The sequence below is a fragment of the Nuphar pumila genome, chromosome 12 (assembly GCF_984573655.1).
Source record: "Nuphar pumila chromosome 12, dmNupPumi1.hap1.1, whole genome shotgun sequence".
Taxonomy (NCBI): Eukaryota; Viridiplantae; Streptophyta; class Magnoliopsida; order Nymphaeales; family Nymphaeaceae; genus Nuphar; species Nuphar pumila.
Genome location: NC_143260.1, coordinates 10,975,178 through 11,263,535, shown reverse-complemented (window position 1 = coordinate 11,263,535; position 288,358 = coordinate 10,975,178). Strand labels below are relative to the sequence as shown.

General features: G+C 37.4%; 8 protein-coding genes, 1 long non-coding RNA gene and 2 pseudogenes across 11 annotated transcripts; 5 read left to right on the top strand and 6 right to left on the bottom strand.

The window, feature by feature from the left end:
* The first annotated feature begins 31,483 nt into the window (after window positions 1-31,483).
* Window positions 31,484-32,446, top strand: LOC149819981 (protein IQ-DOMAIN 2-like). The gene is made up of 2 exons (XM_089981712.1): window positions 31,484-31,889; window positions 32,180-32,446. The coding sequence occupies exons 1-2, from the start codon at window positions 31,632-31,634 to the stop codon at window positions 32,444-32,446; spliced, it is 525 nt and encodes a 174-aa protein (XP_089837838.1). The 5' UTR covers window positions 31,484-31,631.
* A 17,483-nt stretch (window positions 32,447-49,929) lies between these two features.
* LOC149819980 (acyl carrier protein 2, mitochondrial-like) lies at window positions 49,930-102,142 on the top strand. The gene is made up of 2 exons (XM_089982971.1): window positions 49,930-50,180; window positions 101,730-102,142. Exons 1-2 carry the CDS (start codon window positions 49,962-49,964, stop codon window positions 101,904-101,906), a joined length of 396 nt encoding a protein of 131 aa, XP_089839097.1. The 5' UTR covers window positions 49,930-49,961; the 3' UTR covers window positions 101,907-102,142.
* A 1,142-nt stretch (window positions 102,143-103,284) lies between these two features.
* On the bottom strand, window positions 103,285-136,503 carry LOC149819979 (DDT domain-containing protein PTM-like). 2 transcript variants are annotated; one of them, XM_089983171.1, is made up of 11 exons: window positions 134,535-136,503; window positions 133,764-134,456; window positions 122,896-124,099; window positions 122,534-122,813; window positions 122,322-122,446; window positions 121,730-122,181; window positions 120,439-120,467; window positions 108,024-108,533; window positions 105,620-106,733; window positions 105,274-105,461; window positions 103,285-103,635 (listed from the first exon to the last, which is right to left on the bottom strand). In XM_089983171.1, the coding sequence occupies exons 1-9, from the start codon at window positions 136,187-136,189 to the stop codon at window positions 106,369-106,371; spliced, it is 5,313 nt and encodes a 1,770-aa protein (XP_089839297.1). In that variant the 5' UTR covers window positions 136,190-136,503; the 3' UTR covers window positions 103,285-103,635; window positions 105,274-105,461; window positions 105,620-106,368. The 2 variants fall into 2 exon arrangements, with proteins under 2 accessions (XP_089839297.1, XP_089839298.1); XM_089983172.1 differs by having other exon boundaries at window positions 105,636-106,733.
* Window positions 136,504-141,935: 5,432 nt separating this feature from the next.
* On the bottom strand, window positions 141,936-157,437 carry LOC149819978 (uncharacterized). The gene is made up of 9 exons (XM_089981711.1): window positions 156,673-157,437; window positions 155,314-155,391; window positions 144,381-144,486; window positions 143,860-143,924; window positions 143,669-143,713; window positions 143,494-143,601; window positions 142,465-142,569; window positions 142,310-142,356; window positions 141,936-142,231 (listed from the first exon to the last, which is right to left on the bottom strand). Exons 1-8 carry the CDS (start codon window positions 157,435-157,437, stop codon window positions 142,333-142,335), a joined length of 1,296 nt encoding a protein of 431 aa, XP_089837837.1. The 3' UTR covers window positions 141,936-142,231; window positions 142,310-142,332.
* A 5,840-nt stretch (window positions 157,438-163,277) lies between these two features.
* LOC149819977 (Gibberellin-regulated family protein) lies at window positions 163,278-164,900 on the bottom strand. The gene is made up of 4 exons (XM_089982018.1): window positions 164,744-164,900; window positions 163,928-163,972; window positions 163,806-163,839; window positions 163,278-163,706 (listed from the first exon to the last, which is right to left on the bottom strand). The coding sequence occupies exons 1-4, from the start codon at window positions 164,804-164,806 to the stop codon at window positions 163,525-163,527; spliced, it is 324 nt and encodes a 107-aa protein (XP_089838144.1). The 5' UTR covers window positions 164,807-164,900; the 3' UTR covers window positions 163,278-163,524.
* Window positions 164,901-166,142: 1,242 nt separating this feature from the next.
* LOC149819976 (pentatricopeptide repeat-containing protein At1g50270-like) lies at window positions 166,143-173,235 on the top strand. Its single transcript, XM_089981710.1, has 3 exons — window positions 166,143-166,343; window positions 172,344-172,619; window positions 172,723-173,235. The coding sequence occupies exons 1-3, from the start codon at window positions 166,143-166,145 to the stop codon at window positions 173,233-173,235; spliced, it is 990 nt and encodes a 329-aa protein (XP_089837836.1).
* A 29-nt stretch (window positions 173,236-173,264) lies between these two features.
* Window positions 173,265-173,996, top strand: LOC149819975 (putative pentatricopeptide repeat-containing protein At3g23330 pseudogene; annotated as a pseudogene).
* Window positions 173,997-175,957: 1,961 nt separating this feature from the next.
* LOC149819974 (nucleotide pyrophosphatase/phosphodiesterase-like) lies at window positions 175,958-193,072 on the bottom strand. The gene is made up of 13 exons (XM_089981709.1): window positions 192,774-193,072; window positions 192,545-192,632; window positions 190,430-190,696; window positions 188,534-188,642; window positions 188,325-188,442; window positions 187,639-187,774; window positions 187,197-187,384; window positions 186,830-187,016; window positions 185,841-185,908; window positions 178,670-178,766; window positions 177,734-177,922; window positions 177,524-177,604; window positions 175,958-176,262 (listed from the first exon to the last, which is right to left on the bottom strand). Exons 1-13 carry the CDS (start codon window positions 193,070-193,072, stop codon window positions 176,206-176,208), a joined length of 1,884 nt encoding a protein of 627 aa, XP_089837835.1. The 3' UTR covers window positions 175,958-176,205.
* Window positions 193,073-213,615: 20,543 nt separating this feature from the next.
* LOC149819973 (scarecrow-like protein 3 pseudogene) lies at window positions 213,616-216,138 on the bottom strand (annotated as a pseudogene). Its single transcript, XR_016426443.1, has 2 exons — window positions 214,097-216,138; window positions 213,616-213,890 (listed from the first exon to the last, which is right to left on the bottom strand). The product of XR_016426443.1 is annotated as a scarecrow-like protein 3 pseudogene (transcript).
* A 36,533-nt stretch (window positions 216,139-252,671) lies between these two features.
* Window positions 252,672-283,667, top strand: LOC149819971 (uncharacterized). The gene is made up of 2 exons (XR_016426487.1): window positions 252,672-252,807; window positions 283,384-283,667. It is a non-coding gene; the product is annotated as an uncharacterized LOC149819971 (long non-coding RNA).
* On the bottom strand, window positions 279,136-283,279 carry LOC149819972 (uncharacterized). Its single transcript, XM_089982656.1, has 2 exons — window positions 279,501-283,279; window positions 279,136-279,414 (listed from the first exon to the last, which is right to left on the bottom strand). Exon 1 carries the CDS (start codon window positions 283,082-283,084, stop codon window positions 279,509-279,511), a length of 3,576 nt encoding a protein of 1,191 aa, XP_089838782.1. The 5' UTR covers window positions 283,085-283,279; the 3' UTR covers window positions 279,136-279,414; window positions 279,501-279,508.
* Window positions 283,668-288,358: the final 4,691 nt, after the last annotated feature.

The following is a 288,358-nucleotide window of genomic DNA, read 5'->3' as shown; positions in this document are numbered from 1 at the left end:
GAGATCGAGAGAAATGGGAAGGTGGAAGTTGTGAAGAGTTGTTAGAGAATTTGAAGTGGGGGTGTTTAAAAGGTGTGGTTTGAGCATAGTGGAAATTAATTACGAACGCCTACAAGCACTTCAAGTAGTTGAATTGAAATCACGTGAGAATCACTCTCCAAGATTTTTGATCAAGAAGCTGACCAGATGATTCCTTTTCCCTCTCAGTTTTTTTGTTTTTCTTGAAAGAATCATTTTTTAAAATGGTGCTCTCTCAACTACCATAAGGTGACGTTTGGTTTGCCCTAACAAAAATTATTAAAAATCAGTATTATATGCACGTTGATTTACATCCATCCATCCCTTCAATCACTGACAGCACATTGGCTAGACACCCCTGCCAACTTCTGAGTACACCAGCTACAACCTTGCTCAAATGGATGCTACCCATGGGTTTAGAACTGGTGATGTCCTGTCAATTGGGTGACATCTACAAGTCACCCCTACCCTTATCAGCTATTCACATCCATTCTTATTTTTAACATGCATGCATATTTCTGTTTTATATCAGAAAATTGTCAATAGATTTTTTTTCATGAGTGACTTTTGAAAACTTAAGTGGCAATATATATAAGAATCTTCCAAGTCCATTGCAAATAACAAAAATCTGAAAATTTAATTATATAACTGCACATAATCATTTTTTATATGTACCTGCACTAGAAATAAATTTGGAACGACATATTACGTATGCATAAAAGTTTCATTCCTAGAATGTAATGAAACCAAACTACATACACTGAACCAAATCTAGAATTTTGCATATATGACTGAATATTATTTTTATTTTTATTTTTTATTTTTACATGGCCCAGCCAACCTTGCTGGGTCTAAGTCCTGCTGAATAGGAACCAATCCAACCAAACCCAATTAGCTGAGACTGAACTATCTCAGTTCAGTCTAGCTAGCCAACTGAGTTGGCTAAAAACTCAAACAGACCATTTTTTTTTAAAGCACCCAGCCCAGCCAACAGTAGGTCAGCTGGGATTTTTTTTTTCAGCACCCAGCTGACGCAGTCGGCTGGGGCTCGACTTCCGCCCAGCCGACTGGGCTTGGCCGTCACCACACAGGCCCAGACCGGCATGTGGGTTCCCTGTCAGGGCTGCCAGTCAGCCTAGCACACAAAAATCAAAAGATTTTTTTTTTTTTTTTGTAAGACACCTGCCCAACCAATAGGCTGGGCCTGGTACAACCTGTCAGCAGCTATCATGTGCTGCTAGACCTGCCCCTTTGCCCAGCCGACTGGCTGGGCTAAGCAGAGGCCGATCTCGCCCAGCCAAGCACAACTTGGGCCTAACTCTTTCAAGATAAATAAGCTGCTCATGGCTCCCCTCGCCAAATATATGAATCGAGCACGAACAAGTTCATGATGAGATGAGCCGAACCGAGCCGAGTCAAGAGCTGTTTGGATCGTTTACCATCCCTACTAGCATCATTAGGGAAAATAAAGAGCCATGAAATATGTGATACGTACAGTTGCATACAATGACATGGATTAGGCCCAACTATTTATACAAAATAATGTAAACTAAGACAAATATTAGGATATTGAGTTGAAATTATTGGATGTTGACAGGTAAAACCTCCTGGAACTGTACACTTAACACATCCCTAGCTCCCCTCTGTTCTCATTGTAGATACGCTTCTTGATCCAATAATTTAATTTTAATTGCCAAACCTAATTTTATATCATAAAATAAGGGTGCCCATGTGCTCGCTTCCTGGTGGGGCTGCAAACGGTTTGGATATAAACAGACACCCAATTCAAATCTAGCACACCATAAATATGGATTCAGATAGGATTCTGATTTGATAAATCAGATTTCTTTAAGAATCGGATCAGTATTTTAGGTCAAATCTAATTTGGTTTCAATTCACAATCCGATATGATTTTTTTCTTTCTTAATATATATATATATATATATATATATAGAGAGAGAGAGAGAGAGAGAGAGAGAGGGGAATGTGTCCCTTAGGCCTCCTTTTTTGTTATGTCTCCTTAAGCTCCTTCAAAAAGTTTTAAGTATTTTTTCTCATATTTAACACCATAGATATGATCTATAGGTTTTGTTTAGTGGGTTTGGATTGCCAAAATCTGACCTGTATAAGGTTTTTCCGGTGATCCAAAATCAATGTTTATGAAGGTACCAGTTTTTTTTTCGGTAAAAAAAAATTAGTTAAAAAAACATGATCCAAGAGTCTATTCCCACTAAATGAAGCATACTAAACACATCTAACGGTTCAGATCTATCATAAAACACTTAAAACCTATGGGGCAGAACCAGAAATGGGGTCTAATATGCCTAATATGTTCGTCTCTCTCTCTCTCTCTCTCTCTCTCTCTCTCTCTCTCTCTCTCTCTCTATATATATATATATATATATATATATATATATATATATATATATATACTTCGAATTTGGATCCTTACAATATGGTCTGAATATAGATTGGGATTTGCTAAATCAGATTTCTTTAAGAATCGAAACAATATTTTAGGTCAGATCTACTTTGATTCAGATCAAAATCTGATCCTATTTCTTTCCTTTTTATTTCATGTAAAAAACTTAGTTTTTATTGCTTTGTACTGGATCTAGTATTAACATATATTTCGGATCCGGATTTAGTATTACACATAAAGAATTAGTTTTTCTCGCTCTCCATGTTTTCTTCTTATTTGATGTAATCATGATAGCTAAGCCACGCTCCCTAACCACGGTCCAATGAGACGTGTGAGATATACAATATAACGTGAAGATCATTATTATTGCACTAACAAGTTAGCATTTTAATTTTTTTTGTTCTATGTCAAACCATTGTCAATGTATTAGCTCTCACCAAAGCTTGTCAACCAGGTGACAACAGTGGGGCTTTAAAAACAAAAAAGGGTAACAGATTCCTTGGAAAGTTGATGGTAATTAATAATAATATTTGATTAATGAAGTACTTCTTGTGGGGATAAGCAAGAAGAGTGGAAACGAGAAGAGAAGGTCCAATCAAAAGTTGGTGGTGGAGTAAAAGTTGGTGCCAACTGAACGGTCCCCTAGATGAATATAAAATAGAAAAAGAAATAAAGAAAATCGAACATCAGATAATGAATAAAAAAATAAGTCACAAGGGTAACTCCCTGTAAGTGGGACAATGATCATATGATATTAAGATAATTTAATTCAGTTGTTTATAAAATTATCGCTATTAAACTTTAAATGACACTTTTGTTTTACCCATAGTTGCATTAGTACTCGATACACACCAATGTGTCACGTATAGGTGTATCAGTACTAGATACTGTCAGATACCGGTATAAATCTCGTTTTGAAAACTATAAACAGAAGTATCAAATGTTTAAGAAACTCGTTCCCATTATTTGAAAAATGTGTACCATCTTACATTTTTCTTTTAAAATTTAGAACCTGAACAAACCACACCGGACCTGGTCACGCTGGCTCAACCTGCCATACCTATGGTCACCCTGCGGTCAGCATCAAACTCCTGAGACTAGGACCCCTACGCAGAGGGTTGACACCCATGAGAATCGAACCTTGACTGCCTGTCTAGCAGCGAAGGCCCCACCCCACTATGCCAATTACCTCCCTTAGGGTTGTACTGTTATATTATAAATGAGTATCAAGCTAATTTCTATCAATATTTTTTTACATATAAACAACAATTTCATTTTGCAAAGTCACTTTTTATTGTGATTTTTAAATATTATAATTTATTGAAATTTTATTATATGGAAATGCTTGATTATATATGTATATTTAACTATTTTAATTTATAAGTATCTTTATGAAAATAAATATTTTGTATCAACTTTTTAAAAACTAGTTTCAATTTTCTTGGAAACTTTATCAACATTCACTACAAGAAAAATGTTAATTAGCGACGGAAATTTGCGACGGATTTTTTCCGTCGCAAATTAGCGACAGATTAGCTAGAGAAAACTTTCTTAATGAATCCGTCGCTAAGTAGCGACGGATTAGCGATGAAAGTTGTTTCATCGCTAATCCGTCGCTAATTAGCGACGAATTAACGACAACAAGTATTTCGTCGCTAATTCTCAATACAAGAAAAACATTTTAGCGAGGGATTTAGCGAGGGAAATTTTCCGTCGCTAATTAGCGACGGATTAGCGAGGGAAAATTTCCGTCGCTAATTTTCGATTTAAACCAAGCGCGAAATTTTCCCTCTCTCCCTGTTTGAAATTTAAATCGACCGCGCTCGATTTAAATCGACCGCGCTCGATTTAAACCGAGCGACGTCGGAGAGCTTATTGGAGAGCATGTACATGAGAGTGGAGGACGGTGACGCCGGAGGACAGTCGGCGATCGCTGGAGGACGTCGGCGCCGGTTGACGGAGGACGACAATGCTGATTCACGGAGGACGGCGACGCCGGAGGACGGTCGGCAATCGTTGGATGATGTCGGCGCCGGTTCACGGAGGACAACAACGTCGATTCACGGAGGACGGTCGGCGATCGCTGGAGGACGTTGGCGCCGGTTCATGGAGGACGATGACGCCGGTCCACAGAGGATGACGGCGACGCCAGTTCACGGAAGATGACGGTGCCAGTTCATGGAGGACGGCGACGCCGGAGAGCACCGGTTCATGGAGGACGGCGACGCCGGTTCGCGATAAGGCAGAGCGATCGTTATGTGCATGCAATGCCTGTCGGGTGCGGTATAAGTCCGGCTTAGTGCTGCCGGAATACCGCCCGACAAGGATCAATTTTTTTTTATTTTTTTTTAAAATTTAGCGACAGATTAGCGACGGATAATGTCCGTCGCTAATCTGTCGCAAATTAGCGACGGAATTAACGACAGATAATTTTTTTCGCTAATTAGCGAGCAAAAAATCGCGATGGCCTCTATCCATCGCTAATCCGTCGCTAAGCCATCGCTAAACAGTTTAGCGACGGCTTAGTGACGGATTAGCGATGGATAGAGGCCGTCGCTAATCCACGGTTTTCTTGTAGTGATTTATTAGAAACTCGTATGGATATTTATAGAAGCCTTATCAATATGCATTTCAAATATATACCTGAAACTTTTTAAGCCCTCAGGTGACCGTACCTATACATGTACCCATTTGTGGCAACTATGTCTAGGGATGGCAGTGGACCCGGGCAGGGCCAGGAGCAGGGGGACAAGGTCTCCACCCTTGCCCCGTCTCAAAATTCTGCCCTCCATCCCTCCAGGGGTTTTGATTTTAACTTTCATCCCCTCCTCCATTCCCATTTCATGTCCTCCATCCCCAGTCCAAACGAGGTGAGGCAGGGTGGAGCCCCATTTTCCCTCGGTCCACTGCCATCTCTAAAGAAAGAGAGGATGGTTAACTAATGGGGATCGAGAATGTGAAGGGGTAGGCAGGGGAAAGCGTAAATTCATCCCCGTCTCCATCGTCGCAAAGGTTTTGATTTTAACCTCCATCTCTGTTTCATGTCTTCCATCCTCGGTCCAAACAAGACCGGCGGGGTGGGCCCGTTTCCCCAAGTATATTGCCATCCCTAACTATGGCTTTACCCATATATTAATAAAAAAATACATCTCATGTTATGCAAATGGCATGGTATTTTCAAGGCTGATAATGATATTTTGAAAATATATCCTATCTTGTTTTACTTTTAACATGATTTAATGCCATAAAATCACTTTCTGCATAGTTTCTTCGTATTATACATATTTTTTTCAGTATTTCTACATTTACTGTATATATATATATATATGCTGATTTTTTTTGAGATTTTTTCAAGAAAAACTTGGATTTTTCAAGAAAAACTTGGATTTTTCAATAAAAATTTGGATTTTTCAAATCTATGAAAATTTCCTCACCGATATTTAGAAAAAGGTTTGTGATATGGTTCTACCTTGTTTGCTTGGGATTAGTGAATAGTTACTTGAGCTTAGTAGCAATACATGACAAGATTGCAACAAAGAACAATTAATTATCAGCATTAAAACTATGCTTGGAAACATAGTAACCACACTCATCCTCGACAACCTTGCTCCTCGAAAACTCGTGATTAATCTGATGAAAAAAATGGCTAGTCAACTTTTCACCAAATCATGATTAATCGGCAAATCACGATAAATCGTGATTAATCGAGTCCATCACTTGTAACTATTTATTATATTTCAACATCTAATTTCATGATGTTTTTAAAAGAAATGTATTTTCATAATTAGCTTTTCATAAACCCTAATTTTGAAAACTTTAATAAAAAAGATATAAATGTAAATAATTTTTAGACATTTATATTAAACACTTAATTCTTAATAAACAATTTATTTAAATATAAATCCTAAAGGAAAAAGAATTAGTAAAGGACATAATTTTTTCATTGAGTTAGCCAGAATAGGTTACCACCTATACAGTGTAGATTGTGTTGGATTCAGTGTGGCCATAGGGTTTCATATATAGAACCTATATCAGATACGAATTCAGGGTCCAGGTATTAGATCCAAAGTATATATTCATATATTATATCCAAACTTAGTCATTGGATCTCACAAGAGAATCCAATGACCCAGAGTAGTAGGCCCTTGAAATGTGAGCTACAAACATAGTGGTGGGCCCATATCTCATTGGATTTCCAACATGTTTGGGACTAAGGGAATAGTTATAACTGGGTAAGGGAACGACTACACTAAGAGAGACTTTAAGAGCCCAGCACCTGTGCACAGTAAGATGGTGAATCCAAGTGTGGATCCCCCATGACGTAGACCACCTTTTCTGATTCCCCAAACTCTATCTTCTTCCCTCTTTTCTCACAATTTTCTCCTCTCTCAATCTGAGTGCACCACCAATCTTTAAATTTCAACATTGGTATCAGAGCTATGGTTTTGGTGTGAGAAAAGACTCATCATCGATAGTCGCCTGAAGATTGGCGTGGACACAACCCTCGTTGGGCTCGACCAGCGGTGCTACCTACCAAAAGAGGCTACAATGCAAAGTAGATCCCTCTGTCAGGCGACTATTAAAGAGAGGCAACCGTAGAGGGTCAACCGTGTTTGACAAGCCTTGCTGCCTAAGTGAGTGGCAGAAGAAAAAAAATCAAAAGAAAAAGGGGTTAAGGAGAACCCCCTTATCGATTCGAGTGGTTATCGCCTGCCTCAGGGGCAGAGAAGACCTACCTTCTTTGTTAGAGTTGTCACTTGTGTCATGTCCATAGAAGACTCCCTGCAGCAACAACAACAACATTGCTAGAGTCAGTTCAAGAGAAGACCCCCTACAATGGCGTCAAGGGAGGCATTGCTGCCAGCTTTGAGTGGTCGCAACCAGACAGTGGTGTCGGAAGAATGGTATCTACCAGAGTAATCCATAAAAGAAAGAAAAGAAAGGTTAGAAAGAGAGTTAAGGATAAATAGGAGGGAGACGAGTGGTGGATGGGATGGAATATGCTGAAAGACTATAAGCATCATCTGCTTGTTTCTCTCTTTAGGAAACTCTTGGTGTGGGCTTTTCACCTCTAACGATCTTGGAGTTCCATACCACAAATCTCAAGTTTTCACAACACGGCAAGGTCAATCTTTTCAAGATCACCTTCCACACACCAATGAACTTCGAACTTTCTTTCACCAAAAATGTTTTCTCTAACCAGCCACCAAACAAACTTTTTTTTTTTGTCAAATGAATAAGTAACTTCCTCCCCCTTGGTCGACCTCTACTCATAAAGGCCTTGGAGCTTGGGAAGAGCCACCATAAAGATGGAATGGCCTTCCCAAGCCATGCACCAAAAAATGATTTTGACTTGAGTTATTTTTGGCCATGGGCATATTAAGAGGTCCAATAGCCATATTGACTTGGAATAGTCAAGGCTGGATTTTGAATGAAGGCCAAGATGGTCCACTCCCAAATGGCGCCAACTAGGGCCCTCTTGAAAATGGATCTTGATCCAGATCCAAAACATGCAGCGAACTCGATCCTGCACAAAAATGCATTAGAAAATACAATTATGAAAAAATAAAAAACTACTAGCGTTCTCCATACACCCTGTAGTGCCACAAAAGAATCCTACAAGGCACCAAAAATTTCCAGATCCGTAGAATTTGGCTCCTAAAAAAAATAAAAATAAAAAAGATTACGTGAAATAAAGACTACCGATAAAATATCCAAGAATACGATTCCATAAAAACTCAATGAAATCCAAACATCTAAAGAAGGAGGCACGGCGAGCATCGGCTAAACTACAGATCCACTAGGACAAGAGATGTCCTGCAAACGTGTGGATCGCCTTGGATAACGATGCCCAGATTGGGTCTGGAGAGTTGGATTAGGATTCAACTCCGCTTCTAAACTCTGAATCTCTGGATGCTCTGCATCATCCCCCCCTCCAGGTTAAAAAGGCTCCATCCTCAAAGTCGACTCCTCTCCCTCAGCATCACCATGGTACCACTCCAAGTGTTTGACGTTGAACACGTTTGAAGTTGTGAATTGAGGCGGCAACTGAACCCTATAAGTATTAGAATTAATGATGTCAGTAACTACACAAGAGCCAATGCGCTTAGGTGCCAACTTACCATGTAATTCAGGAGGTAAACGTTCTTTAGTAAGAGTAACACATACCAGATCTCCAAGTTGAAACAATACCTGTTGATGCTTCTTATCATAGCTTGCTTTATACTTATTGATGTTGTCTTAAAGATTCAGATGTACCTGTTCATGAATATCTTGCAACAAAGAAACACGATCTTGAACAGAATTTAAAACAGGACCAGCAATAGGAATATGAGCTAAGTCAACAGAAGAACAAGGATTAAATCCATACAAAACAGTAAAAGGGCTAAATCCAGTAGAACAATTCACGGATTTATTGAAAGCAAATTCAGCTTGTGCAATTATTTGAAACCATAACATTGGTTTATCATTAATTAAAGCTCGCAACAAGTTTCCTAAAGACTGATTAACAACTTCAGTTTGACCGTCGGTCTGAGGATTATGCACAGTAATAAATTATAGATTGGTTCCTAACTTCTTCCATAATTATCGTAAAAAATGTTCTATAAATTTAACATCTCTAACTGAAGTGATAGTTTTCGGAATGCCATGCAATTTGTAAATTTTCTTGACAAACAAATCAGCAATATGAGATACATCCATGGTTTTTCTACATTGAATAAATCAAGCTATTTTTGTATATCGATCATCGACCACAAAGATAGAATCAAGACCATGAGAGATCTTAGGTAACCCTAAAACAAAATCCGTTGTTATATCTTGCCACGGTTTCTCAGGAATAGGCAAAGGCAAATATAACCTTGCATTTGTGGCATTTCCTTTCGCAATATGACATGTATGATATTTTTTTGCGAATCTATTCACATCCTTTCGCATGTAAGGCCATAAATATGTTGAAGACACCAAATGCATATTCTTATCTCGACCAAAATGTACCTCATTATGTATCTCAGAAATCAAATATTGTTTGAGAGAACAATCGGGGATACAAAGTAAATTGTCTTTAAATAAAAATCCATCAATCAGGGAGAAATTGTCGTGAGGATGACCATTCACTTCATTGATAATTTTCAAGAAATAACTATCTGACTCATATAATGATGTGAATTCCTCAAAACCCCAAATGGATAATTTCATGGTAGACAGAAGAACATTTTTTCTGCTTAAGGCATCTGCAACAACATTATCCTTTCCTGCCTTATGTTTCAAAACGAATGTGAAGTCTTGCAGATATTCTACCCATTTGGCTCTATGGGAATTTAATTTATGTTGAGCCTCGTGGTCAGTATGGAGAATAAATTTTCGATGCACCAAATAATCCCTCCAATGCATTAATGTTCTAACGATAGCATAGAATTCCTTATCGTAGGTGCTATATTTCAGTTTGGCTTCATTCAGCTTCTCACTAAAGTAAGTAACAGGCTTACCTTCTTGACTCATCAGACTACATATACTTACTCCAAATGTGTCACACGACAATTCGAAATCAAGTTTGAAATTGGGTAAGGCTAACATAGACGTCGAACATAGATAAGATTTCAAACGCTCAAATGATTGTTGAGCTTCTAGATTCCATTGAAAGGTCTTTCTTTTGATACAATCAGTCAATGGAGTAGCGATACTGCTAAAATGCAGAATGAATCTCCTATAGAAGGACGCTAACTCGTGGAAACTACGAACGACAGTAATGGAGTTTGGCACAGGCCAATCTCAAATCGAACCGACCTTTGAAGGATCAACAGATATACCCGTCGTCGAGACCACATAACCAAGGAACAAAACTTCAATGGCCCAGAAGACATACTTATCTATAGAAGCATAAAATTGTTCCCTTTTGAGTACATCAAACACTAAACGTAAGTGTTCAATATGCTCAGGCTCGGTTCGACTATATATGAGAATGTCATCAAAATAAATGATCAAAAAATTGTCAATGTAAGGTCATAAAATTTGATTTATGATTCTCATGAAGGTAGATGGAGCATTGGATAGGCCAAATGGCATAACGAGTCATTCATAGAAACCATCACGAGTTTTGAATACAATTTTTCATCCATCGTCAAGCCTAACTCGTATTTGATGATATCAGCTACGTAAATCTAACTTAGAGAATATTTTTGAACCAGTCAGCTGGTCCAAAAAGTCATCCAATCTAGGAATAGGAAATTTATACTTGATGATTATTTTATTGATAGCTTGGCTATCAATGCACATCCGCCATATTTCATTCTTCTTGGGCACAAGAAGGGCAGGAACCACAAATGGATTAAGACTTTTACGAATGTGACCCTTAGTCAATAATTCTTCAACATGTCTACGAAGTTCTTCATACTCTATAGAACTCATGTGATAATACGGGGCATGGGGCAATACCATGCTAGAATGTAAATCGATATGATGTTGGACTTCCTGTAGAGGGGGTAATTCGTTGGGAAAGACTTCACAAAACTCCTCTAATAGGGGTGTGATTCTAGGATCCATGGTGTCAGACTTTGACTCACCACGCGATGAATCAAAATCAACTAAGAATAGAAAATAACACATGTTAGATTGACTTAGAGCCTCTTGGAGCTCATGTCTGGCAATAAAAGCACTTGAAAGCTTAACTTTTGAAGGAGCAGGTCTGGATGAAGTGGGGGGGAAAATTGGGTGGTAGAAAAAGTACGAGATAACGATGCAGATGAAGATGACGAAGACAAAGGTGGTAAATCCTTGAACGGCTTCAAATGAATCTTTCATCCTTCGAATATGAACGAGTATGAGTTAGATCGACCATTATGGATAACAAAACAATAATACTGTCATGGTCTTTCGAGAATGATATGACTCACATCTATGGGGAACACATCACACCAGACTTGATCGAAATAGATGTTTCCAATGGAGAATTTGACCAAATATTGTCAGTCGACACGGACATCAACACTCTTTTGGAGCCAAGACGTCTGATAGGGATGGGGATGAGTCTTACAACTCAAACCTAACTTGGTCATGGCTTCGACCGAAATCACATTCTTACAACAACTGGAGTCTATGATGAATCTGCATACTTTTTCATTGATGGTACAAGCAGACTCAAAGATGTGAGTTCTTAACCATCGATCATTCATTTCTTGTCGCAGGGCTAAACAAATCTGCCTAGTGATGAGTGCTTCGCCTCTATCAGGCAATACCACTTTCTCATCCATAAATTCTTCTTCTGGTTCTTCTTCAAAGAATTCAATCACTGGATCATAAATGGGATCGAACTCGGGATTGAATTAAGCATCCTCTTCCTCATGAGTTCCTTCAACAAATAAGGCTTTGCCATGATATTCAGTGGACTTGTGATCGAGTTTTCCATAAGTATAGCACTTGATGGGGGTACTCAAGCTGGAGGTTCTCGCCTGATTTCCTATTGGACTATTATGTTTTGTAACCCTAGGTGGGTTTGATGCATTAGGGTGACGGTAGGGTGGGATAGCTTTTGCAGTGGGGACCGCTGGGACCCGCGTTGCTGGTCTAGTCACAGGACCAAGCCTAGCTAAGGACTTCCTCTAGGTAGACCTTCTTCATTGGTGTGCCTTTTGATGTGCCTCAGACATAGTCCAGCACTCCACAAAGTTGAGCATATCTTGTAACTTAAAGTTTAGTCCTCCAATATACTTCGATATGAGCTATTTTTCACTTTCACGGATGTCATTCCGTGCAACAAGATCATAAAATTCTTCAATGTATTGGTCCACCGAAAGGGTTCCTTGCTTAAGGCTCTGGTATTTCTGATATAGTTCTCGGTGATAGTTTAATGGCAGAAATTGAGTACAAAGTTTCTGCTCCATGTGCTCCCAATGCTCAATCGGGGCACGACCCTGATGTCTGTGCATTTGCTTGAGCTATCGCCACCAGGCTGCAGCTCGACTCTTTAATTTGAGGGAGATTAATATCATACGTCGATCCTCAGGGACTTCCTTAAATTTGAGGATTTCGCGGACTTCGCTAATCCAATCTAGGAATTCTTTAGGAGTTCCAGTTTCCTTGAATTCTGGGATATCAAAACACAAGCCCGAATCCCAATGGGATCTCCTAGGCTATAGGTTATCTCTTCTCTCTGGACTTCCTCGATGTGACTTAAAGTCTTTCATAATCATATGAATGAGTCTCACGAGTTTCTCGAGAACTGTGTGGACTCCACTCAGTTCGTCAATCATGAACTCTAGCATTCTTGGCCATTTGACGATTTAAATCTTTAACTCAGCAATTAGCCTCGACGAGTTGTCTTTGCAAATCTCGCACCTCATAACAATGATCACGATCATCGTTTTCTCTATTAAAGTTATTTTGACCTCGACCGCCCATTCGACCCGCCATGGTGAATGGTACCTAAAAAAAAAATTGGACTCCCCACAACACCGGGAATCATGTCAGATTAAAAAATCTAGCAACCCTCGCTCTGATACCAAAAATAATATGGAGTCGGTGAACACTCATCCAAGATCCAAATAGATCTTGACACGCACAGAAGCTTTTCACGAAAATGAGACCGAATAGGACACAAAGAAATAGTTTTTTTAAGACTCGTGCACTCTATTTCGATAGAGGTAGTCCAAAAGAAAGTTGTGCGTGACTCACACGCCTTTCCAATGAATCCAAAATCACTGGATTCGAATCAAAGGTGTTTATTCCATGGACTCAGGACTGGGACAGACAAACCAGCCAATGACAGACTTATGGACTCTGCGGATAGTTTGTTCGAAGTGGTTTTTAACCCTTCAGATAGTAGAGTTTACGAAAACCACCAACTGATAAAACGTAGGTTAGATTCAGACCTTTCCAATGAATTAAGCTTTGTATTTTTTTGAGTTTTCTATGAGTCTCTACAAATTTTTGAATTCTGAAAATTGTATGAGATATTATCAAATGAATTAAATTTCTAACTATTCGACAACAGTAAAAAGATTGATATTTTTTAGATGCCTGAATGAGAATTCAGCTCGGACTCTGAACAAGAAAGTATTAGATCTAGGTTTTATCTTTCCACAGAATCAAACAAAATGATTTTTTGTGTAGGAAATCTCAAGATAATTAAAAAATACTGAACACCAGCGTGTGTATTCTGAACCAAACAGGTGACAGTGGATTCCTGTCAGTCTGACACTTTAACAACACTTTTCAATGGTGCATAAGGCTGATTCATGCAATGGCCTCAACTACAAAGTTGTAGATAATCATCTTAGCTTTCTCAGAAGCTAAAGAACGCTGGAAACTGATCAGTATCGAGGCCGATACGATTATTTTTTTAGAGTCATTCTAGACAACTTGGGATTCAGGAATTCGGGTTTTGATAGGAAACCGAGTTACCGAGTTATATAATATCAAAGATATAACTGGATATTTCTTGTGAGCAGTAGAACCAATTTGTAATATGAAAGACTTCTATTCATTCAATCGAAAAACAACTCATGCCCTATTGCAACTTATAAGCAATATTTAATGAGAAACACATAAAAAAATTTGAAAATGAAGGAACAAGTGAACCATCGATTTTATCCAGAATGAAGATGGTAATGGATATCGTTGGGAAAAAACTGACACTAATGGGGATTCACGAATAGCAGCTTCAACAATCACTTTGAGAGCCAGCAACCACAAATCTCAAGTTTTCACAACACGACAAGGTCGACCTTCTCAAGATCACCTTCCACGCACCAATGAACCTCAAACTTTCTTTCACCAAAAATGTTTTCTTTAACCAACCACCAAACAAATTTTTTTTTGTCAAATGAAGAAGCAGCCCCCTCCCCCTTGGTCGACCTCCACTTATAAAGGCCTTGGAGTTTGAAGAAGAGCCACCATAAAGATGGAATGGCCTTCCCAAGCCATGCTCCAAAAAATGATTTTGACTTGGGCTATTTTTGGCCATGGGCATTAAAAGGTCCAACATCCATATTGACTTGGAATAGTCAAGGTTGGATTTTGAATGAAGGCTAAGATGGTCTACTTCCAAATGGTGCCAACTAGGGCCCCCTTGGAAATTAATCTTGTTCCAGATCCAAAACATGCAGCGAACTGGATCCTGCATAAAAATGCATTAGAAAACGCAATTATGAAAAAATAAAAAACTACTCGCGTTCTCCATACACCCTCTAGTGCCACAAAAGAATTCTACAGGACACCAAAACTATCCAGATTCGTAGAATCCGGCTCCTAAAAAAAAAGATTACATGAAATAAAGACTGTCGATAAAATATCCAAGAATATGATTCCATAAAATTGCAATGGAATCCAAACATCTAAAGAAGGAGCACGGTGAGCATCCACTAAACTACAGATCCACTAGGACAAGAGATGTACTGCAAACGCGTGGATCGCCTTGGGTAGCGATGCCCAGATCAGCTCTGGAGAGTTGGATTAGGATCCAACTCCGCTTCTGAACTCTGAATCTCTGGATGCTCTGCATCAAATTGCCTGTAAAACCTCCTCACGAAAGTAGACCAGAGTAAATAGGTGTCCTGCTCTAAGGTGTCTCAGATGGTCCTCCACCAGCGTTCCGCATCGCTGGTCAAATTTGACACTGTTATCCATTCCCTCTAATTCTCTAGACACTGAATGGAATCTAAAGCTTTTTCACTTGCATGAGCCAATTCTCTGTTATGACATCATCAAGAGTGCCATCGAAAAGTAGAGGTTGCATATTCTTAAACCTTTCAGCCTAAGAGGTAATACCAGAAATGATCGTTTGAGGTTGACTTTGTTGAGCTTGACTGGTTTATAAGAGCTCATACAAGATGAGGTTTGTGGTATACTCAGGATGTATCCTTATACTTTCTCTTGTTGAGCTTCATATCGATGATCCTTTGTGGGATCTCCATATTCTTTTTTCCATCACCACGTAGAGCATGCCTCCCAGGAGTATGAAAAGATGAAGGTGTTCTCTGAATTGGTGCACCTTTCGAGGTACAGTATAATGAAGGTGCCCTTTGGGATAGTCCACCAAGGCGCTCTCCATCCCCAATCACTCCATCGAGTTGCCCCATCTCTCGTTTGATGGTTATAATATCCTTAAACAGATAGGACGTTCTCCTACGAGTAGTCATATATGTTACATTGAAATCATCACATAATATGCTTATTATTATTTGAATTAGTTATATTCGCACAAAAAATTATCACATGCAAGAAATTATAATACTCATTTATTCAAAAATATTTTATTTCATTAATCATCTGAGTACACATAAAAAAAAATATTACTAGGCAAGACAGAAAATAAAGTAAAACAAAAGATATATGAACTAAACTAAATAAAGTTAAGCATTCCTAAATGTGATGTCATATCATTCTTCAATGAATCTGAAACTTAGTTCTTTTCCTAAACTCGTCCACGTCTGCTGAAGGTGAGTCATAGGAGGAGCATTTAAGTCATATAGGGGCAAAGCATGGGTATAAGTAGGTGAGACAAGTGTAAGAGTGGGATCTTCATCTTCGCCTCCTTCTCACGAACTTTCCAATGTTGTTCTTTCATGTGCTAATCATGGGTCGCTTCCATTCACTTGTGCAATGTGTTATGCTACCTCTGTTGCCTGAATTGCTGCTCTCCTGGTTTTTTCAGTAAGAAACTCTTCAGTCAGATTCAAAACTCTTCTATTGGTCGTGCTCATGGTCGCCACATAGCTAGTCTGAGACATATGTCATCAACATGCACTAGCCATTCTAGACCCTCCCCAAGATGCATAGTTCATGCTATGGGATGCTCTCCTTGTGATTCCTCTCCAAGCCACCATCCAATTCATTGTCATTCACCCACGCACTGACCGGGCTTTTTGACAGTAGGATTGGTGAGTCTCTTACACGTAGGGTTGTAGCTGCTGCTTGGAAGACTATAATTGTCGCCCTTGAGTAGTATCGGGGCCGTCATGTTGGTACTCATCTATTTTTCTTTATATAATATAAATCTATGGGAGTCGAGGTGTCAACTCTCTCAATATTTGAGCCATGCTCACCATGACTCCAGTAGCTATCATCATTGCAACGATAAACTCCTCTCTATCTATAACCGGTGACTTAAAATGTTCTTGAGTTCTAGGGTCTCTGTGATTATCGTACTCGTTAGTCATTTCTAATCACAAAACAACCTAATCACTAACGTGTTTTTAGCGAACAAAGACTCATGTCATATTCTATGTTATTAAACTTTTTATGAATGATGAACCTTTTTTTTAATCTAGCATACTATTTTATAAGACTCTGATCTGGGACCTCGAGAGCCTAAGTCTAGTTCGTATTACTTCTCAGAGAAAAAACATATAGAATTTACACAGAGAAAACATGGCTATGGGTTTTTTTCAACGATTAGAAAATCTCAAAAAATATAGTTTTCTTTTATTTTTCATATACATGACATTATTTTAGGACGAATGTAGTTCTTGTAACTACAAGATGAAGCAAGGACAGCCATTTTTTATCAAATTAAATTATCTTCAAAAGTGCCCTAAACTTAGGGTGATCTTCAGTTTATTTTTGTAATTGAGATATTTTATTTTTTCATGTTAATTGCTATATTGAGGTTTCGTTTTCTCATATTCTCTTAGCGTGTTAGATATTTTAAATTGTTTTTTATTTTATTGGACCAGTAAAATTTTTAAAAATATAAAAGTTTCTCCATCGTCCATGCGAGTCATCTAAGCTGACTTGCAAAGTCTCGAGTCTGAGCCAAGATGGTTTTTGCTCGAGTTATTTGGGTGGGACCCACTATGATGGGTGCATAATGATGGGCTATTTATCTATAAGTACCATATATAAAAAGGGTCATCAATTTTTAAACATATATAAGATTGGTGTATACTTCTATTGTAGTAGGTTGATGGTTTCACCATCAAATGACACGTGTCATTTGAAAATAAAAATATTAAGAATATATTAAATAATATTACCCCCTTAAAAGAATATTAAAGACAATTGAATTGCCCCTTTTAGAATCGCTGTTGGGCCAGTTCCATCTGAATGAGGCCGATTTTAATTATATATATATATATATATATATTATTAAAATGGGTCTGTGCTAAACACATTTGGTGTGCTTCCCCAGTGCTTTTTATGCAGTTTCTATGTGTTGGGTATGGTTGATTTACTAAGAATCCACACCTGTATCACGTGTTTTCATGGAAAAAATGATGTTTGGAGCCTCAAAAAATTTGGACCGTGATGTTTTGAACTTTATAAAAACACAATCAAATGCTTCAAGAGCTGGTCCCTCTAAAGTCAAGTACATAGATCGCATCAGTTAGAATTTAAAAATAAAATGAAAAAAGTCTGAAAAAACCTTTTAGCACACGTTATATATATATATATATATATATATATATATATATATATATAGAGAGAGAGAGAGAGAGAGAGAGATTTAACAGGTTGGACATGGTCTTTCCAGGATCACATTTAGACGAATAAATTAAGCAGCTCCTCGACTTTAAGGCAAGTTGCGTACCACACAGCACAAATAGTCCACCAAGCTCCCTCGCAGCGCGAAAAAGGAAGGGCAGAAAAGTACCCGCGACACTATGCACCAATTGCGATGTCAGGTTCTGGGTTTACATCTCAAGTTATATGTACACTTAGAATTTATTGAATTACATGTTGAATTTGGATCTACAACAAAACTATCCTACCTTGGTCCAGATATGACCAGGAAGCCAATCCTAGTTTGCTGGACTCACATAGGGATACAGGTCCGGTTATGTTGACAGCCTAACTGATACCAGTCCGTAGCACCATGCAGTTGAATCCGGTGGTCCAGTACTGGCAGCTGCATGTGCACCAATACTTCCATAGTTACAGTACTGAAACTAATTTATTAGCATTGATATAACGGCAATCCTTAAAAACTGGACCTTAGGTTGCAGGCTTTGCATCGGCAGGCAGATTCATCAAATAGATGCATCCCTTTGTTTGATTTTATTTCTTGATTTTTGGCGATAGTTGTGGACCTGTGGTGCATACTGAATTGATGATAAACAAGGTTAGACTCAAAGGATCCAATTAATATATAAGGTTCAGGTTAGATAAATGAAATCTAGGGATTTTTTTTCGATAAGAAGTATGCTGGAAGTTAGGCCTCCTTCCATTGATATAAAGATATATACATCACTTCAACAGATAATGTTGGGACACAAAATATGATCATTGTAAGCTGCAGATTTACATATTGGGATGAGATGCCAAGTGAAAGCAAACTAAGCATTGTAATCAAACAAGAAAAAAAGAAAATCTTGTTTGATGCAGAAGCAAGGGGCAAAGTTAGAAACCGAAGCACCAACTTGAGCATGCTCAAATGATTGGCATGATTTAGCTGTTTTAGATTGTTAAGCAGCAATTCGAGCCATGATTGCTTCACACAGAAACTCAGAAAGAAAATTGCTGCTCTTCCCAACCACAAATAAGTTAAGAAAGAAAAGAAGGTAACCAAGTGTAAGTGATCCACAAAGACAACCGTAGTGCAGTGGCACAACAAATTGTGCTTCATAATCTTTGGATTAGAGGGAACTGGAAAGCAAAGCTAACATGAACATTTATAGTCAGGATCTTCCACAAGAATATCTTATAAATAGTCATCTGTTTCTGCACCAGCTCTCCCAAACACATTTTCTGCATCAGCTGGCAAAATTTGCAGTGTTGTGTTAGTTGAACTCTTGGAGTAAAAGGAGTGCTTTTAGTAAGTTGACATCCTAGAGCTATTGAGCAGAAATCATCACATTGCCACCAAAAATATGGTTCTCCAGAAAACATGTTCACCATCTACGACCTTCAATTTAAGCAATTAACCTTAAACTCAAATTAAGAATTTATGACAGAAATTTAAGGCCCAGCAAAACCATATTGCAACCTTTTTTTTGTCTTTTGAAATAAGAAGGTTGGGGTTACCCCGATTTTATATTAGAGACAAGAAAAGAATATAACCCATGGCCATCAAAGGTGCCTTACACAAAACATCCTCGCAGGCAAAAATATTTGTCAGAGAAAATGTCGGATTTGAAGTTTGATGTCCTTCAACGGCACCCCTCCCGGTTTTACACCACTACTGGTTATTTGAAATCATGCAAACATGGGTACCTTACTAAAGAGACGATAACTGTTGCAGACACTCAACTTCAACAAAATTGGAGTTTGAAACTTTCTTCGTACCCCTAAGTAAAAAAAATTTGTCATTGTCGTAGATAGCAAAGAAGAGAAGATCCCAGCCTCTATAAGAGTACATCGCAAATCTGATCACACGTTTAATGGATAATGGTAGCCAAAGATTGTCAAACCGGTCACTCTATCACAGCAAAATGTTCACCCGATCAACAATTGCAGTTATACTTGGAAGCACACCCTCATGATAAGACGTGTTTCTCAACTTCCAAATGTTCCAGCAAACAATATAAAATTTATTGTCTCAACAAGGTTTAAGCCACAGGCGGGTAGAATCACAACGTCATTCACCATTTAAGTTCTCGAATAAAATCAAAATGTGAAATCCGCTTCTTTGACAAAAAAATCTGCAAACATGTTTTCAAATCAATTGAGCAATAAGGCATAAAAATAACAAATAAGATTGTGATTTCTCATGCTTGAAAGATAGGCATCTGTTTGATGCATATTGCAACCTTTAAAATCAAATTCCAAAAAATATTTTAGGCAATACATAGCAACCTTTATGACTAGACTTGGTCATCACATAAAACATTGTTACATGATAAAATCTCATTATTACATAAAAAATGCATTATGTGGCTGTAAATACTTGGTGACAAAGGCTTTGTAGAGAGATCCCAAATGGGTATTTTATAGCTCATTTTGACTATTGGTGCTAAATACAACAGATTTCGTTGGTGGCTTTTAGCAAGCTGGGACACACAACCACCAAATATGTAAGATGACGTTTTGCTTAGAAACGATAAAATGATGGGACCACCCAAAAAAAAAAAGGTGCATCATGTTCTTGCTTCTTAAAAGTTGTTTATAACATGTTAAGAAAAGCTAATGATAGACTTTAAGAAAGTCAACATGTATCATCTTGAAAGTGTTGTGCTTTCTCAATCATAGTTACCAGAAAACAAAATGAAAACAAGAAGCGAGGCATGAAGAGGATGCAGGGAAGCAACTGTTCAAAAGTAGTGAGAAGCGAGAAGCGGGATACGACTTGAAGTGATTACTCCAGTGCATGAAAAATGAAAAGAGAACACAGAAAGCAATATGAACTCTGGGTGAAAGCGAATAAGAAAAAACATGATCATAAATATAAAATATTATAAAATCAACATGAAGAAGCGAGGCATGAAGCGGATGCAGGGAAGCCATTGGTAAAAAGTAGTATGAAGTGAGAAGCGAGATACGACTATGAAGCTATTACTCCAATGCATGAAAAATGAAAAGAGAACGCAGAAAGCAATATGAATTGTGGATGAAAGCAAATAAGGAAAAACATGAACATAAATATAAAATGATATAAAATCAATATGAAAGCTTGTTATAAAAAAATTTATAATTTTCTAATATGAACAATGTAGGAAGTGATAAGAAGTGAGAGGGAAACGTTAAGGGAACGAAAGGGAATCGTTTTTGGAAATGAAAAGGAAGTGGGTTTCTCAAAGCTTCTCCTCCTTTTTAAAAAAGTGAGGAGTTTTCTGCTTTCTCAACGAACTGCTGATGAAGCAAAGGGAACCCATATAGCAAGAAGCTTATAGACTGAACTAGTAAACATGTAGAAGGCAAGCAAAAAAGATTAAGTTTCATTGTTACATAACTTTTTATCAATTCTCTTATGGTCATTTTCATATTTTACAGAACATATATATATATATATATATATGCACATAGAAAATAAAGAGAGCAGTTTAAATGATGAAGGTTGTCTCTCAACAATAAAAACATTACTACATTGAAACAAACATCTTTCATCCCTTGGTTCCAGCAAGCAGCTGTAAAACGTCCATACAAAATGTCCAACATCCATTCCCAAGTTAGGGTTTCCACGAATTCCTCATTTTTTTCAGTGCAAGCACCATATAATCTTGTTTTTGTTTTCATAACCCAAAATCAATTATGAGCAAACAAAATCAAAGAGAAAAAAAAAAAAAACAAGAAAATTCGAAAGCATGAATTGATTGAGACCTGAAAAATTAGGGGTTTGAGTGTTAGAGAAATTGCATGGTTGTTGTTTGAGGGCTCTCCAGAAAAAAAAAGGAAAATTTGACCACAATATTTAATCAAACCACTACAAAAATCCCAACAAAGACATGGGAGGAACAACTATGGTAGTACAGAATGGGTCAAAAGAGAGAATTACCAACTGTATTGGTCTAAAGACCCTTACGAACCCAGTTCCTAAAGGAGGTGCTTGTCACTAAAGACTTTTTTACTGCAGGGGGTTTGTGTGAATCCAATTATTATAAACTCCCAACTATAAAGTTGGGATTGCACTTCAAGTTTTAGTATGTCCTTCACCCACCCTTTAAAATGTCCAATAAAATCTTCTGATGAACAAAATATCCCCACAAATGTGAGCTATATATGATGATAATAGGGAAGATTTTGTTCCTTCTTTTGTTAGGACCCTAAAAAAACTATAGTTTAGGTGGTTTATACTTCATGTGAAGGATGGGATGTGTTTATCATTGTTTATTTATTCAAAAACAACCTTTCTTTCAAATTGATTTGATGTAAAAATGTGAATATTTTATCATTAAATTTTAGTACAACATCAACCATCGATTGTTTTTACCTTTTTAAATATGCATGTGTAAAAAGACTTTACCAAATGCATGTTCTGAATTGAGTAAATAGTGATAAACACATTTAATGTTCAGATCGAGCATAAAGCACCTAAAATTATGATTTTTTAATAATTCTAATGACGACCGAACGAAAAGGGGCAGGATGATCCCTGCTCTCATATATGATTCGTTTGATAAAAAACATGTTTTAAATTGCATCGTTATGATGTATAAGGATTTTCAAGGGGCAAAAAAATCAACAACTCAAAATGCATCATTACTTAAAAAGTTATGTTCCAAATAGAGTTCTTCACAAATAAACTATGTTTAATGCATTCACAAGGTTAAATTAAGCGAGAAAGATATTATTGACCTTCAAGCATAGCACAGGAGGGTGCGCCAAACTATGGGAAATACCATCCAACCTATATATAGAGAGAGAGACCATAACTTCTTTCTTCAAAACTTTTGGGTTGCATTTATCTAATGGAATGTGTACCTTCTGAGTCTTCCAATGTTTTCTGGGTATAGATTTTAGGAATTGGGTGGAGATTGAGACATATATGTTTTGATCAAAATTATTACCCTTTGTAAGGATTGAGCACACTTTTTAAGTTTGATAAAAAGGTTTTACTAAGCCAGCAAAATGGATAACATTTTCTCCACATCAAATTATTCTTTGAATAATTTGACAACGCCTTGATTGAACAGATGAAAATGTGGGTTACATTTATAGCATGCTCAAAGCTTAGCGATCTGTCACAAGGATATGTCAATGCTAGTTCGACCCAAGTTTGAATATTTTTTAGAAAATAGGTTATGAGTTTAGCAAATCTTTTAGAATTTTATAATCTTTTTTGGAATATCGCAATTTCAAAGGCGATTTTGTTGATGAGTTTCATGGGTGTATTATTTTAGCGCCATGGCATGCAAAAATTAAAAATTTGCACCTATGAGGGGTAAAAGCATGAAAAAATTGAGAACCTGCATAATTATCCATTCGATGGATTTGGTAAATTGTAGAGTATTTTTTGAACACATCATTTTTGTGGTATAGTAGGGTCATTTTTAGTTTACATAATACTCAAAGCTTAGTGATATGGTCTCTATGTCACAAGGATATGTCGATATGAGTTTGTCACAGGTTTGAATATTTTTTAGAAAATAGGACATGAGGACACAATTTTTTAATTTTTTTAAAACATTATAAAGCTATTAATTTTTATATTTTAGTAGTAAAATATGCATTTTCTATTGATATGTGCTATTAATTAAAAGGTATTAAAATATTATTAAAAAATAACAAAATCATGATTGTATGTGTTAGTGTTCATGTCGTGTTCTAGTGTTTCCGCTCATGTCACCAGGGACATTCACCAAAAATGAGGTGCCCCGTGACATAGTTTGAACTACACTGATCTTATCACCATTTTTGAGTTGGCTAGTTGGGGATATCCTCGAAAAAGGTAAGGTGCAATGTGATTGCACACTTTTAGTGTGCCTCTATCTTGATGATAGGACCTGTCACTTGTGGGGTCCAGAAAATGATGGACGACGATCAGGTGCACCAGCATGCTAAAAGTGTGCAATCATGTTGCACCTCATCCTCCTTCAGAGTTCCCTTGGTTAAAGTAATGTCACCCTTCTAACCAGCTACCATGTTAGAGCCATTTTGCTTAATTTAAATTGATTGATTTGACACTGAAGCATGGCAAAGATTGGATGGTTCTAGTCTGTCTCGTGCACCCAACAAAAAGGGACTGTTCAGGCCCAACCTTTTGTTGGAGGTTTAGTTTGTAACTTTTGCCATCTAGCATAGCAAGAATACGAATAGAATGATTAAGTTGGATGGTTATATTGCACTGTTATAATCCAGGGGTCTTGGGTTCGTTGAGGGTTATTCTCCAACTAGACTATAAACCAAAAAAATAAAAATAAAAATAAAAAACAGGCCTAAAAGTTAGGCATGTCACTTGGAATCCAGATCAAGTGAGGGGCATGTCGCTCCAACTTAATGATTCATGATGCACAAAAAAAAAAACGTACTTTTAGCAAAAACAACTTGTTTAACAAAATTATCTACAATTTCTAAAATCTGCCTTACGTCAAAAATCACAACTACTAAATTTTGTTAAGACTTTTTTACCTTTCACATTTGCGAAAACTCATGAAGTTTGTGCGATATATCATCAAGTATCGCAAACTCTTACTTAAAAAGAGGTTTTCACGATTTCTTTGTGAACATCGCGAAGTTCGCATAATCATATTTATGAACATCTTGTTAAACTCAAACCTCAAAACTTTGCAAATATTTGATTAAGTTCGCATTTATAATATAAATTTCACATAAAAAATGCGTGGACCTTCTGTAAAGTTGAACCTCGTGACCTTGTAAATATCTTACTTAATACACATATGTCTCACGAAGTTTGCATAAAAATATATTTGAAGTTAAACTGAACCATAAAAATATATATGAATTTTCTCACATATTTGTGAATTTCCTCTCAAAATATGAAAATATGTGAATGTCCTTCCAAATATATGGTTTTTCTCCCAAAATATGTTAATGTTGTGTTGTATTTTGTGATTTCGCCTTCAAATATGCGTTTTTTGAAGCATCACTAACAGCTTTAACGGTGCTTTTGAAGTGTCGTTAAAGGCCCATTGCGCTTTTGAAGCGATGCTAAAGGCTCATTATGCTTTTAAAGGGGCACAAGAAGGAGGATGTTCTCAAATGTGTGCGGACATTCATATGCGAAGGTCGGGACATTCGCAAATATGAAAACAAGCATGAGGCCATTCATAAATGTGTGAGAGGACATTCGCATATTTGGGAGGAAATTCGCAAATATGAAAAAAAAATCACATATTTAGATATTTGAAAGGAAAGGTTTGCATATGTGAAAAAAAAATCCGCATGTGCAAAGGGTAAAAAGGTTCCTTTACAATTGAAAAGTTGTTGTTTTGGACATTGAGTAGATTTTGAAAATTATAAGGTTTTTCAAAAAACACATCATTTTTGGTGTACAATACAATCATTTTTCAAAAAAAAATATGTTTTGATGACTCTTTGAGAGCCATGTTTAAAACATGTATTAAATCCTTCCACATTTAGTTAGTCATATTCAAAATTACAAGGAACATACAAATAGTTCTTTTTATTCAATATCTATATGAGCGCAATAAGGACCCAAACTAATGTTTTGGTGCATGGACGACATCTGAAGAAAGGATAGAACCCATTTAAGTGGTGAGAATCCCACTTATAGTGGTCTGAAGGTTGTTCATCTTGGAATGACTGGCATCCAGAGCACCAAGGGATGTAAACGGTTTAGATTCAGATCAAATATAGTCAAATACCTCATCCAACTAATCGAATGTTGGTTAAATGAATTCAGATTCAGGTTTGGATTTTGATAGTGAAAAACTCACTACCAAATTCAGATTTTTACATGTAAACAATTTCGGATATCCATCAAATTCAAATATTCATTGGATTCAGTAGCAAAAAAATCAAAACCATATCTGCATCAGATTATAATTAGGTAAGATTTTGATTTACCATATTTGTCTAAATAAAATCAGATTCAGTCGAATGTCAGATAAAATCCAATCCATTGACATCCCTAAGGGCACCCTTAATGGTAGTATTGTTAGCTCGTGACCTGATCCGATCCTGTCTCGGCATGTGTTGCTCAATGTCAACTCTCGTTATGTCAATGAGCCTCAGGGAACCTTTGTCTTCAAATTCAAACTTAACCAAGTCTAGGATCTCACGTGCTTACTAGCAGCTGAAGGATTTGGGTTCATGAACTTTTTTTTTATGAAAGGGTTCATGAACTTGGTATTGTTCTTTACCACATTGAGCTAAGCATCGCATTTGAGTCAATGTTAGCAGTATGAGTGTGTATTGGCCTGAATCGGCCGATACGCATAGTAACAGCAGAAAATCGATAGCATTCATTCATCTAGGTACATAAATTCCTTTTTCAAATGATTTTCTCAAAATTTCTTCAAAAAAAAATATTTTCACAAGATAGCATTCATTCATTCATCTAGGTTATAGTGCATCATAAAAGGATTTCATGGGGCCACACGCCCACTTTTCTAAACAAATTCAGAGATTTTATCTCTAAAGAAATTATTTTTCCTCAAAGTTATCTAAATTTTCTCAAAAATCGATTATCTCAAAACTTCAAGACTTTTTTTCCTCAAAATCAATCTTCAAGGATTTTCTTCTTTTCAAATACCTTCTCTAAGTTCAAAAATCGATTTTTCAAGTTTCAATCCTTCTCAATTTCAAGGGTCAAAATCAGAGAAATCCACTTTCTCTAAGTCTTTTCTCAAAATTGGTTTTCTTCAAAATATCAGGATTTCTCCAAAAATCAATTTCTATTTTTTTTCAGAAATGCTTTCCAAGTGTGATTCACGATTTTCAGAGTGTTCCTTTTTCAAGTGTTTTCCAATCTTAGAAGCAAACATCATATTTTCAAAATCTGCATTTTCTAAAATTCATAGCACATGCCTGATTCTTTATGCATTTAGGAATAAAACCATAATTTAGACAATTGAGCAAAGCAAAGCACATGATTGATCCTTAGTTCAATTACCCCTGGTTATGGTGCCAGGAACGGTTGAACCTCATACCGACAAGCGAGTCTCATTCTTCGGAATTATCCTGCATCTTAAAACAGAGGCGAGTTATTTTCAAAAACTTTTTCAAAGGTCAGTTTGACTTGCAAAAGTAAAATTTTGCAATAATAACAGACACCATTACATACAAATGCCTCTAGATCTTCCATCCACGGGTTGTTTTGATCTACTCTGACATCATGGATAGATTCAGTATGTTATAAATAGTAAAAATTAGCTTTTGGATCATGTTTTTTTATGAAAAAATACAATTTTATGACTTAAGAAAATATCACACGTTATAAGCCATTTTTGAAGCCTTATAAAATCCTGCCTACCAATTCAAGGGCCTATTCTTACTTTTGTTAAACATGTAGATCACATATGTAAGGTTAGTTTCATAAAAACAAAATAAAATAAAATAAAATAAAAAGTATTTGTAGGTAATGGTAGAGATGCACAATGAGCATGTCTAGCTCAGGCTCAATCCATTTAAGCTCGACTCAAACTTGTTCGAAAAAATAAATGATCTGAGCTTGAACAAGGATTCAGGCTTGGGGCTCGGTAAGCTTGAACAGCCAGTCTAGCTTAGATAAGCTCGGCTCACATAGGTATATAAAGAATTTAGACTTTATATATGTATTGTTTTGTTCATAATATGGTAAAAATGAAAGGTCTTACTTTAATGGGTAGGTTGTTGGTCTTTCTGGAAAGTGGTGTGAGTTCAATTCCCATTGTGTTCCTATATTTTAAAAAGGCTTTTAATACAATTTTCAAAAACTTAAAAAAAATTAAATTATTGGTATTCAGCTGAGCCATGTTTGACTATCCCGAGCAAAAGGTGTTCAAGCCTCGAGCTCAAGCTGAGCTTGAAAAGCCAAAATTTCTTCTCGAGAGCTAGCCCAAGCTCGGCTCAAACCCTGCTCCTGTGCATCGCTAGGGGTAATGGCAACATGAACCTTCACGGGCTTCAAAAGGACACCTCAGTTATGATTTTGTGACCTAACCATCCGACTATCTCATTCAACCACACACTAATGGCTTTAATTATGAATAGCAGTGATGCATTAAGTGATTACTGCCTAATTAACTAGCACAAAGGTTCCTGAGGGGCATCATGAAGCTGGAAAGAGAGCACCTTCAGTTTAGCTTTGGCCTAAACTTAAATTATTAAGAAATAATCCCTCCCCCACCACTTTAAAAAGATCCACTCAACTGCCACCACTTTGGGAGGCGACATAAGAAGTCCAACTCTTCTTGCTCATCTATGGCTTTTTTCTATAGAAGAATGATGACAATCATGATGATAGGATGTTTAATCAATATATTATTAATAAGATAATGTAATCCTATCTAAAAAGGTTCCGTTAGGTAGGGCTTGGGTCAGGTTGGGCCCCATGGGTTAGTCCACTTGACCAAGACCAGTTAATATTCATTTTTTGTGATTCTATTGAAACCCCAGTGGCCAGAAGTTGTCATCATTGGGCCCAAACACCAGAACTTGGACTAAGCTGAGATTAATTGTGTGGAGGTACAAAGAGAGAGAGAAAGCAACCAACTGTTTGGAACATAACCCTTTTCTTTCTATCCATATCATACTTGAAATTTAGCCGCGCTGATCTTGAAAATCAGGAGCCATGGTTTCTCATCCTTTTTCATGGGCTATTTTTATGCGGTTGTAATATGATCAAGATTATGTGCTCATCCAAGCTGCATGAACACCACTCTCATGCAGTCAATCCTCAAGAGAGGAAGGTAAGAAAGATTCTAATAATTTCTTTGCACTTGAAGAAAGAATACTTTGGTGACAAGGAGACAGCAATCCAAATGCCCTTTCTCTTGCACTTAAAAAATGAGGGGTACCCTCTACCAAATTCTTGCCCCTATAACACCCTTTACAACTGGACCTCCACTACTTCCATTACAGTGACTAAGTTCCATCTTGGGCCTAGGTCAATTTATACTTATACTCAAAACATTACAATTGGGCTGGGACCATTACATCCAAGGACTCCGCATACTCGTCTAGGCGACTCCATGGGGGCAAGGAGTAAGCTCACCGAGTTTTACGTTGCCAAGACATTGATTTTAAGTACGGCAGGCAGAGTCAGCATGGCTAAAGTCTTTGATCTTGGGGGCGGTTTCTTTGAGTAAACATCAAAGGATGTTTCGAGCTACAAACCCTAGTGTTCATCCCTTGCCACAAACAGGAAACGGTCAATGTAGCACCTCTCAGTCCATAACAGGATGTTCAAACCATAACAATGGTGTCTCCTTGTTAAAAGAAAAAAGGTCTGAGCTAGGACCATTCATGTGGGACTTGGATCCAAGAAGACATTAGATTGACTTGACTAGGTCCATGTGGTTCTCGCAAGTCAACAGTCCTAGTCGTTTCTTGGCCTAGTTGATCAAGCCAACAGGCTTGCACTTAGGACTCGAACCTAACTGGTCCAAAGAATAAGCCGTGGTCTAAGCGTTGCATTCTCTTGCAGCGACCTATTCACGTGCTGTCTTTATTGATGGGAATGGTACGGAGGTATGACTGTTGGACAAGAGAATAAAGTTGGATCAAGTGGATACAAGTCAGTCAATAAAAGCCGAACAGCCACGAAGGGTCCACAGTTTATTTATATATATATATATATATATATATATATATATATATATATATATATATATATATATATATATATATATATATATATATACAGAGAGAGAGAGAGAGAGAGAGGCACAAGGGACAGTTGTATGAAAGAATTTATTCCTGGCCTGTCTAAAACTGAACTGAACTGTTACAAAACTTCTTGCCCAATCAGAATGCAAATCTTGGCCAAAGACTCGAGGACTAAAAAAGAAAAGCCTGCCTATATTTTGGGGACTTTGATTTACCGTTTCTTTTAACTTGGAAGGGCCAAAAAACACCCAGTATTGTGTCAACTTCGCCAGTGAGGAGATGCAACTAGACCACAGATGAAGTTAGGCTGTGTGTTTGCATTTAGCAGTTTGACAGCATTTGCTGCAGGCCTACTGCTCCTTGCTTGTCCCCCCTTCACCTAGGGAAGAACTCAGAGGTCACCTAAGTTGGCACCTATATTTTGGCTGCAAAAGTAGATTGCAAACTTTCCAGATTATAAGGGGGTCATGGGTGGTGTTGTGGGCACTAAAAGCAGTGATTTCTTACAATTCTGCCCGGCCCCACAGGTTCAAGCTAGTCCAGTACTGTCTTACTTTTGGTATGGAATAGAAATTCATGCACATGCCATATGAAAACCACAAGAGGGAGGAAATGGTATTTTACAGGGTAACCTTATTACCTTGGTGAATTTTATCAAAGCAAATGTGATAGTGACTTCTTGATAACCAACAAAATATTGCTCGCAGTGAATGTCATTCCAAATTCTAAAGTGATGTACCTCCCACCATTTCTAATTCTCCCATTTAGCTCGTTCTTTTACCTCTCATAAAGTGATCTCCCTTTGAAAGGATGATATCACTCTGCCTTGAGCTAATGGCTTTTTTTTTGTCAAATTTTTCTTTTAATTTTGCTTTTTCTGATTTAAAGTTTTTCAGAAAGAACAATTTAAGCTATAATACTTGTGCCTTTAGATGGCCACTTAAAAAGGTAGTTGTCGTAGAAAGCAAAAAAGAGAAAAGAGAAAGAGAAAGAGAACCATTAAGACATGGTTTGTTGGTCTTCATGTGGCATTTTCAGAATTGGGGCATGAGTCCCGTTTTTCTTATCAAGCAGAATGGGGTAAGACTTGTTATAGTGGTATATCTTTCAGCCTTTCTTGGTATGTTTTCTAAGTAGCTGGCCGACCACATAATAAGAAATGGAAGATCCAAACTCCAAAGTCATCATGGTGAAATAGGAAAACATTATGTTATATTGCCATTAAACAAGTAGACTCTTTAACAGGTAAACTATTAGTCCATCAATGACATATACGTGATTTGCTACATCCTGGATGTAGCATTTTAGTAGTAAATAATCAAAGGTATGGACACACTTTGTGGCAACTGGCAACCAGAATTTGGCCTACTTGAGGGGTATTTTTGTAACACAGTTGATTGTTATCCACCGTTCCATGCTCAGAAAAAAAAAAGCTTTTCCAGTTTGTGTTCGAGATGCAGAGAGAATCTTGAGTTCAAATTTTCTATTTTTCCTTTTCCTACAGCATTTCTTGTCACCCTACCCACATTGTTGAGGTATGTAAAATGGTGTTTTCTTCTTCTTTCGAAAAAAAAAAAAAGATAAATAAAATGGTGCTTTCTCTTGTTCTCTTTTCTGGCAGTCTCAGATTACCATCTTTTTTTTCGTCACATTTTGTGGATCTTGATGGCCCTCATTTATTTTTGGTCGTCGTTCTCCTTCTTTTGTCTTCTTATTATTGACTGAACCTGGAACTGTGACTGAAATTGGATTTGTTTCTGCATTCTCTTTTTCTTTAGCTTGTGTTTTTTCCTTTTGTTGGTAAGGGTAGAAGTTTCAGATTCACATAAACTGTTGGGAATGATTCATCAATGGGAAGGAAGAATAATTGCTTCAGTTTACTGAAGAGAAAGTTGTTTTGTTCAGGTGCAGAGGTGAAGCCAAAAGATGTAAGATTATTTAGTTTCTTGTTCTCTGTTGTAGATATATCAGACCGCTCTGTTTTCAACTGTTTCATTATCTATGTTTATTTTCTGTGGTTAAGAATTGTGGAAAGGAGAAGGAAAAGAGCGAATGGGATTCTGGGAAGCCAAAATCCAGCTGCCCACCTTCAATGATAGGCTCAAGACTGCAACCTCCTCCAGCCCCACTGCTAAGGAAGACATTGAGTGAAGCAGAAGAAGAACAAAGCAAGCATGCCGTGGCCGTTGCTATAGCAACAGCTGCTGCCGCTGAGGCTGCTGTTGCTGCTGCTCAGGCGGCAGCCCAGGTCGTTCGGTTAACCGGAAGTGCGGGATCTTATCGCCAATTGGAACTCACAAGAAGAGTATCAGCTGCTATCAGAATTCAATCTGCTTTCAGGGGTTACTTGGTGAGTTTTGCATCTCCTTATTTTCTTTCCTTTTCCTTCACTCTGTCTCTGAGGTTAGGACATCCCAGCTTACTAATGTTAAATAGTTTGAAAGTATATGTTATTTGGTTTTAGTGGTGATGTATAGGATTTCCTTCAGATGATGAGTTTAGTGGTGATTCACTTCACAAATTGTCTTAAATGATGAAGACTGTTGGAATGGATGAGTTTTGTAGATCTTCTTTTCCCTACTAAGTTCTGAACCAACATGGTGTCTGCATTCAGCATTTTACTTTTGATTGTGAAATCAGGCAAGAAAGGCATTGCGTGCATTGATGGGATTGGTGAAACTACAAGCTCTTGTTCGTGGGCATATGGTTCGCCGCCAAACAGAAAATGCTCTTAGGAGTATGCAGGCTCTTCAGAGGATCCAATCACAAGCATGCTTCAGGAGAGGAAAAATGACAGAAGAGAACAATATCTGCGAGCAGAAACTCAAGGCACAAAGATACATTGAGGTAATGAGAGAGGTGAAACCTAGGGACAACTATGTGGCTAATCATTTTATTATACAATAAATTTTTTGTGGATATAACCTGTAAAGCCACCATCTTTTGTTTTCTATCAAGATCCATCTTATTGTGTATCCTAGCTATGTGAGGTATGTTTGCAATTTTGTGTTGTATGACTGTGTGTGTTGCCTCTTTGCGCATAAATATGTGCTTTCTTGCAAAGTTGATATTGTTATCTCGGTGCCCTGTCTATATTTTTCCTTTCTTTTTGTTTTTTATAGATCCATTGGCTATAGAAAATGTAATGCCTATAGGGCACAGGTAATAAGCTGTTCTCCACATTTCATATGGATGAAGAATGATAAGATATATGGGACAATTGTTTCTGATTTCATTATCATGAGCCACTTGGAAGGGCATTTTCTTACTCATTAGGCTGAGTGGTCCAAGATGTTGAGAGACTTTTTTGTCATGGGCTGTTGTCCATGGTCATGATTTTCTCTACGATCACTGACCTTGTTGACACTGAAGGGGATTTCAATGTGTGTGTGTGCATCTGTAACGTGCAGTATATATCTGCTCTGCTATGATATTTTTGTCCAAAGGAATCAAGTTATGTTGTTAAATTTCAGATTAGGTAGGCTCAGTCCATGCCTAGTCAGCTGACTTTGTTGGTCAACTAGTCCACAAATTTGGCTTCCTAGTTCACTTGCAAACCTTGGTAGAGGTTTTGACATGTTCATGAGCGATAAACATCTGAGTTTCTAATTTTTAGCCTCCACATATCTATATTTGAAAATCAAACCTTCAGTTTTGAACAATTTTACAAAATTTTGGATATTTAAAGAAAACACAAATTTTTATTAAATTGCTTATTGAGGGCATAAACTGAACTCTTACTTTTTCTAGTGTTCACTGGGTATCATTTGTAGTTGTTATATTGTTGCTTGGTCAGTAATTACAAGTTGTGAATTTGTAAAACCTTGATTGTTTCCATGTTATTAGATATCGTTTTAGGATCTTTAACTTTTCTTTTGTGTTTTTTATGTTGTTATGCATTTGGATGTTACATAATTGTTATTTCTCTGTTCCTTTTCTGTTTTCTTTTTCTTTTTCTTTTCTTTTTTCATAATCAAGCTGGGTTAGGCAGACCACTACCAGTTATAACGGAAGAATTACAATTTATAATTCACTATGGCATGGAAACCACTCCAGTGGTTTATCTTTCCCAAGGCAATCTTTCCCGATTATACCCACATCCACCAGGTTCATCTTTACATAATTACATTCTTTAGGCGTAAATAAACATTTGTGTTTATGTTACTGAGAATTTGACCACCAATGAACACTTGATCAGATGGGTTGGGCCCCTGCCTTCAATGTCTCTGCTGATATACCTAATTGCCTCCTCTTGATGATTCAATGACTACTTATGTTAAAATATGACTATATATATATCAGGGGTATTTTGGTCATTTCTTCTGTTGTAACTAAAAATAAAAAATTCTTATTAAAATTTATTCAATCTAAAGCATGTTTTTAGTAAATGAACAATTGATAAACATATCTACAGGTTTGGATTATGCAAAAAAACTCATGCAAGTATGTTTTTAAAGAGGTTTAGGATGGTCTAGGTGATAAATGATCTGGAAGCTACACATTTCTCTATATATAGGACCACCAGAATATCAGAACTGCAGTGTGAACTAGGCATTTTTTACTTTTATTTTGCAAATACAGCCATGCAGATTGTTCAGCATGGTGAATTTGCTAGGAATCTATTGTCGGATCATGCATTTTTGACAAAACAAAAATACGATTTTTATATGCTTGAATATTTATGAAAATTCTGAGTTGTTGATTTTCAAGACTTAAAAAAGCCCACTCATGCATCATAATCGGATGATTCAAGAGCTGGTTCTTATAAAACCAAACATGTATATCACATCCGTACGGTCAGATTTAAGTGAAAAAAAATCATGAAAATCGTAGTTCACATGGTAGTTCTCATATTCTAGTGACCCGTATATATATATATATATATATATATAGAGAGAGAGAGAGAGAGAGAGATTTCTTGGTAGAAAAAAAGCATTGAATCATTGATTTGACATGCATATAAGTTTTTTAAGATCTTCAAAGATCAATGGCTCACAATGCACCAAATTTTCATGGCTGGAAAAATTCTTTTTTTTTGTCCAGAAAACGTGATCCAAGATTTGATTCCTATCAAACAAACTATGCTGAATAGATCTGTGAGGTCTGATTAAGAAGATGCAGCCTGCTTTCTGCTAAGTGGTTGTAGGTGCACCTAGGACACCCAAATGTCCTATCATCTCTCTCTCTCTGTATATATATATATATAATCTTGTGTACCATTGTTATAGATATTGCTGATATTTTGAAAATATTGCAATAATATATCAGTAAAATCAAAAGTTTATTTAGAAGGTAAAATATTGTGATATTTTCGTAATACCAGAATTATTGAATGTCATATTTGATGCTTAGACTTTGTTGCCCCTTAGTAAAAATTCCTGGGTCTACCACTGATTTTTTAGCCACACTAAATAGTACAAGAGCATATTTGAAAGTTGTACCTTCTCCACCCAACTGTCAATTCAAAACCATGTACATGATCCATCCTCTCTTTTAGCTTTCAAACCTTACCAGTCACTTTTATGGCCCTTATCCATTGGCTTATTTCCAATTCCGTGACCATTTATCTTCTCATTATTTGCAATTTGTTAATTTGACCTGCAAGATTCAGATAATTTTGACCACCATTTAGGTACAAGGGACTAGAAGAAATCCATTACTTCTAATTCCAAGTATAGTCACTTCCACCAATGAAATCTCCCCCATAAGAATTTTCCATGACATTTTATCCAAACTCTATCTAGATACCAATAATAGAGTAACTAGATCAGAGGACTGGGTATGTTTTTTTTTTTTCCTTTTTTGTGGTAATGCCAGCCTTTTTGTCTAGTGAAAAATTGTGGGCAATCTATCAATTTTCTTTCCTTGTCTTACCTATTTTAGTTTATAAACCCAGGAACATCCTTTAGAGATAGGAATGCCAAGTAATTTATTGATTTACTTTGGAAAACCAAGTGTCTTCCTTATATATTTAATCTCAGCATCTTATACTAGTACACTTTTGAACTTGATCATTAATAGATTGAAAGATAAGGGCATGTGAACTATATTCTGTCGCTTATGACTTGGTTCTCAGCCAAAGTTTGAACTTTTATAAAATGGTGATAAATTCTATGTAGTTAGTTTTCATCTTTGCTTACTAGAAATTTCAAGTTCTTTATAGCAAAAGGTATATTGTGTTCAGCAGGATTTCTAGCATGTAGTTCTCTGTTTTTATTATTTCACCTTGTGTGCAGATTGATAGTAGTCAAAAAAGATGGGATGGCAGCCGACTATCAAGGGAACAAACTGAAATCATGTTCTTGAGCAGACAAGAAGCTACTTTTAAACGAGGAAGGGCCAAGGAATGTTATCTGGATCATCGAGTAATATGTGTTCTGAAATTTATCTGATTTCATCATTAGTTCATTTTCTTTTTATACATCTATAAGCTTTACCATCTTCTTCACATATCTAGGATAAAAAGATTGTTCAAAAACCAACAGCTTCAACTTCTGCTGTGAAACAATGTTGTTCAAACACTGAAAATGTTGAATGGAGCTGGATAGAGCGCTGGATGGATGCTCATTCATATCAGAGGGTGTCAAAGAGTTCGTCAGCATCAAGTATTGACCAAAACCTACTTTCTGAGAAGCAGATTGCAGAAACAAAAGCCTGTTTAGATACATTATTTACAGAAAAAATACAAAGCAAACTCAATGTAAGAGAATTGCAGCATAAGAGAAGACTGATGAGATCCCAATCTCCAACCACAAATCCACGAAAATCAACACAGAGAATTATGATCAGAGATGATGAATCATATGCAAGCTCAACAACTTCACTTCCAAGTTATAGGGTTTATACAGAGTCTGCCAAGGCAAAAGCTAGATCAAGTAGCACGCCAAGACAAAGAATGAGTACCTTAAAAGGTGCTTTTGACCATAAGTTGATTAACAAAAACTCTTCTTTTGGTTCTCTTAGAAGTGATGCAAGTAGCACAAAGCTCAAAAAAAACACCGGCTCTCAGCAGAAATCACCAGGTTTGAAGGCTCTACCTGGTCCTGTAAAGTCAGACAGGGCACTCAGTTATATCAAGGATCTTAGCCTAGATTCAGAATGTTCTTTCCTGAATTTGGACCATCAAAGGGTTTTCAGATGATTTGATATGAAAATAAGTATTCACCTCTTCTTGAACGTTGATCTCCAGTTTTTCATGTGGCTCTAACAATCTTGTTAAGAAATTGAAGTGGGAAAAAAAAGTGATGCTTGACAACAAGATGATGTTGATTTCTCAGACAAATTGTACAGTGCTTATTGTTTCTTGTAACTGGTTTTGGAAAATATGGTTTTCCTTTGTTATGTTTGAATAACCCATGTTTTCCTTTGTTATGTTTGAATAACCCATTGGTCTGTTCATCTCATTTACAGGTTTGGCTTGTCTTGTGCAATATCTGCTAGGTTTGTTGGTCTGGAATCCAAGTTGTAGTTTGTTATGCACCACATAACATGTACCTTGCTTTTCTACTGATCAGATTCATCACTTCTAATGCAAATGACTCTCTCTCTCTCTCTCTCTCTCTCTCTCTCTCTCTCTCTCTCTCTCTTTCTTTTCTTTTCTCTTCAAGATTCAGATTTTAAGATGGCAAAATATCAATGATTCACAGCTCATCATACAGATGAAAATGGTTTGGAAGAGTCCCAAATAACACATTGAAATCAACTTTAATACATCAAAATACTAAACATGATCTAATGTAAATCAAGGGTATACCACCATAAGTTATTGTGGTTTAGTACCACAATAGATGTATCTCTCCCGGCGATGATCAATTGATTGAAATAATCTTCTCTAACAGGAGAAATGTTTTCTAAAATACATAGTTATTACGAAAAATGACTATACTGTATGGCAAAAATGATGCATTTCTAAAAGTGCCCCACAATTTATCAAATCTATTGAATGGACAATATTGCAGGTTCTTAATTTTGTCTTGGCGCTTTTACCTCTCGTATGTGTGAATTTTCGAGTTTCGCACGTCATGACGCTAAAATAATACACTCATGGAACTCGTCAACAAAATCACATATGAGGTTGCGATATTTCAAAAAAGATTGCAAAATTTCAAACAATTTGTGAAACTTGTGATGAGCTTCACGTAATAACCCGCGAAAATTATAAAATTTTTGAAGTATGATAATTGAGAAATTATGGATGAGACTCATCCATGAAGTATTGTGAAATTATGAAAAATTGTAAAAGTCAGATATTGTGAAATTTCTTATTCTAATCACACTTGTATTGCGTAATTACTTTTTTTTGCGAATTTTTGTATGAATAGTATAAAAGTCAAGCTAGGTTTCACATAAACTATGTTTTTTGTGGTCTCCAAACAGTGAGAAATTATGGCCATTTTTCTAGGGCCAAGCATCAGCGGCACTTTATCGACAGAAAATCATCGACGATGAGTTCTTTCAGTAAAAGCATCTTATGGCGCGAGTGGCATTGAAAATGAAATTCGCAACCCATTCTCATCATAAAGGATGGAGGATGATGATGATATATCTCCCCATAAACACAGAGTCAACGTATCTTGCAGTCAACATTTGATCACTTGGTATAGGTGGGACATGTAGCATTCTTAAGGTCTCTACTTTAATGAATTGTGAGGACACACATCTTATGGTATGGGTGAGATAGGAAACCAAAAGTCCATAAGTTAAGGTTTGATGCAATGATATATAGGAGAACAACACGGAGTGTGGTGTTTTATCTTCATCAAAGATGCAGTGATATGCAACATTCTTAAGGCTCAAGAGATGAAGGTATATTTCTACATACTCTGTTTTCTTTCTATCAAAGGCGCAGCGAGAAACAATATTCTTGTGAAAGAATGGAATGAATGCAATGTATGAGCGACTTCACTTTATGAAAGAATAGTTTGAATGCAATGTATGAGTGACTTCACTTTGTAAAAGAATAGAATGAATGCAATGTACGAGAATCTTTATTTTGTAAAATAATAGAATGAATGCAATGTATGAGTGATGTCATTTTGTGAATGAATAGTGTTTCGTTTCTCAACCCCTTTTTTGCTTCAGGATGCCCTATTTTTGCAAACCCTAAATTATGGGCCACCTCCAACGATTTTTTCTGTGAATCATGGAGGAGAATAAAAAATTTTACAAGAAAAAGAAATTTTGTAATATAAGACTTTCCCAATTTCCGCACGTACTTTGCAAAATTTCCTTCTGATTTAAAATGAATGAATGAAAAATTTGTATGTACCTTGCGAAATTCCTTTATGATTTAAAAAAATAAATTAAATTCACATATATCTTGCTAAATTCTTTACTGATGTGAAAAATCACTATTTATAAACATATGTTCATTCTCTGTTATATACACATATCAAACAACTTAATTCTTTGTTATATACACAATTCATTCTCATAAACAAATCAATCAATCAATTTTCTTTTATATAAACAATTCATTCTACTCAAAAAACAAGAATCAAACAACTTCATTCTCTATTGTATACATAATTCATTCTCCTCAAAAAACAAGAAACAAACAACTTCAAATTTCATTATCGCAAGTGCAATGGTGGCCTTTATCAGCTTTCATCCAGAATCGCAAGTGCATCTTTCAACTTTCATTGCCACAAGCTCAGCACAATAGTAGCTGACCATTCTGCGTAAATATCATAACGAATACATATTAAAAAAACTAACATGTAATACAACATTAAACTGAATGAGTACTTAAATAAAGAAGCATAATATTGAAAAAACATTATGTAAATTACAAAGAAGCATGTCATATACTACTTTCTAAATCCATCAAATACTCACACATTGCTTTCTAATCGTGTTTTTGCTTGTTATGGCCAAACTCATGACATATATTGTATTTGTATAGCACCACCTCCTTGTGTTCTGTTACTTGTATCTTCAGTTTAGATTACCCTGCTTTTTTAATTGGCACTGGTGGTAAGACATAAATAAGGGTCGGAGGAGCGACATGTGGGATATTATTGGGCATTAGATTAAATGGATAAGTATCATATGTAGCTCGATACAATTCAACTGTATCGAACTTGTCGCAGTAATCATATAAAAGATTGCCCTTATAAAAAATGCATGTGATGGCATGCTCGCAAAAAATCTCGCTAACCTGCCACTCTTCATAAGAACATTTCATACTATCAAGATCAACACTGTAGTCGTGCTTTTGGTCACGAGCTTCATAACGATAGTGGAGATAATATACTACTACCACACATAGCTTTTGTGCTTCTATCTGACGTTCTTTAATCTTTGTAATTACCTCAGGCACCATAATGTCAGTCATTTTCTTCTCATTAATCATTTTCTCATAAAGTTTCATCAACATTAGACGAAGCTTCTCAATAAGTGAGATTAAGGGCTGGTCATGTATGGGAAGAATCTACAAATTAAAGTATTATGTTATATTAAATGTTAAGCACATGTACCTTCTAGCGGAAAAAATGATTGTTAGCCCAATGTATCGATTTTACCTTTTTCGCAACATATTTGTATATTTCTTCACTTTGCTCACGAATTTTTGAAATATAAAAATGATATTGTCGTCATGTAAGTACTTTAGTGGCACACCACCAGTATGCACTAAGTGGTGCACCAAATTTCTTTGAAAAGTTTTCAGTCTGATGCTTCATGCAATATCCATAATGACAGTTATGTCATGTGTAGGGACAACATACAGAAGCCCTTTGTGTCTATCTGAGATAATTGTCGATTGTTGTTTAACCTTGGGCTTATTAATTGTCATAGATATTTATTTGGTTCTTCACATACCCAAAAAACCAATTTTATGATTTTATTGACTTCTTATTCACCACTCCAAATACTATAGGAAACATATCACTGAAAACATCAATCGTGTGGGCAAACAACAAAATACCCATGTATTTTTCTTTTAGGTAGGTATCATCTACCATAAGAAGTGAATGACATCTTTTGACAAACTCATCGATGCATGGCCGGAAAGATAGGAATATGTACTTAAATCTATTATTTATATTGGTCTTAATGAATGCTATTAATCCAAGGTTAGCCGTCATCAAATAATGACAATAAGCGGGAAGCATCCTGAAAGACTCCTCAAATGAGACATATAACATCTACCTAGTCAATTCGCGTCCATGCCATGTTTGTTTGTAAGAAACTTCTACACCTACATCGTGACTGAGGTCGTTCATGATTTCTCTTGGAGTTATCTTCTGGTTATCAAGTAAGCGTCTGTAAATAACATGTGAAATCCACTTTAAAGGCACTTTTTCTGCAATAAGGTTGTCCACTGATCCACCACATGTATGCTTACTTTGATACCTCTTCACTTTAAAGAACATTGCTCCATGCATCTTTGTGCAATGAATCTTCCAAGGGCAATCTACTATAGTTTGTGGGTTTTTTCTCATACATATGGGAGTGACTATGTTACTATAGCTCTTCACACATTTTGTTTTCAAGTTATTCATAACCACATGATCTCTTAAAAACTTGTGACACTGCTCAAAATCAGTAAACCTTTAGCCCCAAGTAATTTTGCGATTGTTTGACTCTATTGATAGCCATTGTAATTGTTCGTATTCGTTAAGTTTTTCACTGCGGAACTCATCATTACAACTTAGAAGCCTATGCACAAATTATTTTCAATTGTTTTTCCTTGAATGATAATTTATTCATTGAGAACCAAGAGTTTGACTTCTCAAATGTTATTAGCGAACCCACTAGTACTTGCTCTAAATCATCACTAATTTGGTTCTCTCCTATCATTTCTAAATTTGACCCAGTCGACATGGTATACTCGGAATCATCGCTATTATCTAATTTTGCATTGTGACGATCATCGCTGCTAGCACAAAATGATTGACCGGTTAAACAAAGCAAATCAAAACTCATCGTATTTATAGCTCTCTTTGCTTCTAAAATACAGCATCCCTGCATTCACAACTTTAAAGATGAAAAAAATAAATAACACCTCCAATTCAAGCATAAATTAGAAAGACCATCAATATTTACTTAGATTTGTCATCTGCATTGGAAGGCTGGGTGTCATATAACATCCTGCGATGAAGATCACCAGCATTGGTTTGTCCAAGTAGTTTCACATTATTTGTAGTGATCCTCTCATCATTAACTATTGGGAACGGTGGGATGTTTGCTAGAGGAGTGAGCTCAATAGCTGGTGGCTGAGATAAATGCACATTATTCATAAGATTTCCATCGTTCTATCCTTATACATCACTTATGACCACGTCTTGTACATCACTTCAGACTGCCACTTGATGTTTAACTATGCATCCTCAAACTTTTTGTTTAACTTCACAAACATTGTCAATTTATATAGCTTTATTAGGAACTAAGTAAATGTTGTTCTTATATAGCATTGATTGTACATCATCGTTGTCCAAGAGATGTATTCATATATCTTCCCCATCTAATTTTGGAGTGCACTTATACTGGAAGACCATTAACTCTTCCATATATGTAATGCCCCATAATTTCTAATTTGAAATAAGTGAAAATTTGCAACCAATTTTTTTTTGAAATACAATCCAACTCAAATAAGAGGATCGATACATAGAGAAAATAGTTTTGGGTTTTTGAATCGAACAACCCTGAGCAAGTTACAGAAATTAGTTAACTCTGAACTGGACAGGGTCCAACTTTGAATTGGACTTGGATCCAGGTCCGCACACTAAAAAATTCTATTAAGAATTCAATACCACAATAATGGAAATAAAATGCAATAACATTCCAACAAAGATTAAAATATATAAAAAATTATTTGACCATGTTCATACATATGAATTACAAAAACATCTCAATCTAATTGACATCCCAAAATCATTGGCAAAAATATAGAACATGGTCTCTGGCCTCGCCACCACATTGCACCATCTTACCGTCATTCATTTGTCACTTGTATTCCCATGAAACAAGGTCAGACTCTTACGAACTGGCAAGTTTATACCAATAACAAGAATATTGCACATGCTAGAACATTCATTATAGTAATGATATCACAGTTCAATAATTTAACATACTATGATATAACTGAAATAATAAGTAAACAAGTATCTCTGCAAAGTAACATGTATCTCAACATTAATGCATATATCAAATATATATCTCAACACTAAAGCATAAGTAACAATTCCTGAGTAATGCATTTCATGTTTCTCTTAATTAACATCCCCGGGTACTCGGGTATAATCATCACATTTGATGAGGTCATGAGGAGTATTTATTATGCTACATGAATTCTTTTTCTCAAAGTGCCTAACAGATTGGATATCCAAAGCGAGTGACCCATGACCAAGAGACTTCCTGCAAAGGCTAGACTTTCAGTAAGGATTGCAATCTAGGACTATCTGCAGTAGGTGTATGTCACCTAGGACACATAAACAACCCTGACCTCCTTAACTTCGAGTGACTGAAGACTAAAGGGATGTCATTGCTCCAATAAACATTCAGTAAGACATGTAGGTAAATCTACATGTACTGATGTCATTTGAGGTTGTACCATCTACCCTCTCTAAGGTAGACCATCAGTGTGAATGAATTACATGATTTTTCCTAATAATTGTGTTTAACAATTCCATGTATCTTGATCTATGAGGTAGACATGGCTCAATAGCCCAAGTACTCACTTAGGGCAATAGCTAACAAAATATGTTATGTACTCAAACCCATTCATGTTGTTCTAGCGCATTTAGCCCATGTAAGCAATTTGTCGATGAAGACGAGTGCAATAAGTCAAGATGTGGATATATGCATGTAGTATGGTATACCATTGCGCACCTCGTGAGTTCTTAACATACCCAAGATCATACACAAGCTATCAAACGAATGACATAACTGATAGGGATAACAGTGTCAAATACAATAATAGAAAAATTCACACAAGTGTGTTCATTGACACTGCAAATGTTCTTTAAACCATATGCTCAATTATAGGCAATCATAGTGCAAGTATAGTTCAAACATACACAAAACCTCATACATATCATGTTTCATATTTAATCTCATTGCTTAATTAATTTGTACATTTAAGTCATACACATTTTATTGTATACTGAGTCATGCATTTAAATCATATATCATTTCATTGCATGAATTTACATCATATTGCATACTTAATCATGCATTTACATCCGGCACCATTTAATTGCATGCATTTTCATTATACTACATACTTAGTTATGCATTTATATCATACATCATTTCATTATATGCATTTACATCTTAATAAAACAGAATGATTATAGTTTTAGAATCATTAATAATTTAATAAAATAGAATAACTATAGCTTTAGAATCATTAATAGTTTATTAAAATATAATGACTATAGTTTCAGAATCATTAAGAGCTTAATAGAAAATAATGATTATAGTTTCAAAATCATTAATAGCTTAATTAAACAGAATGACTATAGTTTCAAAATTATTAACAGTTTAATAAAACATAATGACTATAGTTTTCAAATCATTAACAACTTAATAAAACATAATGACTACAATTTCAAAATCATTAATAGCTTAATAAAACATAATGACTATAGTTTCAGAATCATTATCAGTTTAATGAAACACAATGACTATAATTTCAAAATCATTAACAACTTAATAAAACATAATGAATATAGTTTCAAAATCATTAACAACTTAATAAAACAGAATGATTATAGTTTTAGAATCATTAATCGTTTAATGAAACAAAATGACTATAATTTTAGAATCATTAATAACTTAATAAAATATATTGACTATAGTTTCAAAATCATTAACAACTTAATAAAACATAATGACTATAGTTTCATAATTATTGTCAGCTTAATAAAACAAAATGTCTATAGTTTCAGAATCATTAACAATTTAATAAAACAGAATGACTGTAGTTTTAGAATCAACAACTTAATAAAATATAATAATTATAATTTTAAAATTATTAAAATAAAACAGAGATTAACTATAATATGTCTTTATAATAAAAAATAATTCTAAATCATGCTTAGAAAATAAGAAACCATCGTTAAAATTTTCATCTACATGAATCATAACTAAAAACATGTATTTAAAATGAAGATCAACCAATTAAAATACATTGACATATAAACTAACCATAAAACATGTATTAAAACGAATCTCAACCGCTAAAAATACATCTACATGTAACCAACCATTAGACATGCATTGAAAACAAAACTCAATTGTTAAAAATGCATCTCTATGTAAACCAACTATAAAACATGTATTAAAAATGAAGATCAATTGTTAAAAATGCATCTACATGTAAACTAACCATAAAACATGCATTAAGAATGAACTTCAACCGTTAAAAATGCATCTATATGTAAACTAACTATAGAACATGTATTAAAACGAAGATCAACCACTAAAAATGCATCTACATGTAAACTAACCATGAAACATGCATTGAAAACGAAGATCAACCGTTAAAAATGCATCTATATGTAAACTAACTATAAAATATGTATTAAAACGAAAATCAACCCTTAAAAATGCATCTACATGTAAACTAAATATAAGACATGCATTAAAAACAAAAATTACTCATTAAAAATGCATCTACATGTAAACTAACCATGAAACATGCATTAAAACAATGATCAGCGGTTAAAAATGCATCTACATGTAAACTAACTATGCAATATTCATTAAAAACAAATATCAACCGTTAAAAATGCATCTACATGTAAACTAACCATGAGACATGCATTCAAACAAAGATCAACTATTAAAAATGCATCTGCATGTAAACCAACCATGAAACTTGCATTAAAAATGGAAATCATTCATTAAAAATGCATCTACATGTAAACTAACCATGAGACATGCATTAAAAACGAAGATCATCCATTAAAAATGTCTCTAGTTTACAATAAGACTAATTAAAGCTTTTAGAAATAAGTACATGCTTTTTTTTTGTATATCCATATTCATACCGACATGTGTTACTAAATAAATACATGTATGTATGGTGGATGAAAACAATAGCATCTACAATAAAATGGTTATGGATTTACTTACATTTTTGGAGATCCAACACCACGAAAATAAATGAGAAACCTATTCCTCAAAATCGTCTAGAATGAAGTCCATATAAATACCTCACACTACATATTAAAGGCAAGAGGTAGAGAACCAAACTAAGCTTCAACAAATCTCTGAAATGAAAATTGTTGGAAGGGAGAGAGAGCAAGGGGAGAGAGAAATATATTTTTGAAAATAAGAGGAATTATGACCCCTCTTCACTTTTTTGGCACCCTTATAGAGAGTTAGCCTAAGGTTAGATAGTGATGTGTGGCTAGGATTGAATGAAGGAGATGGAGTGTTGAGATGAGGTCAAACCCTCCTCTTAAAAAATTCCTTTTTCAAGTCAAAAACAAATTTTTTGAATTTCACAAAAATAGTAATTATGCTTTAGGAGTTTGAAAAGGCTTTATCCACTTTCAAATTTGCCTTGGGATCCTTCCTAGGATCACCTTGGAATATGCATGAGAGGAGGATCCTCTCATGCGTTTTCCAAAGAGCCTCCCTTCCCATGTGCACATGGTATAGGAAAGGGCTCCACATGGGAAAGTCAACCCCCTATTTGGATTGGGTTGGGTCCAATCCCAACCCAACTCTAAATCCAAGATCCAAACCCATTTATATTATATTTTACTATTTTATTTCTTTATATATATGTTTACTTTCTAAGTTCTTGGTCATCCTTCCTCATCGGATCTCCAATTGGACCTAGATCTAATTGGGTCCAAATCCAACCCAGGAAGGTTAAAATAATTAATCCATGAATTTTTTTCTGTATATATATTTTTCATTTGGTTATATTGTTTAACTAATTTATCCATCTTAACTAATTTAATTCAACCAAACAAATAATATTTTGATTTATTTGATAAAGAAATTAATTATTCATAATTTACTTGTCAGTTAACCAACAATTGCCAACTGTACTAAACAAGCTAGAGAAATAAAAATAATTTCCTATTCACTCTCAGAGGTAAATCAAACAAAAAATCAAAATTCTCTTATTGACCAAGAAACTTTCATTAAAATTCTTGAAATTTTGTGGGTCTTACAATATATCTAGTTTTATGAGACATTAATGCTACAAATTGCTTATAGTTGTTTTTAGACACCATTATAAATCTCCAAAGGTGTTGCTCAGTACTACAGTAATTTACAAATACCATTTAAGTAGTCATCATAACTGCCTACACCAATCACACAACGAATCACTCAGTTAACAATTCTGAAAACCAACAACCCACAATACCCCCACAACCCATATTCAATGCTAATGCATAGACAACCTCAATCAAATAAAGATAAATATTGATAAAAACACTGAATATTGATAAGCAACAGACAATAATAAGTAACTATATATGAGAAAAAAAAGAAACCACAACCTTAATAGTTAACTCGAGAAGTGGAGGAGAAGGATACCGCAACTTTGCATGAGGTGAAGCGAACAACTTTCATGGAAATCACTAAAAGTGTTGTTGGGGTTCTAGAGAGAGCAGGACGAGGATTGGGGTTATTGCTCTTTTCAAATATAAACAAGAAAAAAAAAACTAAATGCACATTTATATGAGATGAAATTTTGCAAGAAAAAGTAATTGTGCAATACAGGTGAGATTGGAATAAGAAATTTCACAATACCAGACTTTCACAATTTTTTGTAATTTCACAATACTTAATGCGATACTTGTTCGTAATTTTGTAATTATCGAACTTCCACAAATTTTGTGATTTTCACATGTTATTACGCGAAACGCAACATGAGTTTCGCAAATTATTTAAAATTTTGCAATCTTTTTGGAATATCATAACCTCATATAAAGAGGGGAACAAAGATTTGCATATGGTTTTTATTGATTTGGAGAAGGCATACGATAGAGTACCTAAGGATGTTCTCTGGTGGACAATGATGAAGAAAGGTATATCTCTCAAGTACATTAGTATAATTAAAGATATGTACGAAGGAGTAGTAACCAATGTTCGCACTTGTGGAGGGGTGACAAACAATTTTCCTATAACGGTTGGGTTACATCAAGGATCTGCATTAAGCCCTTTCCTTTTTGCTATAGTGATAGATGAACTTACGAGATCAATTCAAAAAAATGCGCCGTGGCGTATGTTATTTGCTAATGATATTGTTTTGATTGATGAGTCTAGAGCTGGGGTTAATGCTAAGTTAGAATTATGGGAACAAACTTTGGAAGCAAGAGGTTTTACGTTGAGTAAGAGTAAGACAAAATATATGGAATGTCGGTTTAGTAAGCAATGAAGTAGTGATGAGAGTGTAGTGAAGCTTGGTGAGCAAGAAATAGTGGTGGATGTCTGTTTCAAATATTTGGGATCTATCATTCAAAAGAATGGAGAAATTGATGGAGATGTAAATCATAGAATTAAGGTGGGGTGGATGAAATGAAAAAGTGCAACTGGAGTGTTGTGCGATCGTAGAATGCCATTGCGGTTGAAGGGGAAGTTTTATAGGACGACAATTAGACCCGCTTTAGTGTATTGTACGGAATGTTGGGCTGCCAAGAGACATCATTTTCAAAAAATGAGTGTAACTGAGATGCGTATGCTTCGATGAATGTGTGGAAAGACACTAAAAGATAAGTTTCGGAACGAGAAAATACGTAAGAAGGTAGGCGTTGCATCCATTGAAAATAAGATGAGTGAGAATCGTTTACGATGGTTTGGGCATATTCGGCGAAGGCCTAATGATGCTCCAGTTAGAAGGATGGAGAAATGGGAAAATATATTAGCTAAAAGAGGTCGGAGTAGGCCTAAGAAGACTTGGATGGAGATGATAAGAAAGAATATGAATGCTTTGAACCTCACCGAGGACATGACATTGGATAGAAATGAGTGGAGGAGAAGGATTCATGTGGAGGACCCAAAATGATTTTCTTTTTGGTTCATATCGCCGACCCCAATTGTTTGGGATGAAGGCGTTGTTGTTGTATAACCTCATATGCATTTTTGTTAATGAGTTCCATGGGTATATTATTTTAGCGTTATAACATGTGAAACTCAAAAGTTTGCACCTGCAAGGGGTAAAAGCACTAAGAAAAAAAATGAGAACTTGTGATGTTCATTTTATAGGACATTTTCAGAAACATGTCATTTTTGCCATACAATACAATCATTTTCTGTAATAACTATTAGGGATATAATTAGGGATGACAGTGGACCGGGGGATAACAGAGCCCTACCCCGTCTCAGCCCGTTTGGACTGAGGATGAAGGATATGAAACATGGATAGAGGCGGGGATAGATGCGGAGATGGACTTACACTTTCCCCCACCCCACCCCATCCCCAATCCTTCTTTAGGGATGGTAGTGGACCAAGGGGAAACGGGGCCCCACCCCGCTTCGCTCCATTTGGACCAAGGATGAAGGCGTGATGAAGGTCAAAATCAAAATCCGTGTGGGGATGGAGGGCAGGATTTTGAGACAGGGCGGAAGTGAAGACCTTGTCCCCCGCCCCCTCCCCGGTCCACTGCCATCCCTATATGTAATGAGCTTTTTTGTTTTTGAAAATATACTAATGCATATTTTTCATATTAATAAAGTGTAAAAGGACATTTTGATTTTCAAAAATCCAAGTGAAAATCTTTTAGTTAATAATTTTAATTTGAAAACTTAATGAGTTGTTTGACTATAATAAGGCCTAGCCTTAACCCAACCAGAAAAATACCCAAAATTCGGCTCCTATCTGAACTTGAGTCTGAGGTCGATAAGTGCTGGTCTGACAGTGTGTAGTGGGTCAGGACTTGGCTCATCCCCTAGAACCCACAAACCATTGTGGCCCCGGCCAGAGCATGTTGAAGGCTGCAAACGGATCATATGCGTTAGGATATCTGATTCGTTTGATATGGATTGTTAAAGTAAAATCTGAATGTGTATTTGGATCGGATTCATATCTGTCCAATTGGATAACTTTCAGATTTGGGTCGGATTTAGATTGTAGTGGATCTGGAGTTGATCCGAATCAAAATCCGATCCAATTGCAACTTTTACATGTAAATAGCTTGTTTTTGTTCCATTTTTTTCTGGATCCAGTATTACCACTTTTTTTTCGAATTCGAATCCAATCTTACCCCCCCTGTTCTGATCCGGATCCGGATTCAGATCTACTGCTTACACTTCGTATTCGGATTCGGATCTGGTAAGATCCGGTCCAAGACCGACCCGTTTGCACCCATAGGCCCTAGTCAAAGGCGCTTCAACTCGGACATTAGCTGATCTTGCTGGATCTGGGTCAAATCCGAACCATTTCCATCTCTAAAGAGGCTCCCTACCCGTTCATTTTCGCTCCTTCACACTTGCAGAGAGAGAGAGAGAGATGGCGGCCTCTTCCGCAAGAAACGCGCTTCTCAAGCACCTCAGGGTGAGAGTGAACACTTTTTCTCCCTCCCCATCTTCTTCTTCTTGTTCGCCTCTGCTGTTGCGGTTGGTGAGGTTCTACTCGGAGGAGGTGAGGGGTTCCTTCCTCGACAAGTCCGAAGTCACGGACCGCATCATCTCCGTCGTCAAGAACTTCCAGAAGGTCGACCCTTCCAAGGTACCAACCGAACACCCAACCCCCTTCCTTAGAATTCACTCTCTTTTCTCTCCTCTTGTTTCAATCGTCAGATGCTATCCTCTCTTCTTCTGTTTCTTTGATTTTTCATAGATATAATCAATTTGGTGCTTTCTGATTTTATGGATTCACCAAGTGGGGAGAATCTGGGAAGTGGTTTGGGGTTTTGTGTTGTGCGTTGGGAGTCTTTATCGTGTTTTTCGTGGTTGCGTTACTGTTTCTTTGATGAATGTGGATGATGTATATTATTGCTTTTAGTTTCTTTAGTTAAGGAGATTAAGGGAGAGTCCTTCGAGCTGGTGATTCTAGGTTTTGTTTGTTATTTGAAGGCGATTTATAGCTGGTGGAATGCGAAGATTTTTTTTTATGCTTACTTTTGGTAAGTGGCATTGAAAGTTCGGACTGTTAGAATAAAAGACCAGGGAACGCCACTTGTCTGTCATTGTCGATTCTAACGATGCTTCGGTGGAGATGCGTTGTCAGCGTTCTCCTCGGCCAATCGATGCCTTCAATGAGCCGTCAGGTCTAGAGGTGATCAGGACCCTTGAACCCCAGAGATTGAGAGAAACCAATATCTCAGTCATAATCATACTTCAGTGGTGATTTATATGGTGAGAGGATTCTGTAGTGGGAGGTTTCCCAGCACGGACAATTATGCAATCTCTTCACATTCTCGTAACTGCTTAGTTGTCAAAGGCGGCGCCTTTGGGAGGTTTCCCAGCATGGACAATTATGCAATCTCTTCACATTCTCATAACTGCTTAGTTGTCAAAGGCGGTGCCTAGGCGCTGCCCCACCTCCTGGGCAACCAGGTCTGGGCTGCCCCCTTTGGCCTTATATTGCCGCTTATGCTGTCATCGCCTAGGCTTTTTTTTTAAAGACATCATTTGTTTTTTTCTTCGAGAAGAAAGAAGAAGAAGAAGAAGAAGAAGAAGAAGAAGAAGAAGAAGAAGAAGAAGAAGAAGGAGAAGGAGAAGGAGAAGGAGAAGGAGAAGGAGAAGGAGAAGAAGAAGGAAGAAGAAGGAAGAAGAAGAAGAAGAAGAAGAAGAAGAAGAAGAAGAAGAAGAAGAAGAAGGAAGAAGAAGGAAGAAGAAGGAAGAAAGAAGAAGAAGAAGAAGGAAGAAAGAAGAAGAAGGAAGAAAGAAGAAGAAAGAAGAAGAAGAAAGAAGAAGAAGGAAGAAAGAAGAAGAAGAAGAAGAAAGAAGAAGAAGGAAGAAAGAAGAAGAAGAAGGAAGAAGAAGAAGGAAGAAGAAGAAGAAGAAGAAGAAGAAGAAGAAGAAGAAGAAGAAGAAGAAGAAGAAGAAGAAGAAGAAGAAGGAGGAGACGTTATTTGTCTATGTCTATTGTTGTTTGTAATTTTTTTGTATACATGATTTTATTTTTTGTGTATTGTTCATTCACATTTTTAGTTGTATGGTTTGTTTATTCAATTGTTAATTTATTTTTAATTTGTTTGATGTTGTATACATGTTTCGTATTATGTTTTTTATATATTTTTTATGTTTTTATTTTTTTTATTTTGGGTACTGCCTAGGCCCCGCCTAGGACTTTTTAGGGGCTCACCACCTAGCGCCTATGACAACTAAGCTGTCCTGTAACCGAAAACTCAAAAAACTAAAAACCTTACGTCTTCCTTTGATGTACCTTTGTCAATACGGGTCACATCAAGTTGGATCCGATCCAAAGTCCATCATTCTCTCACTTGACCTATTGACACAAAAAAACTCATTATTGAGGTTCTTTACTACTATCTTGATTCAAGTTTCATGTGGGGGGCTCACATGTTATATTGAATCACAAGAATGAATCATACGAGTCATGGAAATGAACATCTTTATATGAGATATCATATTTTCATGTACTACAATGTCATTCATTTTAAGTGTTTAGCATGTTAAGAGTACCTTTATGAACAGGTTGGTTTCTGACCCATTCTTTTTTGTCATTTTAATATTGTTATTCTGTTATTCTCTCTTAAAAAATGAGACGCTTTACACAAAATTCAGCAATGCACAAAACATAGAGAATCCGTTTCAGAAATGTGATCACATAAAACTATTACATCAAAAGGAATCAAATAGACCCATCATCATTACTGGAATGAAATGGTGGTCTTTCACAAATGCACGAAGAACTCAAAAAAAGGTGTCTATTGGAGACACTACAAGCATGACCCTTGAAAGGGTATAAATGGAAGAACACTCAAAAAATAATTAATATTTTATTTATACACAAAATGCTTAAGAAGCATTGATTCATAAGAGAGGGGAATCACCCCTATTTATACACATATGAGAAGAGGAGGAGGAGGCGACTCCATAGTGTCGTTGGACTAGGGTCCAACGATTCTATCTAGTCAAGTCTTAACTAAGACTTGACTAGTTTATTCAAACTAATTCTATTTGAACCAGATAATAAAACAGAAAAATAAAGGAAAAAATACAAAAAAAATATATAATATAATAATTATATATATATATATATATATTACATTTTTACATTTTAACACTTCCCCTCAAACTTACTGTACCCCTCAAACTTACGGTACAATGAGCGAAAGTTTGTCTAAGAGAAAGTGAAATCTGGGAGCAGCGAGAGGCTTGGTAAAGAAATTTGCTATTTGATACTCTGATGTAACATATGGTAGATCAATGGTTCCACGTAGATATTCCTTTCTGACGTAATGACAGTCCATTTCAATATGTTTGGTGCGTTTGTGAAATGTTCGGTTGCTTGCAATGTAGATCGCATTCTTGTTGTCACAACACATACGTGAAGCTTGCGTTGCTTCAACTCTCATGTCGGCAAACATACGTCTGAGCTAGATTACTTCTATGGTCATGGTTGCCATAGCTCAATATTCAACTTTTGTGGATGAGAGAGAGAGAGACCTTCTGTTGCTTTTTGCATCTCCACGAGATTAATGATTCACCTAGAAAAACACAAAAGCCAGTAGTTGAGTGTCTATTATTGGGATTGCCTCCCCAATCAACATCAATATATGTAATTAGATCTAGTGAGGAGGTAGAAGACAAGAAAAGTCCTTGTGAAAGAGAGGACTTAATATAACTAACAATACGCAAAACGACTCCCATGTGAACTGTGGTGGGAGCATGTTGGAACTGGTTGGCTGTGTGTACAGCGTGTGCTATGTCTGGTATGGTAATGAAAAGATAGGAAAGTGCTCTGATAAGCTGTCTGTAAGGAGTAGGATCTCTAAGAGGTTCTCCATCATCAATTCTCATCTTAACACTGACAACTTCTGAAGTGTCTACTTTCTTATCATCTGTAATTCCATACTTGGAAACAATATGAAAAGCAAATTTAGATTGAGACATTAAATACCCACGAGGGGAATAATTAACTTTAATTCCTAAAAAATATCTTAATAAACCTAAATCAGTCATTTCAAAATGAGTTTTAAGAAGATTTTTGATGTTTTCAACTCCCTGTTTATCACCTCCGGTGATGATCATGTCCTCCACATAGAGAAGAAGCACTATAATCCCTGCATCAGAACTCTTAATAAACAAATTAGTGTCAGTCAAAGAGGATTGAAAATCAATATTAAGCATAACCTAACTAAACCTGTTATACCAAGCTTTTGGGTCTTGTTTAAGACCATAAAGAGCTTTTTCTAAATGAAGAAGTTTACCCTTGGGAATACTAATACCAGGTGGGGTTTCCATGTACACTCTTCAACCAACTTACCATTCAGAAATGCATTTTTGACATCCATCTGAAATATGGGCTATTTTCTAATGGAAGCCAAGGCAATTAAGGTTCTAACAGTGGTCATACGAGCAATTATATAACATGATTTACAATATGTGAATATTACAAAATGCCACTGATTAATGAAAAGAATATAGCACATGTTGAAAACAATATAAGTGAGCAGTTGAGCAGTTTGGATCCATCAAACGTTTGGATCTGGACCCAAATGTTCCCATACTCGATGCACGATCTCTTATCACCTTCCCTCAAGTTGTACATAGTCCTGGACCATGAACAACTTGCTCTTGAGAAACCAAAACTGATGTTTTGTTAATCCTTTAGTGAGAAGATCTGCAACTTGTTCTTTTGTACAAACATACAATGGTTGGATTTCCTTAGTCTCCACCTTTTGTCTGATAAAATGCTGGTCTATCTCAATATGTTTTGTGCGACTGTGATGTATAGGATTAAAAGCAATGCTAATGGCACTTTGATTATCCACCATTAACACTGAATCTTTGACCTTTTCTCCAAGATCCTCAAGCAGATGTCTAATCCAAGTCACTTCGGCAGTACCAGCTGCCATAGATCGATACTCAGCTTCCGTGCTAGATCGTGCCAAAGCTTTCTGTTTGCGACTACTCCATGACACAAGATTTTTCCCAATGAATATGCAGTAACCAGATGTAGACCTCCTCTCATCAGGGTTTTCCGCCCAATCTGCATCTGTATAAGTAATAAGCTTATGCCATGTCCTACCTCCCTCACTCTTACGATAGACAAGACCATCTCCCACAGTTCCCTTCAGATAACATAATATCCTTTTAACTGCATCCATATGAGTCTTTCTTGGATCATGCATAAACTGAGAGACCTGATTAACAACATAAACAATATCAGGCCTAGTAAACATAAGATACTGTAAAGCCCCAACAATACTTCGGTATCTAGTGGGATCAGTGCATAACTCTCCATCATCTACCCTTAATCGCTGGTTTAAAACACTAGGAGTCCCAACAGGTTTACAATCCGTCATACCTGTTTTATTCAACAAATCAAGAGTGTATTTCTGTTGCAGCAGAATAAGAGAGTCGCTCTGCCTGTCAACCTCTACCCCAAGAAAGTATCGAAGGTCTCCAAGATCCTTCATTTTAAAAATTTTCATTAGAAGAGTCTTCACTTCCTTTATATGTTTCTCTGAACTCCCAGTGATGACAATATCATCAACATATGTGAGCAATAAAGTGATTACGTTTTCACTTTTGAAAATAAAGAGGGAGTAATCTAGGGCACACCTGCTAAATCCACATTCTTGGATTTTGAGAGAAAAACTGTCAAACCACGATCTCGAGGCCTGTTTGAGACCATAGAGAGATTTCCTCAATTTACAAACCCATAGCCGATGATCTCTTTCTGCATATCCACGAGGTTGTTCCATGTATACTTCTTCCTTTAGATCACCATAAAGGAATGCATTTTTAACATCCATTTGACTTAATTTCCACCCATGTTCTACAACCAAAGATATTACTACTCAAATAGTGCCCATTATAACCACTGGACTGAATGTCTCATCGTAGTCCTCACTAAACTGTTGTGTAAATCCTCGGGCCACGAGTCTCGCCTTATAACGCTCAATGCTCCCATTGGGTTTATAGTTTATTTTATAAACCCACTTGGAGCCTACTACATTCTTTCCTTGAGGCCTAGGAACAATTTCCCAAGTTTGACATTCACGCAAGGCATCCATTTCTTTATTCATTGCCTCTATCCATTTTTGGGATTGAGATACTTGCTTAAAGAAAACGAGCTCATCTTGCTTTGCAGCTTGAGTCATGAAAAGTTTAAAATCCAAAGAGAAGTTTTCGTAGCTTACCCATCTATGTATAGGATGTCGTGTCCTCCCAGATCTCCTATTTTGTTGCTGTTCCTGACTCCTATTATTAACACTTTCAGAACTCCTACTCCCTTCGCGCCGAGTGTATACAAATCCTGAAAAACGATGAGGCATCGCGTCATCCTTTCCTTCTGCATTAGATTGCAAATCTTTTATATTATCTGAAGGACATGATAATGAATTGCTGATCTCATTTCCGTGAGTGTTCTCTGCGAATAATTCAACACTCATCCGTGGATCATACACTTCAACTAACTGTGAAGGTTCTACAAACGTACCAAAATTTTTATCATCAAACACAACACTTCTAGAGATTTTGATCCGCCGGGCTGCGGGATCATAACACCTAAACCCCTTATACTCATCTGCATATCCAACAAATTTGCATTGAACAACTTTGTCATGAAATTTATTCCTCAATGAAGCATCAATATGGACATAACATATTACTTCCAAACACCCGTAGTTCACTGTAATCAAGTTGACGCCCAAGCAAAGTGTAATATGGAGATTTGAACTCCAAGAGTGACATGGGTAAACGATTTATTATGTGAACAACTGTATGAAAAGCTTCTCTCCATAATGATATGGGCACATTACTATCATGCATCATGCTCATGACTGTTTCAACAATATGTCGATGTTTACGTTCGACAACTCCATTCTGCTGAGGAGTGTAAGGACAGGAAACTTGTCGAGTTATTTCATTATCTCGTAGGAAAGCCCCCCCCCCACCATCACCATCACATTGGAAGCGCTTAACTTTAGACGAGAATTGTGTTTGAATCATTACATGAAATTCTCGAAATAATTGGAACACTTGTGATTTATGCCTCATGAAGTAAATCTAAGTATATCGAGAGTAGGAATCAATAAACATGACATAATATCGAGAACTAGATAAAGAATCAATGGGAGTTGGTCCCCATACATCAAAACATATAAGCTCAAAAGGTTCAGAAGCCCTTTTATTCAGAACATTGAAAGGAAGTACATGACTTTTGCAAAGTTCACAACTTGGACACTTCTTGACATTCAAATCAGTAGACAAACTGGACATTGGAATAAGACTCTGTGACACAAGCTTTTCAATAAAAACACGACTACAATGACCCAACCGACCATGCCATAAATTTGGCTTATTACATCGAAGAGAATTGTTGACTGAAGACAAGAACTATGAACTGATAACCAAGAAGATGAAGGATGACTTGGCTCCAAGGCTAACTCCAATAAAGACGATGAAGGACTGGCAGGAGGCTCCTTGAAGACATACATGTTTCCTTGTCGCTTTCCCTTAGCGAACGTTCTTTTCGTTTGAAGATCCTTGACATACACAAAGGAGGGAGTGAATTCAACAGAAGAATTTGTATCGTCAACAAGTTTAGAAACTGAAATAATATTCTTTTTAATATTTGGAGCAAGGACAACATTAGACAAAGACAAAGAAGAAGATGACATAGGAATGTGTGCACTACCAATGTGAGTAATGGAGTGAGTTTTTCCATCACCAGTGACTATATTCCCTCTACTGAAATAAGGTGATAGACTAGACATTTTACCTGCATTTCCAGTCACGTGGGTGGCTGCCCCTGAATCAACATACCACTCTCCTTCGTTTTGCTTGATCGTCATGTTTGGCAGTGCAGTCATTAACAACTGTTGTATATTATCTGGTGATGCCCTTTGGCTCTGCCCTATCTGCCTATTCTCTGCTTTGTTTCCTTTATCCTTGTTTTGGGGATTGAACCAATAGTTTGCTTTTATGTGACCCTTCTTGTTGCACTGAAAACAGGTAGGAACTCTCTTCTGACCCCCTGACTGAAACCCTCCTGGAGTACTAGGTGTAGGAAGAATGCCACGACCCTCTTGTCCAAACCGACCACGCCCTCTTCCTCCTTGATATCTTGCATTTCCACGTCCATGTCCAGGTAATGTGTCCATAGCCAACACATTATGTGAATTCCCACCTTGGTCACCACTGCCTGTCAAGTGTTGCTTCATACTCATCTCATGTTGCAATAGCTTGGCTTGTAGCTCTCCAAAAGTGGGCAACACAGGTAAGACCCAAGAGCTGTAGTAAAGGCGTAATACTTTGGTCCAAGTCCACTAAGAGTTTGCTGAACCTTTTCTTTATCTGAAATCACACTTCCAACTATTCCCAACTGATCTGCGATGGTATTAACACGATTGAGATACTCCATAATTAACATCGATTCCTTACTTGGATTCTGAAATTCCTTCTTCAAGTAAAGAACCCGAGCCTCTGATATTTGAGAATATGTCTCTGCAAGCGTTGCCCATAATTGTTCTGCTGTGAGGCCATCTGTGATGGAGATTAACACTTCTTGAGAAAGAGTAGAGGTGATGTAAGCAACCACACATTGATCCCGTTTCATCCATGTAGTATATTCTGGATTACGAATCTGCTTAGAAGAAACTGTCTCTCCTTTCTCATTCTTGATTTCCTGCAAAATAAACTGTGGTGGGGCCGGTGTAGAACCATCTAGATGCCCAAAGAGATCTTGGCTCCTTATGAAAGGAGTGATTTGTCTTTTCCAAGTCAGGTAATTAGAATGGTTAAGTTTTTCAGAAATGAGATGGGGAAGAAAGCTCGAGGACATACCATTTTGAGTAAAAGAGGAATCCATTAAAGATTGAAAGGACAAAAAAATAAATATTCAACCAGCAACACAAACTGAATGAGCTGTTCCAAACAATTTGTAAACCTATGCTCGGGAACTTTTTTTTTTTTACAGTCTCAACAGTAAAATGAACAGATCGTCTGTTCGATGTTCAGACAGGAGGCACTGATTTATGAGCGTTGTAAAATTCAGTTGTAAATAACCGCTCACAATAAACGAAGAACACCAATATACATGATCTTACGTTGCTGGTTGAAAAGGCACAAAAAAATGGTTTTGAGAAAACAGTTAAGAAGACAGAAGACAGTAGAAAAGAAGTTTTGTTGATTCAGGCTGCTAGCAAACAAAATGCAATAGGAATAGAAGGAGATTAAATCAAATCTCCATGGCAGAAATATAAGCAAACCGAAATTTTATAGAATAAAAAGAGAGTATCAGATCAGAGAATAAATAAGATCTCCACAACAAAAAGGAGCTGAATGATTTGATGTCAGGCCCAAAACAGAAACTGACTAGATTTGACGTCAAACAAAGGCAAATCTTAATGACAGCACAGGAATATTAGGTTTTGAGAAAAAAAAATGATTTAAGATAAGAGTAGGAAGAAGCTGAGGTGATTAGAGAAATAAACAATAGGAATAGAAGGAGAATGAAGAGAAAGAAGTACTCACCGTTGGATTGACTGAATCAGATCTCTCTGGGCATACCTTCAGGCAAGACAGCCGAACCTTGCTTTGATACCATGAAAGATTTCCACCGCAGCCCTATTCTGCAGAAAATAAGAGAAGAAGAGAAGAGAAAGACTTGTAGGAAAAAGGGAGGAGGCTGCACACGTTAACCCCTCTCAACCCTAATATGATTACTTATATAACATGATACAATATGTGGATATTACAAAATGCCAGTGATTAATGAAAAGAATATAGCATATGCTGAAAACAATATAAGTGAACAGTTGAGCAGTTTGGTTCCATCAGACGTTTGGATTTGGACCCAAACGTTCCCATACTCGATGCACGACCTCTTATCAGCAACTAGGGCAAAGGTTTCTTCATAATCAATGCCATATTCTTGGGCATAGACTTTGGCCATTAATCGGGATTTATATCTTTCAAGAGTTTCATCACTCTTGGTTTTAACTTTGTATACCTATCGACAACCTATAGGTTTCTTACTTAGAGGAAGATCTTGAATAGTCCAAATAGAAGCCTTTTCAAGTGCATTTAACTCAGTTTTCATGGCTTCTACCCATTCTACACGATTTTTGGCTTGAGAGTATGATGATGGTTTCTCATATGAGTGTATTAATGCAATAGCTGCCCTATATGTTGGTGAAAAGGATTCGTATGACACAGATTTTTCAAGAGGCCTCGAAACTCGAGATGACCTTCTGGTGGATACTTCAGAATATTTTTCTAGTGCACATGGAAGATTTGACTCCCTTCGTCTAGAATATTGTAAACTAACATCCCTACAGACTTGTTCTTCATTATCGTCATTGTGTTCGAGATCAATAGTAGTTTGATGATTGCCAAAGTCATATTCAAGATCACATTCAGTAGGTTTTGCGGTCAAATCTATTAGGAAGGAATATTCAGTGACTTTCTTAGGTTTTTCAAAATAAAAAAAGCTTTCTTTTTCAAGAAAAGATACATTTTTTGATACATATAGTTTTTCATTCTGAAAATCAAAACACATGTAGCCTTTTTTATTATCGGCATATCCTAAAAAGGCACAAGGAATCACACGAGGAGAGAGTTTGTCATTTTTGTTAGTGAAAACAAAGCACTTGCATCCAAACACTCTCAATCTAGAGTAATCTGGAGAAAGATTCACTAGTTTTTCAATTGGAGTTATATTTTTCAAAGAAGAAGATGGCATTCAATTAATAAGATAGGTAGCAGTTAAGACCGCTTCTGCCCAAAATTCCTTTGGAACATGATAAGCTATTAATAAAGTCCTAGTTGTTTCTATGATATGACGATGTTTATGTTCGGCCAGTCTATTTTGTTGCGGTGTGTATGGACAAGACCTTTGATGCATAATGCCATGTAAACTTAGATAGTTTTTTAATTCTTTGGACATAAATTCTCCACTTGAATCTGTGCGAAAAATGGATATATCATTTTGAAATTTGTTTTTAACCCTGTTATGAAATGTTTGAAAGTACGAAAAGACTTTCGATTTATATTTAAGGAAGTAAATCCAAGTATATTTAAAAAAATCATCAACAAAAATGACATAATATGCAAATACACCTTTCAAAATAATTGGTGCAGGACCCTAAACATCCGAATGTACTAATTCAAGTGGTCTGAAAGAAACAAAGGTTCTATCATAAAATGGTAATCTTTTCATTTTACCAAGAATACAATCTTTACAAGTAAAGTTTTCATATTTACAAAATTTTTCAAGATCAGGAAAATGTTGGATTTTGGCCATATAAGGATGACCAAGTCTTTTGTGCCACAAATCCAACTCTATTTTCTAAATATTATAACAGAAAGCATTCTTATGCAATTTCTAAAAATCCATGTAATAGAGTCCTCCTTCTCTATGGTCTTTCTCAATCAGCTTTCCTGACGGGCAATCCTGTACTCAACAACCATGAGATGAAAATGAGACATTACATTCATAATCAATTATTTGAGAACCAGATAAAATATTTAAATTTAGTTTAGAAATATATCTGACTTCTGGAATAAAAAAGTTCTTAGTTTTATGGACCCTTTCAAAATTTCCTATTCCTTCTATTTCAAGGGAGGTTCCATCAACTTTAAAAACTTTTGACACGACTTATTTTTGAAACATTCGGATAAGCTATTGTCATTTGGGGTCAAATGAAAAGAAGCCAAGAGAAGTTACCTGGATCGGAGAAGGATGAAACAATTGCTTCAGATGAGGAGGAAGTTCCTTTGATAAGAGGTTGGAGAATCTCCATTAATTGAGCCATAGAAACTGGTGCATCTTGATCTTAAGGTTCCGATCCAGCAATTGCCGCTCTCTTTTCTCTTAATTTTCTAAGTTTAGGACACTGAGGCCTATAGTGCCCTGGTTCATGACAATGGTGGCAAATGACTTTTCTCTTGTCAAAATCACTATTTTGTCTATTGAAGTGAGGTGGCCTGTAAGAGCGCACATGATTACTCGGTCTAGACACAGCTAGAACGGAATCATCTTCTGGTTTTGGAGTATTCTTTTTAATTCTGCTTTTCTCTATAGTATCAACAATATTGAAAACTTTTTCTCGATGAAGAAGAGCCAATTTAGTCGACTCAAATTTTGGTCTTAAACCGTTTATAAATTGATAAAAATGCTCCATATCAAGTTGTTTTTGACAGAGCTTAATGTCTTCGGGACAATGCCATTTTGGCTCTAAAAGAGCCAATTCTTCCCAAAGTTCAGACAACTCATTATAATATTCTCGAATGGTTTTATCTTTTTGAGTCATTGTCCGAACTTTGTCTTGTAGATTGCACACATGCGCAATGTCTTTAAGGGAATGCATATTTTTAAGGTATTTCCAAGCCTTATCGGCGTGTTCGAACTTAGCAAGACTAGAGCATTTTTTAATGTCTACGCTATTAATTAGCCATGACATAATTTTTGCATGCCCTATTCTCCACTCTTTCCATTTCTTTTCATAAGTGCCTAACGCCTTGCTCTTCTCTTATGTTAGAGGAACCTCTTTATTACCATATTTTTTGGTGGGAGATAGTTTAGGTTCCGAATCAAAACCATCAACTATACCCCATAACCGTTTTCTTCAAATGTGGTGCTTCATAATCGAAACCCACGTTACATAATTAGTATCATTTAGCTTCATGAGTATGATGGTGATCTTATCATTGTCATCCATCTTTTACAAGGGTAAGAAATGAATAGATGGGAGAAGAGAAAGAAAAAAGAGTAAATAAGAGAATAAGAGAGAGGATAAAATACAAATTTTTGTAGCACAAGTCCTTTCTTCAAACGAATCTTCTTGAGCCAAGAACAAGGTAATGAAACACCTTTTGCAAGTGAGGTGCGAAAATCGAGGCGAAAGTTCTTCAAGATCTAAGGTCTTCACGACTCTGATGCCATGTAATGAAATGGTGATCTTCAACAAATGCACGAAGAACCCACAAAAAGGTGTCTATCGGAGACACTACAAACATGACCCTTGAAAGGGTATAAATGAAAGAACACTAAAAAAATAAATAATATTTTATTCATACACAAAATGCTTAAGAAGCATTGATTGATAAGAGAGGGGAATCACCCTTATTTATATTCATACGAGAAGAGGAGGTAGAGACTCTGTTGGACTAGGGCCCAACAACTCTCCATCTAGTCAAGTCTTAACTAAGACTTGACTAGTTTATTCAAACTAGTTCTATTTGAACTAGATAATAAAATAGAAAAATAAAGAAAAAAAATATAAAATATATATAATAATAATATAATATAATATAATATTATTATATATATATATGTATATATATTACATTTTTACATTTTAACAATTACATGTTGGGAATATAATCCCGGTGCTAACCCTTTAGTAAGAGGATCCATGGTCATTTCTTTTGTGCCGATTATATCAATACACACTAAATGATTCTCAGTTCATTCTTTAACAACAAAGTATTTTAATTTCATGTGTCTATACAAAGTGAAGCTCAGACATAACAACTTTATTATCACAAAAGATCTTCAGTGGCCTCTCAATAGAATCCACAATACGAAGACTCGATATGAATTTTTTAATCCATATAGCCAAGTCTCGTATAGAACAATAAATTTCACCTTCATGGCATGAACTGCAGTTGTAGACTGCTTTCCGCTTCTCCATGAGACGACACCACCTGATAAAAGGAAGTATCCCGTATTAAACTTCCTACTGTGGAGACATCCTCCTAAATTCACATCCGAGTATCCTGTAAAGTATCTCCAACAAGATACTAAGATCAAGATCTTAATATTCTTGATAATAATCTCGGCACACATTCACAATAAGAACACTTTAGAACACTTGTGCACAAAGGCACAACTCACAAAATCTTACAAATGCACAACGACATAAAAAATATTTGAATCACTTTATTGAGCACTTGGGCTTTGACTCAAAGGAGCCACATAGGGGGGGATCCCCTATTTATAAGAAAGCAAAGGAGCCACATAGGGGGCTCCCAAGAGAGTCGTTGGGAGCCTCCAACGGTCACATATGTGACCGTTGGAGGCTCCTCAACGACTCTTTGGGGAGCCTCCCTGTGTGGCACAAAAAACAAAAAACAAAAAGTAAAAAGTAAAAAGTAAAAGGAAAAAAATAAAAGAGAAAAAGAAAAGAAAAGAAAGGTTACAAGCATATTCCAAAATGAAATATGCGTAAAACAAGAATTTACAGAAATACCGTTTTCCGGTGGATAAGAAAATATATATTCATATATATATATAGATACATATACATAGTACATATGTATATGTATCTCTCTCTCTCTCTCTATATATATATGAGATTACAAATATCGATACATAATTTAACACCCCCTCAAACTTAGGGCATGATGACCGAGAGTTTGTCAGGGAGAAAGTTGAATCTTGGTGCACATAAGGCTTTGGTGAAAAAATCTGCCAACTGATATTATGAAGTAACATAAGGTAGATCAATGACTCCTTTCAAGTAGGCTTTACGAACATAGTGACAGTCCATTTCAATGTGCTTAGTCCGCTCGTAGAAAGTATGCTTTTTGGCAATGTAAATTGCACTCTTGTTATCACAACATAGCTTAGTAGGCCCCTTAATAGTGATCCCCATGTCTTCAAGCAGCTGGTGAATCCATACAATTTCCATGGTAGTAGTTGCCATGGCACGATATTCAGCTTCAGTCGAAGATAAAAAAACTTTTTGTTGCTTCTTAATCTCCACGAGATCAGAGAATCGGCTATATAACAGGGATTCGGCTAGTAGGGTGCCGCACCCGCGTCGACTCGACGCAGGTGCGGCACCGGGTGCGGTTAACCCGACACTGGGTGCGTTGACTGCACCCAAGGTCATTTCGGTCCATTTTTTTGGATTTTTTTTTTAAATTTTTTTGCCCTATGAAAAGGGAGGGGGTGTTGCGCAGCCGCTGGAGTGTTGGGGTAACTAACCCCCACGACCCCCATCTCCCTTCTGTTTCGCCCCTCTCTTATGCACTCTTCTAAACCTCCCATCCTCTTCCTCTCTCACTCGTTACCTGTCTCTCTCACTCGTTATCTTCCTTCCCCTACTTCTCTCCCTCTCGTTTTCCTTTCTTTCTCGCACCATTTGGTGAAAAGGCACACGGCTCACACGAGCACGATGACGAGGGGACTCCTTTGGATTCACGGTAGCCAAAAGAGGGAATCAGAAAGAAATCGGGAATCCGCGATTCACAGGTAGGGTTTACTACGATTGTTGTGGGTGTATTTTGTTTCAAGTTTGCAATGGGTTGTAACACACCCCAAATATAAAGGATTTTGAAAGAAAAAAAGAGGGGTTTTAATGGCTGTCGAAAACCCCAAATCGGCAGATTTAGGGGTTTCAGTTGCTTTGAACCCAAATCAAAAGAGGAGTTTTAAGGGCTGCCGTAAACCCCAAATCGGCAGATTTGGGGATTTCGGTTGCTATGGACCCAAAAAAAAACTCGAAGATTGAAATCACGGACTGAGTACTAGCAACAAAACGTTTTTTTTCTTGTATGAAATCCATGAATAGCAATCTGCGATTTAGTTATCCTAAATTAAAATTGAAAAAATGTTTGCGATTTGCCTCAACTAATCGGTGTTCTCTTTTGTATCTCAAAGTATAGTTGTGTATGACTGCGGGTTTGCATTTTTATCCATGGTTGAAAATCTGTCTGCGACACCTGCATTACAACAAAGGATATGTTTTATTGGTTGTTCTCACTTGCTTAGTTCTCATCCCATCATAAATGAGTAATGAATGGTGTTGTACATTTGGATGCAAGTAGGAGTTATATTGGCCGAGATCAGTGTTGTGAAAAGCATTGAGGCGTAGCGAGGCACTCCACCAAAATCTGAGGCGAGGCGTAAGCCTCGAGGCCTAAAGCGTAAGCCTCAAATAAAAATTATCAAAAACTATAAAAAATATCTAAAGTTATAAATAAATAAAAAATTCTTTATTGATGAAGCAACAACCAACAAGAAATAATAAATCTCAAATAAATACTAAAAAAATATGAGATTAACATGTAAAAGTAACATTAATGCAACAATCTATGTAAGTATCTAAAAAATAAAACATGGGCATTCATTAAATAAAAATTAACATTAACAACGAAATGCATCCTTAGCATTAACAATACCATGTCATAATTAGAAAATGTAAACATTAGAAACCAAAATTCTCTTCAATTAAAATGATCTCTTGCCGCATTTACAGAAAAAAAAATAGAGCTAAAAAAACATCCATTGAGAACATTGCATTTATGCAGAAATCAATATTAAAATCTGATAAGTGAAAATCAATATTAAAAGTATATCATGTCATTAATATTGTGATCTATGAAGAAAATTCAGGTCATTTGACAACACCTTAGAATGATTTTCATTCAAACAATAAATAACATCCAAACGTGATATCAATGTCCAAACAAATATTCTAAATCTTAAACACCATTTAGATTATACTGTATAAGGAGGAAAGAGGATAAAGACATAGCACAATATAATTTAATTCCACAAGAGAGCATCCAATGAACAGATTTTTGTTTTTTTCAACATGGGAACATCCAATGAAAATAAAATGCTAATACAAATACAGCAAGGGAACAAAAAGTAGAACAATACAACAATTTACTGTTTGCACATGCTAATAAAAACCATTCATTATAAATGAAATGCAAACGACACTCATTTCAACAATATAAAAACAAATCAGGAAACAAAAAAAGAAACCAGCTATGCTGCAAAATCCATCAAATGTTGCAACGAATGGTCTGCAAGAACTCACACATGGGCTGAACCTGCTAAAAGCATCCACGCTCATCTAAAGGAGATGGGACGCTGCACTAGACATGACTGTGATAGCACGCTAACAGCACAACAGTTGCAGAGTTGCTGATTTTCGCAGACACTCGTTGAAAGGGGGGAAGAGCATCGACGATTGAGAGAGAGGGGGGAAAGAGCACACCTGACCTCCGAGAGAGGGAGAGCGAGCCGGCTCAGTGGTGGCGACGTGGGTAGGTGAGGAGAGGGAAGCACGAGCAAGAGAGGAGAGGGAAGCTCGAGCTGGAGATCGAGCAGGCGAAGGAGGAGCGTGAAAATACCTTTTTAAAACTGCGTGAAAACCCCTAATTTCTGGTCAAATGGGGGCTTTGACCCTCATTTGACCAAAAAATTAGAAGCGTATACGCCTTGGCTTGAGGCGCGCCTCGCTCTGAGGCGTGCGCCTCAAGGCGTATGAGGCGCACGCCTTGAGCCTTTTGCGCTTTATATGTGCGCCTCAAGGCAAAAAGCCCCTCGCCTTGAGGCGAGGCGTGCTTTTTTGTGCCTTGAGGCGCGTTTTTAATAACATTGGCCGAGATAGTATGAGATTTTATGCTACCTAAAATGTGATGAACATGAAATGTCGAGGAGTTATATTTTTAAGTATTAAAACATATGTTGTGATTTGCAATATAGATTGTAACTGATCACACCCCTAATTATTAAAAGGGAAATCTATGCGTGTTTATGTATATTCTATAACATAGGGAATTTGTAGGTATTTTTGGCACACGTGGGTCCAGGGGTGTTGCATATTTAATCCCTGTACAACTTATTTTCTTAGATACACTATGGTACTGTACTATGCTTTACTGGATATTGGTTTTTCCAGATGATTATACCGTGATGGTAACATTCACACCAGAAATCGTGAAATATGTTGTTTGTTCATGTACATTTTTTTTATTATAGAAAACTATAGTTCTAATTGAATTTGAACATATTGAGTAGTGGATTATATATATATATATATATATATATATATATATATATATATATATATATATATATATATATATATATTACATTTTTGCCCCTGCCGCACCCCCGCACCCGCACCCGCACCCGCACCCATGTGACATAGAGAATCACCTAAGAACACACAAAAACCAGTGGTGGAGTGACGGTTATTTGGGTCACCTCCCCAATCAGAGTCAGTATAAGCAATTAATTTTAACTCAAAAGAGGATGACAAAAAAACTCCCTTATTTAGAGTACTCTTTAGGTATCTTACGATTCGTAAGACGACACTCATGTGAACCGAAGTTGGTGCATGCTGAATCTGACTTGTCGTATGAATTGCATGTGAGATATCTGATCTGGTAATACTCAGGTACATCAACGATCTTACAAGCTGTCTGTAGGTTGTAGGATCGGAGAGAAGAACACCATCATCAATTTTCATTTTAGCTCCTACTATAGCAGGAGTCTCGTAAACCTTATCATCAGTAATACATGACCTGTCAATAATCTCAGATGCAAGCTTAGTTTGAGACAAAAAATACCCTCTATGAGAGTATGCTACTTCAATAGCCAAAAAATAAGTTAGAAATCCCAAGTCAGACATTTCAAACCTATCATTTAAAATTGATTTTATGCTTTTAACCTATGTCACAGGGATTCGGCTAGCAGGGTGCCGCACCCGCGTCGACGCGACTCGATGCGGGTGCGGTCAACCCGACCCTGGGTGTGTTGACCGCACCCAGGGTCATTTTTGTCCATTTTTTTGGATTTTTTTTTTAATTTTTTTTGCCCTATGAAATGGGCTGCAAAATTTAAAACAATGAATTAGGCTACTCACCTCGGAATGGCATTTGGAATACACCTCGGATCTCTACCAACCAAACAAATCGACACCAGAGCTACAATAAAAAAACCACGAGAGAGAGAGAGTTGGTTACCAGATGGCTGGCAAGGATGACCTTGGCACCACGATCGACGAGGTACTTGATGGTGGGGACGGAGGCCCTGACCCTGGTGTCGTCGGTGATCTTCTGGTTCTCATCGAGGGGGACGTTGAGATCGACTCTCACAAACACCCTCTTCCCCCTCAGCTCCTCCTCCCTCAGATCGCTCACGCTCCTCTTCGCCATCCCTCAGATCGATCGATCGACTCTTCTCTCTCTCTAAAAAGACTAGCTCTCTCTCTCTCTTCCCTTCGCCTTTTAAAGGCACAAGGAGCCAACGAACACCGCCTTCCAGAACCCCTTTCGCCCTCGGGATGTAAACCCCAACAGAAACAGTGGGACACATACCATTGGATTGTAGAAACCGACGGTGACGATGGTCTATGCCCCCGACACTCACCTTGGGACTCAAAAAATGTTGACACCTGTGCTCCCGAAAAGGACACAGTGGACCCCACTTCCTGCATTTCACGTCGTCAAGCTCACGAGTCACGCCCCACTAGCGTTATTCTCGTTTTTGGATGACTCCCCCGAACCCAGCCATGTGGTTCTAACACCTATTATGTGGTGGAGTGTCACCATTTTTTTTTTTGAACTCCATGAGTCTGGATCTGGATTCAGGATATGCTTATCACTTGGATAGATCCAACACTCGCATGGAAATGCTTTTCTACTCTCTCTTCTTGCATTTGAGAGAGCGTGCGTGTGATATGCAAAAGCTTTGATTAAATGATATCTTTATTGAAATATCATATGCAGGAACTTTTAAATGGATGGGGTTACCGGTTCAAGTTTATAGACTATACCATGATATATATATTCATACATATAGACTATACATGATATATATATATATATATATATATATATATATATATATATATATATATATATATATATATATATTTTCTTTTCTACATTTTTGCCCCTGCCGCACCCCCGCACCCGGGTTTTTTGAAAGTGCCGAATCCCCGCACCTGCGCCCGCACCTGCACCCGCACCCGCACCCATGCGACATACCTTTTAACTCCTTTAGAATCGCTTCCGATTATAAGCATGTCATCCACATATAGAAGTAAAATAAAAATCCCTGCATTGGATTCTCTAACAAACAAAGCAGGGATGAAAAACCATTTTCTATCATTACGGAATTAAACCTATCATACCAAGCCTTGGGGCTTGTTTCAGACCATACAGTGCTTTACGAAGGCGAAGCACCTTTCCTATAGTAGACTCCATTCCAAGAGGAGCATCCATATACACTTCTTCATTTAGATTTCCGTTTAGAAATGTATTCTTAACATCCATTTGATAGATGTTCCATTTGTTGATTGAGGCAACGATTATAAGACATCAGACAGTGACCATTCGAGCTACCGGGGCAAGGGTCTCTTCATAATCAATCCCATATTCTTGACTATATCCTTTTGCCACCAAACGGGCTTTGTATCTCTCGAGGGTCCCATCACTCTTAGTCTTAACCTTAAATACCCATCTACACCCTATTGCTTTCTTACCTTTAGGAAGGTCTTGAAATACCCATATCTTGGATCTTCTCAGAGCTTCAAGTTCATTATCCATTGCGGCTATCCATTCAGAACATTTTCGTGCTTCCTCGAAGTTTCTAGGTTCTATGTAAGAATGAATGCCGCTTAAACGGACTCTATGTTTAGGTGAAAAAGACTCATATGAGATGAACCTAGAAGGGGTTTTTCTATGTCTTTCGGTCCTACGAAGGTTTTCCTCACTTTGAGGAGCAGTCCTACTATCATCATATCTTTCAAGGGCACTTCTGAAAGTATTTCTATCTCTATGAGTATAGGTTATGGGATCTCTATGCAGTTTCTCATTAACATGTTGATGAAATGAAGAGGACATAGGACTGGTTTCATTATCACTTGAGTCATTCTGATTTGACTCATCATCACTAGATTCATCACCTTCAGTTAAAAGATCAAATAGAAAAGAATAGTCTACATTCTCGTCATTAGTTTCAAGATTTTCAAAACCACTGAGATTTTCCAAAAAACTTACATTTCTGAAAACATATAGTTTATCATTTTTAATATCATAACACTGAAAACCCTTTTAAGTTTCGGAATAACCAAGAAAGGCATAAGGAATGGCCTTGGGAGAGAGTTTATCATTTTTGTCAGTAAGGACAAAACATTTACATCAAAAAACCCGTAACCTGCTATAATCAGGTTCTTTTTCATACAATCGTTCAAATGGGGAAACCTTGTTCAAATTTTTTGATGGGAGTCTATTTTTGAAATAGACCGATGTAAGGGCTGCCTCAACCCAGAATCTTTTCGGAATATTCTGAGAGATGAGCAAGGTTCTAGTTGTTTCAATGATATGCCTATGTTTTCGTTCAGCCAACCCATTTTATTGTGGGGTTTTTGGACAAGATTTTTTATGAAGAATACCATAACTATCAAGATAACTTTTGAATTCATTTGAAAGATATTCGCCACCGGAGTCTGTTCTAAGAATTTTTAAACTTTCATTGAATTAATTTAAAATCATCATATGAAATGTTTTAAAAATTGAAAAAACTTCATGTTTATGTTTAAGAAAATATATCCAACAAAATCTAGTGAAATCATCCACAAAAATAACATAGTATGAGAAACCTTCTTTAGATATCACAGGAGTCGGACCCCATACATCGGAGTGAACAATTTCAAAAGATTTTGTTGTAAACATGGATCTTTGAGTAAACGGTAGACTTTTCATTTTCCCAAGAATACATTCATTACATACAAAATTCTCATTACAAAGATGCTTAATAAAAGGCAAATAAGAGATTTTAACAACGTTGGGATGCCCCAGTCTCTTATGCCATACATGAATATCTTTGTTTTGAGCAACATTACAAAACTAGTTCTTGGGGATTTGGAGAAAATCAACATAGTAGAGGTCTCTCCTCCTAGAGCCTTTCCCAATCAACTGTATCCAACATTTATTAGAAGAGAATTTTATATCGCAACTATAGTCCGAGAGTTGAGAGACCTGAAAGTAAGTTTAAGTTTAGTTTTGGTATAAGACGAATTTTTGGAATAAAGAAGTCTTGTTTTTCAAAATTGTCCATTCTTTTAATTTCAAGAGGTGTTCCATCCGTCGTTGAGACAAAAGATGAAAGAAAATTTTTAGAAAAATCGAAAAGAGAACAAGCACTTGGAGTCATGTGAAAAGATGCACCGGAATCTAGGAGCCAAGATGTCTTACCGAGAGATGAGGAGGATGACATAGCGGCTTCGGAAATGCCTCCCTTGAGAAGAGGTTGTAGAGCATTCACAATTTGTTGAAGGGAAAGAGACCCATTTGATGAAGATGGTCGTTTCTCTGGTTGGGATGCCATAGCCGCAACAAGGATTTTCTTCCATTTGGGGCAACTGGGTTTGATATGCCCAGGTTCTTTACAAAAATGGCAAGTTAATTTGCTATAGTCTCTTTTGCCATATCGATCATTTCCTCCCTGTCATTGATTTTTGAAATGAGGAGGTTTGTAAGCCTTCATATTGTTCTCGGGTCTTGACACGACATTAACCCCTTCACAATCATCTTGAGAAGAAGATGTAGCAAGGACGCTAGGATTATTCTTACTAATCCCCATACGGGGTCTCCTCACCACTAAGCTTAGTGATTACATCTTCAATAGAGGGAGATGTGAAGGCGGATAGAAGAGGACCGAATTTGTTCAAATTCGGGTCTAAGTCCATTTAGAAAATTAAAGAATCGATCTTCTTCTAGTTGTTTGTGTCTTAACTCAATTGCTTCTCCGCTCCATTTTGGTTCGAGCATAGCAAGCTCATCCTAAATAGATGATAGTTTGGCAAAATATTCTCGAATAGATAAATCGTTATGTTGAAGGGTCAATGCCTTCTTTTGGAGGTAATACTTGTGTGATAAGTCCCTTGAAGTATATATTTTTTCAAAGTACAACCAAGCTTCAGAGGCCTTTTTGAACCTAACGATGTTGACGTTGATCTTGGTTTCTACGGACGAAAAAATCCAAGACAAGATCTTGAAGTTCTTCATCTCCCACTCATCATGCTTTTTTGAATAATCTTTTAGAGTTTTTTTGTCTATCTCCCCCCTCAAGAATCTTAATATCCCATTTTTCAATGATTTTAAGTTTGGGTTCGGGTTCCGGTATTGAACCTTGAACGTACCCCCAAAGGCCCTTTCCTTTGATATGAGCTTTCATATTGTCGGCCCAAACATGATAGTTTGAACCACTAATTTTAAAACCAAGGGAGAAGTGGGAGTCTTTTTCACCCATTAGAGAGGGTAGAAGATAAAAAATAACACGTACCTCAAAAGATTTTCAAGTCTTTCTTGATAAAAGAGGCTTCTAAAATATTGTCCGAAGAAGATGATCCACTTCAAACTCCAATAGCTTGAAGGCACGTTTTTCGAGGCACTTCAAAATGAAGAGATGCATGATTCCTCTTCTTCAACGAGGCTCTGATACCATGTAAAAGTATCTTCAACAAGATACTAAGATCAAGACCTTAATATTCTTGATAATAAACTCGGCACACATGCACAATAAGAACACTTTAGAACACTTGTGCACAAAGGCACAACTCACAAAATCTCACAAATGCACAACGACATAAAAAATATTGGAATCACTTTATTGAGCACTTGGGCTTTGATTCAAAGCCATGAAGAATACAAGAGGGGGAATCCTATATTTATAAGAAAGCAAAGGAGCCACATAGGGGGCTCCCAAGAGAGTCGTTGGGAGCCCCCAACGGTCACATATGTGATCGTTGGAGGCTCCCCAACGACTCTTTGGGGAGCCTCCCTATGTGGCACAAAATACAAAAAAGAAAAAAGAAAAAGGAAAAAGTAAAAGGAAAAAAAATAAAAGCGAAAAAGAAAAGAAAAGAAAGGTTACAAGCATATTCCAAAATGGAATATGCGTAAAACAGGAATTTACAGAAATACTGTTTTTGGGTGGATAAGAAATATATATATATATATACATAGTACATATGCATATGTCTCTCTCTCTCTCTCTATATATATAAATATATATGAGATTACAAATATCGATACATAATTTAACATATCCATCGACTTCTAGGTGGTATACCTTTCTGTAGGGCAACATATAGTCCTTTATTCCTTGCAAATAGTGCATGTCTTTCTTTGCTGCCTTCCAGTGTTCAATGTCTGAATTAGATTGATATCTACCAAGTATCTCAGCAACACTTGAAAATATTTACAGATCTATTATTTATTTTGCATATATATATAATGTTCGCTACCCTCGTGAGTAAGGAAATCCCTAGTGAAAAAATGTAATATTTTTTTTTTGCACATCTAACCCTCTAGAAACTCCGCCTGTGTAGTTATACACTGCCGGTCCCAAGCCCGGATAAAGGAGGAGGGTTGCGGTAGGCCTGTGACAGCCAGCATAAAAACTTTGTCATATCCTATGAAAATGAACCAATATGAGAATTTCGTTGGGGCGTTCCCTACTGAGCGACGCGTTGTACTCTCTAGGCCCGGAGGCAGTGATAAATGTGCAAGGGTTGCTAGGTCGTCGCCCAGAAGCGACGCGTCACACCGGCGCCCGGGTGTGGTGTCAAATAGGCAAGGGTTCCCTCACTTTGTTGGACGGGTGGGGGTAAAGAAGTTAGTCCAAGACCATAAAATTAGGTTAGCCACTTGGAACATAGGGTCTTTAACTAGTAAGTTGGTAGAGTTAGTAGATGTTATGTGTAGGAGAAAGATTGATATTTTATGTCTTCAAGAGACCAAATGGGTAGGTGAGAAAGCTAAAGTGATAGAACCTTGGGGATATAAGATTTGGTATACAGGAATAAATAGGAATAGGAATGGAGTAGGGATTGTTATGAGTCGTCAGTTTATAGATAATGTAGTTGAGGTCCGTAGGAAGGGTGATAGAATTTTACTTATTAAATTAGTATTAGGTACGGATATTATTAATATTATTAGTGTTTATGCACCTCAAGTAGGTTTAGATGATTCCATTAAGCATCAATTTTGGGAAGATTTAGATGGAGTAGTACAAGAGACATCTTATGGAGAAAAACTTTTCATCGGCGGTGACCTTAATGGACATGTAGGCATTAGTAGGGATGGATTTGAGAATATCCATGGAGGCTATGGTATAGGAGAAAGAAATGAAAGTGGAGAAAGGATTTTAGATTTTTGTTTGTCCTATGATATGATCTTAGCAAACACCTTGTTTAGGAAGAGGGAGTCTCACCTAGTAACATTTAAAAGTGGGGTTAATACGAGTCAGATAGATTTTTTCCTACTTAGAAAGAGAGATAGGGGTTGTTGCATCGATTGTAAGGTTATACCAGGAGAAAGTGTAGCTACACAACATAGAGTCTTAATTTTAGATCTTAAAATTAGACAATGCCGCAAAAGGGATAGACATAGGATAGATCCTAGAATTAAGTGGTGGGCACTGAAAGGAGCTAAACAAAGAATGTTTGTAGAGCAGGTAGTTAAGGAAGTTGATTGGTGTCTCGAGGAGGATTCAGAATCAATGTGGAATAAGATAGCGGGTGGTATGAGAAAAGTAGCTAAGGAGGTATTGGGTGAGTCTAAAGGCGGTGCACCACTAGGTAAGGATACATCATGGTGGAATGAGGATGTCAAATTAGCTATTAAGGTTAAAAGAGAGTGTTATAGAAATCTAAGTAAGAGTCGTGATAATGAGAATTTGGAGAAGTATATGATAGCAAAGAAGGAAGCTAAAAAAGTTGTTCGAAACGCGAGGGCTAAGGTATATAAGGAGGTTTATGACAAGTTGGATACCAAAGAAGGCGAGAAGGATATTTATAGGCTTGCAAAGATGAGAGATAGGACTTCGAAGGATTTGGGTATGGTTAGATGTATCAAAGATGAAACGCAAAGGGTTTTAGTCAAAGATGAGGAGATTAAGGAGAGATGGAAAGATTATTTTGATAAGCTATTTAATGATAGTCATGCTCATGATCTTGGAGACTTCTCCATTCCTTTTCATGAGATAAATCGTGACTTCATGCGCAAGATTCAAAAGAAAGAAATTGCAGAGGCTTTGAAGAAAATGAAATCAAGAAGGGCAGTTGGCCCAGATGGTATACCTATCGAGGCTTGGAAATGCTTGGGAGAGAAAGGTTTAGAATGGTTGACAAATCTTTTTAACTTGATTTGGCGAACAAATAAGATGCCTAATGAGTGGAGGAAGAGTACTTTGGTGCCTTTATATAAGAATAAGGGTGATATACAAGATTGCACAAACTATCGTGGTATAAAACTCATGAGTCATACTATGAAACTTTGGGAGAGGGTGATTGAGTCTAGGTTGAGGAAGGTTGTCATGATATCGGAGAATCAATTTGGTTTTATGCCTGGAAGATCAACTATGGAAGCTATACATCTTCTTAGACAACTTATTGAAAGATATAGAGAGAGGAACAAAGATTTGCATATGGTTTTTATTGATTTAGAGAAGGCATACGATAGAGTACCTAGGGACGTTCTCTGGTGGACAATGATGAAGAAAGGTGTTTCTCTCAAGTACATTAGTATAATTAAAGATATGTATGAAGGAGTAGTAACCAATGTCCGCACTTGTGGAGGGGTGTCAACCAATTTTCCGATAACGGTTGGGTTACATCAAGGATCTGCTTTAAGCCCTTTCCTATTTGCGATAGTGATGGATGAGCTTACCAGATCAATTCAAGAAAATGTACCGTGGTGTATGTTGTTTGCTGATGATATTGTTTTGATTGATGAGTCTAGAGCTGGGGTTAATGCTAAGTTAGAATTATGGAGACAGACATTGGAAGCTAGAGGTTTTAAGTTGAGTAAGAGTAAGACTGAATATATGGAATGTCGGTTTAGTAAGCAACGAAGTAGTGATGGGAGTGTAGTGAAGCTTGGTGAGCAAGATATACCGGTGAATGATTATTTCAAATATTTGGGATCCATCATTCAAAAGTATGGAGAAATTGATGGAGATGTAAATCATAGGATAAAGGTTGGGTGGATGAAATGGAAAAGTGCTACTGGAGTGCTGTGCGATCGTAGAATGCCATTGCGGTTGAAGGGAAAGTTTTATAGGACGACTATTAGACCCGCTTTACTATATGGTACGGAATGTTGGGCTGCCAAGAGACATCATATTCAAAAAATGAGTGTAGCTGAGATGCGGATGCTTAGATGGATGTGTGGAAATACAATAAAAGATAAGATTCAGAACGAAGAGATACGTAAGAAGGTAGGTGTTGCACCCATTGAAAATAAGATGCGAGAGAATCGTTTATGGTGGTTTGGACATATTCGGCGAAGGCCTAATGATGCTCCAGTTAGAAGGTTGGAGAAATGGGAAAATATATTAGTTAAAAGAGGTCGGGGTAGGCCTAGGAAGACTTGGATGGAGATGATAGGAAAGGATATGAATGCTTTGAACCTCACCGAGGACATGGCGTTGGATAGAAATGATTGGAGGAAAAGGATTCATGTGGAAGACCCAAAATGAATTTCTTTTTTGGTTCATATCGCTGACCCCAATTGTTTTGGGATGAAGGCGTAGTTGTTGTTGTTGTTGTTGTTGTATCTAACCCTCTAGAAGTGATCTACATGTTAAGTTTAGTAGAAAATGACCTTTGGATCATGTTTTTTAGACTTATATGTCAGATTTTACGAGGGTTGAAAAATCAATGGTCTACAATGTACCAAAATTTCAAACATACAAAAACATTTTTATGTCGAAAAACTATGATCCAAGAGTCAATTCCTACTATTTTGATCATGTTGAACATATCCATGATGTCATATTTGGTCAAAACAACCTCTCCCTATAAGTTCCAACTAGGGGTTCCTTAACCCACGAGGGTAGCAAATGCTATCCCTATATATATATATATATGAGAAGGTCTAGATGGTCTCTCTCTCTCTGACAATGAGTCGACGACCAACCCCACTGGCATTCCTGCCCCACCTAGGGATGCACACGAGCCGGGTTTGAGCCGAGCTTGGGCTGGCTCAGCTAGGCTTGAGATTAAAATCTGGTTGTTCAAGCTCGGTTTGAGCTTGAGCCGAGCTTGATCAACCTTTGCCCGAGATCGGCTCAAGCTGAACACCTTTAATTTAAAAACCTTGTTAAAATTTTTGAAATTTGTGTAAAATATTTCTTTAAAAGAGAGGAAAACAGTGGGATTTAAACTCATGCCACTTCCAAAGATGATCAATGACTTATCCATTGAGGTAAGACCTCTTTTCGTGACCATATTATGGAAAAATACATACATATAAAATCTATATGTTTTTTTATATAATTATGTGAGCCGAGCTTAATCAGGCTTACCGAGCTTATCCAAGTTGGACTGCTTGTTCAAGCTCGGCTAGTTTACGTGTAGCGAGCTTGAACCCTTGTTCAAGCTCAACTCATTTATTTTTTCGAGCGAGTTTGAGCCGAGCTTAAATGGGTTGAGCCCGAGCTAGTTCAGCTCGTTGTGCATCCCTAGCCCCACCCTCTGGGTAGTTGGCCAGCCGACAGATGAGCAAACTATTAGTGATGGCTGTCCTTTGCCCCACTCCTCTGCCCTCCACTTCTTCCCCCATCTCTACACACCCATTCCCTTGCCCCTCCCTCATTTGTGCCCCAACCATGCATCTACCATCGTCCGTCATTTCGTCGGCTGACATTTGACGATGGAAGTCAAGTGAGAGAGGCGGTAGATGGGGAGTGGTGGTAGTGAATCTCTCTCTCTCTCTTTCTTTCTGAGCTACCATGCCCATTGCCGGCAACTACTTGTCGGTGACGGTGGCTGAGGAAAGGGAGTGGACATGGAGGGGGAATGGGGGTGGAGGTGGTGGAAAGGTGGAAGGGGTTGAGGGTAGAGAGAGAGAGAATTTGGGTGGTCCATGCGTTGGTCCTTCCCCCTTCCCTATCTATATATATTGTTAAAATATAGTCATATATAGTTATATATAACTATATTTCTTAAATTTAAATTGTATTGCCCCTTAAGGGTATTTTAGTCATTTCATTTATGTAATAGGGACTGTCCACTAAGGATAACAGTCTTTTTTTTGTATTTATTTTTTCCTTTTTGATTAAGGGCTTTATGGTCTTTTGACCATAGAGTCATTGGGATAGCTCTCAACGGCTATAAATATAGCCGCTGGGCGCTCCCCAAGGCCCATAGAGGTGTATATAGGGAGTCTCCCCCTCTCTTTGTATCATGCTTCTCTTAAGCATTTTATAATCCAATAATATTTATATATTTTACTTTGTGCTTCTCTTTTGGCTCTTTGAAGCCTTGTATGCACTTTGTGCTTGTGTAGTGCCTTAGTGACTTTATATTATCCCTTAGTAGATTTATATTTGTACTTGTGCACATTGTACTTTCACTTTCTGCTTGTTTCATAACATGGTATAAGAGCCGAAGGACCTTGGAACAAGTTGTTCATGGTGATCAAGGATTGTGTGCTCATAAAGATTGTGGTGGATGTGCTTTTGCCGTCTTCTTCTCTCTTTGTCTATTCTTTTCTTTCTTTCTCTTTCTCTCATCTTCAAGTATGGAGCATGATTCTAAGATAGGTCTCTCCTTCAAACTTAATGGTACAAACTACATGATATGGGCCGCTACCATGGAAAGCAACCTCAAGGGAAATAAATTTTGTGGTTACGTGATGGGCACATTTTTCGAGCTGCAACTAAAACTCACCAAGCTTGAAGGAGATCAAGAAAAAACTCTTGAAGGAGATGATTGTGCTAAAGTCATCCATGACTATCAATCCAAAGTAGAAGATTGGGAGAACAACCATATGAAGATTCTTGCATGATTTATGAATAACGCCGATATTAAAATATTTGCCAACATTGCCAAATTTAGAAAGGCAAATGAGGTTTGGTTATTTATGAAAGGCATGTATACTCAAAAGGATCTTCAAAGACAATATTTCTTGCAAGAAAATGTTAGAACCACCAAGCAAGGGGGCATGAGTGTCCGTGATTACTTTAGTGTCTTATCCCTTCTATGGGATGAGTTAGCACTTGAACCCAAATGGGTTGCCACCGAAGATGTGGAACTAGGGCATGATCAAATGAAAAAATAACACTTTTTACAATTTTTATATGGTCTATGCCCCAAATATGAACAAGTTTGGTCCTCCCTTCTTCGTAGATCTTCTCTATTACTTCTAGAGGATACCATTGCCGAAATTTGCCAAGAAGAAACTTGTCTTGGCATGTCAAGAGGAAGAGATGAAGTGTTGGTGGTGTCTAAGCCTAACAACAATGTAAGGATATACAAGCCTCCACACTTCGGGAGATAAAATAATTATGGAAGTGGTAGAAAGATTATTTCACTTTTGTAATGAATGGGTCATATTAAACCGTCTTGTCCAAAGCTTAAGAATAAGGTTGCTTTCATAGGAGAATCCACACCTAAAAAGGAAGATGCAAGAAAAAGTGGAGGAGATCTCAAAGAAACTATTTCTCATCCAACTGAGGTATTTCAACAACTACTCAAATCTTCATCTAATTGGGTGCGGCTATAGCTTCTTCTTCTCCTCTAGGTATGTGCTCTTTGATTATCGATTCAGGAGCCTCCTTTCATATGACTCTACATAAGAATACTCTTTTCTATATATGCACTAACTCAGATCTATCCCATGTTTCCACTACCGATGGGACCTCTTTAAAAATTTAAAATATTGAAACCTTGGACTCTAGAACATCTCAAAAATTTTTTATTCCCAAAATTCGAATTGCAGTTTCCCTAATTTTTTACCATAGATGTATAATCTCTTTCTCATCTAAGGATTGTTCTGTGCAAGATCTTCAGTCCATGTAGCTGATTTGGCAAGGCCATAAAAGATGTGATCTTCATTACATAGATTTTTTGTCTCTTTCTTCCAAGTCATTTTATAATTATGTTGAAGAAAAGGATATAGAAACTTGACATAAAAGACTTGGACATCCAAGTTTTTCAAAGATGTATCTTTTCTCATTTGCAGAAACTTTTTGGAATGAAAAGGATATTATTTGTAAGGATTGTATCCGTGGAAAAATGAAATCTATCCATTTTCTTCATAGAACTTGTATTTCAAAAGGTCTTTTTTGAGTTAATGCACTCGGATGTATGGGAACCTTCTCCGGTCATATCAAAGGGTATTTATTCATATTATGTTGTATTCATTGATGATCTTACTAGATATGCATGGGTCTACTTCCTTAACTTCAAATCAAATATCTTCTCATTTTTTAAAGAATTTCACATGATGATCAAAAATCAATTTCAAAGTGATATTTTCATTCTTAGATCTGATTTAGGTGATGAATATATGTTAAATAAATTTTGAAATTATTTAAAGCAAAATAAAATTTGCCATCAATGGATCTTGTCCTAAAATTCTTCAACAAAATGGATTGGCGGAAAGAAAGCATAGACATATCATGGAAACCGCAAGAACCCTACTCATTTCTAAAGATATTTCAAATTTTTTTGGCTCTAAGTCGTCTTAACTTCATCATATTTAATAAATAGAATACCTTCTTTATCTTTGAAAAATGTTTCCCCATTTGAAAATTTGTTTAAAATGACATCCGATTTCAAACGATTACGGATTTTTGGTTGTAAGTGTTTTGTGCTTTCTCACAAAAATGCTAAACTATCATCAAAGGACATTGAATACATTTTTATAGGGTATGGTGAAAATAAAAAAGGTTATCCATGTTTTGATTCTAACAAACAACAAACTTTATGTTTCTAAGGATGTAACCTTCTTAAAAAATGGAAATGGAAATGGTTTTGATAAAGGCATTAATAAAGAAGAAGTAGACTATGCTTTCTTGTTTGATTTCTTGCTAAGGCAAGAAGTTGATTCTTGTGAATCAAATAGTTGTGAATTGAATCATAATGATAATTTTATTTGTGAGCATTCTTTGGATAATGATGTTATTGAAGAAGATCATGATAGTGGTATTTTGAAATTGTCTTCTAATACTGATAATTTAGTTGAGAACTCTTTTCAAAATATACAAGTCTATAACCAGCGTGAGGGAAGAAGGTTAATATATATATATATATATATATATATATATATATATATATATATATATATATATATATATATATATATATATATATATATATATATAAACCGAAATACCCATCAGGGGTATTTTGGTCTTTTCATTGAATAGGTGTCGGCACATTAGGGGCTGATATTTTTATTTCTTTTGTATTTGTTTTTTGTACTTTTTTACTTTTTGTTTTTTTACTGTATTCATGATAGAGACAACTCCATATGGCTGTTGGAGTTGCCCCAACGGCCATGAGCCCCCTTTGGCCTTCATTGTATTATAAATAGGCCCCTTTGGCGTTGTATATTTTAAACTCTTTTCAAGAGAGTCTTTATGCAATAAAAGTTATTTGACCCTTGTGTGGGTGGTGTGATTATTCAATCAAGTATTCTACTTGATTGAAGTGTGTTCTTGCATGTTTATTGAGTTGAATCAATTTCATTACATGGTATCAAAGCTTTGGTGATCCAAAAGCAATTTTTTAGAGGAAAGATCGTGATAACATCAAGAGGAGGATCGTGAGCTTGGCAAATACAACGAATCGTGGATTGGTGCATCGGGAAGCACGCCATCTCTCAAGCAAGTCTTGTATTACATTCTCTTTCTCTTATTCTCTTTACTCTTTCTACCTCTTCTCTTCACATTGTAAAGAAATAGAGAATGAGAGAGAAGTAATAGTCTCTATTCTTGTATGCCTAAATGATACAAACTATGTGATGTGGGCATCCATAGTAAATCACAAAATATGAGAAAAAAAACTATGGGGTTTGGTGGACGGTACCGAAAAAGAGCCTAAACTCATTCTTACAAAAATTGAGAATGGAAAGGAAGTTGCTCTTCCAGGAGAGGAAATGGGTAAAGCCGTTTTCGATTATGAAAAAAGATGGAAAGAATGGAGGATGTGTTATTCCAAGATAATTGGATGACTCATCAATAGCGTGGACATCCACAAGTGTTCTAGTTTAGCGAAATTTGATTTCGCTAGTTATGCGTGAAAATATCTTAAAGACATGTATAGTCTTAAAGACATTGCACACATATGTAATGCCCAAAACAAGATAAGGACCATGACTCAAGGAGATATGAGCATTAGGGAATACTACAATGCACTTTCTCTTCTTTGGGATGAATTGGCTCTTCTTGAGCCAAAATGACATTGCCCACAAGATGTAGAACTCCGTGAAAACCAAATTAAAACAAAGCATTTTTATCAATTTATTAATGGGCTCAGACCCGAATTTGAAAGAACTAAGTCGACTCTCCTTTATAAAGGAGGTATACCATCCATAGTAGAAACTCTTGAGGAATTGACTATGGAGGAAAATATATTGAAGAAGCCTTCTGCTTCAAAAGATGAAGAATCTGTGCTTGCCATGTCGAATCCCGGTAATCATATTAGAAGCTACAAACTTCCTCATTTTGTAAAAAATGAGAAAGAAAGAAACCCCAACTATGAAAGGAATGAAAAGAGGGGTGATCATAAATACAAAAAAGGTGAAAAAATAATTTGCTATCATTGTTATGAACCGGGACACATCAAGCCTTTTTGTCTCAGAAGAAAGAATGATGATCATAAAGAAGACAAAAGAGTTGCTTTGATTGAAATGGGTGATATAGACGACTCCAAATGCATTGGCTCACTCAACTAATAGAAGCGCTACAACTCATGCTTAAAGCACAAGCTCCTTCTTTTTCGGGAGCGGCGATGCCTGCAAGTGGTGACCATGGTAAGACCTCTTGGATCCTAGACTCCAGTGCTTCTTTTGATATGACTCCAAATGATTCTATATTATCCGAATGTAATTTTAACCTAAATGACTCTTATGTTTCAGCTGCCGATGAAACATCCTTGAAAATCAAAAGTGTTGGGATTTTTCAAAAACCTCCAATTTTTCATATACCAAATATTAGAGTAGTACCAAAATTAAATTTAAATCTTTTATCGGCTTCTCAAATTACGGACCATGGTTGCAAAATACTTTTTTTATCTAATGATTGTCTAAAACTGGATCTCCAGTCCGGGAAGCCGATTGGGCGAGGCCATAGAAGAGGAGATCTCTATGTCATGAACAATCTTGAGTTAGAGTTACCTAAACAACCTTTTTGTAATTTTGTAGAAAAGAAAGCTATAAAAATTTGACACAAAAGACTAGGATATCTTAGCGTGACCAAATTACACTTGTTTCCATTTCTTTCAAATTATAAAGAAAGAGATTTTGTGTGTGAAGATTGTATTCTTAGCAAAATGAAGTCTTTGCCCTTTGGACCAAGACATCTTATAACTAAGAACCCATTTGAGTTAATACATTCGGATGTATGGAGACCGGCTCCAATTGTATCCAAGGGCGGAGTATCTTATTATGTTGTGTTTGTAGATGACTATAGTAAACATTCTTAAATATTTTTTCTAAAACAAAAATCGGAAGTATTTGATTGTTTTAAAAAATTTAATTATTATATCAAGAATCAATTTAAAACTAATATTCAAATCTTTAGAACCGATAACGGAGGAGAATTTGTGTCAAAAGAATTCGAAAATTATCTTGGCCTAAATGGGACTGTTTACCAAAAATCGTGTCTATACACTCCTCAAAAAAATGAACTAGCCGAGAGAAAACATAGACACATCATTGAGACCACTAGAACACTTCTTGTGTCTAGAAATGTTCCAAAAGTTTTTTGGGCCAAAGCTGCCCTTACGACCGTCTATTTGATAAATAGAATGCCTTCAAAAAACATTGAGAATCTCTCTCTTATTGAAAAACTTTTTAAAACATCTCCCGATTATAAAAGGTTAAGGGTCTTTGGATGCAAATGTTTTGTTCTTACTAATAAGAATGATAAACTTTCTCTAAATGTTGGATCGTGTTATTTTGATTTGAAATTATGATTTTTTGAGTTGTGAAATTTTCTTGCAGTGTGGGCTGTTGATTTTTGAAGCCCTTAAAAAACCTGCTTACATGTCACAATCACATGATTCAAAACTCATTTTATGCTAAACAAACATTGTAGACTACATGCATAACGACCAATCTACAAACAAAATCTAAAAAATATGAAAAGAAGGTAATTTATACTAAATAGTTTCGTGCCTTCAATAGCGGCAGATATTAACCCCATATATATATATATATACTGGAAATGTGACAATTAGAATGTGAACCAAGATTTTCATGTGGGTTTTTTGTTTTTTGTTTTCCTTAAATCTGACCATACCGATGTGATCTACATGTTTGGTTTTAAAGGGTCTGGCTCTTGAATCATCCAATTGCAATGCATAAGATTTTTTAAGGCTTGAAAATTGATGGCTAAGGATTTTCATAAATATTCATATTTTTTTGTCAAAAAAGCATGATCCAACAGTCAATTCCTAGCAAATGGACCAAGGTCGGATTTGCAAAGAAAGTATCAGAAATGCCTACTTCAGACTTTAGTCCTGATATTCTAGTGTACCCATACCCTTATCCATGTGATGTGTGTGTGCATGCATGCACATGTATAGAATCATGCAGAATAATAATATTACTCCTGAAAATCCAATATGTATAATATACCTGAAATCTCATGATAAATAACAAGTATTCACTAGTCAACTAGTGATATTGTGATAGCTGGCATGTTAATTATGCATTAGGTAATACGTGCATAATCCAACATTGATCATGATGACAGTGGTGATGCATTGTGGTGATAGATAAGATGAGCATTTGTATAGCAGTGATGGTGATGAAAGGTGATAGGTTATGATATAGCATATTGTTGATTATCCTAACATGCAGTGTGATGAGGATCAGATCATTCTCATGATAATACATGGTAAATGAACATGATCAACTGTAATGAAAAACGCGGAAAAGAAATGTATGTCCTACAATGGACATTCATACATAGAAATCAAAGAACAAGTCCAAAAGAGGACATACACAAAAGCCAATAATGGCTAGAAATCATAAGATTGTATAAAAGCACTAAAGGGCTTGAAGAAGCCACTCATTACAAAGGGGGAGACCCCACTTATTTATAGGCAAGAGAGGAGTGAGAGAGGGTTAGAGAAGGGAGAGAGAGAGGCACCATTGGGAGACCCAACAAGGTGTCGTTGGGCTCCCAACGGTCACAATTGTGACCGTTGGGGGCCCAACGACTCTTTTTTGGGCCCCCCAATGAAGGTGCATTTAATGCACAAAAGGAAAAAAAATAAGAAAAAAGAAAAAAAGGAAAAAGTAAAAAACAGAAAAAGACTATACTGCCCCTATTGGGCGATTTTACAGAAATACCCCTTATCGGGTATGAGTGAATATACTTATATATATATATTTATATATATATATATAAATATATTGATTACATGTATATTTTAACACCCCCCCTCAAGCTTTACGGGGATACAACCGAAAGCTTGTTGAGAAGAAACATGAAACGAGGAGCAGCAAGAGCTTTAGTGAAGAAATCTGCCAACTGGTACTCGGATGTGACGTAGGGCAGTGCTATGGTTCCTTTTAAGTATTCATCTCAAACATAGTGGCAGTCCATCTCTATGTGTTTAGTTCGCTCATGGAAGGTGTGATTGCTTGCAATATAAATGGCGCTTTTGTTATCACAACACATCTTCGAAGGAGTAGAGATGATTACGCCCATATCATTGAGGAGACTTCTAAGCCACACAAGCTCCATGGTTGTAGTGGCCATTGCACGATATTCTGCTTCTGTTGAGGATAATGACACCTTTTGCTGCTTCTTGCATCTTCAAGAGATCATAGAGTCACCTAAGAAAACACAAAAACCTGTAGTTGAGACTCTATCATTGGGGTTTCCTCCCCAATCAGCATCAGTATAAGCAATTAAATCAAGAGATGATGAAGAGGAAAGAAAAACTCCCTTAGTTATGGTGTTTTTAATGTATCTGACTATTCTTAAGATTGCACTCATGTGCACAGTTGTAGGTGCATGTTGAAACTGACTGAGTGAACTGCATGAGCTATGTCTGGCCGAGTGATGGATAAGTATGTCAGAGCCCCAACAAGTTGACGGTAGGGAGTAGGATTCTCGAGAAGTATTCCATCTTCCAACCTTAACTTTGCATTGATGACCTCAGGGGTTTCTGCCTTCTTATCATCAGAAATTCCAGATTTGAAACAAATGTCAGCAGCAAGTTTCATCTGAGAGAGAATATATCCTCGGGGAGAGTAGGCTACTTCAATACCTAAAAAATATCTTAAGAAACCAAGGTCAGACATGTCAAAATTTTCTTTTAAAACTTTCTTAATATCATGGATTCCTTGTTCATCACTTCCAGTGATGATCATATCATCAACATATAGTAGTAAAATAACTACTGAAGACCCTGCACTTTTCACAAACAATGCAGTGTCAGTATAACATGAACGAAAATTCAAACTAGTCATTATACTGCTAAATCTGTCATGCCAAGCCTTTGGGGCTTGCTTTAAACCATAAAGTGCCTTTTTTAGTTTAAGAATTTTGTTTTCACCAATAGATACTCCTGGTGGAGGATCCATATAGACCTCTTCACTTAGTTCACCATTAAGAAATGCGTTCTTAACATCCAATTGATAGATAGGCCATTTTTTAACGGATGCAACCACAATAAGAGTCCTAACACTAGTCATTCTAGCTACGGGAGCGAAGGTTTCTTCATAGTCTATTCCGTACTCTTGAGCATATCCTTTGGCTACCAACCTAGCTTTATAACGTTCTAATGACCCATCACTTTTAGTTTTAATTTTGAAGACCCATCTACATCCAATAGACTTCTTTCTAGTGGGTAATGAAGTTATTTCCCAAGTTTTAGCCTTTTCAAGGGCACTAAGTTCTAGTTTCATGGCTTCAACCCATTGAGGAATGTTTTTGGCTTCATTATAGTGTGATGGTTCATGGTAAGAGTGTAATGCAATTAGGCATGCCCTATATTTAGGTGTTAGGGACTCATAGGAAACAAACCTATTAGGAGGATTGGAGATTCGGCTAGATCTCCTTAAAGAGGTTTCTTCTATGTTGGAACTTTGAGAATATTTTTCCAAAGCGCTTATGAGAGTTTCTTGACCACGCCTAGCATAGGTTTGAATTGACCTATTTTCAAAATCATTACTTCCATTTTCAACATTACTAAGAGGAGTATCCTCTGAATCATTAGGGACATCCTCTACGTGAGGAGTCATATCTTCTTGAGAAAGAAGATCAAATAAGAAAGCATATTCGCTTTCATCAATATCTTTGTTTTTCTCAAAGCCGTTCTCATTTTCTAAAAAGGTAACATCTTTGGATACATATAGTTTGTTACTTTTGGGATCGAAGCACCTAAAACCTTTTTGATTTTCTCTGTATCCTAAGAACACACATTTGATAGCTTTGGGAGATAACTTATCTCTTTTATGTGTAAGGACATAACACTTACACCCGAAAATTCTTAATCTATTAAAATCGGGTGTTCTTTCAAAAAGTTTTTCATATGGAGATATATTTTGTAGAGATGAGGATATCATTCTATTTATCAAATAAGTGGAGGTTAAGGCGGCTTCGGCCCAATAGCTTTTTGGAATTTCTTTGGAAATGAGAAGAGTCCTAGTGGTTTCCAAGATGTGTCTATGCTTTCTCTCGGCTAGACCGTTTTGTTGGGGAGTCCTAGGACATGACCTTTGATGACAAATTCCATTGGTTTCTAAATATTCTTGAAATTCATTTGACAAATATTCTTCACCGGAATCGGATTGAAGAATGGAGATATTAGTTGAAAATTGATTTTTGACAATCATATGGAAGTTTTTAAAGAAATTAAAAACTTCGGATTTTAGATTGAAAAATATATCCACACATATCGAGTGAAATCATCAATGAAAGTAACATAATATGAGTATCCTCCATTTGATATGACCGGAGAAGGACCCCAAACATCCGAATGAACTAATTCAAAGGGTCTTTTGGACACAAATGTTCTCTTTGGAAAGGGGGTGGATTTCATTTTTCCAAAAATACAACTCTTGCAAACAAAATGTTTCTCATTACAAAATTTCTTTCCAAAAGGAAAGGAGTACATTTTTGAGAAGCTTGGATGTCCAAGTCTTTGATGCCAAGTTTCTATATTTTTATCTTGGACATGATTACAAAATGATTTAGTGGAAAGTTTCAAATTGTTCATGTAGTAGAGATCTCCCCTCCTATGGCCTTGCCCAATCCGCTTCCCGTACTGGAGATCCTGTATAGAGCAATCCTTGGTTGAGAAGGAGATTTCACATCCATGATCACATATTTGAGAGACAGATAAAAGATTTAAATTAAGTTGAGGTACTACTCTTACATTTGGCACAAAAAAATCTTTTGAAAAGTCTAAAGTTCCAAAACTTTTAACTTGTAAAGAGGTACCATCGGCGGTGGAAACAAAAGAATTTTTGGAGTTGCTACATACATTGGATAGTCCATTTTCAATAGGGGTCATATGAAAAGATGCTCCAGAATCAAGAATCCAAGAAGGCGTACCTGGAGGAGAAGAAGAGGCAATGGCGGCTCCCGAAGTTGACGGCGATTTGAGTAGAATTTGAAGTGCTTCAGATAGTTGAGCAAGGGAAAAGGACTCTTTCCCTTTCATTGGCTCCTCCTTCTTTTGTGGGATTTCTTCAATAATAGCAACTTTACCTTTTGGAGGTTCATTTATCTTTGGACAATTAGGTCTTATATGACCCGGTTCTTGACAATGATGGCAAATGGCTTTCCTATAATTGCCATTATAGTTATTTTGCCTCCCAAAGTGTGGAGGCTTATATGCTTTCATATGATTGCCGGGTTTAGACACGGCAAGAACTTCATCTCCTCCTTTAATCATGCCAAGACGCGTTTCTTCTTGGCATATTTCGGCAATGACATCTTCCAATGGAAGCGGTTTTGATCTATGAAGAAGGGAGGACTTAACTTGTTCATATTCGGGCCTAAGCCCATGCAAAAATTGGAAAAAGTGTTCTTTCTCCATTTGTTCTCTTCTCATTTCCACATCTTCACTTGATACCCATTTGGGTTCAAGAAGAGATAGCTCATCCCATAAAGGTCCAAGAGTGCTATAGTAATCTCTTACACTCATTTCACCTTGCTTAATGGTACTGATTTTTTCTTGGATAAAAAATTGACGAGCAAGGTCTTTTTTGGTATACATACCTTTCATAAAGAACCATGCTTCATTTGCTAGGCGGAATTTAGCAATGTTGGCGCAAATCTTTAGCTCCACGTTGTTCATGAACCATGCAAGAATTTTTGCATGCTTACTTTCCCAATCTTCTACCTTGGATTGGTGATCTTCAATAGCCTTCATGCGAGCATTTCCTTCTAGAGATTTTTCTTGATCACCATCAATTTTCGTAAGTTGAAGTTGAGGTTCCCTAATGGTGCCCATAACATATCCCCAAAGCTTTTTACCTTTGAGGTTGTTCTCCATGGCGGCGGCCCACATCATGTAGTTAGTACCATTAAGCTTGAAGGAGAGATCAATCTTTTGTTCTCCTTCCATTATATAATCAAGAATGAAGGACAAACAAAGAGAGAGATAAAACTAGGCAACTAGCTATAAGAGCACAACCAAGGCTCTGATACCATGTAATGAAAAACGCGGAAAAGAAATGTATGTCCTACAATGGACATTCATACATAGAAATCAAAGAACAAGTCCAAAAGAGGACATACACAAAAGCCAATAATGGCTAGAAATCATAAGATTGTATAAAAGCACTAAAGGGCTTGAAGAAGCCACTCATTACAAAGGGGGAGACCCCACTTATTTATAGGCAAGAGAGGAGTGAGAGAGGGTTAGAGAAGGGAGAGAGAGAGGCACCATTGGGAGACCCAACAAGGTGTCGTTGGGCCCCCCAATGAAGGTGCATTTAACGCACAAAAGGGAAAAAAAATAAGAAAAAAGAAAAAAAGGAAAAAGAAAAGAAAAAGTAAAAAACAGAAAAAAGACTATACTGCCCCTATTGGGCGATTTTACAGAAATACCCCTTATCGGGTATGAGTGAATATACTTATATATATATATATATAAATATATTGATTACATGTATATTTTAACATCAACTACTGTGGTCCTTGATGTTGGTGATAACCTTGGTCTCTTCAATATGATTATTATACAGCATGTGCATTTATAGTTCAAACAAGTGAAAAACATGAAGATTTTGTTAGTTTATTCTATGCCCTAATTTTCATCAATCAACTTGAATTTAATGTTTTGCACAAAATTCCACATCTTAAGAAAAGCAAGGGTGAGTTGTTAAACTGTTCAATGGAGGGGCCTGATTGGAATTTCAGTTTAAAGAAAGGTATTTGTAAATGAGGTGTTGTCAAGTTTATTAATTCACAGGACTGGAAAAATCTCACTGTTTTATTGTAGCCTGTCACTTGCTGAAACTTTTTGGTTTTGCTCATAAGAGTTCAATGGAGAAATTCTGGTTAAGGTCAAAATACTGTTGCCTTAGTGATATATGTATTTCTATATGCCTATTGTGTCATCATTCTCTTTGACTGCTATGATCTCTGCCCTATGCTTCCAGCACTGGCATCATTTGTTTCCATTGCAAGCCATTTGGTTCTGCTTTGTGTACTGATCGGTGATAAATCTCTTGCTACTGCTGTTTCATGCATTCAAGATAACAGAAACTCCTCATTTTCCCAGTACTTCGATCTATATTTCAATGTTCATTCTTTCAACCTCTCCCGGTTAGGAATACTTTGTTCTATTCTACTGTCTCATCATTCTTCCTGTTTACTTGTAGCATTTGGCATGATACTGTGACCTTTTGTGTCCAAAAAGGCAAAGAATGCTTTGAGATTAGATTTCTTTGACTTCTGTTGTGACCAGTGAGATATTCTAGTGACTGCTTGATGAATAAATTGGATTGGTCCTTTGGGTTATCCAGTTGTTTCAAGGGGGCAATATGTAGTTTGAAGAGTTCAGCTTCTCATTTTCTTAGTTTTACAGTGTTCATGGTAGAGTGTTGAGAATGAGTTGGTGCCATCTCTGTTCATCTGTTGTATCGGCCTTCTGATGAACTCAACCTTATTTTTCATGGTTGTTGTAGTCAATAGCTATCAAGGTTATCGGGTGTCATATCATGTCTCAGACAGATCCAGTTGCTTGGGTGGAGTTGTAAAGTTGCCCGCTGCAATGCTAGTTCAGTCAGGAAACATTGAGGCTACTTTGCAGTAAATTGATTAAACCTTGTCCTGGACATGAATCCAGGAGAGAAGCCTAAAACTTGGGGAATTTTACCTCATTCAAATTTGTGTTCTTTATATACTAAAATGGGTGTGGAGGTTTTAACTTTTCTTAATTTCTTCATAATTAAGGGGGGGGGGGGGGAATGTGTGATTCATTGTTTTGGTCCGCTTCATGGATACTCCAATTTGGCTCCCGGATCATGTCCCTTATGTACTAGTCATGTTGAAAATTTCATCAAAATGGTTGTATCCATGTCACATAGGTTTTGGGATAGGTGATTCTAACATTGCTACGGGTGGGGGTGAAACTATTTTGGTTTAACAAAGTGTGGGTTTTTGTTTTTTTGCTTTAGGCACATCATCTGGGATCACTTACTAGTAATTATCTAATTTATCCAAAAGTCAGGAGTCCAAAATCCAAACTTTCACAACTGAATAGGGTGGAATTTTTGGAGCTAAAGTTTCCAACTTGTTCTACCATAAGCAGTAATTTTTCATTCCAACCTATTGAAATGATAATAAAATCTGTAACCTCAGGACCTATGTCACATGGGTACAGGTGCGAATACCGAGAGTACAACATGGAAATTTCAAAAAATATGGGTATGGGGACACGGCTATATATATAAGTTTGGATTTGGATAGGGTGTGGATTGATATTAAGGTCCATACCAAAGATTTGAAAAAAAAAGTCTTGAATACAAAGGTTCTTATGTTAAATGATTAGGGGGTTGATTTGAAATTTTTGGAATGGGGGAGGAGGGGATGCTTTTTTTTTTTGTTTAAGTGAGCTGGGGGTGGACACATAAGGAGGAGATGACGAAAAGGGGCTTTTGTCCCTCATCAGTCCTCTCTCTCTCTCTCTCTCTCTCTCTCTCGAGAAGGTGATGCGGAGAAGAAGATGAAGAACGGTACTCTCTCTCTCTCCTTATTCTTCCTCTTCGCTTTTCTTCTTCCTTCTCTTCTTTTTCTCCTCTTTCTTCTTTCTCTTCTCTTTCTTCCTCTTCTTCTTCTTCTTCTTCTTCTTCTTCTTCTTCTCTTCCTCCTTTTTCTTCTCCCCTGCACTCTGATTGGAGGAGAGGACGAAAAGAGGCTTTTGTCCCTCATCAGTCCTCTCTCTCTCTCTCTCTCTCTCTCGAAGGTGATGCGGAGAAGAAGATGAAGAACTGTACTCTCTCTCTCTCTCTCCTTATTCTTCCTCTTCGCCTTTCTTCTTCCTTCTCTTTCTTCCTTTTCTCCTCTTTCTTCTTTCTCTTCTTTTTCTTCCTCTTCTTCTCTTCCTCCTTTTTCTTCCTTTTCTTCTCCCCTGCACTTTGATTGACTGTCAAAAAAAAAGTTTGATATTTGTCCTCATTATGAACAATGATCAATCACAATCCCAACTAAAACAACTTAACTAAAAATACCAAATTCATAAATTTAGAGCAAAAAATCAATGACAATATGAGCCTTCTTTAAGTTGATTCCTTGAATAATGTATAGCTTGTTATGAATAAAAAAAATTGTTCTTGTTAAGATCAAGTGTGATGAATTTCTAGAAATCCACCACGAGTTTTCTCTCTGAATGGTGAAAAACCATTTAAGGATTACAAACGAATTTTGGCTTATGATTTAACTGATGAGTAAGTTGGATCCTTGTTCGATGTGAATTCATTCAAGTCCCGGGTGTTTTCCAAAGGAAAATTCAGGAGTAGATGATGTTTCTTGAAGCAATCCACCACTGAGAGGTCAGTCACAGCTTTCAGAGAAAAAAAAACAAAGGACTGTTTCACCTAGAAAAAACCTTCAAACAACTATTGTTCAGGATGTCAGATTCTTTTGTGAACGCTCAGCTGCTGAGATGAGAAGCTAGCTCAAAAGCTTCTTATAGTGGATCTCACATGGCCCCCATAGAAGCCAACGTATTTCCCAAGCCTCCCTTTTGTTACATCATCTAGAATCTCACTCACTTGTGATTTCAATAATTCAACTAATACATTCATCTGGTCCTGGTGGGGAAATGAGTTATCATCTGGATCGTGCATCCTTTTTGTTAAAATGTAGCTCCTAAAATCATTGTAAATATAAATATATATATTTATATACATAGAGATATATTTACATATAATATATTATATGTACATATATCTCTATATATATAAACATATATATTTATATATTTTTACCCTAAAGGGCATTTCTGTCATTTCCTGTTTTGCGCATATTCACTTTTAGAATATGCTGTAATTTTCTTTTTATTTTTTTACTTTTGTAATTTCTTTTTTTTCTTTTTATTTTTTGATTTCTTTTATGTGCATTGGGGGTCCCCCAATAGAGTCGTTGGGGGCCCCCAACGACTCCTTTGGGAGCCCCCCCCTTTGCACCTTCTAACATTTGTATAAATAGGGGTGTTCCCCCCTTGTATTTTCTAAGCTTGAGAGTCTCAAGCACTTGCTTTTATTTATGAAATACATGCATTATTGCATGTTTATTATTTATACGCTTTTTGCGTATTTTGTTCAGTGTTGTGAGAGTGCCTTCGTGCACTTCTTTTATAAAGTATTTGTGCTTGTATGCGTATTGTCTCTTCGTAGACAATTTTACATGGTATCAGAGCTCGGTTGGTGATTGAAGATCGTGGGATCCTCCCTTGTTCGAGTGCCTCGAAAACCGTGCCTTCGGATCTTTAGAGATTGAAGTGGTGGATCTTGCTTCTCCAATATTTTAGAAGGATCTTGTGCAAACGAGAAGTTGAAACATTGTATTGGTACGCCTTTTTTTTCCTTCTCTTTACGCATTAATGGGTGAGAAAGAGTCTCACTTTGCCCTTGGCTTCAAGTTGAATGGGTCCAACTATCATATTTGGGTCGGGAATATGGAGGCCCACATAAAAGGAAAAGGATTGTCGGGTTATGTGCAAGGAACAATTCCGGAACCGGAACCCAAGATAACCATAATGGACGGTGGTGAAATCAAGATTCTTGAGGGAGAGGAAAGGACCAAAGCTCTTGAAGAATACTCCAAGAAGCACGACGAATGGGAAATGAAGAACTTCAAGATTCTTTCTTGGTTCTTCGCATCCGTCGAAACAAAGATTAATGCCAACATTATCAAATTCAAAAAAGCATCGGAAGCTTGGCATTATCTCGAGAAAATGTATACATCAAGAGATCTTTCCCATAAGTATTACCTTCAAAAGAAGGCCCTCTCCCTTACTCAAGGTGAAATGTCTATTAGGGAATATTTTGCCGATCTTTCCTCTATTTGAGATAAGCTTTCTATGCTTGAACCAAAATGGAGTGGAGAGGCAATTGAACTTCGCCACAAGCAACTTGAAGAAGATCGTTTCTTCAACTTTTTGAATGGGTTGAGACCGGAATTTGAGCAAATAAGGTCATCACTCCTCTCATCATTTACTCCTCCCTCTCTTGAAGATGTTCTCACCAAACTAAGTGGTGAAGAGACTCGTATGAGTTTGTGTAAACAAGGATCAAGTGTTCTTATGGTTCCTTGTAATCATGAAGAAAACAATGAAGTCAATGCCGTATCAAGACCCGGAAATAATGTAAAGACCTATCGTCCTCCCCATTTCAAATTCCAAAATCAAGGAGGAGATGGTGGACAAAGAGGAAAGAGGGACTATAGCAAGACTATTTGTCACTTTTGTAAGGAACCGGGGCATATCAAGTCCGTTTGTCCTAAATGGAAGAGGCTTCTCGCTATGGCCACCACGGGTGTTCCACAAAAGGAAGAGGCATCATCAAGTGGGTCACTCATTAAATCAAATAGTGGAAGCCCTTCAACCTCTTCTCAAGGGAGCTACATCCGGTGCCGCCGTGTCTACCTCTTCCATTCCAGGTAAAGTCTCTTGGCTTTTGGACTCAGGTGCATCTTTTCATATGTCCCCAAACATGTTTTCACTTTCCGATTTTTCAAAAAACGTTTCTCCATCCTTTGTTTTCACTGCGGATGGAACCTCTCTTGAAATTAAAGGAATAGGTAATTTTGAAACTCAAGGTTTTTTCATTCCAAAAATTAGATTTATACATAAACTTAATTTAAATCTTCTCTCTGTTTCTCAACTCTCGGACCTTGGATGCGATATTAAATTTTCATGTGACAAATGCTTAATACAGGATCGTCGGTCCGGGAAATTGATTGGGGAAGGCTTTAGAAAAGGAGACTTATACTATATGGAATTTCTTCAAGTTCCAAAATCATTTTGTAATGTTGCCCAGAACAAAGATATAAACATATGGCACAAAAGACTTGGTCATCCTAATGTTACCAAGTTATCTTATTTACATTTTGCAAAAGATCTATGTAAAAGTTCACTTTCTTGTAATGATTGTATTCTCGGAAAAATGCAAAGTTTACCGTTTGAGCAAAGAACTATGTTCTCATCTAAAACCTTCGAAATTGTCCATTCCGATGTTTGGGGACCCGCACTTGTTGTTTCAAAAGGAGGCTTTTCTTACTATGTTATTTTTGTTGATGATTTCTCCAGGTATTCATGGATCTATTTCCTTAAGTACAAACATGAAGTTTTTACATGTTTTAAAACCTTTCACTCAATGATCAAGAATCAATTCAACAGTAATATAAAGATTTTTAGAAGTGATTCTGGAGGAGAATATCTCTCCAACCAATTTAAAACATATCTTGAGGATCACGGTATTATTCACCAAAGGTCTTGTCCTAAAACCCCTCAACAGAATGGGTTGGCCGAAAGAAAACATAGGCACATCATTGAGACCATTAGGACCCTGCTTATTTCTCAAAACATTCCTAAAAATTTTTGGGCTGAAGCAGCTCTCGCTTCTGTTTATCTGATAAATCGCTTACCATCTAGGATATTAGGAAAAATATCCCCTTTTGAGATCTTATATAAGCTTGAACCTGATTATAATATTTTACGTGTTTTTGGGTGTAAATGTTTTATACTTACAGATAAAAATGACAAGCTCTCTCCCAAAGCTATCCCCTGCGCCTTTCTTGGTTATTTCGAAACTCAAAAAGGGTTTCGTTGCTATGATCTTCGAGATGACAAGTTATATGTTTCTAGAAATGTAACGTTTTTAGAAAATGAGAGTGGATTTGAGAAAAATGTTTCTCAACAAGAAAATTTTGATTACTCATTCTTTTTTGATTTATTGGCTAGTAATGATGATATATCTAGTGATGATGATCACGATGAGGAAAATGATGGTGATGTTGAAGAACATAACCTTCTCAACGATCAAGAAAATAGAATTTCAAGTGAACCGATAATCTACTCCCGTAGAAACCAAGACACCTTTAGAAGTGCCATTGACCAATATAGTGAGCTTGCTCCTACTCTCGATCACCGAAGATCTGAGAGGAATAGGAGAGCGCCAACTCATTTTGTCTCTTTTGATTCTTTTTCACCTCGGTATAGGGCTTGTCTTAGTGCCATTCACTCTTATTTTGAGCCAAGAAATTTTGAAGAAGCTAAAAAATGTATAGAATGGCAAGAAGCCATGCAAAAAGAACTTAGCCCTCTAAAAAGGGCTGAAACTTGGGATTTCCAAACTCTACCCATAGGAAAGAAAACTATAGGTTGTCGATGGGTGTTTAAAGTTAAAACTAAGAGCGACGGATCTCTAGAAAGGTATAAAGCTCGCTTAGTTGCTAAAGGGTATGGGCAAGAATATGGAATTGATTATGAAGAAACTTTTGCTCCTGTAGCCCGAATGGTTACAGTTAGATGTCTCATTACTATTGCATCTATTAAAAATTGGAATATTTTTCAAATGGATGTGAAAAATGCTTTTCTAAATGGCGACCTTAACGAAGAGGTGTATATGGAAGCCCCACCTGGCATGAAGATTCCTAAAGATAAAGTACTTCATCTTCGAAAGGCTCTTTATGGTTTGAAGCAGGCCCCCAAAGCCTGGTATGACAGGTTTACCAGTGTAATGCTGGAAAATGGTTTCTCCTGATGTTATACTGATACTGCTCTATTTACTAGAAAATCTAAAGCAGGGATTGTAATATTGTTATTATATGTTGATGACATGTTAATTACAGGTGATGATATTCAAGGAGTCAAGGGTATTAAGTCCGTCTTGACTTCAAAATTTGAGATGTCAGACTTTAGGTTTTCTGACATATTTTCTTGGAATTGAGGTTGCCTATTCGCAACGTGGTTATTTTCTATCTCAGTCTAAACTTGCTTGTGAGATTATTGACAGATCAGGGATTTCTGATGACAAAGTATGTGAAACTCCTGAAGTTGTGGGAGCCAAAATGAAGATTGACGACAGTGTTCCTCTAACTGATCCTACTCCCTACAGACAGTTGGTAGGTTCTTTAATGTATCTTAGCATTATTCGACCCGATTTGTCACATGCTATACACATCGCCAGTCAGTTTCAACATGCTCCTACAACCGTCCATATGGGTGCTGTACTTCGCATCATCAGATACTTGAAGGGAACGGTGAATAAGGGAGTATTCCTATCCTCTTCTTCTGAATTAAAATTGCTTGCTTATACTGACTCAGATTGGGGAGGTGACCCTAGTAACTGTCACTCCACCACTGGTTTTTGTATTTTTTTAGGAGAATCCTTGATCTCGTGGCGATGTAAAAAGCAACAGAAGGTCTCCTTATCATCCACTGAAGCCGAATACAGAGCCATGGCATCTACCACCATGGAAATAGTATGGATTCGACGTCTTTTGGAAGATATGGGAGTAGTTGTCAAAGAACCAACAAAGCTATGCTGTGACAATAAAAGTGTCATCTACATTGCCAAGAACCACACATTTCACGAGCGAACAAAGCATATAGAGATGGATTGTCATTATGTCCGAGAGGAATACTTGAAGAAGGTCATTGATCTGCCATATGTGACATCTGAGTATCAACTTGCCGACTTCTTCACAAAAGTTCTATGTTCGCCCAGATTTCATTTCCTTCTTGACAAACTTGCGGTTATCACACCGTAAGTTTGAGGGGGGGTGTTAAAATGTAGCTCCTAAAATCATTGTAAATATAAATATATATATTTATATACATAGAGATATATTTACATATAATATATTATATGTACATATATCTTTATATATATAAACATATATATTTATATATTTTTACCCGAAAGGGCATTTCTGTCATTTCCTGTTTTGCGCATATTCACTTTTAGAATATGCTGTAATTTTCTTTTTATTTTTTTACTTTTGTAATTTCTTTTTTTTCTTTTTATTTTTTGATTTCTTTTATGTGCATTGGGGGTCCCCCAATAGAGTCGTTGGGGCCCCCCAACGGTCACAAATGTGACCGTTGGGGGCTCCCAACGACTCCTTTGGGAGCCCCCCCTTTACACCTTCTAACATTTGTATAAATAGGGGTGTTCCCCCCTTGTATTTTCTAAGCTTGAGAGTCTCAAGCACTTGCTTTTATTTATGAAATACATGCATTATTGCATGTTTATTATTTATACGCTTTTTGCGTATTTTGTTCAAGTGTTGTGAGAGTGCCTTCGTGCACTTCTTTTATAAAGTATTTGTGCTTGTATGCGTATTGTCTCTTCGTAGACAATTTTACACTTTTCACCTATCACTCCAATTTATGTGTTATAACCCATTTCAGTGAAACCTTCTAGATTTGTTATGACTATTGGACTGCATATTCATTTTTAGGATGGTCCAGGCCTCTCCTTGACAATTCGATATTGGTTCAGTAACTGCTAACCGTTTCAAGGGGGTTTAGTTTGCATTATCTTTATGTTGGTAATAGTTATGAGATTTGTTTTGTATTAGGATAACATTTCTAATTCACTTTCCTTATGTTTAGAGTTTGTGAATTTAAAATTGAGAGAATCTCAGATGCAGAAGAATAGGACTGTGTGTGTGTCTCTTGTGTTCAAGTGCATGTGTCTGCACCTGTAACAGCCCATTTTTTACTTGATGATATTACAATTGCATATTGTACATAAGGTCAAGGCGTGAACCGGCAAAAGGAGGTCAAGGCTCAATGTTGATTTTCTTTGAATTAGTTTTATTTTTTGGATCGGCAGCTCAATCTTGATTTCAACAAAAGAAAAGAAAAAAAAATCGTTGCCTTCAAAGTGCTATTATCCAACTTGTTGCCTCTTCACTCTTCAGTCCTCTGATGTTTATGATTGGATATTCTATGCAGATAGCACATGCTTATCATTAATTTTGATCTGGCAAAAGTTACATAAACTATTGCATATGCAAATTTAGCCCATAACCTAGTACATAATGGTTTCATTTTATCCTGTTTATACAGCTTCATGAGTTGTGCAGAATCTGTCAATAATTATGCAATCATAGGAGTAGATGTTCCCATGTCTCTATCTATTCATTTTATCTTTCTTGTAAAAGACACAAAACTTAGGAAGTGTGATTGGGTTGTTTTGAGTAAAGTAGAAACCTGTTGGATGTCTGAGGCGTAAGTTAAGGTACAAGTGAAAATGTGAAAAAGAAAAAAAAGAATTTTAGCTATAGGCAGATTGAATTTCAACTCCAAATCATGAAATTCGGGCCGTGGAAGTACAATTGGTGTTTTGTTTGGGGGAACATATTCAAATGTCAAGTATCAATAAGGTACAATCAACATTTTGTTATATCCTAGCATGTATAGATTCAACATGGGAATGGTGAATCTAAGTTATAGTTACCAGTCTTGTCAAATACACCAACAGCATCTAGTATTAACTTACAATCTATAACATTCAATTAGAATTTTTGACTTACCATCATACACCATCCAAATTGATTTGCAATGATGGCAAAAGGTGGTCAATATGGCTGCATATAGTATCATTTAAGAGTGAAGTGACAAAAACATGGCATAGTTTGGTTAATTTTCATAGCTGCCCACGATGATCAGAGGTCACAGTCAATGAACATGATAGAAAAGAAATCCAAGTAGATATTGTCTGTCAGTTTAGTGAACTTTGTATGCCATTATAAAGAAAGCTAATGGGAAAACCAAGGACCACGAATATTAGTGAATAAGAGTTTCGACGACTTGCTTTTCTTGCAGTATGTCTCTGCAAGTGCTCAAACCTCAGTTCCTCTTGGAATTGGATTACAATATCCTCCAGAACTTGTGTATTTCTATGGTAACTGAATTCAAGGTTTATTAAGTTCCTCAAAAGACTTCTCCCCCAGTTGCAGGATTGAACTTTCTAGGAAGTTTCCTATGCCCCTCTATGATTTCTTGGCTCTTCTTTGCTGTGTGTGCATGCTTACTCTTTACTTAGCTTTCGATCCATTAAACAGTTTTTGTGTTTTTAATTGCGTCAGGGGCCAGAATCTGTCAATCATTAGAACCCTTGCACGTGGGATATATGTAATTAGTTATAGTTTTATTGCTTAAGTCCATGTTTATAATTTTAGATGCCTCTGAAATTATATATATTTTTTAAAATTTGTTCTATATGCAGTTATCTATGATATTGCTGATGCTTACTATTTAGAAATTTTATATGCAATTTCTGAAATTATATCAATTTTGTCTTTTTTGTATCTTATTATTTTTCATAAGAGAAGTGCCAGCTTTTATGAATGTGGTACACTTTGCTTTGTACTAAGCGAGTGTGAACATTGTAGCTGGCACTTGATATCCCTTATTGACGTTGAACCTGCTTTTGGAGTTGGAGTCCTTACTTTGTAGTTTCCTCAGTGCCTTTCAAAAGAACAAACAACCAGGCACAACAAACAACAACAACTACGCCTTCATCCCAAAACAATTGGGGTCGGCGATAATCATAATTTTTTTTAAGAATAAAAAAGGTACTTGTGTCTGAATTAAGAAATGAAGAAACAATTTAAATTGTGTGCTTGTTTTGCACTCAGTTTTGTGCATCTACTTGTTACATGCCAGGACACTTGGCCATAATTTGTGCATCCGAGGCCTGCTACTGTGAGTATTATGAGCGTTAAACATATCTTAATACCATAGGCATAGATAATAAGAATAACATCGTTAAGAATGATTATTTCTTGCTGTTGTTGATCCAGCTACCTTATGTTTTTTATATCTGCATTTTACAACTTGCAAAAATGATGTATCATGTTCCTGAGCAGGTAACTCCAACATCCCATTTCCAGAATGATCTCGGCCTTGACAGTTTGGATGCAGTTGAAATTGTCATGGCGCTCGAAGAGGAGTTCGGGTTTGAAATTCCAGACAATGAAGCAGACAAGATTGATTCCATCAGTGTTGCTGTTGACTTCATAGCTTCGCACCCACAAGCAAAATGATAATGCCAACTCTACTCTGTTCTTAAATCTCCATACTTCCCTTTCTATTATGAACGGGACAGATGTTTACATCGTCATGCATATTTTGCCAGGGTAGCTCGTAAACAAAGTTCATGCATGTGTGTTTGGTGGAAATAAACGCTCATGAAATTCACTGGTCCTAGAGAGTAACACAAACTTGACCTACATAGTCTCTCTCTCTCAATTTGGCTATAGAAACTCTAATTTACAATGCATAATTGCGTCGCTGCTCCATTCATTTCCATCTGATAGCATTCTGCTACCTGATAACAGGGATTTCATCTGCACATGAATTGGATCTAAACAATGCAGACTTACAAGAGGACTTCGTGCTGCCATCCCAACACCGTACTTGGCGGGAATGGTTTTGGCCTGAGAACAACGCATGAGGAAATGATCATGGGTCACCAACGGGGGCTCCACGTGGTTGGTAGGAGCTATCAGTGCACGTCTCCTTGTGGTGGAACGTTGCAGGTTCAAACCCCAGTGGTATGTTGAATAGTAACTGGTGGGGGTCTGCCTAACCCCAGCTTGCCCTTCAAAAAAAATGATCATGGTCGGATATCATCCTCAAATATCCCGTTTGGTTGTCAAATACACTACTTGGATCCTAGTTTGGAATGAACCGTCTTGCTAGGTAGACGGCCAAATGTGCGATTATATCGACATGGGTGACTTCAATCTGCCACAAGTGAGCCAGTTTAGTGTCAATTCCTAGTGCCTGGATATAACTAGTTCTAACTCAAACTACCCACCAAAACCTCTTACATTTTCCAAACACTGCCATTTGTTGAGTTAGAGACCTCAATAGTAGGGCTGGCAAACAAACTGAACGAACTGAACAAATCATGTTTCAGGCGCAGCTCATTTACCAGTGGACTGAGCTCATGACTTGGCTTGTGCTTGTATTTAGCCGAGCTGGGCTCAAGCTTGTCTAGACCGTGAATGAGATGAGTCAAACAGAACCCATAGGGTCAGATCGAGTAAGCTAGAGTATTTTTTTGTCAGAAAAATACAATCCAGGGGTTGGACTCCAACAAATTCACATCCATAGGGTCTCGCAATTTGATGTATCAACTGGCTTAACTGGCTTACACAAACCAAGCCTGGCAAGCTCAACTGGCTTGAGATAAACGAGCTGCTAGTGAACCGAACATGAACAAGTATGCGATGAGCTGAACCAAGCCGAGTCATGAGCAGTTACGTTTGATTACCAGTACTCAATACATTGATCCTATACCATTAGATGTGTGTGAGAGAGAGAGGTAGGTGTTGAAGACCATCTTTCTAATAATACCGAGAATTTACAATATGAATGAATAGGTGGGGAGATGAATTGTAAATGAATACCCCACATCAATTGGAAGTCGCCTTTGCAGACTTCTTTCATATACTCTAGAATATCAAAAACAGCTTTTGACGTTCTCTATAAAACTACAAGCATGGATGCTCAGCATCAACAAATTGCACAGGCCATCACTCTGTAATCTGGCTGTCACTAGGTTTCTTTCTTCTGGTTACACTGCACAGCTGCATCTGGTTCTTTTTCTGGAAATTAGAGTATCAGAAGCAAGACTCCAGCTAGAGCATTCTTGGAGCTCTCGTGGAGCAAAACACTCCATTACATGGTTCCTGATATTGAATTATAAACATTTGAACCTACCAAAATATGACACTGGGTCCAACATAGAGCATAAAGTTCTTTAATCTGCAATTCCAAATGACAAGGTCATGTCTGAAACAATCAGGATAAAGTCTTAATTCAATTGAAACGAATTTGGACTTCAGTTTGAACTAAATGAAGAAAATGAAATTTGTAACAGTAATTTAAAGCAATCACCGACCATCAAACCAAAAATAAATTAGGTTTGAGATGAGAATTACAAATCTAACTAATGAAAAGTTCTAGCCAAGGAACAGATATCTTCAGCTTAAGCTGAGTCTCAAAAATAACAAGCATGTGTACATGTGTGTGTATTGAAACATTCAACGTCAGATATGCATACGTGCAGAATGGACCCCATATAAGCCAATTAACACAAAATGTGTTGTCCCAGTGTAAGATGTCCAGTAACATTTGCTTGGTCTGTTTGAGTCATCCGTGTGGCTTGTCTGTGTTTATATTGCAGTTTATTTTGAAAATACATCTTACACAGTATAAGCACAGTTTATATGCAATCTATACAAAATTTCTGTCAAAATCAGTATGCGAGCGAAACAGTCTGGAACAAAAACACGTATTTCATGCAAGATAATAGATCACACATTGAACGTGCATTCTGCATGCATGCATACATAAATAGTAGGTTTAAAATGACTGCAACATGCTGACAAGGACATTTACATAGAGGAAATGTGCAAGATGCATGACATGAAAAACATGGATAGCCAATAGACACCCACTTAAAATGATGCATAGTGCATATGCATTTGGCAAAAGATAAGTAAAACAACTGCAGGCAACTCACTCTCAAAAGGATCTATGAGACACTTTTTAATAATTGTCATTGGCTAGAGATGTTACCAAACCTTTTTAAATATAACTTAAAAACCACAATTCTATATAGTATTTCCTACATTGATATTAACTACACTGAAACCACTGTTTATGTTCCTTTTTCCCATTTCTTTAACTCATCTTTCCCTTTGGTCCTCTCCATCACCACAGGATGTGCTTTCTGAAATTTCATGTCCTTTTTCTAGTTGTTTATACATCTAGTTTGGCTGTTATGCAGGTTTTAATACCATTTCCTAATAAGTTCCAAAATACTTGAGCCTTATATACAACATTCATTCAACTCAGGCACAAGGAGAATTTACTTCAATATTTTTTGTATTTGGGTCATCCTTTATTAAGAGTTTCATTTTCTTTTTGCGTAGATGGTCTTAGTTATGGTTAGGAATGATAAAAAAAGTATTAGGCCTGCATGAAAGTAGCGTTATTTTATTATAATTTAAAAAATGAATGTATCCTTCATAATGTTTTGGAATTTTTTTCCAAGAGCTAGGCAACTTTGATGCTCTAATTTACAAATTCTGAACATATGTTTCTATGCATGTGCACAACAGCCAATACATATAAATGACAAATGGAATGTCTAGTTAAATTTGCTCAGACAATGGCAAAAACATAATATAATGAATGGGAGCATAGTTCACAAAAGTAGGAAAAGCAAGTGGCAATACTGCACCCTTGTTCCAGTCTTTCACAAACCCCCATTATGATGTCAAGCATACTCATGTGCAATAACCAATAACCATGATCACAATATGAAGCAACAAACTGCAAGACATTGCAGAAAACACAAAAATTTAGATGCATGATGTGATAGAAATGAACATTTACCAGTGGAGATCAATTTCAACACTTGCTGGACTCCAAGGTGATTAGGGCAGCAGTATGTTTTGCAGCATATCTTCCATGTGTGTCTTCTACAAATCCCAGTGAACTGCATAACATATGATTTTCTCCAAGATATGCAGAATACATAACATATGCTTTACCAAGGATATCCTTTCAGATTCCCAAGTTCACTGTAAGATTAGCCAAATATAAGAATTAACAAGGTAAAACCAAAAAACTGATACTGATGTGCTTTTCTCAAACTTGTCATCAAATTGTCAGCATTTCAAAACACACACACATACACACACACACACACAGAGAGAGAGAGAGAGAGAGAGAGGCATACACAACAAAGTATCAACCTTCTTATCTAATGGTATGAACTTCAATTCAAATGTTCAGCATATCCCACATTGTTTGTGATGTCTTCCAATCAGGAAAATCTTCCGTGTGCATGTTAAAACTCCATCTCCAGATGAGCACCAAATAAGAAGATCATGATTATGAGAATCAAGAACATAATGGCATACTAATCATTGCCAAAACAGGTTTGGGGCTGGAGCAGTTGAGGTGAATACTTAAACCATACAAGCAGCATCCATTACTGTATCATTTCAACTGACAAATAAGCCCAATATTACTTGTGGAAAGAAACAGTGAGCGGACAAGACTACGGAGTAACAATCATGCAGACTGCATAATGGCTCAATTGAGATCAATGGCCTAAATCCTAATCACACTAAATACCAAACAGCACGCCTTAATACCAACAGTTCCACGTGAAGGCCAATGGAAAACGATCAAGAGATATTCTTCATGGCAATGAGAGTTCCCTAAGTACTAACCACTCTACCATGCTACAAACTCTCTTGCTGATTTTAACCGCTTAAAAATCCTAGAAACTTTTTGCATGGCCTTTTAGGAGCTTCTTCTTCCACTAAATGAAAAAGGGCAGCTAGAAAATGCAGAGACTGACCCCCTTATTTTGTACTCACGGCTCTTATGTTGCCAGTGCTACCGGTGAAATCTATTGCAACCTTAAAGCAACACCTGCTGTCAGCAGTTAACAGTGGGCTTCTAAACTGCCTCTTCTTTTCATTCTAATGATGCCATGCTTTCTTCTGCTTGGACACCCACATCAAGACTAAGAGTCTCACAGGGACCTAGATTAGTAACTGGCATTTGCTCACGTGTAATCATCGTGCATAAACCTTGACAATCTTCAGCTGGAAGAAGTCTTGGTTTTTTACAAAAGTCACTCAGCAGCATGTCATCATCAGATAAAATGTCCCTGGTCTTCGATTCTGTGCAGGTGGACTGAAGAGATGCATCTTCTTGTGTTGTCTCCTTGGCGTACGGGCATACAGGACTGTTCCTCTTGCAGCACTTGTAGCACTTGAAACCAAGCAAGTTAATTATATTTTCAGTTGTAACTCCTAAGGCGTCTCCATGAAACCACTCTTTATGCAACATAATGAAAAGCATGTCAGTATAATATACCTAAAGGAAATAGCATTCAAAAAGAAGAAAAGGAAAAAGGAACAGTTACAACCAACAAAATAAACAATCAGCATGCGGATTATTGACTCTTCACAAAACATGCCACATCCCAGAAAAAAATATCCCTATTTAAGATGCAAGATTAAAAATCAAATAGGTCAAAACATAATCAGATCTTGCAAAATCCACAAAAGCCTACACACATGCATCCCAGAAAAAACATATATCCCTATTTAAGATGAAAATTAAAAACCGAAAAGGTCAAAACATAATTAGATCTTGCAAAATCCACAAAAGCCTACACACATAGTAATGATAGGGTGCTCCAGATCCACCTATATCCACAAGGCTATATATTTCATAAATTTGACTTTTTTATCAAACCCTACAGATATGACCAAACATTTTTCAGTAGAAAACAAGTTGGATATATGATTGTAACGAACATCTAGGTTTTCAAGATCTTCGAAGTTCAATGACCCACAATGTACCATTATTACATGACTTCAAAAATCGTATTTTGATGTTCAGACATGATCCAAGGTATGAATCCTATCAAATAAACTATGCCACTCATAGTTTCTGCCAGGTGGGCATAGGCGCTCCTCAAGCACCCCATGATTACATACATATATACATACATACATACATACATACATACATACATACATATAGAGGAACATACTTTCTACAATCATTTCTATGTACAATCTAATTGAAATCTCATGATGAGAGTCATTTTTTACTCAATCTGACATGTTCATCATGGTCGTTTTGTTAGCAAACGACCCTTGGATCATGTTTTTTAGACAAAACAATAGACTTTTATGAACCAAGAAATTTTAAAGCTTTATGGCTGTGAGTATCTGGATCACCCAAAACCCACTAACACATTAGAATCTGGTGATCCGCATGTTGATGCTCACAAAACAGGCCATGTAGATCAGATCTACAAGGTCAGATTTACCAAAAAAGAAATACATAAAAAAGCCTAAGTTGTTTGCACATACAACAACTGTAGCAAATATATTCCCACCATAACATCATTTTCTTTCAAGGAATCCATAAAAAACATTGACTCTGTGCTAAGTGATGATGACCACAAAAAGAGGGTAGTACACACAAAATGAGCACCTTTTCTCATCTATTTAAAAAAACAATATGAACAACACTACACACAAACACATACAAAAAACATGTGTGTGTGTGCATGTGCCACATGCATCTCTCTCTCTCTCTCTCTAGAGTACCTTGGCAAATTTCACAAGAAATGTATACTAGGCGAGAGTCATAGATTTTGTGACAGATGAAGCAAACAGGAGACAGAGAGGCATCGGCTGGAACTTGAGGTAGGAGGGCATTAGTCTCCACAAACTTCTTTACGCGCTCATCATTCAGCTTCTTGGTCCAAAGAAGACCATTCAGCCAGAAAACATAATGCACTTTGGTTCTCCGTGTTCGGTGGATTTTATGAGCATCTGTAGTACCCTTGACATTTACATTTTTGGCCAGATTCTTCTTGGAGCCCTTGGATCCTTCTTTATTAACTTTCTTTTTCTGCCCAAATCTGTGTTTGGCTTTATTAGATGTTCTTGGTGAGCTTCTAAGTTTGGCACTTTCAACATTTTGAGACCTAACTTTCTGTAAGTTGCTCGCTCTAGTTGTCACTCTCCTTTCGGCCTGGCAGCTGTAGCATGTAAATGTGCACTTCTTACTTCTGGAGAATTTAGATATGGAAACATGCCTTCGGTGGAAATAGCCTGAAGAAAAAGTAACAAATGAAATACGTTATCTACACGAATTCAATGGAGATACTCGAATCAACCAACGACAATTTGCAACAGCTAATTGCAATATCATTGCAACACATGATTGTATTGTAGCCATTACTTGAACAGCCAAACTTCATCAAATGATACGAATATAATGTTCGGAAGAAAAAAAACAAAAACTGAAGTAAAAGAGAACATATAACCATAGCGACAAAAACTGGTGACATTTGAAAGTGCCATGAAAAAAACCTGTTCTAAATGGCCAAATTATCAAGTATTTTAAAAATATTGTCAAATTATTGTAAAGAATCAGTTATTGTATTTTCTTATATATATTTTTCTTTTTGTTCTTTTTACATTTTCCCTAATTTTACCTCATTTATTTTTGCATAAAAACAAAAAAAATCAGTTTCTCGTGAGAATTTAACAGCCATTATTTTGCAGTTTTACACTTTTGTCACTATGCATATGACGTCAAATAGGTCCAGATAATTGCAAAAGCAAATAGTCCCTAGAAAATATGCCCGGCTATGCATGTAAATGATCATAACCACCTATGTGTTAGTGCACAATCGCCCCCTCCCCCCCCCCCCCTGACTCCTCTCCTCCTCCTCTTCCAATGGTGACGACGAATGGCCCCCTCCCCAACTCCTCTCCTCCTCCAACGGCGTCGACGAAGGGAGCTTAGGTACGTTTCTCTCTCTCTCTCTATTCCTCCTCTTCTTATTCCTATGCCTTCCCTTCCTCTCTTCTTCTTATTCCTTCTCCTCCTTCTGTCTTTCAACTTTTTCCTTCTCATCCACCTCCTGGCTTTCTTCTTTCTTTTCCCTCCGCCACCTCCTCTCTTTCTTCTTCTTCCTTCTCGTCTTTCCTCCTCCTCTGCCCCTCGTTGGCACAAGGGCTGAACTCAAGCCTCCTGGGTTCGGTTATGCTGAACCCAGGCCTGAGTTCAGCAGAACCGAACCCAAGCTTGGGCTGGGTTCTGAGTTCAGCCAGTTTTTTTTTATAAATTTTATTTTAATACAAAATTTATTTTTTTTTGGTTTTAAGGACGAAAATGGTGGATAAAGAGAGATTTTATTTTATTAATTGTTTGTTTCTTTTATTGGTATAATTTACTTTTTTTTGCTTGACTTGTAGTTGTAGACAAATTAGGTTTAGATGGTCTCAACCTAGATGCTCTCTCTCTCTCTCTCTCTCTCTCTCTCTCTCTCTCTCTCTCTCTCTCTCTCTCCACACACACACATACAATGGCATGCTAAAATATTAAAACAAAAACTAGAATCACGACAAAATTGAAAATAAAAGTTCATTAAGAAATTGGAAAATTGTATCTCTTTATAACAGTTCTGCGTTTAAAATGTCATTGTATCTCTTTATAACAGTTCTGGATTTAAAATGTCTTGATGTTAAAATGTCATAGAGATATGTGAAATTGCAGATCCTCCATAACATGGCTTGCTGTGCAACAAATTTTGTGCCTTTGACTTGCTCATGACACTATATGCCGCTTAGACATGGTCAAAGGTGTCCAAAAAGCATAGTGTGGTTAGCTATTATAAATTTGAAAAAAAAAATATAAATGGATCAACACTTGATAAGACAATCGTTAATGTAACTTGTTATGCCATCCTATCTCCTTGCCATTTTACCTTTGAAAAATGACATAGAAGTCAACTCTAATACATAACCTAGGATCATACTCTTGAGCTCTACACATATTTTAGGAATATATAATGTTCTCATGTCCTAATTTCCATAAAATCCCAGAATCCATGTGTTATCCTTGTATTGTTGTCTATGTCCATGTGACAGGCTCCAATGTTGTAAACGTTTCATAGAGAAAGGGAGGAACAATGAGAAAAAAGCTAGAAGAAATCTAAGAGAGATATAACAATTACAAGCCCCGTTTGATAACTTTGATCACACATGTAAATTAACTGATTGCTTGTAAATACATGACCTGACCAAAAACGTGAAAAAGTACTGGTTCTGACCCACGCTGGCCTGAATCCAGCTAGCTCAGTTATAAGTCTAGATTTACCATACCTGATTAGCTTTTTTTATTTTCCTGATCTATAGCAAGCCTACATCTCAAATTTTTGACTCATCCAGTGTCATATATTATAGGACTTGATTTAGGCTCTGAGCCCAGACATGCAGGAGTTTTGTTTTCTATTTAAGGTTTTCACTGGAACACCATAATGTCACAAGCATTTCAGTCAAACAAATAATGTCATAAGCATAGTTACAGGAAGCACTTAGGTAGAGTGGGAAATCATTCTGAACAGAAATCCTCCGGCTACTGAAATGAGTAGCAAGGAGTTAGAAACCAGAATCCTGCTAGTAGAAATCCCAATTACCCATTTTCATCAATCAAGATGAATCAGATATATACTGCATGTTTAGATGTGCAATAAATATAGGTTAAGAGTGATCAGGCCTGAAGGGAAGGATGAAGGAAGGTGAGTGCTCCAGAGGGTCGGTCAGGGATTCAACTCCTTGCGATCCTGGAGATAATCAGACGGGGAGTGATAGATTGCTGCAACCTTTGGGGTAGATTGTGTTCCTCTAAAGACTATCAATGAGGAGGGAAGGAAATGACTTCTTGTCCCGGCCAATAGACATGGAGAAATGCTCAAACCTTGGGCAAGAACGGTAATGGTGGGTCTCTGAAGAGGAGATAACTAGAGAATGGATTTCCCATTCATTTTCAATAGTTTGTAGAGACTTTGGAATCATATGAAGGAGATAAAGTTTTCAACAGGGAGAAATGGCCTTTTCCTTCATTCATTTTAGTTGTGATGAAGATCTGAATTTTGCGAGAAGTGGAAGAGTGGAAAATAGCAGGGCACACTTTGATCATGAACAAATGGAAACCAGGGAAGACTTGGAAACTTGAGGTGCTGCATTCAATCCAGGTTTGGATTAGACTTCAAGATCTATCCATAGAACTATGGACAGTTGATTTTTTCTTGGGTGTTGCTGAATACCTGGGGGGGAAGTGTCAAGAATGACACTAAAGCATAACCCTTAAAAAGGGTATAACTGGAAACAAAATAAAAATAAAAATGTATTCTTTATTGATATGAAAAACCAATTGCTTAAGAAGCATTGGAGTGAAATACAAGAGGGGCTGCACCCCTTTATATACACAGCTGAAAGAGGACTCAATAGAGCTGTTGGGCACAGTCCAACAGCTCTATTAAGAGCTGTTGGACTGTGTCAGTCCAACAGCTCTATTGCTAGTCAAGTCTGGACAGGACTTGACTAGCAACAGTCATTCTAGTTCAAACTGAACTAGATGACATAAAGACAAAAAATAAAAATAAAGGAAAAAAAATACAGAAAAGAAAGAAATTAAAAATGTATTTATATATATATATATATAATAATATAATATTATTATATATACATATATGTACAGTTTTACATTTTAACACTCCCCCTCAAACTTACGGTACAATGAGCGAAAGTTTGTCTAAGAGAAAGTGAAATCGGGGAGCAGCGAGAGGCTTTGTAAAGAGGTCTGCTAACTGATATTCTGAAGTGACATATGGCAGATCAATTATCCCGTGTAGATATTCCTCTCTGACGTAGTGACAATCCATTTCGATGTGTTTGGTGCGTTCGTGGAATGTTCTGTTACTGGCAACGTAGATCGCACTTTTGTTGTCACAACACATTTGTGAAGCCTTTGTTGCTTCAACTCCCATGTCAGCAAGCAGTCGTCGGAGCCAAACTACTTCCATGGTCGTGGTTTCCATGGCTCTGTATTCAGCTTCGGTGGATGAGAGAGATACCTTCTGCTGCTTTTTACACCTCCACGAGATTAATGATTCCCCTAAAAAGACACAAAAGCCAGTGGTTGAGTGTCTGTTATTGGGATCACCTCCCCAATCAGCATCAGTATATGCAATTAAATCAAGAGAAGAGGAGGAAGATAAGAAAAGTCCTCGTGAAAGAGAGGACTTGATGTATCTGATAATACGCATGACTGCTCCCATATGAACAGAAGTAGGAGCATGTTGAAATTGACTTGCTGTATGAACAACATGTGTTATATCTGGTCTGGTAATGGATAGATAGGAAAGTGCCCCGACAAGCTGTCTGTAAGGAGTAGGGTCTGCAAGAAGTTCTCCATCATCAATCTTCATTTTAACATTAACAACTTCTGGAGTGTCAACTTTCTTATCATCAGTAATACCAGACCTGAAAACAATATCAAAAGCAAATTTAGTCTGAGATAATAAATATCCTCTAGGAGAATAAGAAACTTCAATGCCTAAAAAATATCTCAACAAGCCCAAATCAGTCATTTCAAAATGAGATTTAAGAAGTGTTTTGATTGTTTCAACTCCCTGTTTATCGCTTCCGGTGATGATCATATCATCCACATAGAGAAGAAGCACAATGATCCCTGCATCAGAATTCTTAATAAACAAAGCAGTGTCAGTTAAACAGAATTGAAAACCAATATCAATCATAACACGACTAAACCTATCATACCAAGCTTTTGGTGCTTGTTTAAGTCCATAAAGAGCTTTTTCTAAGCGAAGGACTTTACCCTTAGGAATACTTAGACCAGGAGGGGGTTCCATATATACTTCTTCAACTAGCTTTCCATTTAAAAAAGCATTTTTGACATCCATTTGAAAAATAGACCATTTTTTGATAGAAGCTAAGGCAATTAAGGTTCGGACAGTAGTCATACGAGCCACCAGAGCAAAGGTTTCTTCATAATCAATCCCATATTCTTGGGCATAACCTTTGGCTACTAAACGGGCTTTATATCTTTCAAGAGTACCATCACTCTTGGTTTTAATTTTATAAACCCATCGACATCCTATAGTTTTCTTCCCTGGAGGAAGATCTTGAATATTCCATGTAGAAGCCTTTTCAAGTGCATCTAATTCAGCTTTCATGGCTTCTATCCATTTGATATCATTTTTTGCTTGAAAATATGTGGATGGTTCTTCATATGAGTGAATTAATGCAATAACTGCCCTATATGTGGGTGAGAAAGACTCGTATGATACAAACTTTTCTGGAAGCCTCGAGATTCGGGATGATTGTCTAGTTGGAATGTTAGAATATTTCTCAAGTGCACATGGAGTATTAGACTCTTGTCGCCTGGAATATTGAATACTAGTATCTCTATGAACTTCTTCATTTTCAACATTAAGATCAATAATTCTTTGATCATCATCAAAGTTACAATCAAGGTCATATTCATCAGATGTTGATGTTAGATCTAGCAAAAAGGAGTACTCAGTGACGTCTTTTAATTTTCTAAAATCAAAGAAGCTCTCCTTTTCAAGAAAGGAAACATTTCTAGACACATATAGTTTATTATTTTTGAAGTCAAAAAAACATTTATAACCTTTCTGGTTTTCAGCATATCCTAAAAAGGCACAGGGAATCGCACGAGGGGAAAGTTTATCATTTTTGTCAGTAAATATGAAACATTTGCACCCAAATATTCTTAATCTAGAGTAGTCTGGAGAAATGTTCATTAGTTTTTCAATGGGAGTGATATTTTGTAACGAAGAAGATGGCATCCTATTAATGAGATAGGTGGCAGTTAAGGCAGCTTCTGCCCAAAAGTCTTTAGGGACTTGATTTGCTATTAATAAAGTTCTAGTGGTTTCTATAATATGGCGATGTTTTCGTTCTGCCAGTCCATTTTGTTGAGGTGTATAAGGACAAGATCTTTGATGTGTGATGCCATGCAATTTAAGATAATTTTGAAAATCTGTGGATAAAAACTCTCCCCCTGAATCTGTGCGAAAAATAGTAATATCATTTTGAAATTTGTTTTTAACCATATTATGAAAAGTTTGAAAGTATGAAAATACTTCAGACTTATGTTTGAGAAAGTACATCCACGTATGTCGGGAGAAATCATCGACAAAAATAACATAGTAAACAAATCCTCCTTTAGAAATTACTGGTGCAGGACCTCAAACATCCGAGTGTATTAATTCAAGTGGTCTTGAAGAGAAAAAGGTTCTGTTCTGAAATGGTAATCTTTTCATTTTGCCGAGAATACAATCTTTACAATCAAATGATTCAGAGTTACAAAATTTCCCTAGATTTGGAAAATGTTGGATTTTGGCTATATGTGGGTGACCAAGTCTCTTATGCCACAGTTCCAACTCTATTTTTTGAATATTATAACAAAAAGCTTTCTTCGGCATTTCCAAAAAATCCATGTAATAGAGTCCTCCTTCTCTATGGCCTTCCCCAATCAGCTTGCCTGACTGGCGATCCTGTACCCAACAACCATGAGAAGAAAAAGAAATATTACACCCATAATCAGAAATTTGAGATACAGATAAAAGATTTAAATTTAATTTGGGAACATGTCTAATTTCTGGAATAAAAAAATTTTTTGTTTTATAAATTTTTTCAAAATCTCCTATTCCTTCTATTTCAAGAGAAGTCCCATCAGCAGTAAAGACCTTTGACACACTTGTTTTATTTTTAACACATTTGGATAGACTTTGATTATTTGGGGTCATATGAAAAGATGCACCAGAGTCAAGAAGCCAAGAAATTTTACCTAAATCAGAAAAAGATGAGGCTGCTGCGCCGGTTGAAGCTTCAGATGAGGAAGAGGCACCTTTGATGAGAGGCTGAAGGATCTCCATTAGTTGGGCCAGGGAAACTGGTGCATCCTGATCTTTAGGCTCCGATCCAGCAATTGCAGCTCTTTTTTCTCTCAGCTCCTTAAGTTTGGGACATTGTGGCCTGTAGTGTCCCAGTTCATGACAGTGATGACAAATAACTTTCTTCTTATCATAGTCACCATTTTGTCGGTTAAAGTGAGGAGGCCTATATGATCGAACATGATTCCCTGGTCTAAACACGGCTAAAACGGAATCATCTTCAATTTTTAAAGAACCTTTCCGGAGACGATTTTCTTCCATTGTTAACTCTTCAATAGTTTCAACAATAGAAGGAATTTTTCCCCGGTGAAGTAGGGCCGATTTAGTGGTTTCAAATTCCGACCTTAATCCAGTGATAAACTGGTAAAAATGTTCAACATCGAGTTGTTTCTGACGAAGCTCGATGTCTTCGGCACAATGCCACTTTGGTTCTAAAAGGGAAAGTTCTTCCCAAAGTTCGGACAACCCATTGTAATATTCACGAATAGTTTTGTCTCCTTGTGTCATCATTCGAACTTTTTCTTGGAGGTTGCACACGTGTGCAATATCTTTAAGGGAATACATATTCTTAAGGTATTCCCATGCCTTATCGGCATGATCAAATTTGGCAAGACTTGAGCATTTTTTAATGTCAACGCTATTGATAAGCCATGACATTATCTTCGCATGAGATATTCTCCATTCTTTCCATTTCTTCTCGTATGAGGCAATAGCCGTGATTTTCTCTTCTTCCGATAGAGGGACGTCTTTATCTCCCTCCTTTTTAGTAAGAGATAGCTTAGGTTCCGAATCGGAACCATCCACAATTCCCCATAAGCCTTTTCCCCATATATGGTGCTTCATGATTGAAGCCCATGTTACATAGTTCGTATCGCTTAGTTTCATAGGCATGATGGTGACTTTATCATTGTCATCCATCGATTACAAGGAGAGAAAGAATAGGGATAGAAGAGAAATAAGAAGGAAAATGAGAAAGAAAGAAAGAAAAAAACAATACAACAAGATGTGAAATCTTCTCCAATGAAGTGATAAAACACTTCTCTTCAAGTGGCGAACACTTTTGCAAACGGGCACGGAAACCGAGGCAGCTTTTCCTCAAGATTTAGTACTTCCGCGGCTCTGATACCATGAAATGAAATGGGGATCTTTGAAACACGAGCTTTGATTAACAAGAGCAAGTGTCAAGAATGACACTAAAGCATAACCCTTAAAAAGGGTATAACTGGAAACAAAATAAAAATAAAAATGTATTCTTTATTGATATGAAAAACTAATTGCTTAAGAAGCATTGGAGTGAAATACAAGAGGGGCTGCACCCCTTTATATACACAGCTGAAAGAGGACTCAATAGAGCTGTTGGGCACAGTCCAACAGCTCTATTTAGAGCTGTTGGAATGTGTCAGTCCAACAGCTCTATTAAGAGCTGTTGGACTGTGTCAGTCCAACAACTCTATTGCTAGTCAAGTCTGGACAGGACTTGACTAGCAACAGTCATTCTAGTTCAAACTGAACTAGATGACATAAAGACAAAAAATAAAAATAAAGGAAAAAAAATACAGAAAAGAAAGAAATTAAAAATGTATTTATATATATATATATATAATAATATAATATTATTATATATACATATATGTACAGTTTTACATTTTAACACTATGGACAGTTGATTTTTTCTTGGGTGTTGCTGAATACCTGGGGGGGAAGTTGCTAAATATTGATGCCTTCACCAAGAATGTCCAAAGGGCCTTGTCAGGATATGTATAGAGTTCCCTACGAACTCTGATCCTATTCCGAAGAAGTAGATTGAAATAGAAGGATCTTGACTCTTGAGTGTCTTCACAGAAGATAGAATATGAAAGTTATGTTACTTTCTTCTCTGTTTGTGGATCAATGTACCATCGTAACGGGGTATGTACCAAACGTAATGAGGATCAAAAGCAAAGCAATAAAGATACAAAAGATACTAAGGTGAAGAACAAGAAGATATGGCGGCCTAAAGCTAGTCCTTCAGAAAATATGGCTTCTATCAATTGATTCAGTTCCTTGTCTATGGAGGAGATGGACGTTGAAGCCCATGAGGTCAATGACCAATTAAAAGGAATCAGGAAGGCAGACGCAGAGGTGGACACTTTGAATGAAGATCAGCAAGATAGTGGAGCTAATTTTAACTGTGAAGACCCAAAGGGTGCAAAAGATATTCCTTCAATGGATCTCAATGGAGAAAGCTCACCGAAATGGAAGCAAAAGTCGCCAGAATCTGGCCAGGGCCAAATCCAGTAAGTTGGTTATTTTTTATAGTAAAAAGGTAAATGGAAACTTGCTGCATGATCAGATGGATCTATGGAGGTGGTTAGTAGCATTTCCTTTTCTATTGGAAATTTTGATAATTTAGTTTTGGAAAAGGAAAAAAGATATCCTCCTAAAGCGGTTAAGGTGTTATCTACATCAGACGTTACAAACACTTCTCGCCTCTGATTCCCACATTGCAGTTAGATGAAAAAGTTTATACTCTCCATCAGGGTAACTAAAATATGTTTACCAACCAAATATGTTAACTGGTATGAACCAAGATTTTCATAGGTTTTTTTACTTTTTTTTTCGAAAATTTCACCATACGGATGTGATCTAGACGCTTGGTTTTATAGAAATAGACTCTTGGATCATCCAATTACGATCTATAAGAAGGATCTTTTAAGGGTTGAAAATCAACGGCTTAGAATTTTTATAAATATTCAAGCATAAAAAATCACATTTCTTGATCCGATTACGATGATCCAACAGTCGATTCCTAGCAAATGGACAGTACCGAATACATCTGCAGGATTAGATTTGCAAAAAAACCTATGAAAATCTCGATTCATACCAGCAAACATATTCCAGTTTCCCTTCTCCATCATATACATAAAAAACACAACTCTTCCATGTGTTAACCTGGTAAACTTCTAGAAGAAAGAGGCCCCTAAAGATATGCTTAATAGCATAAAAATAACCATAATTGAGGCCATAATGTTGTCTTAAATGTCTTCATATAAACAGAATTATTTCACAAAAAGGTGAAATAAAAAGTGTTATAATATTTTGATTACCTATATGATTTTGGAAATAATTTCATATGGACTCCTATGCTGAAATTGCACAAAAACTAGAGGTTTTAATAAACAGACCTTGCAAGCAGAACAATGAAGCTGCTACCAAGTTTCCCTAAAAGAAATATCAGAACTACACAATGCCAGAAATAACATCTAAAGGCATTTGTTGAAAAACACAATTATTTAAGTAATTATGAAAATTGGTCAAAAGAGACAAAATCGTGAAAGGACAAGGTGGCCCTAATCTTTTTCACTAAAGAGACTCAACCGAGTACATATCTTGAAATGCTATCGATGAAAGAGAGATGGAGATCTGTGCCCAACTTAAACCTGCTTGCCTAGAAATTAAATTTGTGATGGTGGGAGAAAGATCATCTGTTGCCTCCTCTCCCGTGAACAACATACCCTTCATCAATGCTAGACTACTACTGCCCTAGTAATAACTTCTTAGAAAAGGAATATTTACATTATTTTCCATACTAGAACATCCACCAAGAATCTTTAAGTCAACTGATCTTCATTCAACCCTTTATATCAAAGGAGATCCCATACCATGGTTGCCCAAAAAGGAAGAAGAATTAAAAAGTGATACAGAAATCAAATGCAAGAATGCAGATTTTCCGTAGGCTCATGTGAAGTGGTAAGCAAGAAGTGACCAAGAATCATGTAAAAAGCAACTTCAAAGGTCTTTGTATCGAGAAGGTAAAAAAGGAACCAAAAAAATTTAAAACCTCATCCTATCCTATGTTGATTGTTACAGGCCTTTTAAATGCTCTTAACTAATTAAACTCTTTATCCACAAAGTATACAATACATTTTTCGTATAATACTCATAGAATCTAAAAGATCATTTTCAAATCATAACTATATGATTATTTAAGTTTATTAATTAGGGTAATAGATACAAAGGCAAAAACCTTTACTCACTAATGCCAAATAGCAATAAATAGCAAATAATAAAGTAAAACTTGCTGTAAAATGAATGAATTATGTGTGTATGACTGCAACAGAATACAAATTTTTATAATGAGAACAAGAAAAGCAATACATTTACCTTGACTTATTTGTTGCAACACATCACCTAACATACATTTGAGTTTTATAAATTGAAAACTTTTCTTATTTTAAATAATTATAGAAAATAGATCATCATCTATCCCTCACCCAATAAAATAGGACAATTATGATTCCCTTTTCATAAAAATCATAATTCCTTAATTACTGAAGTGTGTTTCCTTTAATGGAAGTTAAATTCCCATCTTTGTATCCTCGTCCTATGTCCTTCAAAGCATGATTTCTGTCAGATGTGAATCAAGCTTTGCAATTAGTTTCTAGCTAGAAAGTAACTTTCAAAGAAGTGACCTTTCGAGGACATATAGGAGTTTCCAATGCCCAGGTCCCAACCCTTCCCAGTTGATGCCATAACCCATATGCACAGAGCTTCAGGAATAAACAACAACCTTGTTGAAAGCTTGTACACAACCAATAATGAGCGAGTCAACTTTAATAGGGAAAAGTCAAAAACAGTCATTCCCCTCCCGAAGTGATGCATGCTCCGATACATCTAGATAATTCATGGTATACATTTTCATTTCTCTTATATCATAAGATAGAAATATACTAGTTACATACATAGAATACCTATACATGTCGATTTTCTTTTCTTTTGGAATCCTAGATATTTATTAAAAGATTCTCACTTTCGAAAAATATCAACAAATTGAAAGTAGAATATTCAAAAGTTACCAAAAGCAAAAGAAAGTTAAGAAAAGAGCAAAAAACACAGTAAGAATTAATTAAATCCTCACAGGAAAATGATTCATTGACTTAGGTGAGAGTTTAAAAAATAACACCAAATTTCTATGCTACATTTAATCAATCTCACAAACATTCATTAAAAGTGAAACAAAACTTTAGAGAAATAAAAAGAATGAGATCTTCTCTGTTTTATGTGCAAGTACACATTTGTGACGGTTATTGCAGGTCAATTTTTGAGGCACAAGATCAAAGGATATAATTTAAAACCGAAACCGTCTCTTCCTTTTATTTTAAGAAAAATCAAGTTCAATAAGTACTCTGTTATAAAAAAGGCACTGAGAGAGAGAGCATCAATCTGTAACATTAGATACTCACCTTCGCAAAATTGACAGTTCACTGCATGCCTGCAAACAAAAAGGGAACAGGATAAGCATGATACAACCAGATAAGGTACAAGAAATTCAAAAATTTCTGAAAGGTACTAGTCAAATAGAACCTACTAAGATTTGTTTCCATAGAACTGGCAGAAGTGATAGAGTAATTTGGACTGGTAAACAGTGTCATAGGAATATAGGTACGAGAACATGATACAACACAAGCATGGGTAGTACAAGTCGTATAACATGGATACTTCTAATAAAGCGGAAAAGCAAATTATGATCAATACTAGCCATATTGTCACTAAATCTAATAAACCTAGTTAGGTCTAATATAGTTACTAATCCATAGACGGATTTAGTGTTACAGGTATTGCATATGTATACATGACAACAATGAGAAGGATTCTACAGAATCCATCAAGTAAACAGCATAATATCTGATGCAATTCATATCCAACATATGCATTAGAGGAAATTATGAGCATCCGTGAATGTCAATGATAACCTCCACACCAAAATATGGCTTCATAATAGTTTTCCAAAAAGTTCCCTACAGAATCTATCAAGTAAACAACATAATATCTAATGCAATTCAAATCCAACATAGGCATTAGAGGAAATGAGGAGCATCCATGAATGTCGATGATAACCTCCATACCAAAATATGGTTTCATAATAGTTTTCCAAAGTTGCAAGTTCTCTTCCTATAGATGATTAACAAACAAATAATCCCCTTTTCGTTGAGAGTTTTTCCCCAGCAGATTTCCTAGTTATATCTCCAATGATGAATGAATGCATATATTAATGACGAAGTGCTAGTGGTCTGAAGAATTATGCACACATCAGAATGGAAAATATGCTTTGATAGAGATAATTTGGCTATTTAACTAGTAGATACCAGCACATGATAGTTAGTTAATAGTTATTCATTTGTCTGCTTATATCAAAATGAGTGCCATGAGCAACTGTTGTATAAAAATAGCAATCACTCTTTAGCCCAAAAAACCTGGGATCACCCGCTTGACCTAGTACTCAAAATATCAGCTACATGGCTCAATGCTAAGTTGTAATCATAATAGAAACCCTAATCTCTTTGGTGCTATCATAATGCCAGTCTTACCTTTACTGGTTAAGAATATTTACCACCTATGGCATGATATGCCCAAACCTATAGATTTTTTGCTAGATTATCAGCCAAGAATGCGATTTCACATGAAAACAATAAAATAAAAAAGAACAGACTGGGGAATTTTCATGATAAATGATCAAGCAGGACTAAGGTGTACCTGACAACCAACTCTTTGTTACAGTGACCACAAATACACCTTCCACAGCTTTCGTTCTTTGATAGCAGATGTGACAGCCAGTCTCGTCGCGAGGACACCTGCCTTTTCACTATCTCCATACCAATTGGCTCAAAACTCAATTTCTTATGTGTACGAGCTAATCTCTTTTCTTCATACACCCTCAACAAGTTTAAAGGAACAAAGGATTCATTTAACCAATACTTCTCCCGTTCACTAGAGGCTTCCGCCAGCTTTATTCCATTTTTTGTAACAATATCAGGAACAAGTTTTCGTTTTCCAAAATCCAGCAGATATTTCACATTTTCCCCCTCTATGCACTTTCTTCGGATAGTTACTTTCTTCCATGGCCTCAGTCGTTTACCAGATTCATGGGGGAAAGGTTCAGCATTGATAATGTTGCCCCACTTGATATGAGCATCAAGATCCCTGACCTGAAACAGATGCGATGCAGACAGCTTGAGATAAAGATTGAAAAAAAAAAGATGAAAATATATAAACTTTTAAAAGATTTGATGTATGAACTAAATGACAAGCTCCAAACAAAAGGTGCACCTCTTTAAACGATACTCACCTGACGTCCAAGATCAGCTGCAGTAAGTGAAAACTCAACAGAAGCTCTCCAGGAAACATATTGGGGTCTTCTAGCAAAGTCTGAAGCATCAGAATACAAAATCCCAGGTATCTTTTTACATCCAGCTGCAAATTGAACCCATAGCGAATTTAGCAAGTTATTCCTAGGACGAGCTCTAAAGATCAAGAATTAAAGACAACATATAAACTGACCTTGGCGTCCACCCTTTAAAGCCAATGAACGAGGCAACATCTTCCAGTGGAACAGTTGACGCGAAATTGTCCCACCCCTCCACCAATGGACACCAGATCTTATAACTGCAGTATCAACAGCTTCTGGATATAAAGTTTTCTTCCTAGTCCGTTTTCTGCCACCACCACTTACGTCATCTAGCTTAGTTGAAACATAAAAGGCTGATCCCAATGAAGCTGCTGAATCAATATATTTCAGCCAATCCACTATAAGTGCGACACGCCGGATGTTTGACTCTAACTGGTGGCACAAGAAAAAAAATCATCTGACATAATGAGAAAACAAGTACAGTCCCAAAACAAGTACAGTTTTAGCTACTTACAATTAGCAACTGACGTTTTACTGCTGTGATAGTTGATGCCTTAAGAAGACATTTGCGCCAATGTTTCCTGTATTGAGGATTCTGCCAAGGCCCAGACAGGAGACCATTTAGGCGTTCTTCAATAGAAAGAATATAAAGCACAATGGATGTAAGATGACTTTTCCTATTCTTTTTTGATCGAATTCCAACAGTTTTCTTCTCACAGATGGCCTCAACATTCTTATCAGTCATTTTGAACAAACAAACTTTATCACTGGGATTTTTGCAGGTAAAGCACCATCCACAGTTTTCTTGTACTATCCCCACAGCTTTTCTCTCAACACTTGGCCAAGAGAACATCCTGCCGGCACCAGAAAAGATTTTAAGTAATGGCAGCATTATGTCTGAAGAAGTTTTTTTCGTGTCCTCTTGGATCCCATTGGGAAATGCATGACTTACTTCCTCAGCAATTGATGAAGCAACCTGACCTAAACTATAACTGTTGATGTACAAGCTAGGATCTGATTGGCATTTCAAACCCCCATTGTTGCTCACATATGACAATTTATTGCTAGGTGCCGCAGTATTTATTTGTGCCTCAGGAACCGAACCAAGGATAGGATGCTTCACTTGAATATTTTCAATTCCAGAACTAACGGTATCTGCAATATAATGCTCACCTGAACCGTAAAAAGATTTTTTCATCACTGAATCGGCTCTAGTTTCATTCTCAGGAACTTCAACATGCTGGATGGCTTTCTCATAAGTTTGAGAACTAGATACTAATTGCGAAGAACCATCTGAGCTTGCAAATGAGCTTCCTACATCAACATGTTGATTCAAGACTACTGAAGTAGAAGTATTTTCTGATTCTGAACCATCAAAAGTTTGGTGTCCACCGTTATCATGTCTAGAAGATTCTTTTTCATCTTTTCCGACAACAGTAGCATCATCTTTGACCAAATCCTGTACAGAACTTGGTGGAGGCACTGAAAACAGATGAGAAGAATTATTTTGGTTGCTCATATTAATGTCATTGAAGGAGTTGCTTCCCTGAGGAATAGCACCTTTTGCATTTATGGAGTCAACTGGCACTTCCAAGTGCGTTGATATAGCATACACTATATCATCACATACAAAATCAGATGATTTTAGCATTTCAATGACTAACTGAAAGTCATTCTTGCTGTAATAATGGCAACTACCCCCATCATGCAAAGTCAACCTGCAATTTGATCTCAGATAGTATCAATCACATACTGGTAATAACCTGTGTACATTGATAGGAACAATTTATTACTTAACCACTATGCCAAAACATTTGGTTAAAGAACAAGAAAGAAGAAATTCACTAAGAGAATATTCACTGATTCTTTCTCATGTGAGATCATATTCAGGCAAGCTAAACTTTTGTTGACTAGCATCCATATGCAACAACAATTGTGACTATTTCTAATTGAGTTTCAACGAGGTTGCATATTCATGTTTCCAAACCCAATGCATTGAACGGACTTGCATAAGTTATCGCTAATCAATTGGAACTAGGGCACAGAAGAAAGGGAAGGAAATAGTCCCATAGATTTAGATTACTAGTCCTGTCTCACCACCCATCTATCATGATCTATATACATCATAAATTAGCACAAGAAAGTGGTCACAAGCCCTTGTCAATACCAAAAACTTGCTACCAGTCACACAACAGGAAACCAGTTCGCACATGCTCCCCATGATGAAAGTAAGAGCCTGGTGTCCTATGCACATGTTGGTTCTAGCTCACGTATCTTCTCCTCTGAGGAATAGAAGAAACAGTAAATGCTATACTGGAGTCATACAAATCACATACTCATTTTGTCCGCTTTCATGAGCATTATATCTAGCTTGTTTAAGTCCCAACTTCAAACAAGCAGACAACACTCATCCAGCATTTCAAAACCAATTGATTCAATGATTTCTAGCATAATTCATGAAAGTTGCAAACAAACAAAGCGAATGAGCTCCATTTCATTCAAAAAACCAAAAGGAGTTGGGCATTTAACTTATTTTCGATTTCAAGGTTAAACAGGAATTTTTTAGTCTAATGTGAAGGCTGAGGACAAGATGTCGTTCTAAATAGTACACCCATTTATAATAGAGACACAAGTTACACAAGCTACAGAAACAAAGACTTTTGGCTATTACTATATGTGTAAGACTCCAACAGGCTTCTGTTTAATTATATAGTTTACTTTAAAAGAAAAAGTATAATCTCTTCCAAAATGACTTACAATCTCAAAAGTGATCAAAATGCAATTATTCATCCTTATGTAGCCAAAAGCTCTAGGCAGCATCTAGGTGGTGCCTCCAAATAAAAAAGACTCATAAAATTCTATTTAATTTTTTTAATAAATCCAAATTAATTTTATTTTGCAAGTTAAAAAAGTTTATGTCTAGCTTGTTAACTGTCTACAAGGCACTCAGTCACTCACCTAGTGCTTACTTTTTACCTAGGCATTGGGACTGCACCTAGGTTACCCAAGCACAATCTTCACTGCATACAACACTTCATCAATGAAGAGGTCATTTTGAGATGCATATATGATTATATTCTAACAATAGCGAGCTATCATTAAAGACATGATAGGTATAATGATTGACAAAGTACAAAATCTCTTCTATCTCCTTGTTTGAAGCTCTTACTCTAAATACCTCTCGGCTTGCCTAATCAATTGGCATGATCCAAAGTTGGTTACACTTATTACGCCTACATTCTGAAAAAACTTAAACTATTGCATGTATAAGGCTAATATTTTTCAGTATGAATAGGATTTTACACATTGGTATATGATTTCCATAATTCAGTTATGGTGTCTGTTCTTGGAAATCAAATTATGTATCTTCTCAACATAATCTGAATGAGATTGAGAGGTCTCCAACCTATTCTTTTAATCAGCTTTGATTATTTTGAGGTTTTGATTTTAAAAATCCTATGTAGAAGTCGATGCACAGTAAGGCCACCACAAGTAGAAAATCTACATTATTTTATTGCAATATCCATGTAAAGACACCTGAACTTCAAGAGTTGCATTATCTCTTGTATAACTATCCGCACAAATTTTATGTCCACAAGCCATATTCCCACCAACCATATCTTATATACACCACATAGTCATCAACTGTCTGATGTATGGATGTTGCTCAAGTGCTCATATACAGCAGCGCATGGCTCCATTCCACCAGCCACCACCTCTCTTATGCATGTTACACCAGCAACTAAACATCTCTTATGTATGCATCACATATACTGCCACCAATGCACCATGCTACTCAACTAGGTTGGTAATATTTTAATATTGGCAATATCCCTTAAATAGTCAAGAAAAATAAGAAAATTATTTAATGTTATCATATTTTAACAAAAGCTAATGAAAAGGCAACAAAATGAAAAAAGTCATCGGTAATCATTTCTTTTTATGCATTTTATTGTTTATGTACATAACATTTTTTAATTGGATGACTTCTATAACCTTGTATTTTAGATATTAAGAAAATACTAAACTCTAGGTTGGCCTTATTCTTTATATTAATTTTTTTTCCAAAAAGTGTGAGAAGTTAACAAGATCTATATAAGAACCAACTATATACTTAAGATATTTCCAAGACCAGTGCCCATGACCATGCTTTAGATGAATTACTGACAATAGGCATGGCTAGTTTAGGCCATTGAAGTTGGCGTTAATGTTCTCCAGTTGGAGGGTAAACAACAAGGGTCAGTTAACAACTAGTTGCACGATGGTAGATGGTAATCGAGTGCCACCAATAGAGCGTAAACAAAATGACTGTCCACACAGCTCAATTTGATGTGTTACCAGATTGTTTGAGGCTTATCATGCAAGCTTCCGATGCCACTGTCAGGCTAATTGCATTTGACAAGCTGAACTTTATATGCAGGTTACCTGGCTCATACTGACTAATATCACTGATATTCTGAAAATGTCAAGATTACAACATTTTTTTACCATGGCTGAAAAAAAAAAGTGACTATTGTTATATTTTCAAAATATTACCATAACATATATATATATATATATATCATGATATTATCACAACATTTTCAAAAATATTTCTTATTTTATATATTCTAAGCATATATTTTATGATTTTTTTTATATTTTTAAAACTGTTTTAACCATTTCTTTATATTTTTAAGGAAAATACTAGTAGAACCTATTATTTCTTATCTTTTTTATTATTTTCACATTTTATTCAACTTTTCAAGCTCCTGAGAATTTCCCAGTAAAAACCATTTTTTAAAAGAAACTCCCAAGAAAACCTTGTCAAAAAATTGCTAAGAACGATGCTGGTAGCCATACTTCGCCCTGTATAGGCTCATTAAAGCAGATATACCAAATCAGTACACACAATGTCACATAAAATGATATAGAGTAGGTGATTGAGGGACGTAGCTTTCACATGAGGATCAAAGTTTCACCTCATTTATAACAAAGATATATCATTAATATTAAAATTTTAATATTCATTTTATAAAATGAGCCAGTTCTGACTTGGCTCATGCTTGTGGTGAACTATCAAAATCAAGCTTGTGGCAACCTCTGCCCTAGCTGGCTCTGAGCCTAAACATGAATAGCTTCACTTATTTACAAAAGACCTAATTATTGACATTGGCTATAATACCTTGTGGCAGATCTTTATTGTACATGGTTATCTTAGAGTTCCACATAGAGGGACATTTCAGCTTGAACCTGCCCCAACACAGCCCTTGGACGGGCCAGTGTTCAACCAGGCCTGTTGGCCCAACCAATTTATGGGCCGGCTTGAGCCAGCCTGTTATGAGATTTCGATCTCGTATGTGTGGTTCAGCCTGCAAGAGCCTGCACAGGAAAGTAGAGAGAGAGAGAGAGAGAGAGAGATGCAGAATCGGCTGGGGCGGCACACTACGTGCTCGACCTCCAAACCCTAACATTTATAAAATACAAGGAGTATACAACGAGCCTTGTAATATCAGAGATATTACAAGGATGCCATTAATGAAGATGAATTTAGAATGTGTGTTTCATTTAATATGCCATGCGTATGGATCTGGATCCAGATCCATACGCATGATATATTTTAACACCCTCCCTCAAGTTGAATGTGATTTTGAAGCATGTACAACTTGCTCTTCAATAACCAAAATTGACGTCTTGTTAACCCCTTGGTAAACAGGTCTGCCACATGATCTTCTGTTCGAACATGACGTAGTTCTATCTCCTTCATCTCGACTTTCTGCCGTATGAAATGTTGATCAATCTCAATGTGCTTCGTTCTGCTATGCTGGATAGGATTACATGCAATGTTTATTGCGCTTTGATTGTCACATAGAAGAAATGATCGAATAATTGTCTCCCCAAGATCACTCAATAAGTGTCTAATCCATGTGGCTTCTGCCGTGCCTGCAGCCATCGATCTGTATTCAGCCTCTGTACTCGATCGTGCCACTGCCTTTTGTTTTCTGCTGTTCCAGGACACTAAATTGTGTCCAATATATACACAATATCCAGAGACAGATCGTCTCTCATCTGGATCCCCTGCCCAATCTGCGTCTGTATAAGTGATGAGTTTATGTCCTCTATGCAAATTATCGTTCTTGCGATAAACAAGTTTGTCTCCTACAGTTCCTTTTAAATAGCGTAGAATGCGCTTCACAGCTTCCATATGACATTCCGTTGGAGCATGCATAAACTGAGATACCTGATTAACAACATAAACTATATCAGGTCTGGTAAAAGTCAAGTATTGTAACATCCCCACGAGACTTCTATACGTTGTAGGGTTGACACAAAGATGCCCATCTTTATAGCTCAGTCTTTGATGTAATACACTAGGAGTATTGACTGGTTTGCAATTCGTCATCCCGGCTCTTTCCAAAAGGTCAAGAGTGTATTTTTGTTGCATGAGTGTCAATGTGTCTTGTTGTCTGTCAACTTCCACACCAAGAAAGTACCTCAACTCCCCTAAATCTTTCATCTTGAAAGTTTTCATTAAAAACTGCTTCACGCCTTGCACATGATTACCTGAACTCCCAGTGATCACAATGTCATCAACATATATAAGAAGAAGTATAACAATGTCTGCCTTTTGGTAAATAAAGAGTGAGTGATCCAGAAGGCATCTTCTAAAACCATAACTCTGAATTTGCATAGAGAAACTTTCAAACCAGGAACGGGAGGCCTGTTTCAGCCCATACAGAGATTTCCTTAGTTTGCACACCCAGGTAGTAGGATCCTTCTCGGCATAACCAGGAGGTTGCTCCATATACACTTCTTCCTTTAAAATTCCATGTAAAAATGCATTTTTAACATCCATCTGGCTAAGGCTCCAACCTCGATCGACTGCTAGGGATATGATGACACGAATAGTACCCATTTTGACTACCGGACTAAAAGTTTCATCGTAGTCTTCACCATATTGTTGTGTGAATCCTCGAGCAACGAGTCGTGCCTTATATTTGTCAATGCTTCCTTCAGGCTTATACTTTGTTTTATAAACCCATTTTGAGCCAACTACATTCTTTCCTTCTGGTCGAGGGACTATTTCCCAAGTCTGGCATTCATGAAGAGCTTTCATTTCTTCATTCATAGCTTCAGTCCAATGACGGGATTGAAGAGCTTGATTAAAACAAGTGGGTTCATCCTGTTTTGTGAGCTGAGACATAAACAACTAGAAATCAAGGGAGAAGGTCTCATAACTCACCCATCGTTGAATAGGATGCTTAATGCGTGACGGCCTTTGAGCCGGATCATTGGTGATGCTTTCCACATTCCTCGGCTCTGTATTTTTGTCCCGTCTAGTGTATATCTGCCCAGAGAAGCGTTCTACTGGGGGTGGTTCAACCGGAGACTCAACTGAAGATAATTCAACATGCATATGTGAGTCATTCAACTCCCTACTCAAGCCGAAGGAAGGACAATTTGTCTGACATGTTTCTCCTGTATTAGCAAAAAGATCTGCGCTCATCCATGGATCATATACTTCTAATTCTCGAGATGGCAACGTTGCAGAGTCATTGACCTAAAAATTTCGTTCGTCGAAAACAACATTTCTGGAGGTCCTAATACGTTTTGTAGTAAGATCATAGCATCGATAACCTTTGTACACATCTGCATACCCAACAAATCTGCACTTGACAGCCTTGTCCTGAAACTTATTTCGCATAGATGAATCAACATGTACGTAGCATACACAACCAAAAACACGCAACTCATCGTAAGAGGGATGTTGCCCGAATAAAGTATAATAGGGAGATTTTTTATCCAAAAGTGTCATAGGAAGACGATTTATGATATGAACAGATGTGTGAAAAACTTTTGTCCAGAGACTAACGGGCACATTGCTATCATGTAACATGCTCATCGCGCTCTCTACAATATGCCTGTGTTTCATCTCCGCAACCCCATTTTTTTGAGGAGTATGAGGGCAAGAAACCAGTCGACTTATTCCTTTATCCCGAAGAAAGGAAATAAACTCGTTCGATGAATACTCTCCTCCAGCATCACATTGTAAATGCACAATATCACAAGCAAACTTTGTTTTGACCATCGAATGGAATTCCCGAAATATTTGAAAAACTTCATGCTTGTGTTTTAAGAAATATATCCAAGTATAACGGGAATAAGAATCAATAAAGATAACATAGTAACGGTTGTCAGAAAGAGAAGGAATAGGTGCGGGTCCCCAAACATCAAAACAAATAATCTCAAATGGCTTTGAAGCTCTTTTATTTATAATATGAAAAGGGAGAACATGACTTTTGCAGAGTTCGCATGAAGAACATTTATTATTATTATCAAAAAATGAACATAAACTAGACTCTGGAAGGAGACCATCAGATACAAGGTTTTCAACGAAACCCCGACTACAATGTCCCAAACGACTATGCCAAGTATCTGACTTATTACAATGAGATGAATTAAAAACTTCCAATGAAGGGAAAAACAAAGACTCTGAAGGTGAAGACACTGAAGAATGCTTGGACGACTTCAACTGGAGAACTGGGACTGAAGACGAAGACACTGAAGGAATCTCCTTGAAGACGTACATGTTTCTTTGTCGCTCCCCCTTAGCGAACGTCTCATTCGTTTGTAGATCCTTAACATAAACAGAAGAGAGAGTAAATTCGACGGAAGAATTCATATCGGCAACAAGTTTAGCTACAGAAACAATGTTCTTTTTAATATTAGGAGCAAGAAGGACATTGGACAAGTAAAGTGATGACTTTGACATAGGGATATGTGCACTGCCAGTATGACTAATGGAGTGATAAGTTCCATCTCCCGTAACTATACTACCTTTTTCAAAATAAGGCAATAAGTGAGATAACTTACCCGCATTACCCGTAACATGTGTGGCGGCACCTGAATCAACATACCATTCGCCTTGTTCATTTTGCTTGATCGTCATCTGTGACAATGTTGATAACAAAAGTTGTTGCACATCTGTGGATGACCCTTTTGTGTCCACAGTAGTAGCTGATTTATTCTCAATTTTGTTTATTTTTCCTCTATTCTGTAGATTAAACCAACAATCAGCTTTCACATGTCCTCTTTTGTTACATAAGAAACAAGTGGGCACTCTCCTCTGATTCCCTGTATTAAAATCCCCTGAAAGATTAGGTGTAGGCAAGATACCACGTCCTCCCTGCCCAAAACGTCTGCGGCCTCTGCCTCCTTGATGCCCTCCATTCCCTCGTCCAAAACCTACAAAAGTGTCCATGGCCAAAACTGAATGAGGACGAGCTGATTCATTTCCTTCTGCCCTTTGTTTCATAATCATCTCATGCTGGAGAAGTTTCGCTTGAAGGTCGTCAAAAGTGGGGAACTGCGGAAGACATGATAAAGCTGTGGTAAGCATGTCAAAATCAGGACCCAATCAATTGAGAAGTTGTTGAACTTTATCTTTATCTGCAATAACACTTCCAATAACCGCCAATTGATCAATAATACTCTTCAAGCGGCCTATGTATTCCATGACTGTCATGGATCCTTTCTTCAAACTTTGAAATTCATTTTTTAAGTACATAACTCGGGCTTCTGATATCTGAGAATATGTCTGAGACAACTTACTCCACAGATCCGCCGCAGTGCAATCATCTGAAAGAGTAACCAACACTTCTTGAGAGAGTGTTGACGTAATATAAGCAACCAAAGACTGATCCCGCTTCCTCCAAGCTGTATACTCTGGATTCTTAATAGAAATGGTAATTGTGTCACCCTTCTCATCCTTGGTTTCCTGCATGAGAAGACGTGGTGGTATAGGAACTAAACCATCCAGATGTTCATCGAGATCCTGACTACGTATAAAAGGAAGGATTTGTCTCTTCCAAGTCAAAAAATTAGAATGAGTAAGTTTTCCTGTAACGAGCTGACTCAAGAAATTTGCAGAGGGACCAGATGACAATGAGTAATCCATATCAATGGGACAATGAATAAGCAAACAAAACGAATGGAAAGAAACAAACAGGTTTGAGATCACTTAATCAATAAGTAATTTTTCCTTTTTTTTGTAGTTCAGAATCGAGATTGTAAACGGTTACAATCTGCCTGTAGGCGTTGCACAGGGAACACTAAAATAGCAATAAAGAAAAATTTCTGGAATCAAAGAATTTCTGGAATCAAGGAATGAATGAAACCGACAGACGTTAAAAGTTCTGGAAATCAAAGACTGAATAAAAAAAAATTATGGAATCAAAGACGTTAAAGAGTGGAAATCAAAGAGATTGTTATCACGTTAAAGAGTGAAATTTCTGGAAATAGAAAGAATGAGTAGCAGACGAAGGGAAAAAAATGAGTAGCAAACGTTAAAGAGATTGTGATCACGTTAAAATTTCTGGAAATCGAGAACCAGCAGAATAGAAAAAAAATGGTGACTACAACCAAAAAATTGAATCAAACAGGCTACAATCAGTCGTTTATGGCTGCAGTCAAAGAGGAGAATGAAAAGGGGAAAAGGAAAAAGGGAAAAGATTGGGAGAGGAAGACAAGCCAAAACCTCTGATCTCGCTGAACACAATCCTAATAGTATTCCACAACCAGGGAAAGCTCTGATACCATATGAGATTTTGATCTCGTATGTGTGGTTCAGCCTGCAAGAGCCTGCACAGGAAAGTAGAGAGAGAGAGAGAGAGAGAGAGAGAGAGAGAAAGAGAGAGATGCAGAATCGGCTGGGGCGGCACACTACGTGCTCGACCTCCAAACCCTAACATTTATAAAATACAAGGAGTATACAACGAGCCTTGTAATATCAGAGATATTACAAGGATGCCATTAATGAAGATGAATTTAGCATGTGTGTTTCATTTAATATGCCATGCGTATGGATCTGGATCCAGATTCATACGCATGATATATTTTAACACCTGTTACCTACCTTGTAACAAGGATTGGGCGGCCCACAGGCCATGGGCCGCCTGTGGGCCATGGGCACCCCATTTCAGACAAGGCTTAGATGCAGCACAGCCCATCCAATATGGGCCAGGCCAGGCATGCCCCCACAGCCCATCCAATATGGGCCAGGCCAGGCATGCCCCCACCTACACCTAGTTGTACAGACTTTGTTCTCCATAATAATGAACCTTAAGAACTACTATTTGTAATCAGTCTACCAAACAGACAATGCTGAACCATATCTCAAGGGTTAGTCTAACATTTCAGTTACTGTATCTATCCAAACAAGAGAATATACTATGATATGATATTCTTGGCCTGTGTACATGTCTCTGTGTGTGAAATTATAGTACCGATGTACAATAGATAATATTGCAGTAACAAATGCAGACCTGCAACTTTGCTGTAACCAAGAGGCAGCATAAAAAAACACTTCAAACAAAGACTTAAAGTAGGATGAATGACACTTACAACAAGAGGTATCCACATGCAGTAAAATAAGCACGTCCAAGAGGATCAATGCCCAAAAGTTCTCCACCTTGTAGGGGACTAGATGACTTCCACTTCCCATTAGCGTTATCCATTACACATTCTGGACAGTACCAATCACCCTCGGGCAGAAGATCTCTAGAAACCCCCACACACCTCGAATGGTATGCAGCAGGGCACCCATCACAGCAAATCAAGTTTCCATCCATTTTACAAAGACAGCAGTCATCACTATTCCAATCATCACTCTTAATATTTTCAAGAGAAGCTTCAGCGACATCTTGACTTAAAGGAGAACTCTCCATTCCATCCTTCTCCAAGGCCATAACTTGTTTTGCCAAGTCCATGCTTACTTTCCTTTTCTTGAAACTTCGGTTATTTATTGAATTTGTGGAACCAAAAATGTTTGCCACTCTATCAGTTTCTCCATACAACTCAGAGGCCAATGCCCTTCTACCAATTTCAACTCTTATCTCCTCGATCTCCATGAAATCATCACAGAGACATCTGACCACGGCAAGCTTCGCAGCTACTGGCTGTTTGTAGTACTCACCGTTCAAAAGCTTCAATCGAGCAAGTTGCAAGCCAGAACTACTAGCAGACCCAGAAATCAAGAGATATTCTACAAGGTATACCGGCCAGGTAACCAAATCTAGAAATTCCCAATCAAGACTCCTGCCATTAGGAAAGCCAGTATAAGCAAAATGCTACCATAACCTAAAGTAAAAGAGCATGCAATATGAAATAGCGTACCTAACGCAAGCAGATGCCATGTTTGAATCATCACCAGAAAGAGACTTCAAGTGGCGTCTCAGTGCATGTAAGAGAGAAAAATGTATGGAATCTATAAGCGGATTAACAAATATGGATTTTAACGCTGCAATGAAGGCTTCTAAAGTAAAGGGGCTCAGAAATAAGAAGGTACTAAATGATCTTAAACAACTGTAGACAGAGAATATATCAAGGATAGGGAGCTCATCTATGTTCAGGTTCTTTGAAGAAGGTGGCAATGGTAGTGTTGGAGGAATGCAACGCTGATCCTGAGGGGGATCCTTATCGACCCAATTCACATGATCATCATTCGCAACAGCATCTACAGCAATGGCTGCAGACTGTTCTGGAGCACTAGGAACAGCGATTGAGGAGATTAGATTTTCGGCTGCTCTTCTAGCGCTTCTTCTCAAAGTCATAGGTGGCAAAGACGTTTCATTCTCCGACAGCTTTCGCTTTGAAGACCTCCGAGGAGGTGGCGTCTGAAATTGAGCCTCGATGCGATCCACAGACTCGTTCCTTTTTTGTTCTCTCACAATTTCTGCAGCATTGTCCCTCATTTGGGCCTCTTCTAAAGCTCCAAGAGGGCTGGTCTCCAAAGTGCAAACATCATCATTCTGGCAAGCCCGGTGACCATCATTTTCGTTCGGTATTTCTTCCAAAGCCCCAGAGGCAGCAGCTCCGCTCGGTCCCGAGGCAATACCACCATCACTCTTTTGGGTTTCTTCCGAGGCACCAGAAAAAACATTTACCTCCGAAACCTTTAAGCAACCGATTTCGCTCAAAGCCAATGAATCGTCATCTTCTCTTTTTACTTCTCTGCAAACAATCGAACAGCCGTTTTCACTCGAATCCACATTCGGCGAATCCACCGCACCGACTTGCTTTTCTTCAAAACAACCAGGAAGCCTGTTTCGATCAACACGGAATGCGTAACCACCATCGATATCTGGGGTTTCTTCCGATGTCCTAAGAACCCCGTTCTCCTTCAAATCCACGGGGTCTTCGATTTGGTTTTCTTCCAAAACCCTAGAATGACCATTTGGATTCGCATCCGAAGAGAGACTCCCACCTTCCGTCTCAATTTCTCCGCAAACATCAGAAGAAGCAACGACTTCGACTCCGCCCTTTTCCGAAACCCTAGAAGAACAACCATCCTTCGAATCCCCACAGATCCCCTCCCCTCCCCCTAGGGTTTCCCCCAAACCGCCTCCCGCCAGATGGGTACCCCCAAAATCCGCTCCAAAGCCGACCTCCTTTTGCTCCCCCGCCGGTAAACCCCCGGAAGACACCATTTCCGCCATCCCGTTCGCCGGAAAACCGCTTTCCACCACATGGGTACCGGCCGAATCGTCACGAGAGCCGATTTTCTCCATCTCGATCTCCTCGACGGCACCCGAAACGCCGGAACCGGCAGCTCCACCCACTCCCCGACGTCGTTTCTTGGGCCTCCTCTCCGTGGGACGCCCCTCCTCCCGCAGAACCGACGCGATCTCGCTCAGCTCCAGCTCCTCCGAGTCGCCATCCTGGTAGGCGACCCTGAAGAAGCCCGAGGACGAATCATACGACTCGATGACCCCCGAGAACACTCCGAAGCCCCGGAACTTCTTCCTCACGGCCTTGCCCACGAATTCCATGATCGTGCGTCGACCCTCGGGCACCCCCACGGACCACCCACCGCGCCTCCCTTTATAGGCCTCATCTTTGTCACGTCTTTTGGGGTTAATTTGGGGCAGTACCACCCTTTTGTTTTGCTTTTGTTAACTCGAATCAAAATCTCAAAAAACCATACCAGTTGAATAGTTGGTTGATGCCGAGAGAGTGCGTGAAAACTTGGGAATTTTTTTTCTCACCTGCGAATCGATTCATGGCATGTATGTCACCTGCTTAACACCAGCTCTCTTTTAGGCCAATAAAAGACACAGTTTCGTTTGAAGCGCGTCTCTCTCTCTCTCTCTCTCTCTCTCTCTCTCTCAAAAGAAGTTATTTGAAACTGTGTAAGTTATGGCTTAAATATGTCCTGTGAATGGAAAGAGTGTCTGTTGCATGTTACAAGTTTGTATGTGAAACCTTATTTTATATACGAAAATATTAAAATAAGTTTATATACATACATTTTTTTTATCAGAGAAAGCTGGAGTTAGGCAGACCCCTGCCATAACATTTAGGGTTTGAACTTGCAACATCCCAACACAACGTGAAATGCACTAACTGTTCCTGCCAGATAAGTGAAACCCCCGTTGGATTTATATATATATACATGCAAACACATAATATGAAAATTTTCTGGACCTTGCCATGAACGTGTCTCTAACAGTTTTTGGACCTTGCCTATGCAAAACAAAACAATTTTTTGACCTTGTATATGTTCTAAATGTGTGTTCCATGAAAAAGATGAATAAGTGATTACAAACAAAAAAAAAGAGAGAGAGAGAGAGGGGGAGATTCCTTTGGTAGTAAAACAGTATCAAATCTCTTGACATTTGCAACTTCTTGTTGCTCTAGCAATACAAGGGATGAAGGATTTTGGTTAGACAGCACTGCTGAAACATCTTTTCCTCAACCTAAGGGCTAGGAAACAAGCTGAGCTACTTGTGGCTTGGCTCATGTTTGCCTTGTAAAGAGCTCATTCAAACTCGTAAAATAGGCTCATCAAGCTTAACATGAACAGTAGGTACTGGCGCGGCTCGACTTCTATAAGCTTGTTAAGTAGTAAAAAAATGTATTTTAGATATATTTTACATCATATAGTATATCTCAAACATATGATTTAGCTATTTGGTTTGTAAAAAATAGGTTTAGTAGTAAGAATCTTATTACTTGTAGCTCTGAAACAAGGCATTTTTTTTTGTAATCCTATTTTTTCCATCTCTAAAACAATGTATTTTTATGTAAACAAGCCAGCTCAAACTAGGCTCATTTAACTCGGGCTCATTATGAGCTAGAACTCAACTTAGCTCACTACCAAGAATGAGCTAAGCTTGAACACTTCAAGCTCGGCTCATTTAGAAAAAATCTTATTACTTGTAGCTATGAAACAATGCATTTTTTTGTAATCATATTTCTTCCATCTCTAAAACAATGTAATTTTTATGTAAACAAGTCAGCTCAAACTAGGCTCATTTAACTCGGGCTCATTATGAGCTAGAGCTCAACTTAGCTCACTACAAGAATGAGCTAAGCTTGAACAGTTCAAGCTCGGCTCATTTAGAAAAAATCTTATTTCTTGTAGCTATGAAACAATGCATTTTTTTGTAATCATATTTCTTCCATCTCTAAAATAATGTAATTTTTATGTAAACAAGTCAGCTCAAACTAGACTCATTTAACTCGGCCTCATTTTGAGCTAGAACTCAACTTAGCTCACTACAAGAATGAGCTAAGCTTGAACACTTCAAGCTCGGCTCATTTTCCAGCCCTACTTGTCCTAATGAAGGACGAAAGTGTTTTATACATTGAAAGCAACCATATCACTATCATGTTCTTCTAGTGAAAACTCATTTTAACACTTCACATCACCATCACCATCTGTGTTCAAATGAGGCTTGCAACTCATCAACAAAAGCAGGACCATTGATACTATGGGTTTTCAATGAAAATTGGGGGTCATATTGAAAGGCTAAAGTCATGTGTTTTGTTGCAAGAAAGTTTAAGAGCAGAATCTTGGTCATGTCTCTTGTAATGCTCAAATGTATCCTATGTTTTGACTAAAAAAAGAAAAAGAGTAATTACTTGATTGGCACATACTTTCAGCATAATTTTAAAAAGCATCAATGTCTTGAAAATTAGAAAAAATGCACCTAAACTTTTCTATGGTTATAAGCAAAAACCCATGAACAGATTGGCATTACATTTTTAATGAAATTTCAAATATGAACTTAAAAAAATTCTAATCAACTTGTTTTCTCTTCTACTCAAAACTTAAAACTCTTTTTTTCTATAAGTTAAACCAATTTGTCATGGCATAAGGATGGTGGTGAACGAAATACATGGATTCTAAGTATCAATAAAAAATAATTACACTAAAAAAATTGTGAGAAGAACATATAAAACCAATACCCACCTAATTAATAAGTCACGCAAACCCAAGTAGGCATATACCAAGAGTATATTGTAAAGATTAGAGGGTAAAATGGTAATATCTTTACACTAAACAAAGGTAGGTCAATACTGACTACAGTTAATTTGAAAAAAAAAAGATAGTTCTTAATTTACATAAACAAAATATTTTCGTCTTTTTTAAAATTTCCAAACATTAGGTGCAAGATTGAATTATCCAAAAGTTGGGTGCCATTTATATCCAATTTGAAATGTGTTTGGAGGATAAATATTCAATTTCAACCCAAATCTGAATCCCAACTTCATTTGCTATCGATTCAGTTAAATTGAATTTGGTAGTATGCAACTTTATATATATATACACTACCAGATGGTACCCGATTGCTTGGGACCGTCAATTTTCTGTGTTTTTTCAAAATTCTGACTTTACAAATATGTTCAGATTGGTTTACTAGAAATTAACACTTGGATCATTTGATTCCAATGCATGGATACATTTTTATAAGGTTCAAAAATCAATAGTCTACAATTTTAGTAAGTTTTTGAGGCTTCAAATACCATCTTTTCATAAAAAACGCATGACCCAAGTGTCAATTTCTGGTAAATCAATCAGGCTGAACAAATCAAAAGGTCAGAATTTCAAAAAAATACTGAAAAAAATCTTAGTGGGTAGGGTTGGTACCTTTTCTATCTGTTAGGTTTCCATTTCTCTCTTTCTAGGGTAGTGGGAAGCTACCCGACTGCATCTCTACCAGATGGTACCCTATTGCTTGGGACCGTCAATTTTTGGTATTTTTTGAAATTTAGACCCTACAGATGTGTTAAGCATGATTAATTTACTAGAAATTGACACTTGGATCATTTGATTCCGATGCATGGATAGGTTTTATAAAGTTCAAATATCAATGGTCTACAATTTTCATAAAATTTTGAGGGTTCAAATACAGTTTTTTCCATCCAAAATGCATGACCTAAGTCTCAATTTCTAGTAAATCCCATGTCTACTGCTACTCATCTGTCATCTCTATGTTTCCGTTTACTTCTGCCAAATCGCTCATCATACGTTGTCTACATTGCTTTTTATACACTTTCACAAACGCTTTACTTCACTCTTCTTTCTAACACTAGCTTCCCCACTTCCGCCTTTAGTCCCTGCTGTTTATATCCACTTCCTATTCTAGCAACTAGGGCTCATACTATCTCTGATTTCTCTTGTAAGCAGTCAAAAAATGCTGGGGTGACATTATCTAAAAGATAGATAGGCAACAATTATAAAAAACCATCAACCCGTGGTAAAAAAATATAGCTCAAAAAAAGAAAATAAAATAAAATAGAAAAACATACTTCAGCATTCATTTTGGATGTTCCCTGGACATGCAACCAACAGAAATGTGTTACGTAGAAAGTTTTTGATAAAGCCGGCGAAAACTCTCACCACAATGGTTTAAGATTATACTAATGATTGTGGTTAACTTGATAGAAATCATTATGGTGTTAATGGTGGTGAAGATGGTGCTTTTTTTTATATTTACACGGAGAAATCACCCCCGAGATCAGAGACCTAGCCACATTGGCTTTACCTGTTGTACTTATGGTCGCTGTCCTGGCGGCGAAAAGCTCCATAGGCTTTTACCCCCAGGGAGTTGTCACGCTTCAGCTTGCGCAAGGGGTGACACCCATGGGATTTGAACCTAGATCACCTGCCTAGGTGCCTAGGACCCATCCCACTACGCCAAACACCTTTGGGGCGGTGAAGATGGTGCTTGCTTCCCATATTAAAAAAGACGGCAGCAATGGTGACATAGGATGATGAAGTTTTATGAAGATAATGATGGTCTGTTAGAAACTGTGAATGAAAATCTAGAAAGAAGATGGAGGTGGCCATTTTGGTAGGCCATGCACAAGAGGATGCACTCCATAATAGGTGGTAATATGTGGAGGGATTGAAACCATGATGATGACGGTGATGGACAAAAGAAAAAAAATGTTCATCAAATTGTGAAAACATAAAACTTTTATTTTTCATCCAGAATCAGACACCCATTTATCGGTTCATTAACCAAACTTAGTTTTAAGAAATAAAACTTCAAACATTTTTTAAAATGAAGTATGAAAACTAGTGTTTCACTACTGTCACCTAAATGGGGCCTGAGATTATGTGTGTTTTTGTTTCTTTCAGAGTTTGTCCCTCTTATCTGTGCACCTTCTATTTCCCCAACCTCCCCACTCGAATTCCTGAGACCTTGTCCATCTTCTTGTGCATTCTTATTTTGATAGCTCAAAAGAGAGTTATTTTTAACCCCCCCCCCCCCCATTCATAAAGGGTTTGAAAGCTATTGAAGTATTACCTATTGTACATTCAATCTAAAGTTATTCCCATTGTTCTCACTATTTTCAAGGACTTTGCAAGTTGAAATCGTGTGACATGCAGTCTAAGTTTGGCCTAGTGGGATGAGGCCTAGACCGTTTGATAGGCAGTCTAGGTTCAAATCCCATGGACGTCACTCCCCTTGGTGACTGCCTGGAGTTGAGGGGTAAGCCCTCAGAGTTTTATGCTGAGACTGTAAGTACGGCAGGCTGAGCCAGCACAGCTAGGTCTCTGTGCCTGGGGCGTTTTTTTTTTCGAGTAAAAAAAACGGCTGAAAGTGTGTGACATCTTGCAGTGCGTCACTAGCTATTATTTACTTTGAATTTTTAATTATGCCACTTTGATCGATCATACTAAAGGTTACATAGAAAAAGAGAAAAGACGATTCTTTGGAATTTTGGTTCATAAGATTCTCTGTTTGATTGGTCAATCTTGAAGATTTCGAGCTCTTTTCGTTTTTCTTTCATGTAATTACATGGAGAAATCCAGAGTCTGGTGGTAGGTAGATCATAGATCAAACCCCTAGGAAGAGAAACCATCATGGCAAGGAACTCACTCCCAAAGCCTATGCTGGGAATCGGCTTATGCTAGAGGATATGACGCCCTCAGGATTCGAACCTCAACTGCCCGTATGAGGGTCTTGGCCCAAACCAACCCAACCCCCTCCAACAAAGGGTTTGGCAAATTCTGCTGATAAGGAAATGTGGATGGTGATCTAGGGCATGAAATTCAATGGAACCATCAACTCTCAGATCCTCAAATTTCAAAGCTCATACACACCTATTATCTGTCCTTTGTAAACAAATTTCGAACTTCATTTCAAAGCAAACAATCATGTCAGTGGAAATTATACTCAAGCCAGATCCATTTCCAATGAATGAACCATCATTTCTAATTATCATATGATACGGTAGCTATGAAATTAAAAAAAAAGGCTTGCATTACACAAGTAGCTGTAATACCAAAATAACTATTAAAGACTGACAAAAATCTCTGCTCAGATGGCAAAAAATTCTGACTCAGTTAGAATTACATGATTAAAAAGAAAAAAATGAAAAGAAATGGGATTATATAATAAAAAAAAAACATTTTCATTCACTCAACCAGAGCATCAAAAATTGTGTGCTACCAATGGTTGTGAATGTCAGCCTCATTTTGCATGAAGGGAAACCATTCACTGAAGTTTCATTTTATTGTAGTGATCTGCAGCCATTGATAGAGACTGTATTGAAACAGGAAATCCAGGACCCATCTGCATTAGTAAATTTAAACAAAAATCAGAGAAAAAGTAAGAGAAGTAACCTGCATGAGGGTTATAAGGAAACTGTACCGTGCTGCACAAGGTGAACGAGTTCACATATCCAGCATACTTGGACGCTACACAAAGAAGACACATTTTCAGGCATTTAACCAAACCCGGTCTTCATACAATGGCATTAGAAGTTAAAGCACATTTGAGAAGAGCACTACAATAGGCAAACTTACTCTTCTTTGTGTAGCACATTTGAGAAGACCCACTGGTTTTGCAAGCAAAAGGGCATTTACAAAAGCTCCAACATTCTCACAGAGGTATTCATCAGATAAATTTACCTGCAGATGATTAAAACACCCTCATGTGATCAACAAACAAAACCATGCAAACCTTTCCTAAAACAGACACAACAGCATCTTACTCAGATGCCTATGTGCATGCCAAAGAAATGGAGAAAATCTAATAGCTGAAGATAAGAGCAAGCAGGCTTCTTGGCTTTGCCAGAAGTCATGCACACATATAAAGAAGTAAAGAACCGATTGAAGTATTCAAGTGTAAGATTGCATCATTATATGCATCAATAGCATTTGAAGGGCATAGTTGTATCACAGTAAAGAATATGTGATTAAAATGAAAAATATCACAGTTCACCTCCCTTATTAATGATGAAGGTATATGACTTGCCCTAGGCAGGTAAGGTTGTTTTCATTGATATGCATGTGCACAAGAGAGTAAGAGAGAGAGAGAGAGAGATCATTCTTCCTTACTTGCCCTAGGCAGGTAAGGTATAAAACGTTTTCGTAGTCAAAGTTAAGATTACCTTAACAACCCTTTCCTACCTACTCACATAGAGAGACCAACACAGAATATAGTAACAAATATCGCCGAAATTTTGAAATCTTGCGATATTAATGCAAAATATTGCGAGATTAAGGGAATATTTTCACAATAAAGCCGATAATTTGGCGAGATGTTCTCCCTCTTCTTCATACGGGACTAATTATATACCCACCCATACAAGATGCTTTCATTTCCCCTTCTCTTGATGCTATTCCTATGTTTTACATTAAGGGAATATTTTATGACTTATTTTCACAAGTTCTTTCTATTTTATCTTTTGAAAAACAGATTTTTATGAGATTTTCCCTATAAAAACAAAAAATTCAAAATCTCCAAAAAATTCACATCACTGAGAACAAAATTTGTGACTATGATACAGACATGAACATGCAAACAAGTAAATGCGGAAGAGAAACTAATACCCTCCCAAGGCCAGCATGAACGATAGCAGTCTTATCAATTTTAAAATCAATACGACCACGGTTGGCCTCTTGTACAGCAGCAGTGACGTCGTTTGTCAATGATCCTAGCTGCAAAACAAAAAGATTAAATCTTCAACAGGTACATATGTTCATTTGAGAGAGAGAGAGAGCTCACTTTGGGGTTTGGCATCAAACCTCGAGGGCCAAGAATTCTTGCTATCTGATAGGGGAAGAAAATGAAACAAAAAGAGGGTTCAAAACCATCAAGTTGATGCACTTGTTTTTTCCAATTAAGTACAGAAATCTGAAGAAACTAACTTTGATGGCATTTTATCCAATTAATTACAGCATACTGAAGAAGCTGACCTTCCCAAGACGGGGCATGAAACTGGGAACTGCAATGCATTTGTCAAAATTAAGCTGGTCACCTCCTGCATATTTGGATTAAGAAATAGGATTCAGAACACGCTCGAACTTATCCATCAAACTATTAACCAGGAATATTAAATGCCACATCCATATGAATAAATAAATAAATAAATAAATAAATGCATGTTTATCACTGGAAAAATTTAAGCATAAATGAATGGTTTTATAATAATTGTCAGGAGACATTGTAGTTTTGTTTTCTGAAAAATGATTCTCCAGATGGTGAGACTCGCACTTGCAGTGGCCACATATTGGCTTTTGCGACTCTTTTTCAGTGTTACAATGCTAACCAGGCAACCTACAGCAGCTTCCTGAGCATCTATTACTACTCACTCTCTGCCTATAAAATGATGACCGTCTGGTGAGCAGACAGGCCAACAAGAGGGTTCTTCCAAAGATCACTAAATCTGAGATCATTAAAAGATGTATAAAGTCTCTTATGGTAAAATGAAAATTACCAATTTTAATTTCTTCAATCAGTTCATCTCCACCAACTATGTCAGCTCCTGCAGCTCTGGCTTCATCAGCTGCTGCGCCTTCAGCGAAGACTGCAACTCTGACTATCTGCACCAGTCATTGTTGTCATTCTATGAACACGTAGCATATTCTTTTGTTTAAGTCAAATAAGATGATAGAGACCCTAGAGCAGTGTTGTGAGAGGCGTACGCCTCAGTACCTGAAGCGTACGCCTCAGAGGCGAGGCGCACGCTCAAGGTACTGAGGCGTTGCTGTGATGCGCCCCTCATCAACCTCCGACCAGTTGTGACCACCGACCACCGGAGTTGCTGTGCTGCAGCTGCTGCTCAGTCTTCTCCGACCACCGGACGACCGGCATATCCCTCGCTTCCGTACCAGCTGGGCGCGTGGTCTTTCTCTTACTGCCTCCCCTCCCACCGCTTCACTTCCATACCAGTTGTGAAAGGCGTACGCCTCAGAGGCGAAGCGCAGGCTCAACGCCTCGCTTCGCCTCATCGCATTTAACAACCTTGCCCTAGAGAATAGCAAGAGAGAGACACAGCACCATGCCAGTACCATGAGGGAGAGTTATAGCACCACGCAACATCTGTGAAGGACCCACAATCCCACCAGTCACTAACTTGGTATAACAAGGGAAAAATCATTTAAGTGCCAAAGAAAAGAAAAAAGATCCAGGAAAAATATCAAATCAATACCACCACTAACTAACTTGGTATAACATGGAAAAATCATTCAAGTGCCAAAGAAAAGAAAAAAGATCCAGAAAAATATCAAATCATACACTCAGTAATCATTAGAAATCTCCATAATCTACAGTCATAGTTAACCAGAGGTTGACAAATTCCAGCACACACCTTAACCACAGTATTTAGTTACCCCTATCTCTCAGAGCTGTGACTGGTGACCTACAACTTAGCATGCCAAGGTCTCCTATCAAGCATACAGGGTCTCCGACCTGAAACCCGAGATCCTGGTTAGTGTGTCACATATCTCACGTTGCACCAGCTCATGAGATCTTTGAGCAATCCTACTTCCTACATGCATAAGCTGAGCCACATTGTAGAATGAAATAATTGGAGGCAAATGTCACCAAAAGCAATGACAAAAAGGAATATCAAACAAAAAACTTTTTCACTACTATATCCAAAAAAAAAATGTCATTTTTGCACTCCCAAAATATAGCAGCGAGTGTAGCCTACCCCTTGCTCCACTACAAGTGCAGCCTACGGAGCGACCTTCCACGTGTAGTCTTTGCGGAGCAAGTCTGACACTGCTTTTGATGTCTGCTACGACGCCTACCTATGTTTCACCACAACAATGAATATCAAGCAAAAAATAGGAAAGCTCAAAATGACTATAAAACCAATAACTTCTGTTCAAGAATATTTGAGAAGCACCGAACCCTAGGTAGAGAGAGAGAGAGAGACGGCTGTTTAGAAAAAAGAAACTTGTTAACTTATGTTATTAGGGCTAGGCTAAAAAGAATAATTACATCTAAGCCCATTATGAAAACAAATTTTCAAATAACCTCTAATATAAAAAGACTTAAACTTTAAACCACCTATTCTCAACACTCCCCCTCAAGCTGGAGCATAGATATCAATCATGCTCAGCTTGTCACAACATTTTGAGAAATTTGGTCTAGCAAGAGGCTTTGTAAACATATCTGCAACTTGGTCTTCCGACTTTAGATATTTGGTAGTGATATGACCAGCTTGAACCATATCTCTTACATAGTGGCAATCAACCTCAATGTGCTTTGTTCTCTCATGAAAGACAGGATTGTTCGCTATATATGTTGCCGCTTTGTTATCGCACATCATGGTCATGGGAGAGGAAACCTTCACCTGAAGATCATGAAGAACAATACGAACCCACATCAATTCAGCAGCTGTTTGGGCCATATCCCGATATTTTGATTCTGCACTCGACCTGGAAACCACATTTTGTTTCTTACTTCTCCAAAAAATCAAGTTGTCTCCCAAAAACACAGAGAATCCTGTGGTAGATTTTCTATCTACTACAGATCTAGCACAGTCAGCATCAGAATAGGCCACTATCTCCAGAGTTCCACCTTTCCTGAACAATAACCCCTTTCCAGGAGAAGATTTTAGATATCTGAAAATCATTATGGCTGCATTCCAGTGTACCTCAGTTGGTTTGTCCATAAACTGACTAACTTTGCTTACTGTTAAAGCAATATCCGGCCTGGTCACAGTTACATATAATATCTTCCCTACTAGATAGCGATAGCTTTTGCTATCAACTGGTTTTGACCCTTCTTCAAACAACTGAACTTTATGGTCCATGGGAATATTTGCTGGTTTAGCTCCCAACATTCTCGTTTCCTTTAATAAGTCAAGAAGATACTTCCGTTGAGACAAAACCATCCCTTCACGGCTCCTAGCAACTTCTATACCCAGGAAATATCTAAGTGAACCAAGGTCTTTTGTAACAAATTGCTTTTGAAGATGAGCCTTTGTGTTTTCAATATCTTTCACATTGTCTCCTGTAAGGATGATGTCATCCACATATACCACCATAACAACTATGCCTGAGTTAGTTTTCTTGATAAATAGAGTATGATCTGCCGCTGACCTATTAAAGCCAAAGCATGACATCACTTCAAACAACTTTTGAAACCATGCACGAGGACTCTGTTTCAAGCCATAAATCGCCTTTCTCAATCTACACACCTTCTGACACTCTCCCTCAACCTCAAAACCTGGAGGTTGTTGCATGTAAACGGTCTCAGATAGATCCCCATATAGAAATGCATTTTTCACATCTAATTGGCACAAGCTCCAACCATGTTGAACAGCGACTGAGAGAACAAGACGAATGGTACCCATCCGTGCAACAGGAGAAAAGGTTTCAAAGAAGTCAATACCATATGTCTAAGTATACCCTTTCGCTACTAATCTGGCCTTGTACCTTTCAATAGAACCATCAGATTTGTACTTTATTGTATATACCCATTTACATCCAACAATGTCAGCATTTGCTGGGGAATCAACTAGATCCCATGTATGCTGAGATATTAAATCATCCATTTCTTCTTGCATAGCCAGCTTCCAACGATTATCAAGCTCTGCCTGTTGATAGTTCAGAGGAATAGTTTCAGCAGATAAGGCTGAAATAAAAGACTTCATCTGATTTCCAATTCTGGCATAGAAGACAAAATGAGATATGGGATATAAGGTACATTGTCGTGTCCCCTTTCATAGAGCAATAGGCCTGTTATCATCATCATGAATATCACTATTGTCAGTAGAACTTACCTCATAAGAAGAAGAAGATGAAGGCTCTTGCGGAGGTGGAGTTCTACGCACATATACCAATGAAGGATTATTAAATCTGGAAGATGATGAAGTTTGGTTCAGTAATGAGGGCACAGATTCCAAAGGAAAATGAGGTATAGGTAATGGAAAAGACTCAGATGGATCAACCTGCAGCAGGGAACCGGTACTAGAGTAATATGGAGTGGATTCCAAAAAAGATACATCCGCACTGACATACTCTCGGCGAGAAATAGGATCATAACATCGATATCCTTTTGATTTTTGGGATAACCTATAAATATGCATTTTGTAGCTTGAGCAGCTAATTTATCACGGTCAGGGCCAAGTTTGTGTACAAAACAAACACATCCAAATATTTTTGGTGAGAAAGAAAAGAGTGGAGCATTAGGTTTTAGGATATGTAATGGAATTTGATCACCCACAGAAGACGAAGGCATGCGGTTGATCAAATAGCAAGCAGTGGTAATCGCATCACCCCAGTATAACGCAAGAACATTTGATTGAATCATAATGGTCCTGGCAACATCAAGCAGGTGCCGATGTTTTCGCTCAGCCACCCCATTTTGTTGAAATGAATAGGCACAAGAAGTTTGAGGTTGGATGCCATGATCTTGGTAAAATTGTAAGAGACCTTTTGATTTAAACTCGAGAGCATTATCAGTGCGAACAATCTTGACAATAGATTCAAACTGAGTTTTTATTTCAAGAATTAAGGATTTGATAATACTTGGAACTTCAGATCGTTCTTTTATTAAAAACACCCATGACAACTTAGAGAAATCATCAACAATAACAAGATAGTAACGCCACTGAGTCCTAGTAGGAATTTTACTAGGACCCCATACATCTGCATGAAGAAGTTCAAAAACTTTATTACTAGACTGACTCTGACTCGAAGGGAACGAACTTCGATGATGCTTTCCCAACTGACATGCTTCACACTGAAATGATGTGGTGTAAGGAATTTGAGGAAAGACCGAACGAAGCTTTGACAATGAAGGATGACCAAGACGAAGATGCCACTGAACATGACTGAATGAGTGTTCCACTGCAGCATGAACATTACCCATTGGATGATGTAGGTAGTAAACTCCATTTTCTTCATAGCCTCCACCAATCTTCTTCCCCGTCAGCAAATCCTGAAAATGACAACCCATCGGATCAAATATTACTCTACAGTTTTGTTCTCTTATAAGGCAACTAATAGAGAGTAAACTTTGAGGAAAGTTTGGAGCATGAAAAACATTTTGCAACTGTAATGAGGAGGATATAGAAATATTTCCCTGACCAACAACCGGAGAGGAACTCCCATCGGCTAATGAGACTCCTCGATGAGCATTAATATCCTTTATATTTGAAAAAACAAGTGAATTTCCACACAAATGTCTGGATGCATCAGAGTCAATAATCTACTTACTGTCAGTCGGATGAAGATGATTTCCGATTGAATAGGCAACACCAGCTACAGGAGGGGTGGAACTCAAAGGACGAAGAGCTATCAACTCATCATATTCAGCACGACTGAGGGTGATACTACGGTCACTTGCAGAGATATTATCATGTACATTTGTTGCCTCGATAGTAGTAACATTTGCTTTAGCAGCATATGACTTTGATGAAGAAGAGGTTGGCCGACCATGCTTATCCCAACAACGATCTTCTAAATGTCCAAATTTTCCACAGAATGTACATTAAAGCTTTCCTCTGCCTCCCATACCACGTCCACGACCTCGTCCTCTGATATTCTTAATATATCCACGCCCATAACCAGATGAGACAACAAGAGCAGATGATTGAGTCACAGGCTGAGATTGTAGAAGAGAGATCACAAGTCTACTCAGACGATTGTATGCATCAGCAAGAGTAGGAACATTTGATCCAGTCAACATTTGAACTTTTGCAACAGAAAATTCTGAAGAGAGACCTGTAAGAAAGCGAGCAACCATGGCTTGTTCTTGATGATCCTTTTGCTTCGAGCAACAAAGAGGCCTGTGAGCATTAAGTCTTTCAAACGCAACTTTGACAGAGGCATAGTACTGGGCCAAGGTCCGATCTCCTTGCTGCAAATTATATATCTCATGTTTGACTTGCAGGATACGACTCACATTAGTTTCTTGTGAGTATGTATCACAAAGATTGTCCCACATCAGTTTGACTGTATTATAGTAGATCAATCCATCTGCAATATGGGGTTCGACACTATTCATGATCCATGACATAACTATGTCATTATCTTCATCCCAAGTAACATATTTTCCCAATTTTTCAGTGGGTTCGTCTTTCAACAAAATATGTTTTCGACGATGTCCAGATACCGACATCATAAAAGTTCTGGACCACCTGGCATAGTTGGTTTCATTCAACCTTACGGAAGAGCCGTACGAGAAGGGGTTGGCAAAAGCCTTATACTCCCCAATATGTTCCATTTTGGAATCACACTTCGAGGTTTCAACCATACTGAAGATTTTATACTATTTCAGCTGGTTCCAATGTTTTTTTTTCGTTGGTGTAGCTCGATTACAGATTGATCACGCTCCCGAGATCAGTGCTCTGATACCATGTTCAAGAATATTTGAGAAGCACCGAACCCTAGGTAGGGAGAGAGAGAGAGAGAGAGAGAGAGAGAGAGAGAGAGAGAGAGAGACGGTTGTTTAGAAAAAAGAAACTTGTTAACTTATGTTATTAGGGCTTCTCTCTATGTTAAATAGAGAGAGGCTAAAAAGAATAATTACATCTAAGCCCATTATGAAAACAAAATTTCAAATAACCTATAATATAAAAAGACTTAAACTTTAAACCACCTATTCTCAACAACTTCTAAACAAGGAAAAATCCACACACCAACTAGCTACTGTATTAGCACTGATCATCTGGTCCATCACCTGGGACCATAACTTCTGCCTTGCCATTGTCTCGGGACAAAGTAAGCACACTAGAAATTTTAAAGAGGAAGAAATTAGATCAGTAGGTGCACTATACATGGCAGGGAAGAAGCGTTACCTGTTCACCTTTTGTGGGATGTGGCATATTTTAGAAGCTTTTTCAACTGAGCTGGTTGAATTTGAAGGTAGACATGAGACCTGATATGGACATGGTAGCTGCTGTTTGTGATTCATTGCTCAATCGGTCAGATGTTCTTATGTGTGCTTCATATGGATGGATGGATGGATGGATGGATAGGCTCAGGCTTGGTTGGGCCATGTTTGCTTGATCAACAAACCAAACTCAAGCTGAATTGAAGGCTCATTCAGTTAACAAGCCAAGCTTGACCTAGACCTTAGGCTCATTAACAGCTCAATAGACTTGGTTAAAATTTTGTTAAAATATTTAATATAAAAAATATGTGACCTTTATGAAAATTTTAATATAAGGAAACATGTGACAGTATTTGTGCGCATGAGTGCTCAGTTCATATAGCCTCCAGATATAATTATTGGCCAAAAGTTCATCAACTCAACACTGGGTCCTTGGTACGTCTGTGGTTGGTCAAATACCAGACCAGATCCTTGGCCATAAGGATACCTGAACAGTAGAGATTTTGAGGTATATTTGTCATATTCCAACACCAACTGATGTCATGGTCATAGATATGTGAATAATAAATGTCAAGAACCATTAATCAACTTAGAAGTTAGAACTTATTCCTTAGATGGTAAATCAATATGTTCAGCCTGGAAGTAGAATCAAAGAATTCATAACTATAGATGCAAAAGTGGTAGGGAAGTGAGATAGATGGAATAAAAAGACAGTATGGAAAATGAAAATGATTATCAAAGAATATTAAATGAACCAGCAGAACTTCTGAACAAATACAAAAATAGGGTTATGGAAGTGCTATTGGCATTTTAAAAGCACACTTCAGAAGTGTTATATGCATGGCTGTGGCAAATAGAATTGCATTTCCGTAGCATGGGAACTATGCTTTCCATCCTGCTTCCACTCCCCATTGCAGAATTTTTCATAGGAAGCACAGTTTTCAAAGCATTCTCAATTCACTGTCTGCTTTTCACTTCCACATCACATGAACCTCAAAGTTCTTGCTTCCTGCTCATGCTTCCATAATCACCTGATCAGAGCTCTCCTATTGTCAACCTTGAACCAAACTGAGTTGTAAGCCTGGTTAATGCAATAAACTTAGACATCATAATCTCCGAGAACAGTCATTCAGTCTAGCTTATATAATTTCACTGACAATATCGCCCTCCATATAGGATACAAAAAAGAATACCTATATGAAATATAACATTGAAAAGCAGTTGGCATTCTGCATTTTGCTTCCCAGTTCAATAATGATATAACTTCCAAGAGGACATCTCACTTTCTTTCCAGTGTTGGACTAATTAGAACCAAGGACAAGAAAACTCACCATAATTGCAACAAAAACAACTACTATGATGTTGGCACAAACCATAGTGACAAAAGTTTAAAACGGCAATTTATTGGCTGTGAATTTCTCGTGTGATTTTCAACTTTTTTTATTATTTTTCTCGGGGTTTTATCGGCAAAATCTCAGTAAAAAATAGAAAACAAAAATAAATTAAGTATTAAGAATACCATATTTACACAATCAATATTTCATGTGAAAATTTTTTATATCTATTTCCACATAATAAATATATGATCAAACTATAAGGGTGTGGATCGGATATCTGACTCCAACACAAACCTAGTGCATGGGTTAATATGTTATAACACATAAAATCAGATTGGATTAAGATACAATTAGGATATTTTTATATCCAATCTAATTTTTGCAGCTGTTCAGCATTAAACCTAGTGCATGGGTTCTAGGTGGGACCCACAGAGTCAACCAGAGAATTATGGCGAAGCTAAAGGTGGGGACATTTTTCCAAAACATAGTAATGTTAAAAAGGGCAGCCATTCAGTCACTTTTTGAAATTGTAAAAGAAAAACTGGAAACAGTGCATAGTTATAGAAGTGCATGCGCTTAGAGAAGTGTGATGGTTAAAAATGTTTAATGATTTACACAAAAAGTTTCCAGTTTCCCATTACATGTACCCAATATTGACCCGATATCTCATGTCTCATACAAAATTTTGCGATATTATCACATAATAAGTAAAATATGATAATATTGTGATATTTTGTAAAAGACACGAGATTCAGAAGTTTTAAATGACTGGCCATTTTCACACGTTTTTTCAAAACAAAAGGCTGATATTTGTCACACTGGCACAAACTAGAAGTTGGATTTACAAAAGCTGGAGGCTTTAAATCTCAGAAGAACAACAAGAAAGAGATGGAATTCCCTTTCCCTTCCAAGCAAGAAGAATTTCCAATCCAATAGGAAGGTCAACGAATAGATAACAAGGATGATACAATCATACAATAAATGCTATGTGCCAAAATAATTTAATAAACAAAAATGCAAAAGGAAATGTTGCTAAAATGCTAAAACAAATATATAACTCAAATGTAGGTCACTGGGTAGAAGACTGGTGGCTCAGTTTTGGTTGAGGCTTGCAAGCACAATTTCTAATTCCTTTTTTGACACCAATAATTGCATACACATGAACATAAATGAATAAACATGTGTATGTGTATGTGCATGTACAGTGCACATCCTTAAGGGTACCATACCCTCTAACAGCCTTATTGATCTTCAAATGGTTGAATTGGAGATTTTGTGGATCTGGCCACACAAATATGGTGTCCATAGTCTTCACAGCAAAAAACATGCATTAAAAACAGAATATCTTTGATGTGTGTACAAGTTTTTAAAGCAATCTAGAAATCAACAGCTAACAATGCACCAAACTTTGACAACCAAAAAAAAAAAAGGAAAAACTTTTTGCATCAAACAATTAGATAAGAAGCATGCTTACTAAACAAACCGTGGCAAAACATATCTAAGGTCTCATTGACTAATTCATTCTTCTGATATGCCATTGCTAAAAAAAGTAAAAAAATAAAAAGATTTGTCTCTTATATTTTGCCAAAATTTTCCATACTTGTCCAAAGAAAAACTGAATTTTTGGGTCCAATAAATTCCCTTCGTAGAATGTCCCAGCAATGACACTTCTTTCTGTGAACTACATATAAGTGTCATGTTTGGTGCCCAATAGCAAACATATACCCCCTTAATGATCGAACATTAAGTTTTCCTCTCATCCAACTTAAGTACTTGAAGCAAATAAGGAGTTTCTAACTTCCCAAATTTTGCTCTAGAAAACCCCTACAAGGATACTCCTTAAGTTCCCAACAAGGCCAAGTCTGATTGATTCATTCTTCCCTTTACTTCCTCAATTAGTTATTTCATTAGAAAAAATGTGAAATTATTTTACTCTACTTCCCTTTTCAATGATGAATTCCTTAAATGAACACATTAAAACTCTCAAAGGATTAACTCTATTATTTTATTTGATCATCTAGGCCGCTATCGATTTGATCCTCTAGGCCCCTACTTTATCCCAACAAGTATACCATGTTCTTCCTTAAAGCATATGATGGATAGACTCCAATAACCTGGCCATCATATTCATTTTTATTTGCAGATTTTTCTTTATAATTTTCAAACTCTAAAGCAAACATAATAGTTAGCTCCACAAAAGAAAATGAACAATTTTCACAAGGAACAACCAGTGATTCCCTATTATGTTCTTAGGGAATTGACTGTGGATTAATTGCACTTTCATCTAGAGGTATTGAAAACACCCAAATTTCTGTTAATCATAGAATTGTGACGCCCTTTGTAATGGAATGGAAAATCCTACAGACACCATAGTCATCTGAAGCCTTCTTTTTTTTTTTGCCTCGCCTATGAATTCCATTGGGCCGACGAAAGATACAATGGAGAATCTTTGTGGTCTCCCAATATCAACAGGTTGATATTCTCGCTCATATATCTCCCAGAAGAGAAAATGAAATTCAATGCTTCATTTTATTATGATATATATATATATATATATATGTGTGTGTGTGTGTGTGTGTGTGTGTGTGTGTATAATGAATTGCTACTAATGTTTGTATGTACAAACGACTTAGCAAATCCTTTTGTTTTTTTTCGTAAATCCAATTTTGTAGATATGATCTACATGGTCTCTGTTGTGAGGATCGACATTTGGATCACCAGATTCCAACGTGTAACTCGGTGTTTGTGGCGATCCAAAAATTGAAGGCCATCAATGCTCAATATTTTTTGACTCATAAAAACAAGTCCAAATGACTTGCACCATGAGAATCCGACTAGATTTTATATATATATATATATATATATATATATATATATATATATATATATATATATATATATATATGAACACTTCCAAAATCAGAATTTTCAGCCCATAGATTAAAGATTTAAAAAAGGTATATTTTATGTTTATAGTACAAAATAACTGAACTAGATAATAAAAGCATATTCATCAGAAATAAGGTCTGACTTGGCACCAAGCACGTCACATGCACTGCATATTTATTGTTCTGTCAAACTTTTTGGGCCTGCCAGCATGTGGTTTGAATAGCATAAGCATTGCACCATGCTATCTAGACTCTAAAGTTTCCCGACCTTCAGCGTCTTTTATGCCAACATATTTATGCTAAGACTAATATGTTACATAAAAAGCAAGCAGTAGAAAGAACAAAACTAAACCTGGTCACCACGGCGTGGATCAACTCCCAGTAATACATGAGCTTCAACAGTTTCTATGAAGTTCCTTTTAGCATTAGCCTGAACAGCAACTAGAAAACATGCAACCCAATTAGCAACCGACCAAGCATTTTTCATTATGAATAGATCAATAGAAAGAAACAAATAACATATAATTAACACACTAAGATTTAGTTTGGATGTCCAACTTAAAAATCATAGTTTATACCATCATCCTTAGAATTATAAATGTATAATTTATAATTACTGATTTTATGTCATCTGGGAAAGAAAAAACATGGTATAGTAGGAAGCCAAATGTAGGTTAACTTTCAACTTACATCTCCTACATGAAAGTTTTTAAGTTTATGGTTTTTACCCAATTTACTAATTTCAACAATCAAGAGTTTCTCTCCAAAAAAATTATAGGTTTTTATGTTATTTTTCAAATCCACAAAAAAATCAATATTTTTTTGTCGTTTGCCAAATTTACCTGAAAATTGAAATCAAGGCCAAATTAACCTTAAAATCAGAATCACTGGTAGAGGCAATCATGCAAACGCCTAGTATGGTTTGTCGTTTGCCAAACACCTACTTTGTTCTGACTGGCATGAACGGTCATCCCTATTAGGTTGACTAGAAAAGAGGAAGCTTTCAGGTCTCCCAAAAGTTATTCTTTCTTTTTGAAGGACAGAAAATTCATTGCAACCTCCAATAGGATTTCCATACAGCAATCCAAAAATCCTTCAGCATGTTGTCTTAATTCTCTTACATCAGGTAATAGAACTAAGGCAGTCAATAAACAACTCACCATCTTCAATGAATATAGAAGAACCGACCATCTTGAAAGTAGGAACCAGTTAGCATCTAGAGTTAGTTCCAAGGTAGACGCGTTCTAGATCTTGTCTAAACTGCAACGTACTTAATTCCTGGACGGAATCAACTTGCGAGAAATAGCAAGGCGCTTAAATCTTGGACTGGTTCAATTCCTGGAGCCCATGAATGACTAACATAACTCTGTAGAGTTGGACTAGCATATTCTCTTTCTAAGCCTCCTTAAAAAACATGTTTTTTTTGCAGTGTCGAGAAAAAACAGCTTCCAACAGTAATCATATGTATTGAAAGAAAAGAAAAGGAAAAGCTGGTATCACTGTAACCAACAAATAATTCAGCATAAGAAGAAGCAGAAGAAAAAATTGCATAAATCACCCACCCTACTCGTACATTACGCCGCATTGCATCAAAAGCAAATGCATTCACAGACGGATGAAAACGCGAATGGTGAAAAAAGCAAAACCAGGAAACCAATGCTGAGATATTAACTATCACTACGCATCCCATTAGAAGAAACTCAAAACTGACCTTGACTTCACTTATCGCGTCCTGCAAGTCCATCACAACCTTAGGCTTTCTCTTCTCCTGCTTGATCAGGGTCGGAAACGGAAGATTCTCTTCTTCCGCCCTCGCAACCCTCCGAACCTGAACCTGCCTATCGATCTTGCTCCTCTCCTTCTCCAGCTCCGCTCTCCTACCGTCGCGATCCTCTTCGATTTCCTTCTTCTCTTCCACCTCGGTCTCCCCTTTCCCTTCTTCCTTCGGTTCCTCCGCAGAAACCCTATCTTCTGGGAGCGGCGCAACACGGGAGGGATAGGAAACAGCTGTGATAATCGGAGCATCCTTCACGTAGCGAATATCCTCCCGCGTCCACGACCGAGCCTCAGGCTCCAATCGCTCTGTCACCGCCGCCTGTTGCCGGGGGCCAGCGGTTCGCGGCCGCCTCGGAGGCGTCAGTGTCGATGCCGCAGCCTCCTCGGACGGAGAAGCATCCTTGGGCTTGACCGCATAAGAAACCGGCTTGATCGACGAAGAAGCGGCGGAGGCGGAGTTCCGGGAATCCTTCGAGTCTTCCGAGGGGGAATCAGAGAACGAACGCGTGAACCCTAATCCCAACCCATTAGAAATCAACACCACAAACCCTAACTCCGAGACATTGGCAGGAGGGAACTGAGAGAGGGAGGGGGAACCAAAAAGGTATCTGAGAAGAGAAACACGGAAGCAAGCGGCGTTGGAGAAGGGTCGAATCGCACAGCGGCGTCGAAGGAGAAACCCTAACCCTAGCGCTCCCATCGTGACGCAGAGAGGAGAGGAGAAGGGGAGAAGAGAAGAGAACAGCTCTCACACAGAAGAGACGCGGGAGTGACTGGGACGCCAACGGGTCGGTTTTGACTCGGACCCGACCCGTACTATACCCTGAAGGACCAGGGTTTGGTTAAACAAGAAGGTCCGATTCGAATCTGAGTCAGAACCCAAGGATCCGATTAATTTATGGTGTCAGGTATGGTTTGTGAAATTTCATAGCAGACCCGGAACCGACCCAAGTTCTTTGTCTAAGATCCGTAATTTTTCAATGTTAAAATGATAAAAGAATATTATTTTACCCGGTATAGTTCGGGTCTGGTTCATGGAACCCTAATAGGATTCGAGTATGGTTTCTCTTATGGTCAATCAGATTAAACCCGAGTTTTGACCCAATGCCATAATCTCAAGTCAGATGTGGGTTTGGTTCTACCTAGGCCCGAACCAAACCCGACCCATTGACAACCTAAGAGAGGCTGAATGCAAACAGGCCAGCATCCGAGTACATCAAAAATACCAAACTTCTGGTCCAGTAGGACAGAAAGAACCGAACAAAGTGTGTTAAAGCTCAGGATCATTTCTTTTGTTGAGCTGAGCCCGGCTCAAGAAAAGCCTGAGTTCAACTAGCGGATAAAGAGCAAACTCATTTACAAAAAAATATATATATATATATATATTTAGAATTAAAAATAATATAATTAACTTGAAGTCTTCTAACGCATTTACAAAATAAATAATTATTTCAAACTAATAGGATTTGAACTTTAAACCTAGACTTCGTTTGAAAGGAGAGATGGTATTAATGAGGGTTTAATTAATACCACCAACCTCCAAGGTTCTTGGAACCTAGTTTTGGGAGATAACAATGGTAACACCCCCAGATTTTTGGACCCTTTATTATTGTAATTATTTAATAAATAAAACCTTTTCTTACATTTTGATGTAACATTTGGATGATTAATGGGTTCGTTGTGAAATTGAAACTTCGTTCGGTCGAAGTCATGTTTGGATCGGAGCTATTTGGATCCAGCTGTATAGTGGGTATTTTTTAGAATGTTGATGGTTTTTTTTGGCAAAGAACATGCCAATACTTTTGATATAGGCCATGGCCATTTTGGCATGTGGATATGCATAGAATTTGCTAAAAAGGGCTTTGGTTTTGTTGGGAATGACAGTTTGGATATTTTTGGATGTAGCCAAGGGCACTTTGGAAATAAAAAGACATGAAAATAGACTTGGTTGCGAGGGTAATATGATAAAGGGATAATTGACCTTTAAGGGTGCCAAGTGGCCCACCCTCTCTTGTACACTCTCTCCCTCTCTCTCTCTTGTACACTTTTCTCTTCCCTTAACCGCACACCCTCACCTTCCTCACTTCTTCTCTCTCTTGTTTTTGCCACTCTCTATCAGAAGACAATCTTGGGTGGTGTTCGGCCGGTAGAGGAGTTTTTTTTCGGTGTGGTGGGGCGTTGTCCCGTGCATTAGGCATTATTCTGGTAGATTTGAAGTTTGAGATGCATCTTGAGTTGATCATAATTGTGGATTTTCATCGTTTTAGGGTGATTTCGAGGTATGTTCCATCCCTTCGTGAATCACTAGGGAACATGTAATATGTAGACATGTTTTTATGCATGAAATATGTTTGAATCATGTTAGATTTCATAATAACAATATGATTTAGGGAAAATCATGCTTAAAATACATAGATTCTAGATATAGCATGCTTAGGATGTTCTCGTACGTTGAAAAATTGATTTTGGGATTTTTGCATTGTTTTGAATATGATCTGAAGCGTATGAGTTTGTCAACAGTGAGAATGAACTCTGATATGTTTGTTGTTGGATTGAATGTGTTAAAATCATGCTTTATTTCTTTGATTCTAGCATGACTATGAGAAATTTGTGGATTTCCTCATAGTTGAGATTTTACCATGTTAAATTATGTTTAGATGATTTTGATCTTTGAGAATATGGTCTGATTTGGAAGAGATCATGGTTGATTTTTTTTTTGAGTGCTAGCATGTTTGATTTTTCGGTATGTTTGGATTTGATTTTAGATCAGAATAGGATTTGTTCTTGATGAAGATTTCATGCTAGACACTACTTTTGTTCAAAATCTGGATTTTATTAAAATCCCAACATATTTGCATGAGTATTCAGTTTAGAATTTGATTTTCATAAAGATCACTGCATATATGAATGTGTATTTAGTTTAGAACCTGGTTTTATTAAAATCTCTGCATATTTGAATGTGTATTCTGTTTAAAATATGATTTTCATTAAATCCTGCATATATGTATGCGTATTCAGTTTAGAATATGATTTTTATTAAAATCACGGCATATTTAAATGTATATTCATTTTAGAATATGATTTTCATTAAAATCCCAACATAGATAAATGTGTATTCAGTTTAGAATCTGATTTTCATTAAAATCCCAATACATATGAATGTCTATTCAGTTTATAATTTGATTTTTTAAAAACATGGCATATATGAATGTATATTCAGTTAGAATAAATTTTTTATTAAAATCCTTACATATATAAATGTGTATTATGTTTAGAATCTCAATTTCATTAAAATCCCAACATATATGAATGTGTATTTAGTTTAAAATTTGATTTTTATTAAAAAGACAACATATATGAATATATATTAGTTAAAATTTGTTTTTTATTAAAATACCAACATATATGAATGTGTATTCAGTTTAGAATCTGATTTTCATTAAAATCACAACATATATTCATTTAAAATCTGATTTTTATTTAAAATCATAACATAAGTATATATGCTTGAAATTTTTTAACTGATTTCATTTTAGCATAAGTGCTATGATTGAGATGATAATTACTTTAGATATTTTGTATATGTGTTAGACATAGCATGCTTTAATGTCGTCTCTAACATGAAATGATTACGTGCATATTAGATGGCATGTCGATGCATGCCACCTAGGTTTGAATATGTCTGCATGCTTAATTATAAGTAGAGGAGGATGTATATAATTATCTGGTTTGGCTTTTATTTGTGTATGTTCTAGCTTGATATGTAATCTAAAAGACCTAGTGGCAAATGTTTGCTTGAAATTATTTTTGTGGTTGTGAGGGGTTGGCTCTTGCAATGCAGGGGGTCGACACCCTGTGTTTTGGCATTTGGCTGAGGGTCGGCCCTCACTCTTAAGGGGTCAACACCCAGTTTTTTTTTGAGTTTGGAGGTTTTTGTTTGGTTGTGGTAGGTTAACCCTTGCAGTTGGTGAGTGAGTTGACACCTGTTTTGCCAATGCCGACTCCGTGAGGATCGACTCTTGGGCTCAAGAGGGTCGACTTCTAAGTAACCTGCATGCATTTTCTCAATGGTTTTGGTTCATGTAAGGGTTGTTAAGCCTTGGAATTGATGGAACCGACCCAGAAACAATGTGGAGAAGATCAATGGAACCTAATCTTGGTGTAGCTTAGGATTTTAAGCTAAGAGGCATTGATCCGAGATGTGTTGCTTCAAGAGGGAGCCGATTTGTGTAAGAATGCACAGGTTGCACAACTACGGTTTAACATCATCACACAGAGCGATCAACAAATTTTATGGATCACTGAAACTCTAGCTTAGTTACTTGAGAAATATTCATCATAACTGACCTAAGAAGAATGCATTAAAACAGCTGAATTCGCATAGTATGGATTTCCCAGCTTGTTGGAGTGGGTTGATCCGCTTTGATCGAGGAGAAACCTTTCATTCTTTATATAAAAAAGAAGATTAAAATAGGGGGACAAGAGACTACCCACCAAATTTTCATAGAAATCGCTAACATGGACACAAAGGAAAGATGGCATTGCATGTAGTAACAAAAAAACCTTCTAGAAGCAGAGATACATTAGTGAGTATCAAGACTCTGTTTAGGGATGGCAGTAGACCTGAGGGAAACGGGCCCCACCTCGCCTTGCCCTGTTTGGACCAAGATGGAGGACATGAAACAGGGATAGATGTGGGGATGAAGGTTAAAAACAAAACTCATGTGGGGATGGAGGCAGGGATGGACTTACGCTTTCCCCCACCCTACCCTGTCCCCTTCTGATCTCCGCCTTGCCCCTGCCTCGTCCCATCCCCAATCCTTTTTTAGGGATGATAATGGACCGAGGGAAAACGGAGCCCCGCCCTGTGTTGGACGGGCGATGGAGAACATGAAACGAGGATGGAGGTTAAAATCCAAACCTGTGCGGGGATAGAGGTGGAGATGAAAGTTTGGATTTTAAGACGGGGCAGGGGTTGAGACCTTGTCCCCTGCCCCAGTTCGCTGCCATCCCTATCTTCAAGATGGAGGGTGATCAAGTGCGGCAGCACTAAAAGTATGCAATCACATTGCACTTGATCTTTTTTTTTTCCCTTGGCTATAGCCGTTGGGCTTAGACAATCCAAAACTCTGTCCTAATTCAAACAAGAGGAACTATTTCCGCAACATTGAAGAATTACGATTGAATTCATTAAAACAGGGCTTCTAAGAGAAGTTGCAAAAAGACAAAAATTTTAAAAATCAAGTCTGCAATATCATGCTGCCACTTGTCAAAAAAAAGAAAAGAAAAACCAGCTGTCACGTTCATACGTGACATCTACTGGGATTTAATTGTGAAAGCATTTCTACAGCCATGGCATCAGGACGAATCGGTCACTTTCAGCACAATGGACCACCACGTGATCTTGGACATTAGCATTCAAACTGACGGCCCAAATTCACAAGGGGCCCACAAATCACATAGAAATAATGCCACAGATTTTAGATGTACTTGGTTCAAGAGCTCATTCGAGACAAGGGAGATAATGTAATTGAAAAGACTGACTATTCAGAAATCACTATCAAGGACGATCCGAGATCTGATTTGTTAACAGAGACAATAGACCTTTTCGTCCCTCAATCCTGATGTTTGGAGTTCAAGTAGAACTTGGGAGTTCATGAACTTGATCCGTTTTTTTATGGTCTCCATGAACATTCCATCGAGTTCCTTTTTTGCTCTTCTTGGTCACTTTAGAAAGATATTTGGAGTTTATGGCCTTATTAACATTTCCACAAATTTTTTTTTGAAAGGCAAGCTAGGGCTAATTAGACAGACCCCTACCAGTTATACAACTATACCATTGGGTTTTGAACCTGCAACGTCCCAACACAAGGTGGCATGCACTAGCTGCAGAGAAATATAGTTTAGATTTTTAGATGCAATTTTCCTTATTCCTATTTCTTTCAGCTAGAAAACAATGTATATTATCTATAAACAAGCCGACTCAAACATGGCTTGTTTAACTCGGACTGATTGTGAGAACTCAAACTTGGCTTGGCTTACCACAAGAATGACTGGCTTACCACAAGAATGAGAGAAACTTGAACACTTCAAGCTCATCTCATAAAGCTCATTTACCAGCGCCACATTCTGAAGCTTGAAAGGGCAGCGATAGGGTAATTTCTGATCGATGAATGCAAATAAAGGCAGTAGCCCGGTGCTAGCTCCTGTATATTTACAAGTCCAACAAAGGAGAGCATCGAAAGAAAGTCCTGTAAATTCAAATGTGGTAGTAGTACAGTGCAACGGCTTGTTTTTCAGATACAAAGGTAATCTCGGGATGATTTTTCCATCATGGAAACACTTTGGCAACTTTACACATTGTTGTGAGCGCCTGTCAGGGCTTATTTTGTAAATTCAACAGCTAGGCTAAGAAATCATGTTACCTGGTTGTGGAACGGTTGTCAGGGCTTGTTTTGTAAATTCAACAGCAAGGGCCAATGACTCATTTCCCATGTATAACATAATGAGAAAGAAAATAAATGAAAGAGAAGAAACTTGTTTTTCACAGAATCCCATCAATAATTTGCATATCATAGCCATGAGGCACAAATTTCTTCAGCATTCAATGGTGAAGAAAAGAAACATTGCTTTTTAGTACTTCTACTAAAAAAATACAATAGTATGGAGTGAGCCATGAGAGCAATTACTTGCTCATAAAAGCCATTAGTAGGAAGCACAGTGACTATAACCACATTGCATAAAGTGGTACAATACCATATATCATACAAGCATAGAACTAATGTGTTCAAGGGCACTTTGGTCCTCCCCTCTTGGTCTTCCAGTTGGCATAGCAAGGACAGACTTGCTTGTTACCATAAGTACCAGGTGGCACACACAAGCATGTAGCACAACACTTTTCACAAAAGAAGAGGCATGGTTTCTTGTAAGCAGTTTCAGAGCACCTCATATTGCACCTTGGGGTGCATTCTGCAAAATTACCACATGGGGGTCAATTTCTGAGTGAGAGAGAGAGAGAGAGAGAGAGAGAGAGAGAGAGAGAGAGAGAGAGAGAGAGAGAGAGACTACCTTGAGGATGAAGACTGCCTTGTGTGACTCCATACTGCAAGGCAAGACCGCTGTTGTTAGTTATGAACATAGGAGCAATATGATCAAGGTTGAGCTAAAAGAGGTTTTGGGGATAATCTCACCATGCTGGCAAAGTTTGCTTGTGAAAGAGTAGCCTCTGCATCAGCCTGGAACATAACACAATGTTAGCAATGATGATTATGATGCTAATAGTAGCTTGAAATCATTGAAGACATTGCTTTCCTCGATATTGCTTTCTAAGGGAGGGTTCGTTGCACTCCTACCTAAGGGAAGCCACACTTTTCCTTGAAAGGATGCCCAGTCGACAAAGTGCTCTCGTGGAGAGAGGTGTGACCGTGTGAACCCATTTATTACGTGGTCTCCACCACATATTTCTCATGAAAATACTTGTTGTACTCATAAAAAAGAGACCCTCTTTCCTATGAAAGAGGAGCTCTTTCATAGGAATGCCTGGTAGGAGGAGTGCACGTCACCTTCTATTGGGATGTTGCAAGTTCAAATCCCAATGGTATGGTTGTATATCTGGTGGGGGTCTGCATAACCCCTGCTTGCCTATCATTAAAAAAAATGTCCCTTAAGAGTGCACCAATCAAATAGACAACCAAGTTGTGCAAGGTCACTGGAAAATGAACGGCATCAAATGGTATCTTGGACAGATTATAATCTAATGGCCTATCTTGGACCTGTTTACTGCTCTTATGATATACTAGTCTTACTGGATTAGTTTGCATAATGTTTTCTGACCGATTAAAAGGTAGACCATGTATACAAACTATTGGCTATAACAAAATATCTGAAATTTGATGAACTGTACCATATATATATCATCATAATGTTAGGTCATGCTTTAGGCAATTGGAACTACTACAACCAATATATGAATATTAAAAACAATCATAAGCAATCTATTTTCTTACCTTACTTTCCCACAAGAGAAGAAGCAGCACCAAACAAATCAAAGAACCTTGACGCACAGCCATTACAGAAGATTGAAGGACAACTTAAAACAATTTTTTTCTTCTTTTGAAAAATATGATGGTGTGAATGTGGTGAATGCTTGATCAAGGAGAGGCTATTTATAGTGATGAGTGCGCACTTGACTGTCCAAACTGCCCCTTATCCATGCAGGCAGTGGGGTTGGTTAGGGCCATTGATGCAGAGCTACTGTTGGCACTAGCCAAGAAAAGTGGCATTATTAATGTACTGGAGAATGAAAAAATGTAGCATTATCTTCAACCATGTGACAAGTTGGGGGAGGTGGGAGTGGAGCCCATGCATGTGCACCCACATGGAACTAATAAGCAGATTCACTCAATCTCTCTGCCTTTTGCAATCATCATACACTACGAAGCACGTGAAGTAGGGGTGGCAAAACCTGACACGACCCGCCAACCCGCCTAAGAGGCGGGTTCCGGTTGGGCTTAAGCCAACCTGTTTAATAAACGGGTCGACCCGCTTAACCCGTTTATTAAACGGGTCGGGTTCGGGGTATGCCAACCCGCCAACCCGGCTGACCCGTTTAATAAACAGGTTAGGCGGGCAGGTCAACCTGCCAACCCGTCAACCCACCAACCCGCCAACCTGACCCGTGAACCTGAGAGCCCTGTTTACCCGACCCAACCCATTTATTAAATGGGTTGGCGGGTCGTGTCGGGTTACCCGTTTATTAAACGGGCCGGGTTCGGGTTGAGGTATGCTGACCCGCCAACCCTACACGATTGCCACCCCTAACGTGAAGGGACTCACAACCTAGCCACATCACAATGTGCACCGGCTCTTCTATAAAGGAGAAGGGTCCTTACATGCTCGTGCTTGAACCATGATAGTAAACTGCTTGGCTGGTTGCATAGATTAGGTAGGTTGCTTGCTAATCTCTCATGAAGATGATTACAATATTGTATCATTTTTTTCTAAAAGGATTTGATCATTATATGCCACTAAATTCGTAGCACCAATAGATCTACCACCTGCATCATCAACTTTTAATCTTGTTATGATGCAAGGTGACATAACTTTCTAGTCTTTTCACATTTTTTTGACCTCATTGTATATTAAACCCTATATATGTAATCTATATGGTTTGTTTAGTAGAAAATGATTTTTGAATTATGTGATTATAATATGTTAAAAGTTTATTTTATTTTATTTATGATAAAAGAACCCTTACCCCTCCCTGCGAAGCAAAACTCCATATGGAGAACACAACCACACACACTGTACGGAGGGCATGCCTGTACCACCAAAATGCCCTTGAGAAAGCCCAAGAGGTGGTACGGAAATGCCATTAAGGGAGCCCAAAAGGACTCGCCAATCGCCATGGTGGTCCTCCGTACCGCTATAATGTATGGTGGATACTCAATATCACCCAAACCACCCAGCCTTGCGTGCACCTACGGTGATAAAGCAATGGCAGCCCCCCATGTATCATGTGAGATTCGATCTTGGGCTTTCAGCTTGACGCAGGACTCCAGTGACCACATGGGTAACCACCACGGTATCGTTAAAACGGTGTTTCAAGTGCTCCAAAATCAATGGTCCTAAATATACTAACACTTCACAACCCAAATCATCTCATTTTTACATAATTAAAAGTTGATCCAAATTCACCAACAGGCGCTCCGCTTGTGTGCAGGAGCAGTTTGTGCACGCCATCTTGTGTTTGGGAAGTTGCAAGTTCAAAACCCAATGGCACTATGTACAACTGGTGGGGATCTGTCTAACCATAGCTTGCCTATCAAAAAATTGATCCAAATTCCATACTTGGTAAACAAACCATGTTGAACACAATCTAATTTCAATTCATACGGCTTGCACCTATAATTTCCATCTCGGTACGTAGTTCTGCACCTTCATTAGTACCGAATTAATATTTTACCCATTTAGTTGCGGAGTAAGTGCAAATGTATTTATTAACTTGACTGCTTCATCTATCTACCTCCAACGCGAAAAGATCAGGTGCAATATGATTGCACAAATATTTGTGCATTAAGCACCTGATCACCTTCCATCTTAGGGATAGGACCTGTCAAGTGTGGAGCCAAAGACCTGATGGAGGGCGATCTGGTGCTTAATGCACCATTTTTGTGCATTCGTATTGCACCCTATCCGGACTCACCTCCAACTGCCAGTTGGTAGTTACTAGTTAAGGACCATGCACGTGGAACGAACGGTAAGGTAAGGTCTAACTTATTTGGTCCTACTACTTACCTTTGTAGTTGAAACTTTAATCCCTCTCTCTCTCCCATGAGGTAAAAATGTAAGGCCATGAATGGTCGATTCTCCATAAGTACTCCCACGTAAATGTAGGTTGCGACTTACCTTTCGTATTCCTTTTTCGTGTACCAAGAAAAAAGATATAGATTGATAAGCATTTAAGGGTATGAGATGCCCCACAAGTACTGCACCGAAATAGGTTGTGTTTTTCTCTTCTTTAGACAATAAAATGAACCAACATTGAGAGAGAGAGAGAGAGATGTTGTCACTATCCGTATCAGTATCGAACCTGTAACAACGACTCAGGTGAATCGGCCGATTCTCAAGTGAATCATTCTGAATATTTTGTGTCAATCAAAACACGACACATGTCAAAATTATTTTAAAAAATTAATTTTAAGTATGTTTTTATATTTATTAAAAGTAGCTGATTCAGGTTAGTATCGTATCGATTTTCTGCCCGATACAGGCCGATACTGACAACATTGAGAGAGATCGGTCTTGCATGGAGAGAACAAGGGAGCCCACAACATGTGCATTTGTCTTTTGGGGGAGTGCAAGTTTTGCAAAGTCCCAAAAAACACTGCCAGCCTGAAAGATAGGGAAAGGTGGCCACATTTCACACTAATCACTAAAAAGGTTAGCAGCAATGGACAGCTTTATGTAACAAGAAATATTTCATTTTTTTAACACAATAAGTCATTTTTATTAATAATTTAATTTAATTATTTTATTGCTGAGATTTTGCCAAAAAAAAAGCGAGATTTTACGAAATTTTTTCAATTTCTTGCGAGTTTTTGAAAAACAAGAATTTGCCGAAAAAAACTTTTGTCACTATGGTGGAGCCAAGCCAAGCTTGAGCTCATGAAGAGTCTGAGCTGAACGCGCCGAGCACCAGCTAGCTTCTTTAAAGAAAAGTATATTTTTTCAAAGTTGAACATAGTAGAAATTGGGCCCTAATGAACCAAGCTCCAATTGGCTTATTTACAAAACAAATAATTGTTTCAAACTTATAAGCAACAAGAATTGAACTTCATCACAGAAAAAAACAAGACCAATAATAACCACCACTGCAGGGGTTCGACCTGCATGGCCAGTGGGGTGGTTGTGAAGGTGTTGAGATGAAGGTGCCAGATCAAACTCCACTGATGCACGGATGTGTTTGTAGCTTGCGATGGCGAGCCTCGTAAGCCCGGGAGGTCGTGGGCCCCACTCGAGGTTTGCGAAGGGTGGGTCCATTATGTGGCCTGATTCTCGATGAGGGATCCCATGATGTCCTACAGCTTGTAGCATGATTAATTAACAAGTTACAACTGGATATTACGTGCCTTCCAACTCTACCTTCAACCTGCAAGGAACCAAGCAAAGACAGAAAAAAGAGAAGCTTTAGCTGTTATAGACATTGGCATGACAGGTAGGCCCAAGTTGTAGCATGCATAGAACCTCATATAGGTAGTGATGAGGCTCATATCAGCTTTTCAACACAGCAAAAAGGATTTTGTTATCATGGAAACTTGCAAAGGTTAGTACTTGCATTTCCTGGAGACCAGCTGTTTCTACCATTATTGGGCCATGATGAAAATCCAACAATACATGTTCATCCAAATGTATACAGCACAATGGTTCTGACAGTAGATTGAGCAGCAATAGTGAATGACCAAGTTAATTTAGGGATTAGGGCTAATGCCATCAAAATCTAATGGATCCCTTTTCAATTCGATTCCGGGGCCGATCCAAACACCCTGAAGCTGATGATTCAGGCCCAATTCGGCTGAATCGGGCCGAATCTTTCTGAATCAAGTCTGTATCAGCACATGTGCATGCGCGCACACACACATACTCACACACATATATATAGTAATGGGTCCATGCTAAACCACATGTTAAATGGTTTTTTCTGGCTTCTTCTGTGCTTTTTATGCGGTTTGTACCCTATAAATGTGTTGAACATGGTCGATTTACTAAGAATCCACACCTGAATCATGTGTTTTCGATGAAAAAAATGATGTTTGGAGCCTGGAAATTTACAAAGATTTTGGACCGTTGATTTTTTGAACTTTATAAAAACCCACCCATGTATTGGAATCAAAGACTTTAAGAGCTGATCACCATAAAATCAAGTACATAGATCACATCGATACGTTCAGAATTTAAAAATAAAATAAAAAAAAGTTGAAAAACCTATTTAGCAAGCGATTTAGCACCAAATGGGTTTAGCACCGATCCATTACTCTCTCTCTCTCTCTCTCTCTCTCTATATATATATATATATATATATATATTTGAATTTTTTAAAAATTTGTTTTCTGATAGACTGATTGAAACAGATTTGGTTCTGCTCAATTCAGGAGGATTTAGGCCTTTTTTGGGAAAATCAAATTCTATTAAAAAACTGATTCTGATTTAAATTGCTGGATTTGAACACCGGAGCAAGTTTTTCTGGTAATTGAAAAATCAACAGCTATAAATGTATAAAATTTTTTGGCTCAAAAGATGAACTTTTTTATTACAAGAACATGATCCGAAGGTTGATTCCTACTAAATCGAATATGCTAAATACATGTATAATATCAGATTGAGTCAAAACAGCTTTCATCATAAAATCCCAATTGGATTACATATACAAATGATTGTAGCAAATATATATCCATTTTATCCCCTGTTAAATTGCCATTAAATGATAATGAACAAGAACCAAACAAGGTTTAAGCTAGAGAACCAGAGAGTGTGATGTTAAGAGCAATGAATCGTGTTGCGGATGTTCACTGTGCACAACAATGTTAAGTTCAATGCTAAGGCTGGTGTAAAACCCACTTCACCTAGCCATTCCCTTCACTTTTACTCCCCACCATAGCATCTAAAGGTAGCTAGATGCCTGACCATGCATTTTTGTTAAGCAAACCACCTTAGATCTTAGATCTGATAGTGCCAAACTTTGGTAGCAAAAAGCTTATTGTGATAAGGAAAATCACATATTCTAGGGGGGGGGGGGGGGGGGGGCAAATCAAGTGATCTGTCAAATCACTTTAAGACAAGTGATTTGACATCTTCACCGTCCATTGATTCATCTCACAAGGACCTCATGGTCTTTGTGCATATTGTAGACGATGAAGATCCAAAAGTGATTTGGCAGAGATCACTTGACCTGATCTGCTTCTTGTTGGGGTGCTCACATGAAAGGTTTTCAAAGTTGATTAAAGGCATTGCACCGCAACCACACAAACACTTTGGCTTCCACACAAACACTTTGGCCTCTCTCTCTCTCTCTCTCTCTGATAATTTTTATGTTTTGGAAGTTGGGGTGGGAGGGGGCATTAATGGCTGATTATGCAACATTTATTGCTTGGCAAAAGAGGGAACACAACAAAGCAGACATGGTGCATGAGCATGTGCTTTTTTGTACAATCATGTACTGTGAAGATGTTAAAATGACTCACTGTGCAAGTTCATTGGTGTCATTCACTCACCATGTTGTATTTTCCTAATATTGCAAATCTAGTGTTGAAAAGCTGAAGTTGGCCTTTTTGTTTTTCTCAATGAATCATGGGCTTGCCTTGGTCAGGTAGGCCAGCATTTCTAGGGCTGAAATTTTAGAATATACATAACATTCTGATGTTAGCAAGTAGGGCTGTCAATGCGCTGGATTTGCAATGCACTGTGTGGACCCAGGTCCAGGCCCAGCTATAAGGTGAACTATACCAAGTTCATAATATAATATTATGGTACATGAGGGGGGTGTAGACTCTTACTAGGTTCATATATTACTTTTATGGTACACATGGAATGGTACACATGGGAATGAGAAGGTATGTGTACAATCTTTCTATATGAGTGGACCTGCCTGGTGGGCCCAGATTCCGGCCCAACTGTAAACCTTTACTAGGTTCAGGTCCGGATCAAACCTGAGTGGGCTTGCCTTAAACTGGATTTGCCCCCTCCTATGAACCAAACAAGACTATAGGGAAGTATCTGACAGTTTCGTTGATGAGCACCAACAGGACATTTTATCATGTTAGATTATGAACTTAACATCCCAATGGGAAACAGAGTTGGCGTTGTCTCAAGAATCATTAGCCAATAGAGAACCCTCTCTAGACCAAGGCTGAGTATGACTTGACTCGGTCCGGTTCCAGTATGACTTGTTTATTGGGTGTTGGTTTCTTCTTCTAAAGTTTCATTTTTTTTTTAATACCAATGGGGGATCCGCTTGTGTGGCAGGAGGAGTTAGTGCACGTCACCTTGTGTTGGGACGTTGCAAGTTCGAATCCCTTCGGTATAGTTGTATAACTGGTAGGGGTCTGTCTAACCCCAGCTTTCTATGTCTAAAAAAAAAGTTTCATGCTTTTTATACCGTTCATCCCTCTGTCACCTCTATCTTCATACCCCTTGGGATTTCATAGATGCAATTTGTGTTTGTTCAAATCAGTCTCTATAGATGTGATGTACATCATTCATTTAGTAAAGATCAACATTTAAATAGTTGAAATCTGACTTTTGTGCAAGATGTTTTGGCGATTAAAAAATCAATGATTGGCAAAACACACAATTTTGTAATTTAGAAAATCATTTTTTTTGTTCAAAAACTACGATCCAAAGGTCTTTTCTTATTGAATAGACCATGCTGAATCTATCTGTATGGTCAGATTTGATCAAAACAACTTGCATCGTAAGATTTAAAAGGGGTTTGAAGATGGGGGATGTGATAGGATGAGTGGACCCGAACTCGTTTTTACATGTATTAGTTATCTAGTCCAATTTGCACCAGTGATTTGGCATCTAGATCGTCCATGATGGTGATGAAGGGCCACCAACAAAGCCGCCGATGGTGATGTCATGTGCACGGTGGGCCGGGCCCCACAATTTTGCATGTGGACGGTGGCGATGCAATAGCACCCACAAGCAGTGGTATGGCAGATCACCTGATAATAAACTTAGAAAATGAGAATAGGTTCTTCCTATTCCCACTGTGATGCCACCATGCAGAAAGGCAGCTCAGTTTTTACGTCTCCATAACACCACCCATATCACAGAACCAAGGACTTCTACTCTCTGTTCTTTGAAGTCCATGCTTTATACTCCTCTCCTACTAAACCACAAGTACTTCTGAATGATATGAAACATCTAGTAACTACCTTCCACTACAATGTCATCATCAAAAACCATCTTAGAACCAATAGGCCTGACCAAGCTCTGAAATATTACTTTCTTATGAGAAAACATTGCATCTTTCCAGACAATTTCACCATTTCTTCACTGCTGAAGCTCTGCTCTAGCCTGAAATCCCCCATATGCAATTGCAAACAGATCCATGCGTTCGTTATTCGATCTGGGTACCAGCAAGATATCTTTGTCAGCACTGGCCTGGTGGAACTGTATCTTGTCTCTGGAGACTGTGCGGCAGCACGCCAACTGTTTGTAGAAATTGATAAAAGAGATGTTATCTCATGGACTGCCATGATTTCTGGGTCGAACCCGAATCAGCTTGGATTTGAGTCTGTTGAGCTCTTTAGACAGATGTTGGAGGAAGGAGTCAAGCCAAATCAGATAACATTGGCTAGTAGCCTATGGGCATGTGCTCAAGTGATGCAACATAAGCTTGGAAAATCCATTCACGGGTTTTTCATTAGATCCAGTCTCAAGAGACGTTATAATTGAAACTGCTTTCATGGACATGTATGTAAAGTGCAGGAATTTGAACTATGCTCGGCGAGTCTTTGATAAGATGGTTGAAAGGAATATGGTATCATGGAACATTATGATCTCAGCTTATACAACAGATGGACTGCCAGAAACTGCACTTCAAATGTTCAGGCTGATGATCTATGGTAGGACTCAATCACCCAAGTTGGAGATGCTTGCATCTGTTTTGCAGGCATGTGCAGGAGTGGCAGATCTGCAATGCGGTAGAGAAATTCATGGCAGACTCTTCAAATTTGAAAGTGAAGTAGAGATCAAGATGGGAAATGTTCTCATAGACATGTATGTAAAGAGTTGTAAGCTGGACTATGCTGTGTTGGTATTTAGAAGAATGCCTGAAAGAAATGTGATAACATGGACAGCTATGATTATGGGCTATGGGATGCATGGTCTGAGCAAGAAAGCATTAGAAACATTTAATGTGATGTTGGAGTCTGGAATTAGGCCGGATGCTGTCACATTTACGGCAGTTCTATCAACATGTAGCCATGCGGGCTAGTTGAGGAAGGATATAAGCAGTTTCTATCCATGCAGCAGGACTATAACATCACACCAGAAGTGAAACATTTTGCATCCATGGTAGACATTTATGGTCGTCTTCAGGAAGCGTATAATTTTATAAATAATATACCCATAGAACCATCTGAAATAGTATGGACAGCACTTCTTGCTAATTGTAGGAGCCACAAGAGCTTGGAATTAGGCAAATTTGCAACTAAGAAAGCTCTTACTTTCAACCAATATAATGTAGGAACTTACATACTTTTGTCACGGATTTATGCAGATTTGGGTTGTTGGGAAAACGTCTCTAGAGTGAGGTTACTGATGAAGGAGCTGGGGCTAAAAGCGGACACTGCATGCAGTTGGGTGGAAGTACAAAGAAGGGTTTATAAGTTCACAGTCTCTGACAATTCTCAGCCCTTTTCAGATAAGCTTAACAAATTTTTGGACGAATTATTGAAGAAGATGGAGGCAGCTGGTTATGTACAGAATACATCAGGTGTGAGTCATGATGTTGACGGGGAACAAAATACGCGCGCACTATGTGGACATAGTGAGAAATTGGCACTTGCTTTTGCATTGAATGCCTGTGGACATGAGATGCCCCTACGAATCAGCAAGAAGCTCCATGCCTGTGAAGATTGCCATGAGTTTTTCAAGTTTACCTCGCAAATTTTCAAGCAGGAAGTCTTTCTCAAAGATCCAAATCGGTATCACCATTTCACACAGGGATCATGTTCATGTGGTGATTACTGGTGAAGTCTTAAACACCTTGTTTATACTTCCTGTTCTCTCTCCTCAGACTTGTCTGTCTTATGAGCATTCTGATGACTGGATATGGCTACTAATTCCAGACGAGTATAAAAGACCAGCCAGTTTAACACATCTAGAAGGAAAAATTACACTGAAAGATGCATGGAAAATTGGGGGTAACATATATCAGTTGACTAAAGTATATCAGTTGACTGGTAAAAAATTAGGACATCTGAGCGCTAAGAGTGAGACCTTGATGACTCATTAGTTTCATCAGGTAACATATACAACAAATTTTTATACAAAAGATTAATTTGCAATTTTTTTTGCTAGGGTTGCAAATTAATTTTAAGTTATTGAATTGCCTGATATTACTATGGGAAAATTACAAGGCACATCTGGTATGTTGAACACTTTTATGTGAAATTTGTTGAGTGAGCTTAATATTGGTCATCAAGGATAACCAAATCCCACTAATAGGTATGTGCGAATCGCTCCCATTTATGTAACGATCAAATTGTTTCGATTTTTTGGGGATAATACAAAGAAACACATTGGCTGGCTTATGCTTAGTAAAACCATGGCTGCCAGAGATGGGTATGGGTATGAGATACGGGTAAGGGTATACAAGGCCCTCAAAAGTTTCAGGTACGTTTTTATTGAAATGTGTATCTAAAAATTTTGATACGAGTTTCTAATAGACATTGATACAAGATTTTGGTACGTGGTTCTTTTGATGATGGTACGAGTTTCTTGAAATTACATCTCATTCAGTTATGGTCCTTTATTGTGGTCCGTTTGAACCCAATTAAGGCACCTTTATGGGTGGCCTGGGGCTGTGGCCAATATAAACCCCAGCTCTCTCCTCTCCTCCCTCTTCAGCTCTCCTCTCCCATGAGCTCTCTCTCTCTCTCTTCTCTTTCATAGTGCTTTTAAGATCCATTTTTTTTGTTGCAGTTTGGATTATACTTAAGATCTATACCTGATTGCAGTTCGAATTTATGCCTAAGATTCATATCCGGTTGTAGTTTGGATCCATATTTACTTATAGTCTAGATCCATACCCATATTTGAATCTAGGATCCATACCCAATTCGAGTTTGGATCATCCTATCTTAGTCAGGAGGCTGTTCAAGGTGGTTTGTGTCTATGTTATCAGTCTCACCCAGTACAAGGTGTGGACCGATTTTTTGTGAGTAGGCAAAAGCTGAGTTGTATCTTGGGAGCATAGTTGCATAAGTACCCATTGCACCAAAAACTTGATTCTGAGTGAGCAACTATTGCTTGAAAGATAACATGTGTATGCATGTACTTTCGAGTGCACCTGGTTTAAGCTCAGTTGCTTGACCCACTAATTGAAGCATATTTCCCAACATGACAGCCTCAATGAAAGTGAGAGAAATTTGCTATGGTTTCAATGAAAGTAAGCTGGATATACACATATAAGAAATGTGTAAGAGGGGGTTGAGAAGGTCCTATTATCCCATATCTTACCTTGTTTGAGAGAGTCAATTAATATTTACCCCACCGAAGATGAAACCAAGTCTGATACTAGTTTCAGTTGTATAAGAAACTGGTTTCCTATATTCTTAGGGAGAAGTTCATATGCATTTAGAAACGAGCTTCTTAGTGTTTTTTAAACTTGTTTAAATGAAACCAGTTTTTGTACCAGGTATTGGTGTGGCTGAAACATGATACATAGGAAAAAATATGGTTTCTATGCAACTATGCATAAAGCCCTTGAGGTCCGCCTTGCACACAGGAGAGTACACCCAGCTTGGACCTTGCGGCAAGGGACACCACCTGTTGGTTTCAAACTTGTGACATCCCCTCAACTTGGTGACATTCACAAGTCACACCTACTGGGAAACGGAGCCCTTGTGGGCAAATTGGTTCGATTTTGATAATTCCCAATAGTTCTTTCCAACAAGATAGCCAAGTTTGGAGGAATTAATCTGATCCCCACACGTCATTGATCAACTTATTTTACATGAAATATAGATATGTAACATGAATTATAAATGCCATTCCACGAGGGGACTTTTATTTTTCAGTCCTATTAATTATTTTTCATATGTACAAGAATTTTGTAGTTCTATCCTTTCTTTCATTGTGTAGATCAGGGTACTTATGTGATGTCAAAACTTCTTTACAAATCCCAACAAGTACTTCATACGCCCTTCTACTTTCTTATGATATTGAATGATACGCCCTTCTACTTTCTTATGATATTGAAGCTGTCTCTCACGACCCTTGTAGTCGAATTCACAAACTGAAACAAGAAACCAAAAATGAAATGCTTCCACAGTGAATGCAACAAAAGTCATTCTCTAAAATATCAACAATAAAAAAAATAGTGTAGAATGAAACAATTTGTCAAAATATTCACATTAATATTTGTTTTCACGAGGAGAAAAAGGTTATAATGATATTAGTAAGAATTTCTTTAAACAAGAAGGTTCCTAACTAAAGTTCATGTTATCATAGAAGTTCTTTCTTTTTTCTTTTGATGAGCAAGCTGGGTTTAGGCAGATGCAAATCAACAGATCACAAAATATACAAATTTTATCAAAAAACTTACATAAATTTATCCCCAAAAACAAAAGCTATGCAGACTGCAAGCCATTTACATCTCGTGCTCAATAGAGAGGTTTATCTTTCCAAGTATACACATGACTAAGTACAGCCCACTGCACTAGTTGATGAGGTATATTATTATACATCTCTGGCACCCTATTAACGTTAAATCTATTAAGTTGAGAGAAGTCATGTACTAAGAAACATATTTGTGAGGAGTTGAATTCGGGTAAGGATCAGAATCCTGTCCAAAATCATATAACACACTGACTCACAATCTGAATCTGCATCCACAGAAAAATTCAGACACCAGAACAGATATGGGCTCAATGTATATTATGAAGAGATTCACTAGGTCAGTTCAGATCCACTTAGATGCTGTGTGGATCAATCCAACCCATTGATTCCCTTGATAACAAAATGAAATAGAAAAGGGAATTTAATTACTTTCTCAAAAGAAATTCTTAAATTATGTGTGTGTGTGTTATAATCGGCTGCACGGACAATCCCTAACACTTTTTTTTAGTTCTTTTTTTAGTAAATCAAAACGCACAGATGTGATTTGCATGGTCCATTTAGTGGGGTTTGGCTTTTGAATCACCAGATTACAAGGTATGTGCAGGTTTTTCTGGTGATTCAAAATTCGATGGCTGTAATGCACCAAAATTCCATCACTTTAAAATGTATTTGTTGGAAAAAATATGCATGTCTGAAATGCATCTACTGGGTTATATTGACCCAAAACAACTTGCACCTATGAAATCCCAAATCGATTACTATTATAGATAGTCTATATATATAACCACTGTGATTTTCAATTGAAATAGGGAATATATGCGTCTAAACTAACATAGCTGAAATGAGCTATTAATTAAAAATGCATTACGTATTTTGCATGTCCACTGTGAAAAGGGAAGGTTCAAATAGTTACACAGTAGCAAAACATAGACACTAACCTCCACTTTAAGCTGCTCTCTTGTAGCATTGAACCTTGCATATCCAAATTCAGAAATCCTGACCAAACTCCAACTTGAAGGCTATGCCAAAATAAAAAAATAGCGTTAAGGTACACTCCAAATTTTGTGTTTTCTGTGATCAATAGGGAATAGTGATGAGCTTCAACAATTGCAGAAAAAAAAGATAATACAGTAATAACACCAACTTACATTTCTAGAAAATTTATCAAGAGTGAAACCTGCCACCCCTATTATAGCATGAACAGGGGCAGTGTAATTGGACTGATCATATGTGTCAACTCCGTCGCTATCTTTGCTGGGCATGGCTTTGCAAGTGTTCTCGTACAACGCACATGTTCTTTCATAGCTGTGGACATGGCCAAAGAGAACCAGGTTTACCTGTCACAAGAAACCAGTCACTTTTCAGAGAGAGAGAGAGAGAGAGTACAAGGGTTTGTGCCTCTAGCTAGGTGTTCTAACCATCATGCATATTGAGGGCCCAACCAAATGTTGTTGGTTCCTGTAAATTAGATCTTGGACCTAGGTTTGGATGAATCAATATTGGAACCTAGTTTGGACTACTCGTATATGTACCTCTATTTATTAATTTATTACTATTATTTTCTAAATATAACAACGGAAACCATCTGGGTATCAAACTCGTGACATCCTTTAACTTGAATGCATTAAGCCGATCTGCAGTGTTGATCCCTTGTGGATTCACTCATATATGCACTTAGATTCATTTGTTTCTTCAAATGAATAAGACAGTCAATCTTCCAAAGCCATATCTCTTCCAACAAGGAATTGAGATCAGGTGCAATGTGATTGCATACTTGAAGTGTGCTGCTGCCATCATCTGCTGTTGGGCCCACAGTTGACAGGCTGTATCCCAAATATGGGGGGTGATCAAGTGCAGCAGTACACTAAAGTTGTGCAATCACATTGCACCTGACCCTCCCTCTCCCCCAAGTATTGGCTTGGGGTAATTATTGTTTTATTAGATCCATACGGTTCTAAACTATATTATATACTTTTCTGTGATCCTGCGTTTTTTTCCTTTATACTTCTCAATATTTATGCTTTGTTGGTGGATCCAATGCATGGTCTAGTGGTTAGCATGAAGTTGCTATAGCTTTGCATTACCTGGTACTGCATGAGAAGTGGCTCTACGGCTTTAGTAAATCGAGGATCAACACTAGGAATAATACTTCCTGACTCAGAAGAATACATTGGCCTATGCCTGCAATAAACAAATGAACTTAACAATATAAGGCTATACTTCCTGACTCAGAAGAATACATTGGTCTATGCCTGCAATAAACAAATGAACTTAACATTATAAGACTATTCTGACTGAGAACCAATTATTAAAATTATCAAACAAGAAAACATATAGATCCTTTTCCGTGATACCCATGTTGGTGTAAACTGGACCGTGCAAGAGGCACCTACTAGATGCAGTCATAGATCATCGGAACAACACTTCAGTGGATGCGGGTGGTCGGCGTTCACCTCATCTAATTGACACCCTCAATAAGCCCAGGTCAGAATGTCGAGAGGTGAGCATGACCTTTTGAACCAAGAGAGAGAAATCACACATATATGTGACACTCATCACACCATTACGACTCTCCTATTTATAGGGAGATTTGGTGGAAGTCCATAATGGACACTAGTGGAGGTCTCTAATGTACATGAATGAGCAATTATGTGACCTCATAATTGTCTTTAACCTCCCCAAACCCAAAAGGCTCTAGAGAATACCCTACGTCATCTATTGATGGATCCTTGTCAATATGGGTCACCTTTGGTTGGACTCGCTCCATAAGTCCAACATTCTCCCACTTGACCTATTGACACGAAAAAGCATATCTTTGAGGTTCTTTACCATTATCTCGATTTAATTTTCATGTGGGTTCACATGCCATCTTGTATAACAAGAATGAATCATATGAGTCATAAAGATGAACACCTCTATATGAGATGTCATATTTTCATATATTATTCATTTTTAGTATTTAGCATGTTAAGAATACCTTTATTAATAGGTTGGTCTCTAACCCATTCTATTGGCCATTTTTAATATTGTTATTCTATTATTATCTCTTCCAAAATATGAGATATTTTATATAGAATCAATAATGTACAAAAGTATAGAAAATCAATTTAGTTTCATAAATATGATTACATATAACTATAATATATTGTCATACATAAAAAAAAATTAAATAGACCCATCTTCATAACATGTTGAAAATATAATCCCAGTGCTAGCTCTTTAGTAAAAGGATCCACAATCATTTCCTTCATACTGATTTTATCAATATATACTAAATGATTCCCAATCTTTTTTTTAACAAGGTACTTTAACTTCATGTGTCGACATGAGGTGGAGCTCCTGTTGTTATTCGAGAAGAACACAACAACTTCATTATCACACAAGGTCTTCAGTGATCTCTCAATAAAGTCTACAATACAAAGATTCAAAATAAAGCTTTTAATCTTTATGGCCTAAGATAAAATCTCATTTAAATCACTAATTTTTGCCTCAATGGCTTTCAAAAATTTCTTTACTCTTCTGCAGTGAAAGATGACACTTTAAATATTATTAACCACTCACGATTATGAAAGTAACATACAAAGAATATTTGAGCACTCTCACTTCTCATAAACAACCTTCTAAGTGCTCCCACTTCTCATAAACAATCTTCATAACGGTTATTCTATTCTCTGTATGTGTGAAAGATTGCTTTATATGAGATTCATATAAAAAAGTTAAACAAGCTAAACATGAGACCCTTTATTATTTAACTTTTCTAAGGCAAGCATAATAAAGTCATTATCATTCCACTTTGGTGAAAATAATAATACTCTTAGCTGCTTTGCCTCCTCAATTCTCAATGAATTAACTTCAATTGGTGAAACTAGCAGATCATGTAATCAGAAATAATTCGACACTATACCTTTGGATACATTTATGGGCTGATGTACATACCTACTATTACATCCTCTCTGAATTTAGACCACAATGACCAACTTTTGGATATAATCATTATTTTATAAAATCACACACAATCATAATACCGAATATCAATCTCAACACGGTCCAAAGAAACCATCAATCAAAATAACTCAAATCACTTTGGTGATTACAAACGTGAATTGATCAAGATCTATTACCATAAACATATTTGTATTGTAAAGCATGCCCATGTAATCATGATAATGCATGCATATTCATGACAAACTATGTACAATAACATCAAAAATCTAAATTCATGTTAGATTTTATATGTACGAATAAAATTTTGATGAAACACATAACATATGTCATGAATTTAGTCATAATTCACGCTTAAATATAATGAACAACACAAAGCAACATCAAATGCATGCAAAAGTCATGCATATATGATAAAATTACACATAAAAACATGATGAAAATGACAAAGGTATGATGTTACAAGTATCACCTGGGGTCCTAGTGTTGGAACCGATCATAAAATACCCTGAACTGGTCTAAAATAGCCTTGCATCGAACAAGAAAGACCCTAAACCAGTCCTAAAACAATCAAACCTGTGCAAAATATAGACTAAAGCCCATAAACCCCTAAAATCGAACGAGAAAACCCCTGTTCTTTCTCAAATACAAGAAAACAAGGTCTCTTCTTGTAGGAATCAATGAAAAAACTTTCAGAACCGGTAAGAAAAGGCTCTGAACCGGTCTCGAACCAATTCTGCTTTTTAAGAAGGGTAAATAGTGCATATATCCAATTTCGGACCTGATCTGACCCAAAACAACACATGGGTACATGGATCAGACCTCTCAATCTAGACATGGTCTAAAACGAATTCTGAATCAGATCCCAAGATCGAGACCTGGTACAGATCCAAACTCGATCCAAATGGATCTTGTGTTGGATCCTATGATCTAGATATGACCCAGATCCATAACTGAATCCTGAGTTAATTCCCATGATCCAGACCCGGTCCACCTGGTACCAACAAGTTCGGGTCTCAAACTGGGTCGAACTTAGACCCGGTTCATCGAGAACCCCAATGAGTCAGAGTCTCGGACTCGGTTCGATCGGGTTGGACTCAAACTGGTCCATCAAAACTCCCAACAGATCTCGGTCTCAGACCAGGTCAGACTCAGACCTGATCCATCCGGAGCCCCTAACAGGTTTGGGTCACGGATCAGATCCTACTGGGTTAGGACCGGACCTAGTCCATCCGAAACCTCAATGGTTTTGGATCCCAGACCAGGTCTGACATGGTCAGACTCAGACCCGACCCACCTGAAACCCCAACGGGTTCGAGACCTAGTCCACCCAAAGCCCCAACGGGTCCGGTTCTAACTGGGTTAGACATAGACCCGGTCCACCTAGAACCTCCAATGGGTCTGGGATGTAGACTAGGTCTGTTAGGGTCAGACTTAGACCTAGTCCACCCGAAACCCCTAACGGGTTCGGTTCTAGGATGGGGTTGGACTCAAACTGAGTCCACCTGTAACCCCCACAGGTTCGTGTCCTGGATCCGGTTGGTCTAAGACCCGATATACCCAAAACCCTCAACAGGTTCTGGTCTTGAACCGGGTCAGACTCATACCCAATCCACCTGAAACCCCTAATGGATTAGAGTCGCAGATCAGAGCCTACCGGGTTGAGACCAAACCTGGTCCACCCGAAACCCCAACAATTCTGGGTCCCGAACTGGGTCCAATAGGGTTAGACTCGAACTCGATCCACCTGGAACCCCAATAGGTTTGAGTTCTGCACTAGGTCTGACTGAGTTGGACTTAGACCCGGTCCACCAAGAGCCCCAATGGGTCTGAGTCTCAGACTAGGTCTGTCAGGGTCAGACTTAGACTTGGTTCACCCAGAACACCCAACGAGTCTAGGTCTAGGACGGGGTCAGACTCAGACCTGGTCCACCCAAAACACCAAGGGGTCTGGGTCCTAGACTGGGTTGAACATAGACCTGATTCACTCAGAACCCCCAATAGGTCTGGGTCTTGGACCGGGTCCAACTCAAACCCAGTCCACCAGGAACCCCCAACAGGTTCAAGTCTTAGACCGGGTTAGACTCAAACTCGGTCCACCCAAAAATCATGTCGGACTCACGACCTAGTCAACCCAGTACCTTAATGGGTCTGTCGTTGACCGAGTCTGACTTGGTAGGACTCAAACCGATCCACCCGAAACCCCAATGGGTCTGGTTCGCAGACCGCGTCCACCCGAAACCCCAATGGGGTCGAGGTCTCAAATCCGGTTTGACTCAAACTAAACCACCTGAAACCCCAATGGGTCGGGGTCCTGGACCAGGTTTGACGAGGGTAGACTCAAACCAGTTCACGCGAAACCCCAATGAGTTTGGGTCTCAGATCAGGTTCGACCCGATCGAACTTAGACCCAGTCCACTCGGAACCCACTGGTCCACCTAACACCCTAACAGGTCTGGGTTACGGATCGGGTCAGACTCAAACCTTTCAACACAGAACCCCAATGGGTTTAGGTCCTGGATCGGGTCCGAACGGGTCAGACTTAGACCCAGTCCACTCAGAACACCAACGAGTCTGGGTCTCAGATCGGGTCTGACTCAAACTGATCCACCCAGAACCCCAATAAGTCCTGATCTCGGACCAAGTTCGATAGGGTCAGACTTAGACCCAGTCCACCCAGAAACCCAAGGGTTTGGGTCCTGAACCAAGTTCGACTGGGTCAGAATCAAACCAGTCCATCCGAAACCCCAACAGTTCTGCGTCCCAGACAGAGTTTGACTGGGTCAAACATAGACCTGGTCCACCAGGAACCCCAATGGGTTCGGGTCTCGAACCGAGCTCGACTGTGTCACACTTAGACCTGGTAAACCCAAAAACCCATTTACTGGGTCTGAGTTTAGCTTGGGTTACTTCAGGGTGGTCTCAAACCCAGTTCACTCCCAAACCCCGAAATGGGTCCATGTACGATCTGGTTGGGCATGGATCTGATCTACCTGGAACCCCTAATGGGTTTGGATCATGGATCGAGTCTGACCGGGTCAGACACAAACTCAGTCCACTTGGAACCCCAACAGGTTTGGGTTTCGAACGGGGTCCAACTGGGTCAGACTGAGTCTCAGTCCACCGGGAACCCCTAACAGGTCTGGGTCAGACTGAGATCTGATCCATCGGAAGCCCTAATGGGTCAGGGTCTCAAACCAGATCCAACAGTGTCAGACTCAGTCCACCTAGAACCCCCAACAGGTCTGAGTTCGATCATGTCAGACTCAGACTCGATCCACCTAGAACCCTCAATGGGTCCGAGTCTTGGATCGAATCCGACCGGATTAGACTCAGATCCAATGGGTCTGGGTCATGGATTGGGTCCGATTGGGTCAGACTCAATCCGGTCTTCCCAAAACCCAATGGGTCCACATCGCGAACTGGGTCCGTCTCGGTCAGACTTAGACCTAGTCCACCCAGAACCGTAATGGGTCCGGGTCTCTGACTCAAACTGATCCATCCGGAACCCCAACAGGTATGGGTCTTAGACCGAGTCCGACCAGGTCATACTTAGAACCAATTTACTTAAAAACCCAACGGGTCCGGGTCCCAATCCTAGATGGAGTATGATCAGGTCAGACTTAGACCCAGTCTACCTCAAAATCCAATAGGTTTGGGTCCCGAACCAGATTTGACTCAAACCAATCCACCTGGAACCCCAACGGGTCTGGGTCCTATATCGAGTCTGATTGGGTCAAACTTAGACCCATTCCACCTGGAACCCCAATGGGTCCGGGTCTGAGACTGGGTCTGACTTAGACCCGGTCCACCTGAAACCCACAACGGGTCCAGGTTTTGAACCGGGTCAAACATAAACTCGGTTCACTCGGAACCCCCAATGGGTCTGAGTCTTGGACAGGGTCCGACTGGGTTGGGCTCAGACCTGGTTCACTTGGAACCCCAACGGGTCCGGGTCTTAGACCAGGTTGGACATAGACCCGGTCCAATCGGACCCCCTATTGGGTCTAGTAATGCTCTTCCCGAAATACAACCCGTTGGACATCTCAAATGCCGATGAGGTCTAAATGGAAGTTGCTCAGAATTTAATTACGAACTTTCATTTTGCCATTGATGAATTTCATATCAATTAACCAAAAATTGCAAATTAAAGCCTCAGACTATGCTTGGATAGAATTATGCTAGAATTCTATAGAGCCGCCCTAAAACATGTCGAAAACCCTCCACACAACTCCAATGATGCTCAAATTACTCAGACAAGATCCTCACATGTCAATGAACTTAGATCTATTAGCAGATCGTTGATCCTTCACCGAAGATGGCCAAATTTAAGGATGCATAGTAAAGGCCATCTTAGTAGTCATTAGCGGATGACCAATGTCAGCCAACCGAATAGCTGGCTGAAACAACTGTGGTAGGCGGTGGGTCACTTGTCATGGCTTACCCCTTCACCGTCCGACATCCCAAAACCAAATGGGGTCCGACGAGGGAGAACAATGTTGACAAAAATTTTTGGCAAGCGCCTCATGGACTCACACCTTGAAATATGCGTGCAGTGGAAGCGCGATATGAGCCTATAACCCAATGTTAGCGTAAACTGGATCGTTTAAGAACCACTTACCGGATGCATCCATGGATGATCTGAACAACACTTCAGTGGATGGGGGTGGTCGGCGTTCTCCTCAGTCAATCGAAGCCCTTAATGAGCCCAGGCCAGAATGTCGAGAGGTGACAAGACCCTTTGAACCCAAAGAGAGAAATCATACACGTATGTGGCACTCATCACATCACTATAGGTACTCTTCTATTTATAGGAAGATTTGGTGGAGGTCTATAATGAGTTCATAATGGGCACTAGTGGAGGCCCCTAATGGGCATGAATGGACAATTATGAGACCTCGTAACTGTCCTGCAAGCCCCCAAAACCCAAGAGCCAAAGACCTTGCGTCTTCCCTTGATGGATCCGTGTCAATACGGGTCACCTCCGGTTGGACCCGCTCCATAAATCCAATAACCCAATCAACTCAACTCTTTCCCTCCATATATAACTGCAGGATGCATTTGTTAGTGCATGGTTGTCGCCTTATTTGCCTGGGCCAACATGCTATGAACATAATATGTTATTGATATTGTTCACAAGGAATACCACATATTGTTGTTCCTGGATGTAGCCCATCCTTTCATGCATCTAGTGCTAATAAACCCTGTAATACCCATTGTTGGTGTAGCAAGGTACGTTACAATGGAATATTGATTTGGGTTTCATCGACAGTTTTTGTATTGGCCATACTATATATGTTGGAAGTTACCAACCCCATAAATATCAGCCATGGCGTCCTTGTCCGATTCACTGAAGCTAAGTCCTTCTCCATCCATTGATACTGCAAACATAATTCAAAAGCAGTAGAGAGCAAGAAATCAGTTAAAGTCTTCAAGGGGAGTTATATATATATATATATATATATATATATATATATATATATATATATATAGAGAGAGAGAGAGAGAGAGAGAGAGAGAGAGAGAGAGAGAGAGAGAGAGAGAGAGATGGGGGATGGTCCTACCCCTTTTTTCATTAGGTCCGGTTAGGACCCTCTAAAAATCAAATATTCAAGTATTCTTTGCTCAATCTGAACAGTAAGATGTGTTTATAATTGCTTATTTACTAAGAAACGCGTTTTCTTTCAAATTGATTTGATGTAAAAATGTAAATACTTCAAATTGATTTTAGTATAATACCAACCATTGAGTTTTTACCTCTTAAAATATGCAAAAATCTTAATCAAATACATGTTTTCTATTGAGTAAACAATGACTTTTTTTTTGAAGGGACTATTGTGTAAACACTGATAAACACATCTAATGGTTCATATCATGCAAAAAATACTTGAATGAATGATTTTTGGAGGGTCCTAACAGGACCTAAGGAAAAAAGAGGAAGGACCATCCCCCTTCTTTTATATATATATATATATATATATATATATATATATATATATATATATATATATATATATATATATATATATATATATATATATATATATATATAAAGCTAGGCAACCCTGGGGGTTCTTCGTACCTATGGTCATAGGACTCTAATAATTCAGACCATTGACAAAAAATCGCTAGTATATGTTGACAATCAAAACTTAGGTAATTCTTGGTTAATACTGATCGAATCTTGTAATGATTTGGGTGGCCACTTGGTTATATAGGAAATTGATAAGTTGCAAGTGAACCAACGTGGCTCAACTTGTTTTTTTCTTGATGCATTTTACTGACAGACCTTTGCTCATTACCTGCTTACTATCCTGAGTCCAGCTGTGCTCAGTGGATATGATAGTGAAGTGAACCCTAGCTTGCTCAATTGAGTACCATGGTTCATCCTTTTCCGAAGTTGGCATTTGGAAGTAAGTTTCATAAGCAACTCCACACTCTCCTCCTGAGTCAGGAGTTATATACACGGAGCCGGAGTTGATATAGTCCCTACAAACATGTCAAAAACTGTTATATATATACAGGTACGTATATGGGATGTTGCAGGCTTGCTGATAAAACTTAATTAAGAGATTCAGTGAGCCTATTCAGTATGATTTAGGTGCCCCCGGATCGTAAATATAGCAACTTGATTTTGGTTAGCCTTAATTTGCAGACATGAAATTTTACCTTTCATGGTTCCCAATTGCTGTCATGTATGAGACATGAGAAGCCACCGGGGTAATCAAATGCAGGAAATAGTCCCATTCTACTAGGAATCCAGTAGCATAACTGATATCTCCAATGTGAAATATTGAATCTACCCTGCTTGATGCAACTTCATCCGCTATGGCTGCTGTTACAGAAAGAGATCCTGGCTGCCATTGTTGGAAATTTTATTAGAAAATTTCTCTATTATGAAAGAATTTTGACTTTTTTTCATAGATCAAATTGATGGTTTCTACCAATTGGGTGTGGCTATAAAAGATACTGTTTATGGCTAGGGCATGCCACTTCAAGCTTTAGAGAGGAAATATTGGAAATGCAGAAGTTTGATTGGAGAAAAACTAGTAATTTGAGAACAATGTATTACTGTTAATATTATCATTAATTTTATTATTATTTACAACACCTGTATATAGTGTTCAACAGAGAGATCCAGCGGAGCCTTTCCCATATCACCGAATGCGATAAATATAAGATCATCATTGGAACCTCCAGCAGGTGGAGTATGGAACTCTGCCTGTGTGCTCCACCCAGAAGAGTTACTGATATTTCATGTGAGAACAAAATGATCAGTACAACGAACACTTATTGGAACACAAACAAGTTTTCACTTATTGGTGGTATAAAAAAATGAAAAAAAGGAAAATAAATGAAGGATTATCTTTTAATACATAAGCACACCGAATAATGGTAATTTCTGCCTTAAAATGATGGATCATGTCTTCTCAATAATATAGGGGAACATGCAACTTGTGGACTGTAATTGCACTAAAGTATGGTTTTTCTGATATATTCTTTAGATTAGAATCACATGAAGATGGCTATAAGCATATTATATGACTAGGAAAAGTTACCTGATACAAATGGGACAAGTCTCAATGATGACAATGCTAAGAGAGATTAGGAGCAAAAACGAAATATGCTAGCTACCTAATCAAGACAATACTAACAACACCATCATCATCATTATGGCAATAGTGGCAGTAAAAGTGACAAATGACAGCAGTAGCAGTAACACCAACTCATGAAAATAAGAATTTGGTTATTACTATATATGATTTTTGTGTATTTGGAATCAATAGTTCATCTTACCTTCCATATCTATATGAGTAGTTGTGAAAGGGCTCTAAACCTGTCAACACAGCTGAATGAATGTAACCAGGATCATGCCACCCAAAGTCTTTTGCTGGGCTTGGAAGATTGCTAGTACCTTGCAGTCCCAAAATGCAGCTAAAAGTGAGAGAGAGAGAGAGAGAGAGAGAGAGAGAGAGAGAGAGAGAGAGAGAGAGAGAGAGACTCACTGCACATGTCATCTTGTGTGAATGTAGTAACTGTTGATGCTGTCGACATCCCATTGGCATACTCCACTTGCTGAGAATTGTTATCTCCACTTACCCATGTTATCCTCATCTGAAAAATCATATGCAAAAGAAACCTTGCTATAGGACCAAAGTTAAAAGGAAAAAAAAAATTAATGAATAAAGTTAAAATGCATATGAAAATTGGATTCTAACCATGCTTTGAAAAAGATGTTTTTACCGCCATTGTGTTAGCATATAAGAAAGGCAGTTTAGCAAATTCGTTGCGAGCAATTTATGGTTAAACAACTTGAGTTAATCAGATTGAGGTTTCTATATGGGTCCCAAAAAGCAATTATGAAAACCTGGGTCCGTTTTTAGGAATATAAGAGTAAAGTTGGTCTGCAACAAATATTTCAAAAAATGTTACCTGTGGAGTTACAAATGAGCCCACTGTCATATTTTTGAGGAGTTTGGATCTAGATCTTCTTTTGAGGAAACAATTCTTAGCATATGATTCAGCCTAGATCACGGTCAAACCCAACCTGATCTAAGGTGAGTTCAATCCTTCTTTATGTTGGATTGGTTTGGGTCCATTTTTCTTTGGGTGGTACATCTTGGTCGAGATTCACGTAAAGGGGTAGTGCTTCTGCTTGTTTTCTTTACTCTTGGTTTCTGCCCAATACCTTACATGGCCAAGCTAGGCAGAGGTCCATGAGAACCAAGTCCAGGTCTAGCCCAATTGAAACAGGTCCACTGTCCATGTTGGATCAACAGGGTCCATATCCAAACTCATATATGGTGAAGTACATGTAAAGAATTCATTGTTCCCAAGATTTAAAGCTATGTCACACGCCCAAATAGGATCGTGTCATTGATGACACGCTCGGATACATTTTGGCTTGAGACACGTTGATGACATACTACAATTTCCAAAACATGTAGGACGTGTCTCAAACATTGCCGGTGAAAAAGAAACTTTTTTACAAAAAAGGTCCTCCACTTGAGAGAGAGAGAGAGATGATATGTCGAAGATGTGATTTTTTTTTTATTTCTTATATTGTGCCTTGAAAATTACTCATTCATCCAGTTTGAACAAACGTTGTGGCCCTGTATGCCAACGATTAGGGTGAATCGGTTGATACCGATACTCAAGTGAATCGTTTTGAATCGGTAAAAAAAAAACTAAAAAAATATTACTATTAATCATAATGTGACACATGTTAAAGTCATTAAGATAATATTAAAAAATAATTTTAAGTATTCTTTAACATTTATTAAAAAACAGCCTATCCTATCGATTTTTGTTGATACGATACGTATAGACCGATACAAGCCCATACACACCATACTGACATTGGTTTGAACTTTTAATAATGAAGGTCAGTGTGATAGTTTGGCATCATGGGTTAAAGGACAATATTAAATTACGTAATTACATTATGATTTGTGTGAGAAAGTCATCTCAATAAATATTACAGAAATACCCTTTAAGTGAGTGATATAAAATACTTTATATTAATTAATATCAACATGCTTTCATCAGTATTAAATTATTTTTTATAAAAAAAATATAAAACATTTCATATATATACATGTTCCACAATATCTTTTGATTTTTTTTTTGAATTATGTCGCATACATGAGCCACTTAAGCCTACCTGTGTCATTGTAACATAGATTTGAATATATATATATACAAAGAAAGTTAAAAAATATTATCCTTTTACAAATGACGTGGGGGATTCGATGTAGATCATACCTACATCCAAGTGAGAATGTGGACTAATCTTAGCTATTGGTTGGATAGTAATGAATGAATGAATGATCCTATCATATGCCATGCCAGATGATAATATGTTATTGAAGAAAGTAGAGCTGCCAACTGTGAATGTTTACCGATGTGGCGGTGGAATCGACACTTGACAAATGGCCATAAAGTGGCATCAACGGATTGGAGAAGCTCAGAGGATGTGACCTTTTGAGAATGCAGGGTACATCAAACCCACCGGCGAAGAGGACGATTTCTATGTCTGTCCTTATGTTCACCACATGAAACGTTATTGAAGCATTGCATGTCCTCACCAAACACACGCCGCCCACACGCTTTTGACAAACTTGGTTCTTACAGTTCAGAAATGAAGGATCATTGCTCAAACGCTGTGCCTGTACGTAGAGAGATGAAAACCATCGATACAAGAGAAAAGAAGAACACAGACACAAGTACTAGAAATTAATAAATAGATAGCTTGGTGTATTAGGAATGCCACAAGTCATACATAACTTGTCATGATGCTAGTTTGCCTTGATTAAGGCAGTTTTATTGATGCTAAAATAGCACCATAAAGCCGCTAAAAAATGGATTTAATGATATTTTTACTGGCACTAATGCATAGTGCTAGAAAATGCCTGTAAACCATCAATACAAGAGAAAAGAAGAAAACAAATTAACAGAAATACTATAAATTAATAAATAAATAACTTGGTGTACAGGAATACCACAAGTCAATACATAACTTATATACGTGTTCTGCCCGTCTAAAGGGAGCGAAGTAGTAAGAAAAATGCAAGTAGAAAAGAAAAAGTTAATAGCAACTTTTTCAATTATTCCAAACCAGAAAAGTTTTTTGAAAGAAAGGTTTAACTAAAAAGTGTGATTTTTATAAAAAAAAAATTCCTTCACATGAGAGGGTGGAGGATTTTTTTCTATGAAAAATTCTTTTTGATTAAAGGCAACTATTAACCCACAACACATTCCATTGGCTGTCATAAGAAGAGCTTTCACCATCTTCATTTCTGCATCTCCCTCTTTCTCTCACGTTTCTCACATTTTTTATTCTGTTTTTCTCATGCGACACAAATAAGTAAAAAAAAAATATTTAAAAAGATTATCATATCAAAACTTCTCATAGGCAAAATTTTCTTTTCCTTAAGAAAAATTTTCTTGATTCTAAAAGTGTGAGAAAGTTGCACAACAGAATAAACATGACAGAGAGAGAGAGATTCGAGAAGAAAACAAGCACACACAACGACACACGATTTATGTTTCAAAGGCCGACGTCCACAAGTGGCTGAGGAGCAAAAATTTTTTACTATGTAAAAAAAAAACAGAGATTACAAAGGTAGATGGCAGTTTTCTTATTGCAAAAAACCCTAAAGCTGCACAGAATGCCCAAACTTAAAAAAAAAAATACTTTAACAAGAAAACCCTAAAATAGTATTTATAAGACCTTGTTACAAACAAATCGGTTCAGTGGGAGCTTCGCCCCCGCACCCCCACGAAGCCAGTGGTAGGCTATATGGTCCCGAGCCTAATGGCCCGGTCCCTCCTCTTCCACAACAAACTTTTAAAATTTTTGGGGTTGTAACATGAAATTCAAGGCACATCTCAACAAAAAAAGTGTTTTTTTAAAAGGGACAGTACACTTCCTGCCCCGAACACAGAACCACACACCGACAAAGTTCCATCACGTTATGCTCCCTGTGTGCAAAATTAAGGGCATTTTTGGATTTCTAGATAAAGTGTAGGACATTTCGCGAGTAGAGTTCATAACTATACATGTGGCTGAAATAACTTCAAAGGCTTGTTTTCCAAATTCCACCAGGTGTCAAGTGATTATTTTGGGTTTGTTTTTCCAAACACCAACCCATGAAGCATGAAGCGACAACAAGTGCTTAACAATGCATAAATGGATAAAGAATAACATATATAAGAGAAAGTGAATAACATAAAGAAAAGTAAGAGCCCAGCTTGTGATTTTACTCAAATGCATCTTTTAAGCCTTTTGACCTAAAAAAAATGGTTATAACAGACGGAAAGTGCATCTTTACCATCAACAGCAATTTGATTTCATTTTTCAAAAAGCCAAACTTCCTATTAAAAAAACTAACTTCCTATAAAGTTTCAAAAGCATGAAAGAAGCATGCAGTTTCGTGCTTCGGAAGCGAGCTTCCTAAGAAACAGTTTTTACTTTTTAGAAGCTTCAACCAGCTAAGAAATCGACATGTACGTACCTTGACAGGATAATGACAAAGAAGTGGGAGTTGGCTAAGATCTCCTGTTTGCTGGTACATGAAAGCATCGAGTGGACAACCATTAAGACTGTTGGCATCAAGAAAAAAGAATTGAAAAAAAGGTCATAAAATAGAAGAAATAATGAAACGACCAAGGAAGAGGAAAATGTATCAAACCATAAAAACTAGCCGTTGATAAGTATTTAAAAGGTGCAAACGGGTCTCTTACTCTGCATTAGGAGGTGAAACGAGGGCAACCCAGTGAAGTATTGAGGGAATCAGGACTCCACTAACGGTAACGGTTATGTTCTCTTCATCTCTTAGTGGTCCGTTGGTGCTGGTCTGTATGCCAAGGTAAGGGTTAAGATCAGAGCATTGAAGAATTCTCCTGTTTGGAAGCACGAACTTGGAAATGGCTCTGTGCTCATCAATATGGTTTCCCAATGAGTAACAAGAAGATGGTTCTGTCAAAGATAAGATGAAGATGATGATTGTTGTAATGCTGAACAAGTGTTGGAAGAGAACCATGGTTTCTTTTTTCTTTTTTTTTTTGTGGTGTTCTGCAAAGAAGAAGAATAGGAGTATGAAATGTTGTGACTTGGGAGGCTTTATAGGGGGCTTGGTAGAATGGGTCACGCTTTAGATCTGCCTTACTTTTCGTCCACTCATATGCCAGCTAGCGCTTAATTTGTTCGGGCTTTCTGTATTTCCGTAATCATGTTTGCTTTTTGGGTTGATATAAGTAAAGTCTTTTTTGAGATAATTATGTGCAATTTGAACTCTTCTTGTTTTCTGCTTCGTCCAGTGGGCAGGGCCGCAGGACATCAAGGGCAATATTGTTAGATATGCTGCAGGCATGAATTGGTTATTTTTTAATAAATGTAAAAATACCAACAAATAATTTTTTTTTATTATTTTACTATTTTAATAGTTTTAACACGTGTCATGTTATGATTGATACTTAATGATTTTTTTTTATTTTTGGGCCGATGCAGAACGATTCAGCTGAGTATCGGTATCGGCTGATACAGCTGAATTGGTGGCCCAATGATTCAGGGCCGAGATGCCGATATATAGTGACAACATTGGTTTTACCGACCGGAGGCGAGCTAATGTGCGGTTGATGAATGGGGTTGAATCAGCAATGATTTTAATATTTTTAATTTTTTTTTTTAATTTTATGAAAATTTTAAATTAAACAATGACAGGTGACCGATTCGGCTGGGTTCGGTTCGAGTCTGAATCAGTCAATTCTTTGAATTGATTTATGTCAGAAACCAACATCGACAACACTGGTTATTTTTTCAATCCTTGAAATATTTTCCTCTCTTTCTTTCTCTCTCTAGACATAGATACTCTTCAATATCCTACTAGAGAAAAGGCATACGATGGCCAATTTCTTTTTTGCTTCCAGGTCTGTACAAGAAAAGTCTTGGATTGGAGGTGTCCAAGCTTGAGTCAGTAATAAGATAGGCTGCGTCTCTGCTGCAAATTGGCTCGGGATGTGAGAGTTCGTTCCTCCTAAAGTAGGATCACAAAAGATGATGTAAAACTCAGATGAGTATATATGAAACAAATCCATCAATTGCCCCGGCCCGAAAGGAAAATAAATCTTTTTCTAGATGACGATCATAGTGACAAAGCTTGCGAGATTTATGAAAATCTCAGGAAAATATCAGGATAAATTACGTGAAAGTTAAAAATGGTAATTTCTTACGATATTTTCAATTTCTCACAAACTTTCCATCAAAAACATAAATACCACCCTTTAAACGCGATAGTTATGTGTTTTATCAGTTATTTATAATGAAAAAAAGTGGTTTTTTATTTTGAATATTTTTTTTTTATATTTCTTTGTAAAAATACTTTTATATTTTTTATTAGAGAGATTTTGCCAAAAAAATGCAAGTTTTTAAAAAAAAAAGTTGATTTCTCACCAGTTTTGGGCTGATGATAATTTGCCCATTTTAACATTTGAAACTGTGCCCACAGATCCAGGGCCGTGACAAACGTTTAAAAGCGGAAAAATCTCGGAAATAAAAGAATAAATTAAAATTTTAGAAGAAAATATTAATAAAAATTATTTAAAAATAAAAATACACGGTTTTCATGATAAATAGCCATTTAAAACATAAATATTGCATTTAAATAATGGTATTTATAATTTTTCATAAATCTTGCGATATTTTGAAAATCTTGCGAGAAATTACTGCTTTAAACTTTCAGGCAATTTCTCGCTAATGGTATCGTGATATTTGTCACTATGATGAGGATAGACTATTGAATACTGGTAACGTTGAATGGGTCAACGTCGGACGTGCGTCAAATGCATGTTTGATGTCAATTGGACGAATTAGCGGCGGTCGTGTAATGTGATGCACAACTGCCGCTAAAGAAGTTTTCCATGCAAAAATAACGCCCCGATAACAGTCGATGAAATGTTCGTCCACTGTCACGGGTTAGACTTGAATGATATGAAAATCAAGGCAACATGTAGAAAGCTACAAGATGTACGTCACATGTCTGCAATCTATCCTTCTCCTTCAAACAGACAAAGTGGTATACAAATGTGTCACCAATATCGCCCATTTTTTTGAAAAATCTGGAAACTTTATCGTAGATCTTGAGAACTCATATAATCTGGAAAAAATGTAATATTTTTTAAAATCACTTATTTTAGTACATTGTGTTTTTATCACAAGACTAATATACTATCACATTATTAGCATGTTTTTTTTTGTCATCTTCGGTGTTTTCTTGCGTATTTTTAAAATTAAGATGTACTGATATTTTCCTGAATTTTTTTTTTGAAAATTTATTCACAGGTTTTTCCTTTTCTGCACATTCTAGGGGTGATCACCCACAAGACGGACATGAGATATTCAATTGTAAGCCTTACGAGTGATTCTTAAATGTTTTTCAATGATTTTTGGTTTTCATATGAATGAGGAAAATAGCCATGGTGCTTAATGACAATATCGGGAACTTGAGGAAGCTCGCCTCAGCAATATTCAATTGTAAGGAGATAGGGTAAACTTCTATTTAAATATTTGGGTCTCCCTCTTCTTTTGGGGGTCTCTAGGGAATCACATTGGAGTAGAGTGGAAGATCGTATTTGTTAAAAAATTCATTCATGTTCTTCCCGTTTGCTTTCTAAAGTAGAGAGAGTTAACTTTGTTCATTTTAACATCTCTCCTATGATCATATACTTCCTTCAAATTTTCAAGATGCCTAAGAAGGTTGAAACTAGACTCGACTCTTTGTTTCAAACATTTATATGTCATGAGTCGATTGATGGAAAGAAGATGGCGCCCACCAAATGGTTGATTTTATCAAAACCACTACTATAGGGCATTTGGGAATGCATAATTTGGGGAGATTTAATATTTCTGGAAGTTGTATGTAGAAGAGACAACAAGCTTAACCTAGTCTATTTGAAAATGTATGAGTTGGTTGGTTGGCCTTTGAGTTGGTCCAAAAATCACAAATGGAGAAAAAGATGTAAAATTTGGAAGGGGCGGATGGTTGCTTTGGACTACTTCAACATGATGATTCAGATTAAGGTAGGCAATGGTTCTAAAACCTTATTTTGGCATGATGTGTGGTGCGGTGATACCAAGCTTAAAGGAGTCTTTCCCTAGCTTATATGAAGCATCTAGAGCCAAATATGAAAAAGTCTGTGTTTTTTTGTCTAATGAGGTTCGAACATGAGATATTGTGCTTAGAAGGGAACCCTTAGACGTTGTTCTCTATGAATGGAATGCACTCATGGTCTTCTTATCAGAAAGCTCTCTTTAAAGTATGGTTTCCCAATGAGTAACAAGAAGATGGTTTTGTGAAAGAGGAGAAGAAGATGAAGATGATGATTGTTGTAATGCTGAACAAGTGTTGGAAGAGAACCATGGTTTTTTTTTTTTGTGGTGTTCTGCAAAGAAGAATAGGAGTATGAAATGGGTCACGCTTTAGATCTGCCTTACTTTTCGTCCACTCATATGCCAGCTAGCGCTTAATTTGTTCGGGCTTTCTGTATTTCCGTAATCATGTTTGCTTTTTGTGTTGATCGTAAAGTCTTTTTTGAGATAATTATGTTGATCATAGAGAGTCATGTGGTGCAATTTGAACTCTTCTTGTTTTCTGCTTCGTCCAGTGGGCAGGGGAGGACATCAAGGGCAATGTTAGATATGCTGCAGGCATGAATTGGTTATTTTTTAATAAATGTAAAAAAATACCAACAAATATTTTTTTGTATTATTTTAAAATTGTTTTAATAGTTTTAACACGTGTCATGTTATGATTGATACGTAATGATTTTTTATTATTTTTGGGCCGATACAGAACGATTCAGCTGAGTATCGGTATTGGGCTGATACAGCTGAATTGGTGGCCCAATGATTCAGGGCCGAGATGCCGATATATAGTGACAACATTGGTTTTACCGACCGGAGGCCAGCTAATGTGCGGTTGATGAATGGGGTTGAATCAGCAATGATTTTAATATTTTTAAATTTTTTTTTAATTTTATGAAAATATTAAATTAAAAAAGCACAGGTGACAGATTCGGCTGGGTTCGGTTCGAGTCTGAATCAGTCAATTCTTTGAATTGATTTATGTCAGAAACCAACATCGACAACACTGGTTATTTTTTCAATCCTTGAAATATTTTCCTCTCTTTCTTTCTCTCTCTAGACATAGATACTCTTCAATATCCTACTAGAGAAAAGGCATACGATGGCCAATTTCTTTTTTGCTTCCAGGTCTGTACAAGAAAAGTCTTGGATTGGAGGTGTCCAAGCTTGAGTCAGTAATAAGATAGGCTGTGTCTCTGCTGCAAATTGGCTCGGGATGTGAGAGTTCGTTCCTTCTAAAGTAGGATCACAAAAGATGATGTAAAACTCAGATGAGTATGAAACAAATTAATCCATCAATTGCCCCGGCCCAAAAGGAAAAGATTTTTTTTTCTAGATGAGGATCACAGTGACAAATTAGCTTGTGAGATTTATGAAAATCTCAGGATAAATTAAGTGAAAGTTAAAAATGGTAATTTCTTGCGATATTTTCAATTTCTCACAAACTTTCCATCAAAAACATAAATACCACCCCTTAAACGCAATAGTTATATGTTTATCAGTGATTTATCATGAAAAATATGTGGTTTTTATTTTTGAATATTTTTTATTATATTTCTTTGTAAAAATATTTTTATAATTTTTTTTAGAGAGATTTTGCAAAACAAAATGCAAGATTTAAAAAAAAAAACATTGATTTCTCACCAGTTTTTGGCTGCCGATAATTTGCCTTTTTTAGCATTTGTTATTGTGCGCACAGGTCCAGGGCCATGACAAACGTTTAAAAATGGCAAAATCTCGGAAATAAAAAAATAAATTATAAAATTTATAAGAAAATATTAATAAAAATTATTTTAAAATAAAAATACATGGTTTTCAAGATAAATAGCCATTTAAAACATACATATCGCGTTTAAATCATGGTATTTATGTTTTTTCATTAATCTTGCGATATTTTGAAAATCTTGCGAGAAATTACCGTTTTAAACTTTTCGGCAATTTCTCGCGATATTTGTCACTATGATGAGGATAGACTCGGTATGGAAAACCGGTAACGTTGAATGGGTCAACGTCGGACGCATGTCAAATGCATGTTTGATGTCGATTTTGATGAATTGGTAGCGGTCTCAACTGCGGCTAATGTGGTGCACAACTGCCGCTAAAGACGTTTTGCATGCAAAAACAACGCTCCGATAACAGTGGATGAAATGTTCGTCCACTGTCACGGTTTAGACTTGAATGATATGAAAATCAAGGCAACATGTAGAAAGCTACAAGATGTACGTCACACGGTAGCGATCCTTCCTTCTCCTTCAAACAGACAAAGTGGTATATATCCAAATGTGTCACCAATACAGTCAATTTTTTTTTGAAAAATTTGGAAACTTTATCGTGAGATCTTGAGAACGTATATAATCTGGAAAAAATGTAATATTTTTTTAAAATATCACTTATTTTAGTACATTGTGTTTTTATCACAAGACTAACCTTGTTCCCCCTTCAAGCCACTCATAAAACAGTATGTTACAACATTAATATTGTAAAAAAACAAGATGTGACACCTGTTTTGTTTGGTACTCAATAGTAACTGTGAGTCTTACATGAGGTGTAGTTCAAGCATGAGAAATCCAGTTGTTAGTCTATTGTTGGTGTCCATCTTTTTTTATATAGGAAAAAAAGCCCATCAAATAGGATGGATTCTATCGTACATTCAATCCTAGCCATCCAATATAACCATTTAGCTGTGGATTGGATGGCTAGGATTAAATGTATGATGGAACCCATCCTATTTCAAATGGTCGGTTCTTGTTCTGCATTCCTTAGTTGGTCTGAACACTTCATAAAATATTCTTTCTCAAACACTGGATTTGCTTAATTTGGTCGTAACGAGGCTCAACTCGTTTGGTAAGATCAGTTTTACGATGCATGTGTTTTAGCACATGAGACCATCCACTCCATCAAGCTTAAATGTACGAAATCCTTGTCCTCAAAATTAATCGATTCTCTTGATTGAAAGTTCTTGTTGTGTTGTTTGTAATTTTTAGAGTTTGGTTAGAGGTGGAGAAGATGGGTGGAGGGTTTGCTTTTCACAACCTTGATTGCGAGAATGATGAATTTTTTAAATAAAAAAGGGGTGACCTACTTTCTTCTTTTCATTGTGGCTATACAATTAGCTCTCTCGGTGATGTTAGCTAGTGTGAAGGAAGATGGTATTTTCGAAAGCTGCAATGTATCGAAATTGGTTAATTAATATCAACCATCTTCTTTTGCCGATGACCTCTTGATATTTGGAGAGGCTTCAGAGGAAAATATGTGGACCTTATGAGTGATTCTGATCAAATGTTTTTCGATGATTTTGGGTTTTCACATGAATGAGGAAAATAGCCAAATCATGCATGGTGCTTAATGACAATATCGGGAACTTGAGGAAGCTCAAGGCAACAATATTCAATTGTGAAGAGGGTACCCTTCTATTTAAATATTTCGGTCTCCCTTTTCATTGGAGTAGAGTGGAAGATCGTATTTGTTAAAAAATCCATTCATATTCTTCCCCTTTGCTTTCTAAAGCGGAGAGAGTTAACCTTGTTCATTTTAACATCTCTCTTGTGGTCATACACTTCTTTTCAAGATGCCTAAGAAGGTTGAAAATAGACTCAACTCTTTGTTTCAAAAATTTATATGGCATGAGTCAATTGATGAAAAGTAGAAGGTGATCGTCAAATGGTTGATTTTATCAAAACCGCTACATATAGGAGGCTTGGGAATGCATAATTTAGGGAGATTAAATATTGTCTTCTTGTCTAAGTGGCTACGGAGGTTGTGTAGAAGGGGCGACAAGCTTAACCTAGTCTTCTTGGAAAAGTATGAGTTGGTTGATTGGCCTTTGAGTTGGTCCAAAAATCACAAATGGAGAAAAAGATCTAGGATTTGGAAGGGGTGGATGGTTTGTTTTGAACCACTTCAACATGATGATGCAAATTAAGGTGGGCAATGGTTTTAAAACCTTATTTTGGCATGATACCGAGCTTAAGGATTTTTTCCCTATCTCATATGAAGCATCTAGAGATAAATATGAAAAAGTATGTGGTTTTTTTGTCTAATGAGGTTCGAACATGAGATATTGTGATTAGAAGGGAACCATTAGATGTTGTTCTCCGAGAATGGAATGTACTCATGGTCTTCTTATAATAAAGCACTCTTTCACTAGAGGATACAGTGAGTTGGCCTCTCACTAGTGACAACATCTTTAAGATGTCGAGATCCCTTGGCATGTCTGCTCCCACATGGCTTCCAAAAAAGGCCTTATGGGCTTACTGCTTCGTAGATCCTTTTTGGCTTAGACTCTCCTCCATGACATTGTTAATACGAAGATTAGACTCAAAAGTCAGGGTTTTCACCTTGCTAGCCATTGTTTACTGTCATTGTGAAGAATCCACTTCACACGCCTTTTGAAATTGCATTTTCACATGGTCTATCTTGAACCAAGCTTGGATTGACCTCCTTATAGATTGGGATGACATTTTCTTTTTTGAGAGAGGCTTTGATTGCCTCACATTTGTATTCCAAAAGGCTATCGATGAAGGTTTGTGTGACGTGTCTCCATCTTGTTAGCTTGGAGGCTTATTTGGTCGGAAAGAAATCAACACATTTTTCAAGACCACTCTTGCAGTCTTCACTCCATCTTGTGCCAACTTAGATGGAAGGTGAAGGAAAGTGCTACACGTAAATCGCAAAAGCAATCTTTAGACTGGTTGGGTAGGAGCTGGATCATGACTTGAGGCTGCCCACCATTTTTGTTATCAATATGGTTTCATCATGATGTCATTGGGTGTAACACCCCAAATTTTTATCTAAAAAATTATGATTTTTTAAATGGTTTTAGAAATCATAACAGAAATTCAAAACTAGATAAAAGCTTTTGCGTGTTACAAATTCATCATATTATTCATATATAAATTTAAAATTCAACATCCACATTTAATAAAAGTTCATTACGAAATTTTAATAATTAATATCAGAGTCTTATTCCAAGTCAATGAAATAAATGTAAATGTTTACAATCCAAAACATTAGCATGATGAAAAAAGATTTGGTTCGGTTACCGCCACAACCTCCTGCCATCGCATTGATCCTTTATTTGCTACCTGAGTTTTTTTTTAATAATAGAGTCAAACTTAAGTCCTTAGTAGAAAATTATTATTCAACACATGTAAATTAAAACAAGCACGTAAAAGTATATTTCAACACTCACACATGCATATATCAATCAATACTTTAAGATACATATGATGTAATGCTTACACAATTTTTAATCATTCACCTTTGTATATTTTTTTAATAAGTAGTAACATATTCATGAATATTTAAACATACATAAAAAGTTAATAATGCATGTATTTACCATTATAGAATGATCAACCATTTATGCATGAATGACTTTATCATATTTAATTAATTTTTTTTTTAATGATGCATGTCATGTCTAACTAAATGCACAGTCAATTTAGGTTTTAGTTCTTAGCTCTGTGAGTACTAATACAAGCAGTAACTTGGATCTAGGCCATGACATAGACAATATTTTCATACAATTGTAGCTTTGACCTGATTGAACACCATTCACCAATATCGAGTAAGGGATGACTAAAGCAAGAGAAGTTCCCAACACCACCAACCTGATGCATCAGACTTTACTCATGATATTCTATCATCTACACAGCAGTCTACTTTAGAAGGTTTCCCTATCTTCGTGGCTATGGAGGATCAACCTTTCGTACTAAAAAATAATATCCATGAATCTAGAAGTACCGCTTACCCTCTCTTTGTAAGCATCAATATTTAGTGTTATATGTTTAACCATTTTTAATAAATTTGTTCCATGCAATATACAATTCGAATCAAATTAAAAAATTTAGGCCTCTTCAGGGCTCATGGATGCACATGTTTCACATGCTAATCAATAATCATGCATCAATGCACTTATATACAATTACATTCCTTGCTCATTTCGTTCAGTTCGATAGAAAATGACGACAAAAGCCAAATAGTGCATAATCACTTTATTCAATTTGTGCTCCTAATTGAACATCCAATACCTGCATATAAATCATGTTAACAGTACATATGCAATATCTTTAATTTCAAGATCATCACATGTAAACACTTGAAAAGCATCACACACATCGATAACTCGGTTCTTAGCCGATTTGGGATTCGTCAAACCCTTAAACTGTCTGACTGTTACGACTAAAATAGAACTGTATATATTTTTCTTATAGAGTTGAATTTCTGACAGAATGTAAAAAAAATTATTAGATTTTTTATGCCATAAACCGTTCATAAAAAATTCTCAATATGAGGGAAATATGATTGGTTTAGTGTTCGCCTGTACTTTTTTGTTTTGACTATCACTGTTTTGTGCTCACTCCAGGAACAAAGTCTAAAATTTCACAGATTGTGTAAAATTTTGTTAGCTTTCTAATGCAGCAAATCATTTATAAAAACTCCTTCAAACGAGGGGGATACAAATAATTTACTAATCAGGTATTAGGCTAAAAATATGAAATAACGAGAAACATGTATTTGGGTGAGCAAAAATAGGCCACCGAATTGAAATTTTTATAAATTCTCAATAATATCACATCACTTCATATATTATTTTAAAATTCTCAAATCATAACAATACATGTTTTTTATAGACAAATCCCATTTTTATAGTTGTTAAACTGAGAAATCAATTTGTGTTCCTCAAAAAAGTTTTTGGTATTTTTTCTAGATTCATGCATAGATCTATAATTTTTTTCACAACAACATGGCATAATCTCAATTTTTCTACATTGATAGTATACACCATGGATAAGAGAATTAAATCAGACATATTAACCAAATTTTACAAAAAATCAATTACATATCTCCCTATTGCATTTGAAAATTGATTTTGTTTATAAGAAAAACTATCATATACGGTTGACATAAAATCTTAAGTACTTACATAAAAAAAAAATCTCTAGGGACTGAACTGACTCCCATTGGGAATTTGATCAGCCCCCCACTTAACCTTATTTTTGGATTCACTAAGGGTTTTTATTTGAAAACCCTTCGTGCCTCGAATCCAGGCTATTCGGCTATGTTCGATTTGCCCATATTCGGCTACAATACAACAACATATATTTTATTGTGTTAAGACTCGATATAAAAGTCTTTTTTCACACATATATGCATGTGTACACCTATGATTCAAAGTGTATACACACATATGTGTACCAACTCCAACTTAAATTAAAATTCCATAAAATCAATTTTAACTAAATTGATTTTTTAGAGGGTTTTCAATCCAAAAATTGTCTCTACTCTAAATATGATAAATCTGATGCCGAATCCACACATGAGAGGTTCAGTACAGAGTATATCCATTTAAATTCAGAATAAAATTATGCATACGAGTTTCAATCTACATATAGAGAATAAAACCCTTTACTTCTTTTGACACGCTTGGTGAGCACGAACACCAAAAATGTCGATTCTGTAGCATGGTCTACTCCTACCCTTGGAAGTGTAGCTGCCTCTCCTTGCTTAGCCTCGGTTCAATGGAGGTACATACCTCCTTAATTCAAAAAGGGAAAGAGAGAAACAAGAGAAAGAGAGGGAAAAAGAGAAGAAACCTAAAAAGGGAGAGAGAACAATAAGAGAGGGGTGGGAGGCGTGAATAGGGGTTTAATAGATCCTATGGTTCCTCCCATCCCATATTGTAAGCTCCTCCTCCTTTTTGTTTCTTTCCTTATTTTTTTTTTCTTTACCTTATATTTTATTGTTATTGTCTTAGTTCATTATGGCAATAAAAGGATGGCCATGTGATGGTCTTTTGTATATGGATGTTGACTTTTATAACGAAAAGTGTAGTAGTTTATCTTAAAAAAAATCTTTCTAGTGTGAACTCTCCCAAAAACATGAAGGAAGAGGTTTCCAAACTAACACTACTTTGGAAAATCCTAGGCTTGGTTGATTGTTTGTGATTTTTTTTTTGAAATGTCTCATCTTAAGTTCTTATTTAAAATTTAGTAAGTTTTGAAATTTTACTTTTCTTAAATCTTTATAGAGGCTCCAGCCACACCGAGAGAGCCCACCAAGAGAGAGACGTCACTCTTGACTAAAAATTTCCTTAAAAAATGGTGTTAAAAGCCCAAATTTCAACCCCTCATTTTTTCTTTTAAATTATATAGAAAGTTGATTTTTTAATTTACTTGTTTTCTTTATATATATATTTTTTGAAATAAAGTTCCAACCCAAAATAGGAGAGGCCACTAGGGTGGGACGTTCCCTTCTAGTGAGTCTTCTATTACCAAATTTAGGAAAGTTTTCTCTTTACTACATTAGACATTTATTTAAAATTTAGGAATTATTTGGATTAACCTTTTACTTGAATTTAGAGAGATTTGAGATTTTTTTTTAATTTAACTTTAAGGTGCCACATGTATATGTGGGGGACCATAGGGGATGCCCCACCTATGGACTTTTACTTCTTTATACAATTTGTTTACATTAAATTATTTATTTTATAATATTTATTTTATTAATTAACTTTATTTGGTATTTTAGATTTCAAAATTTTTGAAACTATATTTAAATTTTAAATGGAATGACACTACATGTAAACCCAATTATTTTAAATTCATATGAAATTATGTGAAATCCTCATTTGTCATAATTATTTAAATTATTTTATCAGAAATATCATTTTTATTGAAATTAATTTCGAGTGTGATTTTCACTAGGGTCAGCAGAACACTTAGTCATTTTCATTTTTTTAAAATTGGATTTCAAGCTCAAGAAACTAAATTCAAATTTATTGAAATTACATTACATACATATCAAATTATCCTAAATTTGTTTAAAATCATATTCGACTTTATTTTGATAAAATTTATCAAATATGTTATTAAATTCTATTTTTTTCATAAATTTAGTTCTGAATGCGAATTTTACTAAAATCAACTTTCATTTTTCATAGAATATTTCTTATCATTCAACTTAAACAAATTCATATTTTTATATTTTTTCTCATAAATTTTGTATTAATTATTATTTTATTTATTAGAAATATTCTAAAAAATCATGGGTATTACATCGTACTTTAATTTAAATTTCAAGTTCAATTTTGACAATGATTTAAATTATTGTATAATTCAAACTTGAATTGGCAGTCAATTAAATCTTAATTTAGATTTAAATCAAACCCAAATCCATTTATAAATTTCAAGACTTGTTAATTAAATTCGAATTCAAATCCAAGTTCGATCCGAATTCCCAAATTGAAATCTAAATTTGATAAAACTCCAAAATTTGAAATCAAAATTCAATAAGACTTCAAATTCAAATGCATACTCAATTTGAATCCTAACTAATATTGAAATTCAAATTAAATTCATCTTAAATCTAGATTAAATCCAATTCAAAATAAATTCTCAGTTTGAGATTCATTCTAAATCTGATTAAAGCTCGAATTACAATTATATCTCATCTTGAGTTTGAATAATATTTTTACATTTGCCTTTATTTTTCGTAAAATATCAAAAATTCATGGGTTTTATATTGATTGTCATTGAAATTTTGACAAGCACTGCTTATGTGAAAAAAACAAGGATGACATGCATCATATGCCCAAGATGCTATCTTTTTTTATTATGAGGAGCAAACAAGGTGTTGTATGGTCCCTTCTTGCTGCCATCATCTCTCGAATTATCCATGTTAAGTAGCGACCAACATGAAGATTTTCAATGGTTCGCTTTCTTTTTCCACTTATCAACATCATAAAGCTCCTTCCTAAGTCTTTACATGACCAAGACAAATAGATGCCACAACAGGGAGCTTATATTCAACGTAAAGATCAACTTTGTTGCACCTATCAAATGTCATTATTCAATGCAGAACCAGCAGTTATCAAAGTATTATATGTGGTAGTATTATTTGAATAGCAGCGTATTTACAAAGTTCAACCTAGATCTCCTAAAAATATCAATGTTCTATGCCAAAAGTTCCTATTACTCAATAAGCCAACAAAATACCTAAACTTTTTTTTTTATTTTTACTCAGAGAAATCGCCCCAGCCGCAGAAACCTAGCCGCCCTGGCTCATCATCTTTAGACAATGTTATTTGGATTGTTTTAGACTTTCTTATCGGGATTGCTTGGTAGCACAAGCATTGGCTACCACCATCTTATAAACCTTCTATTTTTTCTATTTGATTGGTGAACGCGGTTATTGATGTTGTTGTTGCATCATAGATAGGCTGCTACATGAGGCGTTTGTGGTTCGTGGTTGGTAGGTTGAGAATTTTGTTGGTTGTATCGTTCTGAAAGTGACACAATTGCATTGGCAACCCTAGAGAATCTCGGTCTCCTTATTGAATACTTTGGGTAATATTTTATCTGATTTCTCTACATCAGATGAGATATTCTATTGAAAGTTTAGGTATTTTGTTTTGACGGGCAGTCTATGTTCAAATCCCATGGGCATTACCCCCCTGCGTGCATAAATTATGTCAGTAAAATGGGCTTTACTAGCAAGAAAAATGTGCCAGAAATAACGTCTTTACTGGCACAAAAATTGTGCCAGTAAATGATTTTTCTGACAAAAAATAAAATCTAGGAAAATATCTTTACTGGCACAAAAAATAAAATGCAGAAAAATCTCTTTATTGGCAAAATAAAAATTGCACGTAAGAGATTTTTATTGGCAGTAGTTTAGTGCCAGTAAAGGACGCACTTACTGACGTTGACTCTCAACAGTTTTCCCTTGTCTTTGTAATAGTAGGTTCTCTATTGAAGCTTTAAAAGAAACATTTCACTTATAGAGGAGATTTTAATAATACCATTTAGTTTTGTTGATGTTTTCTCCATATTCTTTCTTTATAAGGTTCTGACTTTAGCACCAACTTTATCCTAGGTTGGATGGGCTTTTTGAATCAAGTCAAAGGCATACTGAGGAGTTCGGTTTCATAGTCATGGATGGTAATTGCACCCTCTTCGGTACATTGAGAAGTGGCACTAGTAAGGTGCTTCACAAATTTGATGCTGTTCTTCCCACAAAGCATGGAAAGGGAGGACAATCGTCATTGTGCGGCGCTCGGCTTCGAACAGAGGCGCGCCACGATTATTTGAAGAAAATTGCAGATCTAGCTAGAGTTGTTTATTGATCAGAAGCAGCAGCAGCCTAACATTTCTGGTCTGATCTTGGCTGGAGTTACTGGTTTTAAGACTAACCTAATCCGTTTTGATATGCTTGATTGTCGCCTCAAATAAAAAATACTGAAGGTGATCGACCTCTCTTGTGAAGCTATCATCAAAGCTCCTTTTTGATGTGCAGCTCATGCAGGAGCAGAGAGTGCTTGCCAGATTCCTTGAAGTGATAAAAGAAGATTCACTGATGTGTGTTAATGGGGTTGATCACACGTTGAGAGCACTGGAAATGAGTGCTGTTGAGACTCTCATCATTTGGGAGCATTTGGACCTCAACCAGTACTTTCTGAAAAACACTCTTGACCGGTGAGATTGTGGTAAAAGATATGACTGAGGAGGAGGAGGAATAGGATTATCACAATTTTGTTGATGAGGCTACATCAGCTCAACTGAAGCTGGTAAGGAAGTTTCCCCTCATGGAATTTCTTGTGTATCGTGCATGTAAGAAGCTTGGTTGCATTGTGATGATTGTGGGCGATGAAACATATGAGTGTAAGGATTTCTGTAGTTGGTTTGGAGGTATAGGTGCTATCCTCAGGTATCAGCTTGATATAGAATGGCATGATGAGCTTGATCATGGTGTGCCTCAGTTGGAGTATCAGCTGATAGTTGCAGTTAATAAAACCTATGTTTGGTTGTGGCCCACCAGCCATTGGTAAGGTGGAATTGGTTACTTGAATTTGCTTGCAGGTTCTAACTACTGTAATGGTTTTTTTTAGTTGAACATTCGATTTATTATTTTGGTATTAATTATACACCATTTTTTCCATGCTGTAATTTGGTTGATATTCTACCACTTATTTTAATGCTTTTTAGATGCATTCATAGCTGAGGTATTCTTTTTTCTTTTTGTATAGGCTTTCTTTTATGCTTTTTTTTGTACATGACAGCAAAAAAAATCTCATAAGAAAATAAAATTTTGCTAATGAGAAGTTTTGATATGATAACTTTTTTAAAATGAAAAATTTTCGCTTGTTTGAGTAGCATGCAAAAAAAGAATAAAATTTGTGGGAAAAATGAAAGAGGGTCTATCGGCCCCTTCTGAAAGAGCGAAACCTGAACACTGTGGTGGGTGAGAGGAAGATGAAGACCAAGGAAGCTTTTCTTGTGCCAACACATGGGATGAGATGTATTGTGGCCTTTTGGATGAATGGTTGCCCTAGTCAAAAAGATTTTTTTATTGAAATAATTTCTCCACCCCTAAGTGGAGGAATTTTTTTATTAAAAAACATGTTTTTTAGAAAAACTTTCCTTTCAAAAATTTTCTCTAGTTTGGAATGGTTGAAAAATTTGTCATTTTTTCTTTCCCACTATCATTTTTCTTATCATTTTCTCGTTTCCAAAAGTGTAGGAAGTCGGATAGAAAACATTTTACATGTAAACATATTCAAATATCCTTCGGGTTTGGTATTAAAATCTGAAACCAAATTCGAATCTTATTATTAATTGGATTTTATTTGGCTTAATTACCTTTGTATGTCTTGAAAGCTTTACCAACAAAGGCTTGCAGGTCTACTTGCTCAGGAGCATAGTGACAAAAGTTAAAAATGACACAATCTCGGGAGTCAAAAACTTGGGAGATTTTGAATTTTTTTATAAATCTGGCATTTTTTTTTTGCAAAATCTTGGCAATATTTTTTTTTAAATATAAAAAATAAGTTTTATAAGAAAATATAAATAAAGCACATTTAAAAATAAAAATCTCACGATATTTGTTACAGAGGTCATGAGTTTAGTTCAACTGGTGGACTTAGAGGAAAGATAATTCCCAAAACGCCCTTATACTTTTCATTAATGTCTAAAATATCCCCCTTTGACCACTGGCAACGGACGATTGGTTGTCTAGCTCATACTATCCGTTGCATCCTTATTCCCACTGGAAAAAATATCATATAACCAAACTGTTGCTTTTGTAAAACAAGCCCGGGAACTCATGAATTGTGGTATGGTGTACCAAATTCTTGTCCCCAATTTCTCTTTCATCTCTCATGTTAATTCCCAAGACACCATTATGCAGATTGCAGCACAACAATGCAGAAATACCTTTTCATTGTGTCATGTGTTGTAGTATCTGCTGTGGATATTCGAATAAACGGAACTTGTTGCTTTTGATTCCATGTAGTGACAAATGACCATGAATGCACCTTAAAATCAAGCCATCATCGTCATGCTGTTATTTCTGCCATAATATTACGGGTAGGGGTGTCAATGGGTCAGGTTTGACCCGGAGACCCAGACCTGATCCGTACCAAACCCTATGGGTCAGGGTTTGGTGATAAATAAGAAGGCCCGATTAGAATAGGGGTTGGACCTGAAGTGTCTGATTAATACATGGAGCCAAGCATGGTTTGTGAAACTTCATACCAGACTCCTGTCCGACCCGCGTTTCAATTAAGATCCATAACTTTACAATGTAAAAATGATAAAAAATATAATTTACCGGATATGGTTCAGGGTTCATGTAATTCTTATAGGATTCGGGTATGGTTTCTTTTATGCTGGGTCCGATTAGACTCAGTTCCAAACCCAGTAGTATCATCTCAAATTAGGTTAAAAATCCTTTTTACTACTTGAACACAAGAGGAGGAAGTTGAATCATATATGACTGTGTGCAAATGGCGGCATGTACTACTGGAGCTTGATTTTTTAATCCTACTCTGAGTCAGCGTATCATTTTTTGAATTTAAAGATCAACAGGTATATTTGAGCATGGGAATCAGACAGTTGCCATGGGCTTGCTCAAACTCAACAGTGAAAAGATCAGGTGCAATATGATTGCACAAATATTTGTGCATTAAGCACCTGATCACCCTCCATCTTGGGAACAGGCCCTGTGAGTTGTAGTTGTGGGGCTCAAGGCCTGATGGAGAGCAATCAGTGCACAAATTTTGTGCCATGTGATTGCACCCAACTCAGCAGCTTGGTAGTGAAATCCTCTTTGTCCTATATTCTATTTAATTATTTAAAATTGCACATGCCAATTCAGTGAATCTGCACAAGACAGTGATAAGATTGATGTCAGTGGTTTGTCGCTTAAGTGTCAGATATGAGGCTCATGCACATTCTGATGCAGAATATTCTTTTTTTTTTCGAGAAATGGGAGCATACTCAGCTTAGTCCTTAAGCTCAAACTTTAGTTAGTGGGTTTTCAAGTCCACTTACTCAAATTTTTATCTTGTTGCATTTCAAATTGTGAGAACATTGTGGGCACTGTCTTGGACTTCAAAGGCATTTTCTCACCAATCTGCAAGGGAGACCTATAACATTTCCTTCGTCATTAACTCACAGAACCTGATGAAAGGTGAGATAAACCAATGTTATATTTCATGGTTTATAGCCTGCTCATTTGGGTCTTATTATAAACAAATGATTCAAGTAAGAACTGTGCAGTGTTGTTGGCAATATGAATTGACTGCATATGGTTGGTTTCCTACTGATTGAAGCACTCATGTGCCCCTGCATACAAATCCAATGGCATATACTTTTGTCAATGGAGTTCCTGGTGGGGGAGCAGTCATGTGCCCAAGCACCTAATGGTACGGGAGGGGGCGTACCACTGATGCATCAACATGAAGTTTTTGACACCTTGGTTTGCACCTGGCAAGTGGGTTTGTATTGATACAAACAAGTTTGAAAAACAATCATTTGATCAGGCAGTACTGTGAAACAAGTTGAGCACAAACTCTCTCACTCATGAGCAAATTGGTTTTGGTTTAGTGAACAAGCCTAGTTGCATCAGTAGATGCTAATTTGCACCAACCAAGAATCATGAAAATGCATGACAATTGAATGTTGCAACCGGGTGACTTTATGCACTTTTTTTTTTTGAAAGGCAAGCTGGGGTTAGGCAGACCGCCACCAGTTATTATTCAATCGTACCACTGGGGTTTTGAACCTGCAACTAGGGGTGGCAATCAGGTCGGGTTGGCGTGTCAGCATACCTCAACCCGAACCCGACCCGTTTATTAAACGGGTCGGCTGTGGCAAACACGAACCCGACCCGTTTAATAAACGGGTAACCCGACACGACCCGCCAACCCATTTAATAAATGGGTTGGGTCGGGTAAACGGGTTTTCAGGTTCGCGGGTTGACGAATCAGGTAGGCAGGTTGGCGGGTCGGGCAGACGGGTTGGCGGGTTGACCCACCGCCTAACCCGTTTATTAAACGGATCAGCCGGGTTGGCGGGTTGGCATAACCCGAACCCGACCTGTTTAATAAACGGGTTACACGGGTCAACCCGTTTATTAAACGGGTTGGCTTAAGCCCAACCCGAACCCGCCTAAGAGGCGGGTTGGCGGGTCGTGTCAGAAATTGCCACCCCTACCTGCAACCGGGTGATTTAATGCCCTTGGTTGCAAGGTTTTGCATATTTGATTAAAATGGAATTCCTTCTGTCAATGCCGACGATTTAGAGCTGTTTTGTGGGTACTGTTGCACGAATGTCCGATGCTGGATACCCCACGAGTAGACTCGCTGAACTAGTTTCACGTAGCATTGTATGCAAACCAGATTGTGAAACTAGATATCTCTATAAATCAGAATTCTAGTTGGACAAGGTGACCCCATATTACTCTGCATAAACCGCCTCATCCCAAGGTCAAATCAGGTGGCAATGCCGAAACACAAATTTTGTGTTTTGAGATCACCCCCTCCATGGCTTTCTTCACCAGCATTCATTGTGTAATGCTGACATTAGCCTTATTGGTGAGCCCCACTGTTTGCACAATGAATGGAGGTAATAAAGGCCAGGCATAGCGGTGATCCCAACATGCAAAAAATGTGTTTTAGCATATCACCTGGTTCGCCTTTAATCTCTCGGTGCAAAAAATTTGTGTTTTTGGCATATCACTAAACACGACCTTGATCCCTCAGTGCGAAGCCTCTTGTTATGTATGAGGTGATTCACCTCACCGAAAGTTTTTGTGCTGTACTTATTAATGAAATGTCTGTGGTTCACTGTTATAACCTCTCTCTCTCTCAAAAAAAAAACGAAAAAAACAAAAACAAAGTTTGCTTTCCATTTTATGGTAGAACAAATCTCCACAACCACTTCCATGAGTGTTTGGTGCTACAAAGGACAGAACATGGTTAACCAAATTCTGCTCAAAAGACGATTTTTTTAAATTAATGTTTGAAAAACAGAAAAAGGAAACAAACTCTTTTTCTTTTTTCAGAATGCAGGCATTAACAAACTCATCACTTAACGAGAAATTTAGAACATGAAAAAAACATCTTAAAAAAGTAGTTTTCAGTACAATTCAAAACATAAAATCCTATATGTCAGTTTCTCGTTTTGTTTTAAAATTTTATTAAAATTAAATTAATTCTTTTTTTTTCTGTCTCTTTCTCCAAGTTTTTTGCTGTTTTTGTTTTTGTTTTTTTATCAATCTTTCTGAATGCAAGCCATTTTCAATCATATATTTATGCTTTCAACAGTTTCTTGCCATTGAAGTGACTTCATCCGGACCTAATGCCAATGAAATCAACTAGAAGTAAAGATATCCACTTGCCACCAACCTACCCACATCTCAAGTAAGAGGGTAGAAATTTATAAGTTGAGTTGACCAGTAGGAGCCACCAACAAATTGCAACCCAAATCAGCAATGGAAATTGAGAAAAAGAAATGCACCCTACACAGGTCGATGAAAGGCACCCTTAAAGCAGTCACCCTTAACCTGACCAAATTTACACAACCGAATAGAAAAAAAGTAGATTCACACATAACTTTTGTAAAGGGTGGTTCAGGTTTGTTATCATCTAACTAAATAAGTTCACAACATACTCTGGATGTTTGTGCAGAAAAACGATGAGTGCTAAGCTTATTAGTCATCGTCACAAGAACATTTTTTAATAGCAAAGCTTAACTTCAACATAGTTATTGAAAGCTTTTAAGAAACTTTTGCAAACTTGCCGCTTGGTTTCGTTTTGGAAAAGTTTAGTACGTGCTTCTCTTATGCTTTTGAAACTTTGTGAGAAACTTACGAGTAAAAAAACTTAAATGTCAAAACCAAATTTTCTTGATATTGTAAATTCACATACTTTTAGTGTGAGTTTCTTTTTAAAATTCTGTTTTCTGTTATAAAACCTACATATATGATGGGCACTTTTAGGTAAAAGAGTTAACAAATAGTTTTTTTCGCTTTTTGAAGGATAGAAGAGCTAACAATTACGTTCAAGTAAAAATACATCTTGCTTTTTATCAAAAAAAAGAAAACAAATTTTATTTACTTTTTATATCATCTTTGCTAGCTTCAATTGTTACTTCTTGCTTTCTCCTGCGACCAACTAGTTGCACTGGTAAGTATGGAAGTTTCTTTTTAAAATTCTGTTTTCTATTATAAAATCCACATATATGATGGGAATTTTTGGTAAAAAAGTTAAAAAACACAAAGTAAAAAAAAATATTTTCTTCTTATATCATCATTCGTAGCTTCAATTGTTGCTTCATGCTTTCTCTTGTGACCAACTAGTTGCTCTTGGTAAATATGGCTTCAAATAGCCAAACGAGGAAGGAAAAGAAAGAATGTTTCAGGTTCAGACTCCAACTCTGCAACATTGTAATCAAAGTAAAAGAAAAAAAAAATTACTGAGAACAGATAGCTTTAAGAAATCCAAAATTGGTATTCATCTACAACAACAAACAACTACATCATAATGATCATCGCCACCATTCTCTTTCTTCCAAAAGAAACAAAAAAAAACACAAAAGAAGAAACATTCATTTACAGATTAAAAGAGGATTGAGAATCTGACCATGAATTGCCATCTGAGATTTGCATCAATCACGCCTTCTGCACCTCCACGCCGAAACAGTATACAAGGCTCGATCCTGCCAACAAATTGTCAGGCACCCACCTTCCTCCTTGATCCTGTACCCTTCACAGGCGCAGCTCTGCAGCAACCTCCTAGCCTGCAACACTCCGTAGTAGCTCAGCCCCACCCTCCCGAACCCAGCGCACTCCAGCCTCGGAACCCACTTCTCGAGCTTCTCGTGCCTCTCCTTCCTCTCCGCGCCCTCACAGGCGATGATGTTCTTGATCTCCTCGCCTAAGAGCTTCTTCTCGATCTTCATCCGGTCGATCGACGCCCGCGGCAGGCTCGAATCCAAGCAATCGAACAGCGATGCGTAGAAATGAAGCGCTTCGAGCAGCCTGTCCATTAGAGTAAGGCCATTGTGGTTCGATTCTTGCTCGGCGACCACCATGATCTTGGGAGACAACCCCCACAGTGACTTGAGAAAGCTCTCCATCTTCGCCGGTGAAGAAGAAGACGGCGACACTGCCAAATCCGGGCCGAATTCCTTTATCTCCGCCGGCGCCCCGTTCATCTGCATCATCTTCTGATAATTCGCCATCTTCGCCCGCCTTAAGCTATCGTCCTCGCAGGCAAGCAGGGTGTGCAATTGGAAAACAGAGCATATCGCCACTGCCTCCCCTGTTTTCACCCTCAAGCAATCGGGATCGAGGCGGTTGAGCTCGGAAACGACCGGATTGAACTGAAATGGCACATCCAATTTCTCTGCTTCCTTTGTTAATTGAATTGCCGTCTGATCGAGCACCTCTTTCTGTTCATGGATGCCTGTGATCCTGAGGTGGGGAGGCCCTTCTGGCCGGGCGCTGAGTGCCTGAAGGAGCGCGATCCACTGCAATGGCTGGGCGCAATGGAGGTCGATGACATGGATCACCTTCTCCCCTTCCATGGCTTCCAGAATCGCCTGGTTCGCAACGACAAAGACGAGCTTGAGGAAGGGGCAGAGGTCGAAGAAGAGGTGCTGGACGAAGATGGCATCCGAAACAGGGGAGAACTTGGTGGAGTTGAGGGCCCGGTAGATGCCCGGCCACGACCGGAGGATGCGGCCGGCGAGGGCCTCGGTGAAGTAGGAGGCCATCCTCTGCATGGGGTCGCCGTTGGGGGAGGCGAGCAGGGAGATCTGCTCCAGGCAGAGGTTGGCGTGGTCGAGATCGCCCGCCGAGACGAAGTTGGCGCAGGAGAGGAGGAGCTTGATGAGGTAGAGTCCGCGCTCCTCCGACTTCAGCTCGCGGAGCCACGCGTAGGGGGGACTCAGGCCGGGGGAGAATAGGGAGAAGAATTGTAGAGGGGAGGAGGGAACGGAGGAGGACCCATCGTCCTGAACCATCCCGGCCATGCAAAGGGAGCGCTTTTCCGTTGTGGGGGATGATGTGCACAAGAGAAAGAGGACTAGCAACAAGAATGAAGAGTTGCAGAAGAAGAAGAAGAAGGAGAGAGAGAGAGAGAGAGAGAGAGAGAGAGAGAGAGAGAGGAACGAACAAACCACACAACTCCCCTCTATCTGGGGTGTTCCTTTTTTTTTGTCTCTTTCTTACTAAAGATTAGGATATCTTGAAGGAGAGATCATGACGGGAGAAACTTCACAGACGTGAGCTAGAGGAAGATTGCTAAGTGAGTTTTACGTAAGTTTGAATATGGATGCGGTTTGAAGGAAAGAATGAGAAGGAACCTTCTTCTTTGTTGCTCCTTTTTTTTTCTGTTTCAGAGGATATTAGTACAGGGGTCTGGACAGGTGGAAATGGGCGTTCACATAAGAAAAATGGCAAAGATCACAAGGTCGGAAAAGGATAGATTTGGTGTTGATGGCAAAGGAGAAATGAGAGGAGCAGAGTCTTCCCTACCCTTCTGAAATCCTGCAGAGTTATTACTAGGGTTTGAAAAAACAATTTCCGAGGAAAGATGCTCGCATTAAAAGGTCGAAAGACTTTGCGAAGTTGGTATCCTTTCTCTTTCTGTTTGGCCAAGTCTGGTAGAAGATACAGCTCTCTCTCTCTCTCTCTAGAACGCACCCCCTATCTTTCTCTCTCTAGAACGCACCCCCTATCTCTGTTACTTTCTATAGATGAGAGAGAGACTTTAATTCCAGGAAGGAATGGGATAGCTTGCTGCTGCTTATACCTTAATATTTTTTATGTTTCTTTAAGAGGGGTCTCAGGTCTGGTTGAAGAATTGAATTGGACCAAGATGGAGGTGGGAAAGTAAATGAGGGACACTAGTGGGGTTCTGTTGCTTGTGCTGCTTTTCTGGACAGAAGGGTAATTTAAGGATCAGCAACGACAAGAGAGAGGGTTTTTGTCCTCATCGATTTGGTGCGGTTTGAGAAGCAGAGGAATATTGAATTTGTGTGAGGGAGTGCCCCCACCTTTGTTTTTGTCTTCACCCAGGACAGAGAGGGAATAAAAGCCGGCCTTTCCTATTCCCCCATCTGCACTCCCTTCCAAACATGCCCTAACAAAACAAAAAACAACACCCTTGTTTTGTTTTCTTTAACAACGCGCATGGGGATTGCAAAGAGTCCTTTTTTAATGCCTCCAAAACACCCCATCTTGTCCTCTTCCCGGCGCTATTCCTAGCATTGACAAAGGGACAAAGGGTTGGGGTTAAAACCCTAGCTTCCAAATCAAGCCCTATCTCCACTAGTCCTCCACCCCGCTTTTTGTTCATAAATACTGATCAATCAAACCTTTATTAGGCCACCACCATTGTCTTCCAATTCCAATTCACCTGTGGGTGAACCTACTTCACCACTCATTGTAATCGCAGTACTGACACACTGCGTGTCTTTTTTATACTAAACAATGCAAAGTGGTGATTCCATGAACCGGCATTATGAACCAGGGGTGAAATATGAAACACTCGTGTTATGATTGTTTATCTTGGAAGCTCATATTCTATATCAAAACAAAGAACACAATAACTTGATAGATAAAGGCCATCAGATCTTTGTGAGATAAGAAGGTCCACACTGTGTAAGCATCATCCACTAAAGATGAATGTATTGGCTGGAATGAGATTGATTTGAGTAGGGGGACCAATGCCTTTCTAGGGAGGCTGTCCATGGGTTTGATTCAGGCCCATGTCCCACAGAATATTTATAAAGTGCCAGGTCCTCTTGTTGGCTTTAATGGTGAGCCAAGACAAGGTAAAGCATATCATCAGACAGGCCTGGCAACACACACAAAAAAAAAACAGCTGTAAAAAACAGGAACAGAAAAATTAAAAAGATGGTGGTTTGTTCATTGTGGTTCATTCCAGTAGGGCTATGATCTAAAACTCTCTTTAAAGCCATAGTTTGTATGGATTGATCATGAAAAAGAAAGCTCATAGTGGCATTTTCTGTGTAAGGCTGATGCATGATGGCATTGGGTGGTTGCCAACTTATATGGGTTTTTGAGAGAACATCCAAAACTTGCATTAAGGGAGTCGTCGGTAGCGTGCGTCACCAATGGAGGCATCGTTTCAAACAGAGCAAGTGGGACTTCAACGAAGTGAAAATGGAATTTAGGGTTGTCTTCATGCTGCATAGCTCATCAAAAGGTGGTTGAAGACTCTAAGGGCTCCTTAGAGAAAACACACAAGCAAACAAACAAAACAGGAAGAAAATGATTTAGGCTATTTTTCTGAGTGCAATTTGCAGGGGTACATAAATGCAGTCTGTACCTTGGCCTCTCCTGCATATTATCTACATAACACTGTTTTATACCCCATAATTTGAGATAAATAGTTGTTGTTGATATAGACATGTCTGGCCTCCATTTTGTTGGGGTTAATTGGAGAAAATAATTTTTGCTGCTGCATATTGTCTAAAAAATACTGTTTTAAACCCATAGTTTGAGATAAATACCTGTTGAAAGAGACATTCTGCACTTCATTTTGTTGGATTAATTGGATAAATATTTTCTCTGACTTGGTAATAACGTATGATTCTGAATGTCTGGATCTTAGTTGCAGTGAGGTAGTTTGCTATCCATGTGCATCTGAGTGTTGGATTCACCCACTTTATTAGAAGCTCAGTAAATATTCTGAGACACTTTTCTTAGGGAAAATATATGGTGGTTCTATACCAAGATTACACTTTTATTTGCATAGATCTAGCCACCAAATGGTAAGTCTAACCATACAGATGTATTTAACATGATTTATTTAGTATATTAGAAGGTTTTATCATGTTTAATACACCATAAGATTTCATTTTCTTTGATGGTGAAACTCAACTACTCACAATTCATAAAAATAAAGGTGGTATAAAAATGATATATATAAAAACATCATATCTGAATACAATTTAACATATGAAAATAATAGGTAGAATATGCTAATCATGATCCAACGGTTAAATTTTGATTTTAGAGCTGAAATCTATGTAAATCAAGTGAGTACCACCATAGGTGGTACATAAGCACCTTTTTCTTATAGCCATTTAGTGGCATTCTCTAGGGTGGTACATAAGCACCCTTTTTCTTATAGCCATTTAGTGGCATACTAATAAGAGAACGAAGAAAAAGAGTTTAACCTAGATGGGATTGTATGGCGAAAATAGAAATAGAAAGCCCGGCCCAATGTATGCTTGGTACTAACCATGATCTCTTTTGTAATAATATTATTGACTAGGAACTGCATTGGGTGCCCTTGCTCATGTGATAGAGGTCATCAAGTTGATGGGACATCATGAGTTTGAATCTCATAAGGAGCGATCTCTTGCCACAACACTACAAGAAAAACTTTAATTAGCGACAAAAATTTGTGATGGATTTTTTTCGTCATAAATTTGCGACGGATTAGCTAGAGAAAACTATTTGTCGCTAACATTCGAATTATTTGCGAAATTAGTGACGAAAAAAATTCTGTTGTGAATTCTTTGTTAATTAGCGACGAATTCGCGATGAAACAATTCTGTCTCAAACTTCGTCGCAACATAGCGACGAATCAGCAGTAGAAAATTTCCATCGCTAATTTTCCCTGTAAAACCCTAATGTGAGCCCCTTTCTTTTCATTTCTGTTTCATTCCTCGCTCGTCGCCCATTGTCCATCGCCTGCCGCCCGTCAACCTCCCCCTTCGACTCAGTCCACCGGCCCTCTCACCTTCGCTCTCTTCTCTTTCGCTCTTGTCATCTTTTGGGCCGGCGAGCCCCGTTCGGCAACCCCCTTCTGACCTCACATTGTCTCCCTCTCTCGACTCCGGTCTCTCTTGTCTGCCGACACCAACGCCGACTCCTTTCAGGTAACGCCCGACTCCCCTCTCTCTTTCCTTTTTCGTCGACCGGTGAGCCCCTTTCTTTTCCTCCGTTTCCTTTTTCACCAAGGAGGGGCCGAGCCTCCTAATTGTCTCTTGATTTTTTTGACAACCTTAGAACACATATATGCATGATTGAATCACTATAATTTTTTTTTGTCAGTCTTAGAACACATCTGAATTCTGTTATTGTCCTTCACTTTATTGCTAGTCTATGTGTCATTCAACCATTTACTTTGATTACATTAGACTAGGTGCATTGCATATAATTTATTTCATTATATTTTGTTTATCAATAATAATATTTCGGTTCTCTTGTAGGATGCTGGAGATGATCAGCGTAGATGAGCTGATGAAGGCATGGATGGAGGGGCAAATCGAGACAATAAACAGGATAATGCCCTGAATCTTGGCGATGATTAGATTGATCTGTTTAATTTGTTTCACGTACTTGTAACTAATTAGAACTTAGCAATGACTGTACTGTAACTTATAACTTGTGTTAAATTTATTTCACCTGCTTTGTATATGTATTTTTTATGTGTACTTTATTTTTTATACACATGTTATATAAATTGTATAACAAGAATTTTTTCTCAATATTCATATTTCAAAAAAAAATATTTAAAAAAAAAAAAATTTATGACAGATATTATCCGTCGCTAATTTAAATCAATCAATGTTTTAATCCATCACTAATCCCTCGCTCAATTGGCGACAAACATTAGTGACAGATACGTATTCGTCGTTAAATTTTAACGGCAAAATATATTCCTTCGCAAAACCAAACCAGTCCTTATTTAGCGATGGATTAGCGAAAGACATTATCCATCGCTAATTAGCGACAGATTGACGACGAATAAATTCTATCATATTTTAGCGACTAGGATTATGCGACGACTGATTTTTGTCGTTAATCTGTCGCTAAACATGTTAGCGACGGATTAACAATGAATTAACGACGGATAACGTCCGTCGCTAATCCATATTTTTCTTGTAGTGCAAGGTCAAAGCTTAGTGTACTCTTCGTGGGCAAGGGGGACCTCAAGGGTTTTACCAACCGAAGATCCGCCAAGATGGAGTTACAAGGGGTTTTTCAATAATCTAGGTATAAAAAGAAAAAAAATTATTGCGTAGTCTTCTTAAATTTGTTTACTTCAGACAAACAAATTCCACCAAGAGAAAAACGATCCAATCAAGTCGATTTCTCAACCATCACCTAGTTTGCTTGCAAGTCAACTATTGATTGCCAATTGGGCAAGTCAACATCGGTGAACAAAATAATAATAATATGGCACAAAACCGGATGAGTGGTAGTTGAGTTTTGGCTTATTTAGTCTATAATGAAAAATAAATTAATTGAAATAATTGAAATTTCTTCTATTGTCATATTCATAACTGTGAACAACAACCCAGTTTTCAGCCTTCCACTTGATAAATTAAAAAAAAAAAGCAATTTTTTTTTTAATTAGACCTCTTGCTTTGATGCTGGCAACTACACAAAATTCAATTGACTAACGACTCTGAGGTCTCCAATTGACTGTTGCATGTCAATTTTCTCAATGGAGGGATGCTTCCAAGTTGGATTAATTCGAGTCAACTGACCTCTTTATTTTATATTTACTAAGAGAAACCACCCACCGCTCAGAGACCTAGCTGTGCTGGCTTTACCTGCCATATTTATAAACCCTGTCCTGTCAGGGTAAAACTCCGTAGACTTACCTTTTGCCCCTAGGGAGTTGTCATGAGATTTGAACCTAGACCACTTGACTAGCGGCCTAGGTCCCATCCCACTAGGCCACTATCATTTTCCCTAATTTAGATGTCAATAATATACCAATTACACAGCGCTACAAATTTTCAGCAGTTAGGTTTGTGCGTACAGAAACGTTTTTTTTTTTTTTTTGAAGAGTCACATAGTCCTAGTGGTCTATATGATTTTTTGGAATCTATTTGTAGTGTTTGTGAACGGTTTTTCCATCATAGTTGCAGGGAGCCACAGGCATGCACTAATTGTTTTTTTTTTTAAGACAAGTTGGGGTTAGGCAGACCCCACCAGTTATTATTCAACGTAACATTGGGGTTTGACGCTATCCCACAAGGAGACGTGCATTGACGGTTCCTACAAAACCACACGGAGCCCCCGGCTGGTCAGGCATGCACTAATGTTGTCATTAGGGGCATCAACAGGTCGGGTTTGGTTCAGACTAGGTGAAATCAGACTCGAATCAGATTTTTGGGTATAGTATCACGTTCGGAATCGGGTCTAATCGAGTCTATTATAAGACAAGCTATACCTTGTGTAACGCTTCAAAAATCTCAAATTTGTAACTTTAAAAAAAAGAATCGAAAGCCTTAAAATCATTCATTTATCAGAGTTTTAAATAGTAATTTAACGAAAAATGGTATTTTTGAAACAACAAGTCAACGGACCTTGAGCATATTACTTGCAAAAACTTTTTTCTTTACGTAACGGATTTGAAACTCCGTACATTCAAAACCAATTATAGATTAAAAAAATACAGTTTTAATAATTTAAAGTTTATACAAAAAAGATTTTTTCAAAAAAATCTTTATGCAAAATATCCTCATGAACGAAATGTCAAGAAAAAAGTTTCATCTTGACACCATCACGTCATCACTTATCGTACCGACTTAATTATCAATTATACTCATAAAATGAGTCAGTTTCGTGAAAAACTGGTAGGTGCACAAGTAAGACAATATATAACCATATTAAGCATATGCATTTCATTAATACGATAAATAATTTTTAACAAGTAATAAGTTAAATTTATCATAGGCAGTTGCTTAATAAGAAGTTAATTAACACATGATAACCGAACTCAGCAAGTAACATGAACAAATGTAGTATATGTATTAAATGCATACATGGTACACAATTCAATAAGTAATACGAATAAATCTAACATATGCATCAAATTCATTGACGATACGCAACTCAACAAGTTAACGTGAACAAATGTGGCATATGTATACATGATGCATAATTCAACAAGTAATATGAACAAATCTAACAAATGCATCAAACTCATTCATGATATGCATCTCAATAAGTTAACGTGAACAAATCGAGATTTGACAAGTAATATGAACTAATCTAGATTCAACAAGTAATGTGAGCATGATAACTTTTGTTTCAATATTAGCTGACATGCAGGTACGTATAAGGCACAAAACATAAAAACAACTGAGACTAATCTGGAGGTTTATTATTTTATGTATTTTTAATACCTCGAGTAGCTAGCTGAGTCAGATCTTAAGGGGACGACCAGTGGCCAAGAGAGAATTCCTCAAAGGCATACGTAGCAAAGGATGCATCCAACCTCTGCAGAAGTCTGTGGGATCTACCACCTAGGATAATTTTTTATAGTTCCATCCCCTAACTCTGATGACTAGGGATGCCGAGCCATTTGCCTGAGGGGTGGTTGTTAACAACTTGTCCATCAGAGTTTTTGTACCATCACATCCTCTCTCTTGATGGAAAACAATGGGTCGAATGGGTGTGACAGGTGTTATTTAACTAAAGACCCATTTTGCATGCTCTGGTCTTTTAACCCACTCGAGCATCTTGCTTATGAAGGTGAATCATCACCATTTATGTGATTTCTATTTCATTATTGTGCCTTTGCACATTGTGAGGTTACCATAAACCTCTTATCTAATCATCGTTGTGCTAACACGTCGTGCCTGTCTAAAAGTCCAACTACGATGAGAGGGGTATTGGTTTCTCAAAAAGAAACCTCAGCTTTAATGTGTTTGTTAAAAGAAATAATGTAATCATTTTATTTGACATGCTCTGGTCCTTTAAACCAACACGAGCATCTTGCTTGTGAAGGCGAAACATTACTATGTAACTGAATTTCACAAAGTGCCATTTGCACGCTTCGAGGTTACATGAACTTCTCATCCAATCATCGCAGTATAAACATGTCATGCGTATCTAAAAGCACGGCTACGATGAGAGAGGTATTGGTTTCTCAGAAAAAACTCAATCTCAATGTTTTCCAAAAGAAACAATGCAACAAATATTTAGTTTGACAAGATCAAGTCTTTTATAACACTTGAACAACATTGTGCAAATTGCACGATACGAGATCACCATGAATCTCTCATCCAATTTATCACAGTATCAACATGTTATGCATGTCTTGAGATATTGTTTACGATACAATTTTTTCAACAAAAACTCTGCCCAAACTCATGCCCATACCCCTAATTGGGGTTATTTGAGTTGTATCAGAATCTCAAACCGCAATTGTAAAACGCAAACCATAAGCATGGAGACCTTGCTTTTGCAAAACTACGTATTTAAAAAAAAAATTGGGTTCTCGCAAAGAATCCTTTTTCTTTAAAACTCTAACGCTCATATGCAAACCTGTGTCTTTTAAAAATGAGCAAGTAAGAAATATATAAGATATGATACATTATTGCATGTCCTACGAGGATGCATTTATGTAAATGCATATATTACAATGTAACCCCAACTCTATTTAGAAAATCTCAACGTCCCGTACCTTTGGCCGGGGATATCCAAGTCATTATCAAATATCAAAACGAATGATCGTACATAACTCTCAGGGTTACGCAGGGTTGAGAGAAAAACTTAGTTGCGAATGTGCAATCACCAAAAGTTTAGTTTTTGCCTTTCGAAGCAACGGATATTTTAAATCTTGCATGAAATCTCCCTTTTTTATAAAGCTAGGCAAGCATGCATAAATCTGCGTCTTTAAGAGAAAGTGTAAGCATGTACACATTTTAGTGCGACGACAAGGTAATTGACATAAAGCGAGACTCGATGTATGAAACCACACAACGAGCTTAAATAAACTGCATAACCAATGCATGATATACAAAACTGCACATCAGTCAAATAAACTGCGTAAACAATAGCCTGTGCACATAATAACATGACGGTAAAGCAAAGACAGAAAGTAGTAAATGCAAAAGCAAAAGCTTGTGCACTAAAGCGTGGCGGCAAAGTAAAGACAATATCAGTAAATGACCAAAGTAGTAAACGACAGAAAGCAAAAGCATGTGCATTATAGCGTGATGGCAAAGTAAAGACAATATAGGAGTAAATGACAAAAGCAATAAACGATAAAAAGCAGAAGCTTGTGCACTATAGTGCGGTGCCCAAGTAAAAGCATAAAGCAGAAAATGACACAAAGGAAAAGGATAAGGATCGTGAAACCATGTCTTTGAGTTAAAAGCATATATATATATATTCTATTTTAGTATTAATTGCTTAATTTAGTTCGTCTATTGTCCTTTTTGCGCAAGTTTCTCCTACCTCAGGGAGTGTCGGGGTTGCGCACGCATCCGAGTGTAAGTGATAAAGTAATCAGACCTCGAGACACGAGCAAGATCCGTTGCGCGAGCTGTAAAAAATATAAAGGTGAGATTTTAACCTGATAAACTCAAATAAAAATAAAGCGTCGACCCGCGTTAGGGGTCAAACCAAAGAATTGAAAGTAGGGGGCAGGGGTGCAACCCTTGCTCGCCGGCTTGACCGAAGTAGGAAAGGGGGTAGGGTGCAACCCCTGCTCTGCCTAACAGAGGGCAAATGGAGGCAGGGTGCAGCTCCTGCCTCGCCTGAAAGAAGGCGAACCCGCTTGATAGAAGGTGAAAGAGAGAAAAAGGTGGTGTGGATTCGACTGTGCCCAGCCCCACCTAACAGAGGAAGAAGGGTGGGGTGGGCTTAGCTGAGCCCGGCCCAAGCCCATAAAAAGGGAGAGATAGGGTGGGTTCGGCTGAGGCTGGCCCCACCTAACAGAGAGAGAGGTGCAGGGAGGGGCACCCCTCCCTGAAAAAGAAACAGGGAGGGGTGTCACCTCTCCTGTTGAAACCAAAAGGCAGGGAGGGGCGATGCCCCTTCCCTGGCAAAATGGAAGAGAGAGCAGGGAGGGGGCGAGGCTCATCCCCTGCGAAAGGAAACAGAGGGGGGGGGGGCTGCTTCCTTCCCTCGACCACAGGGAACTGAGGGGCTGACACCCGCCCTTTCTTGTGAACAAGGGGAAACAGGGAGCGAAGAGGGGGACAACGCCCCTCCCCATTCTTTGAGGGAGGGAGCAAGAGAGCAGGGAGGGGGATGACACCCCTCCCCCGATCAAAGCACAAGGGGAGGGGGTTGTGTCCCCTCCTCGTCCTCTGAGAGAGGAAAATAGGAAGCGGGGAGGGGGACAACACCCCTGCCCGACCTCAAAGAAAGAGGGAGCATAGAGGGGCCGAGCCCCTCCCTGTGAGCCTGACCCAGAGTGAGCGAGGGGGAGGGCAGAGACGCCCTCCCCTCTGCTGCAAACAGAGGGAGAAAGAAACAGAGAAAGAGAGAGGGGGTCGGGGGTACTTGAGGGTCGCCAGGGGGTGTTCTCGGCGTCAGGTGGCCTCCTGTGAGGCGAGAAGTGAAGGGGGAGGCGAAAGGCAAACGAGCGAGCGAGAGAGAAAGAGAGAGTTCGGGGAGAGGGAAGGGAGTTGGGTGTCGGAGGTCACCGAGGGGAGGAGTCGAGGGGCAGTCGGAGAAGGGGTGTCGGCCGGGGTCGGGTGCTTAGCGAGGGGGAAGGACCGACGAGAGATCGTCGGCGATGGTGGTCGCTTTGATGAGTCAAGGTCGAGAGGAGTCGGGGGTCGGGGCTGTCGAGGGGGAGACACAAGGGGGGCGGGGATGCGGTTTTTGTGTAAAGCACGACCCCCCCCCCTTGTGGGGGTGTTAATAAAGGCACCGGGGAGGGGGGAATTAGTGTCAACCCGAGTCTGGATCCAGATCTAATCTGGGTCAGATACATTTTTTTTTGTAAAATCGCGGGTTTTACACCTTGACCTGATAATAACTACATGAAGCAGACCTCGGCCATACCTGGTAAACTAATATTTTTGATCATTTTTACATTGAAAAAATGCGGGTCTTAATCGGAACTCGGGTCGGGTTCGGGTTTGGTACAAAATTTTACAAACTATACCCGGCTCCATGTATTAATCGGACCTTCAGGTCCTAACCCGGGTCTTCATATTTGTCACCATACCCAGACTCTATAGGGTTTGGTCAAGGTCGGGTTCGGGTAAACCCGTCCCATTGTCATATCATCATGTGTTGCAATTGAAAACTACTGGTCCTTCTTCTCTCCAATATCCAACCTAGACTGCGATTCTTCAACAGAAAAAAAAACATGGAGGAAAGTGTGAAACGGTTTGTCAAGCTATTTTACATCTGAGGCTATGTCACACGGGCACGCCATTTTCGTTGTGTCCGCAGGGACATGACCGGACATAATATGATATGTTAACACAGACACTGACATGTACGGATAATATTCAATGATTTTTAAAATTTATTAATAATACTTTAATAAAATATACTTTGAATAATTAAATATCAAAAATAGTTTTTATTAATTAAAAATTTTAAAAAAATTGTGTCTTACTTTTCAAAAAAAAATTGATCTTGCGCATCGCATGCAGGGTTATAGCAGTGTCTTTGTGACATAGATCTGAGGGCACAAAAAATGCAAAAAAAAAAATCATGCTACAATTCATACTAGCCTTCAAATTTTTAGATTGGAAGAAGAAATGGAGTGGCCAAAGTTGCAGAAGAATATCTAATTAGTAGCTGGGCAAATGTAGAAGAAAAGGTCAGCACTTTGCTAGACAATAAACTGGTCGATTCTAAGATATATTTTTTTAAAAAAGTTACATGCATGCATAAACGATATGCCCATATGTATTGGATCAAAAGGGCAGCTCACTTGACAGAAAAGATCCTGTCACAGGAAAAAAATGTTCAAAATCCTGGTCAAGATCAGTAGTCAACAGCGCATAGCACCTTATGGACCATTTCACGATAAATGTGCAATGCAAAAGGTGTTGGACATGTCTAGGTGTAATGCAAAAGATGTTGGACAAGTCTAGGTGTGGTTGAAGGTGGCTCAAATAGTTAGGTTGATTGGGTCTTGGTTTAAAAAGGTTTGTCAAATTTAAAGTTCAAGTGACATGATTTCAATGAGTTTTGTTCTTAAAAGCAACTCTATTATATATAAACCCATGTAAAGTTTCTCTTTTCTTCAACTTAGGACTAAATATTTTGAAAGTAGTGAAAGTTAATTTCGTTAAATGAATTAAGCAATAGGTGGACAAACTTAGTTTCTTGCCATTTATTTTTGAGATATAAACCCAACATCTCGTATCATGTGTCACCAAATCCAATTCGTGTCTTTGATGTATATGATATCTTAGTAGCAACCATGTTGTGAATTGGGTTGCATTTTCCTTTACTTGGATAATCAGGGAAACCCGACTTGCTCACCAAGTTCATTGTCATACAGCCCAGATCTCCCTTGCCCATCAAGAAATACACCCAACTTTGACCTTGTAGCAAAAGATATGCATCCATGGGTTTTGAACTCATGTCACCTCGTCAACTTGGTGACATTCACAAGTCACCCCTACTAGATGCAGAAAGCCCGGGTGGACACATAGGGTTATACATGGCCTACCTAGAGATCAAGTACTCATTACAGGAAAATTCAGTGACACAGCATTTCCGCCACTAAAACCCTTTACTGGGACAATAACACAACAACTATGGGACAATAAAGCTTTTACTCACGCAATTTACATTCGCTAAAAACACTTTCACTGGCGCAACTTTTGCGCTAGTGAAACCATTCACCAACAAACAACTTGCATCGTCAAACGGCTTGAAGCTTCCTATGCCTGCAAGGTTGGCTCAAGCTGCTTTCTTGCCTAGGCAGCAAACCGCTTCTTACTTTGGCAGATTAAACTGATGAGGACCACTGTAAAGAGGGTCGTCTCATAAAAAACAATAAAAAGCCAGAGAACTCGGCCATGAGACAACAAAAGCATGATCTCTGGAAATTTTGAAGAGTAGGAAAGGTTTGATTGTCACTGTTTACTTAATGAGATAATAAATGACATGAAATTAATTAATGTCCTTATGCGTGATTTTTCACGTCAAGAGATTTCGTGTGCATGTTCCAAATGGGTGAAAAGTTAACTGTAATAAATGATAACATGTTAAAAAAAATACATGAATTGTTAGAATTATATAACTCAAAATAAATCATTAATATTCTCTCTCTAAATGAGAGCATGTTTTTTTTTGTGAGAAAAAAAAATTAGAGCATGTTAAAAATACTTGAATGGTAAGAATTAATAAATCGTAAAAAGCAGTAATCAGTAATCTCTCTCTCACTCATGCACAGATCAGAGCAGCAAGAAAAGCTTGATTTGGAGGCATGCTCCTTGGAAACTGGCGAGGTGGTGCAATGTAATTACAAAGCCAGTTACTCTTATCAAAAGATTCAAAACCATGAGAGAGACAAAGCAACCCGTCCTTATTAACATGCCCCTCGATTCCCACCACAACCCAATAAACAAAATGCTTAGTTTCATCTAGAGCCTAACAATGCCACCCATTATTATTGATGTTTTATATGCTTAATTCTCATTGTAAGCAGTGTCATATCCCCAATATCTTCTTACTCTTGCCACCAAACCGAGATTTTGCTGTGCTTTCGTTCTGCACAAAATCCCATGCCTTGGTACTTGTCGACACCTTCTTTTCAAGCAATTAAAACCAAACTAAATTTCAGGAAAACAAACCCCACACCTGCACATATAGACAAAGATGCCATTAAGTTGGTGCATGCTTTTCCTGCAAACGATACCACCGACTCTTTACTAGCTTGACCACAAATTTGTCGTAAAGGCATGTGTGAGTGAAGCTGAGGATGAGAGAGATCCTATAAACAGTGTGTTACAGTGTCTGTTATTTAAGGGGTGAATAAGGTTGCATGGGATTGAAGCCTTAAGTGGGTGATTGGATCCAAGAGAATTTTCACTGGGCCCACTGTTTTCTTGTTTGAGTAAAGTAGGAAAGCAAAATTGTAGAAAGACAAAATTTTCACTTTAAAAAAATATGTTAACACTGCTTTTAAGATCATAAAACAGTGTTACAGTGTCTGTCCTTAAGCAGTGAATAAGGTGACATAGGATTGAAGCCTCAGGGTATGTTTGAATTAGTGTCCCCCGCCTAAAATGGGACGAAATGAACGTGGGGATGGTGATTTCAACAAACATTGGATGCGGTGGACACTTGAAATGGCATCCGCGGCATTCTTAAAAAGGTGTTATTTTTGTAACACCCCTTCCCCCTGTTACAAAAAGAACAGGACGCGGGGAACACATTAGAAAAAAAAAAGTCAGGAGTAGGGGTCCCTCGACTCTCTCTCTCTCTCTCTCTCCTTTGCAGCCAGGGATCACCGGTGTCGGGGTCACTGACGCTGGGGAGGAGGCTGTAGTCGAGGCGACGCGAGGCCGCTAGGGATGAGACCGCCAATGAGGTTCTTCCTTTTCTTTCTTCTTCTTCTTCTTTTATTTCGGTTTGAATCAAATTTCTTTTTTTAGGTTTTCATATGTGAGGGTTTTCTTAGATTAAGGGTTTTTGTTTGATTTTCATAGATTAGGTTTTTGTTTGATTTTATTGATTATGGTTCTTGATTAGGGTTTCTTCTTGATTAGGTTTTTTTTTTCATTGATTAGGGTTTCTTCTTCTCCTTCATTCTTCCCCCATCAAACAACGGACATTTGTCGAACTTAGAACAAAAAGAACAGAACGAACATAACCAATGTTTGTTCATAATTCGTCCAATCTTGGACAAGCCATCAAACAACCCCTTAAAGGGTGATGAGATCCAAGAGCATTTTCACTGGACCCAGTACTGTTTCATTGTTTGGCTAAAGCAAGAAAGCAAATTATAGAAAGACATTTTTCACTTAAAGGTTACACTAGCTTTTTCAAGATGAACCCTCTTTATCACTTTTTAAGATAGTATTTGAATTTTTAAAAATTTTGGGGCTCACTAATCACGTAATACGTGTTTTTTTATACATATTTTTTAAGAATTTTATCCAAATCTATTTACCAGCCAAATTTTATGTATTGAACCCTTATCAAGGACACAGTCTTTTTCCAGTAGCAGTAACCAGAAGCCCACCACAGGCTCAAATTTTATGTATTGAGCCCGCTCACATGGTTGGGTGATGTGTGATTGTCCATGCTATCCCAGACATTTTACCATCAATTCTCCGTGTACTCACCTGCGTAGTAAAGCCAAAGAGAGTATCTTTATAGCATAGTCACAAATCTTGTTACTAGGAATATTTTTGGCAAATAAAAATCTTGCAATCAAATAAAGAATATTTTCTCTAAAAATCTCAAGAAAGTATCGACAAATTTTAATTTAAAGAATATATAAGAAAATATGTAAGATATAAGAAAAACATTAAATAATAATGTGATAAAACCATGATATTTTCAAAATAGTTGATATTTTGAAATAACATGATTTTTAAGGATTATTTTGGTTTTTGTGTGATATGTTTCTTATTGGGCAAGGGGGCTAGTAGCAAGGATTTTGTTGCAGAAAAGCAGGTTGGTCTATAGTGAGTACAAACCCATCAATAGTGGTTTGACACCCTGGTTAATGTCAGTCGAATTTTTTTTGAGCTGGTGCACGCCAGGTGAACCCAACCTGATCCGCCTAACGGTCCTAGAGCACATCACCTTCATGTACGATTGCCGAAACCCCATGTGCAGCTATCTAGACAAATGTTTAGCTTTGCACCACTATATATTGCACAGGGACCTAGCCCGAGTCATGGTTTCACGCACCACTTTGTGCACGATGTTACAATACTCTTAATGAATGTGAAACAATCATCATTTGAGTTTCGAAGAGGGAGTGATATTCACGCCCTTAAAACCAACAACAAAGTCCAATAACAACGTCCTGCCCTCAAGGTAGTGATGTGGCATATTGAAAGTGTCACCAAAAGACCTGCATGTACTTTATAATTGGAGAAAGGTGGTTGTCAACATTCAAACTTGCGATCAGTTGATAGATATTTCTTAGTAAGCAATAATGCCCTTTAAATCATTCACTAATGCCCGTTTGGTATATCCGCGGACAATGATAACTAAAAAGAGGAACATAAAGTTGTATGCATTTAATAAGGCATGCATATGGAAAGGAAAAAGAGAACTTAACGGTAAGATAATAAAAGAATTCATGCATCAAAAAGAAATCATGCATATTTGAATTATTTTCTAAATCATGATATGATGGTGGGTGTATGTTATTTACTTCCTAAAGGCACATGCTGACAGACTTGGTTACTTAGTTCTTACTATATGTTATTGCTTTACTGTTTCTTCCTGCTTAACATATGTAACCTGTCACATGTATGATTACTTAAATGTTGCAAATTGTCATATCTACACTCACTCAAATCATTATATGAAATCTTATCTATGTTCTTTGTCTCACCTTGTTTCTTTAGAAGTAATTGTGCTCAGAATTTCGGTTCTGACACCCTACATTGTTGATTTTTCACAAGAAATGGTGAGCAGAGCGAGTGACTCTTTTTTTTGTTTCAGTTCTTTTTATTTTTTTTCAGTTATTGCTTTATTTTCAGTCGAATAAAATATTGTCTCTGAAATTTAATCTTATTCATAAATAAAGAAATTGTTTTGGTTCTTATGGATGATGGTTGTTAGTTCGTTTGTGGTGTTAGGTTATCCAATTAGAATTGAAACTATGAGGGCCCCAGGTCTCTGAGAGATTTTTCGCACTGTTTTAAAAAAAATCACATTTTCAAAAAGTATGAGTTAAGGCCGTTACAAAAAGAATTAGGCTTCATCAACAATGCAAAACAATATACAATGTTTGTGTCATCACACACACCAACACCAATATCGTTGGTATCGTTGCCATGCTACCACCACACATCACAGGTAGCCTAATCCATACCGTGCCACATTTTGATCTTCACAATATCGAACGATGCACACACACCGCATACTAAACGTGCCCATTGCCTACCTGCACGACTAATTATGCTCATAATGTTGCCTCGCAACAACCACTGCACATGACAACATCCATTTGCATGGAGATTATGTATATACATCGGCGTCAAACACCGGGTGCCATTTTTCAACCGTGCCCAACAGTCCCTACGAGGTCAGCCTATGAGATTAGCCCTCTCGTAAAAAAACAAAAGGGTTGTCAGACCAACAATTGAGCTTTAAAATCATATTGGTGCTTGTATTAAAGGAGGGGTTTTATTGAACTTTACTAATGGGCTTTAGTGTTTTACATTGGTTATATATATATATATATATATATATATATATATATATATATATATATATATATATATATATATATATATATATATATATATGTATATAATTTGGTGTTGTTTATAACTATTACCGTTTATGAACATTGTTAAGATTAGGTTTGACAACATTAAATAGGGCTCTTTAGCTAAAAGTTCTAACAGCCAATGAAAATAAGTTGGTTTGAAAACATTAATAACTAAGTTTGCATAAAATTGTTTCCTGTAAACGTCAAAAGGTCCAAGTGTTTTATATCTTGCTTTTTTGTTGTTATCGACATTAATTTTATCGTTTCCCACTTTTCGCACATGAACCGTTCATTCATGAGATGAACGGCAACTCAAACACTACCATTTTTCCTTGTTTTTTAGCCGTTCATTTTTTGTGGTTTAGATGATGATCATTTACAAGATGAATTTTTTTGTTGGACCCATACGAGAGGCAAACTATCCAATCACGGTGTTTGGGTTACCACGTGGATGAACGGCATCCATGGCAAACATGATCATGTCTCGATAAAATGAACGGAATTCTTGGATCTCTAAGTGTGCGTTTGATTGCACAGATTTCTAAGGAGATCTGTGGACATTCAGATCAAGGCATGGGGCACAAGTCTTGGTCCAATCTCCATCAAAATGGTGGATCTTAGATTCTTCATTTTGGACCAAAACCCCCTAAATCCATGGGCTTAAAGTCCAATGGTGAGGGGTCAGACTGGAGATCCTTTGATCGCATGTCAACCTTAGTGGGCGTTTGTGTCCTGGTAACACTCTCCATGAGACAAAATTGCACGGAGAGTGGGGTTGCAGTGTGGAAAGCAAGTGTTTGTCAGGCACTTTTCTGCGGGAATAGAAATTCACCTGTTTGCATTAGGGGTATCAACCCTTCGGGTTTGCTTCGGACCAGGTGAAACCAGATCTGGCCTCGATTTTCGGCTATGGTATCGGGTCCGGACCTGGGTCTAATCAGACACACCATAAGAGAAACCATACCTGGATTCGATAAGAATTACATGAACCAGACCCAGGCTATACCCGGTAAAATAATAATTTTTTTTTATCATTTTTACATTGAAAATTTGCGGGTCTTAATCGGAACTCGGGTTGGGCTGGGGTTTGGTATAAAATTTCACAAACTATATCCTGCTCTACGTATTAATCGGGTCTTCTTATTTATCACCATACCCGGACCCTATAGGGTTTGGTACGAGTTGGGTCCAAGTAAACCCGACCTGTTGACACCCCTAGTTTGCATGCACCACAAATTCATGATGTGGGTCATACAGGAAAAGTACACTTTACCACGGTAAATGGGCATTTTCCGTGACACACAAACGGGCCCATAGGATGTCTTCAATTGTACAGATCAAAGAAACCTGAAAATATCCAAGTATGATAAAGACCCACCCTTTTGGCATTATAAATTTAGATACGTTATAGTGTTATTCAACTAGGACAATTTTGGCTGAACCTAAACTTGGACCAAATCCAACATGTTCTATGTTTCAACTAATTAGAAATTGCAGAAAAATAGTAGAAAATAAGAGAGTAACTGAAATAACAAGAAATAAATGAAATAAATGAAATTAACATTCTCAATCCAATTCAACTATGATTTGACACTCACCCCTCATCTATAAAATAGATGAGACTTTTAATCATAACTCAATAGAGACCATTAATCTTGATAACCCTTATTAAGATAAGTTTCTCATCATGATAATTAAGTTTTCTAATTTGATATGATCCAACATAGATCTAATATTCAAATATAAGCTAGAAACTCAAAAATAAATTTTCAAAACTGAACCATATCGCGTGACCTTGATCGTGTGCTCCACTCCTCATCATTCTCCATGGGTTAGAGAAGACTTGTTCTTGATATTGGTTAGCTTGCATTTCTTCCAATCACTCTCAACCATTATGACCTGTCAATCCAATGCAATTGTCCATAGGCTGAGTAAACCCGAGGAATGCATGATTCGGTCTATGAAAACTCTGATTGTGAGGAGTATTTGGGTCTTTGTGTTGGATAGGTGAAGAAAATTTGCAAATGGGTGGAACATAGATCAAACAAAAAAAAATCCATCTTAAGATGCATTTGGATCCAAATAGAATAAATCATATCCCAGTTAGCTTTACAACTACAAGGATCCGAATGGATTATGATAAGACCAAGGTCAAATGGATAGGATAAATTTTGCATATAGGTTTGTTCTAAACTTTGCTTAAGAGGGTATTTGGCTTCAAATGGGTTGACTTCAAACGGGTTTGGATCAAACTTTAATCCAAATTAAAGATAATGGGATATAATAAGGGCTTTCTGTAAGGGTTTGGGATAAATGTATTTGGATTGGAAGGATTTAGGGTTTGCCTGGGTTCAAAACTAGGTTAGAGGTGTCAAGCGAAGGCTTTGGGTCAGAGTGTGGCAGTTTTGGACCAAAATCAGAAGTTGGATCCAACCCCATGGTTTTAGAAATTGACAAGATCAATCGGCACAGGAATCGATGGGTTCTTAACCAGAATCGAACCCAGACCCATTGAGACCGGAGTTTGGATCTGTAAGCCAGCCTGAAACCTGGCTTTCGGGATGAACCAATTGAGAGAACTGATTTCCTCCAAAGAAGCAGCAGGTGAGACTCCACCCATGTTTGGAACCCACGGTGGAGTGCCTTTAATTAGATATATATGGTGCCAATATAGATCCCATATCCAAATACAAGCTAGAAAATTGAAAAATGAAATTTCAAAAGTGAACTGGATTGCATCACTTTAATTGTGTGCTCCCCTCCTCCATCTACGGGCGTGAATGGGTCGGGTTTGACCCAGACTCAACCCATACCAAACCCTATAGGGTCAGGGTTTGGTGGTAAATAAGAAGGCCCCATTAGAATCCGGGTGGGAACTGAATGCTCCGATTAATATATGAAGCCGGGTATGGCTTATGAAATTTCATACCAAACCAGAGCCCAGAACGAATTCCAAATAAGATCTGTAATTTTTTATGTAAAATTGATAAAAAAATATTACTATACGTGGTAATCCTTATAAGATTGGGGTATGGTTTTTTTTATGGTGGGTTCGATTAGACTCGGGTCTGGACCTAGTACCATCATATTAAATCAGGTTTGGGACTGGTTTCACCTGAGTCCAAGACAACCCCCTACCTGCATCACCTTTAAACAACTCTATAATTAACTTTAATTCAAATAGTTTCATGTAAGTGTCAACAGGCTTCAGTACTTCATATCTTAATTTTCTGTTATCAACATCTATTTATTGTTGCTAAACCAAAAAGATTACCCACTCTTCACATAAAGTTGATCTTGATCAATGGTGATGTTGGTGGCAATCTCTCAACATGTCAAACGATAAGATTTGGGGTTTGATTTCATGTCACATCTAAATTAAAATATCTTTGCATTATAATCTAGATGATTTGCAATGTATTTCAACTAGGTTGCCCCAAAAGGGGTTTGGTGTAGTGGGATAGGGCCTACACTCTTAGGTATGCGGTCTAGGTTCAAATTGTATGGGTATCGTTGTTCAAACCAAAGAGCCGTGATTCTCCTCGGGCAAGGGATAAGCTCACAGAGTTTTATGCTGCTAGGACTAGATTGCCTCAATGGGGTTTGGTGTAGTGGGATGGGGCCTAGGCATTTAGGTAAGCGGTCTATGTTCAAATTGTATGTGTGTCATTGCTCAAACCCAAGGGCAAGGGGTAAGCCTACAGAGTTTTACGCTGCTAGGACAGTGATCGTAAGTACGGAAGGTAGAGCTAGTACGGCTAGGTCGCTGATCCTAGCGGCAGTTTCAACTTTATATATATATATATATATATATATATATATATATATATATATATATATATATAGCAGAGTTCGGCATACTAAAGTCCCTAATAAATAAATTTCATAAAACTACTCTTTCATTTTTTCAAATGTATTATGATTTGTAATTAATAAAAGGAGCAGATAATTAGGACGCATTTGAATAACAAAGCGTTTTTTGTTTTTGTTTTTGTGTGTGTGCGTGCACACATCACGGCCCAAATCTCAAAGATTTTCACACGAGAAATTAAAAACTTACCAACGCATGAAACAACACAAGTTCATTAAAGAATGGATATAGACTCAACTTCTTTAAATATCCAATTTGAGGATATACTCTCAAAAGAAAATTTCAGATTTGAGGATTGTTTGAGAGCAATGTTTGCCATTGTGAGGTTTTGTGGACGAGTAGGGCACGATACCTGACCCAAACCAAACCATATAGGATCCGGGTATGGTGATAAATAAGAAGACCCGATTATGATCTGGGTCCAAACCCAAAAGTCTGATTAATACATGAACCCAGTTATAGTTTGTGAAATTTTATACCACTCAGGCCCGACCTGAGGTCTGATTAAGACCAACAAATTTTCAATGTAAAAATGATAAAAAATATTGTTTTACCAGTTCTGACTCCCGTCTGGTTCATGTAGTTTTTATCTGGGTATGGTTTCTCTTATGGTGGATCTGATTAGACTCGGGTTCGAACCTGATACCATACCCAAAAATTGGGGCCAGGCTTGGTTTCTGGGTCCAAACCAAACCGGATCAGTTGACACCCCTGCTCACTAGCATAGTTTTTTTTTTTTAACTATTCTTTTGAGAATTGAGAGCATGACTTTTAAAGGGTAATCTAGTAATTTTAATAATTAAAAAATATTTTCAAATGTGAAATGATAATTTGAAAATATGAGTTAGTGTTAACCCAAAGACAAATTAATGACAGTTTAAGATTGTGAGAATTTGATTAACAGTCACAAAACGTTGGTGAAAACTTTTAAACCCTCAAACTTTTGATGTATACATAAATTAGACGAAAAAGTTTGCAGATATATATATATATATATATAATGGGGATTGTGTTCATTTTTTGCAGGGGTGTCAACGGGTTGGGTTTGGTTCAAACCAAGGTAGAACTAGACCTGACATCGATTTTCAGGTATGGTATCGGGTTTGGACCTGAGTCTAATCGAACCCACTACAAGAGCAACCATACCCTGACCCGATAAGAACTACATGAACCAAACCCGGATCATACCCAGTAAAAAAATATTTTTTTTATCATTTTTACATTAAAAATTTGTGGGTGTTAACCGGAACTCAGGTTGGGCCTTGGTCTAGTATAAAATTTTACAAACTATACCCAGGTCTTAATCAGGTCTTCTTATTTATCACCATACCCAGACCCTATAGGGTTTGGTTCAGGTCAGGTCTGGGTAAACCCAACCCATTGACACCCGTACTTAGGGCCCTCCAAAATTTATGTGTTTATCATTTCTTATTTATTAAGAAGTAAGCTTTGTTACAAATGTATTTGATGTAAAAATATGAATAATTTATCATCAAATTTTAGTACAATATCCACCATTGATTTTTGTACATCTATAAAATACACATCTTAGTATAAAAGATGTCTAATCAAAAACATGTTTTCTATTGAATAAACAATGATAAACACCTAAGATCTATCATAAAACACCTAAAACAATGATTTTTGGAGAGTCCTAATGCTAACACAACCTTCATATATATATATATATATATATATATATATATATATATATATATATATATATATATATATATATATATATATATACAGAGAGAGAGAGACCTAACATCGAACACCTTCAATCAGTGTTGGATGCACTTGGGCTAAAGGGATTTGGAGGCGGTCGCTAAGCTGCTAAAGCATCAAAATTGATGACTTTAGTGCATTATCAACGGTGCATGCTTGTTCAATTAATGTCTGACACTTTAACAGTATATATATATATATATATATATATATATATATATATATATATATATATATATATATATATATATATATATATATTCTGACGGCATTGGCTTAGGCCGTGTAAAAACACAAGGAGCTAAGAACACATGATTTGTAGAGTTGGGGGCCAAAGATATAGAGTGGCCTTAGAGATCCATGGATTTGAGATCCGAATCATCGTCAGGAGCACTCCATCCTCACATTGTGTGCCACGTCATAGTGACCCAAGTGAGAAGAATTGTTGCATTGAAAGATCCATAATCCTTCCATCTACATTTAGCATTTCTGCTACCTTGATGTCTTTATGCTCTACACTTTGCTGATTGGTTGGAGAAGTGGGTAACCATGGATCCCATCCAAAACTTAATCTGTTTTACCAACCTCCCATTTGGCTCCCTCAATAATAAGACCAACACCCATCTCTGGGTCCCATGTCCCTCTGTGTTCGCTGACCATAGAGACAGTTTGTGCAAGCATTTGGCCTTCAGCAGTTGACACCAAGGACTGTTTCCCAGATCCTCTCTCTTTCACAGGCTTGCAATGTTAGTATGCTTGTTCACTAGGCAAACATACCGATTAGCTTATATCCTAGACAACAAATAAAAGCATCATCTGCAAAGAGAGAGTGACTCCAATTGAAATAACAAAAGCACCACCTGCCCCCTTGTGTTCTGCTTGGAAGTCTTTTGTTGACCATCACCAACAAGAATAAGAATAGAGAAAGAGGGTCCCTTTGACGGAGTCCCTACGAAATAGGGAATTGTTTTCTTGCTTCACCATTGATGATAATTTCAAATTGTGAGGTCGAATACTATCTTGAATGCTCCTTCCTTTAAGAAAAGCTTGTTGGTTCTTGAACATGATCCTCTGCATTATTTTACTCATTTTACATCATCAGCACCTCTGATGGACCGAAAATGGTGAAGAAATGAAGCCTTCTCTCTTTTGGGAATCAAAGTAACATGTGTGTAGTTCACCCTCTTAAGCATTCTCCTCTTAGTAAAAAAGAAAAAAATTTAAATGCCCTAATAACATTCATACCAGGGTTACTGGAAGTGCCATAGGGCATGGGAAAGTGCACGAAACACGTTTAGGAATAGTAAAATGTGTTGCCTCTGAAACGTGTTGGGAAGCACAAAAAAAAAATTGGAAAGCGCACTTCTTATTTAGGAAAAACTCGCTTCTTCCTCGCTTTTCCTTATTTTTCTATTTTTTTGTGTTTTTATTTTTATTTATTTTATTATTTTTTCCTTTTTTCGCTTCTCCCTCGCTTCCTAAGCTGCTTTCGGTTCGCTTCCAAGATGATTTCTTGTTCGCTTCTAAGACCTTCAACGCTTCCCGCTTCCTAAAATTTTAAAAGTGTCTCACTTTTTGCTTTCACTTCATGAATCGCTTCCCGAGAGCTCGCTTTCTCAACTGGCAACTTTGATCTATACCAACAATCTTCCAAAAATCTTGGTAAAAACTCCTCAAGAATCCATCAGGGCCTAAGGCATTGTCCCTATCCAACTAAAAAAAAACACTCTTTTACTTCTCTGTCAGAAAAGGCTCATTTAGCAACTTGTTATACTCATTACTAACACCCGGTTGGGCTGGATCCCCAAATGGCTGCCTTTCCAATTGTTCCCAAGAAAACAATGCTTTGAAATACTTGATACCTTTTTCACCCCTCATGTTTTGAGTTTGCTTGACTCTCATCTTCTTTAGTAAGATAAGCAAATATGCTATATTAAAACATTGTGATTGGCAAGCGAATTTTTATCCTCCTCCTTTAACCATTTGCATATGGAAATGTGGGGTACTGTTGTAAATTGTCTGGATTTGTAGTTAAGTCTGACCTAACACTAGGGGCGTTTGTTTCATGCCCTTTCCTATGAAAGAGACTCTCTTTCATGGGTCTCTTTCCTACAAAGGGTGAAACAAACATGTCTATAGAAAATATATAACAGGATTCACATAATAAGGGAAAACAAATAACTTTCTTGTCAAAATAGGTTCATAACGCCCCTCCCCATAGGAAAGTATTTTCCCTCCAAAATGACTTTCAAAATAAAGAGTCTTCCCTTGAGTGCAAGTGTAACAAACACCCCCATAGGAAAGAAATCCAGAATCTGTCCAATTATTGGATGTGTGGCATCCCGTCATTGGGCAGAGTACTTTTGCAAGGTATTCGACCGATGACTGGATCTGCTCTCTAACACCAGCTACATATCCTGGAACTTGGCCAAAGTTTTAGGCCAAACTAAAGAATGGGTTGAGTGTAAACCCACTGAGCTTGATATGATACTGATATCACCCATTTGTAAAATTGAAATAATGAAAAGCATTAAGAACCAAAGCCATGTCTCACTATGGGCATAAGGGTGTTGATTAATAAACCCAATTTTAAGCTTAGAGCCAAATCAATCAGTTTTGTTCCAACCCACTCCCATCATTAGTAAGGTTTGACATCATAGTGATCTTCTGTAGATCTCAGAAGGCCAATGCAAGCAATGCCTTTGGCCTTACCCATATCCTGCTAAGGACCGGCCATGCCTATGGTTGTGCTAGGTTTGACTGCACCTGGCTTCTCCAAGAACACCGGGCTGGGCTGGGCTGGGACATCATCCTATTGCAGATTGTGCAAAGTTGCGACTGGCTGACTCTCCCAATTAGGTGACCAGCTGACTGTGCTCTTGAACCATATGAGTAACTGCATCCACTAGATTGAACACATCTAGTGTGGTGGTAGGGATGAGAACGGGGTTTCAGATAAAATATCTATCCAAATCTGAACATGTTTAATTGGATTTGTTAATAAAAGTAAAATTCAATTAACAATCAATCATAGATTTGGTTTTGTAACAACTGTGATTTTTCTGGAATTAATTATATAATAAAATATAGATTTTAATATTTAATGTCAACGTAGAATTTAAATTACATGTTAAATTACCATTTGAGTAGTTTGTTGGTTTCGAAGTTAAAACATACTTGAATTTCACTTAGCATTTAGAGATGATATAGTTATAGGATTTGGGTTTGGATAATGGAGTCAATTATGTTCGTAGGTTTGATCTAGGGTTTCTTAAGTGGGTTTGGATCTTAATTAGATTTGAAATCCAAAAGAAAAATCTACATAAGAAAATAATTTAATGATAATTAAATTTCATGGAATGAAAGTTAGCGCTTAACTACAATCTATAGGATTGTAGGAGTCCAATGGGCCAGACATTTCCCCTATGTGGGCCAGCCTAATGGGTATTCTGCATTGCCTAATATAAATAAAAATATGAATTTTTTAGTAATAAGAAACTTCTCTTAAACACAAGCCAAGAAATTCAAAAGTTTCATATTCCTTTGGCCTAGGGGTCAAACAACCTATAAAATAAGGAGGAGCTCAGGGCCCCCTATTTTGGCACTTTGAGTCTCTCTCTCTCTCTCTCTCTCTCTCTCTCTCTCTCTCTCTCTCTCTCTCTCTCTCTCTCTCTCTCTCCAATTCTCACTTTCTCCCTTATTCTTCTTCTCCTTATTTTTGGTCCAGACCTCTCTTTCTCTTTCTCATAGAAGTGACCTCCATTAAAGTGGAGGCGTAGCTGTGAAGTAAGAGGACCAGTCAAAAAATCCTGCCAGTTTGTGCATCTCAGATTTCATTTTCTTTTTGGCTTCTACGAGATAGGAGTTCTAATATGATACATGTAGACTAGGACCTGCATGCACAAGCATACTTTGAATGTGAACTTATTTTTGGAATGCGTAAATTAATATTAATATAACTGGGACAAATATCAATTCATATTTGACTAGCACTGAAATTGGTTTTGAGAAAAACCTTGATTTCTGAGCGAAAAATATGTTTCTACCATATATGGTTTGGGTAAACCCGATATCAGGCCTAATCTGGTTCAACTACGATACAAACCATAATGTCTCATGTAAATTTAAAATTCTATACAAAAATTAGAAAAAAAAATTGATGTTGGTGTTATCGTTACCGAGCCCGGGTATGTGCATTTTTGAGTGTAATTGTGAAAATGTTTAAGGTTCTTATCCACACATGGATCAAACCTATACTAGGTTAAGAGCAATCAAGATCAATTCCTAAATAGTTTGGGACTAACTGGGTCATTTTAAAAACAAAAAACAAAAAATGGGCGTTATGGGTGTAAATGCATGGGTTCAAGCATGCAATTAATCAGACAACAGAAGCAATCACGTGGACTGATCCCTTCATGGATCAATCATGCTAGGATGACTAAAAGTGGCCTAGGTCAGTCCGGATTGATCTATGTCAAGAAATATATATGTGGTGAAACACCATCAGTTATGAACAAAAAAAAAATCATTTTGTTTGAAAAAAATGTTGAAGGAATCGCTTCAGTCGCGATAACCCCAAATCCATATCCAGAATAGGTGTGTTGTGGACCTACAACAGAGTCCAATTGATCTATCTCAAGATCAAGATAACTCAGCACCAGCCAAGATGATAGGATGATCATAAAAGAATAAGATAATTTTGGAAAGGTTAAAGATAAGAAAGAAAAGAACGTTGGACTCTCATTTGGCAAGCACGATAAAGAAACAAAACCACTTTCTACTTGTAATCCTTTCTACCTAAGATCATGACTTGATCCTTGGAGATCAATAATAAAGATAAATCCTTATTGACTTATAAATAATGATATATTAAGGGAAACTCCCTCTTTGTGTTTTGAGAAGAGAGAAGGAGAACCATGGATTGTAGGCAGCCTACCGAACCATATAAAACTCTGTTTATCGTGTGTGTTTATTATTCACGAGTGTGAGTGTGCATGCAATCATAAGTCTTTTGAGTCAGATCCAACTCTTTTATGGTATCAGAGCTAATGGAGTCATCCACCGTGTCAACTTCTTTGTCTTCATCTGGTTCATTGGTTTCTAACCAGGCAATTCAGTTAAATGCTTTCTTGAGTTTGGTGTCCATCAAATTTGATCAAAACAACTATCTTTTGTAGAAATTTCAAATAAAATATGTAATGTATTCACAAGATCTAATAAAGTATGTGGATGGGACATCGCAGGCCCCGACTCAATTTGTCCAAGAAATCAAATCAACTCAGGTTCACAATTCTGACTATGCAGTGTGGAAGAGGGCAGATAAGCTTGCCCTAAGCTAGATCAAGGCTATAGCATGTGACTCTATACTCTCTCAAATTGTTCATATTCTCTCTGCACGTGAGGCTTGGATTGCCTTAGAATGTGCATATGCTTCACACTCAAGTATGCGTATTTTGCAACTTAAGAGAGACTTGCAAAATATCAAAATGAGTGAAAAACCCATGGTTGATTATTTGAATGAAATTAAATTTCTAGTTGATTTGTTAAGTGTTGATGAAAGAGTGTCCTAGAACGATCTTGTGAACTTCACTCTAAATGGCTTGTCATTTGAATATAAAAGTTTTATGACTAGCATCACAACTATGACACCGCTGTCATATCTATGAAATGTTATTAAATCAAGAAAAGAGACTTCAAATTTTATCTCTTAAGCCTTATGTGAATGATCAAAATTCAAACACAACCTTCTTTATTCAAAGAGAAAGAGGTCGTGGAAACTTTTATTGTGGTTGAGGTCATAGCAGAAATAAAAATTTTGGTCATGAAAATTCTAACTTTTATCAAAATGAAAGTGGGCAGCAAAATAGGTTCCATGGTGGGAATCGTAGCGACACCCAAGTTGTATATCAATTCTGTGAAAGAAAAAATTATACCGCTCGTCAATGCTATGATATACATAATTAAGGCCTTTATGTCTATGACCTTGAATAACACAACGAATTCAAATTGGTACGCTGATAGTGGAGCTTCTCATCACATGTCTGGGACGATGACAATATGACCAATAAGGAACAATATCATGGGACCAAAGGAATAATGGTGGCAAATAAAAATAATGCTCCCATATCCATATTTGGTAATGTTCTTTTACCCTCCAAGAGTAATAGTATTCTTCTTAAAAATATGTTACATGTTCCTAATGTTAAGAAGAATTTGATTTTTGTTTTTAAGTTGACTAAAGATAACAAGTGCTTTTTTGAGTTTCATTCTCATGGTTTCTATGTGAAGGATTGTCAGAAAGGGAGAGTAATCCAAAGCGGTCTGATTAAAGTAGGAATGTACGTATGGCTGACACATGAGGGCATCTTTCGTCAGATAAATGCGACACATACAACATAAAAGATTCATATTTTCTCTAAAATTTGGCATGCTAGACTTGGTCACCTTGGACATAAAACTCTTCCTCTTTTAAAGAAAAATAATTATTTGAGTTTTCTTGATATTCATGATGATGACTGCATGCATGGTTGAAAAATGCACAAAATTCCTTTTGAAAGAGCTAAACATTCCTCTAAGGATCCCTTAGAGATTATTCATGTCGATCTATGGGGACCGATCCCGGTATCTTAAGAGGGATAAAAGTATTATCTTCTAATGGTTGACGAATTTTCAAAGTTCTCATGGATATTTTCTTTGGTTAAGAAATAAGATGTTTTAAAGTGTTTTCAAAATTTTAAAAGCATAGTAGAAAAATAAGTGAAAAAATTCATCAAAGTTTTCATAGCGATGGAGGAGGTGAGTTTGCCAATAAAGGGTTTGATGATTTTTTAAATCATCACAAAATCAAAAGAAGGTTTCATGTCCACACACACCACAACAGAATGGTGTTGTAGAAAAAAGGCATCCATTTCTAAACTGATAGGGGAAGAGTGAACATTTCTTGGTCTTAGAGTCCCATCTTGGGACTGAGTCATTATAGAGTGAGTCCTCATTTGAGTGGGCTGATCATGAAGATTATTTTCATTTTCTTGCTCTTGTAAAATTTCAGAAGAATGACTCACGTTTTCTTAATGTTTCTCATTAATTAGGACTCTTCATTTTGTTTAGTTTCTTCATTATGGATCAGTTCTAAGTATGTCGGTTCAAAAAATGTTAGCTGAATCTCAAGTCTTGAAGGATAAATCATTACAAGACTTGATTTGGCACTCGACTTTTTCTCTTTAATTTTCATTTGAGGATAGTTAAGATCATGACCAGATTTGAGTTTACAATCATCTTTTAACTACTTTGAAACATTCACACTAGTAACTGGGACTTGTGTATTAGCATATAGAAATATAGTTTTATCAAATCTCATATGCCATGAAATAAAAACCTTTTTTGAAATGGGTTTAAAACATAAATATCCTTTATAAGAGGTTCCAACCCCAATAAAATTGCAGGATCTTGACTTAGGTTTCAACTTTGAATCATTATACGGGACCAAATATGGATAACATGTACTTCCAAAAAAAAATTGTGATCATAGGTGGAAGATTTACCAAGCAACAACTCATATGACATTTTTTCTTCGATGTTTGGGTTGGGCAAACAATTAATTAGATGAACAACATATCTAAAAGAGTCTACCTAGAAGTCAAAAGGCCAAGATTTAAGTACCTGAGAGATCAAGGGCATATTAAAGGAATTTGTCCAGCCGAGAGCCCTAGATCCATATCCAAAATAGGCATGTTTTGGACCTGTGACAGAGTCCAATTGATCTATCTCAAGATCAAGATAACTCAACACCGACCAAGAAGATATGATCAATCATAAAGGAAGAAGATAATTTTGGAAAGGTTGAAGACAAAAAAGAAAAGAAGAATGGACTCTCACTTGGCAAGCACGATAAGGAAACAAAACCACCTTATACTTGTAATCCTTTCTACCTAAGATTATGGCTTGATCTTTAGAGATCAATAGACAAAGATAAATCCTTTTTGACTTGTAAATAATGTTATATCAAGGAAAACTCTCTTTTTGCATTTTGAGAAGAGATAAGAAGAACCATGGATGTAGGCTGCCTGCCAAACCACGTAAAACTCTATTTATCATATGTGCTTGTTATTCACAAGTGTGAGTGTGCATGTGATCATGAGTCTTTTGAGTCTGATCCAACTCTTTCATGAACCAATTATCATTGTGCCTATTCTTGCAAGGAGGTGAATTTTTTTAAAAGGAGAATTCACAGCCTCTTGATCATGCATACACTTTACATGTTTATTCATCTTATTCTATGCATGATCCAGCGTGAAATTGCATTAAAAACCCATCTTTATCATTATTTTTGATAAATTGCTTTGAAACCCAATTTTTTTAAAAAATGTATTTTTCGATTCAGACCTGTGTTTTTCGGTATTTTTATTAGATATAATTTTTTTAATTCATAATTTAGTTAGATTAGGACTTACTTTATTACTTTGAATTAGTTTTAGAAAATACCCCTTTGAAAAATACGTTTTTAAGAGGGGACCTGTTTTGAAAATTGAAAAAATATTTTGGATTTCTTTTGAAAACTTTGTTTTTAACCTAATTAGGCTTATAAATAGTAGTTTTGAGGGCTGAAAAAATGTTTTTTCTAGCAACCCTCTTGCCTCCCTTGCTTCCATCTTTCCTTCTCTCTTCTTCTTCTTCATTCTTGGCCGATTTCTTTTCTCCTTCTTCTTCCTCTTCTTATTCTTTATTTCATTGATCATCTAAACCCCGTCTTTATCGGCTTTCCTTACCTTCTTCGTCGGGAATGCATGTATGCAGCTGGGATCAACCACTTTCTCCTCTCAACCATCTCGTCGGAGCGAGCCACACGATTTGCTCTTTTCTCCTTTCCTTATCTCCGTAGCATTGCATGCATATTTAATATTATTTTTTCTTTGCATAATCACTACATATAATATGATCTGATGTTTATTCGTGTTTCGCATAATAGAGTAACATATATTTGTCATAGAAATTGATTCACAGTGTTAGTCGGTTTTGAGTTTTTTTTAGTCATTACGTTAATCAGTCTAGAATCTTCAACTAGGTTAATTTCTTTTAAGTCGTGATATTAGGGAAACAACACGTCTGATGTTATTAGAATGGGGCATCTACTGTTTAGTTGGTTAGTCGTAGGAAGTCGTTTTGTAGCTTAGATTACTTTCATCATTAATTCAGTTCAACGTTTGTTTTAGTCCAGGCGTGATTGACGCTGAACAATAGTTAATTTTTTTGGTATAGTTTACCTAAGCAGTTAACGTGTATTGTTGTGTTTCATGCATAATTTTCATAATATCAAATAGTTAGATTAGAATAATATTGGCTAGTTATGTTAGATTTGATTTCATACATGTTAGCAATTTAATGTTTATTCAATTAGCCAATCTTTTCTTTACATGTTATCTAGTTAGTGTCTTTCAATTAGTTGTTTATTCCCATTAGATATTGATTTAATTAACATATGCATTAGATAGGTTAGTCTATAGTAGTTAATTCAATAGCTGTTTTATTTCATACATTAATTTTTATGTCATTAGTTGTGATCATACCTAGTGTTATTTAGTCAATTAGACGTTGTTGCCAATTTTCTTGGATAGGTTGAATTAACTAATTGTTATTGATTTGTGGATTTGAAGTTGCAGTTGTTAGTTTTAGTGTGTTTTCATTGAGTGCATTAGGTTATAATTGTTGTTTTAGGCGATATAAATAGATAGATCACCCGTAGTTTTTTTTTAGCATTTAGTTCGTATCATAACTCTTGATTAGTTAGTTATTTAGTTATTTTATCGATCCATTGATTAATTTGTCGTAGTTCATTTTAAGATAGATAGTTGATCATAATTTTATTTTTAATAGATTTACATTAGCATAGATTAGCGTCTCATCTAGTTTATGTTTGTCCAATTAGTTTGCACGTCATTAGTTGTGATATTTCCTTTGTTTTTAAATTCATTTAGTTCTTAACTATTTTAGTGTAGTTAGATTTTTTTCTTACACCTGATTCCATAATTTGTTACAAGTGTTAGGTGGTTTTGCTATTTCGTTCTCTAGTGCAATTAGTTAGTCTAGATCTTGTTTTTATTGTTTTAAGCTTAGATTTGCTTTAGTTTGTTTCTTGTCTCTGTTGCATTTGCGTGTTTGATTTTTGCATGGAGTGTTCGAACGTGCGGTAGAGCCCTTTTTGTACCCTCAAAGTACGACCCTCTGAGGTCCCTTCAAGCCCTCAGAAGAGCTCTCGGAGAGCCCTTAAAGAAATAAGAAAACCTAAAAAGACAATCAATCAAGGGACATAAGGGGACAAAAAGACTCAAGTACTGAAGACACTTTTGTTTTTCTTTTTTTTTATAAATTGGGGTTTTATTTATATATTAATCGGGTCTGTAATAAGCCATTTAATTATTTGTTCAAGCCCCCTGAGTAGAGCAACACTCTCTTAGTTATTTTATTTAACTATTTTTTTTATTCTTCAAGGCAACAAAGAGTAGTATAGATTGTGTGTTGAATACAAAATATTTTTCGTTCCCTGAGATCGACCCAGACTCCACCACTTGTGCAAGCCGATTTTTATATTTTTGGTGTCTGGCTTTTACTTGTTTTCATTAAAAATATTGTTTTAAAGGTCATTTTCATAAAACTCACACCACCTCTCCCTAAGTATATGTTCTATTGATATGCTTTTGGTAAAGGCTCCTCTCTTTTGCTCAATTTTTTTCTCGTCTTTGCTAATGAGTTTTTGTTTTTAAATCTTTAGTAAATTGGTTTGTTGAAAGGTATACATATACACAAAATATAATAAAAAATAAAACTTAAAAGAAGAAAATAATATCTATACCACTATACATAATCCCATAGAAACCTAAGAGGTGCATAGTATGAAATTCTACCTATTTCGAATTATTCTTTTCTAACAAAGCTCGTGTGTGCAAATTTCTTTTTCTAAGATTAATTATAAAATTCTTGATAGCATTTTTTATGATTGAAATAAAAAAACTGTAATTGTTCACTGATCGCAGCTTTGCCCACCTTCTTAAATTCAGTATAATAACCCCATGATTAGAAGAAACTTTTGATGGACAAGAATCCTCTTACGGATTGGTGCCGAACCCCTCTTGAATACAGACCAAATTAGTCCTTAAGTGGGATGGGTCTGATCTGTTTCAAGGTACATATAAAAAAATAATATAAAATATATATAGGCGTTAAGAGTTGTGAATACTAAGCCTGATCACGCCATTGTCTGAATTGCTAAACCATCAGCATGAACTAATCCGCTGATGGATGAGTCATCTATAAATGGCTTAAGATAGCTTGAATCAGTTCTTGGACTAGCAGGGACTAACCGGTGATAAAAAAAATGGCTATGCGGAACCATGGGACTGATCCATTTATGGATCAGACCTAAAACAGAATCTGTAATGGGTCAGAACAATCCCCATTGGTTCTGGGTTAGCTCGGTTCCAAAAAAAAAAGAGTAATGTAGGTCACTCGAGTGTGTGTATGTTAGTGTTCACATGAATTAAATTCAATTGGTTTTTGATTTCTGGTTTATGCACAAGACATAAAAAAAACAACATTGCATATGACCGTTTTGAAAAAAAACTAAAATATATATTCTAAGTTAGCATTTAATGGTGATCACTGTGCGGTTTGCAACCAACTACTATTTAGTAAAACGTTTGTAACTTTCTCATTATGAGAAATTTTTATGAATGATTTACAATGTATGAAAGCTGACAAATGCATGCAAATATGAAAGAAATGTTAGCTCATGTCTCATCCTATGTACAACAAGGTGGTTGCTCTAACAACGAGGTGAATATTGTCTAACTGGGTTCCTAACCGAATACGGGCTGGTTAAGTTATGTGAAGTATGGACTTTCAATGTTAATGGAACGATTGCATTGACATGTTAACATGCAATTATACCTTATAATATTGTTAAATGTATGTTCTGAATTTCTATCAAACATGTCATCAGATGAATTATTATTGCATGCCACTAAATGAATACTTTTACTCAATTGCAAGTGCATGTGCATTAAGATGTGTGACATGTAATAATGTATAGAAATATGAGATGAATCATATTAAATGCCTATGAATGAATGTGAATGTGTTACAATTAGCATGCATGGCATGGAAGTGATACTGACATTGAATCATGCATCAAAATGCTCAAAATCAAGGCACAAATCTTTGAAATAGATTCATTATATGTGTGCATGAAAAGCAATATAATTAATATAATTGAAAGAATAACGTCTTGGCATTAATTCTATTGATGCTTATAATGAGAGGGTAAACAGTACTCTAAGCTTTGTAAGACAAAGTTTTAAGTACAAAATGTTATTTCTCTTCAACCATAGAGATTAGAAAAACCTTCACAATAGCCGCACGGTGGCAGGTAAAGAACTCATGAGTGATATATCAGGTTAGAGGTGTTGAAAACTCTCTCTCGACAAGGTCATCCCTCACACAAGACTGGTAAAAGGTTTTCGATCAGAGTTAAGTTACAACTTATTTGAAAATACCCCTCTTAAGCCATGACCCTGATCTAGGTTAAGCCTATGTTAGTACCTATAAGGCTAAGAAGTAAAACAATAAGTTTATGTGCATTAGCTCAGCCATGACATGCATCATTTAAAAAGAAAACTCAAGAAAAAAAGATTAAAGTCACTCATGCATGAAAAAGCTATTGCTTTGCATTGGTAAGTGCATGCATTATCTATCAGATCATGCATAAAGTTAATTAATAATTGTTTATAAAGTTATTTATGTTATAAATTTGAGATCATGCATAAAATTAGCATATGCTTGAATGTATTCATACTGTGCAATTATGATTTAAAGCATGTTCAAATTAATTATTTGTTTGACCAAATGTTTCCAAGTGAATAGAGCATGTCTCATGTAGATTGATTCTAGTTTACCTGTATTGGTTTAGTATCTTCTATTGGGGCTAGATGAGTCTAACCCTAAAATTACATGCAGGTATTGATTGAAGAGGCCTTGCGATGGCGGAATGTTACGATAGGTCGAGAGCCAAACATTTTTCTTTTCTCGAGAATTTTTGGAGTGACATTAAATTTGACTCATGTTATTCTAAATTCATATGAATGAACTAGATTATTTATGTGATTGATAAATTCAATTTAATTCATTGTATAATTTGATGAATATGTAACCTAACAATTTTTTTCAACCGATGTTTTAAAAAAATATTTTCTGCAATGATTTTCAAATTATTTAAAAAAAAATCTCATGATTTTCGAGTTAAAATTTTGGGGCGTTAAAAGTTTAGAGTTCAATTAATATCTTAATACAATTGCTTGTAAAAGACATATCTAGTTAGAACTAAGCTATTTAGTCAGAAGCGTGGCTGGGTCCACTAGGTTCAGCTTGCAGAAGCATGCCCAAAAGACAAAGCTAACACTTGTTCGTGATCTAAAAACATTTTAGAGCGTTGCACCAAATGACCCTCTCTAGAGATAGTGCCTATGAATCAAAGGCCAACTTAGGCTAATAACTTGTGCGCCTTGTCGACAAGGTCTCCGTTCATCTGATAGGGAGGGGTGACTTGTAAATGTCATCAAGTTTACAGGACATCACATGTTCGAAACCCAGGTGTGGCGTTCGACTCTTGCTGCAAGGTTGAAGCTGAGTGTAATAACCAGTGGGCAAGAGGTCTAGGGTTTTACCAATGAAAGGCCAGCCAGTGAGCGGTCGATGATGAGACGGTTTTTCCCTTGGCATTATCCAAAGAAAAGAAGACACATGCCTCCGAGTCATAGACTTGGCCTGCATGGCATGGGGGCCTAATACTTTTGTCAGCTGGGATAGAACATTTCTATATATATTTACTTGCTTAATTGAGCTAATTAACCCTATTAAGCTCGGCTCGTTTGAGATACCAACCTTGAGCCTGGTGCCCATTCTCAGGTCATTAGCATTGTCGGCCGAGCCCAGGCTGGGGTTAAATGGGCCAAGCCAGAGCCATGCCCAGGCTTGCCTGATCCATTGTCCATCCCTAATCAATTGTAGCCTCACACATGTCCACCAAGGGAATGTAAACAGTTTAGATTCGGATTGAATATGGCCAAATGCCATATTCAACTAATCATGTTGGCTAAACAGGTTCAAATTTAGATAGTAAAAAGCTTATACCAGATCCGTTTTTTTACATGTAAATGGATTCGGATATTCGTCAAAATTAGATATTTGTAGTAATTGATAGTAGAAAATTAAAACCATATCCGCATCCCATTATAATCGAAACAGGTTTTGACTTGCCAAATGCAACTAAATATAATCGAATTCGGTCGATAAAGGATAAAATCGGATTCATATATATATATATATATATATATATATATATATATATATAGAGAGAGAGAGAGAGAGAGAGAGAGACAGGGGTTTGTAACTTTGGTTAGGTTTCTGAAAGCAAAAGAATACCTTCTAATTGTTTATTGTTTCATGGAATTAGCAACCAAACCGTTACTTCTCTCTCTCTCTTATCTCTGGTGGTGGCCAGTGTCCACTGAGATGGCAGCAGAAAAAGGTGCATCGTCCTCTTGTTGTTGGCTCCTTGTTTCCTTCCGCTTATTGCTCATTTACTGATGTTTTTTTTTTGTTTGCCATCATCTACTCTTTCATCTCAGTATTAACGAATAGAATATAATAGACCAACATGTGTTCCCTTTGTTTTTAATCTTGTTTGTGCATTGTTTTGAGATTACACATACATGCTTATGTCTGCTTGATAGCTTTGCTTGGGCAATTCCCTGTGTTGTGTATGTTACGGTCGCGTTAGATATGTGGTAGGAGCCAATTGCATGGGGTTAACTTCCCGACACTAATTTCAGTTTATGACAATGATGGCAACGACTATCTTTTTGTGTGCAAATTCAGATTTTGGTAGGTCCAATGATGATGGTATTGATGGGAAATTCACAGCTAGATAGGCAATGTTACAGGAGACAAATCATTTCTATACAGTATCCTTAAAATCTATTACTCTTCGTGTATTGCTTTTGTTATGCCAAATGTTGTTTCTTCTGAACTATATAGCGCAAAATTTGGTAATGGATTTTTCTTTCCATATAACAAGATCCTTAGCTTGGCTGCAGAGATGGGTTGATGGTTGGGAAGGAAGTTCCTGCACAGGAAGTTTTCAATTTTGGTCTCAAGGAATCTGTGGTAGCTAGGTATAATTGGGGAGTGGTTAGAGGCACTGATGGGTAAAAGAGTATATCTTGTTTGTTATTTGTTATTGTTGTCCTCAAGTTCAACTAAGATAGAGGATATTTGTGATGTTAGTTTTGCTAATGTTAGTAGCATAAAATTCACATTATGAACTAAGATTTTGTCAATGGTATTCAGCATTCATGGAACTCAAGGAAGTCTTGCTCATGGACTAAGCTTCGTGATTTTTCAGTTGTGTTTTTTTTTTCTCTTTTGGGGATGATTTGGAAACCATGTAAAGTGCATTGGTTCGCTTTCTAGATGACTTGAGGGTGAAGTTGATTGGGACATTAGATAAAAGAAGTCAGATTCAGAAACTTTATGAAGCTTCATATTCTGTTGCATCAATAAAGAGGCATTGAGATTGTTTCATGGTGATCTAATACATAGAAAATTGCCAGAACGTTGTGCGGATTCTTCAGATAGTTCTCAATAACTAGATGTTGCATGTGAAGCTTCATTCTGTCGGAAGATGTGAAAGTTTTGTAGAGGAGCTCAAGACTGTTCTTTGTGAATCCCCTGCATGTGAAATGACTGCTGTGTTAGAGTCAAACATGTCTAGTCAACATAATCTGTTGGAGAATCACTTTTTTAGAGGAAATTTGGTTTCGCAGGTGGTCTGTGATACATTGACGCTCCTGTCAGCCAGCTTTGTCCATGCCTTTATTAAGTGCTCAATCTTCTTTATAAATGTAGCCTTAGACTTTTCTCCTTTTAATTTAAACATGCTTTCATGGGCAATTTTGCTAATTCATTCTAAATCACAGGTGCACTGTGACTTCATAGACCATGTGTGATGGTTCTATTTGAATCATGAAAGAAAGAATTATAAGATGATCTTTATTGACTTTTAGTCTCGGACATACTCTACTAATTATACACCTCCCTTTGCAATCCAGAGTTCTATCATGCTTTACCTTTTCTCTTTTTTATAGTTCTACATCCAAGATTGCTTTACCATCTCTTCTTACAGTTTTAATTTCAAATGTCTTACTCTCTTGTATGATCATGTATATAGTTGTGTGTACATCCGGTTCTTTTACCCTCAATTTGTCCAACAATCTATACAAATGCCTGACATTGATACCCATATCTGTGTCTGAAGGTGACAGCGGCACCTAAGGGACATGGGGTATGGAAGCCAATCCAAATCTAAATGCACAACCTGTGCACACAAGCGAACTAGGCCAAGGCTAAAAAGACTATGGGCTGAATTTAAGAAACCTATTCAGGCACTCAAACGGTCTGAAATTAATCACCAAACGCATGCAAAGATATTATTAAATTAATCTAAGAAAGCTACAGAAAAATCAGATTCAAATGAAGTACCCAAGTTCCTTGAGGCGTTTCACCGAACACTTTGTGAATGCCTCTAAAACACATAAAAACAACACTTTATCGCAAGAACTTCAACACAAAAATTCGTGAAATAGTTGTGCGTCCTGTCCTAGCAGTTACCTTCTAAGAAACAACACTTAGAATTACGGATTTATGCACATGAACATTTGCAAGCATCAAAACACAACACATAACAATCCCCTTCTCCAAACCTGTCCTAAACAGTTACCTTCTAGGAATTGAAACAGATTCTACTCAAACGAATAATGATCGATTCAGATCGAACTCTCAACGGTAATTCAAATGGGAAAACTCAGATTCATGTTCATTCAAAACCAAACAGTGAATATGATATCAATGGCCCTAAATCGACATTCAAACAGTTAAAAAACGTAAAACAACAAAATGCAAATAATGAAGAAAGGGTTTCTTAGCTCTGGCATTGGTTCAACACTGGCCAAACTCCGTTCTTCAATCATAGCACGCGGAAAGGACCTTCGGAAGGGTCAACTCACCGGCCGTCTTATCGATGGAGGCTCCCACGCGGGGCAGCACCAAGGAGGTGAGTCAATGGGAGTGGGAGGCATCGTCCTCTTCACTCCAACATCTTCTTCTCAAGGAAGCCTCAAATTAGCAAAAACAATAATTCCTTCTCTCATTTCCAGCGTCTTCTTTTAAACAGCAAAGGGGGAAGGAGGAGACAACGACTCTCCCCCTTGGGTTTCTAAACCACCATCCAAAGACCCCCAATGGACGCGTCTTTGGTCCAACGGTTAGAAGGGCCCCAAACGGACCCACAAACAGGCCAAGCTGGATCTGAATCTGCCCGAGGGGTCCAGCTTGGCTGGGGTGCCAAAAATGATGCCCAACTGGATCCAAACCTGCCCAAGGAGATCCAGTTGGTTGATTACCAAAATAAAAAAATAAAAATAAAAATAAAATGAAGAAAAAATACCCACTGCATATACCCGCCAGAAGCCCAAACAAATCCTAACAGGCCTTTGAAGCTATTATCCGAATTCCACGGGTGAATTTCGGATTAACCTAAAATGTAAAATTTTAAACTACAAAAATGATAGAAAATCACAAATATTGTCTGAATATCCAAAAACATATTTCCATACAAAAATGATGACTGACATAATTTAAATAAATTCTAGAAATGTAAAAATAGGATAATTTTGACGTTTTGCTTTACAGGCTTGGTCCAAACTTGGCGTGAGTTGAGTTCAGACCAAGGTTTCCAGACTAGGAAGCGTAAGCGAGAAACAATATGGGAAGCAGAAACGAGAAGCGATGCATTTTAAAATGTACAGGAAGCGGAAAACGATGAATAAAAAAAAGAAATATATGAATTGAATAAGAATCAAAATGAAACACAAAATAAAAGTGACTAATATTAAATTTCATGATTTTTTAGTGTAAGAATTAAATTTTTAACAAAATCTAAATTGATGACTACCAATTTAGAGAAAGCACATGGAAGTGAGTGAGAAGAGTGAGAGAAAACACATAAAAAACATGAAAAGTTGAGTAAAAGAACATATAGGAAGAATAGATGAAGCGTGTGGAAAGCATAGAAGTGTGGGGGAATCGAGGTTCCTATCAAGTTGTAGAAACGAGGAGTATCGTGCTTTCAAAGCGAGTTTTTTGGAAGTGAGCTTCCCACCTATCTAAGAAGTTTTCGGTAACTTTGGTTCGGACAACTAGACTTGAGTTTCCTTCATGTCTTCCTCCAACCCGCCCAAACACGTTTCATCAGTTCTCCCGGTGTCAAAAGGCTTCGTCCTCGGAGCCTACTTTTTGTCAGAATCACCATAATACCTAAAAAAATATTCAACAATAAATATTTTGGATAGAAAATTCAATCTATAAATATTTTTGGCAATTTTGAGGGAAACAATACAACGACTAACTAAATTTTCATACTTATCAGGAGGTACCCTTTCTCTTACCAAAATAAGATCACTAGGGTTAGAGATTACCTTCCGTCACTCTTATCAAAATACATGTGAATTTTTTTGTGTAGGTACGACAAAAAGTACGAAAAATGATATTGGTATGTACGATGGTCCATGCAAAAAAAGAAAGAAAGGCGCGTGCATGATAGAGCATCATCCATTCGGCTCATCCATGATATATGCATGCAAGATGGTTCGGCAAAAAAAAAAGGTTTGCATGACAGAGCATAATTGATCCAGTTCATCTATGATATAGGCATGCATGATGGTCCAACAAAAACAAAAAAAAGGGAATGCATTGACAGCATCATTCACCTCTATATGAATGAGATGGAGAGAGAGTTACCAATAATAATGGAGAGGCATTTATTTCTAGCTTTGAAAATGGCCACCTTTCCTCTAATTAAACACTTGATTTTTGAATAATAATTGAAAGACATGCACTATTTAACTATTCATCATAACCATTGGATCTTAATAGATCTGACATTTGTAACTGGGGAGTAGGAGCTCCGGGAGCACCCTATCATTACTAATATATATATATATATATGTGTGTGTGTGTGTGTGGGTGTGTGTGGGTGGGGGGTGGGGGTGGGGTGGGGGTGTAATGAAGAGGGGCAAAAGCACCAATAGAGCAAAAGCACTCTTTAAGAGTGACCACAATAGTCAAGAACACAAACACTAAAAGTGTACACACAAAACTCACAAAAGTAGAAAATGACTTAAAGTCATAAGTTGAATATTATGGAAGAAAGAAAGAGGAGGGTGAAAAACACCTTACAATACAAGAGGAAAACCTCCTCTATTTATAGAGGAGAGAGTCATAAGGAGGGGACCACAAGGGGCTCCCATGTAGTCGTTGGGAGCCCCAACGGTCATAAATCTGACCGTTGGGGCCCCAACGACTACATGTGTGGGGCCCTTGTGGTCTTACAAAAAGATGAAAATAAAAAGGGAAAAAGAAAAAGGAAGAAAAGAAAAAATATAAAAAGAAAAAAGATTACATGTGGTTTTACCAAAATACCCCTATCGGGTATTTTGAGGAAAGAAAAGGAAAACTGTATATATATACATATATGTATATATATACTTATATATATACATAATTTAACACGCCTCCTCAAACTTTACGGGGAGAAGACCGAAAGTTTGCCAAGAAGAAACATAAATCGTGGAGTTGAGAGCGCTTTGGTGAAGAAGTCGGCCAATTGATATTCTGAAGTGACGTATGATAATGTGATAGTTCCTCTGAGGAATTCATCTCGAACGTAGTGGCAATCCATCTCGATATGCTTGGTCCGTTCGTGAAACGTATGATTGCTTGCAATGTAGATCGCACTTTTGTTATCACAGCAGAGCTTGGTGGGTGAGGAAATGAGGACACCCATGTCACCAAGGAGTCCTCTGAGCCACACGATTTCCATTGTTGTCATTGCTATAGCTCGATATTCAGCTTCAGTGGATGATAGAGAGACCTTTTGTTGCTTCTTACATCTCCACGAGATGTGAGATTCACCTAAAAAAATGCAAAGACCAGTAGTTGAGATACGATCATTGGGATTTCCTCCCCAGTCAGCATCAGTAAAAGCAGTTAATTCAAGAGATGAGGAAGAGGATAAGAAGAGTCTCTTGGAAATTGTATTTTTGATGTATCGCACAATTCTCATTACAGCCGCCATATGAACTGTAGTAGGTGCGTGCTGAAACTGGCTTGCAGCATGAACTGCATGAGCTATGTCTGGACGGGTGATGGATAAGTAAGTGAGAGATCCAATTAATTGACGATAGGGAGTTGGATCTTCAAGAAGAACACCATCCTCAAGTCTCAGTTTTGCATTGATAACTTCGGGAGTCTCAACTTTCTTTTCATCAGATATTCCAGATTTGGTACAAATGTCTGCTGCCAATTTCATCTGAGATAAAATGTATCCTCGCTAAGCTACTTCAATTCCTAAAAAATATCTCAAGAATCCAAGGTCAGACATATCAAAAGTTTCTTTTAACATAGACTTCACATCATTTACCCCCTTTTTGTCATCCCCAGTGATGATCATATCATCAACATATAACAGAAGAATAACGATGAGATTACCTGTTTTCTTAACAAAAAGAGCAGTGTCAGTATAGCAAGAAGTAAATCCTAAATTGATTAATACATTACTAAATTTATCATACCAAGCTTTAGGAGCTTGCTTAAGTCCATATAGGGCATTTTTAATTTCAAAATTTTATCATTTAAATTCATACCCGGAGGTGGTTCCATGTAAACTTCTTCATTCAAATTTTCATTTAAAAAGGCATTTTTGACATCTAATTGAAAAATTGGCCATTTTTTAGCAGAGGCTATTGCAATAAGAGCTCGAACACTAGTCATTCGAGCAACAAGGGAAAATGTTTCATCATAATCTATCCCATACTCTTGGGCATATCCCTTGGCCACTAACCTGGCCTTATATCTTTCTAAAGATCCATCACACTTAGTCTTAACTTTAAAAACCCATCGGCATCCAATGGGTTTCTTGCCATTGTGTGGATCAACAATTTCCCAAGTTTGAGCCCTCTTAAGTGCATTAAGTTCCAGTTCCATTGCTTCATTCCAATGGGCATATTGTCTAGCATCATTATAATGAGTTGGTTCATGAATTGAGTGAAGAGCAAGTAGACATGCCCGAAAATTTGGGGAAAAAGAATCATAAGATCCAAATCTATTTGGTATTTTTGAAATACGATTTGATCTTCTATGAGAGGTTTCTTCAGTTAACTCATTTTGAGAGAATTTTTCAAGGGCACAAGGAGGATTACTTTCATTTCTTCTAGAGTAGACTTGTATTTGCCTTTGCACATTTTCTTGTAAATTTTGATCATCATTTGAAGGTTCAAAAACATCGTCTATGATCGATTCACTAGATTCAATATTATCATTAATGACTCTTTCTTGAGGCAATAAGTCGAATAAAAAGGAATAATCAATATCTTCATTTGGTTTATGCAAAAAAACATTTTCTTCTTCTAAGAATGTAACATCTTTTGAGATATAAAGTTTATTATTTAATATATCAAAGTTGTAGAATGATATAAGATGTTGTACCGAACCCTGGTTAGAGAGAGAGAGAGGAGGAAGGGAGAGAGAGAGAGAGAGAGAGACGACAACACATAAAGAGAAAACTTAATTCACTAAATCGACATTAGGGCTCTCTCTATGTTAAATAGAGAGAGTCCAAATTAATAAATTACATCCAAGTTCAATATTTAATAACTTTTCAAATAACCTCCAAAACTAAGAAGGTTTAACTTTAAACCACCTACTCTCAACACTCCCCCCTCAAGCTGGAGCATAGATATCAATCATGTTCAGCTTGTCACAACATTTTGAGAAATTTGGTCTAGCAAGGGGTTTTGTAAACATATCTGCAACTTGATCTTCTGACTTAAGATATTTGGTATTGATATGTCCAGCTTGGACCATATCTCTTACATAGTGACAATCAACCTCAATGTGCTTTGTTCTCTCATGAAAGACAGAATTGTTTGCTATATATGTTGCAGCCTTGTTATCACACATCATGGTCATAGGAGATGAAACCTTCACCTGAAGATCATGAAGAACAGTACGAACCCACATCATTTCAGCAGTTGTTTGGGCCATAGCCCGATATTCTGATTCTGCACTTGACCTAAAAACCACATTTTGTTTCTTACTTCTCCATGAGATCAAGTTGTCTCCCAAAAACACACAGAATCCTGTGGTAGATTTTCTATCCACTACAGATCCTGCATAGTCAGCATCAGAATAGGCCACTATCTCCAGAGTTCCACCTTTCCTGAACAATAACCCCTTTCCAGGAGAAGATTTTAGATATCTGAGAATCATAATAGCTGCATTCCAGTGTACCTCAGTTGGTTTGTCCATAAACTGGCTAACCTTGCTTACTGCTAAAGCAATATCCGGTCTGGTCACAGTCACATACAATAGCTTCTCTACTAGGGAGCGATAGCTTTTGCTATCAACCATTTTTGACGCTTCTTCAAACAACTGAACTTTATGGTCCATGGGAATATTTGCTGGTTTGGCTCCCAACATTCATGTTTCCTTTAATAAGTCAAGAACATATTTCCGTTGAGACAAAACCATCCCTTCACGGCTCCTGGCAACTTCTATACCCAGAAAATACCTCAGTGAACCAAGGTCTTTTGTAACAAAATGTTTTTGAAGATGAGCCTTTGTGGCTTCAATGGCTTTCACATCATCTCCTGTAAGAATAATGTCATCCACATATACCACCATAACAACTATGCCAAAGCTAGTTTTCTTGATAAATAGTGTATGATCGGCTGCTGACCTATTAAAGCCAAAGCGTGACATCACTTCAAACAACTTTTGAAACCATGCGCGAGGACTCTGTTTCAAACCATAAATCGCCTTTTTCAATCTACACACTTTCTGACACTCCCCCTCAACCTCGAATCCTGGAGGTTGTTGCATGTAAACAGTCTCAGATAGATCCCCATATAGAAACGCATTCTTCACATCTAATTGGTACAAACTCCAACCATGCTGAACAGCTACTGAGAGAACAAGACGAATCGTACCCATCCGTGCAAAAAAGGAAAAAGTTTCAAAGAAATCAATTCCATATGTCTGAGTATACCCTTTTGCTACTAATCTGGCCTTGTACCTTTCAATAGAACCATCAGATTTGTACTTTATTGTATATACCCATTTACATCCAACAATGTCAGCATCTGTTGGGGAATCAACTAGATCCCATGTATGCTGAGATACTAAAGCATCCATTTCTTCTTGCATAGCCAGTTTCCATCGCTTATCAAGTTCTGTCTGCCGATAGTTCAGTGGAATAGTTTCAGCAGATAAGGCTGAAATAAAAGACTTCATTTGATTTCCAATTCTGACATCGGAGACAAAATGAGATATGGGATATAAGGTACATTGTCGTGTGCCCTTTCGTAGAGCAATAGGCCTGTTATCATCATCATGAAGATCACTATTGTCAGTAGAACTTACCTCAGGGGAAGAAGAAGATGAAGGCTCTTGCGGAGATGGAGCTCTACGCACATATACCAATGGAGGATTATGAAATCTGGAAGCGGATGAAGTTTGGTTCGGTAGTGAGGGCACAGACTCCAACGGAAAAGGAGGTATAGGTAATGGAAAAGACTCAGCTGGATCAACCTGCAGTGGAGAACCGGTACTGGAGTAATATGGAGTGGATTCCAAGAAAGATACATCCGCACTGACATACTCTCGGCGAGAAATAGGATCATAACATCGATATCCCTTTTGATTTTTGGGATAACCTATGAATATGCATTTTGTAGCTTGAGCAGCTAATTTATCACGGTCAGGGCCAAGTTTGTGTACAAAACAAACACATCCAAATATTTTGGGTGAAAAAGAAAAGAGTGGGGCATTAGGTTTTAGGATATGAAATGGAATTTGATCGCCCACAGAAGACGAAGGCATGCGGTTGATCAGATAGCAAGCAGTGGTAATCGCATCACCCCAGTATAACGCAGGAACATTGGATTGAATCATAATAGTCCTGGCAACATCAAGCAAGTGCCGATGTTTTCGCTCAGCCACACCATTTTGTTGAGAAGAATAAGCACAGGAAGTTTGGGGTTGGATGCCATTATCTTGGTAAAATTGTAACAGACCTTTTGATTTAAACTCGAGAGCATTATCAGTGCGAACAATCTTGACAATAGATTCAAACTGAGTTTTTATTTCAAGAATTAAGGATTGAATAATACGTGGAACTTCAGATCGTTCCTTTATTAAAAACACCCATGACAACTTAGAAAAATCATCAACAATAACCAAATAGTAACGACACTGAGTCCTAGTAGGAATCTTACTAGGACCCCATACATCTGCATGAAGAAGTTCAAAAACTTTATTACTAGACTGACTCTGACTTGAAGAGAACGAGCTTCGATGATGCTTGCCCAGTTGACAAGCTTCACACTGAAATGATGTGGTGGAAGGAATTTGAGGAAAGACTGAACGAAGCTTTGACAATGAAGGATGGCCCAGACGACGATGCCACTGAACAGGACTGGATGAATGTTCCACGGCAGCATGAACATTACCCATTGGATGATGTAGGTAGTAAATTCCATTTGCTTCATAGCCTCCACCAATCTTCTTCCCCGTCAGCAAATCCTGAAAATGACACCCCATCGGATCAAATATTACTCTACAGTTTTGTTCTTTTATAAGGCAACTAACAGAGAGTAAACTTAGAGGAAAGTTTGGAGCATGAAAAACATTTTGCAACTGTAATGAGGAGGATATAGAAATATTGCCCTGACCAACAACAGGGGAGGAACTCCCATCGGCTAATGAGACTCCTCGATGAGCATTAATATCCTTTAGATCTGAAAAAACAAGAGAATTTCCACACAAATGTCTGGATGCACCGGAGTCAATAATCCACTTACTGTTTGTTGGATGTAGGTGATTTCCTGTTGAATAGGCAACACCAGCTACAGGAGGGATGAAACTCACAGAACGAAGGGCTATCAGCTCATCATATTCAGCACGACTGAGGGTGATACTACTGTCACCAGCAGAGATATTTTCCTGTACCTTTGTTGCCTCAAGAGTAGTAACATTTGCTTTAGGAGCATAAGAATTTGATGATGAAGAGGTTGGCCTGCCATGTTTATCCTAGCACCGATCTTCTAAATGTCCAGATTTTCCACAGAATGTGCATTGAAGCTTTCCTCTGCCTCCTATACCTTGTCCACGACCTCGTCCTCTGATATTCTGAATATTTCCACGCCCATAACCAGAGGAGGCAACTAGAGCAGATGACTGGGTCACAGGCTGTGATTGTGGAAGAGATATCGCAAGTCTACTAAGGCGATTATATGCATCAGCAAGAGTAGGTACATCTGATCCAGTCAACATTTGGACTTTTGCAACAGAAAATTCTGAAGATAAACCTGTAAGAAACCGAGCAACCATAGTCTGTTCTTGATGATCTTTCTGCTTCGAGCAACAAAGAGGCCTGTGAGCATTGAGTCTTTCAAACGCAGCTTTTATTGATGCATAATACTGGGCCAAGGTCTGATCTCCCTGCTGTAAATTATATATCTCTTGTTCGACTTGCAGGATACGACTCACATTGGTCTCTTGTGAATACGTATCTCTAAGATTGTCCCACATCTGCTTGGTTGTATTATAATAAATTAAACCATCTGCAATGTGGGTTTCAACACTATTCATGATCCATGACATAACTATGTCATTATCTTCATCCCAGGTAGCATATTTTCCCAATTTTTCAGTGGGTTCTTCTTCCAGCAAGATATGCTTTCTACGATGTCCAGATACTGACATCATGAACGTTCTGGACCACCTGGCATAGTTAGTTTCATTCAACCTTACAGAAGATCCATACGAAAAGGGATTGGCAAATGCCTTATACTCTCCAACATGTTCCAATTTGGAATCACATTTCAAACTTTCAGCCATACTGAAGATATACTTCTATTTCAGCAAACAAAACTGGAGAGACTTCAACCAATACAGGGGATAGCGTGTGTTACATTCACACGACAACCAGCAATTGTTCACACACACAAAACCACGACAATAAGAATCCACAACCCACAACAAAGTTACTTTCTCAACACAGTTTCCACGACATTAGTGAACAACAGCCCATACACATGAGTAATAGTTCCAAAATATAATTTTTCTTCAGCACATCATGAAGTCACGACCAACACAACTCTGTATATGCATAAATTGAATCATACCAGAGGCTGTTCCCGGACATATATAGCTCGACAGTCATATCTTAATCACCAGCACAGCACAACAAGTGCAATTGCTGTTTCTCACAAATAGCAGGAAGTCACGATAAGAACTAAACAAATATCGACAAGAAGATTGCAGGAAATCACAGCAACAGGAATCACAGCAATAGTAATCACAGCAGGGAATCATGGCAACAGGGAGATCACGACAACAGAAAAAAAAACAGGAAACTAGAGGCACGCATCCTGTTTCTTAGATCTGATGACAGATCTGGGCCATGACCTTGGTCAAATCCCAGATCTGTTATCAGATCTTACACAGAAATCACAAGCAGCTAACCTGAAGAAAAAAATTCTTCGTTGGTGCAGGGAGAAACTCGGCAACAGTTTGATCACGATCGAGTAAGATCCCACGATCGATGCTTTGATACCATGTAGAATGATATAAGATGTTGTACTGAACCCTGGTTAGAGAGAGAGAGAGAGAGAGAGAGAGAGAGAGAGAGAGAGAGAGAGAGAGAACAGCACATAAAGAGAAAACTTAATTCACTAAATCGACATTAGGGCTCTCTCTATGTTAAATAGAGAGAGTCCAAATTAATAAATTACATCCAAGTCCAATATTTAATAACTTTTCAAATAACCTCCAAAACTAAGAAGGTTTAACTTTAAACCACCTACTCTCAACAAAAGCATCGATAACCTTTTTTTTTTTTGCCATATCCTAAGAAAATGCATTCAATAGCCTAGAAGAAAGTTTATCATTTTTGTGAGTTAAAACAAAACATTTACATCCGAAAATTCTTAGTCTTTTATAATCGGGAGACATATTGTAAAGTTTCTCAAATGGAGAAAGATTTTTTAAAGGAGATGACGGAATTCTATTGATAAGATACGTTGAGGTTAGAACCGCTTCGGCCCAAAAAGATTTTGGAATATTTTTTGAGATTAATAAGGTTCTTGTGGTTTCCAATATGTGTCTATGCTTTCTTTCCGCAAGACCATTTTGTTGCGGAGTGTTTGGGCAAGAACGTTGATGGCAAATTCCGTTTTCTTTTAAATAGTTTTGAAATTCATTGGACATGTATTCACCTCCCGAGTCGGACCTAAGAATTGATAGATTTTCTAAAAATTGATTTTTGACCATTGCATGGAATTCTTTAAAGAAAGAGAAAACTTCGGATTTGCGACTTAAGAAGTAAATCCATGTGAATCGAGTGAAGTCATCAATAAAGACCACATAGTACGAAAATCCTCCTTTGGACAAAATAGGAGAAGGTCCCCATACGTCGGAATGAACAAGTTCAAAAGACCGAGTGGTGAAATAATTTCTTTGAGAAAATGGAGTAGCTTTAGATTTCCCAAAAATGCAATATTCACAAGTCATGTGATTGTCTTTACAAGTATTGTTCAAAAAAGGAAAAAGAGACATTTTTATAAAATTTGGATGACCAAGTCTCTCATGCCAAATTCCAATACTTTTGTCCTTTACAAGATTGCAAGATGACTTAGATGGAAGAGTAAAAAAATCCATAAAATAGAGATCACCCCTTCTATGGCCTTGCCCAATCAGCTTCCCTGACTGGAGATCCTGCACGGTGCAATCTTTAGGTGAGAAAGAGACTTTGCATCCATGATCGGTGATTTGGGAAACGGAAAAAAAAATTTAGATTAATTTTTGGAACGACTCTTACTTTAGGAACAAAAATGGTTTGAGAAGTTTTAAAATCAAGTGTCCCAATACTTTCAATTTTTAAAAATGTCTCATCGGCCGTAGAAACATAAGAAGATATGGGTTCGGAAAAAACATTAGAGAGTGAGTTTTTATGAGATGTCATGTGAAAAGAAGCACCAGAGTCTAGTATCCACGTACCTCCACGTATCTGGAGGTGATGAAGAGTAGGCGATGGCGGCTCCGGATGTTGAAGATGAAGAAGTCTTGAGAAGATGTTGGAGAACTTCAGAGATATGATTAAGAGTTTCTTTGATATCTCCCTCTTTGACACTTTCTTCTTTCTTCTTTGGAGAGTTTTCTCCAACCGTGACCACTTTCCCTTTTAGCTTTGGGCAAACCGGTTTAATGTGACCCGGTTCATTGCAATAGTGGCAAATCACTCTCTTTCTATATCCATTATTTTTGTTGAAGTGGGGAGGTTTATATACTTTTACATTTGATCCGGGCCTAGAAACGACCAAAACTTCATCACTCTTGATACTTAGGCCAAGTCGAGTTTCTTCTTGGCATACTTCGGCAAGGGCGTCTTCAATGGGTAAGGCTTTACTTCTATGGAGAAGAGATGCCCTAACTTGTTCATATTCCGGTCGTAGACCATGAAGAAATTGGAAAAAGTGCTCATTTTCAATTTGTTCTCTTCTTAACTCAATATCTTCCGGAGCCACCCATTTAGGCTCAAGAAGAACAAGCTCATCCCAAAGAGGGGTTAAGGAGCTAAAGTAGTCACGGACACTCATATCCGCTTGTCTAGTGGAACGAATTTTTTCTTGACAAAAAAATTGTCGAGCAAGATCCTTTTGGGTATACATACCCTTAAGGAAAAACCATGCCTCATTGGCTCTTCTAAATTTTGCAATATTTGCACAATTTTTGAGGTCCACATTGTCCATAAACCATGCCAAAATTTTGGCATGATTACTTTCCCAATCCTCAATTTTGGATTGATGATCATTTATAGCTTTGATGTGTTCATCGCCATCTAAAGCTTTTTCAATATCATTTTCAACTTTAGTGAGAACAAGAGAGGGTTCAGGAGTAGTTCCCATAACAAAACCCCAAAGTTTCTTACCTCTTAGATGATTTTCCACAGCAGAGGCCCACATAAGATAATTGGATCCATTGAGCTTGAAAGAAAGCTCAACTTTAGAATCACGTTCCATGGGAGCCGAAAAGAACTTCTTTCCATCTAAAAAAAACTTGAGAAGCACGCGTCCCAAGGCACCAAAAGGAGAAGGTAGAAGCCGGATCACCAACCTTGCTTTGATACCATGTAATGAAGAGGGGCGGACGCACCAATAGAGCAAAAGCACTCTTTAAGAGTGACCACAATAGCCAAGAACACAAACATTAAAAGTGTATACACAAAACTCACAAAAGTAGAAAATGACTTAAAGTCATAAGTTGAATATTATGGAAGAAAGAAAGAGGAGGGTGAAAAACACCTTACAATACAAGAGGAAAACCTCCTCTATTTATAAAGGAGGGAGTCATAAGGAGGGGACCACAAGGGGCTCCCATGTAGTCGTTGGGAGCCCCAACGGTCATAAATCTGACCGTTGGGGCCCCAACGACTACATGTGTGGGGCCCTTGTGATCTTACAAAAAGCTGAAAATAAAAAGGAAAAAGGAAAAAAGAAAAAAGATAAAAGAAAAAAGGAAGAAAAGAAAAAAATATAAAAAGAAAAAAGATTACATGTGGTTTTACCAAAATACCCCTATCGGGTATTTTGAGGAAAGAAAAGGAAAACTGTATATATATACATATATGTATATATATACTTATATATATACGTATGTATATATATATACAAGTATATGTATATATATACATAATTTAAGAGGGGGGTAATATTGGCTACTAATGAGGGTACATAACTAATGAGCTAGAAATCATAGGTGCAAGTTGTATCGACTCAATCTAACCACATAGATGTATTCATCATGGTTTGTTTGCTAAGGATCAAACCTTGGATCATGATTTCCGATGTAAAAATGTGATATTTTGAGTTATAAAATTTTGGCACATTGTGGGTCATTGATTTTTGAACCCCTTTAAAAACCTAATTACTTGTCATAATCACATGATTCAAAACAAGTTTCTTACTAAACAAACCATGTAGAACACATCCATAGCATTTGATCTACAAAAAGTTGGAAATTTTTGAAGAAAAAAAGTGATTTCTACTCATTAGTTTTGTACCTTTATTGGTAGTCAATATTTACCATATATATATATATATATATATATATATATATATATATATAGAGAGAGAGAGAGAGAGAGAGAGAGAGATTGGGTGTAATAGTGGACACCCAATCATCGGATGTGCCTAGTGTGTCCGATTTGTTTTTGCATTTTTTGGGACTTTTAGCGGCGGTCTTGACTGCTGCTAAAAAGCTGGGCGGAAAATGCCCTTTTAGCAGCAACCGTGGACTACCACTAAATGTCCATTTTTTTGTAAAACCAGCACCAATTGCTGATTGCACATGCATCCACTAAAAGTGGACGATTGTCATCCACTGTTATGCCCATCCTATATATAGAGTCACTAGAATATGAGAACTAATGTGTGAACCACAATTTTCATGGATTTTTTGTTCTTTTCTTTTGAATCTAACCTCACAGATGTGATCTACATGCTTTGATTTATAAGAACCCGCTCTTGAATCATCCGATTTTGATGCATAAATGAGTTTTTTTAAGGCTTTAAAATCAATGGCTCATAATCTTCATAAATATTCAAGCATTCAAAAATCACATTTTTTCATCGAAAATACACGATCCAATGGTTGATTCCTAGCAAATTCAACATGCCAAGCACATCCACATCGTTGGATTTGCAAAGAAAGTGTTGGAAATGCTCATATTTCTACTTCTCCTATTTTAGTTCTCATATTCTAGTGACTATATATATATAGTCACTAGAATATGAGAACTGAAAATATGAGAACTAATGTGTGAACCACAATTTTCATGGATTTTTTGTTCTTTTCTCTTGAATCTAACCGTATGAATGTTATCTACATGCTTGGTTTTATAAGAACCCACTCTTGAATCATCCGATTTTAATGCATAAATGAGATTTTTTTAAAGCTTTAAAATCAATGTCTTATAATATTCATAAATATTCAAGCATTCAAAAATCACATTTTTTCATCGAAAATACACGATCCAATGGTTGATTCCTAACAAATTCACCATGCCAAGCATATCCACATGGTTGGATTTGCCAAAAAAGTGTTGAAAATTCCCATATTTCTAGTTCTCATATTTTAGTTCTCATATTCTAGTGATTCTATATGAGAACTTAAAATATGAGAACTAATGTGTGAACAACGATTTTCATGGATTTTTTGTTCTTTCCTCTTGAGTCAAACCGTACCGATGTGATCTACATGCTTGGTTTTATAAAAACCCACTCTTGAATCATCCTATTTTGATGCATAAACGAGATTTTTTTAAAGCTTTAAAATCAATGGCTCATAATCTTTATAACTATTCAAGCATTAAAAAATCACAAATTTTCATCGAAAATACATGATCCAATGGTTGATTTCTAGCAAATTCACCATGCCAAGCACATCCACATGGTTGGATTTGCAAAAAAAGTTTTGAAAATGCCCATATTTCTAGTTCTCATATTCTAGTGATTCTATATGAGTCACTAGAATATGGGAACTGAAAATATGAGAACTAATGTGTGAACCACGGTTTTCATGGATTTTTTGTTCTTTTCTCTTGAATCTAATCGTACGAATGTGATCTACATGCTTGGTTATATGAGAACCATTTTCATGGATTTTTTGTTCTTTTCTCTTGAATCAAACCGTACGGATGTGATCTACATGCTTGGTTTTTAAGAACCCACTCTTGAATCATCCGATTTTGATGCATAAAAGAGATTTTTTTAAAGCTTTAAAATCAATGGCTCATAATTTTCATAAATATTTAAGCATTCAAAAATCACATTTTTTCATCGAAAATACACGATCCAATGGTTGATTCCTATCAAATTCACCATGTCAATCACATCCACATACTTGGATTTGCAAAAAAAGTGTTGGAAATGCCCATATTTCTAGTTCTCATATTCTAGTGATTCTACGTAAGTCACTAGAATATGAAAACCGAAAATATGAGAACTGAAAATATGAGAACTAATGTGTGAACCGCGATTTTCATGGATTTTTTTGTTCTTTTCTCTTGAATCTAACCATACAGATGTGATATACATGCTTGGTTTTATAAGAACCATTTTTATGAATTTTTTGTTCTTTTCTCTTGAATCCAACTCTACGGATGTGATCTACATGCTTGGTTTTATAAGAATCCACTCTTGAATCATCTGATTTTGATGCATAAATGAGATTTTTTTAAAGCTTTAAAATCAATGACTCATAATCTTCATAAATATTTAAGCATTCAAAAATCACATTTTTGTAAAAATGTCTACAAAGAGACTAGGCATCCAAGCACTAATACCTCACAAGAGATGTGCACAAAGGCACTCAAATAACACTTGAACAAGTACACACAAAGGCGTAAAATAATATAAACATGCACAAAGGCATGAAAATGAAATATATATTGAAAATGGGACAAGAGCTTGAGCTCACAAGCCTCACATTTACAAGGGGGAACACCCTTATTTATACATCACAAGAGGAGCCATATAGGGGGCTCCCAAAGGAGTCGTTGGGAGCCCCCAATGGTCACATTTGTGACTGTTGGGGCCCCCCAATGACTCTTTTGGGGAGTCTTCCCTAGGTGGCACAAACCACAAAAAGAAAATAAAAAAGAAAAGAAAAGAAAATACAATCATATTCCAAATGGAATATGCATAAAATAGGAAATTATAGAAATACCCTTTTCGAGTATTATGAGCAATATATATATATATATATATATATATACAACGAGATTAAGGATTACATTTTAACACCCCCCCCCTTAAACTTACAGTGCGATAACAGCAAGTTTGCCAAGAAGAAAATTAAATCTAGGCGAACAAAGAGCCTTAGTGAAGAAATTAGCCAGTTGGTACTCAGACGTCACGTACAGGAGATCAATGACCTTCTTCAAGTATTCTTCCCTGACATAGTGACAATCCATCTTTATATGCTTTGTGCGTTAATGAAAAGTATGATTCTTGGCAATATATATATTGCACTTTTATTGTCGCAGCATAACTTTGTTGGCTCTTTAATATAGACTCTCATATCTTCTAGAAGACGTCGAATTCATACAATTTTCATGGTTGTGGATGTCATGACTCAATATTCGGCTTCAGTGGAGGACAAAAAGACCTTTTGTTGCTTCTTGCACCTCCAAGAGACCAACGATTCACCTAAGAAAACACAAAAACCAGTGCTGGAGTGACGGTTATTGGGATCACCTCCCCAATCAGAATCAGTATAAGCAATTAACTTTAATTCAGAAGATAAAGACAAAAATACTCTTTTATTTGCAGTTCCCTTTAGGTATCTGATGATGCGAAGAACGACACTCATGTGAACCGTTGTGGGAGCATGTTGGAATTGACTAGCAATATGGATCACATGTGACAAATCAGGCCGAGTGATGCTAAGATACATTAGCGAGCCTACCAGTTGTCTGTAAGGATTAGGATCGGTCAGAGGAATCCCGTCATCGATCTTAATTTTTGAGCTCACTATTTCAGAAGTTTCACAAATTTTGCCATCTGAGATTCCTTACCTGTCAATAATCTCACAAGCAAGTTTAGTTTGAGATAGAAAATAACCATGTTGGGAGTAAGCAACCTCAATTCCCAAGAAATATGTCAGAAACCCTAAGTTTGACATTTCAAATTTCGAAGTCAAGACAGATTTGATATCCTTGACTCCTTTGACATCATCACCTGTTATTAACATATCATCAACATATAATAATAATATCACAATAGCTGCATCAGATTTTTTGATAAATAATGCAGTATCTGTATAACAGGAAGAGAATCCATTCTCTAACATAACATTGTTAAATCTGTCATACCAGGCTTTGAGTGCCTGTTTCAAACCATAGAGAGCTTTCTGAAGACGGTGAACTTTATCTTTAAGAACTTTCATACCTGGTGGGGCATCCATATAAACTTCTTCATTAAGATCCCCATTTAAAAAATCATTTTTAACATTCATTTGAAAAATGTTTCATTTTTTAATATACGCAATAGTGATGAGACATCTGACTGTAACCATTCGTGCTACGGGTGCAAATGTTTCTTCATAGTCAATTCCATATTCTTGACCATACCCTTTCGCGACTAAACGAGCTTTATACCTCTCTAGAGATCTATCGCTCTTAGTCTTAACTTTAAATACCCAATGACAACCTATAGTTTTCTTTCCAAAAGGTAGAGTTTGAAATTTCTATGTGTTAGCTTTCTTAAGAACTTTGAGTTTATTTTTCATAGCTTCTTGTCATTCTACACATTTTTTGGCTTCCTCAAAATTTCTTGGTTCAAAATAAGAATGAATGACACTAAGACAAGCTCTATACTTAGGTGAAAATGAGTCAAAAGAGACAAATCTTGTTGGAGGCTTCCTATTTCTTTCAGATCGTCTGGGATCATGTGTGGGAATAGAATCACTATATTGCTCAATTGCACTTCTGAAAGTATTTCTATCTCTACTAGAATAAGTTATTGGGTCATTTGATGTTCTATCTTCTTGAGTATTGGGTGAGTTGAAGTCATTAATGTCTACTTTATTATCACTATTATGGTTTGATGATATTTAATCATCACTAGACATATCAACATTACTAGATAATAGGTCAAATAAGAACGAATATTCAACATTTTCGTGGCGAGAATCATTTTTTTCAAAGCCACTCTCATTTTCTAAAAATGTCACATTTTTTGAAACATATAACTTATCATTTTAAAAATCGTAATAGCGAAATTCTTTTTGAGTCTCGAAATATCCAAGAAAGACACATGGAATAGCTTTAGGTAAAAGTTTGTCATTCTTATCTGTAAGAACAAAGCATTTGCAACCAAAAATTTGCAATATGTTATAATCAGGTTCTCTTTTATATAGTGTTTCAAAAGGAGAGATTTTACCCAAATTTCTAGATAGTAAACGATTGATAAGGTAGACAGATACAAGAGTCGCTTCGGCCCAAAAAAACTTTGGTATATTTTGAGATATGAGAAGAGTTCGAGTGGTTTCAATGATATGCCTATGTTTTCTTTCGACCAACCCATTTTGTTGAGGGGTTTTAGGGTACGACCTTTGATGAACAATATCACTATCTTCAAGATACTTCTTGAATTCATTTGAGAGATACTCTTCTCTGGAATCGGTTCTAAATATCTTTAAGTTGCTATTAATTTAATTTTTAATCATCACATGATATGATTTAAAGCATGAAAAAACTTCATGTTTATGTCTAAGAAAATATATCCAAGAGTACCTAGAAAAATCATCCACAAAAATCATATAATAGGCAAACCTTTCTTTTGAAACAACAGGTGTCGGTCCCCAAAGATCCGAATGAATAATTTTGAAAGGTTTAGAAGTAAACATGGATCTTTGTTCAAAAGGCATACTTTTTATTTTTTCAAGAATACAGTCATTACAAGAGAATGTATTTTTACAAAGTTTTTTAGCAAAATACAAATAAGATAACTTTGTGATATTGGGATGACTAAGTCTTTTGTGCCCAACATTTATATCCTTGTGTTGGTCAACATTACAAAAAGAATTTTTAGGAACTTGAAGAGAGTCCATATAATATAAGTTTCTCTTCCTAGAGCCTTTCCCAATCAATTTTCCGGACCGACGATCCTGTATTAAACATTTATCAGAGAAAAATTTAATATCATATCCATGGTTCGAGAGTTGAGAAACAGAGAGAAGGTTCAAGTTTAATTTTGGTATAAATCTAATTTTGAGAATGAAAAAGTTTTGAGTTTCAAACTTCCCAACACCTTTAATTTCAAGAGAAGTCCCATCCGCAGTATAAACAAAAGATGGAAAAATATTTTTTAAATATTTAGAAAGAGAATACATGTTTGGGGACATATGAAAAGACGCACCCGAATCCAAAAGCCAAGAAGTTTTACCTGGAGAAGAGAAAGTAGACACGACGGCTCCCGAGATGGCTCCCTTGAGGAGAGGTTGAAGTGCCTCCACAATTTGGTTTAGTGAAAGAGATCCACTTGAAAAAGTCTCCTCCTTTTACGGTTGAGAGGTGGTGGTCATAGCTAACAACTTCTTCCACTTGGGACAAACGGATTTGATATGCCCCATTTTTTTTACAAAAATGGCAAACAAATTTACTATAATCTTTTTTTCCACCTTGTCCACCATTTCTCCTTGATTTTGATTTTTAAAATAAGGGGGACGATAGGCTCTTAAATTGTTTTTAGGCCTAGACACCGCATTGACCCCATCATTCTCTTCAGAATTGGATGGAACCGCAAACACATTTGACCCTTGCTTACTTATACCCATACGGGATTCTTCACCACTTAATTTGGTGAGAACATCCTCAAGGGAAGGGAGAGTGAAAGATAAAAAAAAAAAGACCTTATTTGCTCAAATTCGGGCCTTAGTCCATTAAAAAATTGAAGAATCGATCTTCTTCTAATTGTTTGTGGCGAAGTTCAATCGCCTCTCCACTCCATTTTGGTTCGAGCATAGCAAGCTCGTCCCAAATGGAAGAAAGTTCGGTGAAATATTCCCTAATGGTCATTTCGCCTTGAAGAAGAGTTAGAACCAGAGTTACCAGAAGAGCCTAGGCGCATGGAGAAGCGTGCTTCCCCGAAGCGCGTTTCGAAAGGGCGAAACGTCGCGCTTCCGAAATGTGCAGGAAAGCACATTTTTTTTTGGAAGCGCGCTTCCCCCTTGCTTCCTCATTTTTTCATTTTAAATTTTTTTTTTTTCGCTTTCCCCTCGCTTCCGGTTTGCTTCCTAGGTCGCTTCCGAGACGATTCATAATTTTCTTCTAAGTCATCCCACGCTTCCCGCTTCCTAAATTTTTGAAAGTGCCTCGCTTCCCGCTCCCGCTTCCCCGACTGGTAACTCTGGTTAGAACCTTCTTTTGAAGGTAATATTTATAGGACAAGTCCCTTGAGGTATACATTTTCTCAAGATACTCCCATGCTTGAGAAACCTTTTTGGATTTGATAATATTCTCGTTGATTTTTGTCTCAACGGAAGAAAAAATTCAAAACAATATTTTGAAATTCTTCATTTCTCATTCATCGTGCTTCTTCGAATATTCCTCAAGGGCTTTGGTTCTTTCCTTCCCTTCAAGGATCTTAATTTCACCTTTCTCAATCAAGGTGATTTTTTGTTCCAGTTCCGAGATTGTGCCTTGCACATAACCCCAACTTTTTCCTTTTATGTGAGCCTCCATGTTTCCGGCCCAAACGTGATAGTTGAAGCCATTGAGTTTAAATCTAAGAAAGAAATGAGATTTTTTTTCACCCATTAGAGAGGAAAGATGGAAGAAGAAATACGTACCACAATAAGACTTTTAAGTCTTACTTGTCGTAATGCCTTTCTAAAATATTGAAGGAAGAGAAGCCCCCACTCCAATTTCCAAGAAGCCAAAGGCATGTTTTTCGAGGCACCCAAAAAACAACGAATCACACGATCTTCAATCTTTAACCAGGCTCTGATACCATGTAAAAATGTCTACGAAGAGACAATAGACATACAAGCACTAATACCTATGTGCACAAAGGCACTCAAATAACACTTGAACAAATACGTACAAAGGCATAAAATAATATAAACATGCAAAAAGGCATGAAAATGAAATATATATTGAAAATGGGACAAGAGCTTGAGCTCACAAGTCTGACATTTACAAGGGGGAACACCCCTATTTATACATCACAAGAGGAGCCACATAGGGGGCTCCCAAAGGAGTCATTGGGAGCCCCGGTCACATTTTTGACCGTTGCCCCCCCCCCCCCCCCAACAACTCTTTTGGGGAGTCTTCCCTAAGTGGCACAAACCACAAAAAAAAAAGTAAGAAAAGAAAAGAAAAAAATAAAAGAAAAAAAATACAATCATATTCCAAATGGAATATGCGTAAAATAGGAAATTACAGAAATACCCTTTTCGGGTATTATGAGCAAAATAGATATATATATATTTATATATATATATATATATATTTATATATATATATATATGTATACATATATACATAGTATATATGTATATGTATCTCTATATATATACGAATATATATATGTACATACAACGAGATTAAGGATTACATTTTAACAAAATTTTCATCGAAAATACACGATTCAATGGTTGTTTCCTAGCAAATTCACCATGCCAAGCACATCCACATGGTTGGATTTGCAAAAAAAGTGTTGGAAATGTCCATATTTCTAGTTCTCATATTCTAGTGATTCTAAATGAGTCGCTAGAATATGAGAACTGAAAATATGAGAACTAATGTTTGAACTGCGATTCTCTCTCTCTCTCTCTCTCTCTCTCTCTCTCTATATATATATATATATATATATATATATATATATATATATATATATATATATATAGAGAGAGAGAGAGAGAGAGAGAGAGAGAGAGAGAGAGATAGGGCCACTAGAATATGAGAACTGGAAATATGAGAACTTGAGTGTAAACTGAGATTTTCATGGGGTTTTTTGTTTTTTTTTTTCTTAAAATCTACATGCTCAGCTTTAAAGGGACCAACTGTTGAATCATGTGCAATGCATAAGTAGGATTTTTTTATGCTTGAAAATCGATGGTTCGGAATTTTCGTAAATATTCAACCATCCAAAAATCATGTTTTTTTTGTCAAAAAAGCATGATTCAACAGTTGATTCCTAGCAAATGGACCATGTTGAACACATCTGGAGGGCGGATTTGCAAAACAAAGCATCAGAAATGCCTAGTTCACACTCTAGTTCTCATATTCTAGTTGCTATATATATTTATATGAATGCACAAAGGGTTAATCTTATGTGGTACCAACAAACTTGAATTTAAGTTGATCTGATTAGTGAATTCTAGATAGTTACTATCTTTGCAAGTTCAATCAGAGCCAGATAGATCGATCTGATTACCAATGAATGTGAAAGCCACTAGTCGAAATACATTGCTACAGCTCTCAACTTATGGTACCTAAGTCGCAAATAGACCAGGTTAAAACATCTACTTTTGTGCATGGTTCAACCCAAATACTGGATGTGATCCTGACTCTTACATCTATTCAACATCACTCCCTGCATTATTAGAAGTGTTTTGTTTGCCTCAGCAATGGATATAGTAAGCACAGAAAATCTAAAACATAAAATATAAGGACCAAATGAAATTATCAGGATTAGAACGCCAGAAAGGCCTACATGCCTAGGTAATCACTTAATTTTAGATCCTTTACTTGTTTAAACTAGGTTACGTTTCTGACTTGCCTAGGAAATTGAGTTTTTTTTTCTTGATAATATACTGTTTCTCTATATTGAATTTGTTTTTATGGTATACTTTCTCCCCAAGTTTGCTCTCCTTTGCTACTATGTAATTTTAAATAATCATATGCATGTAACTAGGTAGCCAGTGAACCTGCTGAAGAGTGTTTTATCTAAAAGCTTGAGGAAATTATAACCTGTTATGGTGATTTGAGGGGCCTTCATGCCATACATTTTGATACATATTCAACCCATAACCTGTTATGGTGATTTGAGGGGCCTTCACACCATACATTTTGATACATATTCAACCCATAGAGGGATTATGGGCTAGAAAAGCTTATGATGTTCCACAAAGAATTGACAAAAGAGAGGATTCTGTGGTTCAATGGGAAAGACCATGTGTGACCCAAGAGTCATAATTAGCTATGTATCATTGATAACAAGTGTGCTTTATTTGCTAAATGAAGAAACTGTTGATGTGAATATTAGGGTTTCTTACTGGATGATTCATTTTTCACTTCTCTACCGTTTTCTCATCAGTACAATTTTTAGTGGATTCAATATCCTACAACTGATACATAGATTATAGGTTGTATATACTGTATCTTCCAATTTTTTGTATTTCCTTCTAAAACATGCACAAGGTTCTCGGAAGACGGGCACTTGGACTTTTTAATGTTTATAATTCATTGGAATGGTCATTGTCTTCTTATGTTCAAGTTCTTTCTATGAACAACATGAAGTTTTGCGTAAGTCAATACATTTAACAATATGTGATACTGATAGTTAGAACCATATTTGTCAATATAACTAAGAAGTACTACAAAGCAGGAATTGTCTACTACTACAGTGCAGTTAAACAGAAGATTCGCCTTTAAGAGGTGGTGCTCCAAGAACAATCAATCAATCAACCTCTCTCTCTCTCTCTCCACACACACACATTCAATTGTTCCCACTTGACCCTTTTGCTTTAAGCTTTAGGAGAAGAACTTGAGCCTTTATAGTTTTGAACTCACATGAAGGTCACTGGCATAAAAGACTCAGCAGCTGATAGATGCAACAAATTTAGATATGCAAAACAAAACAATTGAGTGAAAGAAGTTTTCCACCTCCCCGGAAATGATGCATGTGGCATTTCTGGTTGCCTAAACCAAAAACTTTTTGGCTTTCCTGTTTATGCTGGTCATCTTATGGATGTAATGGTTGTATATTTTGAACAAAAATAAAAGATTGTATGATAATTGGCATCATACATAAAATAGAGGAGTAAATAATAAATAAATAAATTGCATTTCAATAAGGTTATTCTTGGAGATGTCTTCCAAGACACTTCAAACACAATCTGATATTATGATCAGGATGAAATAACCACACACAAAGAAAAACTTTGAATGCCATGTCCTTGTAATATTGGAATACTATTTCTCTTAATATAGATCTTATTCAGCAGAGTTTTGCAGACATTCTCGTCTGTCAGTAGCTGCCAAACAACATAAGTAAAGACCTTAAGATGGGAATGTCCTATTGGCATTATATACCCATCTACATTGAGAACATGCAACTAGTATACACACCAGAGTTGTGTACCAGAAGCGATGATTCACACATTCCCTTCTGATATCAACTTTATTAATTTGTTGCATTACCTCTGAGTCACTTCATCTTTTTACCTAAACCTGCAGTTTACACAAAGAACTGTGTCAGCTGGAGAACTGCACGACAAAACAAACCTAGATCCTAATCCTTCAGCAAAGACATATACCTTGATAATCAACTACATGCCTGAATTGGTCTTGCATGAGTAAAACTCCTTGCAGAATGGTGCACACGTGTTTCACATTTTGATACTGGCATAACTGTTTCAAAAGCTTCAACAAGCAATGCTACTTTCTTCTTCCGAGCAGGAGCCAACTTGCTTACTGCCTGTCTCAATGCATAATCTAGCATCCACTCTTCTGCATTTTTCCTTTCATCCATCATCTGATGCTGAAGATCAACCTTCTCTGCCTCTGGATCAGGTTCAATGGGCAGAAACCGTGGCCCTCTTGGATTGAACATCCTTGCTTCGTTTTCAATTGCATCTTTGTGTTTGGTATTTCTTGTATATTTCAGAACACTGCAGCTTCCAGTAAGAGGTTCAATGGTGTTTGCTTCAGGCATCATGACTTCTTCACCTTTATTCATGCTCTTCTCAGTTTCATCTTTGCTTTCAATTTCAAAGCTGGCTATGTCACTCAGATTACTTTGGCTTCTGACCATAACAGGGCAGGCATTTTCATCTTTAGCAGGACTCTTGGCACTAGCACCAAGAACGGTTTCTTCCGCTTCTTGCTGGGTATCACATTTTATATTCATTTTAGTATCTTTTTCTGAACAATCTTGAACAGAAGGTAGTTCTCCTTGATCACCACATCCTTCTGAAGAAATGTAACATGCATTCCGATTATCTGCAGGTTTCTTTTCATGCTCTCCCAGAAAAGCTTGAATTTCAACTATTTCGGTTCTGCACTCTTCATCAGATGCACAGTTGTTGTATTCAACTTGAATATTTTGGTCACTTGTGATATCCTGACAATCTTCATCCTTTTCTGCCATTAGGAGAAATTCAGCATCATTTCTCATAAGGTCTCGGTTGTCATCCCCTGTAACTGTTTCCTCTGCTTCACAGACCAACCGAAGAGTGTCATTGTTTTGTGGTTCAAGAAAATCACCTGGTTGTTCATTTATTTTCATTTGGTCCTCTTCCATAATGTCTTGAATTTTAACTATTTTGGTTCTGCACTCTTCTTCATCAGATGCAGAGTTGTTGCATTCAACTTGAATATTTTGGTCACTGGTGACATCCTGACGATCTTCATCTGTTTCTGACATTAGGAGAAATTCAGAATCATTTTTCATAAGGTCTGGGTTGTCATCCCCTGAAACTGTTTCTTCCTTTGTTTCAGGGACCAACTGAAGAGTGTGATCATTTTGTGGTTCAAGAAAATCACCTGGTTGTTCATTTATTTTCATTTGGTCCCCTTCCACAATGTCTAGAACAGCTGAGTCTGAGTTAGGAGCACATGCAACCATGTCCCCATTTGCTACAAGATCATCTTGAGACCCATCTGAAATTCCCTCTTCCATTATTTGCACATCTGGACAAGTCTGGCCATCTGGTGCAGCTTCAACTTCTTGTACATCCCTGAAGATTTCTTCTGCATCACCAGCATCATTTGATTCATAACTTTTGTCACCATCTACAAGTGCTCCATCTCCTTCAAGTTCATTTATTTTCATTTGGTCCCCTTCCACAATGTCTAGAACAGCTGAGTCTGAGTTAGGAGCACATGCAACCATGGCCCCATTTGCTACAAGATCATCTTGAGACCCATCTGAAATTCCCTCTTCCATTATTTGTACATCTGGACAAGTCTGGCCATCTGGTGCAGCTTCAACTTCTTGTACATCCCTGAAGATTTCTTCTGCATCACCAGCATCATCTGATTCATAACTTTTGTCACCATCTACAAGTGCTCCATCTCCTTCAAGTAAGTCGTTATCTTGCTTTGGCATTCTACTTTCATCATCCATAGGCTCTAGCTCTGTTGGATTGAGGTCGTTAGACCCTGTGACTTCAGTCTGAACTTCCTTTGTTGTGTTGATTTCATAGCTTTGCACAGCAGGAGTATCAACCTCTAAGCTTCCAGAGATATCATTGGAATCCTCTGGTGTAGAACTAACAGTTTTGTCACAGTACTCAAGTGGTTTTTCAGTGTTGAAGGAGACACTATCTGCTTTATTAGAGACTACTTCCTCCACCAATGCAACTTCCGGAGCTGTACTTGCCAGATCAGCCTCATCATAAAGGACTGTACTACCAGGAGTGCCATCACTGAGATATGCTTCATCATTCTCTTCTATTTCCATGGTAGTTTCAGAAATCAAATCATCTTCATCTGATTCACTTCCGATGAAAATTTCAGAAGTCATGGTTGGTTGATCTGCTTGAATAGAACTGTCATTCTTATCTGAAAGCCGGTTCTCTGCCTCATTGCAGTCAATACATTGAGATGCTCCTGCTGAAGCATATGCAACTTCTGCATCTATGAGGAAGAAATCAGTACCCTGATATCGTTGGTTGTCATCATTGTCGCCTTCATCAAATTTTTCTTCACAGTATGATTCATTTGCTATGCTCTCTGCTTCCTGTAAATAATCTTCTTCCATTTGTGTGTCTGTTCCATGTCGAAATTCAGAAGGTACTATTTCATATGTGATAATTGATGGTTTGCTAAAATCTTTTGAATCATTTTTTTCATTGAATGCTTGAGTTTCAACATCAAAAGAGGTATTTTCCATGATTCCGCAGTTTTCAGAGCCCCCAGTATCTATAGGATCAGGCAGTGAATTCTCATATATCTCCACAAAGAATTCATCATCCCAATCTTCCATCAAAAGTCTGCCCTGTTGTTCATTCCAAATGTGTGGTGACCTTGGTGAGCTGATCATATCTGCCTCTAAGATTGGCTGGTTTCCAACGGGCACCAAATTCTGCCCTGTATCAATTTCTTTCCGAACTTCTTTGGCATGCTTTATCCTACATGGCATGTTTCCTTTCATTTTTATGCTCTTTTGAGCCTTCAGCAAGCGCCTCCTTGCTGATAGGAAATGTTTCAAGGGAGGCAAGGGCTTATGAAAATGGCCATTGAGCGAGCAGTATGTATAGGGGCAGACCTTAAAGACTGAGGTTCCTTCAGCCTCAGTGCATCCAGGATGAAGGATTATATAGTCAGGGAACATTGAATCCTTCTGAGTGGAAGAGCAAGTTGCACGGGCGATGTCTTGCACTGAATATAAAGGAACCCCAGTTGCCTTCATGGAAGGCTTTATGGGTTTCAAGCTAGAGGACCTTGTCAATTGTTTCATGTTTTTCGACCCCGCCGTCGAATTATTCCCATGAATGCTAGCTTTCTTACGTGCACAATTCAGGTCCCTAGCACTCTGATTTCTATTGCTAGGTTGTACCTGGGTGCTTACCTGCATGTTCTCCTTTCTCTTATCTGAACTGCTTGTGGGTTTCATGTAGTTTGGTGATCTATCATCCAGCTTGCTTGCAGGGTGCTTCTTCTGTGCATCTTTGTCTTGTTTTGGAGGTGATCCAACGCTGTCCCAATCTGCAAGTTTCAATGACCGAGATCTTCTCAATTTCTTCTTCATCTCACCACCTCCCTTGACGGATTGAGAAGGTCGGACAATCATCTCCTGATACGGAGAAGGCTTCCCGGCCATTCGTCGGTCCGATTTAATGGAATTCTTCATTTCTGCTCTGATTCCAACCTTGTTTTCAGGTTTCCGTTGCACCATGATGGACGGAAACTTGGATGGTTTAAATCATATAAGAATAATTGGGTTGGAATCTGAGAGTAGCTATGATGATGGTGTTCCTTCACATGATAGGTGAATGGAATGCAGGCAGAGGAAGGAAAGAGAAAATCTTTGGTGGTGGGTTAGATGGGAAGCAGGTAGAAACAAGGATGGAAGGCCCACAACTCTGTGATTCCATTGTTGATTATGGCTACAGTCACCTTGCAATTGACAACTACTTTTTGTTTTATGTTTTCCTTTTCAATCTTTATGTATTTTATTTACATGAATTCTGATAGGGCCATCCAATTTGAAAAGGTGTTGGGATAAAGCTTGATGACGTTGGAGATGCATTACTAGCTGAAGGGATGAGTCCCTTGTTTTCTTCTGGCAGTTTTGGATTGATGGTGTTATTGGCTTCTGGTGTATTATACTTTGTTTTCTTTAACTTTTCATTCTTTGGTGTCCTTGATTCCTGATTGTCTGCAAAATACATGCATGCCCTTGCCCTATTTCCTAAAAGGTGTTGTCTTGTTGACTGATAATTCTTCTGCACCAAGTTAGCTGTTCCTTACCCAAATTAGTTCAAACCACTAGCAACCATTCCTTGGTGACACAACAAGACAACTTGTCACCTGGGTTGTGTTGAACCAATTCAGATGTTGTTTGAACCAAGCCATGTAAGTTCTAAGACTCAGCTTATCCACCATGGATCAGATCTTTTTGGTGAGCCCATTTCTTTTACGTAGGCAGAGAATTACATTGGTTAGATTGAGGTGGTTGATTAACCGATGCGTCTAGGCCCATCTTGCCATTGCTAGGCTGAATCAGGCTCAGTCATAGTCGTACATTCACGGTTAAGTCATCGGCATGGCTCGGTGACCTGACTCTGAGTCTACAATTTGTTGATACTTTGTGTGGAAAACAATCAGGGAATTGGGGCTGTTTTGGTCCATTGGAGAGAGATGGTGGTGGTTTAAGAAAGTAGTCTTCCATGACCCGGCACCAACCGGTTTGAGTGAAGGAAAGGATGATTGATACAAGGGAAAAAAGAAGCGTGGGGATTTGGAAGTGAGGAAAAGACAGAAAACAGGGGTCGGCAATAAAGGTGCTCCAGCTCTAAGGGACCCTCTAACCTTTATGGACGGCAGATTTGATCTGATTATTCAAATTTTTTAAAATCTTTAATCCGCATCCTCCCTGATTCTCATTGGGGTCAAAACTATCCCATTACTTTATTAGAATCTGACAAATAACAAATGCTAGCAGAAATAACATCTTTACTAGCTCGTCCTCCCTGGCATGCCAGTAAAGGATCATTTTCACTGTCGCTAATATACTTAGGGCCCTGCGTTCATCTGGTAGGGGCAACTTGTGAATGTCACCAAGTTGATGGGATGTCAAGAGTTCAAAATCCACGAGGGGTATCTCTTGCCTCAAGCCACAAGATCGAAGCTGAGTATACTTTCTGATGATCAGGGTCGATCTCAAGGGTTTTACCAACCAGAAGCCTGCCAAGTGTATCTTGTGTGGACTCTTTGGCAAACCAAAAAAGGAAAAAATACTAATGCTAGCACCAGCCTTTGCATTTGTAGGTCTTGCTCAACTGAGGATAATCTTCCATTTCAATGAGGAAGTTGAAAAATTGTTTTGGTAATTTCTCTTTCTTTTCTTGGGGGGATGTTTGGATGCACTTATTTAGAAAAGTGGAATATTGATAGACCCAAGGGGTAGGGGCAGTCTAGGTTCAAATCCTACGGGCATCACCCCCCTGTGTAAACCAAAGCTTGGCGGCTTCTCGGAGTCAAGGAGTAAGCCCTCGGAGTTTTGCGCCGACATGGACAGAGACCGTAAGTACGGAAGGCTGAGTCACCACAGCTAGGTCTCTACGCCTGGGGTGGTTTGTCCAAGTGAAAAAAAAAGTGGAATATTGATAGATTACATTATGAATCGGAATGCAAATTCACAAGTTATCTCCACTTTCCCAAGCATAGACTTGGTTGGGAAGTGGTTTCATACACCTATTTCTGGTGAAAAGTAGAATAAGTTGGGAACCACATTGTGGGAAACAATGCAATATCCCAGCTTAACTGGATCAGTGGGATCATTCAAACAGTTCCTTAAGGGGAAAGAATGCACTTTCATGGTAGATTTTCAAGTTGTCTAGTCATCTTGAACTGAAAGATGCTTGCTTTCACTTTCTTATTCTGGAGAAGTTTCGCATGAATTATTGGTTGCCATTAAGATGTGATGGCACACGGATCACATGCATACGAGACATTAAGCGCAACACGATAAATGGGTCAAACTGATAAGTCAGGATCCAGGCCTACTTGGTGGGATCAATAAGTTTATAGGGACCCAGTTTGCGGTTTCGATGTGGATATTCAATCCAACCGGTTTTGTGTACAATTGGAAAAATGAAAAATCTAGCCAATTAAGATAGTGTTTGGATGACACCAAAAAACCTGGTTAAAATCAGGTTTTGTGTGTTAAACCCGGTTTATGGGCTAAAACCCAGTTTGTGCAGTATTTGGGTGACACAAACTGGGTTTTGTAAAATGAGGTACCCCCTGTTTTATAATTTCAAAACTTGGTTCAACACTTCCTATGTCCGGCCATTTCCAGCCGGAAAATGGCTGGGATGGTGCCAGCCGACAGGCGTGATGCCACCCCAACCATTTTCCAGCCAGTGACCGGCCAAATTTTCTCCTTTTTAAAAAAAAAAAAACTAACGTCTAGCCAATTTTTTTCAATTTTTTTTCTTTTTTCAGTTTCCAGCCAACCATTGGCTGAAAAATGGCAGGCCAATTTTTTTTATATATTTTTCTATTTTTCATGTTTTTTTTTCACTTACCGGCCAGCAGCCATCCACCGGTTGGAAAATGGCCGGACTGGTACCCACCTTGCTGAGTAGTACTAGTCTGACCATTTTCCGGTCAGTGCTGGCCAGAAAGTGGCCGGCCATTTTTTTTTCTGTTTTCCCTTTTTTCACATTTTTTTATTTTTTCACTTTCCAGCCAGCCACCGGCTGGAAAATGGCCGAACTGGTACCCACCTAACTGTGTGGTACCAGTATAGTCTTTTTCCGATAAGTGGCTGGCCTGAAAATTGCTGGCCAATATTTTTTCTTATTTTTCCTCTTTATTCCTTTTTTTTGGCTTTTTGTCCATTTTTCGGTTGGACTGGTGCTGCCTAACACAGGCGGTAATAGCTAACCATTTTGCAGCTGGTGGCGGGTCTGAAAATGGCCTTCCATTGAATTTTTTTGGTTAATTTTTTGAAATTTAAAAATCTAAAACTTGGTTTTGAAGGTTTTGGGTCATCCAAACACAATGAAAACCTGGGTTTTGGCAAGCCTAGTTTGCAAAAACCCAGGTTTACAAGGAAACAAAGGTATTTGAAAAACTTGGTTTCCCTTGTCTTCCAAACTGGGCCTAATTGTATAATTGAGAAAATGAAAAAAATAATAATTTTTTTACCAGGTTAAACCAAGCTCCATGTTTGCCAGATCGACTTAGAGCTGTCCAAATCCAACTCACAATCCGACCTATGTGGTGCTCTGTTATTATGCTTGGAATCCAACAGTGTCTGGTAATACCAGCCAAGTTGAGTATTATTGATCCTTCACAAAAGCATAAGCATCTTAGTAGTGGTTGCCGATAATTTATTTTATTTATACAGTGGTGTGTGTGCGCACATGTGCGTGGTGTTAAAAAAAATTGGTCTAGTTTTTTTTTTAAAGACTAGCTGGGGTTAGGCAGACCCCACAAGTACACAAAATACCATTGGGTTTTGAACTTGAAAGGTCCCAACACATGGTGACGTGCACTAACAGCTCCTACCAAACAAGTGGCCCCCGTTGGTAAAAAAAATTGCTCGTTTCATTATACCATCTTGAACCAGCACTTTGTTAGGGAACAACCCTTTGACCTACCGAATCGAAGAAACTAGCTCGAAAAAGCAAAAAAAAAATGATACACAAAAAAAAAAATGATTTTACATGGTTTGGCAAAAACTGCCTAAGTCCAAGCCTTATTATTTGTATTGATTGGGATACAAAATATAGAGGAAGATGCTTCCTTAAATAGTAGTCTATGAATTTTATATGGAGTTTACTGGTATGGATAGATACAACACTCTTAAAATATTCGCCTCGGGATTTAGCGCTTCTGAACCCCTCACCTGACCGCCGCAGAAGCCCATCTCCTACAACCCCTAGCCAACTTACCACAAACTTGGATCCGCAAAAATTATGAATTTATATCCTGGTAAGAAACATGTTCACAAACATACTTCTCGTGCTCAATGAGTTGGATAGTGCACCTTTTTGTTTATAGTATAGTGAAATGAATATAATCCATCAACACCTTACTAAAATGAACTATTATATTTTTTGTTGCTTTAGTGGAAAAGAAAGTATGCAAATTAATTCTTAATGTTTAAAGTTGGAACTTAAAAAGTATCGTACTGCAAAGAGCAGTGCAAAATATCATAGTTTTTTATTTTATATACGAGGCTGATAACTGTACCAAGATAACATATCCATGCTTTCTGAAAGCAAGGAGCCATGTATATATATAGGCCATCATTGCATATCTTGGATGAGCCCAATCCTGACCGTAGGCCTTGAAAGGCACCAACAAGATAAAGAGGAATGCATGGGGCCTTGTAATCAATGGATACTTTCGACGGTCCGTGGCAAGAGCTCATCCCACTTTAAGTGGGTTTCCTTTGATGTTGCAGCAACTTTGTTCCACTACACTTGTAGGGATGGGAAATGAGACGAGCATCTCGTGGTACACTTTTGCTCTGCTCTATCATCATGCTTGATACCCGAGAGGGTTTGGCATAGTGGGATGGGGGCGTCTGACATCAGGGTTGAGGTTCATTGTGGGGTGAGGGTCCTAGCCTAGGAGTTTTTTATGCCTCTAGGCCGATGACCACAGGTATGGCAGACTGAACCAGCTCGACCAGGTGGTTGAGCCCAGATGCGGTTTCTTCGAGTGATAAAAAAAAAATCATGATGTTTGATACCAGGCTGGTATAAATGGTCATTTTTGTGGTAAATGTGATGTGCAATGAGATGCAGATGAAGACAGAAGAGCCCAACGCAACCCAGATCAAGCATAACATGTGCCCATGTTGGGAATTGACAGTGACTTGTATCTTTGGATTCTGATAAACTTTGACTGGGCCAGACTTGTGAAAATTCACTTGGGTCTAAAAGAGAAGGGTGTGGTTAAGAACCTTCCTCTCTTTTGTCCAAACCGT

Bases quoted from the DNA above. Each gene is read 5' to 3' on its own strand.
- LOC149819981 (XM_089981712.1), top strand. From the start codon at position 31,632: ATGATAGGCTCAAGACTGCAACCTCCTCCAGCCCCACTGCTAAGGAAG. The intron at 31,890-32,179 runs GTGAGTTTTGCA...TTGTGAAATCAG, and splicing joins CTGCTTTCAGGGGTTACTTG to GCAAGAAAGGCATTGCGTGC.
- LOC149819980 (XM_089982971.1), top strand. From the start codon at position 49,962: ATGGCGGCCTCTTCCGCAAGAAACGCGCTTCTCAAGCACCTCAGGGTG. The intron at 50,181-101,729 runs GTACCAACCGAA...GTTCCTGAGCAG, and splicing joins AGAAGGTCGACCCTTCCAAG to GTAACTCCAACATCCCATTT.
- LOC149819979 (XM_089983171.1), bottom strand. From the start codon at position 136,189: ATGGAATTCGTGGGCAAGGCCGTGAGGAAGAAGTTCCGGGGCTTCGGA. The intron at 124,100-133,763 runs GTAAGTGTCATT...ATCAAATTGCAG, and splicing joins GCATGTGGATACCTCTTGTT to GTTGACTTTGCATGATGGGG. The intron at 106,734-108,023 runs GTACTCTAGAGA...TGTTGCATAAAG, and splicing joins TTCTTGTGAAATTTGCCAAG to AGTGGTTTCATGGAGACGCC.
- LOC149819978 (XM_089981711.1), bottom strand. From the start codon at position 157,437: ATGGGAGCGCTAGGGTTAGGGTTTCTCCTTCGACGCCGCTGTGCGATT. The intron at 143,925-144,380 runs GTAATTTTCATT...CCAAATATGCAG, and splicing joins GATTGAAGAAATTAAAATTG to GAGGTGACCAGCTTAATTTT. The intron at 142,570-143,493 runs GTATTAGTTTCT...AATCATCTGCAG, and splicing joins TTCATGCTGGCCTTGGGAGG to GTAAATTTATCTGATGAATA.
- LOC149819977 (XM_089982018.1), bottom strand. From the start codon at position 164,806: ATGGCTGTGCGTCAAGGTTCTTTGATTTGTTTGGTGCTGCTTCTTCTC. The intron at 163,973-164,743 runs GTAAGAAAATAG...GTTATGTTCCAG, and splicing joins TTCTCTTGTGGGAAAGTAAG to GCTGATGCAGAGGCTACTCT. The intron at 163,840-163,927 runs GTGAGATTATCC...CTTGCCTTGCAG, and splicing joins AAGCAAACTTTGCCAGCATG to TATGGAGTCACACAAGGCAG.
- LOC149819976 (XM_089981710.1), top strand. From the start codon at position 166,143: ATGGTGGTCCTCCGTACCGCTATAATGTATGGTGGATACTCAATATCA. The intron at 166,344-172,343 runs GTGCTCCAAAAT...AATTGCAAACAG, and splicing joins TCGTTAAAACGGTGTTTCAA to ATCCATGCGTTCGTTATTCG. The intron at 172,620-172,722 runs GTGATGCAACAT...ATGTATGTAAAG, and splicing joins GCCTATGGGCATGTGCTCAA to TGCAGGAATTTGAACTATGC.
- LOC149819974 (XM_089981709.1), bottom strand. From the start codon at position 193,072: ATGGTTCTCTTCCAACACTTGTTCAGCATTACAACAATCATCATCTTC. The intron at 178,767-185,840 runs GTTGGTAACTTC...TGTTTATTGCAG, and splicing joins CCATGGCTGATATTTATGGG to GCATAGGCCAATGTATTCTT. The intron at 177,923-178,669 runs GTAATGCAAAGC...TTCTTGTGACAG, and splicing joins CACTTCTCATGCAGTACCAG to GTAAACCTGGTTCTCTTTGG.
- LOC149819972 (XM_089982656.1), bottom strand. From the start codon at position 283,084: ATGGTGCAACGGAAACCTGAAAACAAGGTTGGAATCAGAGCAGAAATG.